General features: G+C 45.6%; 3 protein-coding genes across 22 annotated transcripts; 1 reads left to right on the top strand and 2 right to left on the bottom strand.

Moving 5' to 3' along the window:
• Nucleotides 1–53539: 53539 nt before the first annotated feature.
• Nucleotides 53540–234329, top strand: ZNF618 (zinc finger protein 618). 19 transcript variants are annotated; one of them, XM_037851077.1, is made up of 16 exons: nucleotides 53540–53660; nucleotides 149046–149089; nucleotides 168856–169115; nucleotides 181190–181267; nucleotides 181777–181815; nucleotides 184216–184326; nucleotides 187254–187343; nucleotides 188292–188327; nucleotides 188423–188500; nucleotides 193604–193663; nucleotides 194157–194246; nucleotides 207943–208182; nucleotides 211703–211786; nucleotides 215043–215120; nucleotides 231145–231246; nucleotides 231953–234329. In XM_037851077.1, exons 1-16 carry the CDS (start codon nucleotides 53628–53630, stop codon nucleotides 233470–233472), a joined length of 2943 nt encoding a protein of 980 aa, XP_037707005.1. In that variant the 5' UTR covers nucleotides 53540–53627; the 3' UTR covers nucleotides 233473–234329. The 19 variants fall into 19 exon arrangements, with proteins under 19 accessions (XP_037707005.1, XP_037707004.1, XP_037707003.1 ...); XM_037851076.1 differs by having other exon boundaries at nucleotides 188268–188327; nucleotides 211706–211786; XM_037851075.1 differs by having other exon boundaries at nucleotides 188268–188327.
• Nucleotides 234330–242749: 8420 nt separating this feature from the next.
• Nucleotides 242750–257869, bottom strand: LOC119505526 (alpha-1-microglobulin/bikunin precursor). 2 transcript variants are annotated; one of them, XM_037798353.1, is made up of 10 exons: nucleotides 257648–257764; nucleotides 256248–256390; nucleotides 254692–254768; nucleotides 253721–253834; nucleotides 253149–253250; nucleotides 252433–252479; nucleotides 245292–245373; nucleotides 244044–244211; nucleotides 243558–243731; nucleotides 242750–242866 (listed from the first exon to the last, which is right to left on the bottom strand). In XM_037798353.1, the coding sequence occupies exons 1-10, from the start codon at nucleotides 257762–257764 to the stop codon at nucleotides 242835–242837; spliced, it is 1056 nt and encodes a 351-aa protein (XP_037654281.1). In that variant the 3' UTR covers nucleotides 242750–242834. The 2 variants fall into 2 exon arrangements, with proteins under 2 accessions (XP_037654281.1, XP_037654280.1); XM_037798352.1 differs by lacking the exon at nucleotides 242750–242866 and adding an exon at nucleotides 242901–243101 and having other exon boundaries at nucleotides 257648–257869.
• A 10886-nt stretch (nucleotides 257870–268755) lies between these two features.
• On the bottom strand, nucleotides 268756–275700 carry KIF12 (kinesin family member 12). The gene is given in 20 exon segments (XM_037798097.1): nucleotides 268756–269029; nucleotides 269536–269572; nucleotides 269574–269646; nucleotides 269740–269840; nucleotides 270283–270387; nucleotides 270462–270552; nucleotides 270903–270989; nucleotides 271201–271291; nucleotides 271376–271478; nucleotides 272037–272141; nucleotides 272223–272341; nucleotides 273027–273177; nucleotides 273349–273440; nucleotides 274050–274185; nucleotides 274317–274451; nucleotides 274839–274914; nucleotides 275022–275149; nucleotides 275267–275345; nucleotides 275435–275500; nucleotides 275597–275700. Coding segments are annotated over 20 exon segments (1941 nt in total). The 5' UTR covers nucleotides 275623–275700; the 3' UTR covers nucleotides 268756–268889.
• Between the last annotated feature and the right edge of the window lie 12658 nt (nucleotides 275701–288358).

Here is a 288358-nt window from a genome sequence, read left to right as displayed (position 1 = left end):
TTAGGTGATGAATGTACAACTATGTAATGGTACTGTAAACAATCGAAAGTACAATTTGTTTTGTATGACTGCGTGGTATGTGAATATATCTCAATAAAATGATGATTAAAAAAAAAAAAAAGTTTCATGGCTGCAAATCATGGATTCCTGGTAATTATTTTTAATCAATAACTTTCCTAAATAAGTATGATGACAAACTAGGATGCACATTAAAAATGAGATCCAATTCACAACCAAAATATAAATAACTAAATACAAAGCCACAAATATAACATACAAAAAAATTTCAGAATTTTCATGGAAAGTACAATAGAAAACTTGAATATATGGAAAAAATATATCATGTTTCTGAATGGAGAGTCTTTTGTGAGTTAATGATTTATGATAATCTCAAAACAATACAAAAGGGTTTCTTATAGAATTTGACAAAACACATCAACAATAATTTCAAAAAGAACAGGTAAAATAGCAAATAATATTCTGGAAAAATGAAAATTATATTAGATAGCATTTAATAAATCATCAAAGAACAGAACTGAAATGGTGTGTGGTGCCAGAGACAATTTAGAACCATAACTCAATAAAACTGAAAGTCCAAAAACAGGCTTGATGACATAAAAGAAATTAACATATAAAACGGGTGTCACAAAATGAGGGAAAGGAAGAACCATGTAGTAAAGAGTTGGATAAGCTAGATGGTGGATAACAGAGAAATTAATTCCAGATTTAGAAGAGACCAATTAAAAAAAATCAAATTGTGGAAAATAAAATCATGCATTTATCCCATCTAAGAAATAATAATACATCAAAGATGGCAGAGATAGAAGAAATCATAAAGAGGAAGGATTCACAGATTCAGATATTTATAAATATTAAATGTATGCACACACATACACACATGGAAACTAAAAAAAAAAAATACACTACAGAAAACATTTGCATCAAATGGGTTCTTAACTATGTTTTTGTGATTTGGAGCTTTCTGAGAATCTAAAGAACATTAGGAACCCTTTTGCATGTACATACAGACATAAACTTACATATGTATATACACGACACACAGGAACGTGGACACAAACATTCACACACAACACGCATTCACACTAACACACGCAGACAGGCACACAAATAAATGTTGCGTATACTTTCAAGGGACTGGTGGGCTCCCCAAGCATCTCCTGGGACCCAAGTTTAAGAATAGCTTATCTAGAAAGAATAGAGGGCATTAAAATACTTAAGAAGACCCCAAGATCAAACAGATAAATGATCAAAGGGCATGACCAAACAATTCTCTAAAAAGGAAACAGAATGGCAAGCACAATGGCAAGTGATCCACGGGCATAAAATATGTTCCAGTTTTTGTCTACCAAGTTATCAAAGTGGTCTACTAAGTTATCAAAGTGGATTTTAAAAAGCAGACTAATGCTGATAGAGTTTCAGGAAAATTGCCACATTGCTGGTCCCTTTGGAAAAGTAATCTATTACATTCTATGCTAAGCATGGAGAGCTCATGCTATATGGAATCTGAGAGAGAGAGGGATCTTAGAGAGCCGTGTGGTACTGTGACTTAAACCCAGGACAAATGACTACATCTAATTGTGCACATGAGCTCTTTGAGACAAGTAGGACTTGAGAACTTCTGTGAACTTCCCTCTCCTCCTTCCCTCTTCTTCCTTCTTTCCTTTCCTTCTCTTTCCTTTTTTCCTCCCTTTTTTTTTGAAGGGGGCTGGTTCTTACACTTCATCATAATGAATTGAGTCTACTACCTACCATCAAACTCATAAAGGATTCAAAATATCAGTGCCAGTGCTGAAATACAGGGTATTTTAAAGTCATTTGATATAAATGAGCTCAGACTGAAGGAGAAAACAGCCTGCACACCATACATTGAAACCCTGCTCTACAATGCAAGCTCCACATCTGTCTTCTCCCACCACCAAATCTTTAGCCTCCAGAACAGTGTTTGGCACACAGTAACTGCTCAATAGATCTCAGATGGATGGATGGATGGATGGATGGGGCAAAAAAGGGCCCACCTGAGAAGCAAAGAGGTGTAATCTTGAAAAGATTCAAGTTCTGAGCAGGTCATATTTGCTAAGATCCACACCATGGTCAGGAGAAGTGAATCAAAAGATTTTTAAGAACTACTACAGGCCCACACTCAGAGCACCTGGCCACAGCATTCACCCTCATCTTTTGCTGGGGTGCACTAAGAGATGATGCACTAAGCCAAAATAGATGCCAGACTGGTTAGAGAAGGGGCATCGTGTTTCTAACTCAAATAACAGAAGCAAAATATGCTTGATTGAGCCCCAAATGTCCCTATCTATGGGGCTCTTTATTAGAGACTTATTTCAATTCCCACTGGCATCTGGAGCTTAAACCAAATCAGGGTGCTTAAAATCAGGGACTGGCAGTGAGGGTGGGCCAAGGAACAGTTAGAAGTGAGCTAATTTTAAGCCCAAGAATTACTTAGGGAACTGTATCCACCCATGCCCCCACCGGAGGGCTGACAGGATATTTTCCACAAAGAAGTGAGTTTCCCTGCCAACTTTCTGCCTTACTAGTATTTTATAACCTATTCCACATGGCAAATTAAATGATCTAACTAGTCAACCAAAACTTCAGAAAAGTAAAATTTCTCTTTTTCTCTGTGTCTGAAATTAAATGATCCAAACCTGCTCCTTCTCTGACAGACTTCTCTACCTCTGAAGAGTAAGCAAAGCAAGAATAATCACCAGAAAAATTGATACTTTCACCAGTACAAAAAAGGGACGAATCAGATACATGATCAGAACAAATGTTCCCCTGCAAAACAGACTTACTCTAAGAAACAGAAGGAAAAACTTTTAATATTGGATTTATATTTTCCATGGTATTAGAGAATATATTGCATTTATGAAAAAGTAATCATCTGAGATAAGACAACCATCTTTACTTTAAGATGAAAACCATGATTACAAAATTTTAAAATGCAGTAGGGGCAGTGAAGAACATATTAAACATTGAAGAAAACCAAATTAATAATTTAAATTGCCTGTTCAAGAAAAGAAAATCTCCCAGAATTCAGAGAGAAGCATAGTGAGATGAAAGAAGATGAGCAAAAACATCAGAGTAAATCTAACAGTTTGTTGGAAAAGCACCCCAAGAGCAGATGAAATTAAAACAGATTAAAAGAATCTCTTATCTAGATACATCCTTATGAAAGTTTAAAATGTCAAACATAGAGAAAAAAGGTTTGAATTTTAAAAATAGGACCAGCCAAAATAAAAATAAAAGAGTATATGCAACTTCTGAAAGAACTGAAAGAAGGAAATGGAAAACTTGAACAAAATAACCAAAGACTAGGGAAAAAAATAAGAAATAACATAAAATAAAATGACACAATTAAGAAAAAAGACATAAGTGATCACAATAACTATAAACAGATCAAACTTCTCTATCAAAAGACAAAGACTATCATATTGAGTCAAAAACAAACTCCATTTAAGCCAAAATGTTAAAGTTTAAAATAAAGAAACGGCAAACAGATAAGAGGTAACCGTTAGTATACAAAAAGAGTATAGGAGCAAAATTAATATAAAAAGTTGAATTCAAACCGAAAGTTTAAATGGGGTAAGAAGGGCTAAGGTATTTTGATAAAAGTAAAATTCCCGTTTGTGATGAACCATGAACTTTAGGCACCAAGTAACACTTATAACTCAACAACAAAAAGACAAACAACCTGATATAAAAATGTGCAAAGAACTTGAATAGACATTTCTCCAAAGAAGATACAGAAATTGTGAATAAGCACGTGAAAAGATGGTCAACATCAATAATCATCAGGGAAAGGCAAATCAAAACCACAAGATAGCATTTTACAACCACTAAGATGATTATTAAAAAAAAAAAGTAAAGTAAGTGTTGGTGAGCATGTGGAAAATTGAAGACCTTGTGCATTGTTGCTGGGAATGTGAAATAGTGTAGCTACTGTGGAAAATAGTTTGGTAGTTCCTCAAAAAGTTAAACATACAATTACTATATGACCCAGCAATTCTCTCATTAGGTATATACCCAAAATAATTGAAAACAAGGACTCAAAAAATCATGTACACACATTTTCATAGCAGCACTATTTACATTAGCCAAAAGATGGAAATGCCTGAAATGTCCATTAACAGATTAATGGATAAATTAATTGTGGCACATACATCCAATGGAATTCAGCCTGTTAGAGAAGATTGGAATTACCAGTGGCTGGGGTTGGGAGGAATGGGGAGTGACTTTCTAATGGGTATGAGATTTCCTTTGGGGATGTTGAAAGTGTTTTGGAACTAGTTAGAGGTGGTGGTTGTCCAACATTGTCAGTACACTAAATGCCAATTAAGTGTTCACTTTTAAATGATTAATTTTATGCTATATCAATTTCACCTCAGTTTTTAAAAAGAGACTAAAACATCATTGGGTGTGGTGATCTCTTGGAAATAGGCATTCAATAAATATCACATCCTTGCTCCTTGTTCTTTTAGAACTGTTATAGCAGTAAAATTAATGCTTGATGCTTTGTTACATTTTCTAATGGCAAATGGATGTATTTTTGTTTGTATTTTAATTAAGTCATTCAAATAAAGTTTACACCTGACACCAAAAAAAGAAGGAAAGAAAGAAAAGAAAGAAAGGAAAACAAACAGCAAGAGAAAACAAAAGCAAAAAAAAAAAAAAAAACGTGAAATACTTTTTCAGACACTCAAAGTGAATCAGAGGTAGGCCTTAATACATAGGACTGGAATCTTAAAAAGCAAAGGAAATTAGGACACATACAGTAGAAGTCAGAATTCAGCGGAAATCAGAGGAGCAGACACCCAGAGACTGTGTGAGGGAAGCAGAGGGCTATGGAACCTCAGGGAGTGTGGCAAGCTGGCACCAGAATGCTACAGACTCTGGGAGAAAACATGGTCTGTTGAGAACTTGATTTTGGACTTCCAACCTCCAAAACCATGAGACAATAAATTCCTGTTGCTAAAGCCAATCCATTGGGCAGTATTTGTTTTAGCCAACCTGGCAAACTAAGACAGTAACCATGTGGGTAATTAAAAAAAGGTTGTTTTATTATTATTTAAATCCCTTTAAAAAATCATTGACTTTTTAAAGTAAAAATAACAATAGCGGGGATATAACGTATGTAGAAATAAAATGCATGATAAAAATAGCACAAAGTTTGGGGATGGAAAAATGGAAGTGTTATATTATCACTTTAGTAGATGTTGATAAATTAAAGATGTATGCTATAAACCCTAAGGCAATCACTTATACAGCAGAGATATAGCTAATAAGCCCACAGAGGAGATAAAACGGAGCAAAATATACTCGATTAATCCAAAATAACATCAAAATAGAAGGGAACAAAGAACAGGTGGGAAAAACAGAAAGCAAATAACTGGTGAAAATGTAAAATGTATAGGCATTGTGGATAAAAGTTTGGCAGTTTCTTACAAAGTTAAATGTAATTACCATACAACCCAGCAATTCCTGATTTTTTCCCAAGAGAAATGAAAATATTTTCTACACAGAGACTTGTACAAAATATTTATATCAGCTTTATTCATAATATCCAACAACTGGGAGAGGGACTAAATGCTCATCAGCTGGGGAATGGATAAACAAATTGTGGTATATCCATACAATGGCACATAACTCAACAACAGAAAGGAACAAACTGCTGATACTAGTCCAACATGGATAAATCTCAAAATGTTATGCCAAGCAAAACCAGCCAGACACAAAAGAGTACATGCTGTGTATTTCCTTTTATATGCATTTCTAAAGAGGCAAATGTAATTTATAGTAAAACAGATGTCTTGGGGCCTGGCCCGGGTATTGGGGGCCGAGCTAGTTGGGAGGGGTGCAAGGAATTTTTGGCATGATGGAAATGTTCTCTATTTTGATTGTGGCATAGATCAAATTAACAAAAATGTACACTTAAAATAAGAACATTTTAATGTATGTAATTTATACATAAATTAGTATTTGTTTAAATCATTAATATTGTTTTAAAGTAAACAATTGTCAGTATTTGGTAGATTGAATAAGTAAATAGAGGAATGATAGATAAATGATTAGATAAATATATAGATGAATAGATAGATAACAGGATATTTACAAACATATTCTCAAATGTTCATGGAATATTTTTTAATTGTTTATCTCATAGATTACAAAGAAACAATGAATATTAAAAAAGGGAGGGTTTCATTGACACAATTTCAGACCACGATGCAATAAAATAAGAAATGGATTGCAAAATAAAAAAAGCAAACATCACTTGGAAAATTAAAAATGCCCTCATACATAAAGCTTAAGCCAAAAACAAAATTACACTACAACCACAGGTGAAAAAATTATGATAACACTATGTATCAAAACTTATGAAGACTCCAAAGAAATGCTCAGAAAATAATTCAGAGTTTTAAATGTTGTTTATTATAAAAACAAAGAAGAATGAAAATAACTAAACTAAATACTCATTTCAAGAAGCAAAAAAGGAAAACAAAATAGATTTAAGTAAGGTGAAAATAATTAATAAGGTTAAAATTAATGACTAGGAAAACAGGAGAATTAATAAATTCCAGATCTGGTTCTTTAAAATATTAATCAGAAAATTTTCTAATAAAGAAAAGAGAAAGAGGTAGAGATAAAGATAAATTTGCACTATTGGAGTGATGTCAGTGAAAATGGTGGAGCAGGGACCTCTGAAAATTCCTCCATAACAGCAATGGAAACTGGAGAAAATTGTCAGAATCAAAGTTTTCAGAACTCTGGAAACTGCTTGCAGCAATCTGGGGAGTGTTTATTAAAGAAAGTGACTGATCTTGGTAAGAACAGTAAGCTTTGTGACGTTCTGACATGATTTAGTCTCATCTTCTGATCTTGCTGGTAGCCTTGAAAAGTGACAGCCTACCTTAGTGGAGAAAACTGACAGCCAGAGAGTGGTTAGAGGAGAAAGAGTGGGGTTGGTGCCCTTTCTCATAGAAAGTCATTATTTGACTTGCCTGGTGGTTCCCTGGAAGACCCCACTTACAAGGCTATCTACATTTGACCTCATTCAGAGCTTTTCCCAGTGCAAAAAACCTTTAATCCCCAGGGGTATTTGTTTAACTTTCTGGCTTCCTGAGGCAATAGATAACAGATTGGCAAACAATAAATTACACAAAGAGCTTAATAGGAAAGATTGGAAAATGAGATGTCCATAGGGGCTTTGGAAAGCTCTAACATAATCTTTGGAATCTAGAAGCCCATGCACATAAAAGAGGCCATGCACATGTTCAGGCCCTAAGCACACATTTCTGTCTGAACTTGAGCTCTGCACAAGCAGGAAGTGAAAGCGAAGGCAGAGCTGTCAATTGCCTGACTTAGTGTTGAGGTATGCCCCAACACGCCTGCAAAGCTCCTTGGCAAATACTGGGAAATGTATTGGTTCCAGGTGTTTAAGGAAATCTCTGTCCAATCTTAACCTCACCACTAAGCTATGCAATCAGAGATGTCAGTGGCTAATCATGATGAAGAATAAAGACTTTCATGAATTAGTTCAGAAAAGTCATGAAACAAACAACTACTTTTATAACAAACCAACAACAGCATACCCTGCAGAGGGGGAGAAGTCAGATGTCCAGACCAGATGGCTTCACTGATAAAGTCTACCAAACATTTGAAGAATTAACACCGACCTTCTCAAATGTTTCCAAAAAGTAGAAGAAAGAAGACTTTTCATGCTCATTCTATTAGGCCTGCATTACCCTCCTATCAAATCCAGATGAAGACACAGGAAAACAAAACCACCGCCCAGTACAGATGCAAAAGTTCTCAATAAAATGCTATCAAACTGAATCCAGCAATGTATAAAAAGAATTATAATCATGACCAAGTGTGATTTCCCCCCAGCAATGCAAGGGTGGTTCCATATTAATAAATTAAAGGAGAAACTCACAATCATCTCAATAGACACAGAAATCCAATACTCTTTGGATTGACAAATCCAATACTCTTTCATGACTGAAACACTCAAGAAACTGGAATAGAAGAGCACTTCCTCAACCTGATTAAGGTCCTCTATCAAAATCCTACAGCTAACGGGATACTTAATGGTGAGAGATTGAAATCTTTCCCCCAGAGACCAGGAGCAAGGGAAAGACATTTGTTCTCAATACTTCTATTCAACATTTACTGGAGACTCTAGCCAGGGCAATTAGGCAAGAAAAATAATAGGTGTCTATACTGGAAATGAAGAAGTTAAACTATGTCTATTTGGAGATGACTTGATCTTGTGTACAGAAAATGCTAAGGAATCTACAAAAAAAATACAAGCTAATTAATGAGTTCAGCAAGGTTGCAGGATACAAGATCAGTATACAAAATTCATTTGCACTTTTATTCCCTAGCAATGAACAATCCAAAAAATGAAAATAAGAAAACAACTCTACATACCATAGCTATAAAAAGAATAATATACTTATGAATAATTTTTTCAAAAGAAGTGTGACTTAAACATTGAAAATTACAAAACATTATAGAAAGAAAGTAAAGAAAATCTAAGTAAATGGAAAGACAACCTATTTTTCTGGATTAGAAGCCTTAAAATTATTGAAATGGCAACACTCATCAAGTTGATCGACAGATTCAACACAATACCTATCAAACTCGCAGTTGCATTTTATGCAAAAATTGACAAACTGATCTGAAAATTCACATAGAGGTCCAAGGGACCTGGGATGGCCAGAACAGTTTGGAAAAAGAAAAACAGAGGTGGGAGACTCACACTTCCCAATTTCAAAACTTATTACAAAGCTACAGAATTCAATGCATTGTGGTACAGCCAAAAGATAGACATATAGATCAATGGAATAGAATTGAGAGTCCAGAAATGAGCCCATATATTTATCATCAATTGATTTTAGACAAGGGTGCCAAGACTATTCAATGGGAAAAGAATTATGTGTTCAACAAATGGTACTTTCTATCCACATGGAAAAGAATGAAGTTATCACCCTTACTTCGCATCTTATAAAAAACTAAACTCAAAATGGATCAAAGACCTAAATGTAAGGTTAAAACTATAAAACTCCTAGTAAAAAACATTGAGGGTTGTATTTGCAGTCCCTCTCCCCCAAGGACCTGGGGGAAAATGTGGAAATGTTGGACTTCCCCACCTGGGTTATTACTGATATTCTCACAAACGTTGAGGATTGCCAGTTTAGTAGGCTGAGCACTTGATGTTGGGGCTTGCCCTTATTAAGCTTATTGCTGCAAAGGAGAGGCTTAGCCTACTTATGATTGTATCTAAAGTCTCCCCCAGAGAACCTCTTTGTTGCTTAGATGTGGCTCTCTCTCTCTAAGCCACTCAGCAGGTGAGCTCGTTGCACACTCCCCTATGTGGGACATGACTCCCAGGAGTGTAAATCTCCCTGGCAACATGGGACATGACTCCTGGGGATGAGCCTGGACCCAGCATCATGGGATTGAGAATATCTTCTTGATCAAAAGAGGGAAGCAAAATGGAACAAAATAAAGTCTCAGTGGCTGAGAGGTTTCAAATGGTTTCTAGAGGGCACTCTGGAGGGCATTCTTATATGCTATATGGATAACCCTTTTTAGTTTTTAGTGTGGTGGAATAGCTAGAAGGAAATACCTGAAACTGTTGAACTGCAACCCAGTAGCCTTCATTCTTGAAGATGATTGCATAACTATGCTGCTTACATGGTGTAACTGTGTGATTGTGAAAACCTTGTGGCTCACATTCCCTTTGTCCAGTGTATGGACAGATGAGTAGCAAAATGGGGACAAAAACTAAATGAAAAATAGGGTGGGATGGGAAGGATGGAATGTTTTGGGTGTTCTTTTTTACTTTTATTTTTATTTATTTATTTATTTATTTATTTATTTATTTGGAGTAAGGAAAATGTTTAAAAATTGTGGTGATGAATGGACAACTATATGATGAAAATGTGAACAGTTAATTGTACACTGTGGATGATTGTATGGTATGTGACTGTATCTCAATAAAACTGAATTTTAAAACTACAACAACAAAAACATTGGGGTAAATCTTCTAGATTTTTGATTAGTTAATGGCTTTTTAGATATCACAACTAAAGCTCAAGCAACCATGGGAAAAAATAGATAAATTGGATTTCATAAAAATTTAAAACTTTTGTGCAAAAGGACTCAAGAGCTTGAAGAGTCAATCCATAAAATGAGAGAAAATATTTGCAAATCATATATTTGATAAGAGAATTGTATCTAGAGTATATAAGGAACTCTTACAACTCAACCATGAAATGACAAATAACTCACTTAAAAATAAACCAATGGACAAAGGAGGTTTATGATTCTGTTTATATAAATTGTCCAAAAAATAGATTCCAGATTGCTAGGTGCTAGGGGAAGAGGGGGTGGGGGTGACTGCTAATGGGTACGGGGATTCTTCTTGAGATGACGATGAAAAACCACTGAATTGTATGCTTTAAAAGAGTGAATTTTATGGTATGTGAATTATATCTTGACAAAAATTACGCAATTAAAAACGATAAATTATTTTTAACCAAAGATCTAGTGGAAAATAAGTTATTTAAATGAACAGATTACACAGAAATTATGAAAATACTATGCTTTAAAAATCAGAAATTCTAATGAATTGGATTATTTCATAAGAATATGTATTCTCAAAATGAACTCAAAACGAAATAGAAAACCTGCATAGACAAAAAAAACAAAGATGAATTTGGGATGATCGTAAAGAGATATATCAAAGAAGGCATCAAGTCCAGATTGTTGCATGGGTGGATCAAGTCTGATAACATTTATATACACACACTGTGATGGTTAGGTTCATGTGTCAACTTGGCCAGGTAGTGGAACCTAGGTGTCTGGTCAAGCAAGCACTGGCCTAATCATTACCGCAAGGACATTTGTGGCTGGTTAATAAACCAGAAGGCTGGTTTATTAAATCATCAGTCAGTTGGCTGCAGCTGTGACTGATTACATTCAACAAAGGGCGTGTCTTCCACAAGATAATTCAATCAGCTGGATTTAACCCAATTCAGTTGAAGACTTTTAAGTGAGATAGAAAGAGGACCTTCATTTCTTCTTCGGCTAACCAGCAAAGCATTTCCTGAGGAGTTCATCGATGTTGCCAGTTTGTTCCTGAGGGGTTCATCAAACATCTTCATTGGAGTTGCCAGTCTGCTTCCTGCCCTACAGAATTTGGACTCGTGCATACCCACAGTTGCGTGAGACACTTTTATAAATCTTATATTTATAGATATCTCTTGTTGATTCTGTTTCCCTAGAGAACCCTAATACACACACAGAAAAAAACAACTGATAACCAATTATTCTTTGAATTATTGATATAAAATATATTAAAAAAAAGGATGATCTAATTCAGCTGTACATTTAAAAATAATAATACACCATAATTAAACTGTGAACAATTGTTGTACACTTTGGATGATTGCATAGTATGTGAATATATCTCAATAAAATTGAATTTTAAAAAAATAATGATATACCATTGGGCTCCTTGTGGGAATAGACAATTCAATATTAAAAATTCATTAATAGAATGAATCATATTAATGTGTTAAAGATGGAAAACCATATGAAACTCTTTATGTACTAAAGAAATTTCCACAATTTGACCAAAAAAAAAATCCACATCAAATAAAATGCCAGCATTATATTTAATGGCAAAGCACTAGAAACATAAATAAAATCAGGAGAAGCCTGCAAGGCCCTCAACCATCGATGTTACCTAACTTCATCATTAGATGATCAACTGTAATATTTAATATTCAGAATATTTAACAAGGAGTACAGTAATATAAACTAATACATATATAAAAATATTAGAATTTAGTTCCTTTTATTCTCTAAGGAAACTAAATTCTATATATCATAAAATTGATGGCATTTAATAGAAGCTGTAGTGAAAATTGGTCATCAGATCCTTCTAATAATTTCCAAACCATTTGTTGATTGCTAGAAATTGTTGGTGTGTATTTTTTATTTAGTTGGTTGGTTATTTTTTGACACAGCCATTAATTAATTAATTAAATATTCTCTTCTCTGAGCTATAATCGGACACAGGGAACTGCACCAAATTCTTCCAACAATTTACAAACAGTTGGTAATCAGTGAGTGATTTGGTAAACAGAAATCACTTAATATCAACCATATTGTTCACAGAACTGAATCATCCCCCAGCTTCTGCCAAACTGTCAGCAATTAATCTAAAATTTTTCTAGTCTTTAACATACTTCAGTATATTTGCATTTAATATCTGTGTTATCAAATGTCACAAAATTATTTACTATAATATTGTATTTAGTTATAAGAATCATTTAACAATCTTTGTTTATTTTCAGTGTAGGAGACTTCATAGACATTGGCCAAATTTCAGAGTTTAATAAATTAAAATCACTCAAAATATTATCTTCTTTTCTATTTTTAAGCAGCAAATAATTTTTCTATAATTCATTAGACAACCTGCCATATTTTCTCTTTGAATTAATACTTTTTATTTCAAATGTGTATTTCTTTATTTCTAATAATATGTTCAGTTTACTTTAGTTGTGTATGTTCAAACTTTAAAATTTTTTTGTTGCATTAATATGTCCACTGTAAGTAGTAAGCCTTTTTAATTAAGCTAATTATTGATATTTTAATATTTAAATTAATATAATAAATAAAAATCTCTTTTTAAAGGATTATTTTCCAAATGTTTGCTCCTATTACACAATTTTTGTTAAATTGATAAACACAATATGATTTCCAAACTGCTTTTGCATTTTTGCATTTTAGACTGCCCATCATGGCCCATGTATTCTAGCTTTCATTGTCTCATTAAATTCCCAGATCTTCAGATATATTATTAAATTCCCCCTTATGTTCATATGACATATGGTACTAAATAAAATGTTCATTGAGAAAGGATTTTAAACTTTTTACTTGCTTTATATATTTAATTGCATCATTCAGAAATAATTGAATTCAGTGATTTAGACAGTGCCAAATTAAAACATCCAAAAATTTTCCCAAACTTTTGGCTAAAATTGCAGGCTCACTCCCTAGCCTGTACAAAATCCAATAAGATTTTCATGGACGTATTTCTCATTGAAACCATTTTTATGTGTCAACAATAGATTTTAATAAGTTATTTCAGATGTTGTTTCTTTCTGCTTCATGAGATAAACAAAAACCGTTATATTATCTTCAAAGTCTTGAATTTCACATTTTAAGTAAATTATTAAAACAATTTTATATGAAACAGTTGAGGCTTCATCAATAATGACTGAAATTTTACAGCATTGATTTATACATTTTCCAAAAGGTTATCTCATATCGGTAGATAAATATTTTGCAACAAGGAAGCCCATAAATTTAGATTTCAAAGATAGCCCATATTGATATGGTTCTTTTTTTAAAGTTCTATTAAATATTTTATGTCTGACCATGCTCAATTATTTTTAACTATATAGATGGTATTTTCTAGATATTTTTCATTTGCTGTATTGATATTCTGATAATTTTTTACAGAAGTTTTTTATTATTTCCAATGCTTTTTATATAAAATATTTATAGTGTTCTTTTATTTTCCTCATTGATGAGAGACATTTGTCTTTATTTAAACCATGAGTTTTAACAGGACATAATTGCTACCATTCTGATGAAATGTGAAAATGTAGCAGGTTCCACTTTTAATTATACCAATTTTGAGCACTCTTTGTATCATCTAAGCAACATTTACACACTAGCAATATAAAGTCACACACATTATCGTTATTGAAATAAGTTGTTTCTCATTTCACTTACACAAATTATTTGTTTTATTTTACACTGTTTCTTACACAGTGTCACAAAATGGCCCAATTCTGGTTTCTGTACATTCTCAGAAGCTGTTCTCGGCTGTCTTCATTATTAATATCACTTCTTTGTTCTTCCGCAGTCAGAAGATTCATGTTTATAATATTTAAAAAGAACATTAAGAAACTTATCCAAATGCTGCTGTCTCTTTGTTCTGTATTTTCATTTTTAATATTTTATTATAAAGCCTTGAATTTATAAATATCAAAACACTGCACAATTACTATTTACACAAAGAATTATAACACGCCATCCATAAAACCAAAGGAAAAACTAAACTATTTGGAGCATGATAATAAACTTTGGGTTCTCCTAAAGTGATAGTTCTCAAACTTTTTGTTCTCAGGATGCTTTTGGAGTATTAAAAATTACTTAGGACCCGACTGAACTCTTGTTTTTGTAGGTTATAGCTGTCAATACTTACCATGCTAGAAACTAAACCTGAGTGCTTAAAATTTTTTTGCATTCACTCAGCTAAAATAACAATAGTATACCTAATGAATGTTAACATAAATAACATTTTTATGAAAATAATTATATTTTCCAAAAAAAGAAAAATAGTGAGATGAGTGCCAATGTTTCACATTTTTACAAATTTCTTTAATGGCTGGCTTAATAGAAGTCAGCTGGATTCTCACATCTGTTTCTGCATTCAATTTGTTGTGCTAGCACACGTCATGTAGCCTCTGGAAAGCTCCAGTTACACTTAGGAGAGAATGAAAGTAAAAAAGGCAAATGGCATCTTTGTATTATTGCGAACACGCTTTTGTTCTTGCAGACCCCTGAAAGGGTCTCAGGGACCTCGAGGGGTAACGAGCCACATTTTGAGAACCATCGTGCTAAAGCCCAGGGCACTTGTAAACATGTGCCACAAAGCCATGCTGCCATCTGTGAAACTGGCCAACCTGACAGATAACGTAGCAAGAATTACTCGAATGTCACTCTGATGGGAGACCCATTTACCAGCAATTGTTGTCACATCCTGTGATCATTAGCTTGAACTAACGAATTTATGTTAGAATTTATATAATTTACCAATTTTGCCACTTCTCGCTGTTTCTGGTACATTTTAACCAACCGGTACAGAAGTATTTCAAAATTTAAAGACTGCTAAGTACCACAGAATATCAGCCCTATTGGAGAGTCATAAATAATTGAAAAGGAGAGTTACAATTGTCATTCTTGGTAGGTGATGTATTACATATAAAAGCCCAGATCAAACAAAAGATTATTCAAACTAATTAGGGCATTTAGTACGAGGATATATTGAAAAAAAAAATTCTATACCTTTCCTATAGAGCAATGACTACCCAAAGAAAAAAATGCAGAATATATATGAAGAACAGAACACAAAAGAAGATATATCATTATCCTAAATGTGAAGGTTCAATATTGCTATTCTCCCCCAAATTAATCTATATATTTAACAATATCTCTATCAAAATAATGTCTATTTTTAAATTTGATAAAATTATTTTAAAGGTCTTTATACAGGTATTAAATCTGATAAAAATAAATACGTAAGAACAGGAAAACAAACAAACAAACAAAAAAAAACTGGAAAAGAAGGATAAGCCTGCTTTTTAAAATGTTAGCCTATATTAAAAATTTGCAGTTTGAAAATAATGTAGTTCTTGGACCAGAATAAATAGGTAGACTAATGAAACAGAACAGAAAGCCCAAAAATGACCTACACTGTGTACCAATTTAATATGTTTTAAGGGCAGCATCTCCAACCCAAAGGAAAAGATAGATTATTCAATAAACGGTGGTACAACCAACTACTCATTCTGAAAAACCAAAAAAGCTCTAATGCCTAACTCATGCCAGACACCAAAGTAAACCCCAGTAACATTAAAGATTTAAATGTCGATGAGACAGTAATTAGACAAAATCTAGGGGAATATTTATATAACCTTGAACTTGAAAAGGATCTTCTAAGCATGGAAAAAAAGAGATCAATTTGGCCACATTATAAAATAATTGCATTAAAATAATGAATAAATAACAAAATAATTATAAATTTTGAGCATTCCAATAGAAAAATGGATAGCAGCTTGTTTATGAATAAAGACAGGTAGCCAGTAAGCCTAAGAAAAAGTGCCCAACTCAATTGTAGTCAAAGAATTAAATGAAAAAGTATCGGTTTTCACTCATCATGTTGGTCAAGAGTAAAAAGAATCATATCAACTGTTGGCTTATGTATGAAAAAAGGAGAGTGTGAATTGGAACCACCATTTGGGGTGGGAGAGTGTCAATTTCAAATTACTTATTTAAGTTCTTAAATTGTTCATAATCTTTGATACAGCAATCCCATTTCTAGGGAAATATTCGGAAAGAATCCTAACAAGGTATGTACAAGACAGTCTTTACCATATTGCCTCCATCAATCAAAAAAATCAGAAATATTGTAAACAGTTGATAGTAAGGGTTTGGTGCATTCATTTACACCATATATTATGCCATATATATCACATAATAAGGGTATGGTGCATATAATATGAAATAATATGAAGTATTACACCATCATTAAAAATGGTATAGATATGTATTTACTGACATGGAGGCAGGTTCATGATAGAACTTGATTAAGTAAAAGCACCATCCCAGGCAGCATATTGAATCTGATTCCATTGTTTTTAAAAGCTTTCATTCACATATCTGTATGTATTTAAAGCGTAGAGAGTATTATGTCAGGTTTTACACTAAAATAGTAACACTCATTAGTTTTAGTGTTGGCTCAAAGATTATTTTAAGTTTTTGTTCTTTTGGCTGTTTGGTTTTTTTTCCCCGACACCAGACATGGATGACTTTTGCAACTACATATATGTGTGTGTGTATACACACACACACACACACACACACACACACATGTATATATAGATTTTAATCTTCCTTAGTTCTGTCGACTCTCCCCTGGAAGGATGGAGGGTGGGATGGGGCTTGGTTTTGGAAGGACTGGCTCAGGCTCTCGGAGACTGATGTTGTCAGCCCATATAAATGGTATAAAGTACAATGAGAGAAGACTGCCAAGCTGCCTGGGTGTCCAGGGAGCTGGAGCCTGCATGCATCCTCTTCTGGCTAGAGGTAAAGCTTCCTCAGAAGCCCAGGACTCCCAGACAGTAAGGGAGTGATCTGTGTGTTGAGTTGCCCCATCTGATTGACCTGTAGCTTCTGCCCCCCACCTCCCACCAGGGGGACCTGGAGAGTGTGAGCCCCATGTGCCCACTTACCCCTCTAATTCCAGCATTCTCTGTTTCTGTGATGACCAACCACCTTCTTCCTTTAGATCCAACAGTGCCATTGAGAAGGGGCCATACTACCATGCTTAACACAGCAATCACATCTTCCATCCTTTCCAATTGTTTTGTGTGGAACACAACCAAATGATCAATCACCTACTTTATGATCTATCTATGGGCCCTGTGTCTTCCATCAGACTCTGGGTTTCACCAGCCCAGAGACCCTATTTTGGCAGTTTATCTAAGACCCCAGCCCTTGGCCAGCGGAAATTTAGGATGAAAGGCCATTCTGCCTGCTGCTCCCCCAATAATATCCAGTCATTCAACAAGAACTAAAGGTGGAACAGCTCTGTGCCCGATACTTACCCACTTTTCTGCCTAAACAGCACCATCAGCAGCTGGGGAAGACCTTTGCAGTGAACAGTGAGAAAACCAGAGTGACTGTGGTTTGGCACTGGCTGAGAGAGAGCTGGCTGCCTACCTCCCACTCCTTCCACCGGGCTACCTTGCCAAGAGGGACGAGCCAAGGATTTGGGCAAAGTGCTTCAAGAGCACAGGATTTTGGGGTCAGATGACAACTGAGCCACTTTCTAACATGCATAGACTCTGGCTCAATGTGTGGAGCTTTTGTTGTTATTTTCCTTGTCATTATATTAGACGAGTCAGCTTTGGTGATGTGAAGTCCTTACCCAAGACTTCTGAGGACCAGAGAAGATAAGACTTGCCCAAGATCACCCGATGAATCAGTTGTCAAGGGGCCATCGAGACCCAGCTCTTCATATGTTCTCTTTGAGAAAGAGTTGAACCTTTGTTTTTGTTTTAAATTTAAGTTCCAGGAAGAGGTGGAGGACTTCCCCACCCCTTTATTCTCTTGTCTTAACTTGGGTTTCCCTGGCATGGCTGTCTTTGCACCATAAGTGAGTAGTGATGCAGGGCTGGTGTTTTCTGACACGTGTTTTGCATTTGCTAATTCCGGCTCAGCCGCTGCACGCTGGCACACGCTCACCCTGCATAGGTTCACTACGAAGAGCTGGCACAGTCAAACTTCCCTTTTCTTTGGGAAAAAGATGCATCTTAGCTGGAAGCCCGCCATCACTCTCGTGTGGCTTATGAACCCAGAGCACAGAACACTTGTGCATTAGAATGCCAGCACCTGCTCCCAACAAAACCGCATGGCCAGCTGGTAAGGATTATTATGTTTCCCATTCTCTGAGGTTGCCAATCCAGTATTTCCCAGCCCCCTGGAATGGTAGTTCAGTAAGAAACTCCAGGATACAGTGTTGCATGTTTACAAAAGTGTGGGAGGTGACGCAAACCATTATTTTCCTCATGGAGATGCTCTTTGCAATTTGGCTCAGAATTATTGAACTGTGCTCAGGAAGGGACCTGTCAACTACATTTAACTCACGTCTTCCAAATTTACTTGAGCACGGAATACTACTTTTTTAAAGTGCAAAATAACTATTAACAGGGCTGTTTCCCTCACTTCTGTCTGGTCTCTGATCAAATGTCAATTCCTTGGAAGGAAATTACCTCGTTCCCCAGCTTAAACAGCACCCCATATCTCTCTGCCGTTCCACTCTGCTTTATGTTTCTCCATAGCACTCGTCACATGTCTCAGTATTTGTTTTATACTTATTTATACATATCTGTCTTCCTCTCTAGAATGTGACCTCCATGGTGCAAAATTTTATCTTTTTCATGACTTTGTTGCCAGTGTCTGATACATTGTAGGCACTAAATAGATTCTGTTAAACACATAAACATTCCTGCAAAAGAATTCAGCACTCAACTTCTCAGTAACAAAGTTTCCATGGATGTTTCTTATTTTTAGCAGTTCTTTTGGATTCCTTGGGATTTTGAACATAAAGGATCATGTCGTTTGTGAAAAAAGATAGTTTTACTTCTTCTTTTACAATCTGGATGCCATTATTGTTGTTGTTATTATTATCATTGTCCTTTTGCACAGGCTGAAACTTCCTGTACAATGTTGAATAGAAGAGATGAAAGCAGATATCCTTGCCTTATTCCTAATCTTAAGGAATAAGATTAAGTATGATGTTAGCTATGCGTTTTCTGTAGATTCCCCTCTATTCCTAGTTTGTTGAGAGTTTTTATCATGAACAGGTATTGGGTTTTGTCATATGCTTTTTCTGTGTCTATTTAGATGAGTATGTGTTTTTATTCCCCTTTACTCCATTAATATGGTGGGTTACATTGAATGATTTTCTTATGTTGAACCACCCTTGCATTCTGAAACCCTGGATCAGTGTGTTTAATATGCTGTCTCATGCAGTTTGCTAGTATTTTGTTGATTATTTTTTAATCTGTATTTACAAGAGTTACTGATCTGTAGTTCTCTTTTCTTGTGATGTCTTCATCTGGCTTTGGGATCAGAGTAGTATTGGCCTCATAGCATGAGTTAGGAAATGTTGCCCCCCTCCTCTATATTTTGGAAGAGGTTGAGAAGGATTGGTATATTTATTATTTAAATATATGATTTAATTCCTTAGCATAGCCATCTAAGTCTGAGCTTTTCTTTGTGGGAAGGATTTCAATTGATAACTTGATTCGTTACTTATTGTAGGCCTATTTTGATCTTCTATTTCTTCTTGAGTCAGTTTTGTTAATTTGAGCCTTTCTAGGAATTCGTCCATTTCATCTAAGTTGTTGACATAAATGTTCGTAATATTTCTTTATAATACTTTTCATTTTTGTAAAGTCTCTAATCATGATTTTGTTAATTTGTATCTTCATTCTTGATTTTGTTAATTTGTATATTTTCTCATTTTCTCTTGGTCATTCTAGATAAAGGTTGTCAATTTTGGTGATTGTTTCAAACAGCCAATTTTGGTTTTATTTTCTCTACTTTTTATTTGTTTTCCATTTCATTGATTTATGTTCTAATGTTTAATATTTCCTTTTATCTGCTCATTTGGGTTTAGTTGGCCTTTCTTTTCTAGTTTCTAAAGGTGAAATTTAGATTATTGATATAATCACAATACAAGGTCTCATGAAGTCACTCCTTATCTCCTTCAAAATTCATTTCTGATATAGGCATTTAAAGCTATAAATTTCCCTTTAACCATGCCTTTAGCTGTATCCCATAATTTTTATATATTACACTTTCATTTTCAATCATTTGAAAATATTCTCTAACTTCTCTTGTGAGTCCTTCTTTGACCAAATTGTTATTTAAAAGTGTATTGTTTACTTTCCAAATATTTGTTGATTTCCCAAATTTCCTTCTGTTATTGATTTCTAATCTAACTTCTAATTTAACTGCATTGTGACTGGAGAACATATAATGTATTATTTCAATCATTTAAAATTTATTGAGATTTATTTTATGGCCCAGCATTCGATCTATCTTGGAAAATGCTCTATGTGTGATTGAAGAGAATGTGAATTCGGCTGTGTTAGGTGGAATGTTCTAGAGATGTTACTTGCCTCGAGTTGGTTGATAGTGCTGTGTAAGTCTTATTGTTATAGTCACCCACAAAGGTGGAATGACAGAGGTGGATTTTGGACACCCCCCACACACACACACACACATCAAATATCATTCTGATGTTGGGCAGTAAAGGTTAGCTTGGCCAATTCCAAAGAAAAGCCCTTCTCAGGACTGGTACTTGGAAGTCTCCTAGGAGATAACCTTGAGCCCTTGGAATATTATGCATGATAGAAGTGTCTTTGTAAGCCTGAAGGCTTGGGCTATGCTGTACCAGGTTGACCAGATCAGTTTATCCTAACAATTTATAGTGAACACCTGTTTTTGCTCCAGGTGGGGGCTGAAATCTGAATCGCTGAGGTGAGTCATGTAGATGGTACAGGATTACATGATGGAACCTTAATGAAAACCCTGGACACCAGGGCTGTGGTGAGTTTCCCTGGTTGGCAACACTTAGCAAGTATTGCCACACACCATTGCTGAGAGCATTAAGTCTGTGTCATGTGACTCCACTGGGAAGGAACACCTGAAAGCTTGCATCTGGTTTCTCCTGGACTTCACCCCCTGCATATTTTCCCTTTTATGATTTTAATGGGTATCCTTTCACTGTAATAAATCATAACCATTAGTATAGAGGCTTTTCTGGGTTCTGTGAGTATTTCTAGTGAATCATGGAGCTAAGGGCAGTCTCGGGGAACCACAAAACAGATGTTGAGACTGAAGACGCCACACATGCATCATAAGTCTCACATAATGAAGTTTCTGGGAAGAGAAGGGCAGGCACCCAAGCTGGTCTGAAAATGGCTTGAAAAAGTAGGGATAAGAGACTGGTTTGGAATTTTATGGTACTTAGGAGGTAGAGATGAGGTAGGTTTCTAATGTGCATGAGCCAGCGCTTGCATGGTTTGAACTTCCAGACACTGCTGAAGGAGGGATCACCAAGGCTTCTTATCGGCTTGACCAAGTGTGGGACAGAAGGATAAGGAAGAATGGTAGAGCTTGAAAGCTTTCAGCAGCCAAGCATCAAAAATGGAATCAGACTCTTTATCACAATTCATTCCTGATGTTTGACTAGTGACAGAAATGCGCCATGTTCATTTCATTGAATTTGAACTTAAGTAAGCCAGTATGGTGCTTTATGAGGTCTGCAGCAAGAGGCTGGTAAGGGAGGTGAAAGTTCTGTCGATTATCTCGTAGAAGTGTCCAGTGCTATGCATCCTTAGAAGTGAAATGTGTGCCTTGGTCACTATTAATAATATCTTAAGGGGACAAGGAGTGCTTTCAGGAGGCCTTGTATTGTGGTTTTAGTATGTACACAGACATGTGTGCCCTTGATTTATATTTTGGGTATCTAGGAAGCAAGAAATTCCCAGAGTTCTTTACCCCAAAGGGGGAAATCCTGGATAAGGAACGGTTGCTGTCATGGGTCTATCCAGAGGGCCAGACAATTGGCAATGGCCCAAGAGTATGTAAAATATGCAGTTGGGGCTGATTACTTTCTAGGGCATCCAGTGCTAAGATGACTTCCTAATTGCCAGTTGTGAAGACCCTTGTGTCCTTGATCAGAGATGACCTGGTTAAGGGATGGAAAGCAGCAGCTCTTCAGCAAGCTCCATCATGTGTGGGGATAACCTCTGTAAAGTACACAAACTCCCTTTGCTATTCATCCCAATGGGGCCCCTGGGTAAGCCAAGGGGCCTGCACCATGGCATCTGCGAGGGACTGAGGACAGGGCATGCCATCCCTCCTCAGGGGATACACCAGAGGGCACATAATTGGCTCTGACTTATAGGTCCATTCCAGTTTTAATAAAGAGGCTTCTGTGACTGTACTGAGCTTGTGGGGTCATTGTGCCAGTTTGGATATGTAATGTCCCCCCAAATCTTTTAACCCAATCTTGGGTAGAACATTTTGACTGAGTATTTCCATGGAGATGTGACTTACCCAAGTGTGGGTAATACCTCTGATTAGATTATTTCCATGCAGATGTCAGTTTGGATCTTAATTAAATCACTGGAGTCCCTTTAGAGCACCCAGACAGAAGGAGCTCAGTGCTGCAGCTGAGAGATACGTTTTGGAGATGGCCGTTGAAAGCAGACTTTTGCTGATGCTTAGGAAATGCTAGCCCAGGGTTTGCTCCAGAGAAACTAAGAGAGGACAAAACATCCCAAGAGCAACATTTTGGAGAATGTCATTTTGAAACACAAGCTGGGAGCAAAGAAAGAAGATGCCAGCCACATGCTTTCCCATCTGACAGAAGTGTTCCAGATGCCTCTGCCATTCTTCAGTGAAGGAACCCTATTGCTGATGCCTTAGTTTCGACACTCTGTGGCCTTAAGACTGTAACTGTGTAACCAAATAAACCCCCTTTATAAAAGCTGAGCCATTTCTGGTATTTTGCATAATGGCAGCATTAGCAAACTGGAACAAAATTTGATACCCGAGAAGTGGTGTGCTGCTGAGTTTGCAAATACCAAACATATTGGAATGGCTTTTAAATGAATAAAGGGGAAGATTCTGGAAGAATTGTGAGGAGCTTGATAGAAAAGGCCTAGATTGCTTTGAAGAGACTGTGGTAGAAATATGAACTCTAAAGATACCTCTGACGAGGCCTTAAACAGAAATGTTGAATGTTTCATTGCAAACTGGAAGAAAGGCGATCCTTGTTTTAAAGTGGCAGGAATTTGGCAAAATTGTGTCCTGGTGTCAGATGGAAGGCAGAATTTGAAGGCAACAACCTGGGATACTTAGCTGAAGAGATCTCAAAACTACATGTGGAAGATGTCTGGTTTCTCTTTGCAGCTTATAGTAAAATGCGAGAGGAGAGGGATATGCTGACAACTGAACTCTTGGGTTCAAAGAAACCAGAAATTGATGGTCTGGAAAACTCTGGGCTTCCAGAAAGTGATACCCCAAAGGCTACAACCCCACATGAGGATTTAATGGAAACTGGAACCAGCCAGCCATTTCAGTACAAGCCAGGATTGGAGATGGAGTTATCCAGAAAGGCTTTGTGCAAAGTCCTGTTGTCTGGATATCTGCTCATAGCAATTGTTGTAGTCACCTTACAGAAGTGAGCTGGAACCCCCTTACACCTCAAATTTTGTTCAGATATTGAGTTTGATGATGCCACAAATGCACCAAGGGCGTAGAAAAAGGTTTATTACTCACACAGCAAGACTTTCTGGGGAAAGCAGTGAAAGCTTCCAAGCTGATCTGAAAAATGACTTCAGAGACAGGGAAAGGAGATGGCTTGGGGTTTTATTGCAATTAGGGTCTAGGGCTGGGGTGAAGGTTCCCAAGAATGCAAGGCAGCTTGTGTGGTATTGAATTCAACTACTATCATTGGATTATCTGTTTTCCCCTTCAATTCTGTCAATTTTTGTTTCATGCATTTTGAGGCTGTATTATACATTGCATATGTAACTGTTATATTTTCATGTTTGACCATAATATTATTATGAAATGTCCCTTATTCTCTACAAATATTTTTTGTCTTAAAGTGTAGTTTTTTCTGATTTAATGTAGCTACTCCAGCTCTCTTACAGTTACTGTTTGCATGGTATATTTTTTTTCATCCTTTATCTTTTAACCTATTTGTGTCTCTGAATCTAATGTCTTGCAGAGAACATGGAGTTGGGTCTTGTTTTTTTTTTATCAGACTGTGAATCTCTTCCTTTTGATCAAGGTGTTTAGACCATTCATATTTAATGTAAGTATTGATAGGGTAGATTCACATTTGCCATTTTGTGATTTGTTTTTGATATATCCCCTATCATTTTTATTCTTCTGCTCCTCCTTTATTGTCTTTCTTTATATTTAACAAACTTTTTTTTTATACCATTTCAACTCCTATATCTTTTTTAGTTATTTCCTTATTGGATTGTTCTAGGATTACGATATTAATCTTAACACAGTGTACTTCAAATTAGTACTAACAATTCTGGTAACATGTAGAAACTTTGCTCCAATATAATTTTATTCCCTCCTTCTCACCTATGTGCTATTATTGTCAGCTATATACAGTACACTATATATGATACACACAACAATTCAGTTATTATTGTTTTATATAATCTCATGTCTTTTTTAAAGGTTAAGAGAATGAGACAGGAAAATGTATTTGTAGATTCTCTTACATTATGCCACATATTTACAATTCTCGGTGGTTTTCATTTCTTAATGTAGATTTGAATTACCACCTGTTATCAATTCCTTTTGGCATGTGGACATTTGATAGTATTTCTTGCATGTCAGGTCTGCTAGTTATGAATTCTCTAAGTCATTTCTTATCTGGGAATATTTTTTATTTGCTTTGTTTTGAAGAATAGTTTTGCTTAATACAGAATTCTTTGTTGACAGAAAAAAAAAAGTTTTTCTTTTCTTTTTTTCCTTTCTTTTTTTGGGTATTTTTAATGTTATTCCATTTCCTTCTGATCTCCATTATTTTAGATGAAAAGTCAGTCGTTAAAGATACTGATGCTTTCCTGTATGTGATGAATCACTTCTCTTTCGCTGCTTTCAAATTGTTCTCTTTTTCTTTGTCTTTTAACAGTTTGGCTATAGTGTGTAAAGGTGTGGATCTTTTTGTATTTACCCTACTTGAGGATTCTTGAGCCTTTCGGATGTCTAAATTAATGTTTTTCCCAATTTGGGGGAAGTTTTGTGCTATTATTCCTCCAAATATTTTTTTCCTGCCTCTTTCACTCTCTCCTCTCATTTTCAGACTCCAATTGCACATGTGTTTTTGGTATGCTTGATGTTGTTCCACAGGTCTCTGAGACTCTGTTTTTCTTCAACTTTTGTTCTCTCTGTTCTTAAAATTCGATCATTTCTATTGCCCTGCCTTCAAGTTCACTGGTTCTTTCTTCTGCCATCTTGAATGATCTGTTGAGTCCCTCTAGGTGAATTTCTCATTTCAGTTAAAGTATTTTTCAACTCCAGAATTTCCGTTTGGTTCTTTTCAATGATTGCTGTATCTTTATTGATAATCTCTATTTCTTGACTCATTATTTCCATATTTTCCCTTATTTCTTAAATATGATTTTCTTTAGTTCATTAACATATTTAACCGGCTGCTTTGAAATATTTGTCTGCTAAATCAAATACATGGAGGCACTGTGAGACAATTTCTACTGTATATTCTTTTTCCTAAATATGGGTCACACTCCTGTTTTTGTGCATTTCTCATAATTTTTTTGTTGAAAACTGGACATTTTAGGTAATATGTTGTAGCAACTCTGGATTCTCTGGATTCTGAAATTGTTAGTTGTGGCTTCAAAATTTTGTTTGTTTGTTTGTAACCTGCTTGAGGTAAATATGAGAAACCTGTCTCTCCCGTGGTGTGTGGATGCTGATATCTGCTCAATTTTATTTTATATTTGTTTTTCTTTTTAAGCCTGGCTTCCTAGAAGCCATGCCTGTTTTTGTGTAGCTTAGTAGTTAGCCAATTGTTGGACAGAAGTTCTCTTGTTACAAATAAAATGATGCATTCAATGTTCAGGCCATTTTTAAGTCTATCTCAGCTTTTTACTTTCTACTGGGCTCTTTTGGGTCTCCTATACACATGTGTGTAGCCTCAGGGTCAGCCAGAATTGTGTGTATAACTTGCGCCCTTTCTGGTCTTTGCTGTTCGTATATGCAGCCTCAGCCAAGAATATGCCTTCCCTAACCATGACAACAACCTCAGATGTCTTACTGTCAGCAAGATGGTCACTTTCACCAGTGGCACTGGATGTGGGAAACCTACCACTCCAAATTGAATGAATCCCCTTTGATTACAGTAGAACTGCAAACAGGAGTAGTGCAGCTGCCTGTCCTCATGGGCCCTGTCTTGCCAGAATCTCTGCACACCTAAACTGAGAAGAGAGTAGGGACTGAGAGCAGGACTAACCAAGATACCACATTCCCATTGTTCTTACTCAAAGTTCAATAGTTTCTCAAACACAAACACTTCTCAGATTGTTTCATGCCTTTAGTGACTTTCCAGAGCACAGAAATTGTTATTTTTTGTCACTTTTGTCCAGTTTTATAGTTGCTTTTGTTGGGAGAATATTTGTTAATTTCTTACTTGGCCATAGCCAGAAGTTAGCAATTCAAGGCTATTATTTTAAACCCAGGTTAACTGATCCTGGGCATGTGTTCTGTCTGCCATACCATATGACCTCCATTATGTTGGGTTAGCACCTGACAATTTACAAAGTTTATTCATTTTATTATTTTATTCAGTGCCCAGGACAATCCTGCAAAATGTTTGTTTTTATTATTCAAGTTTTAGAACGGAGGCAATTGAGTTAAAAGAGACACTGGATATGTTACTAATGAGAAAACTTGAGTTCAGAGAGAAGGAGGTTGGCCAAGAATATACAGTGAGTCAATGACAGTCCAGAATTGGAACCCATATCTCCCATTTCCCAGCTGAGGGGCCATGTGCACCACCCAGCTGCCTGCTTTCGGGGGAGGATTGGGGGGTTGAGAGTACTCTCCAAAATCCTCCACCCTTGACATCTGGCCTTCCTGGTGTGAAGAAAAAGCACAAGCCAAAGACCATTAGGCAATTGGAGCCCCCTGCCCCTAGAGAGCTCTGCTCCTTCTATAACATTAATGCAGGTAGCCTAGAAAAGTGATTCAAGTGTTAACGCATTTTGGATGATGGCAATTGTATGCATTCTTTCAGTCTAATTTTAGCAGGATTAATCTTTCTTTAATAGGTGACTACTAATAATTTGTATTATTATCTTTAATAATATGACTTTAAAATGTCCATTTCTGTTGCTTTTCTCAAGGATTTTCCCTCAACTCCTGGGCTTATTTGGAGTTTGTGGCAGCCTATTAAAGCGGCTGAGAGCAGATATTTAACAAGGCAAGTTTTTGAGAAATAAAGATCAGTTTTCAATGAACGGAGATGCCAAAAAATTACAGGATTAAAATAAGTGGACATAACTTGGTCAGTCTCTGAAACTTTGGGTATCTGTGTGACATCTGAAACTCAAGAGCTAGAGCGCGGCAGATATGAATGTCAGTATTACCTCATATGGCAACTGTTAAAAAAGCTGAAAAAAGAGTCCATACTTCAATTAGAGATATGGGAAGCAGATCTGGTTAGGACTAAGGCAAATCAGGCTGAAGTGTAAAGGACGATATCGACTGTGTTTTAAAACTTCAACTTCTGTGTGAGACCAAGGGAAGAGAAGATTGTTTGGTGCAGGATGTATATCTTCTACAGCACACTAAATAATTTAACTTGTTCAGCCAGTTTATTCAAAGACTATAATTACATGGAGTTTTGAATAGGAAGTCAGATCTGGTAAGTTTGTGCAGGTTAGTGTGAAATAGAGACACATCCCAAAGCAATTTGGGCAGAGAATAAAAATATATTTGCAGGGCCCCCTAAGGAGCTGGGGGGAAAATGCAGAAATGTTGGACATCCCCACCTGGGTTATTACTGATAGTCTCACAAACATTGAGGACTGACAATTTGGTGTGCTGAAGCCCTCAGTCTTGGGGCTTTTCCTTATGAAGCTTGTTGCTTAAAGGGAGAGGTAGGCTTAGCTTATAATTGTGCCTCAGAGTCTCCCCCAGAGAACCTCTTTGTTGCTTAGCTGTGGCCTCTCTCTCTAGCTAAGCCAACTTGGCCGGTGAAATTCCTTGCCCTCCCCACTGCATGGGACATGACTCCCAGGGGTGTAAATCTCCCTGGCAATGCAGGATGTGACTACAGGGGATGAGCCTGGACCCAGCATTGTGGGATAGAGAAAATCTTCTTGACCAAAATGGGGAAGTGAAATGAAACAAAATAAAGTTTCAGTGGCTGAGAGTTTTCAAGTGGAGTTGAGCGGTCACTCTGTAGGGCATTCTCGTGCACTATATAGTTATCCCTTTTTAGGTTTTAGCATATTGGAATAGCTAGAGGTAAATACCTGAAACTATCAAACTGCAACCCAGTAGCCATGATTCTTGAAGATGATGGTATAACAATGTAGCTTACATGGGGTGACAGTGTCATTGTGGAAACCTTGTGGCTCACACCCCCTTTATCCAGTGTGTGGATGGCTGAGTAGAAAATGGGGACAAAAACTAAATGAAAAATAGGGTGGGATGGAGGGGATGATTTGGGTTTTCTTTTTTACTTTTCTTTTTTACTTATTTTTATTCTTTCTGGTGTAAGGAAAATGTTCAAAAATTGATTGGGGTGATGATGGTACTGCGAATGATTGTATGGTATGTGAATATATCTCAATAAAACTGAATTAAAAAAAATAAGTAGACATCTGTGTATCGTGGTTGCAAAATAAAAAATAAAATTCTTCTAAACTACTCTGAAATTTCTCCCACCTCATTACCATAGGCTATCTGATATTTCTGGGGGGACTTCATACTTACCTGGTGACTTACTGTGGCTGGTAAGCTTCATCTTTTTGTTCAAATACAAATGCCAAGTTCAAAATGGAAAGTGTGGTAGACATTTTCTGGTTGCCCCTTCAGATCCACTCTATCCTTCTCCATCTTGCTTTGTGCCCCAAGAGGCTGACCTCTAAGTACAACATCAACTGGCTCTCTTGCCCTCTGGATTCTGGTTGATTTGACTAATGGGGAGCCCCAGCAGGAAAACAAATAGTGGGAGGAGAGAGAGGTCGGGGTACTTACACCTGCAGCTTTCTCCTTACTAGCTGTGGTTCAACAGTGACCACATTCCTCTACGTAAGTCACAGACCCTGTTGATGGCCCTCTCCTATAGCCACAGTTCTCACCCCTTCAGGCCAAAGGGTGAGAAGGGCCTCACACTGTTTCTCTATTCTCTGCTGCTTCACCAGCCTTGGTTGCCTTCCCTTAACCCTGCTCTCACTTCTGGAAATAGTTATTTAGTTAACTATCGTCTCTGTCTTCTCTTTTGAGTGCTGGAAACTGCTGGGATCCTGACTGATATAGAAATCCAGCGTGGAGTAGGGAAAAGGGACTATTAAGGAGTCTTGAGACTTTGGATTTGATCCTAGATCAGGTACTAATTTGCCATGTGACTTGGGTAAATCCTTTCTACTCCCTGGATTTTGAAAACCTCATCTGTAAAAAGAGTAGTGGAAAAAATGAGAAGTCTTCGCTCATTTTTTTGCTCATTTACCTCCCAAAAACTTTTGAAAAACTACATAATCACACATTTAAAGTTTTTTTGGTCATAATTTGAAGTATTTGTAAAGGATATAATGTTTTACATATTAAAAACATTAACATTTAAAAATAAAACTGTGACATCACTCTTTAAATATATCCAATGGAATTTAAATATCATAGTGGTTTTATACTCACAGTTATCCATGTAAAAAATAGATGAACAAACTTCTTTAACAGTTAGAAATTTTATAATGTTCCTCTTTCTCCTTTAAGTCATTTTTTCCATTCCACTTCCCCCACAGAATTTTATAGGAATTTAATATATTTTCTGCTTTAAAGTTTCACGTGGAGCACCTTAGCATAGTCTCTAAATAAAAAATATGTCTACAAATGGAAACTTACATTAAAAATATTTCCTATGATTATAAGGATCTGAAGTTTAAACAGTTCTCTGAATTGAGTCATCAATATAATTAATTTTAGGATACGACTGATCAAAATTTTGATAATTATTAAACATAAAAAGTAAAATTAATGGAAAGTCATCTCTTAAGATGGATGGAGTGGGGTTGTGATGTCTCTGTTCTCTCCAAAATGTGGAATCATCCCTCTGTGCCCCTTCTCCCTGCCCCCAGTCCAGGTTTTTACCACCCCAGGTGGTGCCCCACAGTGCCCTCTCGGTGGGCAAGGGATGTGCCTTTATTTTATAAAATGGGAGAAGGGCAGTTGAGAAAGGGAAGGTGTGAAGGAGAAACAGGTTCATGCCTTCACGTTGGAGTTCTCAAGAAGATCAGTTTCAGGAAATACTACATGTGAAAGTTGGCAATCTAGAAATGGATCCTCTTAAAACTCTCTGTGCTGGTGACTCCTTGGAAAGTCCTTGCATTGCCAGGGCATGTGCACCCCAGTTTGAAGACCAGTGGGCTGGGCAGTGTCTGAAGGGCATCTAAAAAAGGAGGTTTCACAGGGTCATGTCTAAGAGGGCCGGCTGGGGATTCAGATTGGCCTCAAAGCCAAGGAGCTGGGTGACTTGGGCAACTTCCCAAACTGAAGCTCAGTGCCTTGGTTTCCTCGTCCATAAAATGGGGATGTGTGCAGCTCAAGCTCACGGGGATCCTTTCGGATTAACTGAGATAATGTGTGTAAAGCACTTGGAACTGAGACCAGCACCCAACAAGTACTCAAGAAGGATTCTTCTGATTGTAAAATTTCCTCTTAGTTATGCCAGACTCTGGGAAGGGGCTGGTGACCTACTGGTGTGATCTGTTTTCCTCCAACAGCCTCCTACTTTAAGCAATGAGCTGCTATTATAAATTTCCTGATGGCCCTATAAAGGAACAGTGAAAAGCAGAGTGCTCTGGTCAACTTAGCTCTAGTTTTTAGGTCAAGTTCTTCTGTCTACTGAGGCTGTTTCAATTTTTCCAAAAAAGCTTGGGTCAACACGAGGTCTGGACCTATGCCACTTCAGAGAGACTGATATTTCCAGTGCAGAAGGTATGGGCCATGGATTTGTAGGTTTGGGGACCAGTTTGGCTGTCTTAATAGAGATCCTCAGCTTCTCAGAGAAAGAACTACGGTCAGCCTGGATGCAGATTATGTGAGCCCAGAAAATGACAGTTCCTGCTTTCCAGGAATGGGAATAAAGTATATTCTCTTACAGTTTTCTGGAAAAACTAGGGGTGCCTAGAGGCCAATTTTGAATTAGGCAATCCAATATTTGAGTTTTCTTCCAGAGAAACAAAATGAAACACCGAAATGCTAAGAAATTGCTGAGTCCATTTCGCTGTTCTCTGCTCTGATGTGGCTTTGGGGCTCAAGTTATTGCTCAGACTCTAGGCTCATGCAGTGCCACCAATTTGCCACCTCCCTGGCATGTCAGCAGACTAAGCTCTGAATTCTTGTTTTCTACCAATATAGAGGAATGCTGGCTGGGTTTCCTTTTATAAGGAAGCCATTTGTGCATATGGTCCCTTGCTTGGTTTCCTTCCTTTCCATCTCTCCGAGCACAACTCCAGCTTATGGAATTTTTGGTGACATAATCTAAATGAATTTTTATTTTGCAATTTAACTTTGTTCTGAAATTCCTTTAGGAGAAGGAAAATTGATGCATGGTGGATTGCATTAATGGCCCTAATTCTTTATCCTTCCCTGTATTCATGTCCTGTGCCAGGTAGCTGCTAGTTTCCTCCCATTCTGACGCCAAGCCAAGCCACGTAACTTGCTTGGCCAATGGGATGTTAGCAAGTGTGATTTGAGCAGAGGCTTGGAAAGTGCTTGCACAGTTGGGCTTGTCTGTTTGTGCTCCTCTGTCGTTTCCATGAGAATGTACCCAGGCTAGCCTGCTGGAGGGTGAGAAACACATGGTTCGGAACCAACTCACCCTAGTTGTATCAGCCGTGGCCATTCTAGATCAGCCAAGAGCCACCAACCTCTAGACCCATGAACAAGCTAAGCCAAGGCCAGAAGAACTTTCCAACTGACCTGCAGACTTATAAACTAAATTCATGCTGATTACTTGAAGCCACCGAGTTTTGGGGGTCTTTGTTACATGGCAAGAGATAATGGGTAGAGAAATGTAATAGCAGACCTGTTCGCCAGGAGTGGTATCCAAGGGAACACTGAGCCCACATGCAACACTTCCTAAGATCTCTGGAAATAATAATAATTGAGGGAGGAAGGGAACCTTATAAGGGTGGCTCAAATGCTGCCACTACATAAGTGGGAGATCTGCATCAGTGAGATTCAGCATAGCAAAGTAAATACAAGTACAGGCTCTGGACTTAGGCTTCTGGGCTCAAAACTGATCTATGAGTTCTTTGAACTTGGCCAAGTACCTTACTTCTTTGTACCTCAGTTTCCTCGTTTGTAAACCAGGGATGATGATTAATAGTACCTACCTCATAAAGTTGTTATAAGGATTACAAGGATTTATGCTATAAGGATTTAAACCACTTAGAATAGCTCATTGCAAGCGCCAGGAAAGTAATTGCTAAATAAATACAGTGTGACCTCATTTATACCCACAGGCTAGTAAGACCGGGGGGAATTCTGGATGACATTTGGATTTTGGTAGGAAAGAAGCATTTGCATCATGGAAGGGCTGTTTCTGATTTCACATAGTCAAACATTGAGTTCCAAAGCACCAAATGCATATGTAATGGCTCTCAAATATCGGGGGAAAATGTTTTTCTTTTGAAAATTTGCTCTATGCTGACTTTCCTGGGCTCTGTTAACTCACTTTAATAGTCTGTGAGGCAGTGCTCCAGAGGAGACTTCAGGAAGGGCAGCAGGAGGGATTGCTCTGTTGTTTAAGCAGGGAAAGGCACGCTGCATTTCAGAAAGATTTCCATTCCAAACTATTGAAATAAAAGTTTGGGGGCATAAAGAGGTAATCCTCAACTACTCGAAAAACTCAGCAGAGAATGTTTCTTTCTCTGAAGATCTTAAAAGTCATGACTTTATTGCTTTATTTTTAAAAGAAATAGATGCAGGTCCAAATCTGATTGTCCTGTAATGGTAGAAAAGACGCAAGGAGGGAGTGTGTGTGTGTGTGTGTGTGTGTGTGTGTGTGCGCGCGCGTGTGCGTGCGTGAAGGACTATTCTCCTAAGGAAGAATCTCCCTTAAGCCCAGGGAGAAAAATGAGATTAGATGGTGTAGACCAGAACTTAACCTCATCCTCTTGCTGAATTCTCTGCCTACCCTTTCTCCCCCTCTTTCCCTCCTTTTCTTCTTCACTCCTTCTCTTTCCCTCCCCTCCTTCTCCACAATAGACTTTGGTCCTTAACCAGAGCCTTTCAGGAAAACATGGAAGTTAGAGAGATTTGAATTATGTAACTGAAAGAACAAAGTCACCCCCATCCACCCAAATAATAGGAAGCAGAGCAGCCTTTGACTAGAATTTAATCAGGTCCTTATAAGCCATAACATCAAAGCTTTAATAGGAGCTCGGTGTTGCTAAGACACTTACTGTTGGTGGGCAACCTGGGGCAAGACCATGCCTTTGGCAAAGGGATTGACAAAAGGTCAGTGGAAACTTCCTGCAAAGGGTGCTCTTAAGGAGAGAGAAGGGTCTGAAGACACAGCGGTGATGTTAGGGACTGAGGGGAGTGAATTTCTCTCTTGGACCACGGGAAAGGCCATATTTAATGTACAGTTTAAAAATGAAAACTCCTGTTCCAGTTGTTATGGTCGTGTTATAAGACACTTCAAAATGTAGTTGCTTTAAAGAACAAGCATTTTATTATGCTCGAGGATTCCATGGTTAGGAATTTGGACTGGGCACGGTGGGGATAGATTGCCTCTGCTCTTCTATGTCTGGGACCTCAGCTGGGGAGACTGAAAGGCTGGGAGGTAACTCAAAAGCTGGGAGCTGGAATCATCCAGAAGCTCTTCACTCGCACCTCTGGCGCCTGAGCTGTGAGGTCTCAAAGTCTATGATGGCAAATTAGTTCTCAATTGCCTCGTAGCAAATTATCACAAATTTAACAGCGTAAAGCAAACAACATTTATTATCTCACAATTTCTGTGAGAAATTATCTCACAATTTCTGCGTTTGGGTCTCTCATAGGACTGCAATCAAGGCTCAGTTGAGGAGAGATCTGCTTCCAAGCTCACTTGCGTGGTTGTTGACAGGATTCAACAGAAGTTACGATCTTATGTAACATAACCATGGAAGTGACATTCCATCACCTTCGCCGTGTTCTCTTGATTAGAAACAAGTTATGAGGCTCTTGCCCTCACCCAAGGGGAGAGGATCATGCAAGGGTGTGAATCCCAGGTGAGATTACTTGGGGGCCATCTTAGAGTGTCCCCCTCAGACTGCCTACGAGAGTGACTACATGTGACCCCTCAGCATGGCTTAGCTTCCTTACGATGTGGTGAGCTCAGGGAAATTGGACTTCTTACGTGATGGCTTAGGGCCCAAAGCATGAGTATTCTAGTGAATAAAATGGAAGCTACATCACTTTACTGACTCAGCCTGGGAAGCCACCCAGCATTACTTCTACACGGTCTTTAGTTGAGCTGCCACAAGCCCAGCCAAATGCAAGGTGAAGGGAATTAGGCTCCACCTCCTAAGGGGGAGAAGGAAGCTCACGGTGAAGAAGGGTGAGTGGGATGGAAAATATTGCTGCAGCCGCCTTTGGAATCTGCCATACCCCGTGTGCTTTTAGACCCTCCAATTATCCCACCCCTTTGGTGAAGCCTGAAAGTATTGTTCAGTGTTACAAGGGGGAGGCAGTTGTGGAGAATAAAGGGATGGCACAATAAAAGGCAGTGTGGCCTGCTAAGGGTGACCCTATAATTTACTATCCTTACAATGACATTATGATAGTGAAAGGCAGTAATTACCCTGGGACAACAGGCATAAACCAGGCTTGTGCAGGGCGAGCTAGGAAGCCTGGTCATCCCAGATCTGCCCAGCATCCTTCCTGCTCTTAGGGCCTGGGTGGAAGGAGCCTTGTCCTATCGGGTGGACTCTGCCGAGGAGCTCCAGGTGGTGACCGGCAGTGGTGAGGTCACCACGGAGGGTGACCCAGGAAGAATGCAAGACACATCGCTTTTTCAGTTACAGGGGACAGAATCCTTACTCAAACTGGCTTAACAACAACAAAAAAGAATATTTATTGGCTCACATAGAAGTTCAAGGGAAGATACAACTTCAGGCCTCGGCTGGATCCAGGGATTCTAAACATGTCATCAGAATTTGGTTTCTTCCTATGTCTGGACTCTGCTTTCCTCTGTGTTAGCTGTACCCAAGCAAGCTTTTTCTATACGGTAGCCCCTGATTTTCTAGACTTAGACTACATCCTCTCAGTAATCACAATGGAAATGAAAATTTCCATTCAAACTCTTGAAACTGAATCTCTTTGGCTTGGCCTGTCATGTCATGTGACCATTCTTGAACCAATTCGGGACAGAGTAGGATGGAACACATTGTGTGCTTAGCTCTGTGTGGTGTGCTGATATCTGGCACTCAGGGGTAAGTAGAGCAACTCCACCCAGAATACATAGACTGAGGGTGGGGGCGTGCATGTTCAAGAAAAATTGAGATGTCACCAAAGTGAAGGGGAATGGAGAATGAATGCCCTCTCCAGCCCTCTTTCCCAATAAACTAGAAGAAGGTAGCCACCGAGAGGGAAGAGAGAAACCTACCTTTAGATTATAACTGTCAGATGCTAGACCTGACCAGTTCTGTCATTTACTTCTCATGAAAACTCCATGAAATCAGAAAAATGAATCATTGCATCATCCTTTGACAGATGCAGAAATTGTAGCAGATTAAAAAGGAGAGAAGTCACATCAGTCATCTATTGCCATGATAATGCTGTGTAACAAACTACTCCCGTACTCAGTGACTTCATAAGCATGTGTTTAGTTCATACGTTTGTGGGTTGGAGATTTAGGTTGGATGATTACTCTAGTCTCTTCCGGGCTCACTCACACTCTTGGTTGGCTAGCGGTCAACTAGGGGCTCACACATCAGCAGGAGAACTGAGCTCTGTCTCACGTTTCTGTTTCATCTTTCCAGCAGGCCAGCTTGGGCATATTCTCATAGAGAAGGCAGAAGTGCAGAGTGAGAACAAAACCAGTTGTACAAGCACTTTTTTAAAAAATTTAATTTTATTATGTGAGATTGTTCACATACCATGCAATTAGCCAAAGATCCAAAGTGTACAATCAATTGCCCAAGTACCATCATACAGCTGGGCATTCATAACCACAATTAATTTTTTTCAATTTTTAGAACATTTTCATTACTCCAGAAAAGAAATAAAAACAAAAAAAAGAAAACTCAAATCCTCTCATACCCTTAATCACTCCACCCCCCTCCATTATTGACTCATAGTATTGGTATAGTACATTTGTTACTGTTGATGAAAGAATGTTAAAATACTGTTAACTGTAGTACATAGTTTGCAATAGGTATATTTTTTCCCTATATATCCCTCTATTATTAACTTCTAGTTGTAGTGTCATACATTTGTTTTAGTTCATGAAAGAGATTTCTAATATTTGTACAGTTAATCACAAACATTATCCACCACAAGATTCACTGTTTTATACATTCCTGTCTTTTAATCTCCAACTTTCCTTCTGGTGACATCTGTGACTCTAAGCTTCCCCTTTCTACCACATTCACACACCATTCAGCACTGTTAGTTATTCTCACAGTAAAGTGCTACCATCACTTCTGTTCATTTCCAAATACTTAAGTTCCACCTAGTTGAACATTCTGCTCATAATAAGCAACCACTCCCCATTTTTTAGCCTCATTCTATATTCTGGTCACTTATATTTCATGTCTATGATTTTACATATTATAATTAGTTTATTAGTTCATATCAATATTTGTCCTTATGTGTCTGACTTATTTCACTCAATATAGTGCCCTCAAGGTTTCCTCATCAACCTGTTTTTTTTTAAGATGGTTTTGTTCACTCACCACACATTCCATCCTAAGTAAACAATCGGTGATTCCCTGTATAGTCACGTATTTATGTATTCACCACCATCACCATTATCTATATAAGAACATCTCCATTTCTTGCACAAAGAAGGAGGAAGAGTCAAAGAAAGTAGAGAGACAAAAGAAAAAGAAAAGGAAAGAAGAAACCTGACAACTAAAAAGCAACAAAAGGAAAGATAGAATTAAACTAAAGTAGAATAAAAGAGACAACATCACCAATGCCAAGAGTCCCATACCCTTCCCTTATGCCCCTCTCTCGTAGGTATTTAACTTTGGTATATTGCCTTTGTTAAATTAAAGGAAGCATGATATAATGTTTCTGTTAACTATAGTCTCTAGTTTGCATTGATTGTATTTTTTCCCCCAATACCACTCTATTTTTAACACCTTGCAAGGATGACATTCATTTGTTCTCCCTCATGTAAAAACATACTTGTACATTTTATCACAATTGTTGAGCACTCTAGGCTTCATTGAGTTATACAGTCCCAGTCTTTATCTTTCCTCTTTCCTTCTGGTGTTCCTCCCACATGCTTGTAACTTTCCTGTTTCAACCATACTCACAGTCATCTTTGTTCAGTGTACTTACATTGCTGTGCTACCATCACCCAAAATTGTATTCCAAGCCTCTCACTCCTGTCTGTTCCTATCTGTCTGTAGTGCTCCCTTTAGTATTTCCTGTAGAGCAGGTATCTTGTTCACAAACTCTGTCATTGTCTGTCAGAGAATATTTTAAGCTCTCCCTCATATTTGAAGGACAGTTTTGCCAGATACAGGATTCTTGGTTGGCAGTTTTTCTCTTTCAGTATCTTAAATATATTACACCAATTCCTTCTTTCCTCCATGGTTTCTACTGAGCAATATGCACATAGTCTTATCAAGCTTCCTTTGGAAGTGGTGGATTGCTTTTCTCTTGCTGCTTTCAGGATTCTCTGTTTGTCTTTGATGTTTGATAATCTGATTGTTAAGTGTTTTGGCATAGATCTGTTCAGATCTATTCTGCTTGGGGTATGCTGTGCTTCTTGGATCTGTAATTTTATGTCTTTCATAAGAGATGGGAAATTTTCATTGATTATTTCCTCTATTATTGCTTCTGCCCCCTTTCCCTTCTTTTCTCCTTCTGGGACACCCATGACATGTACATTCATGTGCTTCATGTTGTCATTCAATCCCTGAGACATTGCTCGTATTTTTCCATTCTTTTCCCTATCTGTTCTTTAGGGTGTAGGATTTGAGGTGTCTTGTTCTCCAGTTCCTGAATGTTTTCTTCTGCCTCTTGAGATATGCTTTGTATGTCTCCATTGTGTTTTTCATCTCTTGTGATGTACCTTTCATTTCCATAGATTCTGCCAGTTGTTTTTTTCAAACTTTCAATCTGTTCCTTATGTTGGCCCGGTGTTTTCTTTATACCCTTCATCTCTTTTGCCGTATCTTCCCTGAATTCATTGATTTTGGTTTTTTATTTGATTTAGCATATTTCATTGAAAATCTTTAATAGATTGTTTCATTAAAGTGAAAAAAATCTCAACTGTATCTTGATAGAGGTGCAAGTTTGTTCCTTTGATTGGGCCATATCTTCATTTTTGCTAGTGTAGATTGTAGTTTTATGTTGTCTAGGCATCTGGTTTTCTTGGTTATCCCAATCAGATATTCCCAGACAAGAACAGGTTCATATCTCAGAATGGGGTTATATTCAGTTTCAAGTCTCCCTGCGGGTGTGTCTTAGAGATTGACAAACTTTCCCATGAGGTCTCTAGCTGCTGTGCTTTTCCTAACCTGCCCAGTAGGTGACACCTGTCAGCCTGTCTCTCCTGACTGGTGTAAGGGGGTATGGCCCCTTTAGTTTCTATTTTGCCTGTTTTCCCCCGGTCTCTGGGGTCTGGTTCTGATGGGAAGGCTGATAGTAGAGCTGGGCCCCACCTACTTCCTCTTGGGGAAGATACAGCCCTTAGGGAGTTATCACCTGCATTTGAATAGCTCATTTGTCTCTCTGACTCTGTTATCTCCACCCCTATCTGGGTCAGAGTGATGTGAACTGAAACTGGCTGAGGCTCTCTCCACTGGGCCACTCAGGTCAGGTTGAGAGAGAGAAAAAGGGACAGAAATCCCCTTTCAGAGCCAGTCCATGGTCCCCCAGTTTCATCCATTGGCCAGAGGTAACACCTGGTCTTCTGGGCTCCCCCTCCTGGGACAGAGGAGTCTTCTGGCTCTTTAAGGTCTGTCATCACTAAAAGCCTCTGTCTGCTTGTTAGGGGTTTGTAGCTTGTATTCAGCAGTCCACATTTGTTAATTAAAACCCCAGTTGGAGCTGGACTGAGCTATATTAGCTTACTCAGAGGGGGCTGCTTTCTACCACAGTGAGGTTTTGTGGCTCAGCCTGCCATGGGGGGAGGGGTTTCTTGGTGTGGTGCTGCAGTTTTTACTTACAGATTTTATGCTGCAATTTCAGGCATTCCTCCCAATCCAGGTTGATGCACGATGTGTGGACAGTCATGGTTGTCTTGCAGCAGTTATTCCAGATTATTTACTAGTTGTTCCTGATTGTTTATTAGTTGTTCCAGGGGGACTAACTAAATCCCACTCCTTTCTATGCATCCATCTTGCCCCTCTCCTCTACAAGCACTTTTAAAGCTTCTGCTTGTGTCAGATTTGCTAACATCCTATTGGTCAAAGGAAGTCAAACATGGTCAAACTTAGAATCAAGGGATGGGGAAAGACCCTACCTTTCCAGTGAGTAGAATAACAAGTTGCATGGCAAAGAGGGGTGAATTCAGAGAGAAAGGAAAAACTGGGGCCTTGGATGTTATCAGTCTCCCACAGAATAAAAAGGAAAGTGTAACATCCTGTGGTCCATTGAAATTGCCAGAGATGGATGTATGGATTTTGTTCTCAATAGACTTGGGATAAAAGTTGGAAAGGATTACTCATCACTTAGCCTTCATTATAGCGTCTTTTAAAAACATTCCTTCTCTTGAGTCTGCTATTCAAGGTTTTGATTGAGCCAACAATCAATCAGCTAATATTTTTTGCTGCCTAACATATGGAATGGGCTGTGCTGGCCATATAGAAACCATTAGCTTATTCCCTCTCCTCAAGGATCTCATAGTCAATTTGGGGAAATGGAAAGTTAAAATAATAAAGGCAGCAGAGCCCAGAGAGTTTAAAGCAGCCAGTAATATAAGGAAAGATGGGGGCCATCCCAGGTGGTGGTCTAGAGACTGCTACAGAACTTTAAAGTTGGAGACTCATTAAAAATATAGAGATCTAGAGACTTCTGGGGAAGATGGTGAAGTAGGGAGCTCTAGGACTCAGTGCTTCCACAAAAACAATTGTCTGAAACAACTATTTTGAAACCCCAGAGGCCAGAGGAACACTAAACAGCATCCAGGAAGAGTGGGAGGAAGAGGGATCAATTACAGTAACAAACTGTAAATTGCTTTCTCCCCATGGTGGCTACCAGCACCCATTCCCCACCATCATGGTTAGCTCACTGGTGACAGAAAGGGTTGTAAAAATCATCTTCCCCAAGAACAGGGGTGGGCACAGCTAATCACTGATCACAGCTTTAGTTTAGTGAATTTGGATCACTGGGTCTCAGCTCTGAGGGAAGCTATTGCTTCAACTCTCCCCAGACAAAGGCAGTGACATGTCTCAACCCCATCCTGATGAAGGAGGTGGCAGCCATTGTTTCAACCTTCCCAGACAGGGGCAGATGTGGTGGAGATTTAAAGACACAGCACTTCCTCAGGGCTGTGGGGGACAGTTAGTTGAAGGGCTGCATTTTCTGGGCTGGCCAGGAAAGCTCAGCTTTTGGGGACCCATAGGAGAAGCTCTTGGCACCCTTCTTGATACCATCCCAAGAACACTTTGGGGCCAGTCTGCACCCCCTTTGTGGGTCCCTGATCCTGTGTTGGCTGGGAAAAATGGACTTGGGAAAGTCCTCTCTAGGGTGGCCCTTCTCCCAGAATTTGCTGTCCAAGCAAAAGCAGCTAGAGACAATGAAAGGAGTATAAAAACCTATAGAGGTGAAGAGTTTGGGACAGAGGTCTGCTGGCTTCAAATACCTGGGAGAGGGAGGTCCATCCCCTGGGAAGCAGAGGGGACAACCAAACTCCTGTGAACAGAGGAACACGAAAATAACTAATGAGCAAAATCTCAGCACAAGACAGAGGCCCAGAAAGACAGGGGAAACCCTGCACACTGCATTCACTTTGGGCAGACCTTCCTGACAGGAGGGATGAAGATCAAGAAAATCTCGGTCTTATCACCAGCTGGTTACAAAACCAGGAAACACACATCCCAGGGAGTAAATACCAGAGTCAACATTTTAAAGTATTAAAACATACAGCACACAACAAAATAGTACAAGACAAAGAAACAGGAAATGATGGCCAACCAAAGGTAGGGGATAAAGATAAAGAAGACACCAATGAAGATGAGGATATGGGCATACCAAAGACTTTAAAAAAAAGATCTTAAAAATTCTCAGGGAGATGAAGAAAAGTACATAGAAAGAACTAAAGGATATCAGAAAACAATGAATGAGCAATATGAAAAATTTAGTAAAGAGATAGAAATTTGGAAAAGGAAATAAACGGAACTGCTGGAGTTGAAGACTGTGATAACAGAAACGAAAAATGCCCAGGAGGGTTTCAAGAGCAGTTTGGAGCTGGCAGAAGAAAGAATCAGTGAACTTGAAGACAAGACACTTAAAATGAGTCAGGCTGAGGAGCAGAAAGAAAAAAGAAAAATTAAAAGCAAAAATAGCCCAAGACACCATGAATGATTGTATGATATGTGAGTATAAATCCATAAAAGTGAATTTTTAAAAAAATGAAATAAAAAAATAGCCCAAGACAGCTATGGGACACTATTAAGCACACCAGCATATGCAGAATGGGAATCTTAGAAGAAGAAAGAGAGAAAAGAGCAGAAGGAATAGTCAAAGAAATAATGGCAGTGAACTTCCTAAATTTAGCAAAAGATGTGAATATTCACATTCAAGAAGCTCAGAGAACACCAAACAGGATAAACAGGAAGAAAAATACACCCTATCATGTACTGATTACACTACCAAATGCAAAGGACAAGCCGAGAGTTCTGACAGCTGCAAGAGAAAAGCAATATGTTACATACAAGGGAGTCCCAATTAAATTGAGTGCCTATTTCTCATCAGAAACCATGGAGGCAAGAAAGCAGTGGGTTGAAATAAAGTGCTGAAGGAAAACAACTGCCAGATATGAATTTTATATCTGGAGAGACTCTCTTTCAAAAATGAGGGAGAGATTAAAACATTCCCAGATAAACAAAAGCTGAGGGAGTTTGTCAATACTAGACCTACCTGACAAGAAATGCTAAAGGAAGTTCTCCAGACTAAAAGGAAAGAGCACTAGACAGTGTTTCAAAACAGCATAAAGAAATTAAAGACCTGTGGTAAAGGTAACTATTTGGGTAATTATAAATGCCAGTATTATTGTACTGTATTATTTGGCATGTAACTCCACTTCTTACTTCCTACAGGTGCTAAAATGCAAGTGCATTAGAAATAATAATAAATCTAGGTTTTTGGACATACAATGTACAAAGATATAAGTGGAAACAAGTACAAAATAATGGTAGGGGGACAGAGAGGTATAGGAAAAGTATATGTGCATGCTATAGAAGTCAAGTTGGTATAAAACCAAATATGATTGTTATATATTTGGGGTGTTAAATTTTAACCCTATGGTAACCACAAGGGGAACAGATGAAAAATATATCAAGATAGAAATGAGAAGGTACAAATATGGCACAACACAAAAAAGTTAATAAATATAAAAGTAGGCTTTAATGGAAGTGAGGAACAAAAAGGGTACAAGACTTACAAAGGCTAAACAGCAAAATGACAGAAGAAAGTCCAGTACTATCAGTAGTGACTTTAAATGTAAACAGATTAAACTCTCCAGTCAAAAGACAGACATTGGCAGAATGGATAAAAAAGCATGACCCAACTATACGCTGTCTGTAAGAGATTCACCATAAAGTCAAAGACACAAGTAGGTTGAGGGTGAAAGGATGGGAAAAAGCATACCATGCAAGAATAAATTAGAAGAGAGCTGGGGTGGCTATACTAATAGCAGATGAAACAGACTGAGTCAAAAACATTTACAAGGGACAAAGATAGTCATTATACACTGATAAAGTGGATAATTCAACAGGAACATCTGATGTATCAATTATAAATATATATGCTTCTAACAGCAGATCCCAAAAATATATGAAGCAAATACTAATAAATTTGAAGGGAGAAATTGAAGGTTCTACATTAAGAATAGGAGACTTTAACATATTACTCTCAATAATGGATAGAACATCTAGTCAGAAGATCAATAAGGAAGTACAGGACTTGAATGATACACTAAACCAACTAGACCTAACAGACATGTGTACAACAGCCACCCAATGAAAACAGAATACACATTCTTCTTGAGTGCACATGGATCATTCTCCAGGGTAGACCATATGTTGGGTCACAAAACAAGTCTCAATAAATTAAAACATATTGAAATCATACAATGCATATTCTCCAACCACAGTGGAATGAAGCTAGAAATCAATAACAGAGTGAGAAATGGAAAATTCACAAATGTGGAAATTAAACAACATACTCTTCAACAACCAATGGGTTAGGGAGGAAATCAGAAGCAAAAAAACAGGCAATATCTTGTGGTGAATGAAAATGAAAATACAACATACCAAAATGTATGGGATGCAGTGAAGGTAGTCCTGAGAAGGAAATTTATAGTTCTGAATGCTCACATTAAAAAAGAAGAATAACTTCAAATCAGAGACCTAACTTCAAAACTGGAAGAACTAGAAAAAGAGGAGAAAACTAAATCCAAAGTGAGCAGAAGGAAGGCAATATAAAAGATCAGAGCAGAGATTAAAAAAAAATAGAAAACAAAAAACAATTGAGAGACTCAACAAAACCAAAAGTTGGGTCTTTGAAAAGATCAGTAAAATTGACAAACCTTTAGCTAGACAGACAAAGAGAAAAAGAGGATACAAATAATGAAAATCAGAAATGAAAAGGGAGACACTACTGACCCCACTGAAATAAAAAGGACTATAAGAAGATATACAATGAACAATTGCATGCCAATAAATTAGATAACTTAGATGAAATGGACAAATTCTTAGAAACACACAACCTACCTACATTGACTAAAAAAGAAATATATCTCAACAAACTAATTACTAATAAAGAGATTGACTCAATAATTAAAAACCTCTTGTGCCAGTTTGCAGTCCTCACATTTATGGCCAAATGATTTTTGACAAGGTGGCGAAGACCACTCAATTGGGAAAGAATAGTCTAGTTAACAAATGGTTCTGGGAGAACTTGATATTCATATGCTAAGGAATGAAAAATTTCCTTTGTCTTACACCATATAAAAAAATCAACCCAAAATGGATCAAAGACTCTAATATAAGCACTATAGCTATCAAAATCCCAGAAGAAAATGTAGGGAAGCATCTTTGGGACCTTGTGTTAGGCAGTGGTTTCTTAGATTTTACATCCAAAGCATAAGCAACATCAAAATCAAAAACTTATGTTCTTCAAAAGAATTTATTATGAAAACAAAAAACAACCTCAATGGGAGAAAATATTTGGAAACCACATATTTGATAAAGGATTAATATCCAGATTGTGCCAGTTTGAATATATTATATTCCCCAAAAAGCCATTATCTTTGATGAAATCTTGTGTGGGCAGACGTATTGGTGTTGATTAGATTGTAATTCTTTGAGTGTTTCCATGGAGATACTACCCACCCAACTGTAGGTGATAACTCTGATTGGATAATTTCCAGGGAGGTGTGGCCCCACCCATTCAGCATGGGCCTTGATTGGTTTCCTGGGGCACTATATCAGCTCAGAGAGAAGGAGTGAACTTTCTACAGCCAAGATGGACACTTTGAAGAATGCACAGGAGCTGAGAGAGGAGCTGCAGCTTACAGAGACATTTTGGAGATGGCTTTGAAAGCAGACTTTTTCTCCAGAGAAGCTAAGGGAGGACAAATGCCCCAAGAGCAACTAAGAGTGACATTTTTGAGGAGCTGCAGCCTAGAGAGGAATGTCCTGGGAGAAAGCCATTTTGAAACCAGAACTCTGGAGCAGATGCCAGCCATGTGCCTTCCCAGCTAACAGAGGTTTTCCAGATGCCATTGGCCATCCTCCAGTGAAGGTACCCTTTATTGATGCCTTACCTTGGACACTTTATGGCCTTAAGACTATAACTTTGTAACCAAATAAACCCCCTTTATAAAAGCCAATCCATTTCTGGTATTTTGCAAAAGGGAAGCATTAGCAAACTGGAACACAGAGTATCCAATTTAACAACAACAAAAAGATAAACAACCTGATTAAAAAATGGGCAAAAGACTTGAATGGACATCTCTCCAAAGAAGATATACAAATGACCAGAGAGCACATGAAAAGAGTCTCAATATCATTAGCCATCAGGGAAATGTAAATCAAAGCCACAATGAGATACCATTTCACACCCATTGGAATGGCTGCTGTTAAAAAAATGAAAAATAACAAGTGTTGGAGACAATGTGGACAAATAAAAACTTTCATTCATTGCTGGCAGCAATGTAAAATGGTGCAGCCACTGTGGGAGACAGTCTGATGGTTTCTGAGAAAGCTAAGTATAAAATTGCCATATGACCCAGCAATCCCACTACTCAGTATATACCCCAAAGAATTGAAAGCAGGAACTCAAACAGGTATTTGCACACTGATGTTTGTAGCAGCGTTATTCACAGTTGCCAAAAGATAGAAGCAATCCAAATGTCCGTGAACTGATGAATGGATAAACAGAAGATTGTACATATATACAATGGAATATTATTCAGCTGTAAAAAGGAATGAAGTCCTGACACATGTGATAACATGGATGAACCTTGATGAGTCAAATAAGCTAGACACCAAAGGAGAAATACTGTATGATCTCACTGATTTGAAGTAATTAGGATAAGCAAATTCATAGAGTCAGAATCTAGAATATAGGTTACCAGGGGACAGGGTGGGGATAGGGAATGGGAAGTTAAGGCTTAAAATGTACCAGGTTCCTGTTTGGAATGATGCAAATATTTTGGTAATGGATGGTGGTGATGGTAGCACAACACTGTGAAGGCAATTAACAGGACTGAAATATATCTCTGAATATGATTAAGAGTGGAAATGTTAGATTATATATATGGTAACAGAATGAAAAATTAAAAATCTATGGAACCACAGTACACAAACAGCAAGCCCTCGGGGAAAAAACCAACCAACCAACCAACCAGAAATCTGAGGCCCCCCGCCGCCTACTGATTCAGAATCTAGAGGGTAGGGAATGGTTGAACAGAGCCTGGGAAATCTGTATTTTTTCACAAGCTTTCCAGATGATTCTGGTGACCAGCCAGTGTTGAGAATCCCTTTAAACTACTTTAGAAAAAAAAACCAAACAAATTTTAGAAGAAAGAAAAAGCCTGTTTGAAGAATTATGTCTTATTGTTAATACTGAAAATTGCAAAAATTGAAAAAATTTTTACTTGGTAGAAATAAGCAGCAGAAAATACAACCAACAAACGTTAACACTTCACACAGTAAAAATTGTCATTGGTTAAAAATTGATGGGAGACCTTAAATCTGCGTCCCAAAATTTAGGTCACAAAATTTGCCTGGGAAAATTGGACCCAGTAGGAATAATGGCCACAAAAGCAAACTCATGTTGTTGGAAAAAAAAATCAGCAAATTTTTATATGGACAAACTGTTGATTAATGAATTAATTTTGTTGTCAAACATACAATGAAAAGAATTCATTCTGATGAGAATAATTTCAGTGTAGACTTCTAGCTTTTTCAAACATTTCAGATATTTTACTTTTCTTAATGTCTTATTTTGAAATAATTTCAAGCTTATAGAAGAGTTGCAAGAATAGTACAATGAACTTTCCTATATCCTTTACCAAGACTCAGTAACTGTTAATATTCAGTCACATTTGCATTATTATGTATGATATATATTATTTACATAATATTCATATACAATGCATATATATTATATATAATCTTTTTTATCCTGAACCATTTGAGAGTCAGTTGCAGACATCATGCTTTTGTTACCAAAACTGAGAGCAAGAACATTTTCTTACATAACCACAGAACAATTATCAACTCAGAAATTTAACATGACTATAACACTATTATGTAACATACTACCATATTCAAATTTCACTACTTGTCCCCAAAATGTCCTTTGTAATAATTTTTTTCACCCTGATCCAGGGTCCAATTCAAGATCATGCTTTGCATTTAGTTGTCAAATTTCTGTTTTAATTTGAAACAGTTCCTCAGTCTGTCTTTGTCTTTCACAACGTTGACATTTTTTGAAGAACACAGGCCAATTGTTTTGTCGAATGTCCCTTGATCTGGGTTGGTCTGATGTTTCCTCATGATTAGATTTGGGTCATGCATTTTTGGCAGGAATGCTGTGTAAGTGCTGTGGGTTCTCTTTCGTGTGTCATGCCAGGAGTTCACGATCTCGGTGTGTCTATTTACTGATTGGAAGATACGTTCCATTTTACCTTTCTGTGCCTCACCCTCTTCATCTGTTAATGGCACTAACCATTATCACACTAACATCATCACACTAACCTACTGTGTATTGGCATTCATTATTTTTTCTAATCCTTCTATAAAACATGCACAGCAATGTTAAATCTCCCCATTTTACAGTTGAGAAAACCGAGGCTCAGAGACAGGTTCCATGACTACTCAGGCCCACGCGGCTGGCAAGGGGCTGAGCTGGGACTTGAGCCCAGGTGGGTCTGAGACCAGACCTGAGTGCTGCCAGAGGCCACACTGTCAGCTAACCCCACTCACAAATCTTCCTTCCCCTTTTAGAAAGGACTGATAAGGGCCTCTTTTGGGGTCTTGGGGTGGGGGGACATTAGGAGACTACAAGAAAGACCAGCTCCCATCATTTTCATTCCTCCCTCTCCCCTCCTATGGGCTGGGTCCTCCTCCATTCTGAGACCCTGCAGATCTGAAATCCTGCTGTAGAGGGGTTGGGACAGCTGCCTCAAAGCTGCCTCAAAGCTGACTTCTTGGCTGGTGACCCTGCTCCAGGGATATGACCCCTATGGACCAGAATTTTCTTATATACGTTAAATCAGAAAAGAGCTGGGAGTAGTAATAATAACTACCATTTCTGTTCAAGCCCTTAAATAACCCTGTGTGGTGGGCACTTTTATTTTGTCCATTTTACATTTTACATTTGGTGGCTAAGGTTACAATCTGGTGAGTGCAGAGCAGGGGTTCTGACCCGGGCCTAACTGCAGGGGCTGGATGAGGTCTTAATCAGGATGCTAGACTTTCTTTAGGCTTCTGGAGATGGCAGAGTACATGAGGTAGGTTTATGAAACGCATGGTATGCTGCAGGTGCATAAAAAGGCATCTGCTGTTGCATCTGGGGACATGCTACTCAGATTTGGCCTCGCTTCTGACTCCTGGCCTGGGCCATCAGCTTGATCTCTCCCCTTTGGCTCCCTGGTCTGCTGGCCTGGGCCTCTATTCTCACTGGCTTTTCTTCCGGGACCGTCTCGCTGGAGGAACTGCCTGGCCCTTAGGTAGCTGCTTTGCTGGAGACTTCACCACAACTTGCAAGGGCCTCTCTTGAGGAAATAAGTTGCTGCAGGTTGATCGGGGCCTCTTCCCAACTTTTTTCTCTTTGTGGGGAGAGAGTGGGGAGGGAGAGGAATGAAAGGAAGGAAAAGAAGAAAATTCCAGGGCAAAAGCAAGATGATTTAAAGAATCTGTGGATGTTGCTTCCAATCTCCAGAAAGTTCCACAGGGTCAGCTGCAGTCCTGTGGGAAGAACACTGTGAGGATCAGACTGCCACTTGCTGGTTTGGCCAAGGGATTTAAGCCTCAACCTTCCCACCCTTAAAATGGGGGTGAATGTATGTTCTCTCCCCACTCAGAGAAGCAGTCGGTCAAATGAGAAAATGCCGCCAACTTCTTTGATAAATTGCTAAGGGATTTTACAAAACTGGGGTGTGTGGTTCTCTCCCACTGTATAGAAACTGAGGGAGCCTCAGTCTCCCTGGCTGGGCTGTTACAAAAGAGCACTCCCTTCATTTTTTAGGATTAAAAAAGAAACTCAGTGCAAGGAATAAAACTCGGTTTTGTGAAGTCCCTCCCTTCATTCTGTTCCACACCATTAGAACCCACTGTTTCCCTTTAAACCCATGTTCTCCATCAGGGTCTCCCCTCAGGATTTTAGCCAAGCCACAGGTTCTGTTTGAGACCCTTCTGGGGCAAGTCTTGTCTCCTTGCTCCTCTCACTGGCCTGTGCCACTAACTTAACATTCGTCCCACCCCCTGCCCAGACAAAACCTCACATCCTCAACCCCTGATAACCCCAAAGATCTCTAGACCCCAGCAGGAGGAAATGCACCTTCTGAGCGTGTCTCCGAGCCAGGCGCTGGGCTAGGCATGTTCATATCTGTGATCTCAGTGAATCCGCACAGTTCTCTATGAGGTACAATGTCCGAGGGGTCTGCCTAGCCCACTGCCCTTCCCTGGAAGCTGGCCCTCAACCTCTGTGCATTGTGGGACCTGACTTCTCTGGGCATCAATGGTTGGCTCCTGGTGGCACCAGGGATGAGCGTGACCACATTCTCTCTTCTGAGAATTTGGATGGAAACTCAGAGACACCAGTCAGCACACGACGTTGGCACTGAGAGGACTGTGGGGTGGCCATTTGACTGTCCACCTGAAGAGAGGAAGAGAAGGGGAGAGAGAGAGAGAGAGAGAAAGAATGAATTAGGGCTGACATCAAGAGACCTGTGGCCCAGAAGGACGGAGAGAGAAATCCCTGTTCCTGATGATTTTCTAGTTCCTGGGTCAAAATCCTTATGAGGCTTCTTTTTGTCTCCTACACTTGGGTACCAGGATCCAGCCCCCAGTTTAATAAAATAACACCCCCCCCCCACTTTTTTAAGTTTAGCACGATTTTTGTTTCTATTGGTTACAACCAAAAGAGTGCCAATAAGACTGCGGGGTCTTAGGATCCCCATTTTACAGCAGCAGAAACTAAGGCTCCAGGATTAAGCTGCAAGCCCCAGGTCACACAGCACGTCAGGGGCAGAGGCAGGAGCACATGCCTCTGTGATTACCATAGCTGAAGGGTATGCTAAGGGGACGAACACTGAGCTTGATGTCTTTCTGACAAGATCCAGGCTATAATAAATGCACACATTTCCCAAATTACAGTGGAAACCACGCAAATACCCAGAGCTATAGGAAGACAGCCCTGCTGGGACAGGGTCAAGAGGGGACAGGTCCTCCAGGGCTGGGACCCCTGTTGATATTTGCCCTCTGGGGCTATCTCTGGGGACAGAAGGCCCAGTTTCTGTAGCCTATGGGTGGTAGAGAGACAGAAAGCCCCTGCAGTGATTCCAGAAACTGAAGGCTGAGAAGGACGGAGGAGGATTTTACAGGCCAGAGGTTCCTGGAAATAGGTAGCAGAGCTTTCCAGGTTGGGGTCACTGGCCCTGTTGAGAAACTGGAGAAAGCCAGAGATTTTCTCCCCCAAGATGCCCTTATAGATGTAAATGTGCATTTGATGCTAAGGGGTAGTTCATGGATCCCCAAACTATCCAAGGGCCCCCTTTAAGAATCCCTGGTCTGGTCCTACCCTGCCATCTGATTAGGATCCAGAGGGGAAGGATGTTTCCATCCATTCTTCAAGCAGGATGGTGTCTCCAACCTGGAATCTTCGCTGCCCCCAGGCTGGCTTGGGCCCTTCCTCTTACTCCTGCACCTGTGCACTTCCCTTTAGGCACTGGATTGTAATGGTTTACAAACTGTGGTCCCCAGACTGGTAGTATCAGCACTATCTGGGAACTTGTCGGCAATGCAAATTCTTGGGCCCAACTCCAGACCAACTGAAGTAGAAACTCTGGGGTAGGGCCCAGAAACCTGAATTTGAACAGGCCCTCCCAGTAAGGCTTGAACAAATTTGAGAACCACTACAGCAAGCAGTCCTCTTCTTTATGAGGTATCTGCCTTACTAGATGCAATGTGCCTGGAAACATACTAAGCACTCAATGAATATCTGTTGCATCACGTTTTCCTGACTCCCAAGGCAAGATTGTTTTTTCCTTGGTACCCTACAGCTCTGACCTGTGGCAACTGAGACCCATGTTCTTTTGGGTCCAGTTTCTTTCTACTGCAGGACCTCAGATCGAGCTTGGTTGTTCTAGGCAGAGGAGGGGACCTGGCTTTGAGGTGGGTGCTCCAAAACTATCACACAGGAAGCAGAGCCAGGGAGACATTGAACCTGGGGCATCTCTCCAGGCAACAAGGCTCCAGGCCCCTGGCAGGTGAGGGACAGGTGGGCAGGGGTCTGCCTGGCCAGTGCATATGTCCAGGGCTCACGGGAGAGCAACTCTGCCAAACTTCGAGGACTGCCTGCTCCCCTCTGAGCCTGCCCCACATCAGCCTTGGCAGAGGCTGCTGAATCTCTGCCAGAGATGTACTTGCCAGGCTGGTGGGGAGAGAAATAGTCACTTTTTATTTTTAAGAACCTCCAACTTTTTGAGAGGTGGGGTGATGTGGAGGGAGTGGATAGAAGATTCCTAACACGTGTGTGTGGGGTGTGTGTGTGTGTGTGTGTTTGTGTGTGTGTGTGTGTGTGTGTGTGTGTTGGGTGGGTTGTGCCTCTAAATTCCTTGCCTTCCATACAGGGCCGGATTCCCACCCATTCATTCTTGGAGCGGGGGTGTCTTCTATACAACCCTTTAGTTTCCTGACATTAAAAAATAATAATAAGGATAACTTTTGGGGAGGTATGGGGATAGATGGGTGGACGGGAGTTGGAGGAGATTTCTATAACCCTTCCTGCCTCATGTTGATTGAGTTCTTTAAACTTAGATTTTGTAAAGTAATTTTAATATTTTAAGATGCTGCAGAGAAAAGATTCTTGTTTACTCTTGATCTCCTGTGCTTTTTTTTTTTTTAAAAAAAAAAAAAACTTGTGTTTTTTTTCTTGGGGAGGGTAAAGAAAGATTTCTGTTCTCTCATCTCATACATGGGCAGTTCTTCACAATTTTATTTTAAAAATCAATCAGTTGAGGGAGGTGTAGGAATGGGTATTGTCTCTATACAGGGTAGGTCCTTCACACTTTTAATTAAAAAAAAAAAAAACCTGATTTGGGGGGAGGTTGCAGAGAAGGACAGAAAAAAAATCCTCTTCAAATTTTCCCAACTCACAAGGAGGCACTTCCTCAAAATTTATTTTTAAAATACATCTTACTTTCTTAGGGTGTGGGATAGAAATATTCCTGTTCACCTCAAATTTACATAGGGTTAGTTCCTTGATGTTTTCTTTTCTAAATGAACCTGATTGGGGGGATATGGGAGGGGGCTACCACTCTTAATCTCTAATCCATTTTTTCTTGACATACAGCCCATTCGTCAAACTTTTATTTTTAAAATAAATCGGAATTTTAAAAAAATTGGCAGGGATAGATAGAATATTCTCTTCATACCGTATTTCACATAAAAGCAGTTCCTCAAATATTTATTTTAAAAATCAGTCTGAAGGGGGGGGCTAGGGTCTCTTTAATCTTCTTGTCTTACCAGTTTTTCACATTTTTATTTTCAAATTATATTGGATTTTTTTGAAGGGGTGGCAGGGACAATAGGAACATTCTCATTAACCTTCCTGTTTTTCCATAAGGCCGGTTCCTCAAACTTTTATTTAAAAATCAGTCTGCTTTTTTGGGGGTGGGGGGAAGAGTTCCCATTAACCCTTTGTGTCCCACCAAGAGCCGGCTCTCCAAACTTTTTTCTGAACGTGAAAATGACATTTCCAAGGGGCTGGAGTACGGAGGGGGGAGTGGGGGGCAGAAGGGACCCGGGGGGGCGAGCGTGGGGGGCGCGCTGGGGGCAGGGCGCGGCGCGGGAAAGTTTGGGAGGCGGGTGCGCCGCGGCCCGGGGGGGTCCGGGGGGCCCGGGGGGCCGGCGGACAGGCGGGAGCGGCGCGCCCCGGGGCCAGCCGGCTTTGTGTGCTGCGCGGAGGCCGGCGGCGAGGAGGCCGAGGCCGAGGCCGGGAGCTCGCGGGCCGCGCGGCGAGGCCGGCCCGGGGGCGGGCAGGGCGGCGGGGGGCAGCAGCCACCCCGCTAGGGGCAGCTCGGCGGCGGCGGCGGCAGCCGGGCCGGGCCGGGGGGTGGGGGGCGAGGGCCGGGCGCCCCCCCCCGCGCGCCCCCGCCCCCCCACCCCGGCCTGAGCGGGGCGGGCGGAGGAGGGAGCGGCGGCGGCGGCGGCGGCGGTGGCAGCGGCGGCATTGTGCGCGCACCAGCAGCCCGGCCCGGGAGGAGCAGGACGCGCCGGGGCCGCCTCCTCCCGCACGGACCCATGAACCAGCCGGGCGGCGCGGCGGCTCCGCAGGTACGACGAGGGGCCGGGGGCATGCACCGTGCGGGGGGCCCCGGGGGGCCGGGGCCCGGGGCGCTGCGCCACTTCATTGCAAGATTTGCAAAATGCAAACTGCCTGGGCACGTTTGCGGGCTTTTTGTGGGTACAAACGGGAGGGTTGAGGTCTGGGGAGCGCCCCCCAGGGCGCTGCGGGATGTGAGGACAGTGGGGGTGGCGAGGGGTCTTTTCGGGCCCCCACCCAGTGCCCCCTCTAGCCCTGGGCTCGGACCGGAGCCCAGAAAACAAAGCGGCGAGAGAGCAGAGCAGCCATTTCAGTTTGGACAATTCACGTTTTGCAAAAATGCAACCCCTTCCAGCTCTCCCCCTCCCCCCCAAATTTGCAATTTTCTCTGACCGTTTCTGAGCTTGGGGTTCTCAGTGATCCCCGGGAGGTCGTTTCTTCCAGGACCCCTATCTTTGCAACAATCTTTTTTTTTTTTAGGCCATATTTCCCTTTCTCAATTTTTTTTTTCTAATTTTTCTTCAAACGATAGTTTTTTTCCCATTAAAACGACGCCACCTAGAGGATACTATTTTGTAAATAAAAAAAATTAAAATTGAAAAAAATAATTTTTATTTCTTATTTTTGAAAAGTTTGCACTATAGGGGAGTGGAGGAGACAGGGATTAATTTTTTTTTTTCTTTCTTGGGGCAAAAATTTCCACTTTGCGCTTTCCAGGAGCGTGGAGACAATTTTTATTTTTGAAGCCAAATCCAGATAATATGTAAATGGAATTAAGCTGGAATTTGAATGAATTCAGTTTTTGGAGGAGAGAAAGCCAAAAGCTTCCTAAAGCAAAGTCAGTTTGTCTGCCCAACTCATTTTAGTTTGAGAAAAAAACTAATTGGAATGAGAAAAGGAGGGAAATTGGTGAGTTTAGGGAAAACTGGGAAAATTGGCTTTATGAAGCAATTAGAAATTGTACTTCATTGTAATTTGGAACTTGTTTAGCTCAGCGGGCAAAAAAAGACTAATTTCATCATTTGGCAATATTTAAAGTTTTTCTGTTTCCAAGAAGGAAGGATTTAAAGAGAAAATACACCCTAAAATGTTGGCTTTGGACACACCCAGAAATTGTAGTTTTAAAAAAATTTTGCGTTTGCATTTTACTGCATTTAAATCTCAAGATTCTAAAGAAAAACAGAAACTGGAAAAGTTGGCGTGAAATCCTGTCTTTTTTTCCTGCATTTGTTGGGTTTTGTGGGTTTTTTTTTGTTTTGATGGAATAATTAAGATTGTTTTCTGATTTTGTTTCCTGAAAGGTCTAGGCATTAGGCATTTCTTTTTTGTTGTTGTTTTAGCCAGAAAATTCAGGATCCTTTTTTGAACAATATTCAGTGGAAAAAATGTAAATTCATTATGTTATATGAATTGAGTAGCCTACAGATTTGTAGGAGAGACCGCCATTAAAATAAGATATGCATAATTAACATTATTATGAAAAAACTAACAGTGGATTCACAGAAGCTCATTTTTTATGACATGCAACTGAATCAGTTGATGAAGACAAGGGTTGAGGAAACCTTGGTAGGAAGAAAATTTTCCCTTTTCTATGCTTGCTCACTCTTCCAATTTGAAAATTTTATTATTTTTAAAAAATCCTATGGATTCAGGCCTCTTTGATTGTGATGTGGGGTTGAAAATATATTAACATTGGTTATTTTTCAAAAATTTGATTACTTTCAAAGGGGAGAAATCCATTAGTCTTGATGATTTTGTGGTCTGTGACAAAAAAAACCCCACAAATTTTACTGACTTAAGAAAGAAAAAGAGAGAAGATCAGAGGGGAGGTGAAAATTGTCATTCTTATTTGTCTTCCCTGGTAGAAGATTTAGTTTGCTGAAGAAATGGGGTAAAATGTTAACTCAGCTGAATTCTAGCAGGGAAATTTAATTTTTTTAAAGGAAAAAAATAATCAAAACACAAACAAAAGGCAAATCCAAAGGTACTTGTCTCTGGAACATGAAAGCATATCTACAAACAGTATTCCATTTGGAGCGTTTTGGCTTTAAAATGAAGCAAATGAAGGTGAAACAAATTTTTTTTTTTTTTAAGAAGATGAACATTGAATGGAGTGAAATTTGAAAGATACAAATAAGGTACCCACTTAAAGTTGAAGGGTTATTTGTGATAAATCAGTATTTGGTCTGATTGAACTTGGTGGGGATTTTGAGCCAAGAAAAAAAAAAGTTCTAATTTTTCTGTCCAAAAGAAGGGGGGATACAATTAATGTTTGCTGGGCGGGATTCTGGGTGGGGTGATGGTGGGGGGCACAGGTATGAAGGCGGTACCTCTTTCACCAGCCAGTCTTAGAAGATCTGGTGGCCCCACTTCATGGATTCCCACCTTGTTTTGTAGAAATTTGGATTTCGAAGAGGATGAGGTTCTACATTTCCCATCATCACCATTGCATTTGGGAGATTTTATTTTTTTAGTAACAAAATCCTTCAGGGCCTGACTGGCCATATTCTGACATATTTGGAGTGAGCTTTTTTTTTTTTTCCTTTTAAGTAGCATAATTAAAAAAAAATTTTTTTCTGTTGAGTTATTTAGGCCAAGGCCTAGGACGGTCAAAGAATTTATAATTTCCAAGGGGTTCTGAGGCCTCATGGGACAGAAGGTCTGAGTTGAGGAGACTGATGACGGAGGGCTGTGTCCTGGGCTGGGAAGGGTTGGGCAGAAGTCAGGGTTGTAGATAACAGGTTATTTTTGGTGCAAGGAATACAAATATTGCATCCAGTCCCTTTGTGTGTCCTGAATCTCCTGACCCAAAACTCAGATTCCTTCATTCTGCTCAAATTTTGTTGTGTTGACTCTGGTTTAAAGAGATCCCCTGGCCAGAAATGGAAAATTGTTTCTGTTGTGTAGACTTTTTTTTTTTTTTTTTTTAAATTGGTTATTCTGATCATGTTTGTTGTAAAGGAAATAGAAGTGCATGATGGTCTTGCTGGGGGCGGGGTCAGTTTTCTTTTGTTTCTATTGGCGTCCCTCTGGATTGAGATCTGACCTGGGCCTTGCCTCTCTCACCCCCTATTTTAGATGGAAGAGTGACCAAAAATGGATATATGAGCTAATTTTTACTCCTTGGAGTCTGCTCAACACACTCTCTTATAATATCGGGTAAAAATTCTGGCAAATTGGACTTGAGGGGTGGTAATTTGATGATGGGCTGAGTTATTTTGGTGAAAGATCATTTACACCCTGTTTCACAGTGGAGACTCTTATTACTTAATGTTTTGCTTTTCTGTGTGAGTTTTTTTTTTTTTTTTTCTAATAAGGTTTGAAATTTCAAGGGCCTGCTTTATAGCTTGACTTCGGACCAAAGCTAGGAAAAAGGGTTTGCTTATACTTTTGGCCCCACACAGAGGTGAACTTGAACAAGGGCTCTTACTTTTGCAGAACGAAAACAACAAAGATGGCTGGTAGTGTAAGGCCGACCTCTCCCTGGTCCTAGAAAATAAATAGCCACTGGTTTCATTTGAGCAACAGAGTTTTAAAACTCCTCCAGCATCAGACACAATTTTTTCCCACCTTTAGCTTGCTTCTTGGGGTGTTGCTTCCTCTGAAATCAGAATCCTCACATCTTCTCCTTGGTGGGGTGTTCAGAACTTCCTTGCTATATTTCACTGGATGTATAGCTTGATTTTTCATGGTCATGATGAAGTTTTGGATTTTTTCCATGTTCTGGTAATTTTTCATGTCGGTTTTGTCTGCTCCCTTGGTGATACAAAGTGAGGTGGCTTCTGGGCTCGTGGGAGTTCTAGCTCTCCCAGGGTCTTGCTGTGTGACCTTGGGCAGATCACTTTTTCCTTCTGAGCCTCAGTTTTTGCATTTGTTAAATGAGAACTTTGGATCAGATCAAGGATGACAACAGAAAGGTTTCATCTCTGTTTCTAACTTCCCGTGATTGGTTGTAAGCCGCTTTGATCACTGTGTTGAGAAGGATTCTGAGGCCACATCCAGACTCCCATATTCTAGAGAGAGGAGGGCAGCGATTTTATAGTGGGGTGTCGGTCTCTCATTTACCGTACCTGAACTAAACTGCAGATCACAACTCATTAGTGCTTGTCCAATCAATTCAGTGGATCACAGTCAGCATTAAAAAAAAAAAAAAGAAAAAAAAAAGAAAAAAAAAGAATAGGTTAGAACAGAAGGGAACAAAAAATACCAGCATCACAGCATGGGGTAAAGGTAAATATTATCTCATGAAGCTTTTGCTTTGTTTATATTTATGTGTGCATGTGCATGGTATAAAATGCATTTCCTACTGGGGTCAGAGTCAAAAGAGTTTGAAAAAAACTAAACCAGGTGATCCACCATGATGTACTGTAAAGTACATTGCACTTGATTGTGTACATATTTTTTGCTCTTTGATTATCCCAGTTGATGTTTTTGCAGACCTTGTGGGGTAGGTGTCCCGTGCCACATGTTTTTGTCCCCTGATTGAGCTCGTTTCAAGGGCCACCTGCAAAGTAGTGTCAGCTGCTAGGAAGGTCAGGTGCACACCCCAGCTTGTGGGCCTTGGTTGAGAATTTTTGTCAGGGCCTCTTGCTGGAAAGATTTAAAGTAGTGTGGGATCCTTGGGTTGATGGGAGGGATAGCAGTCATAGTTCCTTTTATTCTCCGTTTTCCTTCAGACTGCCAGAGAATTTTTTCTTGAGTAAGGGAGTCTATGTTTGTGCTGTTTACATTTAACCATACTCCATGTGAGTGCCTGTATTTGTGTGTGCATGCACTTCCCAAGAACTCTAGACGCACTATCTCGGTCTCTTCATTTTTAGATGTGCCAAATTGGTGCTGTCTGATAGAAATATAACATGTCCGCAAATGCGAGCCACATGTATAATTTTTAAATTTTTTAGTAGCACATTCAAAAAATGAAAAAAAAAACAAGAGGTGAAATTAATTTTAGTAATATGGTTTATTTAACGTGGTATATCTACAAAAACTCTCATTTCAACATATAATCATATGAAAAATTATCCATGTGATATTTTATGTTCTTTTTTTTTGGATTTAAGTCTTTGAAATCCAATGTGCATGTCACTCTACGGCACGTCTCAGTTTGGACCGGCCACATTTCGAGGGCTCAGTAGCCACCTGGTGGCTCCCAGATTGGACAGCACAGGGCCAGACCCGTCCATCTGGTCCTCTTTACTGGTCTCCGGAGGTTAGGGACATCTCTCGGTTTGTTGGTGGAGCGTCCTTCCTGAGCACCCTCTGCTGCTGTGTTCCGAGGCATTTCAGCATATAGTGGTGATGAGTTCCATCGGTTTAGTCTCTCCTGGCTAATAAAGTCCATGCCTCCCTTTTATTTGTCCAATCTTCCAGGGTCAGGCCAATAATCTGTAGTTAAAAATGGGAAATGGAGGCCAGAAACTCTGGGGTGATATGTCCCACCATGTGTGTGGCTCCAGTTGAGAAATGCAAGTGAGGGAAGCGGTCACTGTGGCTGGGTTTTAGATGAAGTGTTGCTTGAATGAAGACAGAAGGCAGCTAGGACCTCCTCCTCCCCCCGAGGGGACGGAGGAGATTGGGGGCAAAGACTGTCTGTCAGTGAAATTCATTTCTGAACTGAACTTGGAACCACCAGGAGATTTCCCCAGGAGAGGCTTAGATCAGGTGTGTACAAGTTTTCTGACATCCACCCTGTTTGCAAAGGGGAAAGCTGGGTTTGGGGTCAGTTAGCCCAGAGTTGGCAACCTGACCTCATCTCATGGCTGGCTTTGTGTTTCTTTGGGAAAGTCACTTCTTGTTTTGGAGCCACAGTTTCTGCTTCTGGAAAAATGGAGCTAATGATCCTGACCCTGAAGGGTTGTTTTGTGGTTAAATGAAGCAGCTTGTGTGGAAACACCGGCCAGTCTGTGGTCCTTAGAAGGTGGTCAATACGTTAGTTGATTCTTGACCCAGTGGCTCTCCATTTTGGTGAGACTGAGTCCTACTGGCAGGAATTTTGCTAGTTCTGGAAACTTGGTGGTTTATCTTTAGTGGGCAGAGTTAGGCAACAACAGTAAATGTACACTTTTTTGGTTGTTGCTTTGAAACAGTTTGGGATGAGATTCTGCTTAGGACCTTTCTTGTCAACATGTTCTCAGGTGCTTTCATTCCAGGGATGCTCTAGCTCCTCGGAATATTTCTGGATTGGTTTTGGAGCCTGTGGCACAGTCTTAAAGGGATAAATCTTAATCCCTTTGAGCATCTACTCATGCCTGCCTTATTCATTTCTGCTCTTTGAGAACCTAGAGCCCCCCCCTTAAGATCTGCTGCACTCTCCTCTCTGGAACCCTCGGGAACCTCCTCAGGTAGAGTTAATCTCCCCCCTGCCCCATGGGACTTCTTAAACCTATGAACCCACATGAGAGTTGGTTGTGCCATTTCTGTTTCTCCAGCTAACTTGTGAGTTACTTGAGGGTAGCAATCATAGGTTATTCATTTTAGGGTTTGGCACAGAGGAGCAGCTCAATAAATATTTGATGACTTAATTTGATTTTGGAAATAGCTCACATCATTTGAATTTGAGTCGAGCAAAGAGTGGATGACCAATTTGGGTTTGGCCATTTGGTCGAAACCTGTTTTGTTAGGGAACCATAAGCATATTTTCTTAGAGCTGACCTCAAAGCCCATGGCTCCCCTAAAATAATAAGTCCAGGGGGACTCCTCAGAAGGGGATTATGCTCCTTTGACTCTGCACACATCTTGGGAATTTTTGAAAAATTTCCTTGGATCACTTTTACTCCCATCCCCCTTGCTCCTGTTGTATTTTAAAATGGGGTGGGGGGTCATCTCAGGTCATCAGCCAGATGGCTGATTTGCAGATATGGTGAAGGGCACAGCGTTTCTAGGGAGGTGGAAGTAGGGGAGGTTGAGGTTGGAAGGGGCCAGCTATTGCCCCGTGTTTCTGCTAAGAGCCGGTCTTCTCAGTCAGGTTCCAAAGAACTGGACATTAGGGGACTGTTTTGCAGGACACCTGGATATATGACCCTTTAAACTTGAAGCAGCTAAATAAATGTGGGATTAATGCCCAACCAGACTCCATTGTTGGGTAGATTCTGGTAGGCAGATGCAAAAGATTCAAGGAAAACTTATGGGAGAAAACTGAGACCATTCTGCTTATTTGCTTTTTTTTTTTTAAGCTTTATAAAATAATCGTCATTTTAGTATTTTGTGGCCCTGCTCAGCAACTGAACGATGCAGAATCCCAGCTTGATATAGACCATATTTCCACAGAGTTCACAGTCCCACATTTTCTAGTTTCGGAAGTTAGGATGTGCCTTGTGTCCTTTTAATGCAGTATTTCTCCGTCTTATTTATTTCTTCTCAAAAGGTTATAAAATCGATAGTGCATCTGGCAGTCTAAGGCATCTTGGACTGGGGAAGTAGGGTTTCTTGCTTCTGGTGGGGTGGACTGTAAAAGCTTCCAATCTTCGGGCGGGTTTCACCACTTTGCCGTGATCCCTTCTTCTGTAAAGGGTGTGAGTAGCCAGTGGAAGGGAGGTGAAGTCCTATAAACCTGTGGTCCTTTCCCTCCAGCCGCATGGTTGAGCTGCCCCCCCCAATGGTGGAAAACCAGTGTTACCTTTCCAAGGGTAGAACAGACTGGTCACTGATGGAAGAATAAGGCTTGGCTCCCTTCTCTGCTCCACTGCTTAATCATTTTGTGTCCTTAACCAGAGTATTTCATTTCCCTGGACTGATGATTGTGATGATGATGATGATGATACTTGCTGCACAGGGCTCTTGTAAAAGTTGTGGGTTATGTCAGAAAAAGTTTTGTAAAGGGCAGAATGCTTTTCACTCACAGCGTTCTATTTGTCCATCATCTAGTTCAGGGATGGTAAATAAGTAGCATACATGATGCCACTTCCCATTTTCAAGCCTGTGGCAGGCATCACTAATCCATCACGACAGCCTTTTCCTTTGAGTCTGGTCATCGCCTTAGAATCCTTCTCAGAGTGATGCTTCCAAACAGTTGGAGTTCACAGGAGACCTGGTTAAACAGACACACACACACACACACACACACACACACACACACACACACAGAGGCTGGGAAGGGGAGGTGCACAGGAGACCTGGTTAAACAGACACACACACACACACACACACACACACACACACACACACACACACAGAGGCTGGGAAGGGGAGGTGCACAGGAGACCTGGTTAAACAGACACACACACACACACACACACACACACACACACACACAGGGAAGGGGAGGTGCAATATCTTGCCTGAGGGGAGGTGTACAGGAGACCTGGTTAAAAACACACACACACACACACACACACACACACACACACACACACACACACACACACACACACACACACACACACACACACACACACACACACTGGGAAGGGGAGGTGCAATATCTTGCCTGAGACCTCAGTGACCAGCCAGAGGTGGGACTTTCAGCCTTGGTTTGCTTAACTCCTTGACCACTGCTTTTCCGACCATGTGCACATACATTGTGTCAGAAGGAATTAAAATTAACTTGGTGTTGAGAAATGGCGAGAGGATCGGACCCCTCCTTTCCCTGTGATAATTAGATACCCTTGGAGTTGTTGTCAAAGCAGGGCTGGATGACCTGCTTCTCTGACTTCTCCTGGAGTGATCAGGGTTCCAAGGAGACATGCCGGTGTCTGGGGTGGCTGGGTCCGGCGAGGTCCCTCACCCTGAGCAGATGACCTTGCAAAGGGGCATGGCAGGCCCTGGGCACCTGGAGGATGACGAGCTCGAGATATGTTTGCTCCAACCCACTCTTCAGATCACAGCTGGGTTGCTGCGTCTCTCTGAATCTCAGTTTCCACATCTGGGAAGTGGGACAGTAATAATCCCCTGAGGGAGCACTGTGAGAATGAAATGAGAGAACTTATTTGAAAATGCTTTTTGAATTGGGAATCCCTACATATGTGTTAGTTTTTATAACTAGAATTACCCACTGACTATTAAATGTGCTACCTTAGGTAAATTGGGTAAACCAAAGCTCACGGACTGGTGCTCACAAGGCGAATTTGTCCCTTATGTTATATTTTGCTTACCTAGGACTGAAAAGGTTTGGGATTTTTAGATCTTCGATAGGGTATTTGCTCTCCATCCTCCCCCCCCCACCCCTCCGTTTCAGCCATGTATACCACCTGCCTGGCCCTAGAAGGTGCTGGGCTCTGTGACCCCTGACCCACCCTCCGTTTATCTGTCTGTTCAGAAGAACATCCATTGGTCTAACCCTCACAGCCTTCCTGCAAGCATCTGATGAGTTAATGGCCAGGAACGCCCATCATAAATGGCAAAGAACTGGAGAAAGATGTTGGCGACAATTCCTTTCTTTTCTTAAAAAGGAAAGGAGGGAGGGCGAGGTGAGGATGGTATTGAGTCGACAGAAAAATGATATAAATATTTTGGCTGACAAAGCAGAACGAGGCTTCGTATATAAGCTAAAGAGAATAAATGGAGTCAGGTGATGCTCGGCTCCCGAGACTGCTGTTAGAAAACATGGGAAAGAAAACTGCTTTCTGTGCAACGAGCCCTGTGTCAGGGACTGGATCTGTGATTCCCAGGGGCCAGCCCTGCTCTGGGGTGGGGGCCCCGGTAGGATTGAACTCTGTCTCTGCCATGGATGGAGAACACTCCTACGAAGTGGAGGAGGCCCGGGGGTCCCTCGGCAAGCCCCCAGCTTCCATTTGCTGGTAACATTCAAAGACACAAGCTATTTTGGCTTGTTCGCTGGTTGCTCGAGGAGCTAACTATCAGCCTTTGAATCTCTGCTGTACAAAGTCCCACCTGCCCCATCAGTTTTGTGGATGCTTGGAGGTGGGGGTTGGTGGGATGGTGAGGGTGGGAATTTTTGTTGGGTGTAATTTTTGCAGAGAATTTGTGTTTTTGTTTTATTTTCAGCTCAGAATTTTGCCATCCAGAGCAAGTGGATATAGTTGGGACACTTCCCAAAGAGGAGATGAAGACAGTTTGGGATGCTGGGGAATTTTTATACTTTTTAATGCCATCAACTGGGAAAAAGAACTATAAAAATTGAAGTGTGTTTATGTGGGTGTTTTTATAATGTATACTGGAAAAGTAGAAAGTGAAACTGATCTGAAATAAAACTGAAACTGGCCAGGTCAGCTTGAAATGAGGCCTCAGGGAAGACAGAGTTCCCTGGGGTGCTACTAGCTTTAGGTGGAATTTGTTTTGAGGCTGGTCCTCTTTTTGAATCACAGGAATCTAGAGCTAAAGAGGTTCATAGAGCTTATCTAGGCCTGTGCTGCTTAATATGTTTTGGGAGCCACTAGCCCTCTGTGGCTACTTAGTACTTGAAGTGTGGCTAGTCTGAATTGAAATGTGCTGTAGTGTAGAATACGCACCCGGTTTTGAAGACGTAGTAGGAAAAAAAAAGACTGTAAAAGATTATCAGTAATAAATTTTTTATGTTGCTTGCAGGTTGAGTGGATAATATTTTATATATTGGGTTAAATGATAATTATTAAAATTATTTCATCTTTCTTTTAACTTTTTTTTAATTTTAACAATATGGCTACTAGAAAATTTGAAATTACCTGTGTGGCTCGCATTATATTTCTTTTGGGCAGCACTGATCTGAGCCAACCTGCTCACTTCCTAGATGTTGAAGCAGAACCCCAGAGAGGGAAATGGTTTGCTCAGAGTCACACAGCAGCTTCATCAGGTACCTGGACGGACTTCAAGCCTCAGAGCTTGGCATGGGATTAAGGATGACTGTGGTGCAGACAGTATAACTAAGTGGTTAAATGGGGGGGGGGGGGGGTTAGGAGAGAGGTATTAGTAATTCAGGGAGAAAAAATTCAACTGTGTCCCACTTTGCTTATCCATTCCCCTAAACATTAATTAAACACTTTGGAAGAAAGTAAATCTGACAGGGGCGGCAAAAAGAAATCTGAAAGCGTGTCCCTGACAATTTCTTTCGCTTGCCCCAAATTCCAAAGCCTTTTTAGTCTGTGGGTTTGCCCCAGTGTCATTTTGAATCAGGGTGCAGTTAGGGGTGGTTTAGACCTGGAGACCCGGGTTACACTGGGGACTGTGGATTTTGGGTCTTGGGTGTGGAAGCCACTCTTTTAAGGCGTGTTTGCTCTCTGTTAGGATTTGGGAAGCAAGGCTTCTAGAAGACCCAGAGGGTGCACTGCCATCCTGGGTAGAGCTGGCAGAGCTCCAGGGTCATCTAGCTCCCCTGATCTCCAACCTAGGACAGAGACCTGGAGAGGGGGCCCCGGGAGAGAGCAGCAAAGCTAAGACTTGAATGCAGGTCTCTAGCTTTCCAGCCTGTTATTGTTGTTCTTAACTTTTTTGAAAGGGGTTGGAGCCATGTGTTGGAAATTCATCCTTACAGACTTACTTCTTAATCAGGAGGCCTTTCTGTTAAAAGGCCAAAGTTTAACCTTCATATTCATCTCATTTTATTTTTGCAAAATGGAATTTTTCTGCCGTGAAGTATTTTCATTGCATGCCACATGCCAGTCACTGGACTAAGCATTTAACAGCTATTATCTCATTTAATGCTCACAATCACTCTGCAAAGTAGGGATTTTTGTCTTTTTTTTCCTTTCTTTTTTCATATGAGGGAATTGAAATTGAGAAGTGGAAGGGATTACCCCAAATCAGATAGCTGGTAAGTTGCTGTTGGATTCACTTTTAGATGAACTTCTGAGTCCAGGCTCACAATAGCCCTTTGAGGTGTATGGATCTTATTACTCCCATTTTACCGTTGAGGAAGGTAGAGCTAGTGACCACCTGGGACTTGAACCCAGGCCTTTTAGCTGCTGCTGCCTGTGCCCTCACCTTCCCTGTGTGGGTGTACTGAATGCAAGTTACTCGCCCCACTCCGTGGACTGGGCTCTGGGCTCCCAAGCTTCCCATTCCCCAGCTCCCGGCGCGCCTCAGCGGCCCAGCGAGTTGTGTGTTTCATGTGCACAAAGCCTTTAATACTGCGTTTGAAAACAGTTGCAGAAGGTTTGCTGTAATTAATTACATTTGACATACTTGGAATCAGGGCCTCCTGGATTCAGGATGCAAATTTATGCCCAGACAGATGCAAGGGACACTTGGAGCCAAGAGCTCTGGCACATCGCAGCCAGGGCCTGCGGCGTTGCTTGTTGCCCTGGTGGGACAGTGACTGGCAGTGAGTGGTGGAGTCCTGACTCCAACACGGGAATTCCTGGAGGGAATTCCTGGAGGCTGCAGGCTGCTGGAGGAGAAATAGCCCTGAGTTTCAGGGCAGGAACCATGGCCTCTAGTCTGAGCCTGCTCCTAACTCATCCGTGGTCTTGGGACATTTCTATCCCTCTTTGGGCCTCAGTTTCCCCTACTGTGCTGTGAGGACATGAGCCAGGTGGTCTCAGAAAGCATGGTTTGTTCACTGGCAGGAGGGCCATTAATCAGAGTCACTGCATAGAAGTCCGGCTTTCAGAAGTACAAACAGTTCAGCTGAGAGAGATTGGGATAGGTGATCCAGAGGCCCTTGGTCTACACAAGAGAGGTATACAAAATGAGGCTTGATATCAGGACAGGAAGGAGTCCACATACCAAAGTCATCTGTTCAGCTTCAATCCGTCTTCCCACTGACATATACCTATGTCACCATCACTTCTACCGACCCATCTCACCTGTATTAGCTAGCTGTTGCTGTGTAACAAAGCACCCCCAAACTTAGTGGTTTAAAACAACAATAATCATTTAATGTCTCATGGTTTCTTTGAGTCAGGGATTTGGGAGTGGCTCGGTTGGTTGGTTTTGGCTCAGTCTCTGTGGTGGTCAGATGATAAGGGGCTGGGGTCATTGGAAAAGGCTTCTTCACTCATGTTTGGGGTGTGGGCTTAGAAGAACAGCTGAGACTTCTTGGGCGTCTCTCTTTCTCTGTCTGTCTCTGTGTGGTCTCTCCAGCATGGAGGCTTCATGGTAGCTGGACATCCTACATGGTACCTTGGGGCTGCAAAGGCACATGTCCCGGGAGAGAGAGCCGAGCAGATGCCACGTCACCTTTTATGACTGAAGTCATGCAGCTCAGAAGTCATGTAGCATAACTCCCACCTCATTCTGCTGGCTGAGGCAGTTTACAAAGGTCTGCTCCAGGAGGGACATAGCCTCCACCTCTTGATGAAGGAGTGTCAGTGTTACATTGTAAGAGTATATAGGATGCCATATATGTTGATGTGGCTATCTTTGGAAAATATAATCGGCCATACTTGTCTGTCTATCTGTCAATCCATTGGTCCACCCTTTCACCTATCTACCCACTTATCTACCCACCCGCCGGTCTATCCATTCCATCTTTCCATATGACCATCTCATCATCCAATTGTCCCATCCATCTGTCCTATTCAATCACCCTACATGTTTTGAATGCCTTCTATGTGCCAGGTACTGCTAGGTCCTTTTAATAATTAGTTCAAGGGGGAGAATGGGGCTAGTATTTATTGAAAACCTATTCACTGTTACTCTCTATCCTCAAAATAGCTCTGTGCTGTAGAATTATTATCATTGCTGTTTTACAGATGAGGAAACCAAGACATATAAAAGCTAATAAATTTGTCCAACGTCACTCAGCTAATTAGTGTCAGAGCCAGGATTCGAATTCAAACCTTTGTGAACACACTATCCTAGAGAGGACAGGCTCCATTCTGCTTTCTGAGTGTGAAATGGCTCTGCAAGAGTTGGTTCTCTATTTCTATTTTTTTCCCAAATGATAATATTTTTTCTCTGATTATAAAAATAACACGTTTATTACCAAAAATTCAAGCAATACTGAAAAATATGAAGATTATTCTTGAAAAAAATGACTATATCCCACGACCTAAAGATAATCACCGTTCATCTTTTGATGAACCTTATTCAAGGCAAATATTTATGATGACAGTTTTACACAAATGGGATTATATTCTACATGCTATTCTATAGCCTGCTTTTTTTTTTAAATACATGGACATCTTTCTACATTATTAAATATAGATCTATATTATTTTGATGACTACACTGTATTTCCACTGTATATATGCTCCAAAATCCAGTGTCCTATTGAATTTTGGTTATTTCTGTTTTTTCACTATTATAATTAACCCTGTAAGGAATATCTTTTTTTTATGCATTTTTTAATTGGGAACTTTCACATATATACATAACAGTGATAACTTTCAAAGTATGATTTAACAAGTAGTTAGCAAATTTCAAAGAATGCTATGGGTTACAGTTCCACAGTTTCAATTATTTCCATTATTATAAAATATAGCATATATACAAAAAGGCATTAGCTTTCAAAGTACAGTTCAACAAGCAGATATATAGGTAATTTCAAAAAAATGTTATGGGTTACAGTAAGGAATATCTTTTTACACATGTTGTCTCTCACTTGTATTGTAATTTCCTTTACCCTCCTTCCTGGAAGGCTGATTGTTGGAACATGGCGTGTTCACCTTCTACATGTGGACAAAAATTGGTATATGCCCCCCAAAAAGGTGATTTCAGTTTGCATTTCACTATGAGGTTGTGAGTGCCCATTTTACACAACGTGACCATCACCTTGTATTGCCAACATTTTAAATCTGTGATTGCCTCATGAGCAAAATAATGAAGTCGAACATCTGTGTATTTTTTTTTTATTATTAAATTCAGTTTTAATGAAATACATTCACACACCATACAATCATCCATGGTATACTGTCCACTGTCCACAGTATGATAACATAGTATCTGTATTTTTATTGGCCACTTGAATTTCTCCTTTTGTGCAAATTGTCTGTTCACCTACTTTGCCCATTTTTCTCGTGGGATGTTTTATCTTTTCCATTGTGTTTTCTAAAAAGGCTCTTTGGCTTTTGGAGCTATTGGCTCTTTGTCATTTATACTCCAAGTATTTTTTTCCCTAGACTTTTATTTATTTTTAACCTTGTTCATGTTATTTAGTGGTAGTGGTTGTTAAATACAATGTTTACTTTTAAAAATGTTTACATTTTTGTGTTTTGGATTCTGGCTATATTTAATTTATTATCTTTATCTTTGGAGCCATAGTTAAAAAGCCTTAAGAATTTATAAAAATATTCATCCTTATTTTATTATTTTATATAGGGAGGTCAGGCTCTAGTTTTTTCCTAAATAGTGAGCTGCTTGCTACAACACCAATAATTAAATAATCCATCTTTTCTGCCCTGATTTTAAATGCTGTCTTTATCTTATATTAATTTCCATATACTTAGGGTTTCTTTCTGTTCTTTTCTGTTCTCTTGCTGTACAGTTGCCACACCACTTTAATTTGGTCAGTTAAAATATATTTTAACTCTAGAATCTTGCCTTAAGAATTGACTTAAGAGATAGCATATAAATCACCAGCTGTGTGTCTCACCAGGTTGGACAGCTTCCCTGTGAGCATCTTTCACTGGGCAAACTCCTGGAGTCTCTAGGTAGTTAACTGATGGGTCTTTCATTCACCCCGACTGGGAAGTGACAGACAGATCCTGGAGCCTGGGTTTGCTGACCCCAAAGCCCATGTCGTTCCATTAACAACCTGCCGTATCTTGTGGTGTGGACATCTTTCCTCAAGGACCGTACCTCTGTCCTGTCGCGTTGTGCTGGCACCGAATGGTGCTGGCAAGTGCCTGTTGAATTAGAGGGCAGCCCACAGTCATGGCTTCCCTGAAACATTACCCTAGCCCTAGACAGATGCTAACTTTTGTTTTAATGAGTTAATTTTTAAATCAAGTATTCTAATGATGTTACAGAAAAATCTGAAAATAAATAAAAAGATGGTCCTAAATAAACTCTGGTCCTAATTACTATTAATATTTTGGTATATTTCCTTTTAGTTATTTTATAAGCACATTTTTATTATCTTAATCAGAATGTATTAGTGCTTTGCTGCCACCTGCCTACCCTGCCATCTTTTCTGTTTAGCTATTTTGACTTTATCATAGTCGTTTTTCAAGGCTGCATAATATTCACAGAAGTGAGTGAATGTAGTTTATTTGAGCCCTATGCTATTGTTGGACATTAAGGTTGGTTCTTATTTTTCGCTTTTATAAAATGACATTGTAATGAGCATCTTAATACATAAAATATTTTGATCTTTTCAAATCCTGTCCTTTGGATATATGCCAAAGAAGGGATTACTGGGGTCAAGGGTAGATATTTTTAACACATTTCCATATATCTGCCCATTTTCAGGCCATACCATGCCCTACATAGGCATTTATTGACCCTAGGCTTTGGGAACCTCTGTTGATTTGGAAAAGAAATAGAATAAATTATTTTAAACATGTTTCATTGACTTATCATTTCTATTATTATTATAAAAGGGCTCAAGTTCAACAAAGAAAACTTACAATGTATACACAAAAAAAGAAAAAGCCACATATAATAAAGAAAGTCAATGAAACATGTTTAAAAAAATTTACTGTATTTCTTTTAGATACAGGAGGGATTCCAAAGCCTAGTACCAATAAGATCTCTGTGCAAAATGACCAAAAAAAGGTGCCACACACTGTGCCTTTCTGGGCCTGAGAAAAGCAATCATTGAGTTACAGTTCAGAGAAGATGTTCTGCAAATTGGCTAAGCTGCGCCTCTGTAAGCCAGCCTGCCTCGGTTCTACTCCCACATCTGTCCATGTCAGGCCATGTTACTTGGGGCAGATTACTTAACCTCTCTGCCTTGCTTCCTGCATCTGTAAAATGGGTGGTGTGAGAATTAGACCAGTGCTTGGTAGCTAATTCCATCTGACATTTTTTTTCTCCCATGGTGGTCGGAAACTTTGTGTAGGCCCAATGCTGTGAGCCTGTTTGGGGTGTGGGATGTGGAAGGTGGAGGAACCTTAGGATTGGATGCCAGAGGCTAGTGTTAAGGGCCTACTCTGCCCTAGTGAGGCTTCAGGTGAGTTTGGGGTGTCATTTTCTCTCCTGGAAACATTGCTGTCTACAGTATGAGATAATGAGATTTTTTCCTGCCCTGCCTTGCAAAATTGTCATGAGGAGAAAAACATTCAACTGTAAAATGAAGGGATTGGACTTTGGGAGATGAGGGGTTTCATCAGAATTCCACTTCTGATTGGTTATTAGCAGTTGCGTGGAGGGGCCATAGTGGGAAAGGAATGCTGAGATTGATTGGTGATGCCTGCCATTGGGAAGGGCCATAGTGGGAAAGGGATGCCGAGATTGATTGGTGATGCCTGCCATTGGGAAGGGCCATGGTGGGAAAGGGATGCTGAGATTGATTGGTGATGCCTGCCATTGGGAAGGGCCATGGTGGGAAAAGGATGCCGAGATTGATTGGTGATACCTGCCATTGGGAAGGGCCATGGTGGAAAGGGATGCTGAGATTGATTGGTGATGGCCTGCCATTGGGAAGGGCCATGGTGGGAAAAGGATGCCGAGATTGATTGGTGATGCCTGCCATTGGGAGGGCCATGGTGGAAAGGGATGCTGAGATTGATTGGTGATGCTGCCATTGGGAAGGGCCATAGTGGGAAAGGGATGCCGAGATTGATTGGTGATGCCTGCCATTGGGAAGGGCCATGGTGGAAAGGGATGCTGAGATTGATTGGTGATGCCTGCCATTGGGTGTGCTTCTGGGCCCCACCTCCTTCTGGACTGGGTTGTTCCAAGGGTTATAGGGTTGAGGAGTTGGCTGTGTAATAGCGTGACCAAGATGGTGGATTTGAGGCCATATCTTTAAAGTGTATATATTAAAATGTCTTAAGGCTATAGTAACTATAAGAGGGTGGGGGTGGCATAGGCATGGATCGGCAGATAAATGGAATAGATACTTTTATTTACAGACCAGAAACAGACCCAGATGTGGGTCTGGAACCACCCTGTTTGGTTAATACTGCTTTTAAAATATTTTAACATTTGATAAACATCTCTCCCAATTATTCTGTTTTCAGAATTCTCGTTAGTCTCACTCACAATATTCCACCAGTTTATCTTTAAAATTATTTTTCCCGAGGTAAAAATTGCCTTGTGATTGTAATTGTATTAAATTTATAGACTGAATTGGGTAGGAAGGACATTCTCACAATATTAAGTTTTTCTGCCTGGTAGCATGGTCTGTCTTTTTACTCATTCAGTCGTCTTTATATGACCCATAATAAGTTGTGTATTTTTTCCAGATAACTTTTGGATATTTATTTTTTAAGTGTGCTCCTAAGTATTTGATATTGTTGACTGCAGTTGTGAATGAAATCATTTTCCTCTTTGGGTAGTTTGCCTAATTAATGCAGATATATAGAAAAGCTGTTTGTTTTTATGTGGTTGTTTTTTTAGTGACTAACATACTATCTTCTTAGTTCCCGTAGTTTCTTGTGGTTTCCAGGTAGATAGTAATATCATATGCAAATATTATTAATTTCCCTTCTTTATCAATATTGTAACTTTTTTTGTATTATGCATTGACTAGACTTTCTAGAACAATTTGAGTAATAGTAGGAATAACAAGTAATCTTGTATATTCTTATTTGAGAGGTAAGGATTCGAGTGTTTTGCAATCAATTATGAAGTTTATTTTTGTTTCAAAACAGTATTCTTTATCACTAAGAAAGATTCTTTTGAATTGCTAAGAGGTTTTTGTTTTTTAATTTGCTCGAGTGGAGGTGAGTGGTATGTTTTAGGGGTGATTTTCACTTCTGTATCAAATAGTTTTTTGTAATGGAGTGTGAATCATTCCCCACCCCCACTATAAAGTGATTTATTAATAAGAGGGGAAAAAGGATGATGAATTTTTAACAAATACCTTTTCATTAATACTCAGATGGCCGTAGGGTTTTCTTCCTTTGATTTGCTGATGTGATGAGTGATATTAATAGATTTCCTAATATTAAACCATCCTGGAATGAACCCATTTTGGTCATGGTGCTTCATTCTTTTAATATGTCCTAGGTCCATTTGGTAGCGTTTTGTGTCTCTATTCATAAATGTGGTTGTTCTGCAGTTTTATATTTAGTGTGCTGTTTTTGTCATTTTTTATGGGGTTATTATGCTAGTACAGTGAGTTATAAATTGGAAAGTTTTCCATCATTTTCAGTGATCTGGAACAAGGAGGGAAAATATGTATCAGATTGTGTGTCTGTTGGTAGTGGATGCTGACATTGCTGTGGTGAGAAAGGATTCCGAGGCCTTGTCATGTTGATGGTGTTTTGTAAGTGCGTAGAAAATGAGAATTAAGGCATGCATGCTAGCTGTTTATTTGTAGTCCCTGCCTGGAATGATAGATATTGCATCACAATTATCTGTCTTTTGAAAGTTTAAGAGACTGCCTTAAAAACACCTATCTTATGTTTTTGAAAATAATTATTTTTCACCATAATCCATCCTTCAGTAATTTTTTGGCTTTTTTCCTTCTTGAGATTAGTTTTAGTTATTTATATTTTCTTAGAAATTTATTTATTTCCTTAAGAATTTGAGCTGCATTTGCACAGAACAGAACATAATGTTCTCTCTTTAAAAAATGTCCTTTGTATCTTTGGTTTTATGTCCTAATCTGATTTTTTGGAGTTGTGTTTTTTCTTCCTTATTTCTTGGTCAGATAGCTAGTATTTGGTCCCATGTTGTTGTTTTTGCATCTTGTCTCTTAAAATTATTTATCAATTCTAACTACTTAAAACATTCTAATTTATTATTTGTGTATATGGAATAAATTCACTCTCTTGCTTTTTAAAGATTCGTTGTTTTTTTAATTCTTGAATTGAATGTTTAGCACTTTATTTTTATTTATGTCTTCTATTTAGTAATAACATGCTTAATCAATGAATTTTCCTCTGATTACATTTTTGGTCACATCCCATAAGCCTTACTGTGAATTATTATTTTTTCTCTAAATATTCTATAATTATAGTTTTGGTTCTCTCTTTGGCCAAAAGATTATTTAAAAGTATAATATAAATTTCTGTGGGATTCCTTTTTTAAAATGTATTATTATTAATTTCTAGTTTATTCTATTGTGAGAGAATGTTGCCAGTAATACTTTTGCTTTATGTAATTTATAGAGATTTTTGGATTCCTTCTTAAATACTAATTTGTGTAAAGACTCCATTTGTTTGCAGAAGAAGTAATTTCTGTTTTTAGGATTTATTTTTTGCCATATTCATGTATATCTGAATTTTATACCTCATCTGCTATTAATTATGTTTCTCACATCTTCCATAGGGTCCTGATCATACTACTACTTTTTTAATTTATAATTTCATGAAATGAGAGTTTGTTAATCTCTTCCAACACTAAAATATTTCTTTTGATTTTTACCTTTTGCCTTATTATTTTTACTTTATGCATTTTATTGCTAGGTTATTTAATAGAAATAGAGAAACAGAAATGTCCGCTACATTTTATTATGGATTGCACCCTTAATCTCTTAAAATAGGCCCTCTGACTTGTTTAATGTTTCCTACTTTTGGTTCCAGTTTTCTTGATTTTTAGCTCATTTCCTGCTTCACCTTTAATTCTGGTGATTTTTATAAGGCACCTCCTGCTCTTTATTGCTGGGATTTATCTGATATAGTTTTACCTATTTATTTTACTTTTAACCTTGTTAAGCCTTTTAAAAAAATAGCTGTATTTCTTTTGGATAGCAAGTAGTTGGTTTTTATATTTTGAGCCTAAGAGTCTGTATCTATTAATTTTGAACTTACTCCTATTTATATTTAGTGTAATGACTAATATATTTTATTTCTTTCATCTAATGAGTTTTCTTTTTTCTAAGTCGTATATAATTAAGATATTTTTTCTTTCTCATGTGAATGGCAACTTGGATATGTAGACAGATTTTAGGTTCCATTTTTTATCATTCAGTGCTCTTTAACTGTTCTAGGTCTTATGTTGTTAATATTGTAAAGATAAATCAAAGGCCATGTATCATGATATTTTACTTTTGTAGTTGCTTTCTCCCCTGTTTGCCCCTTTCTGAAAGCCTGAATCATTCTTTTCTCATCCTTGAAATCCAAGGGTTGTAACAGTTATATCTATGTTTTGGTCTCTACTAATTAATTTGTGAGGTATGTGGCTTCATTCTACAGATTTAGCTCTTAATAGGAAACATTTTGTTCCATATGTTCTGTTGGTCTTACTTTTCTTTGGAATGGCAGTTATCCATATGTGTACACATAACACAAATACTCATATATATCCATTTATCCCTATTGTTTATTTTCCATAATTCTCACCTCTTGATTATTTTAGATTCTTTTTTTTTTCCCTTGGAAGTACTTCTCAAGGTTGTCCTTTGCATCTCTTACTCAGTTTTCTGCACAGAAAGTTCTGCTGTTTACTGCTTCTGATGCTGGTTTAAATTCTGCCATGGCACTATTTGATTCTTGAAACTCTCCATTCTGTGAGCTGCCTTTTCATTTCATTCTGTTCTTGTTTCCTTTAGATTTGTTGAGAGTGCAAAGGAGATTATATCTAAAATTCATTTGTTTTCTATAGTAAAACTATGTTGTATATGTTCTTTCTCTGCACCTTGAGTGGAATGCTTACCTCTGTTTTTGCTACCTTTTTTTTTTTTTTTTTCCCGTTTGCTGTCCTACTCCTTGCTTCATTTATTCCTGCTAAATAAGGCTGATGTGTTCTGGTCTGGTATATGCCCTAAAATGGTGACAGTAGCTCCTTCCTCAGATCTTGAGTTGAAAGGGGGAGGGCCGGATGCGACCAGCTGATATGACAGATCAGCGACCCGGGAGCCCCAGGCCTCTGGGACGCCTCTGGGACTGGAGGTTATCTCAGCATTTGCTTTGGTGACCTCCCCCATGAAGCCCGTAGTAGGCTGGGCCCAGATCCTCTCCTGGTGGGAGAGGGGCGGGTTGGAAAGCCTTAACTGGATTTCTCTGGAGAGTCCCCAGAGAGGGTCCCTGTAGGTCCTCCCTCCCTTATGTTGGTTCTCTTTCAACTAACTCTGTGTGAGACTCAAGGACGGCTGTGAGATGGTCCATTGGAATGCCCTCGATCTGTTCCCACTTCCCCAGCATCTATCAGAAGTTCCTCAGCAAGCGGCTTGAGGGTGGATCCTCTTCTTACGTCCAGAAGCTATTTTTTAAAAAAATTTCATTTTGGAAAATTTCAAATGTAAACAAAGTAACAGAATGACCCCCCTGTCCTGTTGTCCAGCTTTAGTGGTCTTTGTCTCTTTCGTATCATCTCTACCTCCAACCTCACCCCCACCCCCCATATTGATGATGATGATGATGATGATGATAACTGCTTCAGGAAAACCTTGCATAAGTAAAATGGACAAATCTTACCCAAAGATTCTCATAAATGGATAAACCTGTAAAACTCACACCACCTATTGCAATATAGAACATTTCCATCTCCCCAGAAAGTCCCCTTTGCCCATTCGTTGTCATTTCCTGCCTTCTCCCCCAGAGGCAACCACTGTTCTGATTATTTTGATGTTAGATAAGTTTATTTGGTCTAGAACTTTATAGAAAAGTTCCTGTGGTCAGTTTTTGGGGATGGAGAGGAGAGTGAGGTCTTTCCTTGGTCACCTGTCTCCAGCACCTCTGCACTGTCACCCTTCTGCAGATCTGATGTTCAACATCAGCTTAGGTTACCATTGCCTTTTGTTTTTGCTTTTATTCTGTTCTGCTGGTGTTATAAATTAGGAACCCAATGAAAAAGCTCTACCGCTTAAACATGCCCATTGTACTTAGCCTTTTTTGGTTGCTATTATAAAAGTGGTTACTCATATATAAAAGAATTTGGGATATGGAAAATTAAAGGAAAATAAATCCATCATTCTATCACTTCATATTCACAGTTAGCCTTTTTCTATGTTAACTTTGTCTTTTCTATGTGTAGTTCTTTTCCTTTTTGTAATGTAACTGTCATCATAGTGGACATACAATTTTATATCCTGCCTTCTTCACTTAACACTGAAACATAAACATTTTCCCAGCCTGCCCCGTGAGCATCAAAATGGCCATTTATTGTTGGCTGTGTAGTCGCGGCAGTAGGGGCTGATGTTCGAGCACTTATATACTGTGCCCGGCACTGTTCTAAGTGCTGTTAGCTCACCGAATTCTCATAACACATCTGCAAGGTATGTACTGTTGCTCCCATTTTACAGGTGGGGAAACCGAGACCAAGCAAGATAAATCACACATCTGGCAGGTGCGGAAGCCAGAAACCAACCCCAAGCATTTTGGCTCCTTGCCTCAGAACTCATGCACGGCATCATTCCTTTGAGTGGGTGGGGCAGGGATTCGTTCTTTCATTTTACAGATGAGAAAACTGAGGCACAGAAAGGAAAAGTGACTTATCTGAGGTGAGGCAGCAAGAAAGTGGCGGAGCTGGGGCTGGAACCCAGGGCTTCTGCCTCCTGGCACTGCCCTCTCCCCCTGCTTCTGGAGGTCCTTTGAGAGGCCCAGCCTTGTGTCCAGGTTAGGGTCTCCCCGTTTCTTCCAGCTCCTGGTTTTCCTTTTCATTCCCATTCTCTGTCATCCTCCTGGTGTCCCCAAGTCCCTTCTCGTCTCCAGGCCTCAATTTTTTCATGGTTAAAGTGGGCGGCTCCTCTGCTCCACTCTTATCTGGGCTGAGGTCACTTCAGTTCTTCTCTTCCCAGCCTTGGCCAGCCCGGCGCTCTCCCAGAGGCTCGCAGGGAACTGCTCTTGCGGCTGAGCTAGCATCTGCTTCCCCATCTGGTCCCAACTTTTTTCTTAATTACCCACTGAATTGGCTCTAACAAAACGCTGACAACTTGAATGAGACATTAGCTGATACATCAGCCCCCCGTGCCAGGGCCTCATGGGCTTTTCCGGGACGTGACAAACCGGGGCCCGGCAAAACCCCTTGTTCCCTGGCTGGAGTTCCCATTGCAGCTGAGTGGCAGGCGCCAGCCAAGACGCAGGGTTATCATGGGGCCTTGCGGCTCATAAACCCCCCTCTCCTGGCTGAATCCAGAGGTTTCCTCAGTGTCTTTGTGGCTGAGTCAAAAACTTGGAAGCAAGTTTTGTCCTCTGTCCTGCCCAGTCTTCTGGCCCTCGTCCTCCATGTCTTTTGTTCCAAGTGGCTGCTCTCGAGGCTCTTTTTGTTTTGTTCCTTCCTTCTCCACGTTTCTGACTGGTCTGGAAGCCGAGGGACTGAGTGTGCTACAGTGAAAGAACACTGGGCTGGGCGTCTGGCCTCTCGGTGCCTCGTGCCTGCCTCCCGGGGCCTGTTTTCACCTCCCCTTAAAAAATGAGACAGGTGAGGCTCTTTCTAACTTTCTGTGATTTTGAGAAGAAAGGGCAGAGCTTCCATTTTCTCATTGCTTGTAGGGTAAGTAGAGTCAGAAGCTCCTGAGGTGGGGTGAAAGGCATGGGCTCTGGAGCCAGCCAGCTGGCTTCAAATACTGCCTGGGCTACTCCCTGCCTGTGTGATCTTGGGCAAGTTACTGAACCTTTCTGTGTTCGGTTTCCTCTTTGTAAATTGGGGGGTCATAGAAACCCATAAGGAGTATGACGATTAAAGGAGCACCTGGTACATAATAAGCACTCACATGTTACCTATTTCTTTTGTAAGTTCATGTGCAGAGGGTTAAGTTAATTCTGCTCCGTTCAGGAGGCATCATCATCTGTGCCTCGTGGAGGGCTCTCTCTTGCTTTATTTAGTCGTTCCTTTTTATCCCCACTGTCCGCTTCTACTCTGCTCTTCTTTCTCCTCCAAACCGTTCATTCTGATGTATTTAATGCACATCTTTCTGTTTATGTGTTTTTTTGCAAAATGTGTACTGTTTTGTGTGCATGTTTTAAAATTTTTAGTAAAGGATATAATGTTTAGATCTCATTCTGTTTCTCACCTTTGTCCCTCAGCTCTAAGTTTTTAAGATCCATCACATTACTTCCAGCTACTGGGTGCAGCCACCATGTTGTACCCATGCACCCTTTCAGCAATGGACAACCAGTGGCCTTCAATTTCCCCTACCCCAAATAAAGCTACAGTGGACATCCTTGTACGTGCTCCCTTATGGACCTCTGTGAGGCCTTTTTCATATGTACCCAGAGGTGAAATTTAGAATAAAATGAAATGGAAACTATTTGAAGAAAGCAAAAGGAATGGATAGTTTTCTGTCCCTGAATTGAATACATCATACATAGCACTTTACTAACAAAGAAGTTGACTATATTTTGGACTTTCCTTGAATAGAGGCCAAGGCTACCCCCACCCCCCTTTTATTAACTTCAAATGACATGAATGCATGTTCTTTGAAAATGAACATTTTCAAAGTATGACACAGAAATTAAGTATAGAATAAAAATGGGAAGGACCCTTTCACACTTCTGCCCATCCTCCTCAGCTCCCGTTTCTGTGTGGTGACAATGAGAATATCTTGTCTTGTACATTAACAGGCACATGTGTGAACCATTACTGATGTTTGACAGCTTAGCTTTTCTGACTTAATAGGGTGTTGCCTATTAATGGTCATTTCATGTTAGCCCCAATACATGTCTCAGTTTTCAACAGTGCATTCATAGTTTATGACCGGTCCCCTCCTGATGGGTATTTTGGATATTTTGGTTGTTCCCTGTTTTCTGGCCATTGTAATGAAAGAATCAGCACTTCTTGTGGTGTTGATCGGCTGGTGGTGACTTCCTTTAGCTTCTTGTGTCTTTATTTTGCCTTTGGTTTTGAAAAGATAGTTTCACCAGGTATAGAATTCTAGGTTGACAATTTAAAGATGTTGTTCCACGGTCTTCTAGTTTAATAGTTTCTGACAAGAAGTTGGCTGTCATTCTTATTTTGTTCCTTTGTTTAGAATGTGTCTTTTTTTCTCCAACTACTTTTAAGATTTTCTTTTTATGTTTAGTTTTAAGCAATTTGATTATGATATGCCTGGGTGTAGTTTTCTTTCTGTTTCTTCTGCTTGGGATTCACTGAGCTTCTGGCTTCTGTGTGTTTATAGTTTTTACCAAATTTGGAAAACTTTCAGCCATTAGTTCTTCACGTATCTTTTGTGTTCCCCCCTCCTCCTTCAAAGACTCCAGCTGCATGTATGTTATGTCTCTTGAAGGTGTCTGACAGCTTGTTGATGCCTGTTTGTTAATTTATTTATTTCATCTTTTTCTCTCTTGTTTTTCATTTTGGCTAGTTTCCATTGCTATATCTTCAAGTTCACCAATCTTTTCTTACACAGTATCTAATCTGCTTTTAATCCCATCCAAAGTATTTTTCCTTGCTAAAAGTTTGATTTGGGTCTTTTTTATGTCTCCTGTCTCTCTCAGTAACATGCTTATGCTTTCCTCTGTCTTGAATATATGGAGTGCATTTATGATAGCCATTTTAATGTCCTTAAATTATATCATCTGTGCTATTTCTGGGTCTGTTTCTATTAATTGTTTTTTCTGCTAATTTGTGACCGACAGATATTTTGAGTTTTATTGGGTGTTGGATATTGGATGTTTTTATATTCCTTTAAATATTTTTGTGCTTTATTCTGTTGTGCACTTGTATTAGCTTCCTATGGCTGCTCTAACATATTGCCACAATTTCTGTGGCTTAAAACAGTGCAAATTTATTACCTTATAATTCTGGCGATCCAAAGTCCAAAATGGGCCTCACTGGGCTAAAGTTAAGGTGTTGGCAGGGCTGCCTTCCTTCTGGAGGCTCCAGGGGAGCATCTGCTCCCTTTTCCTGCTTCTAGAGGCTGCCCACGTTCCTTGGCTTTTGGCCTCTTCCTCCATCTTCAAAGCCAGCAAGGCCAGGCAGAGCCCTCTCTTGCTGCCATCTCTCTGGTTCTCTCTTCTGTCCTCTCTCCCCCTTATGAGGACCCTTGTGATCACCTTGGGCCCACCAGGCTAATCCAGGCTAATCTCCCCATCCTAAGGCCATTTGATTAACCCCCTTAATGCCATCTGTTACCCTCATTCTCCTCTGCCATGTAACCTGGTGTGGTCACAGACTCTGAGACCTAGGACATGGACATCTTCAGAGAGGCCACTGCTCTATCGACCACAGCAGTTAAGTTACTTGGAAACAGCTTGATCGTTCCAAGCCTTGTTGGGTAGGAACAGAGCAGCCTTTAGATTCGAGTATGGCGAACTAGGGCCCGTGGGGCAAATCTGGCCTGCCACCAGTTTTTGTAAATAATGCTTTATTGGAACACTGCTCTGCTCATTTGTTTAGGTATCATCTGTGATTGCCTTCATGCCACAGTGACCCACCAAGCCTAAGATATTTACTTCCTGGCTGTTTACAGAAAAAGCGTTTGGACCCCTGGTCTGGGGCTAATTTTTCCACACTATTGAGGCAGTACCTTTCTGAGTACTCAACCTGATGCCCTGTATATTATGAAATTTCTCCACTCTGGCTGTTGGGAGTGTGAACTCTTCTCAGCCCTGGGTGAGCTCTGGGAATTGCTTTGTTTGGTTCTCTCTGATGGTCTTTCCCCAGTCCAAGGCCATCTTCTTATTCTGTCTGTGTGCTGGTCAGCACTCAACTGAGGAATCAGAGATTATTTTCTGTGCAGGTCTCTTGCCTCTGATTCTCTTCCCTGCAAATTGTAACTTCCTTGGTCTCCCCAAATTCTTAATTCTGTCTCCTCAACTCAAGGAGACCCCTCGTCCCTGCTTGGCTCCCCCTCCCTGCACCGCAGCCTGGAAACTCTCCAGGCTCTAAGCTGGAACAATCGCTGGACTTGCCGTTCGCTTTTCTATGCTGTGGGATCACTGTTTGTGCTGCCCATTGCCCAGTGTCTCTCAACCACTGGTTCACATGTTTTGTCCGGTTTCTTAGTTGTTTAAGGTAGGTGGTAAATCTTGTTCCCCTCACTTTATCATGGCCGGAAGCTACCAGTGCTTCTTATTCAATATCATTTTGCATTTATGAGGGTAATTGTGGAGGACAGCATACCAGGAGAGGCATTGTGGGGCTGGAGATGCTGCATGTTAACGATATTACCAAACTGGCCCGTTGAGGTTGAGGCACTTTGTGCTTTTGAGGGTCTTATTCTAATAGCACTGATTATGGGGAGTGGTTGTAGATGTGAGACTGCTTTGGGCTTTATGAAATGCTGAGGGCATGCCAGGGGTTTTGGTTCTTACGAAATGCTCCTCCTGGCTATTTTCTCCTTTAACCTGGGTCTCTTTTGGCCATTTTGCTTTCCCAAGCCGTATTTGCCAAACTGTCATTGTAGGACTCTTACTATTTCCTTAACAATTGGAGGTGATAGTGGACAGTGTGATCTTTCTTTAGGTTAAATTTTCTTTCCTGATTCCATTGAGCACCCACAAATGGCACATAATGTGCCGAGTGTTCACGTAGTCATTGTGATAAAATTTAATTCTCCACCACAACCTTGGGAGTTTGGTAGGAAATGGAAACAGAGAGGTGGCGTGACTTGCCCAAGATCTCACAGCGAAGTCCCAGCAAAACAAGGATCCTTTCTGCCTTTAAACCAAGTCTGCCAGCTCATCCGACATACCATCCATTTTAGTCGGGACCTTTAGGTTGCAATTTGACAGAAACTCATCTCAAACTTGCTGAAACCAAACGGGACATTTATGGGTTGATTTACTGAAAAGTCTGGGGTTAGCTAGTTTCAGGCAGGTCTTGACCCAGATACTCCAATGGTGTCATTATAAATGGGTTGCTCTCCATCTCTCAGCTCTTGTTTCCTTGTGTTGACATATTCTTGAGGTAGGCCCGTCCCCCGTGGTGGCCAGACATGGCTACAGCAGTACCACTGTGGAGAAGCCCCAGTGGGAAGAGAGCTCCTCCTTTCCATGGGGTTCAACAGATGTCCCAGGGAGGGCTCTCAGAGGCCCAGCTTGGGTCACAGCTTGGCTCATCCCTGAGCCATTTGCAATGCCAGGAAGATGTTTTGTCCTGATGGAACAGACCTGGGGCATTTGATTCTCCGTCTGGAGTTGGGTGGTGGGGACAGCCCCCTTGGAACCACTTAGATTGTGGGTTCTTGAAAGAAAGAGCTGAGTTCTGGAAGAAGAGGTGCTGGGTACGCAGAAACACAATGTCCACAGCACACCCTCTGGCCACTGAAGGCGAACTGGGCCCCTCTGCCTTCTCATGCTCTGTAGTCGTGGAGCTCATCCATCTATTTGGCTCATGCCCTGCTGAGCCGCTTCTCTCCCTGCCCTTGGGTTTGACAGTGGCATTCCACTCCCTATATTTTGGACATCCGCTGTTCTCTCCTGACACCTTGAGCAGGGTATTTGCCCAGCTCAGGCTTCCCTGGCTATTGCCCCTGCTCACCCGGGCAGATTCTGACCAGAACTGTACCATATCTACAGTGAACAATTGGGGGACATGTCAGGCCTCAACTTTTCAGTGCTGGAGCCCAAGTTCTTCAGCTCCAGGCTGGGGGTGAGCCACAGGTGAGGTGGTTAAAGCTGGGAGAGCAGAGTACTTGCGTGTGCATGTGTATGTGTGTGTATGTGTGTGTCGAGGGGGGTGTTGTATGCTGAGAGAGGAGCCCTTCACGCTGTGCCCTTTCTGCTTCTGAGGCTGTAGGAAGCCCTGCAAGGCTGAGCCCTTACCCAGTAATGGGCAACAGGAAACAAGGGCCCAGCAGGCTAGGGACACCCTTAAGCCCCCTCTTTCACCATCAGAAGATAAGCGAGTGGACCAGGAAACTTGCACTAGAATCACCGAGGGCAGCTGGCTCCAATGGAGCTCCCCCCATCCTCAGACCTGGCATTTGTGGCTCTCTGGTGAGTGAGGTCGAGAAGGTGGGATTTGCGCACATACCTGTAGTGGGTTGAATGTGGTCCTCCAGAAGATGCGTTCAGGTCATCATCTCCAGAACCTGTGGATATGACCTTGCTGGAAAAAGGTCTTTTTTTCAGATGTAATTAAATTAAGGTTCTCGAGAGGAGATTATCCTGGATTATCTGGGTGGGCCCTAAGTCCAATGACAAGTGTCCTCAGAAGAGACGAAGAGGAGAAGATGCAGAAAGAGAAGAGGAGAAGGCAATGGACCATGAAGGCTGAGATTGGCGGCCACAAAGTCAAGGAACACCTGGAGCTACTAGAAACTCGAAAGCAAGGAAAGATTCTCCTGTACAGCTGCTGGAGGGAGCGCGGTCCTGCTCACACCTTGATTTCAGACTTTGGCCTCCAGAACTGAGAGAGTAAATATCTGCTGTTTATGCCACCAAGTCTGTGGTCAACTGTTGCAGCAGCCCCAGGAGACTCACACCCACCTCACGCGGTGCTTTCTCTCAGCGGAGGTGGGGAGCCTCAGGTGACTGCCCTCAAATTAACTGGGTCTTTGCCTCAGCTTGATTTTTCTTTGGGTTCTCAAGCTTTTCTCCTCATGGGACTGTTTAACTAGTTTATCCAGTTTTGAGGATTTCTCTCCTTCAGATTTGAACCTCTCGCTTCAGAATCATGGAGTGATGGCTGTCTGGCTTGGGAGCAAATGTGAAGGGTGGGGTCCCTTTCGGAAGGGGTCAGCATTATTATTTTCCATCTAGAACTTTCTGTCTCAAGGTATACATCGGAACTCGTGGGAAAAGAAAGGATAACCCACAGTGTGCCTACGTTTCTTACTAAGAAACACTGACACCTGAAGTATGTCGGAATCGGTCATGAGAACCACAAGGTGAAACCGTATCAAAGGAATTCTGCCTTGAGCCTTTGGGTTGGAAAAGCTCAGTGTCAAACATAACACCCCATTTCGTTTGTCCATAAGGAAGACCCTGAAGCTTTGTAGGGAAAAACAATATTTTACCCCTAAAGTTTCAGAAATCTTTTTAGCCAAACAGTCCTTTCATAAATGAAATCTTACACGGGAGCTCAGAGTATTAAACAGATAAAAGGATTTTGTTTTGTTTTGTTTGTTTTATTTGGGGAGGGAGGCTGGTGCTGCGTTATGACTTCCATGGGCCCTAGTACTTCTGCTTAAGTCAGCTCCTTCCTCCATGAAAAAATATTAAAAGTTATATTTTATGACTGCATATTTTATGGATATGAATATATTATTATATATTAAAACATTTTCTTTGACCTAAAAGTTCAGTTTCTTTATTCTCATTTTAAAAGAAATTAAAACATTTTCATGGGCCCCTATAAGTGTTGTGGGCCCTGGGCACTGTACCCACCGTGCCTGATGAATAAGTCGGTCCGGAGGGAGAGAGGTCCCCATGCGCTTGGCCACCCCCTGGGGTGCTGAGGCAGCCCGGAGAAGTGGAACCCAGTTAGAGAACCACGGCACAAACCCGTCTCTTGTACCCATTCAGATGTTGCTTATACTTCACTGGGGGTTGGCTGAAGATCACAGACTCATAAGATACACAGTAAGGATGGAGTGTCAGCATCGTCCAGCCCCCTTTCCCGTCCCGAGTCCCCAGCCTAGTACATGCTTGACTCTCTTAAGCATTGCTCCCGCCAGGTGGTCACCTGTTCAGCCTCTGCTGGAACCCCCTCTAGGGATGGGGCAGGAGCCGGGAGGTGCTCTTTGCTCTGTTTTATTTATCCTTTCTGGACCAGTTCTCTGGGACTTCGTGGTGCCCCGCAAGCCCCTGGGTTGATTTCCCCCATGGTGCCCAAGGCACTGCTGAGCTAGGGTAGGAGTCAGGGGCCTGGGGCTTTGGCATGGCTCTGTCCCTCTGCTGCAGTGTGACCTGAGCAAGGTCACTCTCCTCTCTGGGTGTGAGGTGCCTCAACTGGGGAGAGAGTGGCTGGAGGTGTGGTACTCACACACGTCCACAGCCGGCCATAACCCAACTCCAGCTGGCAGGTGCTGGGCAGGTGGTGCCTGTGGCCCAGGTTACTCCGTGACCTGGGGGTGTGTTGGCTCTGGCGTGGGGGTCGGTGGCCAGAGGACCTGTGTGTCCCTGTCCTCCTGAGTCCGGGTGCAGCAGTGTTACTGGCAGCCTTGGCAGCAGGATGGAAAGACTGCAGCGACTGAGGAAGGGGAAAGCTGGGGGGGCTCAGGGTAGTCACCCCACTCCCTGTGCCCCTGGGCTGCTGGTTGGCTTTTTTTGACATTCGTTTGGGAAAACGTGGCCATCTCCCAGACCCCAGTGGACAAGCTGTTGAGGGCCTTCCATGGTGCCTTGTGGTTGTCCATTCGGGGTGTAGGGTGAGGAGGGGAGTGAGTCTGGTGACACTCCCTGGGCCTGGTGGCCCAAGGTCAAAGGAATCGCTGCTTTGAGGCCTGGGCTTGCTGAGGGCTGGGTGGTAGCTCAGCACCCAACCCTCTCCCCCTCCCAGCCAGCCTCTCCCAGCCCCTGGTGCTCAGGTGAGCTTCACCCCAGCTCAAACCCCACCCCACCTGGCACACATGTCTCACTGCCTCTGGCCTGGCCTTTCTTAATGGCCTCGCCATTCCCCAGGCCACCCCTTGTTCCTAAATGCACCCTCCCATCTTCCCCCTCCGCACTCTTGCTCAGGCTGCCCCTCCTGCTGGGGCAGTGGGTGCGATGCAAGGTGGCTTCCCAGACCCTGGAGAGAGAGTGGGGTGTGGTGGGAGTCACCTGTCCTGGCCTCTCCCAGGGTGTTGGGGGAGCCTCCTGCCCTGGCCTGGTGTTGGCTCATCTGCTTCCTGCTTGAGTCCACTTCCTGTGAGCCTGACTGTGCTGCAGCTTGAGCAACAGCTCCGGGAGCTCAGAGGCTGGTGGAAACAGGGACTTCTTATGAAATGAAAGTGTCTCTGCCAGCGTGGTGTTTCCATGGGACGGCATGAGTGTGTGAGGGTGCCACGAAGGATGCCTTCTCAGGCGTGGTGAGGAGGTTTCCTTGCTTTTAGGTCTGGCTCTTCCGCTTGTTTTTCTCTCTGCTCATCTGATCACCTGCCAGGGGTAAAAGTTTGATAGAGTGGTTCATGGACTCCCTCCCTTCCATTGCACCCGCTGTGTACACGGCCAGCCCTTGGCTGGGCGAATGGGGTCGAGTCCTCCAGCCACCAGAGTGCTGGGGCCTCAAAGCCTCAGTGAGTCCAGGTGAGCACGGAACACTATCCTTGCTAAGCTGTGTCTTCTCACACAGTCTTTTTGTTTGCTTTTTTAAACAAAATAAAACAGAAGTTTGCTTTTCTTCACTATAAAAAATGACAAATCGTCTTTGTAGAAAAAGTTGTGAAACACAGAAAGTATGAGGAAGAAAGTAAGTCACCCATAGATCCCTACCCAGATATTTTGACATTTTGTTGCTTTCCTTTATAATTTTTTTTTTTTGATCAAGAGGTGTGATCGATACAGTATCTCTGCTGCCTAAAAAGCAAAGCAAGACATTCTAGGATTAGCATACCAGTGTTATCGGAAACCGTGCCATTTTTGGCTGAATGGTATTCCATAAAGAAGTGGCTGTACCCTACTTCACTCGGCAATGCCCTATTTTGGGGATATTTTGCTATTTCTAGTTTTTCCCTATTATAAATAATGCTGTGAAGAATATCTTGGGAGTGAATTGGTTTTCATGTTCTGGATTGTTTCCCAGACTTTTTAGTCTAGAAGGGGGAATCTTAGTGCTGTCACCCAGACCACTTCTTCCTGAACTTCAGCCTGTATCAGACTTACCTGGAGGGTTTGTTAAAACACGCACTGCTGAGCCCCATCCTGGAGATTCTGGTTCAGTAGGACTGGGAGGGGCCTGGTATTCTGCATTTTTAACCAGCTCCCTGGTGCCGATGCTGCAGGCTCCTGCATCACGCTGAGTGGCAGGAACTAGCCTCCTGTTATGGTGAGGGACGTTGGTGCCGAGAGGTGGGTGGGCCTGCCTGGGTTGGACTGGCTCACGCTGGGGTACTTGTTGCCCCCGTCACCTGGGGAACCTCCAGGAGAAGGTGGCTTTGGTGCCACCCAAGGTGATCCTCCTTGTCTGAATTTTAAGATGAGACTTCAGCAGCTCAGGCCTGGCACATGCCAAGGTGCAGACGTGCTTAGGCTGGGGTACTGGAAAGAAACTGGCAGAGGCTGGGGTTAATTGTCTTAAACGAGAGTGAGTGACAGCCTTTTTAGAATGCAAGGGGTTAAACAGGCAGCAGCCTCCCCGGAGCCAAAGGGGGAACTCAGGAGAAAGTCTTGACTGCCTAATTAATTCAATTAAACTACTTTATAAGCTCCACCGGTGTCAGTAAATTGTTGAAGTCTATTAAAAAATCAGTGGAACGTGATGAGGATTTGGGGACGCTGTATCACCTTGCTAGAGTTCTCCTCCTCCTCCCCTGTAATGAGATGCACAAAACGGAGGATAGACTGGGCTTCAGGGGCCCTGTCTGGTGTGGCCACAGACCTGCTGTGTTTACTTCGGCAGATCTTGTCCACCTCTGAGCCTCGGTGCACCATGTGTATGTTTAAGGTTGGACTGGCTCTTGAAGGCCACTTTAGCACCAGAGTTATTAGGATTTGGAGTGAGCTGCCCTGTTCTTGGGAGCCTTGGGCCTTCAAGAAAACCCTCCAAAGCTAAAGGCAGCTGTTTCTAATGGTGCTGCTTGTGGTAGTTTGAAGGCGTTTTGTGCCCCAGAAAATCATGTTGTTTTAATCCATTCCTGTGGGTGTAGACCTAGGTGGGACCTTTTGATTAGGTTATTGCATTTGAGATGTGACCCACCCCATTCAAGGTGGGTCTTAAATCGCTTACTGGAGTACTTTATAAGATGATAAAAGATAGAAAGGTGGAGTGAAAAGAGAGAAACATCCAGAGAAGTTTAGAGAAAAAGCCACAGAGAAGCCAGAAGCTGGAGCATCGAAACCTGGGAGAGAAGGACCAGCAGACGTCACCATGTGCGTTCCGAGTCCAGGAGCCCAAGCTCTCTGGTAGCCTGTCTTCAGAGTCCAGGTGTCCTCCTGTTGATGCCTTAATTTGGACATTTTCATCGCCTCAAAACTGTAAACTTATAAGCTAATAAATCCCCATTGTAAAAGCCAGTCCATTTCTGCTATATTGCCTTTTGTCAGCTTTAGCAAACGCAAACACTGCTGGGAAGGTTTGTGACGACAGGTGACCTCCATGCAGAGGACAGAGTGAAGCTCACCAGTAATCACTGCAGTAGTAAAAGCTGCTCTTTACCTAATACCTGTGCTGAAATTAAGGCGGCCGCGTGCAGATTCTCTTTCAATGCTTTCCCCACCCGCCAAGCTGGGAGTTGGTATCTCCCATCCTTACAGGTAAGGATACTGAGGCTCACAGGTTGATGCAACTTACCCACTCTTACCTGGGAGAGGTGAGATTCCAATTCAAGTCTGTCCCACCCCAAAGTCCATGTGGTTGACTGCTTTCTTCTTGAAGATGTATTTACAATAAACTGCATCTCCCTGCCGAATCTACAACCTGCAACATTGCAACCATGGGAAAGAAAACACGAGGAAAGTTCTCCTTTTTCTCTAGCTGCTTTCCAGACAGGAGGAACCTGGAGGAAGAGGTGATGTCCGCATCCCTGGAGGTATGTGAGCAATAGCTGGCTGACCATTAGGCAGCCTCTCAGAGCCAGGGTCTTATGTCTCTGGGCTGTGCTGTTGCTTTGTATTTTTTCAGCAGTTTGTGCTCAGAGCTGGCTGGGAATTGAGCAGGTATGATTTCCTGGTGCTTGGACATGGGTCAGCATCTTCTATCAGCTCTTGTTCAGCCAAACCAGCAGGCCAGGGAGCCTTGGTCTTGAGGGAGGGTGAAGTGCTGCCCAAAGACTGTCACCCTGGGGTTGAGTGCAGATTCACGCATGGTAATCAGCCATGGCTCTTAGGCACTCCCTTTGTCTCCTAATCATTGAACTTTAGGCTAATTTTTCTTATCTCTGAAAGGGGCCAAGGCAGTAGTATACCCCATGGGTGGTCTTTGAGGAGCTGGGAAGAGGAGGAAGAGGAGGAGTTTTAGAGCCAGATAAGCCTGTGAATGGCACATACTCTTATAGATTCACAGTGGCCATTAGGCCTTTAAAGGCTCTGAGAAGTCCTGCAGTAAAAAGATTAATTTTGTTTCCTCATCCTCCCCCAACCAGGCCATCCTTTACCCTCCCCAAGCATACCTTTTGTTTAACATCTTGAAGCTGAAGTTTGAGACATAAGAACCTAAATATTGGCCTAGAGAGAGCTACTTTTTAAGGGTGGTTGTTTCTGGATTGTTGCTGTGATGAGAACACTCTTGGATAAACTGGTCCTGAGCAGGGGGGTGTCTTAAGTCCCCTGCAGTGGGTTTTCTTGAACCATATTCCTGTTTGTTCCCAGAGGCCTGTCAGATTCCAGGAGCTGTTCTTGTTTGCCTCAAGTAGCCAGGCCCTTAAGATCTGGAGTATACTCTATTTGGGGTTCCCCTCGTGTTCGTTTATCTTGTCGAGTTTGCTGTTGCGGGGCAGCTCCCCTCCCCACTTCCCTCTATGAGACAGAGGAACCTCGGTGGGGCTTGTACACAGTTACCTACACGTGCTCTGCAAAATCCCAATAATTCAGAGCTGCCCGTTTAAGAATTGGTGAACTGCAGTTGACCTTTAAAAGGAAGGTTTGCTAAAGGAAAATGCTAGTGTAAACAAGATCTTCAGGGGAAGAACTTTAAGGTGTGTAAGGAATCAGTCTATTTTTAAGCCTTTTGAAAGCTCCTGTTGGAATATAAACAATATGCTAATTATAAAAATACCTTTTCTGTTCAAAACTGGTGTAAACACGATGGGGGCTGGAGTGGGAGCAGGGGAGGGAGGGGTTTAAACAGGTTAAACCAGAAGTTAAACACTGCTGGGCTACAATAATTGACTTAGTTGCCCAAGATTCCCCACTTGTTTTGAAAACCTGGACGTTCTGGCAGTGGTGGACACGTGCTACCACCGGCCACCTTCGGCAGGAGGGTTCCTCCTTGCTTTCCCAACCCTGGTCCCCAGCCAGCTTTACACGTTGCAGTTATCTGCATAGCCCCTGAATCCTGAAATTTGCACCCTTGCCTTTCTAGGAACCATTTTCCCCCAGTGTTTTAAGAGCACAGTTAGCATATAATTGCTCATTTCCTCTCCATGAACAATAGAGGAAAACCTCTACCTTACTTAGCAAAACTTTCAGATAAACATTTTCAAGAGCAAACACACTGGGCGCCAGGCTCTGTGCAGGGTGCCAGGATTGAGTGTTGAGACTCACGGCTCCGTGGAGCTTGCTGCCTGCTGCAGTAGGGCCACTGAGTGCGTTTGAGGGTGCATTTCAGCCACCCAGCCAGGTGTCATGGAGGGCTTCTGCCCTGCCTGCTTTATGCTGGACCTGGTCAGAGGATCCTGGAACAGTGGAGGGAGTCTGCCCTGGATAGTTGTTGTTGTCAGAGAGACTAGACCAGGGGCAAGGTGAGCTCCCGAGAAGTCAGGCTGTTGGCTTGAGCTGTGGGGATGCCGGGAGATGGGGGAGGCAGGGAGGGGTTGGCCAGGACTCGAGGGGTCAGGGACATCTGCCCGGAGAAGGTGGCCCTCACCTGTGACCTTGTGGCACGGTTAATATTGAGTCAGGCAGAGGGGAAAGGAGAGGCCATCCCAGGCTCTTTAATGAAGAGGCAGAAAGATGATAATTAGCAGAGGCTTTGTATGCAAATGCTATTTCCAAGTGCTTAAAAATATCTTCTGAGGGAGGCTGAAAATAGCAGGTGGTCTACTTGAGCAGGGAGTATGTGTATTTGGGGAGTGCTGGGACATAAGAGCACGTGTGTATGTGCATGTGTTTGTGTGTGTTGGAGAGGAGATTGGTGGCTGGCTGGCTGGCTGGCTGGCTGGCTGGCTGGCTGGAGGACCCTGAAAACCGGGCGGTGAATTTTGCAAACCTAGGAAACAAATATGACTAAGCATTAAGCCCCTTGAGGGCATGGTCTCTTGTCTGTTTTATTCATCATTCTGTCCTCAGCTTCTGGAGGGACCTGACATAGTAGATGTTTATTAAATATTTGTTGAGTCAATGAATGGAGGTAGTTAATAGTATTTATTGCATTTATCTTTATGGCAACCCTATGAGGAGATATTATTATCTCTTTTTACGGATCAAGATGGGCCATTCTTAGATGTGTGTGTGTGTGTAAGGAACTGTGAGTATTGGAGGGAAGCACAGGTGCCAGAAAGCTTTCTTGGCAACAGCTCTGTGAAATATTGATCAACTGGATTCCATTGTATGACCCAGGGACAATTTTACTAGCAGAAAGTATGACTATGTTATATGGCTGCAATAAAAAAAAAAAATCACGGCCATAAGCCAGGCTTGGAAAATGAAACAAGCTCACAGTGTAGTCAGGCCCAGTCAATTTTGTGTTTTTCTGCTGTTTGTTTCTTGGTGGTACCATTGATGAGCTCTGTTGCAGATAGGCATTAACGGGTCCCAGCAGAAAATTTATAGAAGAAAAGCTTAAAGCTGAATTCAATTTTACACCTATCAATTAGGAAAAGTCTGCTGCTGTTTAGTTGTAGATGTGAAATGCCCCCGTCTAGCCTGAAAAGCCTGAAAACTGTCCCATGGGTGAAATGGGGAGCACTGCAGGTTTTGAAGCAGGGACGTGATTTGATGAATGACATCATGGTATCTCCCAGGCTTGCATTTAACTGTGGACAGTGTGAATCGTGCGGGTGGTAGAAGCCCTGGGTGAGGATGATTAGGAGATTGGACAGTTGCTCTTCTCTGGGTCTCTCGCAGAGTAAGAGCATCTTGGCGGGCTGACTGCAATCCTAGTGTTGCAAGATGTGTTTCTTTCCTACAATATGGTACTTTGATGAAAGGCAACATGCTCATCTGGAGCTCAACCAGAGAAGCAGAGCTCTGTTCCAAATCTGGAGGAAAACTGGGGAGGCAGTCTCCAGCATAGGGCTTCCTAAGGGCAAGGGTAGTTTAAGTTGTGAGGTTTTCACTTTATATACTGACTTTAGGACTTAATGCCATCTCAGCTACAACTCTCCCTTGCCTTTGAGAGACTGTTATGGCAGCTTGTTCAAAAGCAGCTGGGGCATGGAGCAGAGTGGAATGAGGTGTCCACCTCCCGTGGAGACAGGGCTGGAGTTGAGAGGTTGTCGCCAGCTTACTCTGGCCTCCTTGTTTTTCTGCCCCACACCAGGCATTCTGAAGCCTCAGGGCCTTTGCACTGGCTGCTCTGCCTGGTAGGCTTTCCCCCATTTCTTGGCTCATTCCCTGGCCTCTAAGTCTGTACTCAATACCTTCTTCTCAGCATGCCTTCTCTGATGTGCTATTTAAAAATCACACCCCGCAGCCACCTCTTTTGCTTTATTTTTCTCCATGGTACTTACTATCATCTAACATACTACATATTTTACTTTTTTCTGGTTAGGTATACTTTCTCCCTAGCCCTACCTTCACACTACTCATTCCCAAGAAAATAACCTTTGTGAGGACAAGGATTTTTTTTTAATGCAATTTTATTGAGATATAATCAGAGAACATACAGTCATTCAAAGTGTACAATCAGTTGTTCTTGGTATCGTCGTATAGTTGTGCAGTCAAACTTTGAACATATTCATTACTCCAAAAAATAAAATAAAGATTAATATAAAGAACATCTAAAGCATCCCATTCCCTTCCTCCCCCCATTGCTCACTTACTTTTTAAAATACAGTTTAATTGAGATATATTCACACAGCCTAGTCATCTACAGTGTACAATCATTTATTCATAGCACTACCATACATTTGTGCATTCATTACCAGAATCAATTTTTGAACCTTTTCCTTACTCCAAAATAAAAATAAAAGCAAAAAAGAACACCTGAATCTTTCCATCCCCTCCATTTCACCCTATTATTTATCTAATTTTTGTCCCTGTTTTTCCGTTCATCTGTCCATACGCTGGATAATGGAAATGCGAGCCACAAGGTTCTCACAATCACACACTCACACTGTGCAAGCTATATAGTTATACAATTGTTTTCAAGAATTAAGATCACTGGGTTTCAGTTCAACAGCTTCAGGTAGTTCCCTCTAGCCATTCCAACACATTAAAGACTAAAAGATGATATCTATATATTACATAAGATTACCCTTCAGAATGACCTCTCGACTCCATTTGAAATCTCTAAGCCACTGGAAACTTACTTTGTTATATCTCCTCCCCTTTTTGGTCAAGAAGATCCTCTCAATCCCACAGTGCTGGGTCCAGGCTCATTTCCCACATTCCAGGGGAATTTACACCCTTGGATGTCATAGGACAGGGATTTTAAAACATTTTTTTTGAACTTTTCATTTTGAAAGTGTCCATATACCCATCACCCAGCTTCCTCAAATGTTAACATCTTACATAACCATAGAATAATCTTCCTTAACTGTAGTAGATTCATCACGTTATACCAGGAAATTAATATAAATACAGGAAATTAATTCATATCAATACAATTAATATTAATAACAGTATTCTTATTTAATCTACAGCTTTGTTCAAATTTCACCAGTTGTCCCACTCATATCCTTTTTGGGCTCGTGATCCAATCCAGGACCCACATGACATTTAGTTGTCACATCTTAGTGTCCTCCTGTCTGGGACCCCTCCTTGGCCTTTCTTTGCATTCCATACCTTTGACACCTTGAAAGAGTCCTGAGCAGGGATTTTGTAACATTGGATTTTGTCGGGTGACTGATTCAGGTTACGCATTTCTGGCAGGAACACCCCAGAAGTGAGGTCCTCCCCTTTTCTGTCCTTTACATCAGGGCTTCACGACGTCGGCATGACTGATTACTGATGATACTAGCTTTGAACGTGGTCAAGGTGGTATCTGCCAGGTTTCTCTGTAAAGTTACTGTTTAACTTTAGAATTAATAAGTCTTTTGTGGGTAGGTATTTTGAGACTGCAGATACCTCAATTCTTCTCATCCTTTTCATCCACTAATTTTTGCATCTATTGATGTTTCTTGCCTGTAAGAATGATTAACGTAGTGTTTGCTAAAGAGTGACTTTCAATTTCTGTCATTTTTTTCTATATTTGTTAATTGGAATTCTGTAGCAAGTGCTGTCTTTTCTACCCATTTATTTACTTATTCGTTAATTTATTTACGTCAGTTTGGACTCCTGGCTGTTTGTTTTATTTCATGTGTTATATTCTGTTACTACTGTTATTTATTTTGTTGGTCAGATCATTCCAGATTGGACCAGTGGCAGCGGCTGCACACTGGCTCTTCTTCCCTTTGACACATCCCCATCATTCTTGGAGCGTTCCTTACTTTCTGGCTCTCAAGATGCTCCAGGCTTGTCTGTGTTTTCTCTGCCCCAGCCCTTGAGTTAGCTCATACATCAAGAAGGGGGGGCAAAGGTTCTATTTGTATTGTTCATTGTTGTATTCCTAGCATCCACAGTGGCTGGCACATAGTAGGATCACAATAAATATTTTCTGAATGAATGACTACATCCTAGAATGGATGATTCAGCAGACCAGCTTACAGAGGCCATTCATGGTACCCTTACTAGCTTCTTCCTGCATTAGTGACCTTGAACTTGGAAAGGGGCTTTTCCCTATTTCCCCTCCCTGGGCACCTTTGGGGATTGACAGCCCTAATAAGTCCCATTTTGTGTCTGTCAGCCTTTTCTCAGTGCTGCCCTGTCTGCAAAGGAGCCCAGGTCATCCCCAGTCTCGTAGCTGACAGAGCCAAGAGCATGGCGGGCAGTCAGGGAGGAGGCTGGCAGGAGTGAGGCAGGGCTGGGGGAGCTGGCCTGCTCATGGCTCACATCTTGGGTGAACACCAGCTGCGGTGGGCAAGGTGCTCTGGGGCCAAGGGCAAGGTCCTGGGGGCCCCATTGTAGCTGGGGCTTGCCAAGAGCCACTTTTAGTCTCCTGAGAGGCGCAGGCCTCTCTTGAATATTTTATGAGTTTTTCCTTATGAAAGATTAAAACTCAGTCACATTGGCTGTGAAAAAGCTTGTGATAATCAGATTTTTATTTATGAGTTGAGTCGTGTGTGTGTGCGTGCGCACGGGTGCATGCCCCGATGAGGAGAGCTGGCAGGCTTTCTTGCCATCCACGCTGGCAGTCTTGTGTGCCAGGAGCTAACTTGGCCAGCTGTGGCCTTTTCATAGTCAGGAGAGGCCTGTTTCCTGCATGGGCCCGTTGCTGTGTCCTCTGAGAATGGAATTGAGCCCTTTACCAGGTGAGCTGGGGACGATACCGAAACCGCCTGGACCCAACAGTTCAGGCTCTCGGAGCACACTGACATCTGTGTTCTGGCAGGTTCTGCACAGTGGGCCTGGGCAGTGGGTCAGATAGGATGATTTTGTCCATTTTACAGATGGAGGAACTGAGGCCCAAGAAAAGGGAAGCAAGTGGTTCTCCACAGTGCCAAGGGGTCTGGAAATCATGAGAAATGTGAAAATGTCAGGGCACCCGGGTGGAGCCTCGGGGGCACCTGAATACCAGCTGCCAATCCCCGAGGGCTTTCCTGGGGTGGGGGCAGCAGGAAGGGGTCTGTGTCGTTGAGGGAGGCAAGTGGGAGGAGCAGGAGGAAGAATTGTGGCTGCTCAGGCAGGGCAGCAGGGGAGCTGGTCACCTGGGGTGGAGGGGCAGTCGGTTGTGAACTTCTTTCTGGAGCACTTACTATGTGACACTTAACTGGGGTGGGGGCATGGAGAGCTGATGGATCAGAAGACCACCCATCAAGGACAATGGTGGGACTGGGGGAGGGGGATGCCCATGTGTCCCACTTGTCTGCGAGGGAGGGCATTGCCTGGTGTTTAACAGTCTGCTCATGCCAGGGCTGGGGCCTAAGCCTTTACATCACTGCAGCCTCCCCTTTTGACCGCATAGCCCTTGTCAGAGAGCACACTGAGAGCCTGCAGCTTCTGAGCTGTGCAGGGGCCTGGTGCTTGCTGGGAGTCGGGGAGCAAGTGGACATGGAATCCTCTGTAGCTGCTGGGTCCAGAATCGGGAATTGCTGTTGGAACAGCTCCTGGGTACCCCTGAGTTCTCCCTTAGGCCTTTGCACTCCTGTGTTCCTGATAGGCCTCACTCAACTAGTTGCCTTGGCACCTCCATGGCCTCTTGAGAGTTTTGCCTCAAGAGAAGCTGTTAGCATGGAGTTCCTTGGGCTAGGAGGCCCCTTAGCTGTGATTTGGAAAGGATCCTAGAAGGGTACAGCTCACTGCTGTACAGAGGAGGAGATGCTACTGGGAAGAGGTAGATCTTGATTTTCAATTGTTTTCAGAGCCTCAGTTTACTCCCCTGGAAAGTGGGATAAATGAACTTACTTCCTACGTGGTCATGAAGATTCCTTGAAATCACATATGTGAAGGGTTACAGCAGGGCACCTGGCATGCAGGAGGGGCCACATCAGTGGCAGTTCCGAGTATAGTAATAGGATTTAGCATGGGAGGTTTCTACTGTTGGCTACATACCTGCAATCCACCTGTTGTAGCTGCATGGGGGAGTGGCTGAGGGAGCAGACCCTCTGTGTAGCCCATAGCACAAGCTGAAGTTGGTTGTGTGGTTGTTCAGTTGTGTGATGTCCATTTCCCTCGCCAGCGTGCAGATTCTGGCCTGGCCTGCCTCAGCATCTCACAGAACCTGGCACAAATAACTTTAAAAAGTTACTTGTACACGTGGATTCATTTATCTTGAAGCTTTGGCATCAGTTGGACCATGGTTGGAACCCAAAGTCCTGTTTCTTCCATGTGAGAGCTGTGTGACCTTAGGCAAATTACTTCACCTCTCTGGTCTGTTTCCTCATCTGTAAAATCGGGCCAGTGTTACCCCCAATGCCACTCTGAGCTGCAGAGAGAGTGCATGCAAAGCACTCAGACGGAGCCTGGCACAGGGCGGGTGCTCGATAGAGGGGGCTGCTGTTATTGTATCGTCTGGCTTCTTTGGGTGGAAGGGTTTTCAGGAGGCCAGAGATCCAGAGTGTAGCTCCCAGCCTCCCACCTCTCAGGCCAAGGGGATTCCTTCCCTGTCCAGTCAGTTGAGGGCTCCTTCCTGGTTAGGGCCCAGTGGAGAATCTAGTCAGGTTTTCCAGGCTCTCATCGGAAGGGGAAATTCAGAGGCTGAAGGGGTGGGGAGTCACCCAGCTGGGTGGGAGCTGATCAGCGTGGAGTGTGCTGGGGTCTCCCTCCAGGAGAGGAGAAGGGACAGTGCCTGATCTGGAAGCAGGAGGGGTTTCTTCCGCTCTCCTCAAGTGAAACAGGACTTTCTGAACTTCACCTCATCCTGAAAAGTTTCCCATAAATCAAATCCTTTATATTATTATTATTTTTGACTACTCCTTGCATGAAAGATTTTTATGTCAAAGCTTCTAACAAAGCAAAAGAATGCCTTCTACGAAGTGAATCACCACTCCTGATGTTTCCTTTGTATAAATATGGCCTGTCTTATGTTGCGCCTTCTTGCCTTTTTTTTTTTTTGCTGCTTTTATTATTTTTATCATACGAAATAATACACGGTCTCAGTTGAACACTTAGGAGGTCCAGATGTACAAAAAGGGAAAAAAATAAAAATTGCCCATAATCTACCCACCCTTAGATAATGAGTATTGATATGTTGATCTATGTATTCATTCAATGGGTGACATGTGCTTAATTTAAAAGCTTGATCATTGAGGAAGTGTTTACTGAGCGCCTACTATGTGCGAGGTGCTGGGAACAAATCAGGGACTGCAAAAATAGACACAGTTCCTCCGGGAAAGTATTTTATGTGGACAAAAGGAAGAGAAGAAACAGGAGCAGAAACGGGACAGAGGAAAGGCTTAAGATTGATAGTGAACGTTCCCATCGGCTCTGAGAATTTTGAGCCCCCTTGGGAGTGGATGGGCATGACGTGGGGGCTGGCCAGGCAGAAGGAGGGTAAGTCGCCACTGCTGGGAGGGATGGCAATTACGGTCCCAAGGAGGTGGCTGTGGTTGGTGTCTGTCTGCTGGGGGACAAGGTGGCCCTGGGAAGCCTCAGGCAAGAATCTTAAGTGAGAAACCCAGGGAATTGGGAAGGGAAAAAGAAGGGGCAGGAATATAGAGCAGAGGGGAGCAAGCCAGTTTTAGAGATGTGGTTCTTTTGTGGTTTCTTCTTTTTAAAATTGCGATACCATCTACCAACAGTGAAATGCATAGTGATCTCAAGTGAACAATTTGATGAGTTCTGACAAATGTGTGCCCCTATGTCTTCAGCACGATGCCTTTTAATTTTTCACAATATAGAACATTTCTCTCACCCCTGAAAGCTCTTTTGTGGCCTCTTCTATGTAGACCCCCCAAGAGGCAATCATTGATCTGATATCTGTCACCATAGATTAATGCTGCCTTTCTTGAACTTCAGATGAATAAAATCTTAGAGGAGTGCCCTTCTGTGCCGCCTTTCTTCACTCAGCCCGATGATTCTGAGGTTCATGCATGTCATCATGTGTTATCAATGGCTCATTCCTTTTTAGTGCTGAGTAGTATTCCATTCTTGGATACTAGTATGCTTTTGTTTCTATCCATCCTACTTTCTCTTTGTTCCTCTTTTCCTGTCATCCTTTGGATTAACAGATTTTTTTTTAAAGTTCTGTTTTATTGAGATATATTCACATACCATACAGTCATCCATGGTGTACAGTCAACTGTTCATAGTACCATCATATAGCTGTGCATTCATCACCTCAATCTGTTTTTGGACATTTTTCTTACACCAAAAAGAATCAGAATAAAAAATAAAAATAAAAAAGAATACCCAAATTACTCCTCCATCCTACCCTATTTTTCATTTAGGTTTTGTCACCATTTTTGTACTCATCCATCTGTACACTGGATAAAGGGAGTGCGATCCACGAGGTTTTCAAATCTCACTGTCACCCCTTGTAAGCTACACTGTTATGCAATCTTCTTCAAGAGTCAAGGCTACTGGGTTGGAGTTTGGTAGTTTCAGGTATTTACTTCGAGCTATTCCAGTATATTAAAACCTAAAAAGTGTTATCTATATAGTGCATAAGAATGTCCATCAGAGTGACCTCTCGACTCCATTTGAAATCTCCCAGCCACTGAAGCTTTATTTCATTTCATTTTGCATCCCCCTTTTGGTCAAGCAGATGTTCTCAATTCCACGATGCCAGGTCCAGATTCATCCCCAGGAGTCATATCCTGTGTTGCCAGGAAGATTTACACCCCAGGGAGTCAGGTCCCACATGGGAGGGCAGCAAGATCACCTGCCAAGGTGGCTTAGTTAGAGAGAGGGCCACATCCAAGCAACGAAGAGGTACTCAGGGGGAGACTCTTAGGCACAATTATAAGCAGGTTTAGCCTCTCCTTGCAGCAATAAGCTAATAGGGGCAATCCCCAAGACAGAGGGCTCAGCACATGAAGCCTTCAGTCCCCAATGTTTGTGAGAACATCAGCAACAATCCAGGTGAGGAAGTCCAACACCTCTGCATTCTCTCCCAGCTCTTCAGGGGGGCCCCAAATATATATTTTTATTCTCCACCCAAATTACTTTAGGATGTGTTGCTATTTCATTCTAATCTGTACAGACCTACCATAGCTCACTTCCTATTCAAAGTTCCATGTAATTGTAGTGATTGAACAAACTGACTGTAGAAGTTATATTGTTTAGAAAATGTAGATCCTATACCAAATAAACATCTTCCCTTGGTCTCACATGGAAGTTGAAGTTTGAACACAGTTTTAGCTTTTACCCTTTGGCCTGATTTGCTCCAGTCTTAACCAGATCTGCTTTATTCATATCTCTAATTGAAGTCTGGGCTCTATTTCAGGTTTTTTTTTTTTTTTTTAAACATTATGCATTAATACTATGCGTTAATACTGATATTCATACCTGCCGAGCTCTAGCTCTTGAGTTTCAGTTGTAACACAGATACCCAAATTTCCTAAGATTGATCAAGTTATACACAAAGGGATCAGCATTTCAGAATCTGGAGATAGCCATTACAATTCAGGAATAGATGTGACTGCTGTAAGAGCTTATAATCTAGGGACCGTTTCCAATAAGCGTTCCCCTGACAAACTGTTCTTTAAGGTTGAATTCTGAGTTTACACATTGTAGTTAGTCCATACTGGTGAGGCTTTATTGAGTTTGTCTTTGTTTCTGGCATAGTTCACTCAAAATGCTGTCTACAGGTTCCATTCACCCGTTGAGTATCTCACAGCTTCACTCCCCGTAGTTGCTCAATATTCCATTGTATGCACACACCACAGTTCACCACTCTGTTCCTCAGTCAGTGTACCCTTAGGCCACCTCCACCCATTACAAATCATGATTCCTGCCTCCATAAAACCAGTGTGCAAGTGTCCATTCATGTCTCTGCTCTCGAATCTTCCAAGTACATACCCCATAATGAGGTTGCAGGACCTTATGGCCCCACGTACTTAGCTTCTTGTGGAGCCACCACAGTGGCCTCCAGAAAGGTTACACCATTCTGCCTCCTCATCAACAGTAAATAGTTACATCCCTCTCCCCATGTTTTCTCCAGCACTTTTACCTCTATTTATATTTTTTCCTACAATCTTATAGAGGTATATAGTCACATAACATACAGCCATCCACAATGTACAATCAGTTGTTCAAGGCATCATCACATAGTTGTACATTTATCACTACAGTCAGCACTTGAACATATTATGAAAAAAAATTTTTTTTTTGGTGAATAATAAAAGTAATAAAAAGAAAAATAAAAATGTCATACAATATGATAGTAAGGACAAAAAACAATACCACTACCTAGAATCCCATATTCCTCCCTTATATTCCCCTCTCATACACATCTAGCTTTAGTATATTGCCTTGGTTACATTTAATGGAAGCATATTACAATGTTACTGTTGACCATAGACTCCAGTTTTGCTTTGATTATATTTTTTCCCAAATACCATCCCTTTGTCAACAATCTGCATGGTTGGCATTCATTTGTTCTCCCACATGTGAGAACATTTTTATGTTTGTACATTTAGCAGCAGTCATTGGCCACTCCAGTTTTTGCCAAGCTATACAGTCTCAGTCTTCATCATCCATCTTTACCTATGGAGTCGTACATTCCCCTAAACAGATTGTTTTTAAATATTCTATTGCATCTTCTCTATTGGCTTTTACTAGTTTGTTCTTTTTCATTGCCAAGGAGTATTCCATTATATAAATATGCCACAATTCATTTATGCCTTCTGTTGATGGGCATTTGGGTTGTTTCCAGCTAGGGCTACTAAGAATGAAGTTGCTGTGAACATTTGTGAACATGTCTCTTTGCAGACATATCTTTTCATTTATCTTGGGTAAATTCCTGGGAACTGAATTGCTAGGTCCTGGGATAGGCGTGTGGTATGATTTATAAGAAACAGCCAAACTGTTTGCTGAAGTGGTGGTATCATTTTGCCCCCCAATCAGCAATGTGTGGAAGTTCTCATTGTCCTACATCCTCACCAACACTCGAGGTCGTCTTTTTAAGTTTTGCCATGTTGATGGGTATAACCTGGTGTTTGTGTTTTGTGCGTGTGTAGTTCTTCTTCTTCTTCTTCTTTTTTTTTATTAATGGATAGACTTTATTTTTTAGGATGGTTTTAGATCTACAGAAAAATTGAGCTGATAGTTGAGAGAGTTCCTGTATACTTCCCTTCTTCACATGCGTTTTCCCCCATTGACAGCTTGCATTTGTGTGGTTCGTTTATTGCAATTAATGAGCCAGTGTTAACATGTTGTTGTTAACTAAAGTCCATAGTTTGCATGAGGTTCACTCTTTATATTGTATATTGCTGTGGGTTTTGGCAAATGCATAATGTCATGTATCCACCATTACAGTATCATGCAGGATAATTTCACAGCCTTAAAAATCCCTTCTACTTCACCTATTCGTGCCTCCCCAATCCCCCTAAATCCTTGGCAACCACTGATCTTTTTCACTGTCTCTATATTTTTGCCTTTTCCAGAATTGTCATATGGTTGGAATAATACAGTGTATAGTCTTTTTAGACTGGTTTCTTTTATTTGTAATATGCATTTAAGATTGTTCCATGTCTTTTTGAGGCTCGATAGCTCATATCTTTTTATTGCTAATAATGTACCATTATATGGATGTCCCACAGTTTGTTTATCCATTCACTTATTGAAAGACATCTTGGTTGCTTCCAGTTTTTGGCAATTATAAGTAAAGTGCTGTGAACATTCATGTGCAGGATTTTGTGTGGACATATGTTTTCAGCTCAATTGGGTAAATACTTAGGAGTGGGATTTCTAGATCATATGGTAATACTATGTTTAGCCTTAAGAAACTGCCAAACTGTTTTCCAAAGTATCTGTATCATTTTACATTGGCATCAGCAGGGAGTGAGAGTTCCTGTTGCTCTTATCCTCGTCAGCATTTGGTGTTGTCAATTTTTTAAATGTTAGCCATTCTAATAGGTGTGTGGAGTGGTATCCCATTGTTGTTTTAATTTGCAATTTCCAAATGACATGCTGTTGAGTATCCTTTCATATGCTTATTTCATATGTTCTCTGTATCTTCTGTGGTGATGTGTCTGTTCAGATCTTTTGCCCATTTTTAATTGGTTTGTTTTCTTATTGTCGAGTTTTAACAGTTGGATATACTTTGGATACAAGTCCTTTGTCAAGTATGTGTTTTGCAAATATTTTTTCCCATTCTCTGACTTGTCCTTTCATTTTCTTAAGAATGTCTTTTGCCAAACCAGAAGTTTTTAAATTTTAATGAAGTTTGACTGTCAATTTTTTCTTTCATGGATTGTGTTTTGGGTGTCATATCTAAAAATTCATGTTATCTTCTAGGAGTTCTATAGTTTTTATATTAGTTTATTTATAGTTTTATCATATTTTACCTTTAGGCCTGTGATCTATATTGAGTTAATTTTTGTGAAAGGTATAAGATTTGTGTTTAGATTCATTCTTTTGCATGTGGATGTCCAGTGGTTCCAGCATCATTTGTTGAAAAGACTTTGTCAGAGGTCAGTTGATTCTATTTGTGTGTGTGTGTAGTTCTGGACTCTACTCTGTACATTGATCTCTTTGTCTCTTCTTTTGCCAGTACCATGCTGTCTTGATTACAGTGGTTTAACAGTAGCCCTTGTAGTTGGGTAGTGTCAGTCTTCCAGCTTTGTTCAGTATTGGGCTGGTTCTTCTGTGTCTTTTGCCTTTCAGTATAAACTTCAGAATCACTTTGTTGATATCCACAAAATAACTTGCTTGGATTTTGATTGGGATTGCATTGATTCTATTGATCAAGTTGGGAAGAATTGACATCTAACAATATTGAGTTGTCTTATCCATGAACATTGGATAGCTCTCCATTTATTTAGATCTCTAATCAAAGTTTTGTAGTTGTCCTCATGTAGGTCCTGTACATATTTTGTTAGATTTGTACCTAAGTATTTTTTTTGGGGGGGGAGGGGGTGCTAATGGAAATGGTTATGTTTTTAACTTCAAACTGTAATTGTTTGTTGCTGGTATATTGGAAACAATTGACTTTTGTGTATTAACGTGGAATCCTGCAACCTTGCCGTAATCACTTATTAGTTCCAAGAGTTTTTTTTTTTTTTTGTAATTGATTCTTTGGTATTTCCTTTGTAGACAGTCATACTTGTCTGTGAACAAAGACAGTTTTATTTCTTTCTTCCCAATTCGAATACCTTTTATTTCTTTTTCTCTTCTTTTTGCATTAGTTAGAACTTTCAGAATGATGTGGAATAGGAGTGGTGAGAGGGAACTTCCTTGCTTTGTTCTTGATCCTAGGGAGAAGCATCCAATTTCTCACCATTAAGTATGATGCTAGCTGTAGGGTTTTTGTAGATCTTCTTTATCGAGTTGAGGAAGCTTCCCTCTATTCCTAGTTTGCTGAGAGTTTTATCATGAATCAGTGTTGCATTTTGTTCAGTGCTTGCTTTCTTAGCATCTGTTGATATGATCATATGGTTTTTCTTCTTTATCCTTTACGTTAATTGATTTTCAAATTCTGAACCAATCTTGTATATTTGGGATAAATTTCTCTTCGTTGTGGTGCATAATCCTTTTCATACCTTGCTGGGTACAATTTACTAATATTTTGTTGAGGAATTCTACAAGTATGTTCATGAGAAATATTGGTCTGTAGTTTTCCTTTCTTAGAATGTCTTTATCCAGTTTTGGTATTAGGGTGATGCTAGCTTCATGGAATGAATTAGGACGTGTTCCCTCTGCTTCTATTTTTTGAAAGAGATTGTAGAGAATGGGTATCCTTTCTTCCTTAAATTTTGGTAGAATACACCAGTGAAACCATCTGGGCCTGGTGCTTTCAGTTTTGGATGATTATTAATTATTGATTCGATTTTGTTAATAGATATAGGCCTTTTTAGATTATCTACTTCTTGTGTGACTCTTGGTAGATTGTGTCTTTCAAGGAATTGGTCTATTTAAGTTATCAAATGAGTGGCTGTAGAGTTGTTCATAATATTCTTTAATTATCCATGTAGGGTCCATGGGATCAGCAGTGATGGCCCTCTTTCATTTTTGATATTACTAATTGTGTCTTTTCTCTTTTTTTCTTAGCCTGGAGATTCATCAATTTTATTGTTCTTTTCAAAGAACTGACTTTTGGTTTAGTCTATTTTCTCTATTGATTTCTTGCTTTGAATTTCATCAATGTCTTCTCGAATTTTTATTATTTCTTTACTTCTGTTATAGATTTATACTGCTCTTCTTTCTGTAGTTTCCGAAGATGTGTAAGCTTTGATTATTGATTTTAGGTCTTTCTTCTTTTCTAATATATACATTCGGTGCTAAAAATTTCCCTCTAAACGTTGCTTTTGCCTTGTCCCACAAATTTTGATAAGTTGTACTACCATTTTCATTTAATTCAAACTTGTTTTTTTTTCAAACTTCTTTCGAAACTTCTTTGACCCATGTGTTATTCAGAAGAGTGTTTTTTAATCTCTAAATATTTTGGGATTTTCCACCTGTTTCCTGTTACTGATTTCTAGTTCAATTTTATTGGGATCTGGGAGCATACTTTGTAAGATTTCTGTTCTTTTAAATTTGTTAATGTGTGTTTTATGGCCCAGGATGTGGTCCCTCTTAGGGAATGATTAATGAGAGCTTGAGAAGAATGTGTAGGTGTTGTTGGATGAAGTATTCCATAAATGTCAATTAGATCCAGTTGATTGAAGGTGCTGTTTGGGCCAACTGTATCCTTACTGATTTTCTGCCTGCTGGATCTATCAATTACTAATGGGGGTGTTAAAGTCTCCAGCTATACTAGTGGATTTGTCTCTTTGTCCTTGCATTTCTGTCAGTTTTTGTGTCATGTATTTTGATGCTTTCTTATTAGATGCATACTTGTTAATCACTGTTTTTTCTTCTTGGAGAATTGACTCCTTTATCATTATGTGATGCCCCCCTTTATCTCTGATAATTTTCCTGGTTCTCATGTCTGCTTTGTCTGAAATTAATATAGCGACTCCAGCTTTCTTTTGTTCAGTGTTAGCATGGTATATCTTTCTCCTTTACTTTTTATCCTTCTGTGTCTATATTTAAAGTGGGTTTCTTTAAAGCCATAGATAGTTGGGTCTTGTTTTTTATTTTAATTGACTGTGGCAGTCTTTTAATTGCCATATTTAGACCATTTACATTGAAAGTGATGTTGATTTACTTGTATTAATATCTGCCTTGTGTGTGACTGTTTTCTACTTGTTGTACTTGTTCTTTGTTTCTGTTTTTTTAATCTTCCCCCCTTTATTTCTTATCTGGTTTTAATTGATCATTTTATACGATTACATTTTCTTTCCTCTCTTAGCATATTAATTATACTATTAAAAACTCAGTGTTTACCCTATGAATTTGCAGTATACATTTACAGGTGATCTAAGTCCACTTTCAAATAACACTGTACTTCTCACTGGTGGGGCAGGTACTTTATAACAGAGAATACCCTCCCTTACAACATCACTGTCAGTCATTTCACTTATACCTAAGATATAGTACATCATTGCTATTATTACTTTGAACTGTTACCAAATTAATTAAGAATAAGAAAAATACAAGATTCTATTTTTATTTATTCCTTGTCTAGTACTGTTCCTTTCTTTAGTATAGATCTGAGTTTCTGACGTATATCATATTCCTTCTTTACGAAGACCTTCTTTTAACATTTCTTGCAAGGCAGGTCTACAGGTAACAAATTTCCTCAGTTTTTGTTTGTGTGTCTTTATTTCTCCTTCACTTTCTTCTCCCATTTCCAAAACCCGTCAAGTTCCTAGGCTGAATAAAAGGGCATCTTGAGATGAATGTCATCTGTTCTAGTTTGCTAATGCTGCCAGAATGCAAAACACCGGAGATGGATTGGCTTTTATAAAAGGGGGTTTATTTGGTTACACAGTTACAGTCTTAAGGCCATAAAGTGGCCATCCACAAAGGGTACCTTCACTGGAGGATGGCCAATGGTGTCCGGAAAACCTCTGTTAGCTGGGAAGGCACGTGGCTGGCATCTGCTCCAGAGTTCTGGTTTCAGAATGGCTTTCTCCCAGGACGTTCCTCTCTAGGCTGCAGTTCCTCAGAAAAGTCACTCTTAGTTGCGCTTTGGTTATTTGTCCTCTCTCAGCTTCTCCGGAGCAAGAGTCTGCTTTCAACGGCTGTCTTCAAACTGTCTCTCATCTGCAGCTCCTGTGCTTTCTTCAAAGTGTCCTTCTTGGCTGTAGCAAGCTTACTCCTTCTGTCTGATCTTAAATAGTGCTCCAGTAATTTAATTCAAACCCACCCTGAATGGGCAGGCCAACACCTCCATGGAAATTATCCAATCAGAGTCATCACCCACAGTTGGGTGGGGTGCATCTCCATGGAAACACTCAAAGAATTACAATCTAATTAACACTAATAGGTCTTCCCACACAGGATTACATCAGAGATAATGGTGTTTGGGGGACATAATACATTCAAGCTGGCACATCATCCAGTCACCTTAGAGGGTGGTTATGGCTTGTTTGCTTTTTAAAAGGCAATTTTATTGAGGTATATTCACGTACCATATAAACCATCTGAAGTATACAATCAGTGACTCCCAGTACATCACATAGTTGTACATACATTCCCCTCCCTTTTTTTTTCTCCTTCATTTCTGAAGGATAATTTCACTGGATAAAGAATTCTATGTTAGTTGTTTTTCTTTCTTTCAACATTTTAAATGTTTTACTTCACTCTTCTCTTGCTTTAATAGTTTTTGATGAGAAGTCTGATGTCATTCTTATCTTTCTTTCTTTATAGGTAAGGTGTTCCCCTCCAGCTCTCCGCTGGCTTCTTGCAAGATTTCTTGTTGTCTTTCAAGATTTTCTGTCTTTGGCTTTCTGCATTTTAAGTTTTTTTTTGGTATTCTGTTTGGTCTTCTCTGTACTTTCTGGATTTGTGGTTTGCTGTCATTTTGGAAAATTCTCAGCCATTATTATGTCAAATATTTTTTTATATTTCTTCTCTTTTTTTTTTTCTCCCTCTGATATTCTCATTATGTGCATATTTTACCTTTTGTCTCACTGTCTTGGCTATTCTGTTCTCTTTTTTTCAGTTCTTTTTCTCTTTGCTTTTCAGTGTGAGAAGTTTCTTTTGATATTTCTTCAAGCTCACTGATCTTTTCCTGTTCTGTGCTAATGATGAGCTCACCAAAGGCATTCTTCACCTCTGTTGCTGTGTTTTTTTAATTTCTGGTGCTTTCTTTTGAGTCCTCCTTAGGGTTTCCATCTCTCTGCATCCATTACCCATCTGTTTTTGCATGTTCTATTAGTGCCCTTAACATATCAATCATCACAAGTTTTAAGTCCCTATCTGATAATTCTAAAATCTGTGTCTCATCTGAGTCTGCCTCTGATGCTTGCTTTGTCTCTTCAGATTGGTTTTCCTCACCTTTTATTATACTTGAATGTTTTCGTTGAGAGCCAGACATTATGTACCTGCTAATGGGAGCTGAGGTAATCAGGCTCTTAATGTTAGGTTTTATGCTAATCTGGCTATGAGCTGGGCTGTATTTAAAGTTTCCTGTCGTAGTTGTGAGAGGCTTCAGTTTCCTTTAATTTCCTTGTTTGTGTTTTTTATCCTCCCTTCTTGCTTTTGGTTTCCCTAAGAACTCCTTCTTAAATAGAGTCTGTGCCTGGCTACTCTTCTCTCTGAATTCAGTATTATTACACTGGAGTCTTGTTGACGTGATGGTATAGTGTTTGGGAGGGAAGTACTCTGTAGTCCTACGGCTGCCGCTCGGTGTTTTCATGGGCCTGAATCCATGGGCTGTGACCTTCAGAAGCATTTCTTAGCATTTCCCCCTTCCTCCCTTATAAGAGACCCAGAGGCTAGAGAAGCTGGCATCTCCTAAGTGCCTTCCCCCCAGTTCAGATACCAGACTCTGATGGAGTAGTTCCCCTTGAAGTCAGGCCTTTCTTCTCCAGAACCGAATGCTCTGCAGTCTGTCAAAATGGTTTCTTCTCCTGTGTATTAGTTCCAGCCAATTTCTCTCTTTTCTCCAGACATCTCCGTGAGAGCCTATTGGGGCTCCTGGAGGTAAAAAACTGTGAACATGTGGGGGTTCTCCTAAGACTGGGCCCCACCAGGAGTTTTTAACTCCCAAGCTGGTCCATACTCAGTCTCTAGCATTTAGTTAGTTATTGTTTTAGGTGTTCTGCTGCATCCCTTGGCTTCTGCTTCAGCTCATGGTAAACTAACCTTTGATCCTCTGCATTCTCTATTTGTCTCCAGTTTTGGGGATATCGATTTGCCCTGTGACCTTAATTCTATGGTCGATCTAAGAAAAATTGTTGCTTTTCAGTTTGTCTAGCTTGTTGTGAGGATGGGGTGACAACTTCCAAGCTCTTGACGTACGGGAGCTGAAACTGGAAATCCTCACCCTGGTGGGTTTTGATGGACTTGAACTTCGTGATCATGCCGGAGGGTTTGCTGGTATTAAATTGGTTGAGGGACAGGGACACGGCCAGGGGCTGCGTCTGCAAAAAATAGCCAGCTGCCCATCTTGCCTCTTGGCCTTGCCTGGACAGACAGATCTCAGGCTGTGGTTTGTTCAGGTGCTTCCGCCTCCTACCTGGGGCAGATGGTGGGTGGACAAAGCCAAGCTGGGAGTCCTGGGTTCAGTCTCTAGCTCTGCTTTCTGGGCCCCTGTTTTCCCAGCTTGGCGGGGGGAGGGTTTGGGGTGGGGCTGAGGGGAGCCCCCTGCTCTCCCACTGCCCTGTGCTGTTAACAGAATAATACAGCCTTTAGTTGATGCTTCACCAGAGATAAGTGAATGAGTTTTGTAATGAGTATGTGTTTTATGGAAGTATTTCCAGATGCCAGCCTTTTTCTTTGTTGTTGCTGTTCAATAATAAAATGGCCTCCTAATGGAAGCAGTGGAAATGGCAGGCACATGGACTTGCATGAATAACTAGAACCTCAGAGCGTGTTTATCTTGGACTTTTCTTCTCATGATCAGTGTGTTTTTTAAAATCATTTCCTCCGATAACAGGCCTGGCTTAGGGGGCTTTCACACAATCTGAGAGGAGTCGAGTTCTCCCCAGGGGTGATAAATGCAGTGGCCTTCCTTCACGCCTTCTTGTTTGCAGAGGGAACCCCGAATTAAACACTCTCTGCATGTTCCGAAGCCAAACCTTAGGGAAATTGCCTTCTTTCTGGAAGACCCAAATTTTGGGGGTGGCTGAAATATGTCTAAGTTATCTTTTGCTCATTTTCTTAGCTGCGAGGCCACTTTGGTCCTTCAGGGGCAGGATTGCCATGCTTTGTTTGCTCATAAAACAATCGTGTTAGGTTTATGCATTTAAAATAATCCCAATTTTACCACTTGAATTGCTTTTGTACTTTTTAAAACTTGGGCATGCATTGAACCTATGGTGGTGAACTTTGTAGGTTCAGGGGTCTCCTTTTTTTTTTTAAACTCTGTTCAAAAGAAGCAGGCCAGTCCTTTTGAGGATAAGAACTTAATGCCATTTTAGTAACAACAAACTCAGAGGTGTAATTTCCACCCTTTGAGGCTGTTTCCTGGGATATGGCGTGGTGCCTTGCAGAGAGGAAGTGCTCATTCACATTTGTTGAGTGAATTAGTGAGTGATGGTCATGATGGGCCCAGCTTTCTGCCCATCTGAGTTCGACCAGAAGATGCCCACAAGCAAAGAAGGCTCTGGTTTCCTGCCTGCCTGGCTCAGGTGTGTGATCTCTCTCTGTGGGCAGCGCTGGTGCCCGCTGGTCCTCTGGTGTTGTGGTTTGAACTGCTGCCTTCCTGGGCTCAGGACTGGTGGTGGTCCCACAGGATCAAGGTTTATCACATGAACTTTATTTTTCTTGCCTGGATTTTAGCTTGTTTGAGGCAGGGCAGGGCAATAAAGTCCAGATAAGCATGTGCAACTATTTTACATTAAAATGTGGGTTTCATTATTCCCCCCAAATCAGAATCCTAGGGGAAATTTGGAATTTTTCTTTTCTTAGGGTGGACTTCAAGGAAAATGATTGGGTCTAGAAGGAATAGGGAAGGTTGTAGAGAGGAGATGCAGCCATTTTTAGGGATGGTGTGGTGAGCAGGGGCAGGGAGATGCTGAGAGGCAGAGAGTGAGCAGAAGTGGGGGGTGAGCTGTGGGCAGTGCGGGGAAGCCCTCTTCAGGCATGAATTCAACATATAATCCCAAAGCACTTGCTCTACACTTGGCACAGATGGGCAAGGGTGGCTCCTCTGGGGCACAGACTAGCTGGGGAGATGGGCAGTTTGGGGGTATGAGGTAGGTGCCTCCTCCAAGCCTTGGGTGACTGTGCAGTCTTCCTGGACGAAGGGGCGTCTGAATGGAGACATGAAGATTGAATAGACGTCTTCAGGTGTGCCTTTGAGGCCAAAGGGACAGCATGTGCCAAACCTCCGAGGCAAGAGAGTGACCGCACCTTCAGAGATCTGAAGCTTGAAGGAAATGAGGAAACAAACCTTGCGACTGTGATGGGGGAAGCATTCTATGTGAGGGAACAGTGCATGTAAAGGCTCTGAGGTTGGAATGAGCTTTGTGTGTTGGAGGAACAGTAAAAAGGCCACTCTGGGTGGATGGAGAAAGGGGGCGGGGGGCAAAGTGAGAACAGGTAGACAGGGGCTTCCGGATCATGGAGGGTCTTGCAGGCCATGGTTGGGGGTTTCGGGTAATTTGGGTTTTATAAGATTTTGAGCAGGGGTGTTGATACTATCTGATTTACCTTTATATAAAGAAGTGGGGAGAGAAAGATTGATTTATATAACAAAATTCACCATTTTAACTATTTTAAAGTATACAGTTCCGTGGCTTTTATTACGTTCACAGGTTGTGCTACCATCACCACTATCTAGTTCCAAAACATTTCATCATCCCCGAAAGAAACTAGTACCCGTTAAACAATCGTTCTCCATTCTCCTTGCCCCCAGCCCCTAGCAACCACTAATTTACTTTCTGTCTCTCTGGTTTTACCTATTCTGGACATTTCATCTAAATGGAATCTCACACTGTATGGCCTTTTGTGTGTGGCATCTTTTGCTTAGCAAAATATATTCAGGGGTCATCTGTGTTGTAGCATGTATCAGTACTTCATTCCTTTTTATGACTGAATAAGATTCCATTGTCTGGATATATCACTTTTTGTTCATTCATCCATTGATGGACATTTGGGTGTTTCTACTTTTTGGCTCTTATGAATAATTCTATGAGCATTTGTGCAAAAGTTTTTATTTGAACACCTGATTTCAGTTCTCTTCTCTTGGATATATACCGAGGAGAAGGATTGTTGGATCAGATGGTAATTCTATGTTTCACCTATTGAGGAACTGCCAAACTGTTTTCCATGGTGACCTCAATATTTTACATTCCCACCAGTGATGTATGAGGGTTCCAATTTTCCGCATCCTCATCCATACTTGTTATTTTCCATTTATTTTTATTATAGACGTTTTAGTGGTTGTGAAATGGTATTTCATTGTGGTTTTGTTTTACATTTCCCTAATGGCTAATGATGTTGAGCGTCTTTTTATGTACTTATTGGCCGCTTGTATATCTTCTTTGGAGAAATGTCTACTCAAGTCCTTTGCCCCTTTTTTAATTGGAGTGTTTGTTCTTTTATTGTTGATTGTTAAGAGTTCTTTATATATTCTGGATACTACACCCTTATCAGATATATGATTTGCAAAATCTTCTCCCATTCTATGGGTTATCTTTTCACTTTCTTGGTAGTGCCCTTTCTGATATATGGTTTAAAAGAATCAACCTGGCTGCCGTAAGGGAAAGGATGGAAATGAGAAGAATACTTGGGATATTTAGCAGTAGCCCAGCTCAGAGGTGATGCTGGCTTGGAGGAGAGAGATGAGTGGAGAGGTGATGGGGGAGATGGTGAGGAGGGATTGACATCTGAGCTAATGGGACCTGCTGGCAGGTTGGATGTGGAGTATGAGGGAAAGAGAGGAATCAAGGTTGACTCCAGCTTAGATGTTTAGCTTGATCTCCAAGTAATTGGTAAGGCCTTTACTAGATGGGATGAGACTCGGGCAGGAGCAGGGACTGGGGGTGTGGGGTAGGAAATGGGAAATTTTAATTTAACATGCTAAGTTTAAGATACCTCTGAGATATCTAAGTGCTGATGTTAAGTAAGGAGTTGGACTAAGAGTCTGGAGCTCAGGGGACCAGTGGTTGGGTCTGAATATTAAATCATCAGCATATAGATGGCATTTAATGCCGTGGGACTTCATGAGCTCACCTAGTGTAGGTAGAGAGGAATCCTAGGTCTGAGCGTCTGACTCAGGAAAGGGAGGAGGAACCTGCCAAAGAGACTTAAAAAGTGGCCAGTGAGGTGGGAGGAAAACCAGGAGGTTGAGGGGTCCTCAAAGCCTAGAAAACAAGTGTCTCAAGAAGGATGGGAGATCAGGTACCTAAGATGACAGCTGATGAACGTCCACTGGGTTTGGCAAGAAGGAAGTCACGGGGGACCTGGGGAGTGATTTCAGTGGAGTGCTGGGGGGAAAGCCTAATTAGAGTAGGGTGGCCTCAAAAGAAAGGGAGTTGAGGAGGGGACACCAGTGAGGCCAGGTACCTCAGAGGAGCTTTGCTGTAAGGGGGAGCTCAGTTAGGTGGTGAGGGACGGGGCTGTGGTTCTGATAGAAATAACAACCTGTCTCTAGGCTGTGGGAAGGAGCTAGTGGAGAGAGGGCAGCTGACGTTGTAGGAGAGAGGAGGGGAAAGTGCTGGAGCAGGGACCTTGGGTTGGCAAGAGGGGATGGGAGCCAGTGCTCAAGTGAGGGGGTGGATTGGCTGGGAGCAGTCCAGTTTGTCCAATGTAGCAAGCGGGGAGAGGGACTCTAGTACAGAAGGAGGCAGTCTGTTAGATTTGGTGGTGGAAAGATGAAGAATTTTCTCAGTCCTTTTATTTTCTCAGGGATGGTAACCCTGCATGGAGAGCAGGTTGTTTGAGGTTTGAGGAGAAAGGGGAATGTTTCAAATGCTCACCTAGGAGAGCAGGAGAGTGAACAGAGGAGGAAAATTGTTGGGCTGTTCTAAGAGCCCACCTGAGGTTTGTGGTGGTTAATTTAAAGTGAGACAACCTATGTGGTTGTGTGCTTTCCTCCAGCCACATCCATCTGCTTGGTTGGCAGCATGGGGTGGGCAAGGAGTTGATTTGGGGTTTTGCTGGGGAGTACAAAGATAAAGGAGAGGGCTAGAGAGTTGAAAGATTATGCAAAGGCAGGATTATTGTGATGGACCCTGGTCTTAGCTGGGAAGGATAGCAGTGGGGGGGGGGGGAGACAGAGAATGGGGGTGCATGGGGCAGTGGATTAGAGGTTGCAGTGGATTGGATTCGTGGAAGGGGCAGGAGTCAGAGGTCAGGGACTCTTGAATCTTGCAGTGTGGTGTGGTCATTGGCAAGGACAAGGTTTAGGGGGTGACTGTGGGAGTGCATGGTTGAGCTGGTGGGAGTGGAGGGGAGAAGAAGACCACTGGAAGCGAGGAGATAAAAGAACTGATTGGCCAAAGAGTCACAAGAGGTGTTCATATTGCTAAGATTGAAGACAGAAATGAAGGTGGAGGGAAAGACAGCACAAGCTGGGGCTGAATCTTTCGTACCCTGTAGACACCACCACTAGCATGGCTGGTAGGAGGTCTTGGCCGGGCTATGTGCTGGGCTGCGTGCTTGGGTCTGGGCTCCAGCGTTGCTGCCATTTTGGAAGGAGAGTCGAGGAGATATGATCTGGAGGAGGCAAAGAGGGGCACGGAGGATCCTCATAGACTGGGTCGGCCTCCTCTTCCCCTCTTCCCCCTCAGGCCCTGCCACTTGGTGGGGTGTCACATCGCACGGGTGACTCTTCTTCGTCTGATAAATGGGGATAAGAATTGCACCCAGTCCTTGATGGTGAAGACAAAGTGCTCGGCTTAAGCTCAGTGGTTGGCTCATGGTAAGAGCCCAAAGACTGGTGGTTATTTTCACCATCCTTAAACTACATTTGATTCCAGGGAGGGATTTACAAATGTTTTCCCCAAAATAGGATCGTTGGATTCAACTTCCATGTGAGACCAAGGGAAGAGATGTTTATTTGGTGTAGGATCTATATTTTCTAAACAATGTAATTCTACAGTCAGTTTGTTGAAACACCACAGTTACATGGAACTTTGAATAGGAAGTGAGCTATGGTAGGTCTGTATAGGTTAGAGTGAAATAGCAACACATCCCAAAGTAATTTGGGCAGAGAATAAAAATACATAAGCAGGCCCCCCTGAGGAGCTGGAGGAGGATGCGGAGGTGTTGGACTTCCTCACCTGGATTGTTGCTGATGTTCTCACCAACACTGGGGACTGACAGCTTGGCTTGCTGAGCCCTCCGTCTTGGGGCTTGCCCCTATGAAGCTTGTTGCTGCAAAGGAGAGGCTAAACCTGCTTATGATTGTGCCTAAGAGTCTTCCCCTGAGTGCCTCTTTGTTGCTCAGATGTGGCCTCTCCCTCTCTAACTAAGCCACCTTGGCGGGTGATCTCACTGCCTTACCCCCTATGTGGGACCTGACTCCCAGGGGTGTAAATCTCCCTGGCAACATAGCGTATGACTTCTGGGGATGAACCTGGACCCGGCATTGTGGGATTGAGAGCATCTGCTTGACCAAAAGGGGGATGCAAAATGAAACGGAGTAAAGCTTCAGTGGCTGAGAGATTTCAAATGGAGTCAAGAGGTCACGCTGGTGGACATTCTTACGCACTATATAGATAACACTCTTTAGGTTTTAATATATTGGAATAGCTAGAAGTAAATACTTGAAACTACCAAACTCCAACCAAGTAGTCTTGACTCTTGAAGACGATTGTATAGAAGTGTAGCTTACAAGGGGTGACAGTGTGATTGTGAAAACCTCGTGGATCGTACTCCCTTTATCCGTGTTTGGATGAATGAGTAGAAAAATGGAGACAAAAACTAAATGAAAAATAGGGTGGGATGGGGGGATGATTTGGGTGTTTTTTATTTTTATTTTTTTTTCTTATTCTGATTCTTTCTGGTGTAAGGAAAATGTTCAAAAATAGATTGGGTGATGAATACACGACTATATGATGGTACTGTGAACAGTAGATTGTACACCATGAATGATTGTGTGGTATGTGAATATATCTCAGTAAAACTGAATTTAAAAAAATAGGATCATTGGAAAGAGATCTTAGGCTCCCAAGGACATTTTGAAAGGGATTTGTCCTTTTGGTTAGATGCACCCTGGCCTGTTTGTTAAGGACTGGTCCTTATGCACACAGTGAAGAAACGGATAATGATACAAGCCGGTTCAAATGAATTCCTGAGCTGTGTGCGGCCTGGGACAGATGTGAAGAGTCTGGGAAGACCTGAGATTTGAGGATGCACTTGACAGTGAACTGAGCATGGAGAAGCGGGGAGCTGTGAGGGTATCCCATTTGTGCAGCCCTTTGTGCTCATCTGAAGGAACCGTGGCAGAACGAAGAGGAGACTGGGGCTAAAAGAGGTTGAGTTACACCCGAGATCCCGTACAATCTAGGGCCTGATTTTATGAAGGGCCAGTGGCTGGTCAGAGTTGGAGGGCATGAGGGTGGTCTGGCTGGAGGCCCCTGTCGCTGCTGTGGGGCTGTGGGTCCTCACTGGCAGGAAGTTTCTTTGTGGCCCTGGATGGTGGATGGGTAGAGCAGCTCGCCGGGCTACTCTGGGTGTCTTGGCTGACCATAACCTCTTCAGCTAGTGCCCTGCAGAAACAGTTGGACCTTTCCTCTCAGATTATATGCATGGCCAGCTTTGGTGGGTTCACTGAGGGGAGCAGCTCGCCATGGTGAAGTGTGTCACTTCAGGAGCTACAGTGGGAGCTGTCAGCTCAGGTGGCGTTCGGGGAGAGGGCACCCCCACGCCCTCTGGGCAGCTTCCCACAAAGTCACATTGTGATGAGGGCTGTTCCCGGGGACAAAAGCACCACCGGCTCTCTACCTGGCCCTGGAAACACCCAGCACTGAGCCCAGAGTGTGTCTTTGCCAGTGCACCCCACCGAAGGAGCACCGTCCCAAGGCTGGGGTTGGAATTTGAGTGTTCTGCACCCTTGGCTGGTTCACACTTCTCTTTGGGCCTCTCTGTTGCTTCTGTCAAACGAGGGGATGCAGGGACCTCAGTGAAGCCCTCTGCCTCATTCAGTCTTAATTGGTTTCGTCATTAATTGTGGTGACTGCATATTTAAGTCTCTGGACCGCAAGCTCTCTGAGGACGGGTGGGGTCTTTCTTACTCACCACTGGGTCCCCAGGACCCCCCACTTTATAGCTGCTCAGCCAGTGTTTGTTGCCTGAACCCCATTCTTGGCATCTTACCTGCAGCTCCTGAGCACCCATGATTCTGAGGCTCTGGCTGCTGCGGCAGAAACAGAAGGGGGCCTGTTTCCCTGTCACCTTTGGTTTGATATGTGCTTATGCCAGGGGAGGGGGTGGCTGCCTTCAGCTGGAGACCACAGGCTGGGAACCTGTATCTTTCTCCAGGGGAAGTCACCTTCACAGAACCTGGTGCATTGAGAACTCAATAAAGGAGGTGATGTGGCTTGGTGGTCAGAGACCAGGCCGCAGAGGCAGATGGACCTGGGCTCAAATCCCAGCTCTGCCCGACAAATTATGTTACCTTGGGCAGCTCACTTCCAGGGTCTGAGCCTCGGTTACCTCAGCCTGAAATAGGCACAAAAAAAACTACCTCATGGTAGTGGCGTGAGGATTAAATAAAATAGGTGAAGTGCCTACTACTGTGCCAATAAAAAAAAAAAAGTAATCTTTTTTTCAAATGAGTAGTATTTGTTGAAAGTGTGAACGGGACTCTTCTAGAATCTTCTGGAATTTTCTAGAGTCTGGATGCCCTGGATTATTTTCCTCAGTTTGCTCTGAGGGGATTGCAGAGGAAGAGGGCCTTGCCTCTGCCATGAGCAATATAGGAGAAATGGGAACTGGTACAGAATTTGGAGTCTGGGAAGTGCCTTGGGCTCGTGCCCAGAGGGTCTCCCTGAACCTCATTGTGTACTGGGGATGAGAATTGTACCTACTTCACTGGGTTGTTGGCAAGAATTAGTTGAGATAATGTGTGCAAAGGGCTTAGAAAAGAACCTGGTATATTTTACCAATATTACTGTTAAAATGTTATTTTTGTTTTTGGTATTATTATATGTTGTTTTATAAAATTATATTTGTTTGGCATATATATATATATATATATATATATATATTTTTTTTTTTTTTTTAACCATTGTACTTTGTTTTCTGAGGATGCTGACAAATACCTCTTCATTCCAATATTATTTAAATTTCCTACATTTATATAGTATTTTTTAGTGTTTTTTCTCTTTAGACATTTCATCCATCTGGAATTTATTTTTGTGTATTTTTTTCTAGTTGTCTCACTATTATCTACTTATTTAGATATTTTTTTGCCATATCTGATTTTATTTCATAAGACTTCATAGAGAGCTGAACCCTCCTTCCCCATTCTCATCCCCCTTCCTCTGCAGAGGTAATGACAAACTAGAAGTTGGTGTTTATGATTCCCATACATGTTTTATGGTATTGCTATATAAGGGTGTAACCGTAACTATCCCAAGGGATCTTGCAGTTTACATTTTCCTTTATAAAAAACTTTTTATTTTGACGTAATTTCAGGCTTACAGAAAAGTTGTAGGAATAGTACAAAGAATTCCCATATACACTTCACTTGTATTCCCCAAATGTTACCATTTCCCACATTTGCTTTATCGTCTTACCCTCCCCCTCCCTCCTCCTCCTGTTCCCTCTTCTTTCCCCATCCCTCCCTCTTCCCTCCTCCCTCCTCCCTCCTTCCTTCCTCCCTCCTTCCTCCCTCCCGGCCACTCTCTGTAATCTTTTTCTAAACAATCTGAGACAAAATTGTAGCACTGGTGCCCCTTTACCCCTAAATAGTTTGAGGTGTACTTCCTAAAGACATCACTTATGTAACCCCAGTACCATGATCAAAGTCAGCAGATGAACAGTGAGAGAATACTATTAGCTGATCTGCAGCCTTTATTCATGTTTTACCGTCTGTTCCAGTAGCTTCCTTTAGAGGAAAAGAAAGCCCTGAATCACAGATTGCATTCAGTTGTTCTGTCCCTTTGGTCTCCTCAAATCTGGAAGAGTTCCTCAATCTTTCCTTGACACTATGACTTTAGTACATTTTTTAGGCGTGTGGGCCAGTTAGTTTGTGGAATGGGTCTGTTTGGTTTTGTCAGCTGTTTCCTCCTAATTGGATGCACCTTAAGCGGCAGGAATACCCAGAAGTGAGGTGACTTTCTCAGGGCTTGTATTAGAAGGCACTGTTATTTATGGAATAGTCTGTCCTTTTTTCATTGATTCAGAATGACACATTCACAATTTTCTAAATCCTCTTTAAATATACAGTCTGACTCTGGACTTTTAATTCTTTTGTACTGGTCATTTAACCTAATTCCTTTGCTATTTCCTGCTGTTTTAATTATTATACCTTTTTAGTGTGTCACATGTTATTCTTTTCAAACACTGTATAGAGTCTACTAGAGATGTATACATTTACTCTTCCACGTGAACTTTGTATCAGCTTGGCTTAGTTTAGAGAGTAGTGACACATTTATGATATGAAGACTTCTCACTCAGGAACATGTCTATCCATCATGTGGTCTTCTTTGATGTTTCTTAGGTAAGTTTTGTAATCTTATGGGTCTTGTACATTTCTTGATAGATTTGCTTCTTGGTGTTTATAACTCGTGTTATCCACGGGAATGGGATTTTTCCCATAATATTTTCTCACTGATTATTGTGGGTATGTAGAAAGCCATTGACTTATGAATATTGTGACTATTTATCCTGTATCTGGTTATTTTGCTGAATTCTCTTGTTCTAATAATTTTCCAGTTTATTCTGTTGGCTTTATGAAGACAATTGTTATTTGAAAATAATGGCAGGTTTGTCTTTTCCTTTCTAATATTTTTATTTCTTGTTTCTTTTTTCTAGTCTTTGGCACTGACAAGGATCTCCGGAATAATTTTGAATGATACGGTCATGTTATTGGGCTTTCTTATGTTATTCCTGACTTTAATTGGCTAGCTCTGGTGTTAAATATTTAAGGGAGGTTTTTGATAGATACCCTTTATGGAGGTTTCTTTTTATTTCCAGTGAATTGTATGGGTTTTTCTTACATCAAACTATCCCAGAAGACCCAGGATGAGGTTTTTTGTAATTTAGTGCCATGTTTGATTTGCTAGAAATTTGTGTCTGTATTTAGGTAAGATTCATCTATAATTTTCTCTGTCTTTTTAATTATACTCCCCTACTTATGTTGGCCTTATACCAATAATTGGGATGCTTGTCTCCTCCTCCATGAACAAGTAAAAATATATAAATATAATTTGTTTACTAGGCATTTGGTAGAATTTGGGCATTCCAGATAATTCGCATCCTCTGCTTATCGGTCTGTTCATGTTTTCTATTTCTTTTAGAGTCAATTTTGGATAATTTTTACTATTTAGAAAATGGCATGTTTCATATGCATTTAAAAATATATGAACATAAAGCCTGCCTGCCTTCTTGCCTCCCTCCCTTTCTCCCTCCTTTCCTTCCTTACTTCCTATCCTCTGATTCTGAGGTTACAGCTCATTCTCATTCCTTAATATTTTTAATTTACTTTTTATTGTCTTGGCCAGATGCTTAGGGGTGGGGGCAGGCTTAGTTATTTTATTGGTAATTTCAGAGAATCTGCCCTTGCTTTTATTTACCAAGTCTTTTATCTTTTATTTCTTCAGCTTCTGCTTCTTTTTATTCATTTTTACTTTCTTTTGGTTTCTTATGATTTTTTTTTTCTTTTCTTGTCATCCCATGAGTTTTGCTACACAGTGCTCTCATTGTTCATTTTTAAATAGTCTGCAGTTTGTTTTAATCTCTTTAAAAAAATACTCCTCTAAATAACCTTTGGGTTAGGTTTCCAAGTGGTTAAACTTTTTTGCAGCTCTCTTTTGTTTAATTTTTAGTTTTATTGCTTTGTGGTCAGAAAATATGGCCTGTATAATTTCTAATTTTTTAAAAAAATATTGAGGTTTTCTTTGTGGCCTATCAGATGATCAGTTCATAATTGTTCCATGGATTCTTTGAAAAGCTGTGTGTTGTTTTATTAGTGCATATAAAAATACATTGAACTGGTTAATTGTGTTTTTCACGACTTTTATTGCCTTATTATTATTTTTTAATCTTCAGGCTTTGTCCATTTCTGGGAAGTATGCTACAGTCTCTTGTTAAAGCAGATTGTTTTTTGCTGTTTTTCCTTGAATTTTCAACAGTTTTTGCTCTCTCCGTTTTTTTGGATATATGCATGTTCGTTTCTGCATATCCTTTGGGGTGGCTGAATTTGGACCAATTTAAAAAAATTTTTGTCCTTTGTAATCTTCCCTTCTCTTGCCTTCATTTTGCCTCTGAATCTGTTATCGTTTCAGCTTTTCGTTGACCGATGTGTAGTGTAATTTCAATTCCTTATGTTTTTAAAAACATTTTATTTTAAAATAATTTCAAACTCATAAGAAGTTGCAAATATAATATAGAGAGTTCCCATGTACCTTCACCCAGCTTTCCGCAATGATTGTATGTTATGCGACCATAGTCCCTTGTATTTAAGCCTTTCTGAGTCTTCTTGTTTTACCTCCTGGCCTACCCTGCATTTTCCAATTTGTGATATCCTGTTTTTAATAGGATATGTACCATCCATACTTATTGTAAGGCTTGTTTAAGTTTCAACTTATTTTCTTCCACCTTTTTCTTTTCTTGCCACCTTATTTTATTTTTGGTTTTCCGTGATGTTCTTTTCCTGTTTATTGTTGGATTGCCAGTGTTTTCTTACTCCCCTCTTTTCTTTAGTCTGCTCTTTTTCCTTTCTCCTTCCTCCATCTCTTCCTCCCCCCACCCTTGTTGATTTGGAAATCACAGTCCTATTTCTCATTTGTTAGGTATGCTTTAATTTTTAACAAACATATTTAAACATGGGCAAGAATAAATTAGTATCTACAATTCCTGCCAAGAAATATTTGACCTTTAAATGTGCTTTTTCTTTCCACTTCCTTCCTCTATAATCTGTGCATGGTTAATATGATACAGAATTTTATTTCTGGCTCATTTTTAACATTTATGCCTTATGTTTTTGGAAATCATTTCTTAAAAGCTACTTTGAACTTCCCAGCTATATGTTCAGTCACTGTTTAGATTTAACTGTGTTTTACTAGGTTCTTTCTCTCCCTTTTTAAAAATGTTAAATTTCCTCTTCTTGGATTTGTTTTCCTTAATGGCTTTCAGAAAAGGATTCTGGGTAGCACCAGAATCTTTGTATATCTGAAGAGGTCATTATTTTTCCTGGGACTTGAATGATGGGTTGGTTTGTGGCTGAGCCTTAGGTTCAAAGTCCTTTTCCTCAGAACCCATAGCCACCACACTCTTGTCTTGGGGCCCTTGATTTTGCAGATGAGAACTCTTACGCTAGACGGATCCTTATTTCTCTACAGGCTTTTTTCTCTATGGAAGTATTCAGGATTTTCTCTTTGTTCTGGGAGTTGGGGAATTTTATCAGTGTATGTCTTGGTGTCTTGTTTCATCCCTGCTCCTCGGCATTTGGATCTGTTTCTCTGAAAACTCCAGCTTTTCTTCCTGTGCCCTGTATTCTTTAATCCAAAGAGACGAGCAGATATTGGCTCAGTATTGGGTCTCCAGGAGCGTGAGACACTGCGGGCCAGATTGCTTGGGCTGAATGTGCAGCCTGACAGCTGGTCAGACCTCCTTCCCAAGCCTTGCTTTCCTCTTCTGGGAAAGGCCATCGAGAGCAGCTCCTATACATAGGGTGGTTGATAGATGAAATGGGCACAGCTGGCAAAATGTTTCATCAGTGCCTAGCACATGGTAAATCATCAATAATAGAAGCTTTCTTTCTGTAATTCCTGGGAGGTGACAGTGAAGGAGGAAGGAGAGGATTTTTGAGTTGGACCTTGAAGGATGGCCAAGATGGTGGCCTTTGCTGTGCCTCAGTTGCGCTGATAAAAACGATGGAGCTTGATAAGTATATAGGTGATAGTTTTATTCTTCTTTTAAATTTCACACAGAGGAGTGGCTAAATGAAAGTAGTAACTCACTCTTGAATCTCAAGTCTTGTTTCTTCTCTTCTCTTCCTCTTCCTTATCTTTTCTTCTTTTCTCTCTTTCTTCTTTTTCTCTCTCTCCTTTTTCCATTGTATTTGGTCTCTCCAGTTGATACGACTTTCTCAAGGGCAAGAATCAGAGGTTGAAAGGACGTTAACCTCCCCTAGAGAATGGGCTGCAGACTTGCCTACCTGAGCCTGTTTTGATGGGAACAAATGAAAAGTGGGCCATCCTTGTGTGGGAACTGTACCTGGCACATGTCCTCTGATATTCTCTGTATCTTTCATCCTCGCTGCATCTCCAGGTCCTGTGGGTCCAGGTCCTGCTCAGGAAATGCTTCTGAAGCAAAGGATGAACCAATACTCCATTTTCCCTGCATGGAGAAGTGATCGCTTCTCATTTCTCTGGGCAGGCCTCCCTTGCATTTGCTGTTTTATAAAGGATTTTATGTATGGTTGAATGACAGTCAGTTCTTTCAGGAAAACGAGAAGAACTGGTTTAGGACCATTGTGAAATTTCATTTTAATAGCAACAACAAGACAGGGCTCTGGCAACTTCAAAAAGGGCAATCAAGAAATTCTTGTTTGCTCAACAGAGCTATTTAGATGGTTACATGGATTCAAAGTCACCCTAAACTCCATGTAATTTTCAACATCCAATGATTTCGTTTAGCCTGTAAGGTAATTGGCGAAAGTATAATTTATTTAGAAGGTGTCCTGGGTTGGTTTTGGCAAGCTGACGACCAACCCAGGTGCATCTGGAAACATCACCTGGGGAAGAAACTCAGCTGAGGAGGGCGTGGGTAGTAGGGTGTGATCTCCAACATGCATTCTCTTTTCTTGGTGTGGTGCACGCTGCAAATGTTTCTGAGCATCTATTCTCCGTCTGCTGCTTTTGAAGCAGGAGAAAAGCAGGATGTGACCCTTGCCTTCGGATTGCTGAGAGTTCAGTGGAAGAACCAGGCTAATGAATCATTGCAGTAGAGTGTGGTAAGTGCTGGGTGGCAGTGAACCCTCCAGCAGCCCAGGAGGCCTGGAGGGGCTCAGGGAGAGCTCTGGCTGGGCAGATGGTATTGGATTGGGAGGAGCTAGCCCGCAGACCCAAGAGGACAGGGCGTTCTGGGCAGAGGCTCCCACATATACAGAGGTTCTGAAGCTTGCCGACCACAAGTCCTTGGGTACAGAAGTGGGGGGCCATCTGGGTGGAGTGCAGACCCAAATGCAGTAGGGGCTGGGATTGTGGCAAACTGGAGCCCCCCCCCCCCCACCATCCTATCTCAAGGGGATAGTCCTTGCTCAGCTACAGCTGATGTTGCTATGTGGGCACATGGGTCCAATGTGGCCAGATTTAAGCAAAAAAAAAATGTTTCTAAGAGATGCTCTCAATCTGAAATTTTGTCTAAAATTTCCTAAATTTCAAATCATGGCAGTGAATTGAAAACAAAAGTATAAACGGTGTGAGACCGCCAAGAAACCTACTCCAGGCCACCGGTTTGTGAAACCTGCTTAGGGGATGGAGAGAAGCAAGGATGAAGAGGGACTTGGGTCCCCCTGACCCCCATTGGGCCCTGTCCTCCTTTTCACCACCATCTCTGAAGAGGACTTGGCATATGTTTTGAAATGCAGTCCAGGTGACTCCAGAGAACCTTGATCTTCTGTACCTACTTGACTATGACCTGGGGAGTGGAAATTAAGAGTTTTTGTTCTTTTTCCCTTTAACTCCCTTTTTTTTCCCTTACTAAATCTGGATGGGCATGGGATGGTGAGGGTGATTTTGGCTGGATTGCCCCGCCCTACACAGACCTGATCCCATGTGGAACTTCCACCCTTCTCGCCCTCCTCTTTCGGTTTGTTGGAGAACAGGGAGCGGGGCAGATAAATTAACTCTTGGGCCTAAGCTGGCCCTAAATGTGAACCTTCCCGTCCCAGTAGCCTATGGCATGCTCCTCTTTCCTGTGAAGTAAATGAATATTTTATTTAATAGTCTTTATTCTTAAATACCTAACACAGTGTTGTCCAGTAGAAATATAATTCAAGCCACTGATGTAACTTGCAATTTTCTAGTAGGCACATTTAAAAAAGTAAAAAGAAATGGGTAACACTAATTTTAATAATCTACTTAATATAACCCAGCTTGTAAAAAATGTGACTTCAACATGTAATCGATATAAAAGTGATTGTTGGGATGTTATACGTTTTAAATTTTGTACTGAGTCTTCAAAAATCTGATGTGTCTCTTCCACTTAGAGCACATCTCAGTTCAGAGTAGCCACATTTCAAGTGCGTGGTGGCTGCATGTAGCTAGTGGCCCCTGATTAGACAGTGAGGATGCAGCAGATGCATATAAAAGGGTGCTGTTCTATGGGTACGAAGCAGTGGGCAGGCCAGCCGTAAACCAGTTACTTAAAAGGACTGTTTGGTGATGATTCTCCTCTGTTTGAGCCTCCATTAGCTCTCCATTCTCCTTGGGATGGAATCCTACCCTAGGACTGCCTGCGCTGGCCCCTCTCCAGCCCCTTCCCCATTCTGCCCAGCTGGGCTGGCCTTCTCTTTCTCTCGCACACATGCCAAGCACCTTTGAGCCTCTGAGCCTTAACTCATTCTGTTCCCATTGCCTGGATTGTACCCCCTCCCCTTTTCTCATGTTGCCTGGCTTGTGCCCTCATTTTCCATGTTGAATACCACTTTTTTCAGGGAGGACTTTTCTGACCCCACCCCCACCAAGTCCAAACTAGATTATGTGTCCCTCTCTGATGCTGTCGTGGGAGGGAGGCAGGTCCTGTATCCTTCTCAGCACCTACCACAACTTTAATTATCTATTTACTGGCGAGATGATGGTTAACGTGTCTCTGTGCCATTAGATTGTGTGCCCCAAGAATGCGAAGACTGAGTGCTTTGTTCTCCGCTTTATCCATATCCGCTCATATGGTGGCTGCAGAAAATAGATGATCAATAAATATGAGATGAATAATGTGGGGCTGAGATTCAGTCTTGTAGAGTAATTGGGGGCCACAGGATCCCCGGAGGACCCCAACCCCAGACAGTACAGCCAGAGGGTCCGCCTCCAAGGTCAGCGTTGGGTCCCCTGCCCCTTGTCATTGGCAGAATCAGCTTCTCCTATTCCTCTCTTGCCTGGCTTTTGGTTGCCTGTAAATTATATTTTTGGTGGCTGTTAATAAAAATATAGGGCTGGGGGAGAAAAAAAGACTTCTCCTAATAGAATTTTATTAAATGGCACTAGTTTAAAAATGTCTCGTAAAAAGTTAATTAATTTGGGATTTGGGGATGAAAGGCGTGATATAAATGTCAGTTATTATTATTACAATTTCAGCCTCACGCTTACGCTCTTGATCCAGCCCCTGATCTGGAGTTTCTTCTACTCCCGGGGGTTGGCGGCTCCTCTGAAACGCCGGAGGCAAATTTGAGCTTTGGTGGGGGTCCGTCTGGGGGGTGAGAGGACCCTGCCAAGTTCGGCCGTCCTGCCTTTTCATCTAGGGTAATGCAAGGCTTGCAGAGCTGGTGCCACTGATGGCAGGCAAGGAGCTGTTCCGAGCAGGATGGTCTTGGCTCTCCGGGAGCTCCCGGCCGCAGCAGCCAACAATATCAAGATCATGCCCGAACCCGGCCCCGGGATCCTGGGATGTTAAAGCTGCCGAGGTTCCAAGAGATTGTAGCCCACTCTCATTTTACAGAGGGGGGATCCCAAGGTCACACAGCAAATTAATTAAATTTATGGAGAAAGAGGCAGTGAAAGCAATTAGTGGGGGGAAGCCTTCAAAAGAAAGGTTCAGGCAATTTATTGGTGACAAGTCCAGAAAATGTTTTCCAGGGAAACTGGGAGTTCTGGGACTTGATGTGAGTTCACGGGGACAGGCAGCCCTTCTCTCCTGCGAGACATCACACTTTCCTTCCCCTGATCGCAGACACCGTACTAGAGGGAGGGCCTCCAGATCCGACCCCAGGTGTAATTACTCAGGCGAGGTGGCGGGCAGCACACTGGGGGGTTAATCATTGCAGCCCCTTGCGTTTATGCACAGAAGACTGGCCAAGGAGTGAGTGTCTGTGCACTTCTAGTTCCTCGTCTCTGAAACGGGTGCGTAAAATGCACCTGTCAAAGATGTGCTGTGTGGGGACCAGCTAGAAAGTGGGTATTCGTGTGCTGTGTAAAAGGCAGTGTGCGAGCCTGGATCTCACTTTCTGGGGTTTATCTGAACCCAGAGCTGAAAGGGAGAGCAGCGGTCAGCTGTCCAGGGGGAACCTTCCTGGAAGCTGTTCCCTCTGCAGAATCCCTCACTCGATGCTGGCTTGTATCCCGCAACGGGGCTCGCACTTCTTCCTCACAGCTGGGCTGGGCCTGTGGGGAAGGCCCGCTTCCGTGGAGCTGATGTCTGCCTCCTCACACCTGTCTTCGGTTCTTTACTCCTTGTTCTGCTTTGGGGATTACACAGAAGCCCTCTCCCCTCTCCGCCTTCAGGAGGAGGTGTTATCCCATGCTGCCATTCACTGAAATCATATACACAGAGGGCCTGGTTCTAGAAGGGCCTCAGCGAACGGGAAAGGTTTGGAGAATGAAGGAAGCAGGCATATGCCCATTTTGCTCTCTTGGGAAAGATTCTGTCCTGGAGCCTTTTAGTGAATGTTTATGCATCGATTGGTTTGGGTTGACCAGGAGTGTAAAGGCCATGGATTTTGGAGTCAGAGCTGGATTTGAATCTGCCTCCTCCACTTCAGCAAAATACTTAATCTCAGTAATCCTCAATTTCCCGTCTGTATAATCGAGATATGATGTAATACCTACCCCACAGCTTATTGTAAGGATTAAATGGGGTGATGAGTCTGAAGTACTTGTATACTGCCAGACACACAGTGAGCACTCGGAGCAAATAGTTGCAGCCCATTCATGACGCAGGTGTCATTTCCACTTGACACCGTCTCAGCCTTCCTAGATAGCAAGTTCCTTGAGATGCCCATTTTTGTTGTCACTTAATTTCCAAAGTCCAGCATATGGCCTGGCACATAATCAGTGCCTTTTAATGATAGTGGAACTGAATCAAATTGGGAGTTCAGGCCTGTGGTTTATGAAGCTCAGCATCAGGCCCCTTGGGAGAAACTGCTTGGACCAGGTCCTCTCCATCTTCCTGGCTGTTCTCTAAAGCTGGTTCGTCCCTGCTGTGGAAGTTTCTGAGCAGGTACCAGGTCTCCCCGCCTTAGAATGTGGAAGCAGCCAATGATTGCCTCAACATAGAAAAGCAAGTGCTGGAGCTCTGTTTTTATGCTTTGTTATAAAGAAAATTTTTACTCTGTTTCCCTGCATGCTCTCCACACTCCTCCCCAAGGAAGGCACAGCTGCCCCAGGCTGTTCATGTCCTTCAAATCGAGGGTCTGAAAGAACGCACGGGAGAAGGGTGAGTCTGGGATGGACCTTGGCTGCCATCTTGTTGTTCTTGACAAAGAGCGTCAAAATGACAGCTTGTTTTTTCCTCGGCTGATGGCAGAGCCAGGCCATCGAGATGCTGTTGATCTCTCCAGGAACAGAGCGGCCTCCCCAACCCCACATCCTTGGATTTCAATGAGTCTTTCTGCTCTGGGTCATACGTGCAGTACAACATCATGAACGGAGCAGCGGAATTTCCACTCCCTTTGTACTGAGCCTCAAGAACACTCCATTGCCATTGTCAACCCCAAATGGGGAACATGCAGAAAATGCAGCAGAATGGATTTCTTCCAGGCAGCCCTGAGAATCAGAATGTGACATTTAGTTCTGCTTATAGGCACAAGCTAGTCAGAAGTTGGCGGTGGGCGAGGAGAGCAGAGATGGCCTTTCCCAACTCTGTGGCACCCACGTGGGGTCTTCCCCTGGAAACCCAAATGTTGCATCTTTCTGTGGAATGTATCAGGGCCTTAAAGAGAGCCACAAGGCCCTGGGCCTCACAGCTTTGCACTTGGATCAGAGGAGACGTGTGGCTGAGGGAATTGGAAGGGTCCAGAAGGTTCGAGAAAGAGTCTGGAGGTCCTCTCCTCTGACCCAGAAGTTGAGATGGTTCTTTTCTTGACTACTTACTACTCATCTGGTAGTTGCCAGTTATTAAGTGCCTCCTCTATGCAATTCATTCATTCTCTTATTTTTGAGTGCCCACCACGGGTCAGGATTTGTGCTAGGAGCCAGCTGGGCTGGGGGAAGCAGATTGGAGTACCTAGCATCGTGGTGATTACAGGTGCGATGACTTCAGAAAGCAGTGCTGGTAGAGAGAGGGAGAAGGCTGTGTCTCCTAGGATGCGGTGTGCACATGGGGTCACATCTGTCCGATGGAGTTATTACCTCTGCACTCGTCACCAGGTTGGTGGGGAAGCTTTTGCTTTCCTCCGTTTTGGAACTGGGAAGGAAGCTAAGAAATTGTCTCTTCTCCGCCTTCCCAAGATGGGAAACTGAAGGATGGTGGGAAAATCAAACTCTACGTGTTTTCTCAACCTAAAAGTGGCAGAGATAAGGTTTAAATATAGGCTTCCAGATCTTCAATCCAGATGTTGCTCCTGAGTTAAATGGAGTGCTGGAGGAGAGGGCCCTGGAGCAGACAAGGCCACTGTATTAGCCCTAATTGGACATGAGATCACCTTGCCTTTGACTTCTCCATTGTAGCTTTACTTCTCCCAGTGGAGGTGGCTTCTGGTTATTACAAATTGCTGCTTGTATCTGGAAAAAATAATTAGAAGAGGAACATCTCCATTGCTATCCAGATGTAGGGGCTGGGTCTTCAAGGTGGAAGTCCTTTAACTCCAAGGGTCAGAGGCTCAAGGCAGAGTGTGTCCTGTGATATAAAGAGAACTTTTCTCTCCTCCACCCCCTTGCTCTCTGTGGTCTGGAGACAGAGTTGTTTGTACAGTCCTGCAAAGGCATTTGGTTTTTCCCCATGGCTGTTTCTTCTGCACCCCCATCACATGGTCTTTTAACTTGAATGCCTCTCTTGTCAAGGTGCTCACTACCTCTCAATTATACTCTTTCCATAGGGGAGAGTGTTCCTCCTCATTCTGAGCTCAGAGCTGCCTTCCTCTGATTTCTGTCTCTTGGGCCCCAGAGCTGTGTGTTCGTTTCTACCCAGGACGACCGTCCCAAAGTGAAGGGCAGGTCTCTGGCCCCATGTACCCCATCTGTGAGCGGCCACCATACTCTTTCCGCCTGGGAAAATACCACTCGCCGGTGCATAAGTGTGTCACTGCCAATAATAGTGCGGAGGCTCCAAATCCAAGGGCCTTTCTAGGATCGTTTCCTGATTAATTAGGTCAGCGTCTCCAAAATCAATTTCCAGAGAAGTCATGCCACCTGGTAGTGCTGTTCCCCGCCAGCCGGGCAAGGGAGTCGGTGCAGGCGGGAGGCAATTCCCTGGCCTCTGGTGCGGTTCAGGCCTCATCTCTACCTGGGAAGAAAGTCATGTTACACCTCTCTTCTGTGATTATCCTGACTTTTTATTTTATCTGCCCCCCCCATCTTCCATTAAACCCCCGTAGATCCTGCTTCAAACAGGCAATTAGACTAACAACGTAATTATATCCCTCAATGCTAATTCTAACTGGTTTAGGGGAAAAACAAAGAGAAAAGAGGCTTCAAAATCTCTGGAAGCGAAACGCAGCTGTTATAATTTCCAGGTATTTCTTGTCCCATGTTTCTTTAAGTGCCCGGTTGCTGGCGGACAGGGAGGGATGGCAGGTAGAGGAGGGAGAGGCAGGATGTCGCGGAGGTTTCCTGCTGAAGTGATGTCTCAGTTGAAACTTGAAAGATAGGGAGGAGAGTGAGCCAGGTAAGGATGAGTGGGGAACAGGTCCCAAGAGCTGTGGTGCAGCCGAAGCATCTGGTGTGAGGATAGCCGTGGCGGGAGCCAAGGCTGGAGCAGTAAGCAGGGGCCACGTCACGGAGGAGAAGGAGTAGTGTTTTTACTTTGGCTGGGAAGGGTAGTCAATGATGTGCTAAACAGAGGAATGACGAGGAAGGTCAAGCTTGAAACTTAGAAAGATCTACCAGGCTACAGGTGCAGGTTGTTCGATTGGAGTGGGCTTGAACGGAGGCAGGAAGATGTCTTTAATAGTATTTTGAAGGAGGCTTAAGGTGATTTTTCATGAGTGCTGACTTCCTGGAGGAACCTTCTGTGTTGGTGATGGATTAGCTGTGCAAACTCAGGGAAGTCATTTAACCTCTCTGAGCCTCCCTTGATTTACTTTCTAGATTGTTGGAAGGATCAGAAATAAAGTCTCTGAAGGTTCTTGCGCAGTGCTTGACATGAGTAGGCACCAAAGCAGTGTTTCTGACTAGGAAGTGTGTGTCACTATGACCTGGGGAGTTTTTTTCCCCCCAAATACACATACCCATCTCCCATCATCTCTAGCATTTCCAGAGGTAAGGGACCCAGGTCATTGCCCCTTCTTAGGACCACAGTAGTACATGGTGGCTTTCCAAATATCATGACTTTTCTCAGTTTTAGAGCCTGTATCCCAAACCTTGGCCTCCTGACCCCAGGAGAGCATACGTGGTTGGGCGCCATGTTTCTTTTTCTTGAATGGCATTTCCCAGTTTGACAGTTGAGTGTCCCAACGACATTTCCCTTGGGCCACTTCGAAGCCCGTTTGGAGGTTTTGCCATCTTTCAGACATTGATGAGCTTAGGATCACATTTCATTTCAGCAAACGTTTTCCAGCTTTTGTGGCCCGCGATTTGGATCATACGGTGCCAGGTATCCCAGCCCTGGGTTTGCCATCAGTTCTACGGACAGGGCGTTTTCATTAAAATTTCCATTAACTGTTTTTCTCTCTTTTTTTTTAAGCCAGTGAGCAATTTATAGATTCATTAACTTTTTACTACTTTTGTGAAACCAGGAAGAAGGGAATAAAGGAAATGAAATATTTGGTCTGCAACATTTCACTGAAAGATGGTAGCCCTCCAATATGGAGGAGAAAAAGCTGGATAATCAGGGCTGAACTGAAGAAAGTTGTGTCCGGAAGTTCTGGGATCTTCCAGAAGGATTCAGAACTGGAATATCCAGGCAGGGAACAACCTCTCCCTACTCCCCACCCCACCCCCTTTGATAGCTGATTCATCCTTTTGCTTGTGGCCACTGGTTTTATTTTCTCCAGGTGGCTGTCCGTCTGTCCACTCTCTGGTGACACACTTCCTGAGGGAAGCTCGCCACCTCTGGGATAGCCCATGACATTGTGGATAAACTCTTCACTCTCTGAATGTATTTCCGTGTATTGAGTTGAAATCTGACTCTATAATGTCTCTCCTTTCCTTTCCTTTTGGGGGAGGAGGTGTGGTGTGGTGGTTGAGGGCATGGGCTTCAGAGCCAGACAGACTTGGGTTCAAATTCTGCCCTGCTGCTGTGTGACCTGAGGTGAGTAGCTTCACCTTTCTGAACCTCAGTTTCTTTATCTGTAAAATCATCATAGTAATAAGAGCTCTGAGAAAGTATTCAGGAACCCCTGAAAAGTGGCAGTAATCTTCTGTATCTCACAGTTAAGTGGTGAGGATAAATTGAGATGGTTTACTAAAGATGCCTGACCCACGTGCACATTCCAGACTGGACCATGTGGTTGCACTGCTTGGGATTCTCACTTGGGTTCACTTCTCTCAGACAGCAGGACACTGGGGAAAGACCCACAAGCGGGAAGGACACTTGACTCGGCCAAGTCACTTCACCTCTCAGGACCTCAGTTTCCCCAGTTGTAAAACAGATGATTAATTTCTAGTTAATAAGGATATTGGATGAAACTGAACATATTTAATGAGCATTTTAGAGGAGCTGGCACCTGGTAGCATCTCAGTACATACTAGCAAGTCATATGGTTATTGTGGTTGCAACTACATACACTATAAAAACCTCACTTCCAGGGTCTACTCAATTAAAAAAGAAAGAGGATTAGAGGTTGCCTTTTCCAAGAGCCCCTTTGAAACAGAACATCTTAGTGCTTAAAGGCTAGTGTAAAGGTCATGTTGTCCAGTTCCCCAGTGGACTCTGAATTGCTTGGTTGAGCTCCCCAGTGGATGGGTGTGGACCTGGGTGCAGTTCCCTGTAGAGCCATGGGTCTTCAATCTGGAGGAGTATGGGATCTCAGGAAACCACCTAATCCCAATACCTCCCTTTATAGATGTGCACCATGAGGATTTGAAAGTATAACGAGTTCCTCAAAAGTAGTAAAGATAGAAAACTAAGCAGGAAGAAAGAAGGAAAAAAATCATTTTTTTTGAGCCATCCAGGCCAAGCACTTTTGGGGATACTGTATGTGGGCATGTAGTGTTTGTTTATATAAACATTATATATAAAGTTATAGATATAATTTTGATTCTGTTCTTGTCATCTCACTTTAGTATGCAAGTGTTTTTCATGCTGCCAGGAGCATCTATTCTAATGGCTTTGTAAGTAGATATTTGTTTACATTGTTGTGCATGTAGGTTATTCCCAAATTTTTATAATAAATAATGCAGTGGACATCTTTGTGTGTGAAACCTTTTTCTTTTGTACAATTTTGTAGAATTTGTTCCTCAAAGTGGAACTGCAGGATCAAAGGACATGAGAATTGGTAAGGCTCTTGTGATGGTGCCAAGCTGGAATTAGAGAAAGGTGGCAGTAGATGTGACAGCTGCTTTGGGGATGCTTGTGGATGAATCCTGCTTGGGAGAATTGACATGGTCTAGCCACAACATTGCCTTCTCATTCTATGTCTTAGCTAATTTTTGTAGCCACTGAATTGTTTTATTTGTCCAAAGACTTTGGGACATGCCATAAACTGGTGACTGGAATATTAATTTTTGCATGCCAGAAAGAAAGCGTGTATTTAATACCCATGTTTACAGTGCCCCTCCACCCCACTGGGCATGCAAAGGAGTAGTGATGGCAACACCTGTTAAGGGAACTTGCAAATTGCATTCAAGCACATATAACCTTGGACACCATTACTTCTTCTGTGGCTTTATTTTCCTACCTTATCACAGGCCTTCTGGTTCAAAGGCTCTGTTTTAATGAGAAATTACTGTATATTGTACAGTAATTTGGTTTCCTGGCACAGGGCACAGGGTGGGGGTAGGGGTGGGCAGTGCTTTCTGAGATTTCTGAGAACCCTACAATTTCTTCAAGTATCTCCTTTTAACTGTTAAGTCATATGGCTCTCTATAATTTTCCAGTTGGAATTAAAATTAGGCATTTTCCATGTGCCAGTGCTTTGGCTGTGAAATTGGCTAACTATTGATGTGGTGGCGGGTTGGCTTTTTTTTTTAAATGACTTTAATAGCAAGTGGAGAAACAATAACGACAATAATGATGAAGAAAATGGCAGCCATTACTTACCTAGCGCTTACTCTTTGCCAGGTACTCTTCTAAGTGCCTCATCTTTATTAACTGATTTAATCATTTGGTGATTTCATTAAGTCACCTAATTTAGGAAAGAGAAGCAAGGCTTGGGATCTTGGAAAAGGAGACGGCAAAGGGAAGGAGCTCACTATTTGTCTTGGAAGAAGACCTGGGTTTGAATTTCAGCCCTGCCGATAACGATGTGACTTTGGGCAAAGTCATTTAACCTCCACTTCCCCTTCTCTGAGATGGAAATCATGACTCTGCCTTGTGAAGGATTAAATGAGGCAATGGAGGTAAAAATCCCATCAATCACTAAACACACATGGGGCATTGACAGAATGTGTTATTCTGGCCTCACCCCAGATTTGGGCTTCCGGGATCCTGAGTCGTCTTCCCCTTTTAAGGATGCTGTGTAGATGCCTTCTGTGTGCTGGGCTGTCTGGTGGGCACTGAGGAAGGACTCCAGTGGCTTGGCCCTTGCCTGAGGAAGATGTATTGTCCAACTGGGCAGGCAGGTCATAAAAAGATGGCTGAGTGTACCAGATGGTTGATCAGTATCATTTGAATGGCCCAGGCAATATGTGCTTTAAGAAAACAGAGCTCGTCCCTGTAGCCTGGGGGAGGTGCGAATGGAGCCTTAAAGGAAGGGGAAGGACCCTGTCTTTCCTCACAGAATGTAGTCTGGAGTTAAGCCTTCAGCAAAAACCAGGACAGAGAGCTTCACAGGGTTGTGTCTGTGCCCTCTTGCCTTTTATCTGGTTCAAAAAGCAACAACAAAAAACTTCCAGTGTGAGTCTGGATCCCAAATGTGCTGGAAAGTAGAAAGTTCTAGGGCCCTGGGAGACTTTCTCCCTCTCATTCAGCTCAGTTTGCTTCAGACTTTGGTACCTCAGAGCCTCTGCCCTGATCCCCTTAAGCGAAGCATTCTTGGTCTGCGCAGCAGTGCTTCTGGAGTGTCCACTAGATGCTTGAATCTTCTGGGTGATGGGTTGGGAGCCACTAGCCTTCCATGCTATGGATTCTCTGTCAATAGTAGGTTCTCAGCTAAGGCTGGAAGTGGGAATATTCTAGAGGGCCATCCAAGCATCTCACCTGATGGGAGATTGGGGCAGTCTGACTAGGCTTCTGTTTCTCAGATTTTCAGGTTCCTTTCAGTTCTGAGCTATGATTCCACTGGGTGGTGCACGGAATGATGGCATTCAAGGGCAGACCACCCTGGACTGTGAGGAAGTTACAGCCTAGGTGGGGAAGCTGGACTCAGGTGGACCCCTGAGAGCTGTGCAGGATACTGTCATCGTATAGCTTCTGCCCTCCAGAAATTTCCCACCAAGCTGCACTGCTGGTTTGACCTCACATGCATCCCTTCCTTTCTCCTGCTGTGCTCTGTATTGCCAGGAACTGCATTTCCCAGGCTACCTTGCTCTCTGGGCTTCAGTGGCTTAGTAGCCAGTAGAACGTGCAGACAGGAGATCGGAAGGTGGGCGGAAGGGAGAAGCCCAGGATGTTTCTCCCCACTCTTTCGCTGCCTCTTGTGTTATTTTCTGTGTAGTTCCCACCCCTCCCTCTGGGTAGCTCCTACCATTATTCTAGCTCCCCTTGGAGAACTCCAGCTTCTGGCAACACCATCTATTTCCTTTCCCTCTCCAAGCCTAGAGGTGGGAGCTGCAGCTCTCTGGTTCCTCTCTGTTTGGTTCCTCTGTGTTTTCTGTTTGGCTCCTCACCTCTTTTATCACTTGTATAACCAAATCCCTATAGTAAACCTCCTCCATTTAAAAGACCTAGAGTGACTTCTGCCTTTCTGGTCCAGACCCTGAAGGACGTACCATCCAAATCATGCCTCTTAGCGTTTGAGTGGCTTTCCAACCTGAATGTTCCTGTGAAAGCTGTAGTAAGGTCACGGCTGTGTTAATGATTTTTGGGTACCTGAATTACCAGATCTTTTTTTTTTTTCCCCTGCAAAGAAAATAGAATTGTAGAATAATTTCAAAACAGCCTGGCTGCCTAGATTTCTCAGCAGGCACCCATTGGGGTGTGTAAAATTACAATCTTTCTTTTCTTCGTGGGCCTTTTTTTTTTTTTTTTTTTTAAATGGATGGCTTCTTCCTCTCCAACTGTGAGAGGAACTATTTTGATTTTCAAAAATTCATGCAGTTATTCTTTCCACCCCCACCCCCACCTCCATTTGCCTGGGATGTTGATCTTGTGATATATTTTTAGAGATTGTGGTTGGCTGACCAGAAGTTATTTTGCAACAGGAGTTTGTAAGATTTCTACTTTGAGCATGTGTTCTGGCCTTTTCTTTCTTTAAAAAAAGCAAAAAACAAAAAGAAAAAAACAAAGTCTTTCCTAGAACATCTATTTTGCTTTTCTGTAATTATTTCTCCTTCAAAACCAAAGTGAGCCCTGCCTTTTACACAGTTTTTTGTCTGTCTATATTTTGTTTTCTCTCTGGTGTTTTCTCTTTTTCAGTGTCTCTTTTTTACTTCAGATTTTAAAAGACTGTGGCGCCTCCTTCACTTAGGAATGTTGTAAATGAGAATGTGGTGAATGAGAAAAAGGATGCTTTGGGGGTCAGGAGACTCAGTTTCTCCATTTGTAAAAGGAGGGCATTGGACTAGATTAGAGGTGCGAGCGTGCTGTGGTCCCCAGCTGTGCCATGCTCACTGCAGACATCATCAACAGTCGCTGCCCTTTCCCCACTGAGCTCTGATGTGGCCCCAGAATTCTTCTCAACACACTGCTTCAGGCAGCTACTGCTTGTTGATTAGGATTGCCTCTCCTGGCCGTCCTGGACTAGCTGATTCCCTAGACCCCACTGGCTGGCAGTTCTGTAGTGTTGGCAGTACAGTTCCTCTCCATTTTATGCCAGTCGACTTTATTAAGCCCCACCTGCATGCAGCAGAGCCGTGGGGGCCGTTGAGCCACAGAAGAGTCTTAAAAAGCCATCCACCCTCATGGAGCATGCAATTGGGTGGGAAGCAAGGCTGCAAGGTGAGGTGGTGTTCCCAGGTGTACTCGAGTCCTTGGTGCTCCAGGAGATTGTCCCTGAGGCCCTGAGTGGTCAGGGAAGCCTTCCTAGAGCAGGGCTGGGGTCCAGCCGGTCAGGGCAGCTGGATCAGTGAGTTTCAGAAGTAGGAGGGACCTCAGAGTTCACCTGGTCAGAAGCTTCCATTTTATAGCTAGGGAAACAGGCTCAGAGGAAAGGGGACTAGTCCGAATTTTAATAAATGATAATGATTTTAGAACTAAAGTTTGCTAAATGACAAATCATTATAATACATGGTAATTACTCATATCACTAAAACTTATGTAGTGTTTTCTGTGTGCCAGGGATTATTCTGAGAGCTTTACATAAATGAACTTATTTAGTTCTATACAACCCTGCGGGGTGGGTGCTGTTATTCCCATTTTACAGATGAGGAGACTGAGGCCCAGAGGGGTTGACCTAGTGTCACCCAGCTTGTAAGTAGTAGAACCAGGTGAACCCAGGCTGGACAGTTTCCAGATTCTACCCTGGAAACTACTATGCTAAATAAATCCTCTGGGGTGATTAGAATATGGGGTTTGATTATGTATTAATTGACTCACCATCATCAGTGTAATCATAACGATTGTGCCCAGGTCTGTGAATGTTACAGACTTCATACCTTTCATCCCTCGAGTCGCTGTGGGATGTTGGGGTTTTTCTCTCTATTACATCAGAGGAAACGGAGGTGCAGAGAAGTGGTGGGATATGGGCAGTCATAGAGCTGCTAGATGGCCTGGGCAGGATTTGAACCCAGGTCTACCTGACTCTAGCTGTCAGAATCAGAGGGCCTCTTTGAGGCTGTCAGTCCAGCAGCCTCATGGGACAGATTGGCAGTCTGAGGCCAGAGGTTGCCCCTCCCAGCATGTCAGAGAGAAGCTTGGGGTCTCCTGGAAGGAGGGGCGCTTACTGTTCCCTGATGAGGCTACTGGCATGCCAGTGTCACCCCAACCCTGTCAGAGGAGGCTCCCACCCTTTCCTTTCATCCCCTTGAAGAGATTGGAAGAGCAGCCCCTTCCCCTCACTGCTTCACTTAAAAATACTTAAGGGATGATTAAAACAAAAACAGACCCTGTTCCCCAGTTCTGGGGCTCACTTGATTTGGAACTTGCAGCCCCATATATATTTGTGTGTGTGTTTTTTCCCTGTGAAACAAAAAATCCCCCCTTCCCCCTTCCTGCTGATCCGAAGTGCATATTTATCACGTATTTAATGAGTAATCTGAGTTTTGGCTTGGTGCGGCTGTACCAGGACATGGTTTATGGCTGATCTGGTTTTAACTCGCTCTAGGCAGTTTTCCCTGGAGTTTTCCGTAAAATCATAAACCTGGAGAGAGAATTTTTGTGGAATCCAGTCACATGACTTACTCTTTTGTAAATTGAGAGATTAACTGGGCGACTGTAAAGAACTGAGACGCATTTCTTTTTTAAAAGGAAAACAAACAGCGTCATTTGTGTGCCCAGAGGAGCATGTCCACTTTGGAAGCCAGGGGAAGTCACTTGCCAAGGTCACCCCACTGGGGCTTGGGGGCAGGATGGCAGAGGGTTTGAAAGCATGGTCTTTGCAATTGGAGACTCTGGGTTGGAATCCTGGGGTTCCTTCAGTCCCCTGAGCCCCTGTGTCAGGGCAGGGGAGGAGTGAAATGAGAGCGTGCACACAGTGCCCTGAGCCCAGGGCTGGCACACAGGAGGCGCTTAATAGATGCTGGCTGCTCCCTTGTTATTAGTGCTGAATTAATACTAGCAGACTAAGCACGTGACTAAGTTCATTCAACCCTCAAAACAGCCTAGGGGGCGGGCACTAGGATCACCCCTATTTTAGGGGGTGGGGGGACCAAGGCACTAAGAGGTCCCCCTTGCAGGTGGCAGAGCTCTTGCCAGGCTGAATCCTGGTTACTGACCCTCCCTCCTTGGTGGCTGACCTCCTGCCTCTCTCTGTAGCCCTGGCACCTGAGCGATTTCTAACGGCTGGCAGGCAGGAGGCCCGGCCAACCCGGAGGGCGTCAGCTGACCCTCTCTGGATACCTGCGTCCACACCCTCTGCGGTCTCACTGACTCTGTTATCGCCCTTTTGAAGACAGAATTCTAGCCACATTACTCCCTTGCCTAAAGCCCTTCTGGTGGGAGAATGGTCTGGGAGAGCTCCCCGCACTGTCTCTGCAACCCTTCTGTAAATCTAACATTTTTTCAATATAATATGTTAAAAAACAAATAGTGAAACCTTGTGTGCTGGGCCTGACCCCAGGAAAAAGGTCATGTTTCTCGAGGCACCATTTAGAACCCTTTGCGATCCATCGCAGCTGGGGACATAGGATGGACACGCATGAAACTACAACGATGTATTACGGGACCATTGGGGCTCCCTGGCAGCCTGTGGGTTCCAATGGCAGTGGCAGTCAGGCTTTGGGATGGGAACAAGGCCAGCGGCCTGGGTGGCCAGTGTGGCCAGGCAGCTCGGGGGAGGGTCCTGCCCCTCCCTCTCTGAGACCAGGGTTCTCCCCTGCTCCTTTAAGGGGGATTGGTCTCTTACTTCCATCCTTCCAGCTGTCCAGGTCAGTGCTGGGCCCCAAGGAGTGAGTGGAGGAGACCAGGCCCTCTGTACATCAGGAACGTAGCGTCTAGGAAGGACAGGGGCTTCTCAACAGCTGCAGCACTTTAAAAAAAAAAAAACCAGAAACTTGCCATTTATTGAGCAACTACTATGTGCCTGGCTTAGCCCTGGGTGCTTTCTGTGCATGACCTCAGTTGATCCTTGCCATTCCTAGTAGCTCTCAGTCCTGGAGCCTTCTCGCTTCCACTGCTTTCCCCAAACCAACATCATCTCTTCCCTGGAAGATGATGGTGGCCTCTATAGCCAGAGGTTGCTTTCAGAGGTGCACATGCCTTCCAAGGTCACCCCATAAGGCTTGGGGTGAAGCGCAGATTTATTAGCCTGATTTACAGGAGCTCACTAATTAGCGGCTGTTTACAGTGACAATGATGACAGTGACGATGATGATGGTGGCAGTAACAGGGTCCTGCTCTGGTCTGTGTGACTGCCAACCAGAGAGAGAAGAACCCACCTGCACCTGTGAACTGCAGGGAAGCCTGATTTATTTCTTGGCAGTTGACCTCCGAGACCAAGAACTGGGTGGAGGAGAGCATCTAAATAGAGAGGAATGAAGACACTGGTCATTTCCCATGAGTATCTCTTTTAGTTGGAGACACGGCCAGTCGATGATGGTATGTCTGGGGTCTCTCTCAGAGAGGCTCCCTGGACCAGGTTGGGGGGCAGTCTTCACGTCTCTGTGCCATGGAGCATCATGGTCATCCAACAATGGAAGAAAAGAAAACGAAAATCAAATGGATGTTCCATCCTCCTCGGAGCTGGAGGCTGCTGGGTACAGGACGGAGGTCTGGGCTCTGGTCTGAGGGTCTAGTCAGGAGCTCTCTCTTTGAGCTGATGACATCAGGTGGCCGGTCCCTTCCTCCAGAGGTGAAGACCCTCAGAGACAGCTGCAGCCCTCCATGGTTCAGTGAGCTGCTGCAGTTTTCCTTCCTGGGTTTCCTTGCTGGGCAAGAGGGAGCCTTCCTCTGTGCTCCCCTACATGTTGTGTGGGGTGTGGGGTTCCCTGGCACCCAGCCTGTGCCAAGCTTCATTTGGGTCCATACTGGACATCTTCCCTGGTGAGCATGAGCTCCTTGCTCCCAGTCCAGGCCTCTCTGCAGGCTGGTTGGATTCTGTTTTTGAATATGTCCTGGAACCCCATCTTCAGAGCACACACCTAAGTTGGTGCTTACACACTGGTTAGCTCTAAGTAATTGAGTCCACACTGCCTGCCTCTTCCACTGCTCTGGTTACCATTGTGTCCCTGTAACTAGCTGGTACCCAACACCTAGTAGGCAATTAGCACATAGCATTCAGGCAAACAGATGAGGAACCAGGTTTAATTCCATCTTGGTGTCACCCCCCCACCCCCTCCCCATGGTCTTGCTCAGAATCACGCATGTAGTGTGAACTCTGTAAATATTTCTTGAAAAAGGGCACATGCTCATATGAGTTCCAATTCCTTTAACCAGGGTCTTCTCTGGCAACTTCCACCCACTCCTCAAGCTTGGAACCCAGGGAGTCAGTGACTTTCAGTAACCAAGTTCAGAAAAAAAAAAACCACGTATGATTAAAAAACAAGTGCCAAATGCAAGAAACATCATGGAGTATCATCTAAAAGGCAATGTCTAATTAGAGAATTTATAATATATTCAAGATTCTTGGGAACGGAATCTTCATCACTTGTAAAGCTATTGTTTGGCATTGGCACAATCACTTTTAATAGGTGTTTTCCAGGAATACCTGGTGTATGAAAGCGGGGACTGCCATCACCCAAGTTGAGGCCCGATGGATAGACAGGAAAACAGTTCATCTAAATTGTTTGGGGCCTGGCCAGGCTGTGCGTGTAGAGTAAATGCCCGTGGGGTTGGGATGAGAAAGCGTGGGTGAGCCCTGACCACCCCACTGAACAGCTGTGTGACCTCAAGCAAATTGCTCGGGTCCTCTCGGTGCTTGGTTAATTCTTCTTTGTCAAGGGGGATAGTTGAACTGCTGTGTCTCCTTTGCAGGGTTTGTTGAGAGAATCCCATGTGGTATAAGGAACTATAAAGTGCTAGGCCAGTGGTTAATATTATGTATGATTTTTCTTGGTGTTGAGGCCAAAAATTTTTAAAATCTTCCAAGATTCCTTTCTTTGTCTCATACCCTGCATCCAATTCGTGAACACAACCCATTGGCTTTACCTCTGAATACATTCAGAACCCAAACCCTGCTCATCCCCTTCACCAGTCTGGTCCAAGCCCCCATCGTCTTTTGCCTGGAATACTGCAGTAGCCTTTCCCATCATCGCCCCACTGTTATTCTCAACACATCAGCCAGGGTGACTCTTTTAAAATGGGAGTTAAATTGTCACTTTGTCCAAAACCTTTGAGTGGTCTACAAGGCCTTGCATGAGCCAAACTTCTGTTACCTCTCCTCTTCTCTCCTCCTCACTCTGCCCCAGCCCACTGGCTTCCTTGTTGTTCATTGAACACGTCAGGCATTCCCCCATCCTAGGGTCCTTGCGCTGGCCCTTCGCTCTGCCTTGAGCGCTCTTCCCCAACTCCCTCACCTCTTTCCAGTGTCTGCCAAATGATATCTACCCTACCGCCCTATTTGAAATTGCAACCCACGGCTCCTTCCTTGCTCCGGGCATTCCTGACTCTCTGGTTCTTCTCCATTTTTTATTCCATGGCACTGATTACTTTCGTGCATGCTGTATAGTCTACTTATTACTCTTATTAGTCTCATCTCCCCCCGCCCCCCCCCCCCATTGAATAAAGCCTCCACGGGGGCAGGGTCACATCTCAACTGCCTGGAACAATGTCTGATGCATAAAAGGAGCTCAGCAAATATTTGTTGGATGAACGAATGGTTTTTCTCCTTATTTGACTCTTGTGTGTCATTGGGAAAGACAGAATGTTGCAAGTTAAATTTGGGGGATCTACTGGCTGTTGGAAAGGAAGGAGATATGTAAATTAGACTCAAGCTGTTTCAGACCCACGTGTCCTCCTTTCCATAGAAAATATTAGGGAATGTCTAGGTAGGTCCTGGGGCCCTTGCAGGTGATTCTCGCAGCTGCAGTGCCTCTTGCAGGCCCCTAGGTTGAGAGTACCTGGTTGTACCCTACATGGAGGGGGCTGCTGCTGGGTATCTTCCTGCACATCAGTTGTGTGAGCTGGTAAATCAGAATTTTATTATTCAAATTAATAGGTACATATATATGCAGTACACACATGCAAGCACACAGATATTATGGAATAATAAATATTAGGTGCTTGTGAATATAACATTCACATGAATTGGTAAGAAAGAATGCAAGACCTCAGAGACATTTATGCCCTTTTTCTCCCAGATTCACGTTCACTTTTTCCTTCCATGAGGGTGGAGAGAAGTGTGAGAAGCAGAGAATATTGGAGATTTTGGAATTGTCTGCCAGTGGCGTTGATGTTGTCCACCCAGAATGTAGTATGTTAAGTGCTTTTTAAAATACATATAGTGGTTTTTCAAAAAATCTCTGTTGAATGAATGAAGGAGTGATTGGGTATTTAAGGTCAATTGTTATCTTTTTTATCCAAGTGTAATTGCCAGTGCAGTTTGTCATTCATCTAAGTAACTTGATTACTGGTATTTCCTCAGAAATAATAAGGAATTAATTCAACCATATTTGGTGAATATTTGCCTCGTGCCAGGCACCAAGGTGGGTGCTGAAGATGTGGCCATCTGTGGGAAGTGGTCTTTGCCCAGGAGGAACACATGGCCTCAGGGGAGACAGGCTCCCCAGGACCTGTGTCCCGGTCCCACACAGTTGGTGAAAGGTGCTGGAGGTGTCTGTGTTTGCGTTGTTGGGAGAATGGTGAACAGGGATAAATTAAATCTGATGGGGGTGGAGGGAAGTCATTGACGTCTCCCGAGAGGAAGTCAGTTTTGAGTTGCGCCTTCTGTGATGAGGTGGGGGTGGGGGAGGGAAAAGGCGAGATGCTAATTACACCACCACAGAAACATTCGCACCAGGTCGGTCTTGGGCTGGTCTGACTGAGGCGCCATCTTGGAGATGCCCCCTCCAAGATGGCGGCCCCCTACATTCTCACAGAGCTCAGGGGACCTTGAGGCCCCCATATTTTGCTGTGGCACTTCAGCCTCCCTCGACCTCTGGCTTGGCTCTCTTATCGCAGAAAGACATTTCATTCTTCGAGATCAGGCAGCCAGGACCCAAGGAGCTGTTTTTCCTCCATTGTGCAAGCATGACAAATCATTAATTTTTGATTGATTTGCTTAGAATTATGGGCGCCCCAGCATTCTTTCTGCCGCTGAACAGCTGTATAACAAATGAATATATCAGTGTGCACAAAAGATTGGAGATCTAAGAGAAGCAATTACATTGGCCACCCTCCCCAACCCTCACCCCTTCCCGGGCAATGAAGGGAGGAAATTTTTACCAGAAATTCCTCAAGTGGCTTTAAAAAAAAAAGCCTTTTTATAATTGAATTCAGTCTTTATCTCTTCATCGTTTGCAGCAGATTTCTAAACACACACCAGTTCCCCACGCACTTGGGTTCCATCTATCCAGGAGGAATCTTTAATAATGAAATTTCAACTGGTAAATTAAAACCAAAATGAAAAAAAAGGAAAAAAAAAAGCAAATTCTACCCCTCCTTTTTTCTTTTTTTTGGTCGCTGCTATTCCTTTAAGATTTTGGAACCGTACCAGTGCACTAAATGTGACCTCCATAACTTTTAAATTAAGAATTTATGCTGGCTTGAAATTTATGAAATATTTCAGCATGAAAGAAAGCCTTTTTCCCTCAGGAAAATTGAGCAATAAATCACAGCACTGTGGATTTACTGCCCTAGAGCCAGCGAGAGATAGGATTTTTTTTTTTTTTTTTGCTTCATTCTGAAAAAAAAAAATGTAATCATATAAGACAGCTTAGCTGCTATCCTCCCACTCTCTAGAATTTTTAATTTCAGCTGTTTCTGCTTGGATTTATTTCCAATATTCCTGCTCGGCTTTTCAATTTCCTCAGTTATTAAATTTTAATTCAGTGCATTAGCATTTAAATTAAAAAAGGGTTTATTTTATCGAAATCGTTGGCCAGCCCCCATCCCGTAGCACACGAATTGCCTGTTTCTGCCATTTGCACAAAATGTGAAATGCAGCTAATGTCTTACAACTTACATTTGCACAAATTTAGAAATAAAATTTCTGGGTTTGGAATAATATTTTCTTTCCAAGAAAACCCTTAATAATAGAATGGAAAAGAACAACTTAACATTCATTTGGGAGGGAAGAGGAGGGTTGAATGAAACCAAAAATCGTCTTGCCCAGGTCCTGTGAAGAAGCTGGTATATAAGGGATGGATGGATAGGACTGGGAAGGGGCAAGTACCCTCATGAGGGACTGGGGGGTCTTTAACCCCAACCAAGCAAGGGTGGGGAGGAGCTCTCATGGGCTCACTGTTCTCCATCATCTCTCCTGTGCCATAGGGGGCTTCGGTGAAGGTTGGCTCAGCTCAACATAGATTGGCAGAGGAGGAAGGGAAGGGAGAGATTATCTGATTCAGCCAACTCTACTCCTCTCCTTCCAATTTTTACCTATGGGGAGCCTCAGGTCCAGGGAAAGGAAAGAGCTTTTCTAAGGGTCAAAGTGAGACACAGAGTCAGAAAAGCCACCTTTTTTAGAAGAACATAGTCCAGTGGCAAAAGATGATCCTACAGCAAGAGTGGCAGTAGTGGGCGTTTCCATTACTTAAATTACTGCATAGGCTTGGCGTGGGCTAAGTGCTTCACCTACATTATTGTTTTCAGCATCATTCCGACTGGCCCCGTTGGAGAATGCCTCAGTCTGGTGGTTTGATGGACACTCATGAGTGGCCGATTTGCAGCACCAGATTCTGGTCAGGCCCTGAGACGTACTGGGAAGACCCATGGTCCAAGGCCACCTCTGTCACTCACTCATTTGCTGTGTCACCTTGTATAAGTCTCTGTTTTTCTGTGCCTCTTTTTCCCAGACCTGATAAATAATGACTTAGGGCTGTTAATGGTTTTTATAATTATTACTGCCAAGCCCATGCTAAGTACTTTTACATTGTCTTATTTAAGTTGTCTTAATTTTAAAGATACCCATTCTGCAGATGAGGAAACTGAGGTCCTGAGAAGGCATGTGACTTGCTTGAGATAACACAGCTAGACAATGGCAGAAGTAAGACTCAAACTTGGACAGCCTGACTCTACACCCTGTGCTCATAAACTGCAGTTCACATTGAGAAACAGGTCGCATTCCACTGGGTAAAGATGAATGTGTGGATTCATTTTGACCTGGGACAGTGGCAGTGTCAGAGGTTCAACTTAATTCAAACACAGAGGATTGCTGTAATGTATGTGTGAGGACACAGACAGAACTGGCCTGGTGTCACGTGGGCTCTGCGGATGGAGATCCAGCATTGTGGGCTTTGGATGGGCTTGGGAGGGGCAAGAGGCTGTCCCCTGTTGTTACGGTGTGGCTGGACTTGGCTGCACTCCCTGGAGTCTGCCAGGCCCGCATGCCGTGATTGACTGACTTGAGCTGTGACATTAACACCTGCCTTTGTGGACATCTCTCACATCAATGTGCCTACCCAGGCTTTCCCGTATCTGCCAATAGACAGACCTTTCACACCCAGCCGTGGTAGCACCCCTCCCTCCAGCATCTCCATTTCCCCAGCGTCACCACCTTAGTCTCTGCAAAAGGATTTGTTTGAAAAACTATGTGAATATTTTGAGCATTTTGTCTTTGCTTCATAAAAATGGGTGGAAGACAAATGTGAATATTGATACTAGTGATAAAATGTTCAAGTATCATAAACTTAATAAAAGGGAAACAGATGTAGATTATTAGGTGTGCCAAAAACAGATTCTTTACCCCCATGGCCCGCTGCATGTTTACTGGACTGGAGCAGCTCAGCTCTGTAACATTGTGAAGGGAAAGGACAACAAAGTCAACATTAAAAATGTATATGGAAAATGCTAGAAATACATTCCCAGAATTAAGTCGGAAAGATGAGAGATCATATGGGATTTTCCAATATTTTTAAGCTCACTGGGGAGAATCCCCTCCCCCTGCCGATTATGATATGAACATTAAAACTTTACATGCAAGTTTTGAGGAATGCAAGATGTCAGAGGGAGGCTGTAATTGATCTTGCTCTTTTTCTCCCAATGAAATGATATGCAAACCATTTACCACTTTCTTGTTTGTTCCACTGAAATAATACACCAGCATCCCATTAATTTCTCCCTCCCAGATTCACATTTCTACCTCCCCACTTGTCCTTAACCTTTCTGTCTCCCTCGTGCGGGAAACAGCATCTGCGTAGTTTTGCCGTTTCCTGATTGGCTCCCCTGAATGTTGGCGGGAGATGAAGTATTCCAGGACTGAGGAAGGCAGGTTTTGGAGTGACCCCAGACCTGGGCTTGCAGCTGTGGGACTTCTGATAAAAGACTAAAACTCTCTGACTCTCTGTGTCCTCATCTGTAAAATGGGGATATTGGGAGGTGGGGAGAACCTACCGTGAGGAGTAAATGAGACCAGACATTTAATGTCCATACCCTGGTGCCTGACATGAGGTTACCTAGAGGAGCAAGTACAGATGCTTGCAGGGGCCAGGCATGCGGGCTGGGGGTGAGGCAAGAGGGAGGAGTGGGGACTCTGGAGAAGTCAATGGCGTGTCAGCCCTCACTGACTGTCACATGTAGGACTGGGTGTTGCTCGGTTATCCAGTTTGTTAAGAGAAGCTGGAAATCTGGTGTTATTTTGATGAAATCCCTTTATTTTTATTTAACTAATATCTCTTTATTTTAGTTCATTTGAATCAAAGTCCACCATCTGGTTTTGCCATTTTGCAACCTCTAATGAGCACTCATTAAAAGGTAGTGGCTGCTGCTTTTATTTTGGACCTCAATCCCTTATCCACCATCCTGCAATTCAAAAAGCTTGAAAGCCAAAAGAGTTTTTATAACTGATGGGGCAGCAGAACTTGACCTGAGGGGAGGCTGGTTGTAGTGTTTATTTATCTCATGTAAGGTTGATTCTTCATATCTTTCACTACAGAAATATTAATGTGCTTGATTACTGGGGACTCCCCAGACCCCTGCCAGGGCTGTTTCGAAATATTGAACATATGCACTACATTACCTTTTTAAAATCAGAAAACTTCTGAATTTGGAAACACATGTGACCCCAGGGTTTTGGACCTGCAATATTCTAACAGTGATTACTATTATTATAAATGGCTTGACACAGCTAGGAAATGCATCTTCAACCAGTGGTGGTGAACATCCTAGGGACTCTTCCCATGTCTGAAGCCTGCTTCGGCCTGTGCAGCAAGGGCGTCGCCCACAGGCCCCCCAGCCCTGTCCCCAGCCCTGGCCTAAGAGTCGGCTCTCACCTGTTTGTCATTAGTCCTCACAAGACTTCATGCAGCTCCCTCTTTGCTGAGGGCCTCAGTCTCTCCATCTGAACCAGAATTTTATGATTTCTGAAAATTTCATTTGGTCAGCATTATCTCCCTTTCCCCCCAACCCCACCCCAAATAAAAGAGATTAAGATCTGACACTCTCTTGCCTTCCCCTGCTCATAGGGTTGGGGGACAGAATATTTTAGCGTAATAGGATTTCCCCCCACCTCCTGTTGGTAGGAATAAATCTGCAGCTACTGTTTTATTGGAAATCCCAGCTGAAAATAAAAATGGTGCAATTCAATCTCAGATTTAGCTGGTTATTTACTTTTCACTGAGTCCCCAGGGCTCTGCAAGTGCTGGTTTTGTGTTGGCAGTGGGTGCTCAGGCAGGATTTAAAGGGCCAACCCATAAGAGGGTATCCTGATTCCCTCTTAGCACTGAGGACAGATTTTCCCAGCCTGGAGGAGTGGGGGTGGGCAAGGGATGTGGCCAGCTCACCCCACTGTGTGAAGGCCAGTGTTCAGGGGACGCATGATGTAAGAGTTGCAGGGGATAGAATTTGCGTCTTCTCGCTTCGCTGATGTATATTCTGGGGATTCCTTTGCAGGCTGACGGAGCCAGTGCAGCTGGAAGGAAAAGTACAGCGGGCAGGTAAGTGCCCCCTGCCTTGCCCTACCCTGCACCCCCTCTCTCTTTCTGGTCGTCATGCCTCTCAGCCACCACTTTCTGGTCCTCACCATCCATCTGAAAGGATGGGTGGTCCAGGCCAGCTCCCTTTGCTGAAATCCCTGTGTCCCCAGAGGACATGAGTCTTGGGCAATGTTTTCCAGCCCTCTGGGACTGGAGGCTGAGGATGACTCATTCCTGAACTGGCCATTGGTCTCTCAATCAGGGGGTGACTTAGGGGTGAAGCACCATGGGCTTTGGGCTAAAAGACCTGATGTGAATTCCAGCTCTGCTGCTGCATTGTAAACCCCAGGGGGCACCAGTATCATGGTGTTCCGGAATTCAGTGTGAATGATCCCTCCTGAACTTGTGGGCGCCTTGCCGGGTGAGTGCAAGTTTTTCAACTTCTCTCTGCCTCCATTCTTCTCTAAATTTGGTTTAACCTCGGTTCCTAGCTTGAAAAAGGGCCATTGTGAGGATTAAATGAGATGACCCTTCTAAAATGCTTAGTACAGGGATTTTTTTATTAGTCAGGGCTGTTTGGGGTAAATGTGACAGAAATTCACCCTAGATTAGTTAGAACAGAAATAGGAATTTTGGCGATCATGCACCTGTGAAGTCCAAAGTTGCACTGGATTCAGGGGCTCAACTGCTGGCGCTAGGAATTTCTCTCTTTCCTTTCCTCCCCCACCCCCCCCCCTTTCCCTCTTCTGCCCCTCCTCTGACCAGCTCTGCCTCTCTGTGTGTTGGCTTCACTTTTCAACAGGCAGAGATGGTCTTGGCAGTTTCCAAGTACGAGTCCTTACTGCTAGTGATCTCAGCCAATGAGAAAGCCTCTTCCATCATAGTGTAAACAGAAGTCCCAGGGATGACTCTCAATGGCCCACCAAGGGTCTTGTTGCTCATCTCTTGAACCAATCATGGCTGCCGGGGGGGGGGTGGAGTACTCTGATTGGCTAGATGGGGTACTGTCCTCACCCTTGTTGCTGGCAGGAGTTGGGGAGGGGTGGTTCTCAAAGGAAAGCTTGGATGTCGTTAGGAAGAAGGGAGAAAGCGATAGCAGACAGGCCCAAGGAGGGGATGCCCCTCAACAGCTGGCTCGGAAAAGCAGTAGCACTGATGCTGCCGCGGCTGTATTGTAGGGTGAAGCCGAGCTGGAGTGGCCACGTGACCTTTATTTGGGGAGTTGGGGCAGGAAGAAGGCAAGGGGCAGGTAGAAGAGATGGCTCCCTGGGGCCTGTACATAAAGTCTGGAATAAAACTCTAGGGTCGTGTACTAGAGCTGGGGGTCAGGTCGTGAATGCCAAGCAGACAATTTTGCCTTTTAGCCCTTGGCACACTAGTTCTGTGAAATGTTAATAGACTTTTGTGTGTGGGGGAAAAATGGGTTCTATAACCCAATGAGCTTAGAGGACAATGGGTTAAACAAAGTCAAACAGTCGTCTTTTCTGTGGGACTTCTCAGAACCTTTAATGTGTTATTGTGCAGGCTTGAGAATATCCAAGAAGATGAAAATGCCATGTTTCTCAAACCTGCTTAACCATGATGCCCTTTAATTGAAGTTCATCTCAAGGAACGAGTGCTCCTTGAAACATAACTTTGGGAAACCACGGTGAGCTGTTGAAGTTCTTTGAGCCAAGCAGTAAAGCACAGATGCCTTTGTGCTTCAGGAAGCTCACCCTGGCTGCTTTTTGCAGGGTGGATTGGAGGGGGCAGAATGGAGGCAACAAGAGCAGGCTGGAGGTCACTGTGACCCACGCAGCCCAGCCTGGCCTGGCCCCCGTCCTCCTCTCTGACTTCACCCCATACCAGTCTCCCCTTCTCTCCCTCTGTTTTAGCCACCTTGACCTTCTCTCTATTTATCTATCACTCTAAACTGGGGATCGGAGGGCCAGATAGTATGTATTTTTTTGCTCTGCTGCAATATCTCAACTCGGCCACTGTAACACAAAAGCAGCCATGCATAGGCAACATAAATACATATATGGTTGTAGTTTGGCAACCACTGGCCTAAACCAAGTGTTGCCTGGGGGCCTTTGCAACTGCTGTTCCCTTTGCCTGGAATGCTCTTTCCTCTGATCTGTCCACGATTGGGAGCATTTCATCATTCAGGTCATAGGTCGGTCACAACCTCAGAGTAGCTTTCCCTGACCCCCTCCCCACACCCCACCCCCCATTCAAGGTAGCTGCCCTGGTACCCTCCACCCCAGCCTGTGGCCTGCAGCCTTCAGAGCCTGTTTAGACTCTGGCTATTCTATCTAAAAATTTACTTTCTTTTCTTTCTCTCCCCTGGAGTGTCAACTCCATAAGGCGGGGACTATGTCTCTCTTGTTTGCTGCTGTGTCCCTAGCACCCAGGAAGGGACCCAGCCCCTAGCAGGTACTCCGTAAATGTTTATGGGGTGGATACGACAACGGAGATGGGAGAAGAAGCGGGCACGATCAAGGTGCAGAGGGTGTGGGCTGGCATGGAGGGACTGCAGCCTGAGGCAGTGGAGAGGAAACATCTGGGCTTAGTCCTATAAACACAGGTGATGATCCATGTATCCAAAAGCCACCGAGCACCTTTTGACTCTCTCCTGGGCCCCTGGTAGCAGGATTTTGAGTAAGGACAGTATACGAAGCTGGGTAAGGAGTCCCCAGGACCACCCCCAGTTTGATGATTTGCTGGGAGGAGTCAGCATATAGTGGTACTCACCGTTAAGCTTTATTACAGTGAAGGGAAATGAAGCAAAATCAGCAAAGGGGAAAGGCACACAGGGTGCAGTCCAGGAGAAACCAGGCACAAACTTCCAGTGGAGTCACACAGGATGTGCCGGATTCTCCAGCAGCAAGTTGCAAACACGTGTAAAATGTTGTCTACCAGGGAAGCTTATTAGATGCTCATTGATGCCCAAGGTTTTATTGGGGGCTGGTCACATGGGCACCCCATGCCTAGCACATTCCCAAATTTCAGACTTTTAAAAGGAAAGCAGGTGTTCAGCACGAACCACATTGTCTGTACAAGCAGTTTGGACATGGTGAGCCCTATGTATCATTTAGGGGGGTGGGAACCCTCCCAGGTGGGAACTTTCCCAAATCCAGGTTCCCTAGTGCCAGTCAGGGCCCTCATCTTGTAAGCAGCCTTTCCAAGGATAAGCTGTCAGGCCTGCATTGTTGACTGTTCTCTGCACAGATGTTGTAGCCTGTGGGGTGGCGGGAGTCCTGTGACTGGCTGTGCTGGGAAGTGGTTCCTGGATCAGAGTGTCTGGATTAGAAGGGGTCTCAGAGTTTGTCTGGTCCCACCCTCTCATTGTACTGATGTGGAGACTGAGACCTCTGGGGAAAGAGCCCTGTTCAAGGTCACGCAATGAGTGAGTGCCTGTGTCAGGTCTCGAACCTGCTGAAGCCAGGTGCTTTCTCTGCTCATTGATGCTGAACTCAAGGAATGGTCTACCCAGCCTCCCTGGCTTTCCTCCCACATTTATCGAGGCCCTACTCAGTATGGGGTAGTTGAGCCCAGTGCTGTGGGCTGTAGACTCAGATGGATTGGTTGTTGATTTATTCGGTCAGCAGACATTAGAGTATCTGCTATGTGGCAGGCACTGTTGAAAGTGCTGGGTCTCCAGCAGTGAGCAAAGACACATAGCTCCATCCCATCCTCATCAGTCTCACAGGGATCTGGACCTTTTCCTTGTTTCCTCTGCATGGATCTCCCCCCACCACCTGCATCTCTACCTGATGAGTGTCTGGCCAGGGGACAGCAGGTGGGTTCCCTGCAGTGGGAGTTGCTGCCTAGACCTCTGAATTCATTATCAATCAAGGCTATGCCTGGAGGGAGAAGAGTGCTGGGATCGATTAGAGATGCCTGTCCTGGTCCAGGGAGGGGAGGGTTGGCGTGTGTGCCATCTCTTTGCCTTCCCCGACCAGCCTTGGCTTGAATTTACTCGTGATGAAGCCCCTAGACAAGGAAGGGCCAGCTCAAACCTTAGGTCTGTGTGTCAGCACTTTGGTGCCAGGCTCTGAGCTTCAGTGATTTACATGTAATCATCTACTATTAATTTAGTTACCCTTTAGAACAACCCTAGGAGGGAGATAGTTTTAGTATTCCCATTTTACGGGTGAGGAAGCTGAGGCACAGCTTCTATGGCTGCAATTGGAAGTAAGCAGCAGAGCCAGGATGTCTGCCAGATCGGACATCTCTGGTGTGTGTGCCCAGTGTCTGTGCTTTCCTGCTCCTCTGTGTGCCCTGTTCAATTAAGGATGTTACGGGTCCCTGTGATGGGCCACGGGCAGGCATCAGCAGTGGAATGGGGGTGGTGGGATGGGGATGTCAAGAAGATGGGGACCCTAGAGGAGCTCACAAGTGAGTTTAGGTTGAATTGGTGGTTAAAACTAATCAGCTGAGAAGTCAATTCTGTATTCAATGCCAGGAAAATCTGAGCATCTGCCCGCTGAGGCCACTAGTGAACCTGACCCTGACCCTTGGGTTAGATTGGCCAAGTGAGGTTAGAGTCTTATAGACTTTGCAGAGGGTTAGAGCTCATTTAGTCCCTCCTTCAGATGGGGAAATAAAGGTCCTGGGGTTTCCCAAAGTCAGAATTAGGTGACCCCTAAGGCCCCCCACTCCCAGGCCCACCACAGCATGCTCTGTTATTACCTTAAGGCCCACTTTCCGCCCAGTGCCTTCCTTTTGGCCCGGAACACATGGTTTTGTTTCTCCAGAGGGCCTCTGGCTAAACCCCAAAACCAAAAGCATGAGCTGCTAAGGACTTAGGGTTAAATTGAAGGCGGGACGAAGAGAGGTGGTGCCTCTGATCCTGAGAAAGTACTGAATGTGGTTTGGTTTACTTCCCTGTAACCCAACCTGGGTCGCTTATATAAGACCAGTGACCCCAGCACTTGAGGTTAATGTTGACCTGGTGTGCAGTTCACAGATCACGTAGCACAGACGCAGCCAAGTCTCAACATCTTCTAAGAAGAATGGGGGTTCTGGGACCTTGCCTGTAGGCCATTCTTAAGGAAACACAGTTTTTATAGTCAAGCAAATGCAGCTATGGGAACTAGCCTAGCATCCTACTAGGTCTGCTGGAATGAAGAATTAGGACTTTTTTTGAAGGTTTTCAGAGCTGGAAGGGCTCTATAGATATAAGTTAGTTCAATTCTTCCATTTTGGAGATAAGGAAAACAGGAGAGAAGAGGTTAAGGGGGATATTTGTTCATGTTGTGTACTGATTTCCTAACAAATGCCAAACGTACAAGATCTTGTAGACAGGGAGGTTGGGAAGGAGAAGTTCTTAAGACCAAGCTTCACTCCTTCATTCCACAAGTACGTCTTGAGTGCCTACTATGTCCAGCCACCATCCTGGATGCTGGAGATACAGTGGTAAACAAGCCCAGCAGCATCTCTTCCCTCTTTGGAATTGACGTTCTAGAGGGAGTAGAAAGACATAATAAGGAAAATACATGAAATGTCAGATACTAAAGTGTGCTTTGGGGTTAAAGCAGAGAGAGGTGTTGCCTCTTCAATTTGAGCAGTCAAGATGAGCATGACCAAGGAGGTAACATTTGAACAAAGACCTGAAGGAGGTGAGGGACTGAGCCAGGCCATCATCTGGATGGAGTGTATTCCAGAAAGCGAGATCAGCAGGTGCAGAGGCCCTGAAATGGAGCATGTACATTGCATTGGAGCAACATCACAGAGGCCCGTGTAACTGTGGAGGGCCTTGGAGGCTGTCATGAGGCTTTGGCCATAACTCTGCATGAGATGGGGCACCCTTGGAGATTCTGAGCAGAGGCGTGACATGATAGGACTTAGGTTTTAAAAGGATCTTGCGAGGAGAGATATGTTACAAGTTCAGGACAGACAGGACTGTAGAAAGTAGACTTGAAAGTGAGTTTCTGCAAGGACATTTTTTTTAGGCCTGGGGAGTTCAGTTCGACAAAGCAGTGTGTGAATCCTACATCCAAAAAGAGCCCGGCATCCTGCTTGGGCCTGGGAAAGCCCCAGTGGGCAGCAGCCGTATCCCACCCTCCATGCCCACCTGCATCCCCATGCCCTGTCTGCCAGGCGTCTTCCTCCCCTTCTCTCGAGCCCTGTTCAGGGTCAGGCAGCTCAGCACTGGGAGGAAGGACTCAGGCTGCCTGGGTTGGACCCTGGAACTGTCCAGTGCCTGGTTGTGGGACCCTGGGCTGGTCACTTAACCTCCCAGCGCTCCAGCTTCCTCATTTGTAAAATGGGGATAATATTAGTGCCTCCTTTTCAGTGTTGTCAGTGAGGATTAAATGTAATGATCTTCATATACCCTTAGTGCAGTGCCTGGCCCATAGTAGGTGTTCAATAAACACTGAATTTATCCCTACCATCACCACCACGCTAATTTCCGTTCCTAGAAGGAGATGACAGTAGGGTGACAATTGATTTGTCATAGAGCTTGGATGTGGGAGAGGGGTCTGGAGGTAGGGATGAAGGTGTGGAAGGAGCTAATATTTGCTGAGAGCCCACCATTGACTAGTCACTGCGTCTTGCAGTTCACACCTAGCTCCTTAGATCTTCCCAGCAGCCTTCTGAGGTAGCCACTGGTATCCTTCTTTTTCAGAGGGATAAACTTGTCCAAGATCACCCAGATGGCTCTGGACCTGGCTGAATCTTGTCCTTTAAGTCAAGGTGTTTCATCAGTGGACTGTGTGTATTCTCAGATAACCATATATGGGCAGCCACATAATTATTTTTTAAGTAATAGCTTCTTGCTATTTAACATTTTGGTTTCAGCAGTAGAATTAAAGTAGCCTCAAACAAATTAACTTTGTTCACACGGAAATTCACAGTACTAGGCAGAATGCTAGTTGATGACCAATATGGTATTAGCAGAATGAATTACTCAAGAACTCTGAGTGTGTTTTGGTCAGGATGCATCTCTCGCTTGATTCTGGGTTTATGTTCCTGTTACTGGAGTTGAACACTGAACATTATTTCCTAAAATGTATGTTCTCACCCTGCAGGCTGCCTCTAGGGGTTCATGTATTCATTCTAAAGAGGCCATTTGCGTTTTGGTGGACACAGTTCACACTCCACTTAATCAGTTACTCTTAACCCTATACTTTGCAAATAGGGCAGATTTTTGACGATTCACACACCTCCTTAGATTGTCACCTCTGGAGATAGCTACAGAAATGAAAGCCACAATTCACCCACATCAGAACCCAGGAATCATTTTGTCAAGTGGCTGCCATTCTTGAGCTTGAGATTGTCCAGCACAAGGAAATGAGTGGGGTCACAAGGGGACCTCTGCTCAGCCCACCGACCCCCAGCACGAGTCTCCCACCTGCACTCTTTGAGCCCTTTGAGAACATTCTTACTTCGAACCTGTAGTTATCACTTCAGGACATTCAGAAGTCTTGCCTTGTCCTGAAGAAGCCCAGTTTTGAGAATAGTAGCACTGGAGTGACCTGACCTGGTCACGTCTTGAGGCTTTTCATGACAAAGACCCTACGAGAAAGTGGCTGAGGAAATTTCTGCCTCTCACCATCTGTGCGGCTCTGCTAGCAGAAGAGACAGTCCCCGCTCACGGCTTCGACTTCCTCCAGATTCCATGCCAAGCTGGATGGTAGAACGTCAGCACATCTGAACCTGTCTCCACCACTCCCACCTCCCCACCCTGCCCTGAACTTGGCTGTAGTGTGTGTCCCCCAGGTGGCCTCCTCGTCACTGCTGCATGGAGGGTGGCCTTCTGTTTTCAGAGGGGCTAAAAATTCCTCTTCTTCTTTCACTTATAGGGACCCCATCAGCAGCCTGTGAGCTCATCTTTTTCATAGTTTGACCAACCTTTTCACATTTTTGTCTGTCAAGTGCTTTGTAGGGATGGGAGAAAAGAACTAGACTTTGCTGAGTCCCTACTCTGTGTGTGGTGCCTTGTTAGGTGTCTTACATTGCATCTGTCTCCTTTATTCTTCTAAACACCCTTCAGGGGTTGGTATCAACATTCGCAATTTACACACGAGGAATGCTGGGTGTGGGCAGATGAGATAAACTGACTGCTGGCAGTGGTCCATGTGTCTAGCTGGCTTTCTCCAAACACCTGGGAGGATCATACTGCATGGTTAGGGGCCTTGTTTATGTGTCCAGGGATGACATGGACCTAGGCAGTAAGGAGCCAGGGCCGGGTGTCCAGCCAGGAATTGTGGATAGAGCCATGTATTACAAAACTCATTCTGTCATCTGCTGGTCTTAAGGACCTGTGGACCCAGAGTGGCAGGAGGAAGCCAGTTGTGATGCCAGGGTTGGGAAGCAGCCTGATGGAAGAATGCCAGAGCTCTACAAGAAGTGGGGCAGCGTGGGGCATCTGTGCTCGGCGGGAAGTTGGAGGGGGAGCCTCCTGTGGGAAAGCTTCTTTCCCCTTTCATTCCAAGAGAAAGTGGCCTGTGGGCAGAGCCCAGGCCTGGGCTTTGGAAAGGGACAGAAAGGGTTAGTTGCCTCCATTGGCCGCTTTGGCAGGAAACAGTGTTGGTGGAGAAAGGAGTGTGTTTGTCCAGCATGAGGATTTGAGGACGATGTCACTCTTCACCTATTGGGACCATGGGTGTCTCTGCAGGACGGCAAACTTGGGTCCTTCTGTAACCCCCCGTTCCCCTCCGCCCATCGAGGGGATTCTGTCTGGCAGGGTCTGCAGTGTTCCCAGCATCTGTATGAGGGGTAGGCACAGCAAGATGGGGTGCCAGAGGGCTGACAAATCAGAATTGTGCCACTGCCAGACCCATTGGATAACAAAGGAAGCTTGTCAGATTAAAGTGCTGTCAACCATAATTTTTTAAATTCAATTTTATTGAGATATATTCACATACCATACAATCATCCAAAGTGTACAGTCAGTTGTTCACAGTACCATCATATAGTTGTGCATTCGTCACCTCAATCTATTTTTTTTTAAATATTTTCCTTGTACCAGAAAAAGTGAAAATAAGAATTAAAAAATAAAAATAAAAAAGAACACCCAAATCATCCCCCCCCACCCTATTTTTCATTTAGTTTTTTGTTCCCAATTTTCTACTCATCCATCCCATACACTGGATAAAGGGAGTGTGATCCACAAGGCTTTCACAATCACACTGTCACCCCCTTGTAAGCTACATTGTTATACAGTCGTCTTCAGGAGTCAAGGCTACAGGGTTGCTGTTTGATAGTTTCAGGTATTTCCTTCTAGCTATTCCAATGCATTAAAACCTAAATAGTGTTAGCTATATAGTATGTAAGAATGCCCATCAGAGTTACCTCTTTACTCCACTTGGAATCTCTCAGCCACTTAAACTTTATTTCGTTTAATTTCACATCCCCCTTTTTGGTCAAAAAAGATGTTCTCAATCCCAGGATGTTGGGTCCAGATTCATCCCCAGGAGTCATATCCTGCATTGCCAGGAAGATTTACACCTGGGAGTCAGGTCCCATGTAGTGGGGAGGGCAGTGAGTTCACCTGCCGAGGTGGCTTAGCTAGAGAGAGGGGCCACATCTGAGCAACAAAGAGGTACTCGGGGAGACTCTTAGGCACAATTACAAGCATGTTTTAGCCTCTCCTTTGCAGTAACGAGCTTCATAAGGGCAAGTCCCATAATAGAGGGCTCGACACATCAAACCCCCAGTCCTCAATATTTATGAGAACATCAGCAACAATCCAGGTGAGGAAGCCCAACACCCCTGCATTTTCCCTCAGCTCCTCAGGGGGGCCCTCTCTATATATTTTTATTCTCTGTCTACATTACTTTGGGATGTGTCGCTGTTTCACACTAACCTACTAGGTCTCATTTCCAATTAAAAGTTCCATGTAGTTATGGTATTTGAACAAACTACGAGTTAAATTGTTTAGAAAATATAGAGCTTGCACCAACTAAACATCTCTTCCCTTGGTTTCACATGGAAGTTGAAGTTTTAAAATGCAGTCAGTAATGTCCTTTACCCTTTGGCCAGATTTGCCCTTGACCTAACCACATCTGCTTCATTCATATCTCTAGTTAAAGTCTGGACTCTTTTAGCTTTTTTAACAGTTGCTGTATGCGCTAATACTGACATTCATATCTGCCGAGTTCTAGCTCTGAGTTTCAGGTGTCACACAGGTGCTCAGAGTTCCAGGGATCGATCAGGTTATACATAAAGGGATCAGCATCTTGGAATCTGGAGATAACCGTTACAATTCAGGAACAGATGTGACTGCTATAAGAGCTTACAATCTAGAGACCGTTTCAATAAGCGTTCCCCTGATAAGCTGTGCTCTAAGGTTCAATTCTGAGTTTACACATTGTAGTTAGTCCGTATTGGTGAGGCATTATAGTGTTTGCCTTTGTTTCTGGTGTAGTTCACTCAAAATGCTGTCTACAGGATCCATTCACCCATTGAGTGTCTCACAGCTTCACTCCTTCTTGTGGTTGCTCGGTATTCCATTGTATGCACACACAACAGTTCACCATACTGTTCCTCAGTTGATGTACCCTTAGGCCACCTCCACCCATTGCAAATCATGCATACTGCCTCCATGAACACCAGTGTGCAAATGTCCATTCATGTCTGCTCTCAGATCCTCGAAGTAAATGCCCCCTAATGAGGTTGCAGGACCTTGACCACAATTTTTTTTTTTTTAATGGCCTGAGCCAACCTTCCATGTGCCAAGACACCTGCAAAAGAAGTTCCCGACTTACTAGAAAGCTCCACCCTCCCAAAGTCTGGAGTTCTTGAGTTGAAGTTGCCCAAGACTCTTGCTTTTCCCTATTTTAAGTCTAAATTAGCCAGGGAATTAACTCTTAATATGTAAATCTTATTACTGTCTTTCTGAACTGCAGTATTACCCAGAGTTGTGGCTGACTGACATACATTGAAGAAAATTAAGTGCATGAGAATGATCTCAAACTAATGATGCATTGTAGGTTATTTTGAGTTTCTAAACTGTTAAGAGTTGTTTAATAGGTTAATAGTTTTAATCTAGTAATCTAATCTTCTCGACTTATTTATTAAAATACATCAGTGATACTTGACAGAAATGGAAGTGCAGATAATTTTGAGGGTTACTAAGGAGTGGGTGATGGCGTGAGGGTTGGAAACACGGGCAGCATAGTAAATGCAGGTGCAGGTTGCTGTTTCCCTGCGGGGTCTCTTTCCCGCCCTTCTTAGGGAAGTGGTGAGGCTGTGGCCTGCCTTTCCATTATGACTTCTGCTCTTTTCACGAAAAAACAGGAGACTCTTCCATCCAAAGGACATTTCTGAGGACAGCAGCCATTTTCAGACATACTGAGGACAATGAGAGGTCAGCAGTGAGCACAGAGTCCAAGCACTTTGGTCTGTGGAGGAGCTGGAGCCGTTTTGTTCCATTTCTTTGTTAATATTTTCAGCCCCTGGCAAGTACCTGGCACTGCTATAGACACGGAGCACACAGTGGGGGGCGAGCCAGCCCACTCCTTGTCTTTCGGAGCTTCTGGTCATTTTGTCACTTAATTTGTTCATTCATTCAACAAGCGTTTTTATTATTTTCTCTTCTTTCAGTAAAAGAAGACAAAAGACATCCACATGGTTAAAAGGCCAGGCTTTGGAGTTCGGCAGACAGGTGTCGGATTCCAGTTTTGTTACTAAAAAGTTCCGTGACTGTGAAAAAAATCACTCTTTCTTCCCCTAAAGCAAAACGTAATAGCCTACTGTACAGGCGTTGTGAGGACCGCTGAGACAGGGTCAGTGTGTACGGTGGAGGTTCCCTGGTGCCTTGTGGGTTCTTGATACGTCGTCGCTGCCCATGTCACCACCGTCCTGTTGTTGCTATTGCTAAGGTCACCACTGGTGTCAGCTCCCCACCCTGCACACCAGCAGGTCCATGTCCATTCGTTTTCTGTTTGCGTTATTCAGCAGACATCCACTGACTTTGGCCAGGGGTCAGGCACAGGAATGCAAAAAGCGGAGGGGCGGAGCCCTTGCCCCTGAGATCTCCCAGAACCACATAGAATTCGAGGGTGGATTTGGAGCAGGTTCCTGTCAGAAGTGGACAGGAGCGTTCCTGGAGCCAGTGGACACGACAGGTGCCTTGGCCGTTAGAGAGGCAGCCACCCTCAGACCCCAGTACAACCCCCCACCAGCCCCCGCTGCCGAGGGTGTGCATCTGTGCTGATTGACGTTTAGGACGGTGATCCTGCGTCCTCCATAGAAGGGCCCCGTCTGACCAGGCGGCTGTGTTTTGGCATTTCGGAAAATTTTCACCAGAAAGGGTAAAAAATAAGACTTTGACACTCAAAGAATAAACGTCACTTACTCAGAAAATTGGCTTCCGTGAAAACATCTCAAATCCATGTTATATCGAGGGCCATGGGAATGAGATGTTCAGATACTCAGTTCTGAATAATAAGTGAAGCAGTTAAACCATCGATGGTTCTTTGTGGTGATGGAGCCATTTTCCGGGAATATTTACTTGTTGATCTTTGATAGCACGAAAGGGTTTTCCGGGTCAGAGGCTACAGGAGCATTGAAGATTGTTCCGGCATTGACCTTTCCAGGGCCCGTCGGTTGGGTCATTGAGCTGACAGCTTCTCACGCACCATCCGCCACGTGCGGTCCCTGCTCTGGGTGCTGACGTATGACAGTGAACCTGTGAGACAGTCCACATCCTCTGGTAGCTTGCATTATAGTTGGGGAGACAGACAGGAAAGATGATAAAAGACGTAACGGTGTGTCAGGGGTAAGTACCGAGAAGAAAGCCTCAAGCAGGGAAGGGGGAGATGGACTTCAAGAGCCTGGGTAGGGGTGAGGTGGGAGAAATTTTAGATTGGGAAGCCAGGGAAGTCCCTACAGGGACTGGGACTTTTGAGTAAAGACCCGAAGAAGTGAGCAGCTAGCCATCGGGGTGTCCGGGGGACGGAGAGGGTGTTCCAGGGAGAGGAGAGAGCAAGTGCAAAAGCCCAAGGCAGGAGCATGCCTGCGTGTTCAGGGAGCAGCATGAAGACCGAAGTGTCCAGAGGAGAGAACAAGATGGGGAGTGTTAGGAGATGAGGTCAGAGGGCACATAGGGCAGGTTGCAGAGAGCCCTGAGGGTCGCGTGGAGGGAAGGGGCGTAGCAGCAGTGTGGCTTTGGACCTTGAGTTGGAGATGCCTAATAGGCATCCAAGTCGAGGGCTCTGCAGTTCAGAGGGGAGGTCCAGGCTGGAGAGAGAACTTGGGAATCATCATCAGGTGGTTAATATTTAAAACCGTGAGTCTGGATGAGATCACTTAGGAGTGAGTATAGATAAAAATAGAAGATGTTCTAGAACCGATCCTTGGGGCCTGCTAACATGCATATAAGGGTTGGGGAGATGAAGAGGAATCAGCAAAAGGGACAGAGGAGTGGCCAGAAGGTTGGAGTCCTGGAACACAGCAAGGAAAGAGTTGGAAGACCACGGAGAGGAACTCTATCAAAGGCTTCTGAGAAGTTCAATGAGGACGGAGATTTGCCATTGGATTTAACAACATGGAAGTCACGGGAGGCCTGGGAAAGAGCAGCTCTAGTGGAGCGGTGGAGGAAATGGTCCGATCAAAGTGGGCGGCTCAGGAAGTTTTTGCCAAGGAGAGGGCCTGCCGGCAGCAGCGACTGGCTGAGAGTCCTTTGCGCTCAGATAATTGGGTGGTAGGGAGATAGGCAGAGATGGAAAGTTTGGTCAGTGTTCAGCCTTTGCAGCAGGGTCAGCACACATGGCCCCTGAGATCAGGCCTTCGTGTCGTATATGCATTAATTCATTTAATGTCCCGTGTGTTTGCAGAGAGCTTGAGACCAGTTAACCCTCATCCCTAAGGAGCGGAGTCTGTTTCAATGAAGTTTTATTCCAGAGAGAGTTAACCAAGTCACCGTCTACACACTGGGGTTGCAGGTTTATCTCCCAACTCTTAGCATTGTTTCGGGGAATAAGGTACCAGGTTAACCATAGCCTGGGAGGAGGCAGCGGGGTCCTCAAGGCCAAATATCAGGACTTTGGTGGATGTGACACACATGCCCTGCTGGCTAAAGATCTGGCCTCTGCAAGGGCCAGAGAGGTCTCAGACTCCAGCTTCCTTGTTTTGTAGTTAGGAAACTGAGTCTCAAAGCGGGCAGCCCGGGGAATCAGTGGCAGAGACAGGACTGAAATCCAGGGTACCAAGGACTTCTCATAACTACTGCAAATTGGTGGAACTTCCGGTGTCTGCGTTAGAAAATTGCGCCCAGAAAGGAAGTTGTCTGAATCCTGGGCACCTGGCATGGCTCGGGTCTCTTCTTCCTGCAGGCCCAGAAATGGCATTTGTCTTTGGGCCTCAAACCCACTGATAAGTTATTTGCTTGCATTATCTTGGGCTTTAGAGATTAGCAGGAAGAGCACTGGGATAGGTTTCAGAAGAATTGTTTGGAGACCAAGCTCATCTCTGAAAGTTGTAAGGCCTGGGGCACACCATCCGTCCACCCATGTTTATTGAGTCCCTGCTATGCGCCAGGCATTGTGCTGGGACTGGGGCTATGGAAGTGAACAAAATAGACAGGCCCTGTTCTGTGCTTCAGTTTGCCTGTCAGTCCACAGGGTCTTCATGAAGCCAGATGTGTTGGGGTTGGCGTCAGCACGTGATGAGCTGCCAGGTAAGACAGAGAACGATACTTATTTCTGAAACCTCCCAGGTGGATTCTGCAAGCACATTGGCCTGACCTGATAATGGGGCAAGTGAAAGAAGGCCTAGGGTGTGGTTTGCAAACTTTGGAGCCACTTCTTCAAATTTTGTCTTGGTGCATTGGTTTCCTATGGCTGCTATAAGAAATTACCTTGTAACGGGCAGCTTAAAACAAAGGCAACTCACTCTCTCAGAGATCCTGAGGCCAGAAGTCCCAAATCAAGGTGTCAGCCCGGCAGGCTCCAGGGGAGAATCTCTTCTTTCTCTCTTCCACCTTCTGAAGGGTCCAGGCGTATCTTGACTCGTGGCCGCATCCATTCTCCGCCTCCCTGGTCACATGCTTCTTCCTCTTTGTGTCTTCTCTTCTGCTTGTCTCAACTCTCCCTCTTCCTCTCTCTTATTTAGGGCCCACCCAGATACTCTTGGGTGATTGCTTCTTCTCCAGATCCATCTGCAAAGATCCTTTTTCCCAAATAAGTCAATATACACAGATTCCGGGGATGTCTCTTTTGGGTACCACCATTCACCCTACGCTAGAGAGGAAGAACCAACCCCAGATGTCTCCATCAGTCAAGAAACAAAGCTGCATGTATTGAAGGTGGAGGAAGTAAATGGGGCTTGGAGCCCTACCCACCACCACCCTCCCTGTTCAGGCCTCACGGGTGCTCCTGGGCCTCTGCTTTGGAAGCCCTCAGCCTTCCGGGAACACCCTTGGAGAACCTTTGCCTTAGGGAAAGGCCAGGGCTCTTAGGGAATTCCTTGGCAGCAACCCACTTGGTCCGGCTTCTCTCGTAGCAGTGGTGCCAGCAATAATCAGTGACCACAGACAGCCTGTACTTAACTGAAAAATAATCTCTTTAGTGCCCAACTTTGGATTTGATGTTGAAGTGTGACTCGGGTTAAATATAAAATTCATAGCATATCTTGAGCAACTATTTTGTAGTTATCTATATATAAATCTATTTTACAGTGACACAAATAGAATAGATTATGGAGTGTCAGCATGTAGATAGATTCCAAGTGCTTTTTCACTAATATACCTAATGATTCGTGCTGAGAATATCCAAGGGCTCCACTGTACATTTTAAATGGATCTAATTAAAATAATGAGCTCTATTTTAAAAAATGATATATGAAAAAAAATTTTTAAAGAAGTTAGAAGGAGCTGCACCACTAATTCAAAGTGATATAAGTACTTCTGCAATTCTGTTGTTATTAGGACACCTAATTAAATGCAAAGCTTCCGAGAAGAGCAACATTTGGGCTTGTAAATCTAGGGCCCAGAAGCCCGGGGTGGTGAGGGGAAGTGGGGGAGTGGCCCGAATCCTCGGTACAGCAAGGACTTGGGGGTGTCATATTTAAGGGAGTGCATGGTTGTGTGCTCCATGCTCACGTGGCTCCCGCCTTCTGTGGGAGTTGGGCTGGTCCCATAACTGCAGCTGTGTTTGCCAGGATGGCCTCTGATTTTAGTGGGGGAAGCAGAGTGGTAGAAGAACTAAGGAGAGTCTGCCTTCCCGTGGGAGGAAATCATATTTCCCTGCTCCCTCTTCCCCAGATATTATGGGGCACATCCAGAGGACAGCGTGGCAGGCAGTTCAATGGAAAGGCCAAAGGATGGGTGTCAGGAGACATGGGTTCGAGTCCCAGCTGTGCTACATTCTTTGTGCCTGTAGAGGGGCTTCCCCATGGTGCCTTCCTGCCCAGGCCTGCTGCAGGTGGATGGCTTTCATCCTCCACCTCCTTGAGGATCCACTCTGCCATCCCAGCCTGCCCAGAGAGTCACAGGAAGCGTCAGCCCCAGCGCCTGCTCTCGGGGAGCCCACCAGGAGGCTGGTGTTCTTTTGGTCATTCAGCAGATATTCATTGAGCACCTACTGTGTGTCTTCAGGCTGCTGGGAAGAAAGCCATGCTCAAGTGCTCATGCCCACTCTAAGGGTGAGTCAGTAATCAGATAGATATTTGCAGGCAGCAGTTGAGGCTACACAGGAAATAAAATAAGGTGATGTGCTAGAAGCTAGACTAGGAGGTCAGAAAGGTGATGTATGAGCTGAGATGGGTTAATTAGAATGTGGTAGGAAAACGGCTGTAGGAGTCCTCGGAGAGGGAGGTTGACTCTGCCTTGAGCAACCAGGGAGGGCTTCCCTTAAGTGGTGGGTGAGAGGCTCACGCCGTCATGGAGGATGAACACATCTGTCATCCTCCATGGTAAATGCACCTGCTCCCTGGGCCCCTTACAGACGTCTTCCCCTATCCCACGGCTGGCAAAGAGCATGCCTCCCTTGAGCAGAGGAGGAAAGTGAGGCTCAGAGAGGGCAGTTTCTTGCTCAAGGTTGCAGAGCTAGTGGGCGGGTAGTCAGGAGTTCCACGTGACCTTAGGAATCCAACAGCTCCTCCCTCATCGCCAAGACTCCGTGTTGTCACTGAGGACCTTGAGAGCAGGAAGGAATGCTGAGCTGAGTTCCTTCAGACAGGATGGCCAAGAGCTCACAAGGCCCCAGGCTGCCTTCCTGGGCAGGAAGAAAGCTGGGGCAAGGGCATTCTGGGCAGGGGTCCACTCCCTTCTGGCTGCTGGGACTCTGTTACCAGGAAGTATATCTTCCCTGTGCTTGGAGGGGTTAATTCTTTGTGCAGCCAGGCTCAGACCCAGCCAGGGCCAAGCCAGGGAGAGTCGTCAGCTCCCCTGCCTGCCTGCCAGCAGTCCCCACGGAGACTGGTGGCTGTGTCCTTGCTGGGCCGCCATTGAGGGTTGGATAGGGGCAGGACTGGCTGACCAGCAGCTCATCGTCTCGGCTAGGTGATGGAAATTTCAGCACCCAGGGTGTCTGTAAACGTGCTTCATCACCCCTTCCCACCATTATGATCAGCTCCACCGCCCGAGCCAAGGCCCTGGATTTACCTTTCTGTGGTTGATCCCCACAGAGGCCTTTGGGTAGCTGTGGGTATCCCCCTCTCACAGGTGGGGGACAGGCTCTGAGCAATTCAGTGGCTCGCTCGGGGTCTCCAGCTGGGAAGTGACAGAGCTGGGGTTCAGACCCCTGTCAATCTGACTCATAGCCCTTGTTCTGAAGTCCGTGTCTTGTAAGAACCTCCCTCGTGTCCCCTGCACACTCTCCCTCCTGAGAAAGATAGTAGGTACCTGCAGCACGTCTCCACTGGTAGCCAGCGTTCTGACCCATTACCTCACTGTCTGCACCACTGCGCTCTGGGTTTATCCCCACTGCGTGGATGTGAGGACTGAGGCTTGGAGGATTGAAGTCAGGGATCCACAGCTTGGGAATGGCAGATCCCACATTTGCCTGGGGTGATCCAGCTTCAGAACCTGTTTCCTTTCCACCTCCCCACATCACCTCTCATTCCTACAAGGCGGTATGTTAGAACGGTGCCCGGCACATAGAAAGCTCTGGGTGTTTGTTAAATACAAGAAAAAGAATTCTGAGGCAATTGAATCATCCTGCTGTGGAGAAGAGGAAAAGCACAGCCAGCATCTGGGGGCCCTAGTGGGGCAGACCCGCTGGGAGGAGGCCTTACTGGGCCCAGTGGGGGCTGAAAAGGCCCTAATAGTTTGTTGTTGTTAATAATAGTAACAGTGACCGTGTCTTGAGAGCCGTTTTAGGCCAGGCACTATGCTAAGGGCCCTCCATGTGTTAGTTGATTGAAATCCTCATGACAACCCTGTTACTCAGTGGACACTGAGGCTCAGGGGTATGTGGCCGGCTGAAGTCACCCAGTGGCTGACTTTGTGTCCGTCTGGCCTGCCTTTTCTCTCCTATTCTATCTGTCTGAGTCTCAGCCTCCCTGGTGGCCTTGCTCTGCTCCCCCACCCTCCTACCCTGCCCCTGTCCCTCTCTGCTCCATTTCCCACCCTTCCTCCACTTGGGGAGACAGCTGAGAGCTGGGAGGCACAGCAGATGTCATAAAGCTCACATTCCATTACAGGTGGGCCTGCTGAGGCCCAGAGAGGTGAAGGGTCTGGCCCAAGGTCACGCAGCAAGCCCACAGCAGATCCAGGATCAGAACCCGGGTCCCTGTCTGCCGGTCCAGGAGCCTCTGCTGTGCTTGAGTCTGGGCCTTGCAGTTCACGGTCTGACTGCTGATCTAGGCAGTGGAGAGGGCAGGACACAGCCAGGGCAGCATCCCCAGGCCAGAAACATTACCCGAATTCCCCCATGTGCATGCCCCGTCGTAACACGTCATCCCTGCTGACAGGAGAGTGGTTCAGGAGTGGGCAGCAGGAGACCTGGCTTTCATGCTTTGGCCCTGCCACTGATTTTGTGTGACTTTAGGGGGGGTCACAACTCCTCTCTAGGCCTCCGTTTCCCCTTTGAAGGCGGTTCAGTAATAAATCCCCTGCCCACTTCAGTATTAAGCTTGTTACCTTGAGGATATTTTCTGATGTTTGAAGAGCCGCCTAGACTCCGAAGTGTTGGGAGTGAAGGTGGGGTTTGTTGGCTCTGTGAAATCCCGTTGAAATGAGCCTCCCCACCTGTAAAGTGGGAGCAGGGAGGGCTTGGGTGAGCTCTCAAACTGAACCAAGGGAAGAGATAAGTGTTAGCCACGTGCATGCATTGGATCACTTGAACCCTTGTTGCTGCTTAAAGTGTGGTTTGAGGACCAGCAGCATCTGCCCCACCTGGCAGTTTGTTGGAAATGCAGAACCTCAGGCCCCTTCCTAGATCTTCTGAACCCAAGTCTGCATTTTAAGAGGATCCCCTGCTGGTTTACATGCACATTGAAAGTTGAGAAGAGCTGATTTAAACCATCCCAAGTGGCCCTTTCTAGTTGTGATGAATACAAATAAGTGGTAGGGGAGGCAGTTGGACATATTCAGCATCCCCATCTGCAAAGTGGGTGGAGTTGGAGGCATACTGGCCCAGTGGTTTCCAAATTGTGTTCCTTGGAGCCCCAGGGTTCCCTGGAGGAGCTCCAGCAGCTGCCAGGGTTCCCTTGTAGGAGGCTAAGTGGGCTGGGGCCCCCCTGCCCTGAGCACATGGCCTGGCATGTCTCTGTGATGCTGGGCTCCAAGGTGAGGTTCACTTGAGAGGGGGATCTGTGGCTAAATGTTTTGTAACCCCTGGGTGGATGGGCTGCAAGGTGGGTCTGGGGTGCCAGTGTGGGGTCCACATTGAGCGGCCTCTCTTCGTCTCCAGGGAGCGCTTGAAGCGCAGCCAAAAGAGCACCAAGGTGGAGGGCCCGGAGCCCGTGCCGGCTGAGGCCTCGCTGAGTGCCGAGCAGGGAACGATGACGGAAGTGAAGGTGAAGACAGAGCTGCCCGATGACTACATCCAGGAGGTGATCTGGCAGGGCGAGGCCAAGGAGGACAAGGAGGTGGTCAGCAAGGACGGCACTGGGGACGTGCCTGCCGAGATCTGCGTGGTGATTGGCGGCGTCCGCAACCAGCAGACCCTGGGTGAGTGCCCGTCCACAAGGGTCAGTGCCGGGGTCAGAGCCCTGGGGAGAAGGGATCTAGGATGTCTACCCTCTCCCTGGCTGAGAGAATCTTCAGTGGCTCCCTTCTGCCCTTGGTAGAAGCTAAGCCCCTTAAACTTGCCTTTGCCCACAGTTCTAGTCTGGAGAGCTTGTTCTCTTTCCCTGTGGTGTGGCAAACCCCACCCATCCATGGAGACATTGTTCAAGTCCAATGTCTTGAACCTTGTGCAGCCTTGACCTTGGGGCTGCTGTGCAGCATGTGGGGCCAGCACAGCACTTCCCACGTGGTACCTGAAACTCCTGTCTGCTTTTCTTCCTCCTTGGCTTGATCGTGCGTTGTGGGGGGGGCAGCTCCTGGCATGGCTCCTGTGCAGAGCAGATGCCCCTCGGAATTGGGACACTGAGAGACCGGTGCCTTCCCCTTCTGGTTTGGAGGGGCTCAGAAGAGTGCTGGGGGAACTGGCTTCTCAGCAGTTATTTCTCCCCTTCACCTCTCTCCAGCATGAGCCAGGACTACCCCTAGGAACATCCTGTGCTCCGACCAGGTTCCCAGCCTCAAAGGCCCTTAGGACTAGGCAAATGAGTTTGTTTCACATAACTAGAAATGAATGAATCAGAACAGGGGGTTGGGGCTGTGTCTGGCTGCAGAGCCCACGCCCCACGTGCAAGGGTCGGCTGCCCCTCAGCTCCTGCTGGTGATCCCTGACTGGGGATATGGGCTCAGCGTTGCCAGAAATAAAAATTTTGGCATGAATTCTCTTGCCTTTCAATGTTGGCAACTGGTTTGGCATTTTAAAACTGCCAGTCAAGACATGCCTGCAGGTCAGATTCCAGTCCATGGCCACAAATTTGCAACCCTGGTCTGAAATAAAATCCTCATTCCTCCGCTGGGCACTGCGGCCTTGCCACTCCTGACCACAGGCTCCTGCTTTCAAACTCGCCCTCTTTCCGATTCCACGTGCTTAGTCAGCCCTCAAACCACTCCAGGCCCTGAAGTGCTGCCACCTCCACCTCCTCTCTGCCTCCCTGTCCCCTTCTGGCTTTCTCTCACCTCCCCGACTGCCCAGCGCCTCTGTCTTCCTGGCCCACGTCCTCTGTGTGGCACGCAGGGTGCAGGGGAAGGTCCTCTGTGTGTGTGTCCCTAAGTTTAGACCCAAGTCCTGCTGCCTTTTCTACCCGTCTCGTGCCCCCCTCCCAGCTGCCCCTCCACTGGCTGGATGGTTGCCACATTGCCCCCCTCCCAAGCCCTGCCCTCACCCACCCGAACAAAACACTTACCATGCCCCCCCTCCCCATGCCTCTACAAACCTCGGGGCTCCCCATTGTTGTGAGGGCCAAGGCCAGACTCCTTTCCACAGCACCAAGATCCTCTGTAACCTCCGTCCCCCTGGACTTCTAGCCCTATTTCTTGCTTCTGGTCTTTCTGACCCTTCATTCTGGTGCAGTCTGCTCTTCTGCAACACACCCGTTATTTCCTGCCCTTTTGCTCATGCCGTTTCCTCTCTGGAATACCCTTGTCCATCTCTGCAGACCTAAATTTAGCCCATCCTCCAAGGCCGGCTCCAGTGCGACTTCCTCTCAGAGGCCTTCTTTGATCTTTTCTGGTCAAAAGTATGTTTCTACCTTGCCCCTCTCCTGGGGCCCTTCCTGCTGTCTGCTTTATATTAGATGGGCCCTGCTGGGGCCTTTCTCTTCCCTGAGAGTGGGAGCTCCTGGGACCCGTCTGACTCGTCTCTCTCTCTCCTCCCAACTCCCACCTCAGTGCACCCAGCAAGGTCCTGGCATCCAGGACGTCATGGAGGTGTTGGTGCCACAGCTGTCAGGATGGGGCTGGGTGTTGCTGCAGCAACAAGATATCCTACATTCCCAGGAGCTTAAATGACAAAGGCTTATTTCCAATTCACACAACATGTCTGTCCTGGGCCAGCTGGGAGGTCCACTCTGCCGTCCATCAAGCTAAACGCAGCCCTTGTGTGGCACGTCAATGCCACACGATGGAAGGAAAGGGAGCCCTGGAGGGTTTCTCATTGGTGGTAAACAGCTGGAGCCCGGAAGTGATAGGTGTTCATTCTGCTCACGGTCATTGGCCGTTCATCGTCTCTTGGCCCCGTCCAGCTTCACAGAGGCCAGAAAATGTGCCATCTGCCCATGTGGCATAAAGGGGTGGACCGAAATAGTTCAAAAATAAAACTAAGGACTACCCCACTGCTGAATGAGGGTATGAGTCTGTGCAGGGCCCTGCGTCTGCCCTCTCCGTTCATATTTGTTCCCTGCAGCCAAAGACCTTGTTAACCACCAGTGGGTTTGTTAGTTATTGGAGAACATCTTCTCTTGCTCTCCTTGGTGTGTGTGTGTGTTTCAAGAGTCATTGGATCCAGCAACTCTTTAGGCCTGTTACCAAGAGATGCTCAGTGAAGGTAGCTGCATCTGAATCTGGGGATAGAGCCAGCTTGTCTGGATTAGGTGGGGAAGCCCTTGATTAGCCAATCCTGAGAAATGTTGGGGGTCCTCCCTGGGCCAGCCGCCTGCATGGTGAGAGTCCCCAGGGCCCTCGAGCCTCAGGCCTGCCACCGATGTCGGCTTCTGGCTCAGCGGCTGCTCAGCAGCAGGGTCCTTGGCCTCGCCGTACCTTAGTGTCCTCATCTGTTAAGTGAACTGTGGTCCCTGCCCCGGCCACCTCCTGGGTGGGGAATCACAAGGTGCAGTGGGAGGAAAGAGTGCAGTGTGAGGAGGAGGAGCTCTGGGCCCTCGGACGTGGAGTGAATCCAGGCTCTACAACATGACTTCATGGCCATGGTCCCTGGGGCTCCGCCTCAGTTCGCACGATTGCAAATTTGTGGGTTTACGTGAGGATTCAACAAGACACATATACAAAATGTTCAACCTTCAGCTTAGTAATGATTCGTTGTTAGTAGCAGTAGTACTTATAGTACTGGTATGAAACACTGCTCCCAGGGAAAGGAGTGGGGAGAGTTCCCTCTTTCCCCAAGTCTGGGATAAAAGCCAGCGCGACAGAGAAAGGATGGGATGGGGAAGCTGCTGGGCACTGGATGAGGCATCGGGTTCTCATCTGAAAACTGGGCTGGGAAACCTGTCCCTTCCCTGGAGCGCTTTCTAGGCGTGTCTCCCTAGGATTCAGGGACTTTGAGGAGATTGTGAAAAGTCTGAATGACCAGCTCCAGGCAGACCCTTGGAAAAAAGGTGTAAAAGCCCTAGTGACAAGTGGAGCCGCCATCTTGGATCCCCAGCAAAGTGGGGCCAGAGTGTTCCCTGCTGACCGCGGGCTCCTCATGCGTCCCGAGGGCAGGTCTTCTGCCCCAGGAGGGGGGTTTCTGCCAAGGGCCAGGTTCAGGGCTGGGCTCAGCACCGGGAAGGAAAGGCATAAGAAGATAGCAGTGTTAGAACTGAACCTTTTGAATCGTCTCACCTCACATTGGCAGGTAGGTGTTATCTCGTGGGCCAAGTCTCAGCCGTTGCTGCGGACGGTTAGTATTGCTGAGAACTTGGATTTTTGATGTCTGCTCTGGGTGCAGAGGCAAGCAATGGGGCCACACAGGCTGTAGATTGACACCCCTGAGCCCCTCATCGTACAGAGGGGAAAGCAAAGACCTCGGGAAAGGTAGAGGGTTCCCAGGGTCTTACAGCGATTGGTGATGTTTTCTTCCACTTTGCAGAGGGTTTGCTCCGCCTCACGTCACCTCCCTCCGACACGCTCTAAAGGTAAAGCCGGGAGGGAGCGCACTCCCAGGGGTCCAGCTGGGGGCGGGGGTGTTGGTTGGAGCCCTCCCTGGAAACGAGCTCAGGCCATGTTGTCCACCGTAGGCCCTGGTAGCCAGGCCTTGGGGAGTAATGTGATCTCAGGCACTTGGCCGGGCGTTGCTGGGTTCTTCGGAGCCAAGGACTCCTAAGTGCTTCGCTCACCCAGCCGCGCACAGGGCTCAGAGCCCAGCTCTGTTGCTGAATAGAATAGTGTCCCTGTTTGGTCACCCAGTGTGATGCCACGGGGGAGCCTCCCATCTGATCCGTCCCCCAACCCCCTTGCCAAGTCCTCACTGGCCCTTTAATGGCCATCAGACAAACAGTGTTTTCAGTGACACAAACATTATCTAAGGCACTTCCCCTGGAGGAGCGCAGGTCACGGACACGCGGATGGCATTTGGCAGCTTCTCGGGCTGGGGGAGGCAGGAGGGGCATCTGTGCCCAGGAGGCTGGGTGCCAGGCTCGCGCTGATTGCTGCTACTCCTCTGCTGCCCAGAGAGTCCTCATGCCAAGAAGAGATCCTCTTGCTCTTAGAAAGAACATTTCTGACATTGGAGCCAGTGTGGGGTCTGGGAGCAAGACCTTGAACTGCCTTTTTGAACAAAAAGAGCAAGCAGAGATAATACTGAGCCTGACAGTTTTGTTGGATGAAACCAGAAGAGAGAGGAAGCGAGTTAGCGGTTGCCCATGCTTGCCTGACGAGCTGCCTGCAGAACTCTGCCCAGCAGTGCCACGGAAGAGTGGCAAAACCAAATTCCCTGAGGAACGTGAAACATCAGGCACTACCGTTGCTTCTGTCCAATTCTGTGTTCAGGGCAGGCTTCATGAATTGATTACTGTCTCAGCAACGCAGCCTCAGAATCCTTCTCAACACCAGGCACCAAGATGTCCCTGCGTGCCGCTCAATTAGAATTGGTTCTGAAGTGGAAGGCTGCTTGCCCTCCTCGTGCTACATGGTAAAGACAAGGCAAGCTGAGTTTACAACAGTCAGGGCCTCCAGCCCACAGAGCATTTTCTGATTCTGAGAGGTGAGGATAACCTGATCCCATCATGGTGGTCAGGATGTGACACAGAGCTACGAGGGTGCTCTCCTCTTTGCTGCGGGGTTCAGTGAGACCGCCTGCCCCTAATCCCGAGGAGGTAACAGAGGAGGGAGACTGGGAGAGCCACAGCTGTCCAGACACCTGAGTGGTGTCCTGGGCTTTTCTCCCTGAGATGGCACTGGAACCTCGGCTGAGCTCCTCTTCAGATTAGGGACGTGGACCAGCTGAGTTATTTCTGGCGCTGACTCTGCCAAAGCGGAGGAGCTGGTGGCTGTTTGTCCTGGGGAGGCAAGGCTGGGAATGGGGGTGGGAGGGCGTCTAAGTGTTCACAACTTAAAGCTTTTGCTGGGGGGGGTGGCATGCAGAGACAGAGCAGGTGTGCCTACCAATGTGGGAAGTCACCAGGAAGTAATTTCAATTCAGTAAAAGAAAGGACTTTGGAATTGTGGAAACTGGTAACCAAATGTAGGCCTATGAAGGAGTGAGTTCCCTGTCCTGGAGATGGATGAGCAAAGAAGGTCCCTGGACAGGGTGCTGGAGGGAGAGTCAAGGATCAGATGGGAGACTGGATTCTCCAAGGCTGTTTCTACACAGTGAGCTTTGAGCACCAAGGGGATGGAGGCGTCTTCACACAGGAGCAAAGGGGTGGCAGGGGCAGCAGCTCAGCTGTGACCCTGGAAAGAGCAACAGAAGAGTATGGCAGAGCCATTCAGACACAGCCATGTGGGTTTGGGCTGGTGACAAGCCCGGGCAGCGAAGGTGCCAGATCCTGCTTCGTGGTGCCAGCTGCTGGTTCGTTTCCTGTTTCAATGGGTGGTTGGCAGGGCTTTGCGCCCGAGCCTGCCAGAACCAACACTCAGCTTTTTGCTGCAGCCCCTGGAGAGGAGGGGTCTCTGGCCCCCCTCCCAGGCACATCCTGTCCCTGCTGCTGGTTCTTCATCTGGTGGTGCGAGGTGGCAAGGGGGACCCGGCTCTGGGGCTTTGGACAAACCCTGCAGTCTCTCTGAAGCAGTGACTTGAATGTTCAGTGGGTGTAATAAAACCTGCCTATCTTGCCAATAGCATTGTTGAGGGGCAGAGGGAAGCGATAGGTGTGAAAGTATTTTTGAAGGGGGACAAAGAATTCAAAACCTATTCCAGGGGTGTTAGCTGAAGCCTCAGGATGTTGACCCATTTGGTGTTACCTCTGGAGCAGGAGAGTTACAAGAGGCCAATGGCTATAAAATTTTTGTTCAATAACTCCCCAAAGAAATTTAAAAAGCTGAGTATGCCCTTTCACATTTTGGAGTTGACATCTAATGTTTTTATCCAAAAAAGTAATGGCAAAGGATGTAATTTCTATAGTTTTTTTTTTAAGTGACATTTGAAAATAAAACTGTGAATCATTCTTTTAGATGTATCCGAGGGAAGCCAAACACCATTGCATAGGAGCAAGCTCATCTTTAATAGGAAGAAATTTTATATCTTTCCTTTTTATCCTTGAAGTCCTAATTCCAGCCGTCTGCCACAGCATTTTATCCTAATGTAATATATTTTTTATGCTTGAGGTCTTTTATTGATCACTGTTTCACACTCATCTGCCCCAACAAGATGTACATAAATTGAAATTGAAATTAAAAAAAATTTTCACTGGGATCACAGAGCTCCACATTTTAAAAACGTTTTTCCAGATTGAGTTATTATTAGTATACAATTAATCAAAACACATTTTGATAAGTATTAAATATTAAAGTAAAAAATTGTTGAAAATGCACCTCTTGATGATTTGGATGGAGCTATATTTTTTTTTCCTCAATTGGCTCCTGTATCTGCTAATCCATATTTCTTATGGCTAGAATGTGTCAAGATGCAGTGCTAATTTAATTTCTGTTTTTCGCTTTTCATAGGTGTAAGTGCTTAGAAACTTTCATCATATAAATAAGGAGCCAGGGATTTTGTTTTAGCAGTGTCACTCAATTCTTTGAACTCCTTCCAAGTTGTATGCCAAAAATCACAAAGGGGTCTATCATCAGACATTATTTTAATGGTCTCCTCGCTGACAACTTCATTAGATCCTTCTTCAGTTTCGTTGAAAGCAGAGAATTGGAAACCATCCTATTTGCAAAAGGCGTTGGTCCTGCTCATTCAATTCACTCCCTCTCTAATTCCAACACCGATATTTCTGATCATCTCTGTTTAGTGCCCAGAGGGTTTTATCCCCCAGGGAAGGCACCCTGGTGAGACTAGGGGGCTGGTTTGTAATGGGAGAGAGAAGGCTGGAGAGGAGAGGGGAGGGGGACAGGGAACCCAGTGTGAGGGGAGCCTCCCTGCCTGCCACTTAGTCGTCCGGTGTATTGACTTGAGGAAAGAAGATGTTTGGAAGCTCGTGTCACCTCTCCCTTGGACAGTCTCTGTAGCTCTTGGTTCTGAGTCCAAGCCCCAAAGAGCCTCAGGGAGCCCACTTGTCTGCAGCTCGGTTCCCCAAGTCACCCCATCCTCCGGCAAGCCCTGCGCCAAGCCCCTGTTGAATCTTAGACAGAAGAGGACCTCAAGGAGGGGCTTCTGAGCATTTGGTCTGAACAGCAGCTGCGGGGAAGCTCTGGGCTAAGCCCGGGACAGTAAGGAACCGTTTCCGTGTCCCCGGCCTTGTGTTTCTTCTCGCATTCACAGGCTTTGGATTTATGTCATGTTGCATTTTGTGTGTTGCAAAAGGTGTCTGAGCTTATCTGGAGCTAGCTGGGTGCAAATGGTAGAATTGAGGGTTGCTCCCTTGTCCTGAGGAGACTGCCTCCTCCCTCTAGGTCTTCTCCCCTTCTCCCTTCCATGGCCTCGGCAGCCAGTCCTACCTGTGCTCACCTGGTTGGTCCGACCCTCTTGGGAGGGAGCTAAGCCAGGCCCTCTGCCAGGTGATTAGGGAAAATGCCTGGCAGTTGCTGCTAATTAGAGTGATTCTCCTCCACTGGTATGTTGGGCCAGGGTCTGTGGGTTCTCCTTGCAGCTGTAATGATGGCAAGAATGGGGTAGAGGAAAAGCTTCAGCTCCTGTGTGCCCGTGTGCCAGGGCTCTTGATAGGGAGTGCCGGGGAGTCCTGTGGCAGCACCCAGACCTGGTAGGGGGCTCTGCTGCCTGAGAGTTAGGGGCAGCCCACTGCTGCGGGGGTCACACAGTTTGCTCGGCCGTCAGGAGGTGGCCTGGCATGGTGGGAAGGCAGCTCTGAGCCCATTTCGTCTCCAGCCACTAGCTAAGTAACCCCAGGCGTGGTCACCTGGCTTTCAGGACTTTTCAGCTCATTGTTGACTGGGTGTTGAGCTGCCCCGATCTCACTAGGACTTCTGAAAAGATGGAGGACAAAAATGAGACCTGGGTGAACTAGGTAAATAGTAGATGTGAAGATTCTCTTTCTGGTGCTTTCTGCAAGGCTGCTTGGGTGGCACTTGTGCACGGGCTCTGGCGTGGGACAGAGCAGGGCAGCCTCTGGCATGGCACGTCATCTCACCCATCCTCGCCCCCCTCAGCTGAAAAATGAGGGCACGAATAACCTTTGTTTCCTGGAGTGTGAGGATTAGCTGAGACAATGGATGAGGACTCTGACAGTTCCCCCCATTTGGTGTGGGAAATGGGGCAAGGTGTGGCACCCACCTGCCCCTAGCCTCGGCCTCCTCACCTGTGCAGTGGCGTCAGAGGCCATTACCATGCAGAGATGTTGTAGAGACGTAAATGAGACAGTGAGAGATAGCCCTGGCCCACAGCAGACGGGTGGTAATGGGCACTGCTGTGATTCCGGGGTGCAGCTGAGTGCCAGGCAGGGAGTCAGGGATGGGGGTGCCCGGCCCAGAGTCCTTGGAAGTCCTCCAGTGCCCCTCTGCTGCAACCTGGGCCACAGGATTATGGGCTGGGGACACGAGGCCACAGCATGCATGGGCACGTCTCTTTGCTGGAAGGTTTTGGGGGAGAAATTTTATGCTGTAATATATTATGGATAGTTTTATGTTAAAACTATAAATCAAAGTAAATGCAAAGCTTGTCTGAGTCTTAGAGACAACACAAAACTCGGGGGGAATTTCGGCCAGTAGTTGCCACTTTTTGCCATACCCCACCTCCCCGGGGAACGTGTGGATGCCCCCGGCCAGCGCAAGCAAGTCAGTAAAAAGCCAAATGCTGTGATTTTCTTCTCAGTGTTCAGATGGGATGAAAACCCAGCCTGGAACTCCAGGTCCCCTGCCCCAAGTCCCGGGCTCTGAGCCACTCCCTGGCTGACTTGTACCCTTCGCCAACCTCCCAGGCACCCCCCAATTTTAAGGGCTCTCTCTGATTTCTTACGTGATTCAGATGGAAAAAACGCCCGAGTGCAGCCCCCACGGTGGACCTGTGCGGAGCCGGTATTCAGGGACCTGGACTTTTGACCAAGCGTTGAGATATGCATCTGGTACGTGATGGCCGAGGGGCCAGCAGGAGGGTGGGGCAAGGCTGGACTTGGCCTGTCAGCTCCAGACCCCCGAGCAGGCAGCGCCTGCCAGCATCTGCAGCACCCTGGAGCTGCCATGCCTCGGTGAATCTGAGCCCGCCCCGGGCTCCTGGGGGCTGCAGGAGAGGCGATAGAGTTTGGAAATCTGCAAGTCCAGAATGTATGGGCCATTTTGGCAGCACTTCCTGTGGGCTGCAGCTCTGTGAAACAATCCTAGGGGACAGACAGGTTCCACGGCCAAGTATTTTTGGGATACCTGGGACTAAGCAAATTCAGCTGCCTAGATCCTTGACCTTAGGACTTCTCAGAGCCTCTGGCAGCTCAGGGGTGTCACCCTCCCCAGGACAGGGGCCGTGTGGCGAAGTGATCCTCCCACTTGCTTGACCATGGGCTGCTTTTTCTCAGGATGCATTCGGGAAGTTGGGTTTCCAAGAACAAGCTTAGAAGAATGTCAATAGTAATGGCAGCTGTTGTTCATTGCTCTGTTCAGGCTCTGTGCTAAGTGCACACAGGATTACTTCTTTTAAGACTCCCGAGTACCTGAGGCAGGTATGGTCACTACGTCCGTTTTACAGAGGAAACCTGAGACTTCTGTGGTTCCCTGCCTCGTCCCGATTCCCGTGGCTGGCATTGGGGGGACCCGGCATGGGAGCCCAGGTTTGCCAGCACCATCCAGGATGGCTTCCCCTGAGTCATCTCCCCTCACCCCACCTCCCGCCCACCTGTGCGTCTTGCCCCTTCCACGGACAGAACCTGAGGCCCAGGGTCTTGTGGTGAGTGAAGGCAGGCGTGGCCTTGGAATCGGGGGTCTATCCTGCTAGCGTGCTGCACTCAGTCCTGGTGCTCGGTGTGCCAGGTGAGGCACCCCACTCCGTGCTGTGTCTGGGGCTTGGGACAGGAGGGCCTGAGTCTGAAGAACCACCACATAACCGCCATGCCCCCCGCAACTCCCGCACAGCGGGGAGAACTGTGAGGGAGGCCACACATGCCCTCCTCTCTCTCCAGAGGTCAGGGGAGAAGCCCCAGGCCAGGAGGCACTTGGTAGTAGTTTGCATGACTGGGGCAGAGTTGGGGGGACCCATGATGGCTTGTGAGCTCTGTCCACCAGCAAGCAGTCGTCATGCAGTTTGAAAAGAGACCTTGGGTCGCTTAGTCCAGTTGGAGAAACTGAGGTCTCGGGGAGAGAATGGCAGTGCTAGGGCTGTGAGCACCTTGTTTAGAAGTGGGTCAGTTCTGGTAGAGTCTCCACTCCCCCTGGCTGGGGAGAGGCCCCACCTTCCGTGGACTCAGGCCACCCCCACCTGCCCCTTCGTTTCTTCCCTGCTCGCGCCACTCTCACCTCTGGGACTTGGCCGCCTTCCCCCTGCCCTTGGGCCTGCTCACAGCGAGGGGCTCTGCCGGGGACCCAGTCTGAGCCCACTGGTTCCTGCACATCCCTGCTATGGCACCATCACCCTGCGTTGTTCCGTTGCCTGGTGCGGCACCTACTTCCTGTGAGATGGAGAGCACGGCGTGCTGCCCGTTGTGGGGGCCTTGGGGCCTGGCACACTGAAGGAGCTCCGTAAATTCTTGGCTGGTGGAAGGAAACTTGGCAGAAGCTGTTGAAGAGAGGGTGGAGGCAGAGGTGGGGAGTCGGGGTCATTACCTCTCAGTGAGAGCTGAGTGGAAGAGCAGACACATGAATTTATTGAGCCCCTGCTCTGGGCCAATCTCAGGGCTAAATACAGAGACATGTACAGCCTGACTTTTACCCTTCATGGGTTTATATTTTTCCTTGGGTGACAAGGTTAAGGCATACACAGACCACTAAACCAGCGATTCCTGTACCTGGCTGCTGGGTATCAGCATCCCTGGGTGTGGTGCGGGGGCAGGTCTTAAGACAAAAGGCAGATTCCCAGGCCCCCACCCCCAGCCGTCCTGGGCCACTGGGCCTGGAGTGGGGCAGGGCTTCTGCATTGGTGCATGCCCCCTGGCCATTCTGTTAGGAAGGGCAGGCCTGGGCGCAGGTGGCCTCTGCTTGTCTTCCTGCCATGGGCCTTCCCCCTGGGGCCTGCATGGGTGGGCTTTTCCTCTCGCATCTGAGACACCCCCTGGGAAACAGAACTCAGCAGTCCTCCCACTCCTGGGAGAAGGGCCCAGCAGAGGCCTAGGGTCAGCCTTTCTCTCCCCGTTTGTGCGTATCTGAGGGAACAAGACAGCTCCTCGGCAGATATTGGGGTTCCTCCGGGGGCCCTGTGTGTGACCCCTGCTCTGTACCAAGGGCCGCCCCACGAGGCACTTTTAGACCCATTTCACAGATGAGCAGACTGGGGCTTAGCATGTCTAGGGAGTGGCAGAACAGGGATGGGGACCCAGGTGCGTGTGCCTCGAAGTTTGTCCTCCTAATCTCTGTTGCATCTAGGCAAGGAAAAGGGGTAGCAAGAGATTATCCTGATCGTTTAAATAATGATTTCCTCAGGTGGATGCAGCTTATTCCTTCCAGAGCACTTCTGTCTTCATCTCCTTTTTCTCTCAAAGTGCAAGCATGAGAGTTAGCCAAAGAAGTTACGTTCTCTACCTTATAGACTTGGAAACTGAGGCTCAGAGATGGGGCAGACCTGGAAGTAGAAACCAGGCCTCCTAACGCCTGGCTCAGTGTTGTCTGCACTGGCCCTCGCTGCTCCTTGGCCGCTGGAACAGGACACGCCACTGGACAGTCCCTGCCTCCGCAGCACACAGTGGTCATTGAGGCGTCCTCCGTGGTTCTGGGGCCTTCCAGTGCAGACGCCGGGGCCTGGCTGACCAGCCCTTTCCTTTCCTGTTTTCCAGGGTCCTATGAGTGTGGAATCTGTGGCAAGAAGTACAAGTACTACAACTGTTTCCAGACCCACGTACGGGCACACCGCGGTGAGTGCGGCTCCCTTGGTGGGGCCGAGGGGCTTGCGCCTCCCCATTTTCTGCCCTTGTCCCTCCCTGACCCCTCTCGGTGACCCGGAGGCCCTCGGAGCACCAGTCTTGTCTAGTCCACTCCCTCTTCCTGCTGTGGGCGGGGCGTGCGGGGCGGCAGGCAGGGGTGGGAGGAGGAGCCAGGGCCGAGCAGCCTGCCCCTGGGTTTCCTCCTCTGCCTCTCAAGTCGGCCCCGGGAGTGGGCTCCTGGAGCAGTTGTCCACTCTGAGGATGAGGAAACAGAGGCCGAAAGAGGGAATGGGAGGGATGGCACCTCTGGCAGGGAGGGAGGTGCTGGGTCGGGGCCCACCTGCCACCCGGGGCCCATGGAAGGCTCTGAGGCTCTGTTCCCTGCAAAGCCATGGGCAGAACGCGTGCCTGGGTGGTCGGGGCGCACCTCGGCCTGCCTGCCCTGGCCATCGGTGTCATTTGGCACAGCCCTGCTATCCCACTCTCTCTCTCTCTTACAGACACTGAAGCCACCGCAGGGGAGGGAGCCTCCCAGGGCAGTGAGTATTCTCCCCTTCGTGTCACTGGTGGGGTGAGAGGTCAGATGGTGGGAAGAGGGGACACACTCATTCCCTCCCCCAGGCCTGCCTGAGTGGCCCCTGGGGCAGACAGATGGTTATGGTCCAGGCTTTGGGGACAGAGGACCCAGACAGCCTTTCCCAAAGTGTGTTCTGTGGAGCACTTTGTTCTGGAGACATGAATAGTGTACTGTCATAAAGGGTTCTCTGACCAAATAACTTTGGGAAACCTTGAATTACATGAAGATGAACCGGTTTCTTTGCTGCAGGCCTTGTCAGGGCCCTTAATTGGCAAATATGCCTGTGCACCTCGGAGAGGGGCACAGCATATGAAAAATCTCCTCTTTTCTGTAGATTTGGGCTCTGGGTCTCAGGCTCCATTGCTGACCTTTGGGAAATGCTGTTTCAGAGACTGAGGTCATGAGTACCCACAGCTGCAGGCACTGATTGCATCCTGGTGATTTTCCCCGGGGATGTGGCATCCCAGTCCCTTGGGCAGTGCAGGGCCTGGCATCTGGAGACAGTGCTCCTGCCTTGCTGCCCATAGGCCCTGCTTGCCCTCCCTCCAAATCTAAACCCATGGGCCTGATAGGCCACCAGCCAGAGAGGTGTAGGCTGGAAGAGAATCTCTCCCCACCCAATAAAACTGAGCTTCACAGCCCAGCAACTCCACTCCTAGGTGTGTACCCAACAAAAGCATGGGCACGTGTCCCCAAAAGACGTGAACTCAAATGCCCCTAGGAGTACTATCCATAATAATCATAGCTGGAAACTTCCCAGCAGTTGAATAGGTAAAGGAATTATGGCATATTCACCCAAAGGATTACGGTAGGGCAGTGAGAATGAATGATTCAGCTCCGCACTGCAGTGTGGGTGCCTTTCGTTGACAATGTTGAGTGAAAGAAACTGGACACAGAAAAGTGCATCCTGTAATATTCTGCGTAGAGAAAGTGCAGAAGTAGGTGACGCTGATGCTGGCAGAAATCAGGATCGAGGTTACCCTTGGGAAGGGGCGCAGGGGGGCTGTGTCCTGTTTCTTCATTTGGGTGCTGATTGTGCAGGTGTTCTTGGTTTGCAAAAATCAAACGAGCTGCACACCTCTGATCTGTACACTTTCCTACATCAGGGGGTCAGCAAACTTTTTCAGTTGAGGGCTGGATGGTAAATACTTGCAGGAGGCCAGATACAACTACTCTACTTGGCCCTTGTGGCTCAAGAGCAGCCAGAAGCAAGATGGAAAGGAGTCTGTTGTCAAAACAGACGGTGGGCTGGATTTGGCCCGCAGGCCATAGTTTGCCAACCCCTGTTCTGCGTGTGTGTTCCACCTCCACAGGAAATTTTGAGAAAGACTAAACAAACATTCCCCAAAGAGAGTCCCAAACAAAACAGGAGGAGCTACCTGAGCTGAACAGGCTGAATTGGATTGGTCTTAATATCATTTCTTCTAAGGCACTTTCCCCCTCACCCAATCTCTGTTGGGATTCTAACACCGTGCGGAAGATAGGCAGGGCTGAGGTGGTTTCTATTTTCTGGGGGAGAATCTGAGGCTCAGGGAGGCTAGGGGCTTGTCCCTCTCCTCCCCCAGAACCCCCGGCCCCTCTCCCAGCCTGACCCTCAACTCCCATCTTCCTCGATAGCTCCCTTCATTTCCGGCTCCCATGGTTCGCTTGTGGTCAGCCACACATTTAAAGGGCTTCTCTATTTGTCCTTTCTTCCTTGGCTATCCTGGGTCTCCAGCCTCTCCGGCAGCCCCTCAATTGTCCATTGCACGGCAGGCTCGCTGGCTCTTGGGGCTCTGGAGTCAGGGTATTTTTAGTCCTTTCTTTCATTTTCCCTCCCTCCTTGTGGAGTCTTCTCCCCCTCGGCCATTGTGCCTTACTTTATTCTCAGTTCTTTATCCCCGTGCTGACCCAGGCTCAAAACACCTGGTGCCGCCCACACCAGCTTCATTAGAGGAGCTGCCCGTGGAATCTTGGAGCCACGAGGGGCCCAGTGAACATACTGAGTCCAGTCTACCCATTTCGCAGATAAGGACACTTTAAGTCCCGGAGAGAAGATTCATACAGCTATTGGTGTTGGAGGTGGGCCTAGAAACCAGGTCTCACACCTTCTAGTCCAGGGATCTTTCATTTATTTATTAGGAAAATAGTCTAGTTATACAGAGAGGCATAAAGTCATACCCACTTACCCACCTCTCAATTAAGGAAATGAATTGTTAACCCCCTGTCCTATTCTCCTGCCACTGTCCCATTGATTCCCTTTGCAAAACAGTAATACCAGGTAACATTTATCAAGTGTTTATTGTCTGTTAGGCATTGTGCTTATTTATTCTTTATTACAACTCTGGGAGATGTAGGAGCTATTGTTATTCCCATTTTACAGATGAGAAAACCGAGGCGCAGAGCTCAGGGAGTGTGTCTGGGGCCACACTTGTACGTGGTGGAGTCGGATTTGAGCTTGGGCAGCCTGACTCCAGGGCCTGCTCCAAAACAGGTTTGCAGTGGTATTCCTTGAGGCTTCGGGGTTCTGAAACATGGTTTCACTGGCAGAAAATCGCTTTACCCTCCCTCTTTGGGGCTAACTCTCTTATACAAATCGACTCCTGCCTATAGGAAAGAATGAGGTCCATCACAACGCTGAAGAGATGTCGTGGTATAGGGCTCACTGAGTGGGTGGGGCCCTTCTTAGCAGCAGGAAGCTGGGGTTTCATGTTTTATTGGAAGTGGCAGGCTTGGCACAGCAGAGAGAGGGGCATGCCAGGCAAATGGAGCAGGCAGCTGCACGGGGCGACCGGCACTGGGTCTCATGTCTTCTTCTAAAGCATTCTCCCACCTGAGATGGATTTTGGGGTCAGTGCTCCTTTTGGAACCAGACCCCAGGAGGCCATGGCTTCTCCATCTCTGTTCCCCCCCTGTCCAGCCCTGAGCAGCCACTGCAGGGGTGTGTGCTGGACAAAAGGGGGTGCCAGGCAGCCCTGGGGAGGAGCTGGGGTATGGTCCAGGTGGGACGCAGTGGAGGACGATGCTGTCTAAGCTAGATTGCTGTCCGTGGGGAGGGATTAGAGCCTGAGCCAGGCTGGGAATCCTGGAACCACCAGCCTGGGAGAAGCCCCAGGAATCAGTTCATCTATTCTCCCTCCCCCCAAATTAGGGAAAGAAATGGAGAAACTGAATCCCAAGGTGGGGTTGGCACTTGCTGGTGACCCCCCCCCCCACCTCTTTGCAGATGATTCTGGAACAGGCACGGGGCCTAGGCCGCAGTGGCCCCTCCCTGGAGGGTGGCCCCTGCCTGGTCCCTGCCCAGCACCCCTTGTCCTCAGAATGTCTGTGTGTGCACAGGGTACAGGCTCCTTGCTCATGGGCCAGTTCGTCTCTTCAGCCCTTTCAGACACTAAAGACGTTTCAGAGACTGCCACGGGAGGTTGTGGGCACTGACATCTTCCATGCCCCTGAGTTCACTAAGAGGGGGCCAGAGGTTTTCCCACGGAGCTGCTTGGTGCTGTGGCCCTTGGATGGGGGTGGTCCTTGGTGTTGAGGAGTAGAGTGGGGGAGGCCAGGGGGAAGGTCTCCAGCCCAAGACTGGAGGGCGGCTCGTGGGTCAGGAAGGACCACGTGCTCTGACTCGGCCTTGGCCCAAAGTTAAGTGAACCCTGGCTCTTCCCTGCCTCCTCTTCAGCCCTGGGCATGCCACCAACCCTCCCTGAACCCAGGCTTCCTCTGGGAGGTGGGACCAGTGGGCCCTCACTGCATCAGTTGAGAGAAAGGAAACATGAGGTACATGCTAGCACAAATGCTGGAGAGGGTTGTCATTGTGGAGGAGGAAACATCCTGCGTTATTGCAGCCTTAGACTTTGGGGTCATGCGTACTCAGGCCCTGTATTAGTTATCTATTGTTACGTAACAAATTACCCCAAAATTCAGTGCCTTGAAGAAGCAGATGTTTATTATCTCACAGTTTCTGTGCTCAGGAATCTGGGTGTAGCCCATTGGGTCCTCTGATTCCTGGGTCCCTCAGGAGGCTGAAGTCAAGAAATCAGCTGGGGCTGTGTCCTTCCAGGCTTGACTCGGGAAGGAGCTGCCTCCAATCTCCCTCCGTGGATTTTGGCAGGACTCAGTTCTTCCCAGGCTGTTGAACCAAGGGCTGTTTGCCAGGGGCTGCCGTCGGTTCCCTGTCATGTGGATCTCTCCATGGGGCAGCTCACAACGCGGCAGCCAGCCAGAGTGAGCACGCAGGCGAGCAAGAGGGAGATGAGGTAGCAGGTCCCAAGTTACCATCTTTAGTAACCTGAGCTCAGAAGTGACATCCCATCATGTCTTAGTTTCCCGGCTGCTGAGACAAACACCACACAGTGGGTTGGCTTAAACAGTGGGAATTAACTGGCTTATGGTTTTGAGACTTGGAGAAGTCCAAAATCGAAGCATCAGCCAGGTGATCCTTTCTCCCTGAAGGCTGTGGCGTTGGCTGCCGGTGATTCTTGGGTCCTTGGCTTTCTGGCAGGTGGTAGCAATGCAGAGTGGCCTCCTCTTCTTTCCTTTCTGGGTTCACTGACTTCCAGCTGCTTCTCCACGTGGCTTTCTCTTCACAAAGCCTCCAGTCATAGGAACAAGGCCCAACCTCATCCAGGTGTGCCACACCTTCACTAAAACATCTCCAAGAGGTCCTGTTTGCAATGGGTTCTCCCCACAGAAATGCACTAAGATCAAGAACATGTTTTTTTTGTTTTTTTTTGTTTTTTTTTTGTCTTATGGGGTGCGTAATGAACCCACCACACACCTTCTGCACCGTGTTCTGGGCCCTGGTTGCCCGTCAGGAGGTCCAGCACAGATGCAGGCGAGGGGGTGAGAGAAAGGCATGCACACCAGGAGGCGGCTTCACTGGGAGCGTCTCCACAGCTCTCTACCACACGCCCTCCCAGCTGCGGGGCTTGGGGCAGGTCCCGCTGAGCCTCAGTTTCCTCGTGTGTAAAATGGGCCGCTGATTCCTCCCTTTGTGCAGGCAGTGCCTGGCCTCACGCCCAGGAAGTGGTAGCCGCAGCGATCAGGATTCTTCTCTAACTTCCGGCGGAGGGCGGGGGGCCCAGTTTTGAACCAGGCCCTGAGCCACTCGGCTCACAGAGGGTGATGTAGGGGATAGTTTGGGTGTCACGTCCAGTCCCCTCAATATGGGATGTACCCTGGAGTAGGGTGTGGGGCCAGCACTGAGGCTGGACCCTGAGGTCTCCTGGCTAGAGAAGCTGGGCATTCTCGGGAGTGGGCAGTGCCCCGGGGCAGGCCGGCTCAGGGTTGGTTCTCCGTGGGGTCATCCAGAGGGGCCAGTCCGGGCTAGTCCTATCTGGGGTTCCTGAGGCAGATGAGCTAGAAACCTCCTACCCCAAGTGGCTAAAGCCCTGGTAACCACACGTGTCTCTCCATCCCTTGCAGACAACTTCAGGTACACGTGTGACATCTGTGGGAAGAAGTACAAATATTACAGCTGCTTCCAAGAACACCGAGACCTGCATGCGGTGGATGGTGAGTGGGGCCCCACTTCAGTCCCCAGCCCTCCCCTCCCTGCTCCTGCCCCAGTGAGACATTTCCTCATCAGTACACTGATTCCTGGAGTGCTGGTTTCTCAGAATCAGAATCGCAGATCATAGACTCCAAGAACACAGAGGAAGAATTGGAAGGACACCTGTGGGCAGGTGGAGGGAGACTTGGGGGCTCCCCATTGTACTCTGTGTATACTTCTATTTAGGTCAACTCAAGTGAAATTGCTATTTTTGACTGTCAAAACCAATAAAATATCGGCAATTTCATATTGAGTCATTTGGCGATTTCATGTTGAGTATTCATATGCTCTGGTGAAATTAAACCAACTTTTAAAAATGAGTGACGGCATTTTAGAATCTCAAGATTCTAGAGTTAGAAATTAGAACAATATGTTTAGGTAATGCATTTTCAGAATCTTAAGGATCCTAGAAATTGGGTCTTGGTGCTGGAAGGGATCTCAGGGGTCCCCTCTCTAGCCCTGTCTTCCCCCCACTCCCCCGCCCCAGCCTCTCCAAACCAGTACAACTAGGCCCCACCACCTGTCACCACTGGCTCATCCTTCCTCTCTTCCTCTTCGTCTTTCCTCCGCGTTGCTTCCTCTTTTCTCCTGCCCAGACCTTGCAATCGGGTACTGGTGGTCCAGAATCAAGCCTGGGTAGGGAGGGTCTCCCTTCTCAGGGCTGGGTCCCCCTCCATGGGGAGGACCGAGCCTGTGAAGAGGATGAGGAGTCGAGATTGGAACATGCCCTCCAGTGGCCCCCAGGTTGTCTGGGGCTTCTGCACTGGCTGGGTCAGTCCCCCTGGGCCCTAAAGATGAGCTGGCCAGCATGGAGGCTGGGGGCAGCGGGGAGAGGCAGCAGTGTGCAGGGACTAACAGGGCTCCTGTGTGTTTCTTTCCCTCTGCGGCTGCCGCCTCCCATCTGGGCACAGTGTTTAGTGTGGAAGGGGCCCCCGAGAACCGGGCAGGTAAGTCATCGGCGGGTGCCCCCCTTCCCCTGTCCCGGGCTGGGCTCCCGAGACCTGGGGTGCCGGGACGCTAAGGGCCCTGTGTTCCTCTACAGACCCCTTTGACCAAGGTGTCGTGGCCACTGACGAGGTGAAGGAGGAACCTCCGGAGCCATTCCAGAAAATTGGGCCAAGTATGCGGGCCTCCTCCTGGGGCTGGGGGGGGGTGGTGGGTGGGGAGAGGCGGGGGCTGGTGGAGAGAGGCAGGGCTAAGTCCCCCTGCTGGAAGGGGGAGGATTCACTCATCCTGCAGCGGTAGCACCAGCCACTGGGTGGCTGCTTGTAGCTCCCTTCACCCACCTGTCAGTTGGACCGGTCAGTCTCAGCATTTTAGCTTTTGAGGACACTACAAGGTCAAGGTCAGGGTGGTGAGGGCACATGGCCCTGAGGCTGAGCCCTAGCTTCTGCTGCTTTCTTCCTTGGTGCCCTCGCAGCCCATTAGCTGTGCTGAGCCTCAGGCTCCTCACCTGTGGAATGAGGGGGACGTTTCCCTGCAGGTTTGTTGGGGGGATTAAATGAGGTTGTGGATGTAAATCACTTATTAGCACAGTGCCTGGTACATAGTAGGTGCTCAGAAAATAACTGTTGTTATTGTCATCTGAGGGGTTTATCAGTGCATGGAGCTGTCCAGTGTTCCCCATCCTCTGCACCGTGTCCTTGTCCCAGTAGACCTTCTGAGGGCCGGAGCCACACACATGACTGCCTTGTTTTCAGCAAACTTACATTGCATGTCATGGGGGGAGAGCAATGAGCAAATCAGATATGGCCTTCCCCTCAGGTGTTTCCCATGGGAGGGGGACAGTAGGCAAGTAAGCAGACGAGAACTGTCTATTATACGGATAGAATGGCGGGTGTATTCAGAAAGCGTCTCGCACAGGACCTGGCTCATACTCGGAGCATAGTCAAGGAGAGATTCTACTGAGAGATAGTCAGGATCTGGAGAGCCAGCCCAAATGTTAATCCCAGCTCTACACTTCAGAGCTGTGCGATATCCTGCAAGTTTTCTAATCTCTCTAATCCGCAGGTTTCGTATCTCCAAAACGGGGTGATGACAATAAGACACACCTCTCAAGATTGTCATGGGGATTAGATGAGATTATAGTTGTAAAGGAATTAGTATGATCCTTGACACAAACACGGAAAGCATTAATTTTTCCAGAAAGATGTAGAGTAAGATGAAACTTGTTCTGTATGTCTCTTAAGTCTAACAGGCAACCAGTGCCTGGGCCTGGGCAGAATTAATCACACATTATGAGGGGTGAAAACTGAACGGGGTTTGGTTCCTGGCCTGCTCCCAGCTTGCCCTTTTGGAGCTGAGATGGGTGGAGCACTAGGGACCACCCCCTACCACCATTCAGGAGCTGCCTTGTGAGATGACAATGCTGCTTCTTAGGCTTCTGCCACCTGTCAGCAGGCCAAGGTTGCAGAACCCTGAAAGCAACTACTGTAGAATGGGGGGTGGGGGGAACCACAGAGGGATGGTGCATTCTGTAGGGACTAGTCCCCACAAGGTCAGGGAGAAGAGGAAGGACCCTGGTGGCATTGCATGGGAAATGCACCTTCCACATCTGACGTCAGCTGAGCTCCCCAGAGAACTGGGTCCTGGGGTGGGAGGAAGCCTGAGCCACGACAGAGCAGGGCTTCCCTACGTGCAGTCCTGCTGGAAGGAGGCAGTGGGACTAAGGAGCTGTGAGTGTCACCCCTTCAGCTGCACATCTGAGAATTCTGCTACCATGATGGTGGGCAGAGGACAAAACCGAGGACAATTCATTCACGTTGTCTATTGAAACAGAGTAAATCTGGATTCATTTATTGGTGACTTGTTTTTCATGCCTCGATAAGAATGAATAATTTCAGACAAGAAACAAAAACAAAACATGGGAACTATGAAAATGCCACATCCCAAGAAAATGTGAGTTTAGAAGACCCGGAGAGAAAGCGTAACTCTGTAAATGATCTACTGTAAAATCTGGAAGAAAATTCCATTTGACAACCTTGGTTGAATATAAGAAAATACGACCCCTGTTTAAAGGGAGCCTGAGCTTGTGTGTTGAGAAAGCAACAGATGAAGAAGGAGTGCAGGGGTGAAACTATAAGGACAGAATTAAAACCTACATTGCAGATTGTAAAGAGCAGAACTGATTTGAAGTTGAATTGGTGATTTAAAGGACAAACTTGGACAAATGAAGATGAGAGGGAAAATGATAAATATGGGGAACAAGTAATCTATTCCGGATGATGGGTGTGGTAGTATCAGTAGAACAGAAGCAATACTCCAAAAATATAATAGAAGAAAATTTTGCTCAGCTAAAGGAAGACCACTGTATGCAGATTCAGTGGGCTCACCATTTGTCAGGTAGTAAATATAAAGAGAACCATACCTAAAAAGGTCTTAGTGACTTTTTTTTTTAATTAGATAAAGGAAGAAAACCATGTGGGCATCTAGGCATAAAAAAAAAAAGTTACCTATAAATGAATTCAAGGTGGATTTGTCTCAGACTTCTCTGTAACACTAAATGCCAGAAGACAATGAAATTAGTTTTGAAGGGAAAAAAGTTATAATCTAGGAACTTTATAACTGATACACATTGTGATTTATGTGTATAGAACAAAGTGAGGGCTCTAAAACATACTATTTCTCCTATATACCCATCTTCAAAAGATTATTTGAAGGTATATACCACTGAGCTGAGTGGTAGGGCAGATTTAAGGGCTCAGTTGTGAGGAACTTGTGGTATAAAAAGAGATTATGGTGAATGCTAAAACCAGATAAACTAGAAGTAAGTGTCATGTTCCAAATCCAACTATAAAATTGAATGCATGAGACGAAGATTATTGTAAAAGCTTAAAAATAAATTTTCAGAAAACAGGAGGAAAGGAATGAAGTTCAGTCGGTTAAACCAGTTCTCCTTCAAGTGTGTTCTCTGAGCCGGTAGGCTCAGCATCTCCTGGAAGCTTGCTAGAAATGTCAGTTGTGAGACCACACCCAGACCTCGGGAATCAGAATCTTTGAGGATGGAACCCAGCAATCCGTGTTGTAGCAGCCTTTCTAAATAATTCTAAATAATTCTGAGGCACACTGGGTTAAACTACCTTTTTCAATGATGATAGCCTTAAAAATCTCGTTTCTCTCTTGATTGTAGCAATTAGAGAAATATATATTGTCCCAAACAGTAGAGAATATTAGAGAACAACGGAAAATTATGGAATATTGGGGAATAACAGAAAAGCAAAGACATTATCCAGAAAGGATGGAGCATGAAAAAAAATCATAACATAAAATCAAACATGAAACAAATGAAACCAAATCAGTTACTCCAGTACAACTGAACGGCATAATCTTTTCTGTTAGAAGACAGAGATTCTCAGGTCAATTTAAAAGAATCCAATTATGAATGATTTATTAGACACATACCTAGTGAGTCCTTATCTTTTACTCTGACCTTGCGCTTTTCTTTGTTAGGGAACTATTTCCTTCTTCCTTAACGAGATTGCTTTTCTTCATCATTTTCACAGCAATATGTACATCTCCTTTAGAGTACTTGTTGTGGTTGTAGTTTTGCATTTATTTGTGCAGTTACTAGATTTTTCCAACTGCAGAGTCCACGAAGGCAGTCACGATGGCTGTTTTTGCTCAACATTCTGTGCCGGCACTTCGCCCGTACCTGCTTAAGGAATGAAAGTGGATTTAGGCACGTGCAAGCAAACAGAAAGCAGGGTCCGGCAGACAAAGTAATCATCAAAAAATTAATTATAGTTGTGCCAGACAAACTAGAAAAGAGTGTAACTGTTACAGCAGTGGTTCTTTCCTGTGCCACAGAATTCTTCCTGGGGGGCTTGTTAAAACATATATTGCTGGGCCCCCGCCCCTAAAATTTCTGTGTCGGTAGGTCTGGGCTAAGTACTGGAAATTTGCATTTCCAGTAGGTTCCGGGTGATGTTGATGCTGCTGTTCCAAGGGGGATACTTTGAGAACCACCATTAGAGAACAGTATTGTTAATAAATGGTACAGTTCACAATGAAGATTTTGACCCCAAGAACCTTTACGCATCGCATGAAATTGTAACTAAATATACAGAATAAATTTTGAAATACGTTGAAATGAAAGAATTTATCATAAGCTTTAGTCTTTTACAGAGCAAGTAGATAAACAAGGTTACATAGGATCTGAATAATGTAATTAACATACAGCTGACCCAACAACTCTGCAGCTGTACTAGAAACAGCAAATGAAATATCTTTTTGCAGTGTTTATGAGGTTATAAAAGTCATTTAACTACCCCCAATTTTTAAACTCCTGAATGATGGAGGGGAAGACCATAACAGAGTAAGAAGCCAAGTAAGAAAAATAAATACTTGAATCGTATATAACAAAGGGTTGATTTCCTCCAGCTACCCACAGTTCTTAGATATTTAAAGAGGTGAATGTACCTACAGAAACATGGGCTGTAAATCCAAATTGGAAAGTCACAAAAGAAAAACTATAGTCAATTAAATATGAAAAATACTCAATTTCATTAGAAATCAAAGAAATGGACAACAAAAACAGTAGTGAGATATGGTTTCCCTTCCCTTAAGATAAGCAGAATTTAAGATGTTACTGCTTAATGCTGTTTGCAGTGTGTGGAAACGACCATGTTCACACCTTTGTGTTTGAGATTATAATTAGTCCAACCTTTTGATAGGCTATGGATGCTGTGGCCATCAAAGCCTTTAAAATGCATAAACTCTTCCCACTTCTTGGAATTTATCCTGAGGAAATACTGGAGCACGTGTGCAAAGATTTCTCCAAGGATGTGACACTTGGCATTTTTTTCTTTTTTAATAAAGGAAACAAATTTGAAACCGTTGAAATGCCCCTTGGTGTAGGGGACTGGATCAGCGAATTCCAGGGTCCAGTGGGAACCGTGTAGCCAATAAATGCCAGTAAAGATCAATACGTATTGATTGGGCAAGATGTCCACAAAGTATTTTCGATTGAAAATACAGGTTACAAAGAGGATGTCGGCCAGGCCTGGCTGAGCCCAGGCCCACTGGAGCCGGACAATCGCTGTCAGCAGAGAAGCTGGCCCCCGAGGAGTGGGAGGGAGGAGTGGGGACGGGGGCCTGTGGCATAATACAACACCCCCCCGGGGGGTAGCTGCAACTCTTTGTTTTGCGATTACAGATGATTGAAATTTCTCTTCTTTTTTTGTTTTATATTTGTATTTATCAATATTTTATAATTTTCCCCCAGTGAACAATATTACATCAGAAATTTTTAAGAAGAAAGAAGTTAGGCAGTGCCAAAAGAGAGGTAAAGATAAAGTCTGGTGGGACCTGAGAGGAAGAAGTGACCCCTTCTACCTGGGGGGAGGGGGCTGGTGGCAGGGAGGCTCCTGGAGACCAGGGGACCCACGTTTGGCTTTGCAGAGGGCAGGGTTTGCAAAGGGGTGATAGGGAGGCTGGCATTGGAGAGCATCTCAGATGACCCCACATTTCCTGAGCACTGCGGCTGGGGTGGGGGGAAGCGATAGAGGGGAACAGTGTGTGCCAGGTACTGTTCTAAGCACTTGACATACATGTTTAATCCTCACAGCAATCCTATAAGGTGTTCCTATTACCCTCCCCATTTTACAGATAGGAAAACTGAGGCACAGAGCGATTGAGAAACTTGCCCGAGGTTGCACAGCTCCTGATTCTAGTTGGTGGTCCCAGAATGGGGAGGGAGGTGTTGGGGGGCAGGGGAGCATGCTCCTTCTCTGGCTGGGGGCAGGGCCCCATTCCCACACCTTCCTCTCCTTGCCCAGAAACTGGCAATTATACCTGTGAATTCTGCGGGAAGCAGTACAAGTACTACACGCCCTACCAGGAGCACGTGGCCTTACATGCCCCCATCAGTGAGTACCTTCTCCCCTTGGGGGAGGGCTGGGCGGCCGGAGGCAGGAGCTCTGGAGCTTTGCCAAGGGAGGGTGAAGCCAAGGTGAGCTCAGTTCTTGGTCGGTCTCTAGTGCGCTGGGTCTGACCTGGGCTCGCATTGCTGCAGTGGCTGGAAGAGCTGGGCAAGCCCCACCATTCAGTGAGGAGTGGAGGCTTTGGACTTAGAGGCCTGGGGCCCACGTGGATTTTGGGTCAGGAGAGTGGGCGTAACTTATCCCAGCCCCTCAGTGTTTTCTCCGCCCACATCCAGGACTGTGTGACACAGCTTCAGTCTGAACTGACGCAGGGACTGGCCATCCCCCCCGTAATCCCACCTCTCCGGGGGCTAGGGGCACAGAGAGGAAGACTGGACAGCTCCCCGACTCGCCCTTGTTGGTGTAAAGGGTAGAGATGGAAGGGGCACTCGGCTGGGAGCTGGAAGCCCAGGTCCTAGTTCTGGCTGGGTCACAGGCCCCATCCCACATCTGGACCACAGTCTCGCTTCTCCCCTGGCAGGGAAGGGAAAGGGCTCTAAGGACCCTTTCCATAGGGGCATCCTGTTCTCCTGAGGCCTGAGGGCTCTCCGCTGGTTTCCCGACTCCCCTGCATGTCAGAGGGGCACGCCATCCTCAGATCCCCACACACGTGAGCTGGGAGCCCCTCAGTTTCCACGTCTCTGAGTACAGATGGGGAAACCAAGATTTCAACAGGGATGAGTCTTAGCCATTCGCAGGGCGGTCCGGTGGGATGTGTGGATGTGAGGCTGGGGGAATCCCTGCCTTTGTTTCTCTCAGCAGTTGTGGGGATCCCATTCTCTTTTCTGTGGATGAGAAGATGTGGGTCCAGAGACAGTGGAGGGATGGTGCAAGGTCCCCAGGCCTTTCCATAGTCTGCAAAGGCCACGGCCCTCCTGGAGCCCTGACAGCAGCAGCCCATATAGGCAGTGCCCCCGAGGCGGGGATGGAGAGGGGTCCAGAGTTTGGAGGCTGGGGGCAGCTTCCCCCTGAATTCACCTCTGGTGGGCAGAGTGGTGGAGGCTGATGCACGCATATCCTGAGGCTGGCATTGGGCTAGGATTCTGGTCCAGGCTTGGCCCCCAACTGCTGTGTGACCTTATGCCTGCTGCTGCCCTTCTCTGAGCTCAGGTTTCTCATCTCCAAGAGCACCCGAGGCCTTTCCAGCCCAGGGATCTGGATTCTAGGTGACTCTCAGGCCAGCATCTGCTTGGTCCAGCTAGAGTAAACCTTCCTCTGGGGTGGCCCACCCTTCCCTCCGGGAACTTGTGCTGCTACCCAGGCCGTTCGGTGCCACTACAGAGCCATTCCTTGCAGAGAGAGAGAGCAGACACAGAAGTCTCGTTGGGTGTGCGCTGGCCCCTCTGTCCACCAGCTCTCTAGCCACAGCCCTTTATGTGCTGATGTTAAGGCTGCCCTCCGTGCCTGGCCCTCTGGGCATCCAGCTTTCCATGGGCAGAAACAGGGACTGCTGAGGGGTGGGCAGCTGCCCACCTGTTCTCTGCAGAGAAGGAGCAACTGCTCCACTTCCTGGTGCCTGGAAGGGGATGCTGCCCGGAATGTACTCCGAGTCAATTACAAGGCCTACCTGTGAGCTTGGTTTCAGCCTTTGGAAAATATCCTGATGACCAGTGCCGCTTCTCTCTTCCCCCAAATGGCTCTTCCAGGGGCAAGTTGAATAAGGTCACGGAATTAATAAGAGGAGGAGCCTAGCTTGGCACACTGCCAGGTGGGCACCAGGCCCATGCTCCTAACTGGGAAGCTGTCAGATGGTGCAGTGGGAAGGGGTGCGTGGCTTGCCACTTGCTTCTTCCCTAACAACCAGGTGCTTCTTTCCCGAAAGGCTTCCCCTTCTTCTCTGATCCTTATTTTCTTTTTCTCTCTCTTATGGGCTTCTTTCTTTGTATGCCCCTGTTTGTTGAATACATCTCTTTTCTCTGTCTACCACTCACCGAACTCTGGGGAATCTCAGATCATCTGTGTATAAAACACAGCATGAGAGATTTAAGCTAAATCCACCAGAGATTAGTTTTCCAAGGCTGACCAAGAATTATTCCCTCTCGTGGTCTCTGAAACCAGAGATGTGTATGTGGGTGGGTTCTGCCTGGAGGCAGGGGCTGGAGGTGACAGCTTCATCAGGTGCTAGCCAGGGCTGGGGCTTAAGAGACCCTGAGTCTGAGGAGCGGTGAATGTATCCGGAAGGAAGCTGGCTGAGGGAGGAGGAAGTTTTTACGAATGGAGGCACACAGTATGCACTCTTCTGTGTCTGACTTCTTTTGCTCAGCAAATGTTTTTAAGAGTCATACCTTCTGTTCTCTTTTTACTGCTGAGTAGTATTCCACTGTATGAAACTGCCACAGTGTGTTTAGCCATTTAGCTGATATGTCCATTTGGGTTTTGGTTTAGGCTATTATAAATAAAGCAGGTATGAAAAGGCTGGTACACAGCTTATTGTGGACATATATGTCATATCTCTCAGGAAGAGACTTGCTGGGTCCTGGGGAAGAGTATATTTAACTTTCTAAGAAAATGACTAGCAGTTTTCCAAAATGGATAGCATTTCACACTCCCACCAGCCATGCATGGAAGTTTCACTTGCTCCGCATGTTTGCCAACATTTGGTGGGGTTAGGCTAATTTTAATTCTAGCTATTTTAGTGGGATCTCACTGTGGTCTTAATTTGTGTTTTCCTTATGACCGGTGATGTTGAGCATCTTTTCGTTTGCTTATTGACTATGTCTATATTTTACTTTGCAAATGGTCTGGTGCCCAGTTTTTTGGTTAGGTTGTCTTTTTATTAGTAAGTTATAGGAGTTCTTTTTGTGTTCCAGATCTAATTGCTTTGTTTGTCAGATATATATGGCATGGATATTTTCTCCCTGTCTTTGGCATGCCTGTTGATTTTCAGACGTCTTTCGATGAGCAGAATTTGGTCATTTTGATGCGGTCCAGCTTACCATTTTTTCTCTTTTATGGTAGGTGCTTCCCGGATCCCATCTGGGAAATCCTTGCCTACCTCAAAATGGTAGAAATGTTTCCCTTTATTGTTTTTCAGAAGCTCTATAATTTTATAATTTTAGTTTTTGCATGTAGGTCCATTTGGAATTAACTTTTGTGGATGGTGTGAGGGATGAGTTGAGGTTCATTTTCTCCCATAAATGGTTCCAATACCATTTATTAAAAGACGTATCCTGTCCTTGCTGCTTTGATTGGATCCTTCATTGACAATCGGTTGAATGTCTGAGTAAGTGTGAGTTTATTTCTGTTCCCTTGATCTACTTGTCTGTTTTTAAGCCAATTCTAAGTGGTCTTGATTTACTGAAGCTTTATAGTAAGCCTTAAATCAGGCACCGTAAGATTTCCAACTTTATTCTTCTTTTTAAGGGTTATTTGAATATTCTAGTTACTTTACTTTTCCATATAAATGTTAGACACTTCTAGCCAATTTCTACCAAAAATTCATCTTTGATTTTGAGGGGGATTACATTGAATCTATAGACCAGTTTTGAGAGAATGAGCATCTTAACAATATAGTCTTCCAATCCATAAGCATGGTGTATCTCCTCGGGGAATATTACGTCTTTTAAAATTTCTTTTGTGCTTTTGTGCTTTTCAGAGTAGACGTCCTGTACCTATTTCATTACGTTATCTCTAAGTATTTTGTGTTTTTTGATGCTATTGCGATTTTTTACATTATTTTTCAATTGTTCACTGCTATGACATAAACAATTGATTTTTGTATCTTGAAGTTGTATCCTGCAGCTTTGCTAAATTCACTTATTAGTTCTAATAGGTTTTTTTTTTGGAGTTTTCTTTGGATTTTCCGTGTGCATGATGATGTCATCTGCTAATAAAGACAGTTTTGCTTCTTCCTTCCCAATCTGTATTCTTTTTATTATTATTTTCTTCCTCACTGTACTGATTAGGAGCTTCCTGTACAATGGTGAATAAAATAGATCAGTGTCTATCCCTGCTTTATTCCCAATTTTAGGGTTCACATGTATTCATCAGGTGTCATCATTTTTATCAAGTACTGTATGAGCCAAAGTAGGATTTTGTAGATGCCCTTTATCAGGTTGAGGAAGTTGCCTTCTAGTCCTGTGTACTCAAAGTTCTTATAAATTGGTGTCACGTGTTTTTTCTACCTCTGTTGAGATGATGCTGTGATTGTCTTTTGTTCTGTTAATATGGTGAGTAACATGGATTTTTTTTTTGACATAAGTCACCGTGGCTATACTTTATTAAAATACATTGAGAATAACAGAAGGTTAAACCTTGAAACGAACTGCAGAAGGTTACAGTTTGGGGCTCTTTCTTCTTTGCCAGAAGGGATGACTTCCTTCTTTGAAGTTTCTTTTTTCTTGGATAGGCATCTAAATTATTTTAAGACCCAGGGTAATTTGTAGACTTAATCGGCTTTCAAGAACATGTTTTCTGCTCACTTCTATATAAAATTCTCCGGGATTTTACCTGGCTTTTAATATCTTCCAAAATTGACTCCTCAAAGGGAGGGAACTCCCTAGGATTAGCAGAGTGCCCTGAATGTTAATGATGGTTTTACTAAAGAAAATAAATATTTCTAGTGAAAAATTTTTCAAAATACCTTTTTGAGGTATATTGTCATGCAATAATTGCCCATATTTAATGTGTACAGTTTGACAAGTTTTGATATGCATCCATGAAACCGTTGTTGCAATCAAGATGTGAATATATCAGTCAGCCCCAAAGCTTCCTCGTCCCCTTTTTATAATCCCCTGTTCTCCACCTCCCCATTTCCAGGTGGGCTCTGATCTGCTTCCTGTTACTATGGAGTCCTTTGCATTTTCTAGAATTTTACATGCATGGAATATTTGAATTTTTGAATGGTAAACTATCTCAGTGTTCCAGGGATAAATCCCACTTTGTTATGATGCATTATCCACTTTTTTTTGTATTATTGGACTCACTTGGCTAAAAGGAATTTTTCAAGCGTTTTTGCATCTATGTTCATGGGGGCTATTGGTGTATCCTTTTTTTGTATTGTTTATGTCAAATTTGGACGTCTCAATAATGCTGGCCTCACAGAATGACTTGGGAAGTATTCCCTCTTCAATTTTCTGAGGAGTTTCTTTAGAATTGATACTATTTTCCATAAATATTCTGTAGAATTCAAAAGTGAAGACATCAGGCCTGGAATTTTCTTTGTGGGAAGAGTTAAGTATTGGGGGATTATTTGGATATCTTTTTGTTATTGATTTCTAGTTTAATTCCATTGTGATCACAGAACATAACCTATGTGATTTCCAGGCTTTGACATTTGTTGAGATATGTTTTAAGACCCCACATATGGTCAGTCTTGCTGAATATTCCATGCCCACTTGAGAAAAGGTGTTTTCTACTGTTGCTGAGTATGGTGTCAGATTAAGTTGGTTGAAAATGTTCAAATCTTTTATATCTTTTCTGACTTTTTAACTACTTGTTCTATCAAGTCATAAGAGAAAACTGTTAAAATCCCCAACTATAATTGTGGCCCTCTAATTCTGTCAGTTTTTTATTCATGTATTTTGGAGCTGTTTTATTAGGTGCACATACTTAGGATTGTTTTGTCTTGATGGATTGACTCTTTGAAATTTTGCAATGCCTTTTTTATGAAATCTCTGATAATACCCCGTATCCTGAAACCTTAATATAGCCACTCTTTTCTTACATGTCTTTTCATCTGTTTATTTTAATCTTTTTCTGTTTATGTATTTGAAGTATGCACATTTTGTTGGTTCTTGCTCTTTTATTCAGTCTGACAATCTCTGCCTTTTAATCGAAGTGTCTAATCTGTTTACATTTAATGTGATTTATTGATGTGGTTGGAATTAAGTTTCTCATGTGGGCTGTCTCTTTTTCTATTTGTCCATCTGTTCTATTGTTCCTTCTTTTTTCTTATTTTCTCACCTTCCTTTGTATTAATCAAGTTTGTTTTTTAACCTCTTCTGTTAGCTTTCTGGCTGTACCACTGTTTCATTTTTTAGTGGTTACTCTATGGTTTATAATATACCTCTTTAATGTATCACAGTCTACCATGAGTTTATATCATAACATGTCACATAAAATATGAGAGTCTTATTACAACTACTTAATTCCATTTAGTACCTCTCCTTTGTGCTATCCCTATCATACAGGCACACTAACATGTTATAAATCCTACAACTGTTCTTTTTGCTTTGAACAGTCAATTATCTATCAAAGAAATTTAAAAATGAGAATGTCTTTTTTATGTACCATATACTTAACATTTCCAGTGTTTTTCTTTCCTTTGTGGAAATTTAATTCCATTTTCCTTTACTTTCATTAACTTCCTTGAATATTTCTATTTCTTATTTATAGGTTGGTTGGTGATAGGTTCTCTCAACTGAAGGTATTTTTATTTTATCTTCTCTTTTGAATAATATTTTTTCTGGATATAGAATTCTAGGTTAAGACATTTTTCTTTCAGCACTTTAAAAATGTCATTCCTTTATCTTCGCGAAGATGAGAAGTCAGTGATCATGCCGATTGTTGTTCTTTTATATTTAACATGTCCTTTTATCTCTGGATGCTTTTAAGATACTTCTCTGTATTATTGATTTTTGGCAATTTGATGATGATGTGTCGTACTTTTGTGTTTATCCTGTTTGGGGTTCATCAAGCTTCTTGGGCCAGTGGGTTTATATTTTTCATCAGATTTTGAAAAGTTTCAGCCGGTATTTCTTCAAATAACTTTTCCCCCAGTCTCTGATGTTTCTTATGAGAGCTGTCAGCCATCTGTCTTAAACTCTTTCTTCCTTTTCTGTCAGAGACCAGGAAGGAATTCCGGAGTGATAACGTCCCATGTAACGTCAGCTTATTGTTGCGTGACGTGAGTAAGGAGCCCAGGAGATGCTTCCTGACCTGGCCCAGCTCTGCAGTCCTGCAGTGATGCCTGGTCCTCTCTGAGCCTCGGTGTCCCCATCCACCCCAGCCACCCTTGGGGCTAACAGGAGGATAACATGCAAGGCAACTTGATGGCACAGCGATGTCCCCATTGGGCACCACATGTGTGATGTGCTCCTCTCTAGTGGCTCTGAGTTTTACCTTTCTGGCCATTCATCCATTGAGTCACTGGTTTGTTGATTCCATAATACCTGTTGAGCATTTACTGTGTCAGAGAATGGGCCAGAAACTGGGTGCATCAGTGGATGAAACTGGAGAGAGGGATCAGCAGATCAGGTGTCGTCGTCACTGGTGGTCAGTATTGGCAGGGGGAGGAGAGGCCGGGTGGGGAGGTGGTATTGGGGGCGGGCTCTCTGGGAAGTGATGTTTAAGCTGTGTGCAGGACCAGCAGGGCAGAGCCAGGCAAAAGATTCGAGGGAAGAACATCCCAGAGAGAGGGAATAGCATGGGCAAAGGCCATGAAGCTCGAAAGAAAAATGGTGTTACAGGATGAGAGAAGTGGATGGGGACTCAGAGGTGAGCAGGTCCCAGACCAGGGTGGTTAAAATGAACCTGGTGATCCCCCAAGATGTATTATATCATGTGCTTCCTGGGTGTTCTGAGCTTCCTGCCAGAGAAGGAGGGGACTCCCCCGCAGGGACTGCTGGGAATCTTATAGTAGGACTCAGAGACGATGAAAAGGTCCAAGCACGGGAGGCTTCTAGAAACCAGTCTGCATGTGCAGAGACTGAGGACTAAATGAGAAAGAACTTGCTCAATGTATTACCCAGCAATTCCCTGATCCTTGTGCGAAGGTCCCAGGATGTGTGGTTTAGTGCCAAGGTGGCCACATGGCCTTGTGCAGAGGCCCCCGTGAGCAGCCGGCAGCTTTGAGCTCCTCCCCCATCCTGGCACTAACTTTCTGTGAGTCCATAAATAAGTTTATGAACCTGCCTGGGCCTTGGTTTCCTTACCTCTAAAAAACAGCTGCTTACATTTGAATAGCAGTTTGCCATTCAAGGCGTTTCTGTGATTTTATCTCACAGAGTCCCTGTGAGGTTGGTCATGCAGAGGTGGCTGTCCCCGTTTTTATCAGTGAAGGTGGGGTGGAAGGAGCTAAGGCCAAAACAATGGGATTCAGAGGTGGGTTTGCCTGGTTCCTACATCAGTGCTAGGACCATTGCAGCAAACAGCCCACCCTTGGCCCTAAACTATGGGGACATCAAAGACAGGGTCTCTGGACAGCTACCACGATGTTTGATGCTTATTCTGTGGATTAAAAAAAAAATGGAAACTTTTAGGCGGGCATCCTTCTGGTTGGACTCGGGCCTCTGAGGTCTCTGGCTCCGATGCTGGACGGGAGGCAGGAAGAGTGGGAGGGAATATGCAGAAGTACCCCTCACCACCCACACCTCCCTGGCTCCTGAGTCAGAAGTGGATATTCAGAGCAGGGAGCCCAGGCAGCAAGGGACACCTGGTTTCTCTGCACACTGAGGCCCTGGGGACTTCCTCCTGCAGTTGGGGTAGGGAACCCGAGGGCTTCCTTAAGGGGTCTGAGGCTGAAGAACTCCCTAGCTCCCAGCATCCTGCCACCACTAGGAAGTGTGCACCTCGAGGTGGTGGTCAAAGGACCACCCTTCCACTCACTCCCTGGGTGGCCTTGGGAAGGGCCCTGCCTCCCGCTTCTCGGGGCCGGGGCTGCCCCATCTGGGCCAGGAGTGGGCAGAGGCAGAGGATCAGGGACGATGCTTTCATCCTTTGGCTTTGAAAGAGGTGGGTGGATTCTCTGATGCCAGGGGGCAGAGTTCTGGGAACAAGGACACAACGAGGCCCCACTCCTACCTCCCAGGGGCAGGGGCAGCAGCAGGTGCCCACAGGATGTTACAGAAAATGCCTGTGGGTTTTATGAGCCCCTGGGCAGCACCGGAGGAGCCCCTTCCCCTTGCTGCCTTGTCCCCTCTCACCTTCGTATTGTGGAGTGAGAAGACCAGTGCCCCCTCCCCTTTTGTTGTTTTTTCTTTTTTATTGAGATTGTTCACATACCTTACAATTATCCAAAAATCCAAAGTGTGCAATCAGTTGCCCCCGGTACCATCATACAGCTGTGCATCCATCACCACAATTAATTTTTTTTTCAATTTTTAGAACATTTTCATTACTCCAGAAAAGAAATAAAGACAAAAAAAGGAAACTCAAATCCTCCCATACCCTAACTACCTCCCCCCTCCATTATTGATTCATAGTTTTGGTATAGTACATTTGTTACTGTTGATGAAAGAATGTTAAAATTCTATTAACTGTAGTATAAAGTTTGCAATAGGTATATATTTTTTTCCTATATGCCCCTCTATTATAAACTTCTAGTTATAGTGTCATACATTTGCTCTAGTTCATGAGAGGGATTTCTAATATTTGTACAGTTAATCACGGACATTGCCCACTACAGGATTCACTGTTTTATACATTACCATCTTTTAACCTCCAGCTTTCCTTCTGGTGACAAACGTGACCTGAGCTTACCTTTCCACCACATTCACACACAATTCAGCACTGTTAATCATTCTCACAATGTGCTACCATCACCTCATTCCACTTCCAAACGTTTAAGTTCACCCTAGTTGAACATTCTTCCCATAATAAGCCACTGCTCCCCATTCTTTAGCCTCATTCTGTATCCTGGTAACTTATATTTCATGTCTGTGAGTTTACGTATTATAACTAGTTCATATCAGTAAGACCCTGCAATATTTGTCCTTATGTGTCTTATTTCACTCAATATAGTGCCCTCAAGGTTTCTTCATCAACCCATTTTTTTTAAGACAGTTTTGTTCACACACCATACATTCTATCCTAAGTAAACAATCGATGGTTGCCTGTATAGTCACGTATTTATGTATTTACCACCATCACCACTATCTATATAAGGGCATCTCCATTTCTTCCACAAAGAAGGAGGAAAAGTCAAAGAAGGTAGAGAGACAAAAGAAAAAAAAAGAGAGGGAAAAAAAACAACAACATGACAGCTAGGAAGCGACAAAAGGAAAGATAGCATTAAACCAAAGTAGAATAGTCAGACAACATCACCAATGCCAAGAGTCCCATACCCCTCTCCTACACCCCTCCCCCCATATGCATTTAGCTTTGGTATATTGCCTTTGTTACATTAAAGGAAGCATAATACAGTGTTTCTGTTAATTATAGTCTCTAGTTTGCATTGATTGTATTTTTCCACCAATCCCACCCTATTTTTAATACCTTGCAATGTTGACATTCATTTGTTCTACCTCATGTAAAAACATATTTGTACCTTTTATCACAATCGTTGAGCACCGTAGGTTTCCCTGAGTTATACAATCCCAGTCTTTATTTTTCCTCTTTCCTTCTGGTGTTCCACATGCTCCTAACCTTCCTCTTTCAACCATAATCACAGTCATCTTTGTTCAGTGTACTTACATTGCTGTGCTACTATCTCACAAAATTGTGTTCCAAGCCTCTCACTCCTGTCTTTTCTTTTCTGTCTATAGTGCTCCCTTTAGTGTTTCCTGTAGAGCAGGTATCTTGTTCACAAACTCTGTCATTGTCTGTTTCTCAAAGAATATTTTAAGCTCTCCCTCGTATTTGAAGAACAGTTTTGCCAGATATAGAATTTTGGTTGGTGGTTTTTCTCTTTCGGCATCTTAAATATATCACCCCACTTCCTTCTTGCCTCCGTGGTTTCTATTGAGAAATTTGTGTACAGTCTTATCAAGCTTCCTTTGTAGATGATGGATCGCTTTTCTCGTGCCGCTTTCAGGATCCTCTCTTTATCTTTGACATTTGATAATCTGATTATTAAGTGTCTTGGCGTAGGCCTATTCGGATCTATTCTGTTTGGGGTATGCTGCACTTCTTGAATCTGTAATTTTATGTCTTTCATAAGAGATGGGAAATTTTCATTGATTATTTCCTCTATTATTGCTTCTGCCCCTTTTCCCTTCTCTTCTCCTTCTAGGACACCCATGACACATACATTCCCACGTTTCGTGTTGTCATTCAATTCCCAGAAACATTGCTCATATTTTTCCATTCTTTTCTCTATCTGTTCTTTTTTGTGTAGGCTTTCAGTTTCCTTGTTCTCCAGTTCATGAGTGTTTTCTTCTGCCTCTTGAGATCTGCTGTTGTATGTCTCCATTGTGTCTTTCATCTCTTGTGTTGTGCCTTTCATTTCCGTAGATTCTGCCAGTTATTTTTTCAGTTTTAATTTCTACCTTATGTATGCCTAGTGCTTTCATTTTACGCTTCATCTCTTTTGCCATATCTTTCCTAAACTTTTTGAATTGATTTAGCATTCGTTGTTTCAATTCCTGTATCTCAGTTGAAGTGTAAGTTTTTTCCTTTGACTGGGCCATAACTTTGTTTTTCTTAGTGTAGGTTGTAGTTTTCTGTTGTCTAGGCATCTGCTTTCCTTGGTTACCCCAATCAAGTTTTCCCAGAGCACAATGGGCTAGGGTCTCAGAAGGAGGCAATAGGATCAGGTTTCCCTGAGGGTGTGTCTTAGAAGATTGATACACCCTTTGAGGCCTCTAGCCACTGTGCTTTTCTGCCCAGCAGGTGATGCCTGTCAGCCTATAGCTCCCAACTGGTGTAAGGAGGTGTGGCCTGTGGCTGTTTTCCCCCAGGCTCTGGGGTCTGGTTCTGAATGGAAGGCAGGTAGTAGAGCTTGGCACCACCTCTTTCCTCTTAGGGTAGATACACCCCCCGGGGGAGATATCATTTGTATTCGGATATTCTCTCTCACTCTGCTATCTCCACCCTTGTCTGGGTCTGAGCGCTGGGAACTGAAAATGGCTGAGGCTTTCTCCGCTTAGCCGAAAAAGTGACAGAAAGCCCCCTTTCAGGGCCAGTCCTTGGCCACCCTCAGTTTCACCCATCGGCCAGAGGTAGCACCGGGGTCCTCTGGACACCCCACCCTCCTAGAGAGGTCCTCCGGCTCTCCAAGGTCAGTCATCACCAAAAGCCTCTGTCTGCTTGTTGGGGATTTGTAGCTTGTGTTGAACAGTCAACATTTGTTAATTAAACCCTCAGTTGGAGCTGGGTTGAGGTATATTCACTTGCTCGGTGAGTGCTGCTCTCTAGCACAGTGAGGCTTTGCAGTCCAGGCTGCCATGCGGGCGGGGGCACCCGGCTCAGGTCCGCAGTTTTTACATACAAATTTTATGCTGCGATCTTGGGCATTCTTCCTAATCCAGGTTGGTGTATGATGTGTGGACAGTCAACGTTTGTCCCCTAGCAATTTATTCCAGATTACTTACTAGTTGTTCCTGGTTGTTTATTAGTTGTTCCAGGGGGACTAACTAGCTTCCGCTCCTCTCTATGCTGCCATCTTCTTCCGACCCTCCCCTTTTGTTTTTAACATGGGAGGTGGCAGGTTCAGGGTTCACCCCCACTAGTAGTGGCACAGGGCAGTGACTGCTTCTCCCAGGACCACCAGATGTGGCAACCACTTGAGCCTCAGCCCCTGTGCTCAGTGACTCCAGCTTTTCCAGAGGATTCAGGCAAGCATCAGAGTTTTGGAGGAGGCATCTGGGCAGTGGGGACACAAGCTGCCTCCAAACATCAGCAGGGATCTGCTGCATCCATTTCAGTGAAAGCAAATTAGGTTATGCACCGTTACCCCTGAACTGCAGTTCCCAGTCATTGCCCTAGAAGAGCCAGAGAGCCCTTTCCCCAAAAACTTTGGGGACAACATCCTGGTCCCACCCGTCACCTGCAGCATGTCCCTGTGTATCTGCTTTCTATTGTCATACTTATGAGCAAGGCTTCCTTTGAAGGAAAAGGGACTTAGGAGCCGACATGCTGGAAAATGCGCTCGGATTAGGGTTGTGCCGGTTTGAGTGTATTGTGTCCCCCAAATGCCATTATCTTTGTAGTCTTGTGTGGGGCAGAAGTTTTGGTGTTGGTTAGATTTGCTTGGAGTGTGCCCCACCCAGCTGTGGGAGATAATTTTGATGAGATGTTCCCATGGAGGCGTGGCCCTGCCCATTTGGGGTGGGCCTTGATCAGTGGAGCTATATAAATGAGCTAACTTGGGGGGAGAAAAAAGAGTGCAGCTGGGAGTGATGTTTAGAAGAGGAGCAAGCTTGCTAGAGAGGAACGTCCTGGGAGAAAGCCGTTTTGAGGCCGGAGCTTTGGAGCAGATGCCAGCTGCCTTCCTAGCTAACAGAGGTTTTCCGGAGGCCATTGGCCATCCTCTGGTGAGGGTACCCGATTGCTGATGTGTTACCTTGGACGCTTTGTGGCCTTAAGACTGTAATTGTGTAGTGAAATAAACCCCCGTTTTATAAAAGCCTATCCATCTCTGGTGTTTTGCATTCTGCAGCATTAGCAAACTAGGACAAGGGTTAAATAATTCACATGCCCTAAGCACATGTCAGAGGCTGAGTTCATAGGTGCTCAGAGCCCGGGGTTGTGAATATTATGCACTGGCGTCATGGGTGACCTGCACAGGGAAATGGCCTGCAGGTAAGGCTGAGAGTGAGCTGGTGGTTCAGCTTCCCTAGAGGAGAAGCAGGTGAAGGTTCTGGATCCTGGACTCCCTGGGCTCAGGGTGGGAGGGAGCAAGGGCCCGTGCTCTCTGTGCACTGAGAAGAGGTTTGGCGGAGCCAGTCCCAGCCCTGGCACGTGTGGGGACCTGTGGCCCGAGAAGACCGCTCACCCCACCGACTTGCAGGGCCTGCGGGGACTCAGAGCGTGCTCCCCTCAGGTGCCGCCCCCGGGTGGGAGCCGCCGGACGATCCGGACACGGGCTCTGAGTGCTCACATCCAGAGGTCTCCCCGTCTCCACGCTTCGTGGCAGCGAAGACCCAGGCGAACCAGTCGGGGAAAAAAGCTCCGGCCTCCGTGGTCCGATGCGCCACACTCTTACACCGCACCCCTCCAGCCACCCAAACCCAGACGTTCCGCACTCCAAACTCGGGATCTCCAGCGAGCAAGGCGACTGCAGGTACTCATGGCCTATGTCACCCCCACACTTCCCCCTTTCCTCGCCCTCCTCCCCGCCGGCACATCCAAGCCCTGGGCCATTGTTCCCTTGCAGGAGCAGGAGAGGAGGTTCCGTGGTGCTCTGCGATGAATCTGGGCCCCACCTCTGCCTCTGGCTGGCTCTGCGAATGTGGCAAGCCACTGCCCTCCCCGCCTGCGTTTTCTCACCCCAACTCAAGAGGGTTGTACCAGGTGGTTTTCAAACTATTTTTTTCAAAGCTGTAGAATGCTTTTTATTACCAAAGAGAGCTTTTTATTACTAAAGAGAGCCTGTTTTCTTTGGCCCTTACAGAGTCATTTAAGATTTTTAATTGTCAATGTTGAAACATTTGGGGATTTTATGTAAATTTTTTATTTCTAGCTAACCCTGAAAAGTCAGATCTGGCAGTAATGGACCCACCTTCCTGCAGGGCAACAATTGACTTAACAGGGCATTTGCTTTCCAGTTTTCCACAGTCTCTACCACTCCTTACTGCCTCCCCAACTCAGAGGCCACATAGCAGTTGTCATTTCTCATTGTGATCACCCTGTTGTCTGTCTTACATCCAGCCCAGTTCATACATCTTTGTTACCTACCTGACCCCTGTTGGCATGAGTTTGGGTCCCTGCCTCTCAGAAAACCCAGTCTGAATACTCATTTCATTGAGGAGTGGCTCTCCATGAAGGAGGGTGGTTGGCCTAGAACTCTTCCTTGGCCTCCCTCTTCTTAGACTACCCATGAGCAAGCCACAGGCCCAGCTGGAAACCAACGGACGCCTCCTCTGGTATTTTCCGAGGCCATGCAGAAAGAGGCTCTGGCTCCGAAACAGTGAACAGGCAGTGAGAGGTTCCAGCAGCCATTTCTCCCAGAAAAATTAAGATCCACTCTGTGCTGAGTACCAGCTGTCAGAGGCCCATTTCACACCTGGATGGCACGAGCCTTGGGCCACCACCTGGTGGGGTATGTGGGCTGGAGGTTGAGGATGGCGGCGCCTCTGGGACCAGGGGCCATTCAAGTGCCCTCAAGAGGCCTAAAGCCAACTCCTACATACATGAGCAATTAAGTTGAAAACACAGTAAAATGAATCATTAGGTTAGGGACAGATGACGTGGCAGAATCGTTCATTGTGCTTGCCTTTATTCTTTGATTCAGGAGGCTAATTTGAGGGGAGAGGATGGTTTCTTAAACTTTTTAAACATGTTTGTTATACTTAGATCTCCTAAAAGGAGAGTAGTTAATCAAGTGGGTTTGCAAATACAGTGTTGAGAAAAGCCAGTAGTCATGTTTTTGCAACAGTAGTCACACGTTAGTGGAAATCAGTGGAAATGGATATTGGCTAAACTGAAAGAAAGCAGTCAGGGCTCTCAAATCTTGGTTTTACTCTTGACCCTTGTGGCCGGGAGTTTTTACACCTACAGTTTCTTCAGAGGGGAAACTGCCTGCAGAGCTGTGGGGTATGTGGTAGTTCTCAAACCAGGGTGCCTCCAGGAAGGAGCCAATATACTACCACGATGTGACTTGAAGAACTGTAGTGAGGTCCGGTCTGGATTTACCAGCTGGGTACCATGTAGCGAGCAGGAGCCGGTGTGGGGCTTAGAGCTGGAAGTTGCCACTGCCTTCATCATCCCAGAGTATGCAGCTTTCCACGGGTGTACACCTGCGTGCCCACGCATGGGGCTTCACATATGGTACCACATGCTGGATTTCTGCCGGAGAGACGTATGGCCGGGTTAGTGGTTCAAAGATTGTGTTGTCAGCTGAGCAACAGGAGATAAATTAAAAGAGTTCGTAACCTTGTTTGTGCTACTTACAATATGTTGGTCAGCCTGACGGAAAGTTCTCCATGGAGGAGTCCACTCGTCCCCCTGCACGTACAAGGATTAAGATGGGAAGAGAGTCACTTCCTTAGCCCAGGCCTTCTCAGAGAGCAAGCATCTGCCCCAAGAACTAAGTCTGCAGTCTCAGAGGGGTTAGTTGTGTGTCTTAGGCCAGGTACTTGACAACCTCTTTTCTTTGTTTTCTCACCTGTAAAATGGGGCTGACAATGCTGACCTCAAAGAGCCGTCGGTAGGATTAAGGGAGACCATGGATGTAAAGAATCTGGACTGATGCCTGGCACGTAGGAGGTGCTCAGCCAGTGGAAGTTCCCTCCCTTTTCCCTGTGGGGCCTCCTTTGCAATTTGCAGGTGGTATCTTGAGGGGAACAGGTGTATGGCTCTCACCTGGGCATTTCACAGGCACATTTTGAAGGAAGGGTCCTCCTTGTGTTATCAACGAATCTCTGCAGAAAGGAGGCTCCAGCAGGAGGCAGCGCTGAGGAATCGAGAAGGGCCTATTGGAGCCGCTTCTGGCTGCTTTTCCCGTCCCCGATGACCCAGGGAACCCCAGTCTCCCCTTCCCCCCCGAGTCGGAGCCCTTGCCCTTCTGGAGGTGGATTGGGGGACAGTGGCATTTCCCAAAGCGAGTTCCCTGGATTACCATTTCCCTGGGGTAGTAAGGAATCTGATGTTAAAAGAAACTGGGTCTGTAACCACGTATGTTTGGGGCAGGCTGGGTGAAATGAAGCTAAATGGGTCTCTTCCCAGTCAGTCTTCTCAGGACCTTTAATATTCTCTTGCGAGCCTTTAAGAAGGGCGCTGGGTTGGCTCTTTGTCCCAAGTTGCCTTGTTTCCTGAAGCCTTTTGCTCCTGGAGCATCTGGCATCTCCTGTGTCAAGAGCACCCTGGAAAAGCCAGTTTATCTTCCAACTCAGATATTCTGTCCTCTTCTTTCAGTGCTTTCTGCAGACAGGCATGGGGGCTAAATTTGTGTTTTTGCACCCGGTTGTTCCCCATCTCTGCATTACGGGGTTTCTGGAAAGTGCCTGGGAGAGGGTCAGGAAGGTGTCAGCCTGTAAGCAGAGACACCCTAGAAATCACTCAGGGGAGCTAGTCCCTTCTGGGGGAGCTCTGATCAGATCTCATCCTGGTCTTTGGCCTCCCAGGGCTCTGGGGTGCTCAGGCTCTCCCCGATAGACCTTTTCTCCCAGGGGCCACCCATCCTTCCTCCTGCTCTGCCAGAGTTGCCTCCAGAAAGCTGTCATCCTCCTGCTCCTTTGTAGAGACTGCGGCAGCAGAATCTGGCAGAGTGAGCAGTTGGTGACAGGCCCAAGCTACTTGGTGTTACAAACAAGGATCCCCAGGACCCAAAGAAGGGAGGCCCAGGCCTGCCCACCATCCAGACCTCTGGGCCGGATTTCTTCTGTGTGCTTTGGGCAGGTTACTGCCCTCCCCCTACCTCTCTGGGCTTCCATGGCCTCTGGGCACTGTGGAGGAGGCCTGGTGAGGTATCAGGTCAACGATGAGCCTCAGCAGCTGGGGAGCCTGGTTTGGGGCCCCTCCCTATGCTGGTTCCCCCAGCACAAAGCCCCCACCCCCAGGGGCCTGGGCCATGCTGAGGTGCCCAAGGCCTCCCATTAGACCTATGCTGACCAATCTCTCTCTCTCTCCTGTCTCCCACCCAGCAGAAAGCGCTTTCAGTCGGAGAGTAGAAGGCAAAGCACAAAACCACTTTGAAGAGACGAATAGCAGTTCCCAAAACTCCAGCGGTGAGTGTGGCCTTTGGCAGTCATCGACGCTATGGCCGTGCCCTCCGGCCCTGCCCAGCGGTGGCAGCAGGCGCTCTGTGAGCAGGGGTCTTCGGGTTGTGACCTGAGTCTCACTGGGAGGAGGCTGGGGAATTAGGAGGCCAGGGCCGAGCAGAGGCCAGAGGGGCCTTTTCTTCCAGGGACATCCCTGTGGACCTCGGGGGTGTCGTGGGGACTCTGGCTCCCCCTTGTTCTTCCCCATGGAGAGAAGACTGCACCTACCCCAGCATCACCTCCATCGGGTCCCAGGCGGGTGGGCCTCAGAAAGCCATTGCTGAGTTTTAAGGGGTAAGCATCACCAGCCAGATTCTTCCTAGGAGAGGAAATGGAGCAGTAGAGGGAGCTGGGGACCAAGAGCCAGAGGCCCCAGGTTCTGGCTCCACTTTGCCCTTGGAACTGTCCCAAGGTCCCGGGTAGGAGCACCCCAGCCCTACTGGGGTTCGTGGAAGGGTCCCGGTGGTGTTCTGGCGCCCCCTGATGGCCGCCTCTGGCAGAGCCCTGCGGCACCCCGAGCGGAACAGCAAAGGACCAGTCTCCGCTGCAAGACGCGGGGTTGGGGAGGGGCCTGGCAGGGCCTTGGGTGGGTGCAGACAGCCTCTGCCGAGAAAGCCACATGAAGCCGTTCTGCACGGGGAGACCAGCACAGGCTGGGAAATCATTCTGGCACTACAGTTGCCTGAAGGGGAAGCACCCCCCTCCCTTGTGTTGCAGAATCCAGGTTTGCTTTAGCAAATATTAGTGTGGGCCTATGCTGGGCACTGCTTGGGTGTAGAGAGGTGATGGACGTGACCTGACCATTAGGGACTCTGTGCAGCAGGCGGGGACACAGACTTTAAGGTGGAGGCCTCTGTGCAGCAGGCGGGGACACAGACTTTAAGGTGGAGGCCTCTGTGCAGCAGGCGGGGACACAGACTTTAAGGTGGAGGCCTCTGTGCAGTTATCTGAACCCCAGCTTCGTTCTCTAGCCGTGCTTCAAACCCCAGCTCCTCCACGGACGAGCTGGCTGACTTGGGCAAGTCTCTCAATGTCTCCTCCACCACACAGTGGGACTAAACTAGACTCACACCCCAGGGTGGGTGTGAGCACTAGCGAGCGCCAGGCATACATTTCACACTCAGATGTTAGGGGTTGGGGGTGGATTTTATTTGTAAGTAAACAAGGGGTTTGGGGTGTACCCTGCAGAAGAGAGTGAGGCAGGCTGTGGGAACCTCAAGAATGGTGCCACCCCTAAAACATAGAGAATACATCGATTTTTCTGGGCCATTTCACTGTTTTGAAAAATTGAATCCACACAACCTCCCCAAGAGGTGCAAAAGGTGGGCGTCTTTTCTTTCTGCCTCCAGCGAGGCAGCCGAACCTGAAAGAGATGGAGTGACTTGCCCAAGGTCACACAGGAGTACGGGGCAGGGCCGTGGCTGGAATTGAGGCCTCCTCTCAGCCAGCTGTGCTTGCACCCCCTGCACCCTTTCTTCTACAAGAGCTGAAATTCTGAATTGGGGATGTGGTCAAAGGGCCACTGCGGCCACTGCTGCCACTGCCAGCAACCAGCATTTGTTGAGCGCTTACAATGTGCCTGGCAGGTGTTCAGAGCTTTATGTGTTTTAACTGTTTTCATCCTTACCACAACCCATGAGGGTCAGTGTGATTGTTACCCCAACTTTTTAGATGAGGAAACTGAGTCTTAGAGAGGTAAATCGTTGCCCCAGGTCACCAGGTGGTACATGGTGGGGCCAGAACTTACAGTCTCGCCTGCCTGACCCCACACTGCTGCCTCCCCCAGATGAAGCCTGTCCGCTGGCATCTGTGACAACCTGTGGCAGGGTGGGGGCAGTTCTCGCAAGCCAGAAGCATTCCGGAGCACAGCCCCTCGCAGGGGCTGCACCTGTCCCGGTTCCAGAACCTAGGTGTGCCTTCTAGCTCCCCGTCCTGAAGTGGCAGCCACCCCTGGGCATTTTCTTTCATGAGAGCTGATGTGAGGCTCACTGTCCCAGAAGTCAGGGGTCCTAGAGGGATGGCCCCGTCCAGTCTTGCCTGCCCTGTGGCCCCAGCAATCACTGGAAACCTGGAGTCCCTGAAGGAGAGGTCTGCTCCATGCCCAGCCCCACCCCAGAGTGTGAGCCTGGCTCTCAGATGCCCCCCGACCCCTTCTCCAAGGACCCTAGCTGGCTCCCTGCTTATTAAGAACAGAATTGATGATGCTTGCCACGAAGCACCAGGTCTGGAAGAGAGTTAGCTAAACTGTGTCTCTTTTGCAGAAACTGCAAGTCCCCTGATTTCCAATCCTTTCCCTCTCCTGCAGAGTAAGTGATGGTCCCGTCGGGTTTCAGGGCTGAAGAGGGTGAGGCAGGACAGGGCGTGAACTCAGCTGGCCACACCCTCCCAGGACCTCCCCAGAGCATCTTACCATTGCCATGTGAGACAGGCCTGGGCCACCCTCCTGGGCAGACCCAGAGGCCGGCAGAGGCAGACGGGCCCAGCCCCAGGTGGGTGGAGGACTGTGGACAGGGGTTGGGCAGCTTCCAGGTCCTGTCTCAACCATTCTCTTCCCTTACTTTTCCTCACTCTTCTTTTCACCCCTTCGTTCTTCTACTTCCTTCTCCTCCCCTATCCAGCCACTGACTTGAGTGCTGGGAACCCAGAGGTGAAAGATCAAGCCCCGTCCGCATAACTGTTCTTGCCTGCGTGCACTGGTTCTTCCTCTCTCTCTCCCTCCCTCTTCTCTCCCCTTTGCCCTTCTTGCCACCTTTTCCAGAACTTTCTCCACCTCTTACCCTCCTCTCTTGCCTTTTTCTCCCTCTTTACTGCCCTCCATGTCCATTATCTTGTTCTTTGTCCATTCGTTCATTCATTCTAAACAGTGCAGTGACCCCTGTGTGTTTCTGCAGGCAGAGGGGCGGCTGTGCAACGAGTCATGGCCCTGCCCTGGGCGAGCTCCTGGTCTAGTGATGTTGTCCTGTACCCACCCCCACCTCCCCACCTCATCCCAGGTGCCCAGAACAGTGCCCGGCACACAGTAAGCACTCAATAAATACCTGCCTGATAGGATTACATCGTCTCTTGGTCTGCATGTCCTCTCTCCATGGCTCTTTCCTGCCCCCAGCAGCTCCCTCGCTGATTTAATGAGTACGGGGACCCAGGTGGGTTTGGAGTCCCAGGGCCCAGCAGAAAGGCACCAGGTTTGCTGTTCCTAATGCAGCTGCCACGTTTCTCCCCCCAGAACCCTACACCTGTGGCGCCTGTGGGATCCAGTTCCAGTTCTACAACAACCTCCTGGAGCACATGCAGTCCCATGCAGGTAGGGGGCCCAGTGGGCCCTGGGAGGCCACTTCCCTCCCCGCTCCCCTTCATCAGCCCCTGCACATGGAAGAGGCAGTCACCTGAGCCTGCGGCCTGGGAATGTGTTCTCAGGACACGGGCCTCTGCCCTCGGAGAGTCCCTCCCCATCAGTCACTTATAGCACAGAATGGTCAATGTGGGGGAAGGCGGCGGCACAGCTTTCTAGGGGCCCAGTGGGGCAGGGGGAGGAGATGAAGAAGGCTACCTGCAAGTTGTGGCTCCTGGGCTGAGACTGAAAGCCAAGTAGGAGCTGAGCAGGCAGAGAGGCCTCGAGGTGGAAACTGAGTGTGGTTTGAGATCAAGGTGAGCAGAGGCAGGAGGTGGGACTGATGGGACACACAAGCCAGAGTACTCCAGCTTACCATTCAGAGCCTGGTTGCATTCGATCAAAACACAAACCCACCTCCAGAATGCCTAGGAAAATGATATAAATCACACCTCATGGCAGATTGCCCCCAGAAAAACATCCTAAATATCCTCCTAAGAAATCTCTCTTCCGTAGATACCACTCATCCCGGCAGCTTCTTTCCCCTAAATCTTCTCTGTCTCTCCCGAAACTCCAGCCCCTCTTAGGAAAAGATTACAGTGCACGAGTTGTAGCTGATGGAGACGCTGCAGCGGGTGGGAAGGCTGCTTCCCCCACTCAGGGTTCTAACTGCCTATAATTAAGTACCTTGCTTTGAGTGAGGTACACGCCAGGAGAGGCATTGTCAAGAGCTCCTGAAAGGTGTTCTTCCTGGTTTTCAAGAAAACCAAGGACAGTGTCCACCAGCAGTGGCTGAGCCCTGAAGCCTTAACCTCTTTGCTTGTCCCAAGAACTTCCCTCCCTCTAACAGTCACGACCACTGACATGGGGGAAGTCTGTGCCCAGTGCTGAGCTGCAGGACTGAAGGGGCAAAGCTCCCTGCCCCCGAGGAGCTGACAGGTTGTGGCAAAGCCAGAGCAGCATGTAGATCTGAGCATGCAGGAGGTAGGTGTCCAGAGATGGGCATCTCAGAAGGTAGGGTAGCCCCAAGATCACCCAGATGGCCTCAGGGGATCAAAGGCGACCCAGAGATGATGCTATCCATGCCAAAGCCTGAAGGCATGTCAGAGGTAGCCAGGGGAAAAGGTGGTCAATGGGCTCTCCAGCGAGAATCCACCTGTGCAGGCACGGAGGGTGGAGAGAGGAAGGCATGTTCCTGGAAGGGTGGTTCCACATAGCTGGGGGCGGGAGTTGGAGAGTGAGCTTAGGCGAGTCCTTGAACATCAATGTCAGGAGCTTAGACCTGAGCCAGGTACACAGGTGCTGCAGATCTTTATGAATGGGGGATCTCCCCAGTAACCTGTTCCTCACCACCAACATGGAGCAGCACCCCTTCTTTGCTGTGAGATCGCTCACACTTGCTAACTGGTACCTGCAAGGGCAGGGCAGTGTCTTCAGAGAAGCTGACTCTGAACCGCAAGGGAAGGAGCCTCAAGCCCTGCAGTCAGCTAGGCCAGGGGTGTGCAGGAGACTGGGGCCGAGACAAGGAATTGTAGAAGTTTAAGGCTGGAAGAGCTGTAAGATTCTCTTGCGCCATCTTTTTTGTAGTATCCTCGCCTGGTGTTCCTCTGTCCTGCTGCTGCTTACACTTCCAGTGCTGGGGAGCTCAGTACCTCCTGAGGCAGCCCGTCTCTGGGCAGTTGGTTAGAAAGGTCCTCCTTCTGTATGCCCTGGAGCCCATCTTCCAGTAACTTCTGCTCAGCAGACCCCTCCTGCACTTTGAGCAGCAGCAGGCACGTCCGTGGCCTCTTCCCCAGAAGAGCCCATCAGGAATGGGACAAGAGTTGTGGCTCAGAGACTTCTGCCAGTCCTTTTAAGACAGGGATTTTAAATTGTTCCCCCACAACCTCTCTAAAAGATCACGGCCCCTCTCCTCTGCTGTGGAGGGAAGTAGTCCTGGAGAAGACCGCAGAGGGCAGACTCGGGCCAGCAGCGCTGGGGTCCACATCCCAGCCGGCTGTGCGCTTCTGTTCCCGTTACTTAACCTCTCTGAGCATCTTTACAAAATGGGAGCAATACCCTCTCTGCATTGGTTAGGGTATGCTAGCAGCAAGACGACATAATCCCTGTAATCTCAGTGGATTAAGCCAGTAGACGTTTATTTCTGCCACCTAAATCCCAGGTGGCCATGGGCACTCTGCTCCGTGCAATCATCCAGGGACCTGTGCTCCTTCCAGCCTGTGGCTCCCCCACCTCTTTGGGCCCCAGAGCCATGTCTGGATCCTCTCGTTTGGCTGACAGTGGGGGAGAGAGCCTTGAAGGTCATGTGCAGGGACTCTTTTTTTTTTGCAGGAGTGATTAAGAAATGTTTGGTTGTTGTGATGCGGCAGGGATGTTCATTTCACAGCTCAGTGGCAGATATTCCTCCCCCTTCCCTTTTACATCAGTGTGTACAGGGGCTCCTGATGTTGCAAAGAGACTTGCAGAGTCTCTCTGGGAACAGAACCAGGGGCTTCCTTGAGACCAAGACAGACCCACAGCAGTCTCTCCCTTGGCCAGACAGACACGATCACCTCAGCCCGTCGGGCCCCGCTGCCCTCAGCCCTGGCCACTGGCTCTCAGTTGTGTCGTACTTTCCCCCTATCTCTTTGGGTACCTGCCCCTCCACCTCACAGACGCACTCCTGCAGGCAGTCCTTCCCAGGGCAGAGCGGGCTGGGTGAGAGCTGCTTTTCTCCTGCTCCACTTTCTTGAGCGTTTCCTCATTCTTCCCCACGATTTTCTTGATGTGCTCCACCATCTCCTTATTGGTCTTGGTCTCCACACCCAGCAGGGCCTGCTCCTCAGAATCTAAATAGAATCGCAGGAAAGGTGATGGTTCATGCTCTTGAACACATGATCTGCACCCAGGGGTTTTATACTGGATCTGAGGTAGGTTGAAAAACACAGATTTCCTGGTGCCCTCGCCCGGCTCCCGTTCTGTGTTGTAATTCACCGTTGTGACCTCCACCAAGGCCTTGAACACCGTGTCACCCTGGCTCAGGTACTGCAGGGTGCAGTGGATGGGGAAGCGGCCTTTCACAGGCATGGCGGCGGCAGTGGCGGTGGGGCCTGGTTGCGCAGACCGCAGGCAAAAGGTCGAAGAGCCAGGGAGTAGCAGCCACCACCGCCCAGGCAGACCCCACACCGCTTCTTCATGTAGGGCTCTCATGGGCAGGTCTAGACGTTAACACCCGCTTCCGGACCCCTTGGCTCCCATTGGATTGGTGAGATTTTGGCATATGGCTCCACCTAGATGCACATGGAGCTGGGGAAAGTAGTCCTCTGAGCATCCACTTCCTGGCACCCTCTCCGCAGTGTGGCCATCTCGCAGTCTGCTGTAGCCCACCCCTTGGGCTGCCCGTATCCTTGCACACACTCTTCCCAGATACAGACACACTCGGTTGTCTCTCTGGTGAGGTCCCCCACCCCTCAAGCCCCATGCAGTTACCATACTCAACTCAAAGTTGAGGATCTCTATGATGCTAGCTCTCTCTCCCAGGTCTTGATGGGTTCCAGCAGGGTAGATGTGCTTCTTTGTGGTCCAACATGTGAACTATAAAAATAAACTGTCTGCATGGCCTGTACCCCCTCTTCCATAAGCAGTGGTAGACAAGGACAGAAGGACCACAGTTAGAACTCCCAGACCACAGAGGGCTGAAAGAGGCACCCAGCAGTCACTGGCCTATCACTATTCTGAAATCCTGCTGGCCGGGCACCTTGGGATTAGGCCCTCATTCTCTTCTCTAGGAGCACGTTGTCTGTTACTCTTTCCTTGTGACAGGCATCCAGCAGTAGCCAGCACACACTGTAGCACTCTTTCTACCCATTTCCTAAATGCATTGTTTGCAAACTTGAGCATATATCAGACCCTGGGAGGCTTGTTAAAATAGAGATTTCTAGACCCCATGCAGGATTCCTGATTCTGTAGGTCTGGGGCGGGGCCTAGAATTTGCATTTCTAACAAGTCTTCTGGCAGTGCTGCTGCCGCTAGTCCGGGGACAAAACTTTAAGAATCCCTGCTCTGGAGCTACAGGTTCGCTAGTCTGCATCTGGACAACGTTTTTCATATGTTTTGCCTCTGTATTAACATGGCTCTCCACCTTTCCAGGTTCCAGTGTCAGTTCCCTCACTGCCTCCCACCCAGTCTTCAAACCAGTGCCTCCAAATTTATGTTTTTGTCACAATAGCTCTTGCTTCACGACTAATGTCTGTTTTAGTTAGGGAGGAACAGATCAACCCCAAATTCTCAGTGGGTTAACATGATCACTTACTTAAGTTACCACCTAATGCAAGTGACTTGGGTGGCTGGCCTTCCACGTGGCAACTCAGGGACTCCTTCTGTCTCGTGGCTCCACGAGTTCTCTCTGCCTGGTGATTGAGGAGAGGGGCTCTGGGGAGGCACACCTATTTCTTAACACTTCAGACCACAAGGGGCATGTGGCATCCGCTCAAATTCCAGTGGCAGGAGTGAGTCACGTGGCCAGCCTGGATCAGTGGACAGAGGCCTACCGCTGGAGAATGTGGGCCTTGGCCAGGCAGCCACTGCCCAGGGACAGCCCGACACTCTGCAAGGGGAACACCGAATCTGCGGGTGGCAGCTAACTGTTCTCCTACACCCTCCCCCTGGATATCTCTGGAAGCATCCAAAATAACGGGTGAAGGGTACCTGACACATAACGATCGTTCAGTAATTATTAGCTGGTGTTACTACTGTTATGGTTGTTGGTGGTGGTGATGGTGGTGGTGGTATTATTATTTTATTCCTCTTGGGTTTGCAGGTCCTTCATACTGTCCTCCAGGTCTGGCTGGACTAGCACAGAATATTGCAGGGCTTGAATCTTTTTTTTTTTTTTTTTAAGGTATTCCAACTACATGCTTTATTTAGAGTTCCAAATGAGAGAATAAATATTAAAGAATGATATATATGCAAGTCATCATCAATACAGAGCAGAAGGAAAATGCCCCACTGATACATTGAGGGTTCTCCCTGATGGACTAGAATTGAAAGCCTAGTGATGTTAAGGTGAATTTATTTAAAACATCAAGTAGATTATATTCCCATCTTACAGCAACATTAAATTTCATTTTCCAGAAGCTAGACTTAAATTCTGATTAATAAAGAGAAATTGTGTGATAAAATACAATTAATAGCAACATGAGAAAATACAACCAAAGTGTGGTGGAGCTAGGGATAGAATCTCTCTTAATCTAGAGACTGCTCTGCTACTTGACCTGCATTTGCTCATTCATTTGTTCATTCATTCATTTATTCATTTGTTCATTCATTTGCCTACATTAGGCACTAATTCACATGATCTTTTTGTGGGGGGGGGGGTGTCCTATTAATGGCTTCTAATGAACTCATGAAAATCAGGACAGAGCTCTAGGTTGGTAGCCAAGACCCTAGAGTTCTAGTCCTGCTCTGACTGGTGTGCCTTGATGCGGTGTCACCCTAGGCTGGAAACTTGCTTTCCCTCTCTCACCTCCAGCTGCCCTTTTCACACCAAGCTTCCATCTTCAGCAGCCTCCTCTTGCAGCCTGTCTTTGCCATCAACCATCCTGCCAGGGAAGGCCTTGAATGCCAGCTCAAGGAGTTCAGGCTTGACCCCGTGGGGAACCAGGAGCAAGTTTTGGGGGCTAACAAGAGCAGTTGGAAGGCTTCTGGGGGCCCACTTCCTGAGCACACAGCCCAGCTCCTCCCCACTCCTGCAAACCCCAGACCTCCTCTTGCCCCTCTGCCAGCTGGAAGCTGGACGCTAATTAGGGAAGAGTCCGGGTGCCAGGGCTTCCCCAACCCTTGGGCAGTTGGGAGGAGGACATTAAAATGCTAATCAAGGCTAAGCCAGGAGGTGGCCCCCCCTCTCCCAGGGATCTTGTCTTGTTTCCCATGAGGAGCTTGGGACTGCTTTGTTCTGGCCCAGCACTGGCAGAGAATGCCTCTCTGGCAGTCCAGTGCAAAGCAGTAGAAATCCCAGCCAGGCTGAATCGGGATTAAAGGATTGGCACCATAGAAAGAAATTAAGCATCATGATCTGTGCAGTTCACAGCCCCACTGATAAGGGGGATCAGCCTCGAGTAACACCAATCTCATTAAGGGGCTGCTAAATGGCACAGGGTGATTCCTGCTAATAAACAGCCTTTCTGTTCGGTAGGAAAACCCATCCTTCCCCTGGTGACAGCCCAGGGATGTGTTTGACAGTAGAAATTCTAAACACAGCCAACATTTAGTGAATACTGACTGCATGTTAGGTTGCGGTACTTAGAGCTTAAATGGGTTATTTCATCACACTTCCTGGACCAGCCTATTAGCTAGCCAGTGTTATTATTCCCGTTACACAGAGGAAGAAACTGAGGCTCAGCAAACATAATGACTGACTCAAAGTAGCAGAGTTAGTAAAATGTATAATAACATCATTTGAGCTCTTATTTTGTATCAGACCTTATTTTTAAAGTTTTATATGTAGTGACTCGTTTAATTCTCAGGGCAGCCCTGTGAGACAAGGAATGGTTCAGGATCTTGCCCAAGGCCATACAGTCACAGTGACGGAGCCTTTGCAATGAACTCCAGAGCCCATGCTCTCAACAGCCATCCACATGGTGCAGCCATGGGTAGACCAGATGACTGGTTAGCAGAGGCAGAAGCACTCCTAATGGTCACTTCTCCTAGCTACCTTATCGTCAGGAGGGCCGCAGCCAAGCGGGACACAGGGACTCCCCCAGGCAGCAGACAAGCTGAAGGTGCCAGTCCTGGTTTCTAATCCCTGTGAGCCACTTCACCTCTCTAGGCTTTGGTCTTCTCCCTGGGTAAGGGTTCCTGCGATGGCCCACGTGAAGTGTTCTAAGACCTGACCACAGCAAGTGCCTCCTTTTCCATGCCCTGCTAGAAATAGCTGTTTCCTTCTCCCTGAAGTGGTCCTCTCTGGAAGAAAACCTTTATTGCAGCTTTCCATCCAGCCCTTCACAGACATGGGTATGCCTGTGGTACGTAGGGATAGCCACATTCAGTAAACCTTATTTTCAGCTCAAGCTGCACTTATAAATCAACCCTTTTCCCAGAGCATTTACCAAGCACCTCACCCTTCTCAGGAGTGGTTTCTGGAATATAGAAAGGAAAAAATTGTTTTAACCAACACCAGACGTGGTCATCTAACACTAGGCTGAGTAATCTCCATGCCCAGACCTATGGAAGGGCAGAAAATAGGAGAATCCTCCAGCTTGCCCAGCCCCAGCATTTTGGAGGGAGGCCCAGAGAGTTGAAGTGACCAACTCAAAGTCAGACTCCACAGCCATAGCAGAGCCGGATTCAAATCCAGGGCTTGCAACTCCTGCTGCTGCAGTGGAGGACATCAGTAAGAAGGGCTCTTTGTTCTCACTTTAAACTTGGGATTGTACGGTGTTCTAGTTTGCTAATGCTGCAGAATGCAAAACACCAGAGATGGATTGGCTTTTATAAAAAAGGGTTTTTTTTGGCTACACAGTTACAGTCTTAAGGCCATAAAGTGTCCAAGGTAACCCATCAGTAATTGGGTACCTTCACTGGGGGATGGCAAATGACATCCAGAAAAACCTCTGTTAGCTGGGAAGGCACGTGGCTGGTGTCTGCTCCAAAGTTCTGGTTTCAAAATGGCTTTCTCCCAGGACCTTCCTCTCTAGCAAGCTTGCTCCTCTTCAAAACATCACTCTCAGCTGCACTGACTTCCTTCTCTTTGAGCCAGCTCATTTATATGGCTCCACTGATCAAGGCCCACCCTGAATGGGTGGGGCCACGCCTCCATGGAAATATCCCATCAGTTATAGTCTACAGTTGGGTGGGGCTCATCTCCATGCAAACAACCTAATCCAAACATTCCAACTTAATCCCCACTATTATGTCTGCCCCACAAGATTGCATCAAAGAATATGGCTTTTTCTGGGGGACATAATACATTCAAACCGGCATATACAGTGTGTTCACTAAGGAAAATGGGGAAATGCAGAGAAGTTGGAAAATGAAGGATCAGTCCTAATGTTTTTACTCAAAGATAATCACTGTTAGTCATCCATTTTCATGGGTTCCTTTCCAGTCTATTTTAAAATCAGATTTACTGAATATAGTTTACATAAGTAAAATTCACCATTTTTGTGAGTATAGTTTGATGGGTTTTGACAAATATATGCAGTCATTTTGCCACCATCACAATCAAAATGTGTAACATTACCATCAACCCCAAAAATTCTCATGCCCCTTTGCATGCAGTCCCTTCTGCCAACCCCAGCCCTTGGTAGCCACTGTCTCCTTTCTTTTACTGTCATTTTTCCCTTTACTGGAATTCTGCATAAATGGAACTGTGCAGTAGGTAGTCTTCTGTGTCGACTTCTTGCACTTAGCATACTTTTGAGATTCATCCATGTTGTGAGGTGTTATCAGTAGTTCCTTTTTATTGCTTAGTATTCCACTGTACTGAGAAACCATACTTTGTTTCTCCATTCACCAACTGAGGAATTTAGGTTGTCTCCACTTTTAGGCTATGAATAAAGCTGCTGTGCACATTCAAGTACAAGTCTTTGTGTGGGCATATGTTTTCAGTTCTCTCGGACATATACCCAGAAATGGAATTGCTGTGTCATGTGTGATAACTCTGAGTTTAACCACTTGAAGAATTGTCAGTTTGTTTTCCGATGTGGCTGTGCCATTTTACCTTTCCAGCAGCAGTTTAGGAGGGTTCCAATTTCTCCATAGTGTTGTAAACACTTATTATTATTTGACTTTTTAATTATAGCTTATTGGCCATTTGTTTATCTTATTTGGAGAAATGTCTACTCAGATTCTTTGCCCAGTTTTTAGTTGGATTGTCTTATTATTATTAAGTAGTAAGAGTTCTTTATATATTCTATATGTCCCTTATCAGATATATGATTTGCAAATATTTTCTCCCATTCTGTGGATTGTCTTTTCCCCTTTCTTGAAGCGCAAATATCTTTAATTTTGATGAAGTCCCATTTGTCTTTTTCTTTGGTCATTTGTGCTTTCGGTATCATATCTCACAAACCCATTACCTAGCCCAAGGTCACAAATACTTTTGTTTTTTTTCCTAAAAGTTTTATAGCTTTAGCTCTTACATTTAGGTCTTTGTTCCATTTTGAATTTGTTTTTGTATACGGTGTAAGGTAGTAGTCCAACTTCATTGTTTCACATGTAGATACCCAGTTGTCCCGGCACTATATATTGAAAACACTATTCTTTCTCCCCATTGAATTGTCCTGGCAGCCTCATCAACAATCAGTTGACCATAAATGTGTGGGTTTTTTTTTTTTTTCTGGATTCTCACTTCTACATCACTGATCTATATAGTTCTCTCTCCTTATTCCAATACCACACTATCTTGATTACTGTAGCTTTGTAGTAGTTTTGAAATTAGAAAGTGAAAGTGTGAGTCTTCCTACTCTTTTTTTTTCTCCCCTTGTGGCTATTCTGAGTCCTTTACATTTCCGTATGAATTTTAGGATCAGCTTTTAAGTTCTACAGAAAAAACAGCAGGGATTTTGATAGGGATAGTGGTTGAATTTGTAGATCAGTATTGGGAATATTGCCATCATAACAATATTAGTCCTCTCTATTCATGAATATGGAATATCTTTCCATTTAGGTTGTCTTTGAGTTCTTTCCATGATGTTTTGTAGTTTTCAGTGTATACGTCTGTCACTTCTTTTGTTAGTTCATTCCTAAGTATTTTATTCTTTAGGATGCTTTATAAATGGAATCGTTTTCTTAATTTCATTTTTGAAATGTTCATTGCAGTGTAAAGAGTTACAATTGATTTTTTGTATGTTGATATTGTATCCTGAAACCTTGGTGACAGAACGTTACTTAGTAGTTCTAATACTAAGAACTACCTAGTGTGTAAGTAGTGTGTGTGTGTGTGTATTTCTTAGGATTTGTTATATACAAGATAATACCTGCAAATGAAGATAGTTTTACATCTTCCATTCCAAATCGGATGCCTTTTATTTCCTTCCTCCCTCCCTCCCTTCCTCCTGTCTTAATTTCCCTGGCTAGAACCGCCAATAAAATGTTGACCTGAAGGGTGAAAGTGGGTATCTGTCTTGTTCCTGATCTCGGGAAAGCGCCAGTCATTCACCATTAAGGATGATGTTAACTGAGTTTTCAGAGGTGTCCTTTGTCAGGTTGAGGAAGTTCCCTCTGTTCCTAGTTTGCTGAGTGGTTTTTTTTGTTTTGTTTTGTTTTGTTTTTGCGCGCTGTCCCTCAAGGGAAGTTCTGGGCCTCCGGGCCGTGTAGGGGTGCTCCCAGCCTGCTGTAAGGATGGTTGTATGGAGCGTGTTAATTTCCCCCTTTTCGCACAGCTCCACCTACCTAGCTCCGGGACAGTTAGCTGTGGGTACACGAAAGGCTATTGTCCACACCCGATATTGTGGCATGTGCACGTGATGCTGAAAACACTTCCCGTCACACTGGGTTTTTTGGCGCGGCTCTGGGCTGTGGCGCCGGCGCTGGGCAGGCGTGTTCCCAGTCCACTGGGAAGGTGGCTGCAAGGGGCGTGGTTATTTTCCCCTTTTGGCTCCCCTCTGCCTGCCTCGCTCCCAGACAGTTAGCAGCGGGTGCACAAAAGGCTATCGTCTACACCAGATATTGAGGTGTACCCACAGCCTGTTCCTGCAGGGCTTCATTGTGCAGTTCTTACTGCCGTATCCGCAGCTGCTTTTGGGTTTTGTTTTTTTTTTTTTTTAATTAACTAGTCCAATTCCAAGCACCAACCCACGGTTTCCCCACACCACAGCGTGGCTGCCAGATATTCAGCAGGCTTACTCACTCGTTTCAGGATACAGACTCCCGGTTTCACCAAGTGCACAGTCTCTGTGGATTTAGCAGACCTTGTCCAGCTGGTGCATCGCTGGAACTGGTATTCTGGGTCACTTTCTGGATTTTATCTGGTATGTTTCATGGAGGTGTTTTTTTGCCCTGTCTCTCCTAACTGCCATCTTCTGGAAGTCCTGTTTTGTTTGGTTTGGTTTGGTTTGGTTTTTTTTTAATCATGAAAGGATGTTGGATTTTGTCAAATGCTTTCTCTGCATCTATTGAGATGATCATGTGGTTTTTGTCCTTTATTCTATTAATATGTGCTACGCTGATTATCTTATCAGTGAACCAACCTTGTGTTCCTAGGATAAATACAACTTGGTCATGGCATATAATCCTTTATATATGTGACTGGATTCAGTTTACTAGTATTTTATTGAAGATGTTTGCATCTATCCTCGTAAGGAATATTGGGCTGAAGCTTTCTTTTCTTGTGATATCTTTGTCTGGTTTGGGTATCAGGATAATAATGGTTTCATAGAATGAATAGAAAAATGTTCCCTCCTCATATTTTTTTTTTGGAAAAGTTTGTGAAGGATTGGTGTCATTTCTTTTAATTGTAGAATTCAACAGTGAAGCCATCTGGACAAATGTTACACATTTGACTGCTTTTTTTAATGAGCAGTTTTTAAATTACTAATTCAATCTCTTTACTTTAGGTCTGTTCAAAATTTCTATTTCTTCTTGAGTCATTTTCAGTAGTTTATTTCTAGGAATTTGTCCATTTCATGTAGGTTATCGAATTTGTTAGCATACTGCTGTTCATAGTATTCCCTTATAATCCTTTTTATTTTTGTAAGGTTGGTAAACTGTAAGTCCTTTATAGATGCCCTTTATCAAGTTGAGAAAGTTCCCTTCTTTTCCTAGTTTGCTGAGAGTTTGTATCATGGGTGGCTGTTGATTTTGTCACATTCTTTATGTGTTTATATCTGTTGAGATGATTTCTTCTTTATCCTCTTAGTATAAGGATCAGTTTTCAATTCTTAACCCAATCTGGCATTTCTGAGATACTCTATTCATGATGTGTTATTCTTTTATATATTTGTTATATTCAGTTTGCTAATATTTTGTTAAGGAATTTTTTGTTTTTGTGAGGTATTGAATCTTGGTCTGTGGTTTATTTTCTTGTTACTTTTTTCTCTAGTTTAAGGATCAGGATAATGCCACCCTCATAAAATGACTTGGGAAGTGCACTTTCTTCTGTTTTCTGGAAGAATTTATCTAAAATTTGTAACATTTCTTCCTTAAATATTTGCTCAAATTCACCAGTGAACCCATCTGAGCCTGGAGTTTCCTTTGTGGGAATATGTTTAACCATGAGCTCAATTTTTTAAATATATATAGGGCTAGCTATACGGGTTATCCGTTTCTTCTGAAGTGAAAGGTAGTACTTTGTGTGTTTCACCTAAATTGTCAAATTTATTATCACAAGGTTGTTTATAACATTGAATCTTTATGCCTCTAATTCCTAGTATCTGTAGCAATGTCCCCTCTAATTCCTGACACTGATAATTTATGTCCTCTTTTTCTCTTGATCTTTCTGGGTAGATGTTTGTCAGTTTTATTGATCTTTATCCAAAATCAGCTTTTGGTTTCATTGATTTTTGCTATTGTGTTTGTTCCTTTTCTGGTGCATTCATTTCTGCTTTTTCATTTTATTTCTTCTGCTTACTTTAGTCTTAATTTATTTTCCTTTTGGTTTCTTAAGGTAGATGCTTATACCACTGATTTTTAAACCTTTCTTCTTTTCTAATATAAACATTTTGTGCTATAAATAAGCCCTGCTCTAGATGGATCCCACAAATTAGTTATGTTTTTATTTTCATTTAGTTCAAAACATTTTCTAATTTCCCTTATGATTTCTTCTTTGACCCATGGGTTATTTATATTTAACCTTAAAACAGTTTAAATTAAATTCTCTTATGGTCAGAGAACACTTTTGTTCATTTCAGATTTATTAAGACTTGTTTTATGACCCAGAATATGACCCAGAACATTCTTGCTGTGCATGTTCATGAGCACTTGCAAAGAATGTGGGTTCTCTGTTGTTGATGGAATACTTTGTAATCATAGGTTAGGCCAACTTGGTTGATCGTGTTTTTCAAGTCTTCTATAATCTTAGAGATTTTTTTTTTTACGTCAACTTTAGAAAATTTTAGCCATTATTTCTTCAAGTATTTTTCTTCCTATTTCTGGTACTCCAATTGTTTCAGTTTACTAAAGCTGCCAGAATGCAATATACCAGAAATGGATTGGCTTTTACAATGGGGATCTGCTAGCTTACAAATTTATAGTTCTAAGTCCATGAAAACATCCAAACTAAGGTATCAACAGGATGATGCCTTCGCTGAGGAAAGGCCTCTGGCATCCGGGACACCTCTGTCACATGGGAAGGCACATGGCCAGCATCTGCTGGTCCTTCGCTCCCAGGATTTGTTGCTTTCTGCTTCTGGCTTCAGTGGCCTCCTCTTTCAGCTTCTGTGGGTGTGTCCTCATCTCTCAGCTCCTCTGGGAGCCTCTCTGAGCCCTTTTGGTTTCATCTCTTACAAAAGATTAAGACCCACCCTGAATGGGCTGGCTCAAATCTCAGTCAAAATAACTTAATCAAAAAGGTCCTACCTACAATAGGTCTTCATCCACAGGAATGGATTAAAAACATGGCTTTTCTGGGGTACATAACAGCTTCAAACCACCATATAAATTATATGTATATTAAATTCTTTGATATTGTTCATGCTCTTTTCATTTATTTTTAGTCTTTTACCCTCTCTTCTGATGGTTCTCTTGCTGTATCTCCAAGTTCACTGATCTTTTCTTCTGTGGCATCTAATCTAATTTTGTCTCACACGGTATTTTTTACATACGTTTTATTTTTATCTCTAGAAGTTCAAATTGGGTTGTTTGGGGTTTTTTCTTTGTCCTTTTTTTTAGCATCTCCCATTTCTCTCTTCTTCATGTTCATATTTTCCTTTACATCTCTAAGCATATTTAGAATATTCATTTTTATAAGGTCCATCATCATTGTCATTTTTGGATCTGTTTCCATTGATTGTTTTTTTTTCCTAGTTATAGGTTATATTTTCCTTCTACTTTGAATGCCTGGACATTGTGAATATTACATTGTTGGATCCTGGATTTTGTTACATTTCTTCAAAGAGTGTTGAACGTTGTTCTGTCACGCACTTTAGTTACTTGGGATCACTTTGAGACTTGCTTTTAAGTTCTGTTAGGCCAAGTCTAGTGCAGCCTTTAATCTATGGCTAATTTAGCCCCTTAGTAAGGAGACTCTATCCAGGTGAGGTCTCGCTACTCTGGCCAGTGAGAGCACAAATTATTCCCACCCCTGTGTGAGCCGTAGGAAGTATTCAGGTCATGACTTTCTAGTAATTCTTTCCTGTCCTTATGGAGTTTGACCTCATGCATGTGTAGATTAGTATTTAACAAAAATTCAAGAGATGTCTTCAATACTTTGCTCTGTGATTTCTAGCTTCCTTGAGCTTCCATGAACTTTGATCTGCTTCCTTAAATCACCAAGACCACTGTGCTCTCTTCCAGTTCCCCATCCCCAATGCTGCAGCTTGGAAACTGCCTCCGGGGACTGTCACAGAGCTTATCTCATTTGTCTCTCTTTTTCTGGGATCACAGCCTGAGTTGCCTGACTGAAAACAGTTGCATCATGTATTCCTAGTTTGCATCAGGAGGGCAATTCCTGTGGCAGGTAATCCTTAATGGGTGACAATCCATCCACCTTACCCCTTACCCCCAGCCCTCCATTTATTTTTGATACAGAGATTTGGGTTGTTGGTTTGTTGCTTGACTTGCAAATCTAAAATAGATACATATAAATAACACATACAAAGTTGTGATTAGATCTTGTTTTTTATTCTCTTAAGCATTGTTCCATAGTATTATAGTCTGCATAACCACTTTTTCTAGTGGCTGCAGAATATTCCTGTGGAAGATGTCCCAGAGTTTATTAACTCGTCTCACAGGGTTGAACATGTAGAAGAGGTTGGAGTCGTCTCTTCTTGAGGTGAGAAAAATGTGGCTTTGCCTCTAAGGCCTGAAGGCCTTTAATTAAGAAGAATGCGCAATGTCTGGCAACCCTGTGAGCAAGTGTCACTGACCCATTTCTATCCTTGGGGTGTGAAGCCCCCCACCAAACTTCTAAAAAGCACAAACAATATTAGGCACTTGGTTCATGGCAGAACAGAAATGTGGGTAACAGCCCAGCCCATAAGCCCAGGACTTTGGAGTGTGGTCATGGACCTGTGGTTTACTCTATGATAGGGGACAGTGTGGCTGTTTCATAAGGACAAGGACATGGCTCAGACCAGTCCTATTCAGAGCTGATTCCATAGAAACACCGAGGAGCAGCCCTGAAGAGGGGAGAATAGGCACATGCCAATTACAAGCAGCTGGACATGATCATATATGTGCAAGGTCACAAAATTTAGGGCAACATTTATTTGGAGGAGGTGTCTAGAACCAGGAGGCCTTGAATTTCATGTCCCAGCCCTGCCAGTTTTCTGGGTAATCTTAGGGAAATGCTTTGCTATGTCTGGACTTCAGTTTCACATCTTACAAAGAGGGAGTTGAGAATTTAGTACTTCGTGTCATATGGGACATATGGGTCCTGTTTTGTTCATTTAATTAAATTTCTAGTAAATACACTAAAAAGACAGAAGATTACACTTCATAGAAGTGAAAGGAGCATTTAACTGCTTGGGGTGCAGCTGTCACCCTCCACCACCCGATTTCAGAACTGGAACTTTGTGGTTGCATGTATGTGTGGGATCTCCTGGCCAGGCCCAGGATACAGAGATTCCTATTGACTGAGAGCCCACTCCCTACCAGGCACTGTACTCAGCTCTTTATTGCACTCACTCTCAGTCCTTCTAGCTCCTGGGTAGTGTCCGTACGGCTGCCTGCATTTTTTCCAAATGATGAAAATGAGGCTTTGCAAGCTTAAGAAAGTTGTCTAAGGAGGAGCTGGGAAATGAACCAGGCCTGGCTCCCGGAAGCCATGGTTCACTTTTACCTCCACGCTCTGTTACTGCTCTTGGTAATAAGCTGGCCTCTTGCCCTGCGAGGCATCATATGGTCCCCTTTGTACCCACAGCGGACAATGAGAACAACATTGCCTCCAACCAGTCCCGATCACCACCCGCAGTTGTGGAGGAGAAGTGGAAACCTCAGGCCCAGAGGAACAGTGCCAACAACAGTAGGTCTTCACCCAGGGAGAGCCCCAGGGCCTGTGGCCTGCTGCCCCTCGGACTATCCTGCCCACACCTGGCGGTTCCCCTCTGCCCACCACCCCCACCGCCTGTGTCTGCCACCAGGGTGCGGGGCGGTGCATAGCAGTTTTAAAAGCACTTCTACCCCTGAGACCTCATTGGGAGGGATGCCCATACCTCATGGGACAGACAGGAGGAGGAGACCAGGGAGACGAAGTGATTGGTCTGGGGGCAGAGGGCACAAATTAGTGACAAAATCATAACTAGACTCTGCCTCTCCACAATTTCTTTTGATGGTTCTTCCCTGACACTGTGGCCATGTGTTTTTTGACCAGAGATGTTCTTAGAAACAATTCCTGTATTAAGAAAGTGGGTAGACTAGTTGTCTAAGTAAAGGACATCCAGCACATATGCGGCCCACGTATCACTATGTTCTATGCCCGTGCCTGTGAGAGGCATTACTAATCGATCTTAGAACTGCTTTCATGAGAGGCATTACTAATGAATCCTAGAACAGTTTTCATGGGAGGCATTACTAATCAATTTTAGAACTGCATTCCATTGAGGTCTTCACACAGTAAAGATCACCAGCACCACCAATTTGTGTGCGAGATGAAATCTAGTCCTCATCCCAAATAACCAGACCCAGAATCAAGTGCCAGAATTAATCTCTCTCTTTGTGTCTCCCGCCAGCCACAACCAGTGGTTTAATACCCAACCACAGCATGATCCCCGAGAAGGAGCGGCAGAACATTGCAGAGCGGCTGCTGCGGGTCATGTGTGCCGACCTGGGCGCGCTGAGCGTGGTGAGTGGGAAGGAGTTCCTGAAGCTGGCCCAGACCCTGGTGGACAGCGGCGCCCGCTACGGAGGCTTCTCAGTCACCGAGATCCTGGGCAACTTCAACACGCTGGCGCTGAAGCACCTGCCACGTATGTACAACCAGGTGAAGGTGAAGGTGACGTGCGCCCTGGGCAGCAACGCCTGCCTGGGCATCGGCGTCACCTGCCACTCGCAGAGCGTCGGCCCCGACTCCTGCTACATCCTCACGGCCTACCAGGCCGAGGGCAACCACATCAAGAGCTACGTGCTGGGCGTGAAGGGCGCGGACATCCGTGACAGTGGCGACCTGGTGCACCACTGGGTGCAGAACGTGCTGTCAGAGTTTGTGATGTCAGAGATCAGGACGGTGTATGTGACGGACTGCCGGGTGAGCACATCCGCCTTCTCCAAGGCTGGCATGTGCCTGCGTTGCTCAGCCTGTGCCTTGAACTCAGTGGTGCAGACGGTGCTGAGTAAGCGGACGCTGCAGGCCCGGAGTATGCACGAGGTCATCGAGCTGCTCAACGTGTGTGAGGACCTGGCGGGCTCCACGGGCCTTGCCAAGGAGACCTTCGGGTCGCTGGAGGAGACGTCGCCACCACCCTGTTGGAACTCAGTCACGGACTCGCTGCTGCTGGTGCACGAGCGCTACGAGCAGATCTGCGAGTTCTACAGCCGGGCGAAGAAGATGAACCTCATCCAGAGCCTCAACAAGCACCTGCTCAGCAATCTGGCAGCCATCCTGATGCCGGTGAAGCAGGCGGTCATCGAGCTGAGCAACGAGAGCCAGCCCACCCTGCAGCTGGTGCTGCCCACCTACGTCAGGCTGGAGAAGCTCTTCACGGCCAAGGCCAATGACGCGGGCACCGTCAGCAAGCTCTGCCACCTCTTCCTGGAGGCGCTCAAGGAGAACTTCAAGGTGCACCCGGCACACAAGGTGGCCATGATCCTGGACCCGCAGCAGAAGCTGCGGCCCGTCCCACCCTACCAGCACGAGGAGATCATCGGCAAGGTCTGCGAGCTCATCAACGAGGTGAAGGAGTCCTGGACCGAGGAGGTGGACTTCGAGCCCGCCGCCAAGAAGCCCCGCTCCGCGCCCGGCGAGAACCCGGCAGCTCAGGAGGACGACCGGCTCGGGAAGAACGAAGTCTACGATTACCTACAGGAGCCTCTCTTCCAGGCCACGCCGGATCTCTTCCAGTACTGGTCTTGCGTCACCCAAAAGCACACAAAACTTGCCAAGCTTGCCTTCTGGCTCCTCGCGGTTCCGGCGGTGGGGGCCAGAAGTGGGTGTGTAAATATGTGCGAGCAAGCCCTTCTCATCAAAAGGAGGCGACTGCTGAGTCCAGAAGATATGAACAAACTCATGTTTCTGAAATCCAACATGCTTTAAGACTTGACTTTGGGAAACAAAACAAAACAGAAGAGAAAAAGGAAAGGAAAAACAGAAGAGAACATTAGAAGAAGGAAGAAAATGAAAATACACAACACTGTCACAAACAAAGAAAAGGAATTTAAGTTCTAAACACTGTGGACCTCATTATAAATGCCCCCTGGAAACTTAAGTGCTTTTTTTCAGTGTGCGTGTGCATGGGTGTATGTGCCTGCACACGCATGCACGTGGATGGACACACGTGCCATGGACGTGGGCAGTTGTGGGGCTCTGTGCTCATCTCCGTGGCCGCAGAAGCCTCGTGCACGCGCACACACACATACAACCCTGGTGCGTGTGCCGTGCCTGCTCGTGGGCACATGTGCATTAAACTGGGTGTGTCAGGAAAGCTGAGTGTTTGGGAAAGGGGAAGACGCTTCACCTCCTTTTCTCGGTGAGGGGGCTTTAAGACTCTGTTTTCAGGTGTGCAGATTGGTAGAAGGCTGGTGTAAAATGTTCAGGCAGCTGAGATCTGAAGTGACTTGACATTGTCTGCCCTTTGCCCCACGGTCCCCCTCTGCCCTCCATTCCCCTGCCCTGGGGTCTCCCCACCCCGCTGCTCCCTGCCCCACCCCAGCTGCTCAGCCATGGCGTCTCCAGACTGCATCCGATGGACAGTTTCTGCACTGGACTTTCTTTCTTGTTCACCTTCAGGGCATTGAGCTGCTGCCTCTGTGACACGGCTTGGGTGTTACTGGGTTAGCCGCCTTAGAAACACACCTCTCTCTCTCCCCAAATCAGGAAAGGAGACTTTAATAGAAAGCTGACTTCTTGCTTTTTAATATAAGATAGAAAAAAGAGACCTTTTTTCCAGAGAAGTATAGATTCTGTCTCCACTCCTTAAATGATTTTTTTCTATTATTTTAGCAATTTTGACTTTTTTTTTTTTTGGTTTGGTTTTTAAATTTCATTTAGACTCTCCTAGGAGGCACTGAATGTCTGTAATTTATGTTTTGGAGGTTTTTTTTTCCTTTTTGGTTGCCTTTTTGCTCCTCCAGTCACACTGTAAACTAGCTCATCTCAGTGGGGTATTCCGTATGCTAAGGTTTTTATTAAGCCTTCCCTGTACAGTCCAGGATGTTCTTGTACTCGATCAGCCAAGACCCAGACATTGGCTGTGCTGTTTTGGGGACCAGGGATGGGGGATGAGTCCCAGATTTCACAGATGAGGGATTTGGTGGAAGCCATAGGGAGAAGCACGTGGCGAAGGAATTCTCTCGAATGTGAGTGGAAGACTCACCCTCCTGGTTTGCTGTGTTCAGTCCCACAAATATCTGACTTCTGTACCCAAGAGTGCATTACCCTACTCGCCACACATCACTGACCCTGCTCAGCGGGGACCCCTGAGTTGACCCATCGTCACATCCGCCACACCTCACACCTCAGCTCACAGCCTTCCTGCCCAGGGCCCCAGGGGTTCAGGTGGTACCATCGCCCACGGCCCTCAGGGGTCCCCACGTGAGCCACAGACCTCCTTTCCAGGACAGTAGTTGAGACGGTGCCTTAGGGGCCAAATGGTGGATGTCCTGGGGGTGGAGTAGCATTAGGCCACATTCAGCTCCATGCTGTGAAAGTTGTCTTTGGGTGTTTCTCTCCTGCTGCCCCATCCATGAGCAACTAAGGTTCTGTGCCCCCTGCCCAGATGCTAAGAGAGGGGGCACCCCGTCTCCTGGCAAGGGGTGGTTCCATCAGGGTCAGCATTCCACCTCCTCACCCCCCAGTGAAGAAAGGTCCCAGCGTCCCCCCAGACACTGATCAGAGCTGTGGGGTAGAGATGGTGACGCCAAGGGCTTTGGCCTGAGGATGCTCACCGTCGTGGGAGGCAATTTGCGAAGGCACATTCTGCCATCCTGGAGGTTGGCTAACTCGGCTCCATCCCTTCCCAGTAATAAAACATTACTCAACTGCAAGATACCTCGACTACAAAAAGCACTGTACAACAGCCCTCTCCCCCAGGTCCATGGCAGGAGGGAGAGCAAGCTGATTGGAAATTCAAGAAGGCTTAGGGTCCTGGGCATGCAGCACTGTCCTTGGGAGCCAAGCCTGCACACTGCCTCGTGAGAACCAACCCAGCCCTCCCCTCCCGAGTCTTGGACATATTGAAAGAGAAATGGTCCAAGTGGGCCATTTCCACATTCACTCCAGCAGGCTGTGGTCTCAGGAACTACTGTTATGTTTCCCCTCCTGGAGAAGTCCTAGGTACTTCAACCTTTCCAACTGGGGTCACGCATTGGAAGAGCCACCATCCGCCCTGTAGCAGTCTGGACAATAACCTAATACCACTTCCTGGAGAATTTGCGAGCATCAGCAGACTTCGCTCAGATCCTTGGGGCCATTCTGGAAAGTGGCTGCAAAGTGCAAAGGATGCTGATGGTTGATTGGCAGGTGCCTACAGCCAAAGGTTCCTCCAGCCTTGCTTTGCTGCCAGGGGGAGGGGTCCACGACCTGGCACCTTTAAGCACCCACACGAGGAGGATCGGAGCTGCCTGCTTTGTCTGATCGTTGGGAACAGAGCTGTGCTGGTATCACCCCATCATTGGGCTGATTAGATAGAAAAGAGTTGGACATTCTACTTTCTTGCAAAGCCAGCAGAGAATAAGCCCAGTTGTGATTTAGAGCACTCAACATTCTCTGCCTTCCAGAAAGAAAACCGATCAGAGTAAGTCCTGTGAAATTCTAGGTACCTTCTCATATGCTGTCACCTCATATCCCCCTCTTCCTCCTCACCTCAGTCCACTACTTAGTTGGCCTCTGCAGACTTGCTGCGAATTCCAGTAGATACTCAGCCATCCCCTGGGGCTGCCTCGGTCAGATGGGTAACGAGGTGGCAGGTGGTCATTTCTCTCTTCCGACCTCTGGTTCCCCAGAAGCTGGCATTGCCCAGAGGAAAAGTCTTACCAAGGTGACCCTCAGCTTGCGTTCTCAGAGACGCCATTTCCATTAGTGCAAATTCCACTACAACGCATAGCTTGGTAAAACCAAAAAGCCTCCCAGTTCCAGCCACTGGCCCCCTTATTTCCAGCAATATCTACCTTATCCAAATTCCAGCTCAGCCAAAGGATTGTAACAGGCTCTTCCAGTTCATCTCCAGACACCCGGCTCAGTCTTGACTTCTGGAAGGATTTTGTTGTCCACCTCCCAGTTCTGTGACCACTGTAGGACTTTTCCACCACAGCCCCTTGGGGCCTGGGGCCCCAGGAGGTGGGGCTGTTTCTGTCATTCTTGGTTGCCCACTGACTTGGATACAACTCTCTTCAAGCCCCACAGTTCCCAGGATGGGGATGGCTTCATTTTGCCATTCATGGACCCCAGAGGGGAGGTGAGAAAAGCACACCTCCCCACTGCAGGTGTTTTTTTTGCCCCACCCCCACCCCCCCATCTAGGGTCAGTTACTCCAGACCAAGAACTGTGCAACGTGATGATGGGTGATACGTCAGGTTTGCAGAAGCCCGTGGAGTCTCTCAGCTCAGCGAAGAACAGCGGTGCTGTCTGTGCCACAAATGGATGCACTTGTCCCAACACGGTTCTACCTTGCCCCGTGCCCAAGTCAACCAGCAGGTCGCTGGGTGGCATTCAGAAATTAGGAAACAACATGGAGGAGCCACTGGAGCACAGCGGAGTTTCCACATCTCCACCAGGTGCACTGCTCAAAAACCACCAGCTGCGGTAGCAAGCAAGGAAGCTTTACCACCATCCTGCTTGATAATTCCAGGGTTGGCGCTTTGGGATGGACTCTTGGCTGAGAAAAGGATACCAGGGTGTCGTGGTGAGCAGAGAAGGGCAGTCCGATGACACAGAGGAGAAGTGAAGGGCCCCCTGGATTCTAGGAAGGCAGGTTTTTTTGACATCAGATTTCTAGCTGGGCAAGACTTCAGTTTGAGCCTTTACCTCTTGCACTTTGAAGAAGCACCAGAGAAAAACTCGACAGGGCATGTTTTCCACTGTGAAGCTGAACCTCCTCAGCCTTTAGGAGGCTCTGATTCTTGAGCAAGGCCACTTGCTTGCCCCTGGATTTGGTCTAGACCCCTTGGGAAGTGGGCACGCATCTGGAGAGATGTCAGGGACACAGCACACACTCTCGGGGTGGGGGTGGGGGGTGCACGGGTTCACAGAGGCTTGGAACGAAGCGGGGACATGGATGGGGAAGCAAGGCCCCCTGAGACTGCCTGAAAGGGGCCAGTGCCCAAATACTGTCAGCGTTAACAGATGCGCGCGAAGAGCCCGGAAGAGGTGTCCCAGGGCACAGCAGACAGCCTCCTGCCTTGTCGAGCTGTGGCATGTCCCTAGCTTTGCCCCTGCTTTGGGGACAGTGGCAATGCCCCCATCTCTGGGATGTATCTGAAGCAGGGCTCCCAGAAAGGCTGGTGGTTTGGACAGAACCAAGAAGTGACGGCTCCACCTGTCCCCTGGAAACGATAGGAGGGGAGCTCCTGGCCCAGCCCTGTCTGGGCCCCTGTATCCACCTGAGCCAGTGGGAGAGCTGGGAAGGGGCCTGCACCTCACCTCATCACTGTGGCTCATGTTTGCTAGGCCAGTTATGGTGAACCAATGAAACTTATGTTTCCCAGCTGGTTTCCCCTTTTCAGGGTTTTCGGATTTCATTGTGTTTGTGGTTCCCCCCTCATTTTGGCTGAAGAATTGTGGGCAGTAGAACCCTGGCTCCCCAGGAAAGGACCCTGTGATTTCTACAAGAGGAGGCACCTGCTCCCGCTTTAAAGGAGGGTCAAGTCGGCTAGGTAGCTGGTGGACATAGTCATGCCACCCCCAGCACTGCCGGTGTCACTTTAAAGGGTCACCTCGTGCACAGAGGAGGACTTGCTGGGTTTGCAGGTGGGTGCTTGCATCACGGCCCACCCAGGACCCGCCCACCCAAGCAGGTGAGGCCCCAGGGACAGGTGTCCCACTGGGCACCTGGACTCTTCGAACCAAAGTTCCTTAAAGGGGCACAGCCCAGCCTTGCCCGCAACCTCAGGGGCCTGGGATTCCTGGGGCACCTCCTGAAATCCAGGTTGTTGGAGACAAGACCAGTCAGGAGGGGGGTCTCCTCCCCCAGCCCAGGTGCCAGCTGGTCTCCACCAAGGATCCTTCCACCCAGGCAGCCAGGGTGGGTGGGTCCTTGTGCAATCAGCTCATGGACTGACAGGGGGCCGGGGCTCATCAGCCAGGGCAGAGAGAGAGAAAGCTGGGGGGCTGGGCTGGGCTGGGGGCCTTCAGCCCCAGCAGGCAGCACGTCCAGGGGGATTCAACCCCAAGCATCAGGAAATCATTTTGTACTACCACCTGAAGCAAAGATATTTTTTAAAAAGCGTAACTTATTTTTAGTTGTTTTCTGATCCTTTTTCTTTTCCCTGTCACTTCACACCAGTGATTCGTTCACATCAGGTAAATCATAAGAAAGCCTTGGTGCCCCCCTCTCTCTCCTGCCCCCTACTCAGTAACTGCGTGCGTGCACCCCTGCATCCTTTCTCAGTAGCTAAGATGTTCTAGGCAATACCATGGACACATCTGTGTCTCTGAGTGCAAGAAACTCAAGTCATCTTAAAAAAAATACAAAAAAAAAAAATTTACAAAAAAACAAACACACAAAAAATATCTTTTTTAGGCCAGAGTTTTTCTACAGGTATTAATGAATATTTTTCTTAATCCTTATAAGTTTTATGTGTTTAATATTTCTTAATACCGGTAGCATTAATTTATACTTTTGTAGCAACACAATATTTTTATAAACAGCCAGTGTTTGGCTAAAGTCTTCACGAGGGGTTTATGCAGGGGCGTTCTGGGGTCCCTGTGTACCATGTACTGTATTTAAAAAAAAAGTTACCTAGTGTCACACTTGCTGTATTACTTAACAAAGGACGTGCGCAGTCTCCTGTATCGTTGGTGTGCATCCAACAGCTCTCCAAGGAGTCAGATTGCATGGGGGTTGAGTTGACAGTTCTTGTTGTGATACATAAACCCCCGAGACCAAACTTGAGGGTTTATTTAGGGTTTTCTGTTTGTCCTTTGGGCTTTTGTTTCACTTTGTTTGGATACCGTTTCTCCATTTACAGCCAGATCAGTTTCGTGATGTTTAAAACTTTCACTGATGTCAAATGGAGGAAAGGGACAGAAAAAAAAAAAAGAGATTTTTTACAGAGTAATAAAAATTGAAACTGAGCTGTTTAAATGTTGCTGTTTCTACCTGTCTGTTCTTGTCTGAAAGTGGGACATTCCCAGGGAGAAGAGGAAGGTTCTGCTTGGTTCCTTAAATCACCAAAAGCCCCAGCCCAGAACTCAGTAACACCTTACCCCAACCCCAACCCCGATTCTTGAAACATTATTTCCCAGTTGGTCGATGCCAAGGCAAAAAGACATCGTTTTAACAGTTAGAGAGCATCAGTTGCTTAAATGATTCCATGTCAGTGTTGTATTTATGGTTTTACAATAAAATGACCTTTAGGAAGATGGTGGTGTGTGATGGTATTTCTTGGGGTTGGGGTTGGGCCTTGCCAGGTGGTTGGGAGCACCGTATTGCAGGGGCACTGATGAGTGGAGGGTACCAGAGTGGGCACCTGTGGGTGGCGGGCCTGGGTGCACCGCAGGGGGCACTGGTTGTGTGAGGTCGTGATTGGCACTTCCTTGGCTATGAGCTCCTGGGCAGCAGGGAGAGGCTTGCTCAACACTCAACTCTGGCACCAGGCCCAGCCCAGCCAATGTTTGGTAAATGAGGGAGGGACATGGGGCCAAGGGAAGACGTGGCCCCTCGCCGGTCTCATGTACGAGCTTTGTCCCTCGGAAGGATAGATGTATTTAGCCCAACGTCTAATGCACGCATCCAAGTTCGCCTTGCCCAGCTGTCATTCGTGGCCCCGTCGAGTCCCTTTCCCCAGCTTAGCCTTACACGTGCTGTGTTGTGTTGTCTGTTTTCTGGGGAAGAGTGGTCATGGCTTCTGCCAAAATCCTGATGGCATCTGTGACGCTAAAAACGTTCATCATGGGTGCGCTTGACAGTGAGCTCTGCGGGACCAGCCCAGAGTGGGCTTACAGCCCAGTGCCTCTCCCAGAGCCTGACAATCATATTTTACTTAACTACAAACAAACTGAAGGCTGGAGAGCGGACTGCCCAAAGACAAGGCGTCCCCGAAGTAGAGGGGAAGGTGACAACTCCTAAACTACAGCCTTCTGCTGCCAGGACAACCCTGTCTTAGTGTAAAATCTCCATCTTGTCTTCAAGGTAAGTGGGCAACAGACATCCCAAACCTTGGTTTTATCCCCCAGGTACTGGGTGTTCCTTAAGAGCATGCGGTACTGGGATCATCTGAAAAAATTCCATCAAAGTGTACATAAAACAGCGCATAAAGGCTGTTAAAACTGGGTTAGCGTCCCCAAAGCTGTGAGCCCTGCCCTCCAAACCATCCTTCTGTGGCTGTTTTATGCTGTTAAATAGAAAGCGTGGGCGTTTCCGGGAGCAGTGAAGTTTGGGGGCAGAACTCCCACGCGGTGCATCCCGGAGCCAAAGGGACCTTCCGCGTCGCCATCAAATAAGGCGAGAGCTGGGCCAGGCAAAAGGACAGCCTCTGGCCTTTAAGATTTAAACGAAACAAAATGTTTATTATGCAGGCAAATCTATTTTTTTTAAAACTGAAAATAATGTGGATGGCCAGTATCTAAGAGAAAATTTGAGGTGAGGATATTTAAGAACCAAGCGAATCTTTGAGAAAGGGCAGCCTTGAGCGAGTGTCACGGAGATGAATGCCCCCAGGACTGGGCAGGTCACCTCCATGGGTCGCGGGGGCCCCTGAGGGGGCCCTCTCGACTCCTCTCTGGCTGGTGTTGGCCCTGGGCTATCAGAACTTTTTTTCCAAGAGAATTGAGAAACCCAGGTTTTTATGCAGAAACCCGCTTTTTCAGTGGTGGATTCAGAACTGTGAAAATCACCTGGTGAGCTAAACATTCCATCCATCGGGCCATGCACCTATGGCTTGCACCCTCTGGTTTAAGCACTTGTCCTTGAGGTCACTTCAAAACATCTGTCTTTCCGGGGGCACCCTGACACTGCCATAGGGAGCTGGCCCTGCTGTGTGAGGGCACACGTGGCGGGGATCCGGGAAGGGACGTGGGACACGGTGACGTTTGCTGGTTCCAGGCTGGGGGCCCTGTCAGTCACTTCCCCTGCTCTTGTCCCCGCCCACTTCTGGGAGAGTCCTGGCCGTGACCCCCGGTGCTGGCCCCTCTGGATGGCCCTCTGTGTTGGAACCTGGGAGCCCCGAGCTCTGGGCTTTGGGAGAGTCAAAGTCCATGTGGACTGACTAGAGCTGCAGAGCTCTCCCTACACCCCAGTCCTTGCCCTGCCTTCTTCCTTCCTTACAGGACTCGTGAGCAGATGAGCTGACGGCCTGGGAGGGGAACCCCTGGCCGGATGAGCCGCGGCCCTCACAGCCCGGCCACCCCGTGGTGACGGGAGGGGAACCAGCCCTGCCTGGGTGTCTGCTATGGGTCAGCTGTTCCACTGCAGCACACACAGCTGAGGTTTTCACTTCCTCTGCGGCTGCAGCAGCCACCAGGGCTCTGGGCAGTTGAAGCGAGCAAGAAATAGTTATAAACCAACCAAGCGTGTGAAAATCTAGTGTGTCACACTGGAGACTCCTGAAGTTGGGTTCTTGGGCTAGGTTGGTGGGGAGAAGCCAAGCTACCAGCTAAGGCTTCTTGCTCTGGTCCAGGACCCAGCTGCTTGTCCTGGAGCCAATGGGAGTGTCAGTGCCCGTGCTCCTGCCAGGGGAAAGGTCTAGAACCACAGTCCCTGGAGATGGGGGCTCAAGTGCTTCGTGTAGAAACAGCCTGTGGTTTTTCTGCTCCTGGGGTCCGGTAGGTGGGGATGTGGCTGTAGCCAAAGTGAAACGGAGGGGGTTCAGTGCGACTGAGGACGGGATTATTTTGGGCACTTGGGGGCCATCTGCCCTGAACCACGGCACAGTAGGGCACAATTATTTCTTCTGACCCAGAGTTGCTAATGAAGTATGCAGAGTTTTTCCCTGCTTTCTTTTCTCGCTTTTTTAAGACAAAATCCCATTTTGCACTATTGTGGAGTGAATAGAAGTATGATTTTTGTTTCATAATTTGCATAGCCAATTTCACCTACTGAAGATAGTTCTATTACATTTCCAACATGAACATTTGTCAGCTCTGGAAAAAACTGGGGGTTTCTCATGGCCCTCCCCGACTTTGTCCTCCCCACCAATGAATAGTCAGGACATGGAAGTTCAGGGGGTTGTAATTTGGTTTTCTTTTATTTGAGCCTTGGGGTGGACACTGCTCCCTGTGTCCCCCTGGCCTGCGAATCAGCATCAGTTGGAGAAGCGCAGCAGCTCCTCATCCCCTGTGGACACAGAGACGTTCAGGGAGGGGGTGTGGGGCTCACCCTGAGGTTCCATGGCTTGGGGATTTGGAGACAGGGATGCCTCAGGGAGGAGGTCGGGCAGTGGGGCCCAGCAGAGATCTGGGCCCGGGACCAGAAACTTCTGCTTGCTGCATGGTTTGCGGTCTCCAAAGTGCATTCCACAGAACCCTGACTGTTTGCAGCCTCTGATTTATTTGGGGTGCCATTTTTTGCACTGGGGAAATCAAGGCATAGAAATCTTAAATGGCTACTTTCTCTCAAATGCTATTACCACTCTCATTATATCACTAAGGTCATTTAATAACAGCTGCCATTAGCTGAGCACTATGTGCTAGGCACTGTGAAGTCTCAGAGGCAGGTTCTCAGTCCCATTTTCCAAGGGGAAACCAAGGCTCTGGTTGGTACTTGCCCAGCGTAGCTGCACCAGAATTAGAGCCCGGCCCTGCCAGAGTCACCCCACCCTGCATACCCCCTGCCTGTACCCGCCCAGTGCCTACCCAGGTGCCCAATCAGAGCTGGGGTGAGGCCCCAGGCCTGGCCCCACTTCACACATGGGAAACTGAGGCCTGGCTGGTCACCAGGCACAGAGCCCAGAACTCAGCTATCCCCACTCCACCTCCTACCAGGGCTCTCCCAGCTGGACCCTGACAGCCTCCCGAGGGCCTCCTACCGTCTCCGGGAATGCCGCAGTACTCCTTGCACTCCTTCTCTGAGTAGAACTTGTTGCCGTTGCCATGGCAGCCCCCATAGATGAACTGGATGCACTTTCCCTGGACAGCATCAAATGCCCAGAGCTGGAAGTTGCCTCGGCAGGGTCCCTGGACTATGGGGAGGCTGCAGGCCGCTGCCGAGAGGAAGGGAGACACCAAGCATTGGTAATCTTTGAGACCACTGACTGGACACCTGGGAAATGGCCTGAGCCGGGGGATCTGGTCACCCAGAACTCCTTGTCTGTCCCCCTTTTACAGACTGGGAAACTGAGGCCCATAGGAAGAAGTGACTTGCCAAAATCATTCATAAGCAGATGCAGAATTCCTAGGATTTCAGGAAATTGGTCCCAGATTCCAACAGTAGAATGCCCTCTCAGAAGGCCAATCTGTTAGACTGGTGAGTGGGTTGTTGGGAAGGAAAGGACTGCGAGGGTGCTCACACTCACCCACAGTTCGGCAGGTCTGCAGACACTCCTTCTCTGAGAAGAAATTGTTGCCATTGCCCAGGCAGCCGCCATACTGGAAGGTCTCACAAGCCATGGATGAGCCATTGTAGAAATACCTGTTGATCATCCCCAGGCAGGGACCTTCCGCGTGCCCCAGCTGGCAGGAATCTGGGGAGGGCAGAACACCGGCACATACCGAGTGCTTATCGTGTACCTGCCACCAGGCTGGGCACTTAACGTGCATCATCTCGTTTAGTTTTCACCACTCTGCTAAGAGGAAGGACTATCAACTCATTTTATAGATGAGGAAAGTGATCCTCAGCGAGGTGAAGTGACTTGCCCAGGGTCACTGAGAGTCAAGATTCAAAACCATGTCTGTCAGAGTCCAAATCCCATGCCTGTTCCGTTCCACAACATGGGTGAGTTACCAGCAACCCACAGGCCCACTGCCTCTTCTGGGTTGGTCTTGTCTGCACGAAGAATCCCTAATAATAGTGGCTGATGTATTCCCAGCCCATATACCAACCAGCGTGACCTCTTCTCTGTGACCTGGCCTCTGTGCATTAGGTCTCGCTGTTCCGTAGAATGCCTTCCCCGTAAAACCCTCGCTGCACTTCTAGACACAGCAGGGATTCCTCCTCATCCATCGACGACTCTTTGATCCCTTCACTGCTCCGCCTCCAAACACCCTTTATCTGTCCTTCCCTTTTGGGTCCATCACTTTCTTTTTGACTGCCTCCCCTACTAGACCAGAAATTCCAAAGGGGCATGGAGTTTGTCTCTATGACCCCAGTGCCTGGCACAGGGCCTGGGACAGAGCAGGATTCAGTGTTTGCCAAGCATGTTGGGGAGTGAGCTGATCACGGAAACTTTTTGCTACACAAAGCATCCTTACCTCCTTCCCGAGTCACTCCTGCAAGAGCCCTGATGGTCAGCCCTCCATTGGATATACAAGGAAACCAAGGCTAACAGGTCACACTGTGATCCAGGCAGGGCCAGGACTCGCTTTTCACCGTGGAGATGAGAATTCCTAAGCTCAGGGAAGATGCCTTAACTCCTCTTTCTCCCTTACAGCCCTGGGACAGTGCAGACTAGAGGGTCCTTGACTGGATTTGCCTTTTCCAGGCCCAGGCCTTGGCAGAGAGATGAGAAAGAGATGTTGTGGTGGTGAGGACAGCCAGAGTGAGCCATCATGGGCCCCTCCTGCTGGAGAATGGCAGAACCGTGTGAAAAGGATGTGGTCATTACCTTCTTTCTTGGTGAAATCAGCTCCTAGTTGTCCAGCCCCTGATCCCTCGTCTTCCTGGGGTAGCACAGCCCGCCGAGCTCTCTGGGCAAAGAAAGAGAAGAAGCTGTTGCAGGGAACTTGCTAGCTCTGCTCACCCAGACCCCTGGAATTCCAAGCCTTGGGAAGCAAGGTGTGGACAGAAGCATGGATGATAGACTGATTACTGGACTGTTTTCCTAACAGCATCATCCCAAATCCTGGAATGAGCATCACAGGATAGATTTCTTGTCTGAAATGATAACCAGAACCAGAAGATATAACAATAGGCCCACTCCAGCTTCCAATTGAAATGCCCAAAGGAATATAATAATGGAGAAGAATCCAACACAGGGTCGGAAATCAGGGAAGGGCAGCATTCCCATTCTAGAAAATGAAAGGCATGGTGCAGCTGGTTTGCAGGAAGAGCTGGCCAGACCATCCTGAGGTGCTTGCAAAGGAAATCCATCTAGACAGGAAGGAGAAGGGTCCCCCGAGGAGTGCCCCTAACATGTCTAGCTGTAGTAGTGGGGACTACAGAGTAGTCAAGAAGCACTCTGGAAAACTAAAGGAAGCAGAAAAGCTATTTGTTTAATTTCAGAAAATCATGCAATTAAGGAGCCTAATAACATCAAATTTATAGTTAATTTTTAAAATTCTTATTTTCCAAAATTCTAGATTTTATCTGGAAATTGAGGTTTTTTTTCTTGTCTTTGCACAAAAAATTTGTGACTTTTCATTTATATTTTTGTTTTTTGGCCTAAATGTGAAACAACCTCATGTCAATTGTGATTGTATTCAGTTAGATGATTGTATTTTGTTGTTACCTCTTCTTGCGTTCATGAAAACTGTTTTTGCTAAGTTTTCAAATTTGCAAAATTAGCTTTTGAATGCTAGGAATGCTTTATTGAGATTTACTCTTGATTTGTTATTAAACTATTTTGGATGCAAAAGCAGAAGGAGTGTGGGTATAAAGTCCACTGAGGCAGCCCCCACCCAGCCTCATCTCTGGGAATGGAGTGTTGGGTACAGCAGTGAAATTGCCAGACTCCTAATGAGGGCATTTAAGGACCAAACTACCTGCCACCTGCAGGCAAGATCTGGAAACTGAAAAGGTAGAACTATAGTAATCTTTTCCCTTTTCCTTTAAAGTTGCAACTGAAAGCTGTAATCAGGGATTCCCACACACTGCCAGAACCCATCACAAGCTGGTGGCATAAAGGCCTTCCTTGGGGAGAGGGGAGGAGCAGAGAAAAATCATGGGACAAATTAAATAATGCACTTGATAAGACAAATCAGATTGAGCTGAAGAAATATCCCCACTAACCAGAGTGACACTAAGAAACAAGAGGAAACTTAAGCCATCAATGGAATTCAAGACAATATTGCATCAATCATACAGGAGCCAACAGATGTGGAAATGGAAAATATGAGAAAAGTAGAAAATCTTTTCAGGGGGAAATAATGTTGAAATTAAGCACATAGTGGAGAAAGTAAACTGTAGCTTAGATACTGCAGGATACAAATTTAAACATAAAATTTCCAGAAGGAGAAGCAATCAATATAGAAATAATAGAAGAAAACTTTTTGAGATGAAGACTTGCTTCATCCAATTATAAGGGCTCATAGGACAAATTTAATAAAGAGCCCCCACCTAGACATTTCCTGGGGACAAAGGATTAAGAAGCTGGTGGCTCTCAGATTAAATGACAACATTTAATGACAGAAGTCCCAGAGCAATAGCTGAGGGTTGTAGGAGAGAAAAGATTGTAACTCAGGGATTCTTCATTCATTCAAGCCATTGATCATATGATAGAACCACAGAAAGACATTCTCAAATATGCGAATATCCAGAAGTTTGCCCCCCTCCCACGTATCTTTCCTGAAAAAATTACTTGTAGAAATATTTCCACAAATTGAGAAGGGAATCTAAATACAAGAAAATGGAAGGTGTGATAGCAAAGAAAGGATGGTAAGCCATAAAGCCAATAAATATAGGGTGAAATAATAAATAATTGCTAAAATTATTGTGCGACAATGTAAATATTAAAAATAATTCTCAAAGGACAAGTGGAAATATTTAGGAATAAATATAACAAAAAAAGTGCAAAATGTGTACTCTGAAAACTGCTGAACATTGTTGACGGAAATTAAAGATCTCAACACATGGAAAAATATTTTGCATTCATGAATCAGAAGACTTAATATTATTAAAATGGCAATATTCATCTACAGAGTCAACACAATCAGAATCCCAGCCAGCTTCTTTGTAGACATTAACAAACTGATCCTAAAATTCATACAGAATTGCAAGGGACTCAGCATAGCAAGGACACTTCCTGACTTCGAAACTTTCTACAATGCAAGAGTAATCAAAATAGGTGTAACTGGGATATGGATAAAAACATGGACTAGAATTGAGAGTCCAGAAATAAATCCTTATGTTTACGGTCAAACTGATTTTCAACAAGGATGCCAGGACAAAAAGAGTAGTCTTTTCATCAAAAGTTTCCAGGACAAGGGGATAGCCATATTCAAAAGAATGAAGTTGGACTCTTACCTCACACCATATACAAAAATTAAATCGAAATGTATCAGAGACCTAAATGTCAGAACAAAAAACTATAAAACTCTTAGAAGAAAACATCGGGGTAAATCTTCATGACCTTGGATTTAGTAAAGGATTCTCAGATAAGACACCAAAAATCTAAGCAACATAAGAAAATATAGGTAAACTGGACTTCATCAAAATTAAAACCATTTGCACGTCAAAGGAGAACATCAAGAAAGTGGAAAGACAACCCACAGAATGGGAGAAAATATTTGCAAATCTGATGAGAGACTTGTGTCTAGAATATAAAAAGAGCTATTACAATTAATGATAAAAAGACAAATAAGTCAATTTAAAAATGGGCAAATGATTTGCATAGACATTTCTCCAAAAAAAGATATACAAATGGCCAAAAAGCACATGAAAAGATGCTAGAATCATTAGTTACGAGGTGAATGCAAATCAAAACCGTAATGAGATACCACTGTACACCCACTAGGATGGATGTAATCAAAAGGTTAGCTAATAACAGGTGTTGGAAAGGATGTGGAGAAATTGGAACCCTCAAATATTGCTGATAGGATTGAAAATGGTGCAGCTACTTTGGAAAACAATCTGGCAGTTCCTCACCTGGTTAAACATCGTTACCATATGACCCAGCTCCACTCCTAGGTGTATATCCAATACAAATAAACACATATATTCACACAAAAACTTGCACATGAATGATTATAGCAGCATTATTCATAATAGCAAAAGGTAGAAACAATCCAAGTGTCCATCAACGGATGAATGGATAAACAAGATGTGGTATATCCATACAATGGACTATTACAGGCCATAAAAAGGATTGAAGTATTGATACATGCTACAACATCAGTGAACCTCGAAAACATTTTAGTAAGCGAAAGAATCCAATAATAAAAGACCACATATTATATGGTTCCATTTATTTAGACGTTCAGAGTTGGCAAATCTATAGAGACAGAAAGTAGATTAACGGCTGCTTACAGATGAGGGAGAAGAAGGGAAATGAGGTAATATCAAAAGGTTTTAGAGCTTCTTGCTGAGATGATGAAAATGTTCTAAAATTAACTGTGGTAATGATTGCACATATATGTAAATGTACTAAAATCTATTGCATGCTTTAAACAAGTGAATTGTATGGTGTGTAAATTTCATCTCAATAAAGTTGTTATTTTAAGAAAAGAAGAGGTGGAAAATGTAAACATCAATCTCAGATCATATCCACAAAAACAGAGTGTGGGAAACTTGGGAGGAAGAAATGGAAGTGTATTATATTTCTTTCTTTTGCAAGAAGTTGTTTCATTCTTGATATTAAGAAAGAAACACAGCTTCAGTTGGCTTATGGATTAAGACGATAGAAACTTCCCTCATAACTGGTAATCAAAGAAAGAAACAAACTATTCTGAAGCTGAACAAAATGGTTCAGCAAGGTTTAGCTCTTAATTGTGTTCTCCACCTCCTCTGCCCCCAGTACTGGAAAATCATAAAGTGTATAATTCACTCTGAAACTCCCAGATCTAGAGAGAGAAAAATTGAGGGGCATCCCATCTTTATCCTTTTCTGACAGAGGAGAGGTGAAAATGGCTTCTGGGGAGAAAAGAGGGAAAACAGATTCGAGGCTTAAAACTCTCTCTAATGGGAGTGAAGATTCTGGGATGTACAATCTAATGCTCCAGGTTGTGCAGCCTTGGAACAGATGTACATCACCTCCAGCCCAGGTGGAATGAACTCTATATGAGATATTCATCAGTATTTCAGAAGAGAAAGCAGAGCAAGGGTATTCCAACCAAGATGGCTCACCTTAGGAAAGCTCTCCTGCCCTTTGCCCTCCCACAATTCTCTTGGACTTCAGAAAAGTGGATGGAACACAAAATATCCAGACCTTATACTAAAGTTGGGTGGGAGGTGACTGGGCTCAAATTTAGGGTGAAGAAGCCAAGGAGTAAATGACACCCCTACCCACTGTATCAGAACAAACAGAAAGGTCTGGATAACGCTGACCAAGCAGGAGCAAGAGTTTAAAAAAATGGTACAGCAGCTACCCAAACCTACCTCTGAAATCAGTAAATAAAAGTCTGAAGAAGACAAAGAGTCCAACTGTGGTGGCCACTGCCATGAGCTGCCTACATTTCCCTTCAGAGCTGGACGTACTTCCCCAGCTGCTGAGAGTGCTGCTGACAGACGATCCCCAGCTCTCAACACCTTTCAAAGACTGTCTCAGCTGAAGAGGGCTCACCCAAGGCCCTGCTCCCTTCCCAGGGAAGCCCACATTTAATGACTGATCAACATCGGTGTGTGGGTGGGTATTAAGGCCCTGCCCCTTTGCCCCACCTTGGGACAACTCTGAGGGGTCATCCCAGCCTCAGAGCTCCCTGTAGGGTTGGCTGAGGCATGGCTGTGACTATTTCTCAGCTCAGCATCTCCCTCTGCCCAGTCCTGTCTTCTTCCTCTCCCTTCCACAGGTGTTGATCGCAGGGAACCCAACCTGTGACACCAATTGAGAAGAAAACATAACTCAAGCAAAGGAAGGCAATTCCTCTGCAGTTTCAAGCTATATAATTACTTAATAAGAACATGTATTCATTAAAACAAGTCTTAAAAATGAAGGGAGAAAACAACTGAATGAGATGAAAAGAAAGAATCCAGACCTAAGTAAACAATTGAGAAGCAAAACAACATAAATTCAGAGCTAGTAAATACATTAGAAATAGGAACACAACAGGTGCCGCTATAAATGGAATGAATATCATAGTAGAAAGGCTGGTGATAATCCCAGTGGTCCAGATGGGGCAACAGTTTGCCCAAGTGGGAAGATGGAAAAGACAAAGAGATGAAAGCAATTTGAGAGAAACTAATGGATGTGGAAGATGATGGTTCTCCTGGATGCAAGATAGACCTTTCTGAGGTAGCAAAGCCCAACAAAAGGAATGGAAAACAAATTTGATAATATCATGCAAGAGATTTTCCCTGAAGTACAGAAGAAATTTAATCTGTAGATGGAAATACTGTGTTCCAGGAAAATTTGATGTAGAATTCTCAACACCAACACACATCCTTGTTAAGATGTTGGCTTCAAGGATAACGTTTTTCCAGGTAACTGGGCAGAAAAAAAACATATTGCCAAAAAGGAAAAGAAATGTCAGGTTGGCCTCAGGCTTTCCCACACCAGTACTTGGTGCTTGAGAACTATGGAGCAACATATGCAAAGTTCCGAGGGAAAGAAAATGTGGCCTGAGAATATTACACACAAACAAAATGCTATTCAAGTATGAAGGAAATGGAAGACTGTCAAACATGAAAGAATTCAGGAATAAACACCAACAAGCCCTACTGAGAAACACCACCTGGCAAAGAAATGGGGCTAATTAAGAGATTGATATAAATAAATAACTCAGGAATGGAGAGGCTGGGGTTACAGACACATAAGGCAAATATAGACTCCAGTAAATATAGAACTACTACTTCTAAACAACTGTGGGCATTACAGTGACAGAGTGGAATGGGAAACTTCATTTTTTTTTAAAATTTCTGTTAAATTTAAAATAAATTTTTTTAAAAATTAAAAAATATCTATATCATCCCATTTAACAGCAGTATGTCTGTATCTATCCATTCATTTACCCACCCTTCCTTCTCTCTTCCTGTCTGCATGTGTGTATGTCAACATTCCTAGAATAAGATGAATGTTGATAATTTGGGGGTGGTGAGATTTTTTTTTCTTTAAAAAATTGTTTTAGTTCTTTACACTGAGCATATAGTTGTTTTACAAAATCAATATTTTCTTAAACAATATAGAAACAAATATATAATGTTAAGAGTGTTAATTCTATGTGGGAATAAGGACTGCTGTTGTCTTATTTTTGTGCTTTCCTGTATTTTTTTTCAATTTTCAAGAAATGTTTTTAAAGAAATGTGGGATATGTTATTTTATATACATGTTTATATAAGTATATATTTATACATGTCTATATATGTACATATGTGTGTAGGTGTATATAGAGTTATCTACCAATAGAATAAAATAGGATCTATAACTTCCAAATAACCAGGAAAATAATGAAGGAAGCTTATCAATATGGCAAAAAGTAAGAAAATAAAAGGGAAGGGTAATGGAAGACCCCCCAAAAACAGAAGGTGGCCTAGGAGTGGAATTGGTTTGAGAAGCTGCTTGCTTTCAAGTTTGCTGTTTTTTAGGAAATCTATTGACTTTATTTTCATTTATTTTTACATGTTATGCATTATACTAAGAGTTTTCTAACATCTCATTGAATTCTAGCTCAACCCTGGAGGGTAAGTATAATGGACCCATTTCACAGGTGAGGAAAGTGGGGGTCCAGAATGGAGCAGCAGTTTGCCCAAGTGAGAGAGCCAAAATTGAGCCCAGGTGGGTCTGGCTTGGGAGCCCATGCCCATCCCTGCCTTCTCCTCACCCTTCCCTCTGGCCCTGCTCACAATACAGAGCAGGAGCCAAGCACGGGCAACTAAAATCACATGTGCAGAGCACCTAGTGGGGGATGTGTACGGGGGTGGGAGGAAGAGGTACTCACCGTGGGTTGGGTGGGCTCTGGCTTCTGTTCTCCGGGGACACACTCACCTAGCTCACAGGACAGGAAAGAGGGGTGAATAAGGCGACTAGGCTTGGGGGACTCCTGTACTCAGAGAAGACTTTGTTTCTTCTCTGGTGCTAGCGACAATGAACCAGATGGGTGCCAGGCCTAGAAATGTCTTGTGCATTAGCCCACTTCATGAATGGTTCCATCCACACGTCTTGCTCAAGGTCATTCATTGGAAAAGTGACAGATTGGTGGCTGCACTATCATCACCATCTGCGTGATCTCTACTCCCCCATCATTCCATCCACATCATCACAGATCGGCAGAGGAGCTAACATTCACTGAGCACTTACTAAGCACTGCTTCATCTTACTGACTCCTCACAGCAACCTATGAGGTAGGCATTAGTAGTCCCATTTTACAGATGAGGAAAATGAGGCTCTCAGAAGTTGACTAGCTAGAAGGCACCCAGCTAATCCCACGTCTGTGCCTCCCTAGGACAGGTGGTAGTAGAACAAACACTGAAGTGGTTCTGGTCCCAGCTCTGCCAGTGGCCCCAGCTCCTGTCTCTGTTAAGAGGGCAACGGTAACTGCGGTCCCTGCTTAGCTCAGGGGTTATGGTGAAGATCCAAGGGCTGGGGAGATGTTCTCTGGGGGCCAGAGAAGGTGAGGAGGGGGTGAGAAAGGTGAGGTGGGGGAGTGCCGTTTACCTCTGTTGGCCATGATGAAGATGGAGTCCTTGGGGATGCCCACGCCCAGTGCAAAGCCCCTGAACTCCTCCAGGAGGCTCTCCCGCAGCTCCGGCTGCCGCCCTGCAGGTGGGAAGCAGAGGAGATGCCTGGTACCGCAGGGGCTGGGCTGGCAGGGCCGGAGGAGGAGGTTTTGCCCGGTGGTTTTCATTTAGGGGAAGTTTGGAAACCATCCACCCAGGTCAATCTCTTTGATATACTTATGGAAAGATAGACTCCAAGAGAGGAAGAGGTTCCCTCTCCAGGCTCTCTCCACTGCTTCTTTTAAGGGCCTGGAGGTTCTGGAATTCTCTGGGTGTGGAATTTTAGAATCAAAAGAAAAGGACTGTTTATCAAATAGGAGGCTGAGCGCTACCTCCTCCAGGGAGAGTAAATGCTTCTACCTTTCACCTAATTGCATTTGCCAGAAGAAGAAAGCAAAGTTCTCTGCTCTCTGCCCCACCCCACCCCACCCCCGCCCCATCACTGTCCAGAAATCAAAGGTCTGCTCCCACCCCCAACCCCTACGCGCTCATCTAGTTATAAGCCTTTACCATAGAGCTCGGCGGTAGTGGAGGGTCCATGATGGCTGAATTTCTTGATCAGAAAAATGGCGTATTCATCATAGTTGGTATGCACCACATAGGACTCCATGGTTGCATTCCATTCTGCATGGGAGATGCAGGCAAGCCAAAAGCATCCTTTTGGTCAGAAGGCTCTTCCAGCCTGAGATCCTTCACCTATTTCACCCCACACCTGTCTATTCATCTGTCTATCCATATATTCACTTATTAATTCATCCATGTTCAGTCTCTCCATTCATCTGTATCCTCTATATATTCATCATTCATTCTTTCCCCATCCCTCCATCTACCTTGCATCTTCATACATCAGTCCATAAATTCATCCATCTTCCTTCCTTCCTTCCTTCCTCCCTCCCTTTTTTTCTTCATCCCTCCCTCCCTCCCTCCATTAATTTATCTATTAGATGATTGACTGATTGACTCATTTATCTGCCATCCATTCATGTATCCACTTATCAGTAATTTGTTCATTCTCTTGCTCCTTTATTCATCTATCCATCCATCTAAGCAAACATTCATATATTTAACCCTAACACAATTATTCAGGGCATAGAGTGTATTCAGTAAGCATCTATTGAATGAATTAATACATTCAAGCCCTGCTCCCTCTCAGTGCCATGCACACTGTGCATGGTAGATGCTTAGTAAATTTTTATCAGCTGGTTGCACATGCTGAAGGAGATGTGAAGACTGATGAAACCTTGGTGTTATGCTCGGCATGCAGCTCTGCTTATGGAACCAACATCCCATCCTGGACTTGAGAGAGAGGGAGAAGGGAAAACTAGAATAGGAATTTGGATAAAGGCTGGATGACATCTCAGAGAAATGGGAGGGCAGGTTGTAAGAGCAGAGAGCTGTGAGGCAGAAGAAAGGAGAGCTGAGGACAGCAAGGCATTTTTGAGCAAAGGAGAACCATGGATACCTCCTCGAATCCCACTTACTGGATCTGTGATAGCGGAACTTCCCATCAATGCTTGTTTTCTCATAAGCCCCGGATTTCTCTACACAGACCCCTTTCCTGGAAATGAACAGACCAAAAGGAAGGTAATTCCAGTAGAGACCCTGGTCCTAACATCCCACCACCATTGTGTCCCTTAACATTCCCAAGTGTCTTCTTTAATCCTCCCACCAGCCTTGGTAGATGGACATGAAGCATCACCCCATTTGACAGTTGAGGGAACACAGGAATAGAGGATAAAGGAACTAATCCATGCCAGCCTCTTGGCAAAGCCAGAGCTCAACACCAGCTTCCTTCACCATATCTGCACAGTATACTGATGCACCCAAGTCAGAGATGAGTTAATGCATTAATTCAGGAGTTATTCTCTGTCTCTCTCGCCCCAGTTTCCTTGTCTGTAAAATGCAGATAACGATGGTTTCTACTTCTCTTGGTTGCTGTGAGAACTGAGTGAGATAATATAAGTAAGGAGCATAGAGGAAGCATGAGATTAATACCAGCTATTATTGTGACACTGATTATCATCCAGTTAACACGTAGTGGTCTGTGTGCCAGGCCCTGTGCTGCGTGCTGGCAAACAGAGGTCAGCAAGACAGGCCCCTGCCCTCCCAGGCTGGAGGTGAAGGCAGTGTGATGGGTGCTGTGTGGGGAGAGGTGGGGCAGGATTACGAGGTGCTCTGTGAGCACAACGGTGGGCCTGTAACCTGAACCTGGGGGTGGTCAGGGAGGGCTTCTTGGAGGAAGTGACAAGGCACCCAGGAAAGTGTGGAGAGAGGCATTCCTGATAGAAGGAACTTCAGGTACAACGACCTGGCATGCAAGAGGGTGGAGGGTTCCAGGAAGTTTGAAAGAATGTTCCTTTGGGTTGGTCCTAGGTCACATGGGAGAGAGTGGGGCAGGGGAGTGGGGAGAGCTGGGACAGGCCTGGAAGGACACGTCAAAGGGCTGAACTTTATTTCCAAGGGTGACAGAGAGCCATGGAAGGGTCTTAAGCAGATCTAAATTTTCAAAAGGCCATTCTAGTTGCTGGGTGAACGATGGATGGGGTGGAAGGTTCCAGATTAGAGGTGGGGAGAAGAATAAAGGGGTTGTTGTCAACAAGCAGGCAAGAGAGGACGGTGGGTTGGCCCAGGGTTGTAGAAGTGTAGAGGGAAGAAGTGGGCAGACTGGAGAGACTTCGGAGGAGGATGGACACAGCTTGATGATGGTTGAATGGCTGTGGCAGCAGGGAAGACAGGTCTAGGATCTTTCCACCCCACCCTATGCCCCAGGTTTGCAGCGTGGGTCCCTGGCGGGTGGCAGTGCCCTCACTGAGCCACGGCAGGCCCACAGAGGAGAGCAGGTTGGAAAGCAGGCACCGTGATGAGGCGCTGCCGTGGAGGTGTGGATGGACGGCTATAGAGGGGTGTCCCGGGTGGAGATTTGTGGAGGGACCTGGCACACAGAGGTGGAAGTAGGGCCCTGTAACTTCCCTGATGCCAGGGCCGAAAGGTGGGTCCCTGCTCCCTCTGGGTCTCCCCTCCTAGCGCCACCGCTCACCGCCAGTGAGTGCTGGTCGAGCTGATCTCTGCCTGCGTCGCGCCCTCTTCCAGGACCAGTGTGCTCACGGCCAGCCTGTCCTTGATCTTCTTCAGCCATGGGCAGGTGGAGCCGATGGCCACCTTGAACCATTTCCCGTACATCTAGGATGCAGCCACAAGCTCTGGTTCACCTCAGGCCTCAAAGAGGACGTGGGCTGAAATCCGCTCCCCTCCTTCCCCACACCCACCGATGGCTTTAAGTCACAGTGTCTTGGGTGAGCTGGAGGCCACACACCTCTGAGGGAGGACAGAGCCTCATGGTGGGATTTCATGCTTCATGGCAAGCTGAGGAAGGAGACATGGCAGTGGGGTCCACCCCACCAGGCCTTACTCTGCTAGATGTATGGGATCCAAATTCTCACACCCTGAAGTCATCGACCACTGCTCCGCGAGAGCAGGAGTCCTAACTTTAATTCTTCCAGTGACGGGGTGCTCACCACCTCGCAAAGCAGCCCAGCGCTCCGTGTTAGAAGGTATCCCTTTCCTTGAGCTGAATCTGACTGGGCCGTGCAGGACAAGCCTGCTGCCCCCTCCTCTCTCCTGAACTTCAGAGAGGTGAAAGAGCTCCCACGCTCCTGCCGCAGCCCCTTCGCCCTCTTTGTTTCTCTGCCCACCACTCTTCCTTGTCCCTAAAAACAAGCCAAGTCCACCCGACACCAGAGCTGGAAGGGTGCAGGAGCCCCTCTGCTTTGACCCTGATACAGAGGCGGAGTCTGAGCCCCGGAGTGGTCAAGGCCCTGCTCAAGGTCACCCGGTGAACCCCAGGACTCAGCCCGCGCCCCAGACACAGTGGCCCTTGGCTCTCCCCGTCCTCACGCCTCTCCATGCCTCAGCCCCCTGATCTCTGGCAGGATTCTTCCTGCTTTTCTTCTTCCCATAATCCCAAATGCTCGGCCCCAAAGCCCGTGGGCATTGCCTGCCCTGTGCCACCCCAGATCTGTCTGCAAGCCAGGCCTGGGGACTGGGGACCCAAGACGGGCTAAGAGCGAGATGGTGGGTGGTGAGGTGTGTAGGGAATGGAGGGCTAGGGGTTGGGCAGGGAGATTCGTGCAACAGGTGCCTGCCTGGGGGCTGCAGGGACAGCAGCAGCCAGGCCACAGCCTCCTCTGGGGTGGCTTCTAATCAAAGCACAGATTCCCTCTGGAGCCCTGAGAGGACATTTGACTCAGACTGTCAGACGAGAGTCTCACAGAAGGACAAAAGCATCGAGTTGTCACTTCAAAGAATCCCGGCACAGGAAGGGCCCTTAGGGATGGACCCCCTGGGTTGCAGACAGGGAGACTGGGACCTCGCAAGGGGCAGGACAGACAACCCTCCCCCTGCTGCCCCCTCCACCCCTGTGAGGCCCGTGTCAGTTACCCGGGAGATGTCGAAGTTCTCCTGAACTTGGATGTCGTCGGGGGGCATGGGCACGGGGCTGGCGCTCACTGCCAGGCCCGTGGCCAGCAGCAGCAGCAGGACTCCACGGCTCCGCATGGCTCAGTATTCCTCTCACCTCGGGTCTCGCTCACAGGCTCCGTCTGAGGACAGAGGTGCCACCACCTCCCAGCCTGGGGCAGCTGTGAACTAAGGGGAAGGAGCCCGTGGCTTGTAGGTGACCTTGGTGTTTGCCCTGCTCAGCCAGGACCAATCAGGGCCCCAAGGTCCAATCAATCCCCTGGGGGCACCTGGCTGGGGTCAGTGGCACCGAGGGGCAAGGGTGGCTGTTTGGGAAGAGGCATCAGCCAAACACAAACAAGGCTCTGGCACCACCCAGGCTGGGTCCAGCTCCCAAAAAGCCTTCCCCAGAGACTCCCCACCTGTCACAGGGGAACAGGCAAGGATGGGGGAGACGCAGCACCTGATCTTGCTACTGGGTTGTTCCACCTGGACCTCACACCCCTCCAAGCCAGCAGGACAGGGCTAGTTGTGCCCATTTCTCTCATAAGAAAACTGAGGCCCAGGAAGAGGCAATGACTTACCAGGGACTCACAGAAGTCCATGGCAGAGCCAAGACTAGAACCCAAGCTTCCTGTCCCCAGAGCCCCTTCTCTGACCCCAGGTTTCCTAGAGCCCTTTCAGACAATAGTAGAAATGAGAAAGCTGATGCTTCCATTCCTTGAACACCTGCTGTCAACTGGCTCTGGGCCAGGCACTCTACACACACCACTGAATAGAATTCTGTCTTCACCACACCCCAGTGTTGCCAGTGCAATTTCCCCCCTTTACAGAGAGGGGATTTGGATCCTCATGAGGTGAAGTGACTTGCCCTGAGTACCCCAGCTGGGAATCATGGCTGCTGGCAGAGGCAGATTTCAATGCGGCCGAGAACTTGGGCTCAGGAGCCAGACTGCCCACTGTGCCACTCACCAGCTGTGTGCCTCGGTTTCCTCCTCTGTAAAATGAGAAAAATAATTGTTCCTAGTTCATAGCACCCTTGGGAGGATTAAAAGAATTCAGACTTGTAAAGCACTAAGACAGTATCTGGCACGTAATCAAAGCTTGTATGTGTTCATTAACTTAAAAAACTAAATTGAGATTTTTTTAAATCCCAGGTCTGTCTGTCTCCAAAGCTCAGACTCTCACAGATGACACCACAGTAGTGCCCCATGAAGTTCTCTTCTCCTGTCGTCAGAGCTGCCATCCTTACTCCCTCCCTGCTTTTGGTATGGAACATTCCATACATGCAGCAGCCTCCCTGCTGGAGCTGGGAATGACCCCTTCATTCCCAGTGTTTCCAGGAACAAGACTTCTGCTCAGGTGAGAATCCAGGGGTTTACCCCACATAGGTGTGTGAATGAATAGCATTTTGGGTCCTTGTATAGACTCAGTCAATACATTACTCTTTTTATTGGTATCAGGGATAAGTGTGTCTTTATTCAAGTGTGTTTCCTGTGCTCTGTCACTAACAGCTTGGCCACCAATTACATGTCCTCCTTGCTTTGGCTGCCAGGAAGCTCAAAGCCATGTTAAAAATGTAATCACAGCAACTGTCCTGGCTTAGGTTTCTGGGACAATTATCTTCCCTCTTGACCCCAGTTTCTCAGTCTCCTATGATTTGGTTAATGGAGGTAGAAGGGAGGCAGTCTGAATTAGGAAGGAGCACACAGCACTGGGAGCCAGAAGCCCTGACTTCTCCTTGTTGTGCCTCTTACCAGCTAAGTGACCTAGGGGATAACTTTCCCTCTCTGAAGCCCACTTTCCTAATCTGTAAACTGAAGACAACAGTCCCCGTTGGTCTGCCAAGAAGTCGAGATAATGCATGTGAAAATGCTCCAAAAACAGTCAATTGCCTTAGCTGTGTGATGGGCTCAGGGTGTCTGTTTTTGGAGAAACTGAGCCTGGTGTAAGAGTGAACAAACAACCCTGAATTGTGACTAGGAAGGGTCCTTGGGTCTAGGTTGCTCGCAGTCTCAGCCGCTTCTGGTCCTCACAGCGGGTTTGCTTTATGAGGGTTGTTACCCCATTGCCCAGAGGGGAAGACTGAGGAACACAGGGGCTAAGTGGCTCCTGTCCTGGCCTCTTTTGGACGGGGCTGTTTGTTCAGTGGCACAGCCCCCTCCTGGGGTGAGGAGAAGCCAGAGAAGGGCCCAGCATGTTGATCTCTTCCCTGCCTCCAGGGATGTTTGTGCTCCCGAGATTATTAACCAGAGCAAACAGAGAAAGCAAACTCTACTGAGGGACATCTGGACTTTGAGCTGCTATTTAAAAAATTAACCCCAGGCCAAGAGGACGCCGGGGGCAGTGTCTGGGGGCTGCAAGCCCTTCTTTCCCCACTGGCTGCCCGGTGGGAGGAGCAGGAGCGAGCCTCCGGGGCCCTGGGTCTCCAGCGTCCAGCCCTCCGAGGAGGCCCAGGAATCTAGGAGTCCACAGGAATTGGGCAAGTTCTGGAACCATTTAAAGGGTAGGGGAGGGCCCAGAGCCTCGGAGGTGCCCCACAGGGTAGGGACGAGGGGCCTCGTTTTCAGATGGAGACACTGCAGCTCAGAGAGCGAATGGGACTTGCTCCAAGTTACCCAGAGAGGCTCTCCCCCCACCCCGTTTCTTCATTCGTCCACTTATCCATTCAATAAGCATGGATGCCGTTCCTGGTGCTGGCGAACAGGGCAGACCTCCCAGAACTCGCTCATGGTCTAGAGGAAGATGACAGCTGAGAAGAAGGCAAGGCAGGGTGGTGGTTGCAGTGAAAGGGTAGCTGAGGCCAGGGGAGGGGAGTCTAACCTGCTGAGTCAGGGTCAGCCCAACTAAAGTGCCTGGGGTGGAAGGAGGAGGGGAGGGTGTCCAGCAGAGGGAACAGCCACTGCGGAGGCTCAGGGCGGATCGAGGCTGGGGAGGTGGCCAGCTGTGTCAGACCAGCACACACAACTCATCACGCAGGAGGCGTGCAAGTGGGTTCTCAGAATGGAGTGGCTGGCCAGATACGTAGTCAGGGGAGCTCGCCCAGGAGGCAGTGGAACTAGGGGTCTCAGGAAAGCAACTTCCCGGAGGTTTTCCAGGAAGAAGGAAGGGGTTCCTGGAATTTGGTGACTGGTCTGGCAAGGACATCAGGGACATTAGGTGGGGCTCAACAAGAGGGTCTGATCAAGGTTTGGGTCTTCCTCTGCCTGTGAGGGCGGGAACGGCAGCGTGACCATCCTTCCTCATGAGGAGCTATCCAGCTCTGGGCCTCGCCCGAAAGGTCTGACTCTGCCCAGATCCTGTCCACTCAGGGGCACCCCATGGCAAAGCTGGGGTGGGCAGCACCCAGGTCTCCGTGACTAGCAGCTAACGCGCTGCCAGGCTATTGCTAGGCTTTGCTACTCATTCCTCGCCCCTGCCCCAAAGAGCTAAGCCATCCAGAGACTTGAGTCCCAGGCCTGCTGACTTCCTGGGTGCCTGCGGAGCAGTCCTTTCCACCCCTGGCCTCAGTTCCTCATCTAGACCTCCAAACGAGAGGACTGATAACTGGCTGGACAGGGACGAAATACGAGTCAAACGAGGGACGTTTGTGACAGTGCCTCCCAACTGTGCACACTTAGGGACCGTTGTCATCGCGGGCACTTGGCACCGCGGGTGGCAGCCCCTAAGGGCTCCTCCATATGTCATACAGGAATTTCTGTATTTAACGGAGCCCGAGCAGGAGTGGGGCCCTGTGCCCACCAGGGGGCAGCAGAGAACTTCCAGAAAGGCCGCTGGGGATGCAGATTTCACCGTAGGCATCTGGGCAGGAGGCTTAGACAGTGAAGTCGCACAGCCAGAACCAGGGCTGGAAACAGCCTTCTGAAAAATCCCCGGGGGAGTGTAAAACATGCAGCTTTTATCCTGCCCCTTCCCACCTCAGCTAGAAATGTTGATGCTTAAGTGGGCTCTTTCAAAAAATAGTTCCTGGTGTGGGGTGTCTGTAGAGGCGAGGGTGGGAGCCTTCTCCCAGCCAGCCAGCATTGGGTACTGCCGCTGTGGACCACAAAGGCCGCTGTAACCCAGATACTTGCTGTATTGCGTTCCTACTGTGTGCCAGGCCCTGTGCTGAGCCTGTCTTACTACCATGTTAGCCTAATTTTGCAGGCAGGGAAACTGAAGCAGAGAGATCAGGTAGGTGATCAGGATCGGAGGTCGCCCAGCCAGTGGGGAGCGATGCAAACCTAAAGATGTCTTCCTGGCCCCCGAGTCACTCTACTGAGCTCTCAGACCCAGTGCCCTGTAAAGAGAGGGCCTTGGGCCATGTCCTTTCAGACACTTGGAGCAAGGGCCGGGCCATCTCCCCTCACTGGATTCTTTGTGGCTGGACTGAGGCTCACATGAGCCGGGGTCTCCCCTCCCCAGCTGAGACAAGCTCGGGGTCTCCCCCACCAAGTCCCAACTCTTAGCGTTCAGGCTCCCCCTCAGGGCCCAGCCCTGTGCAACACACATAATTGGTGCCCTGGAAACATGCTAATTGACCTGCAACTGTGAGAGGGAATTTAGGCTAGATCCCAGGAAGGACCACCCAACAGCTGGGGAAGACTGGGAGCTCAAAATCACCATTGCCCAAGAATTGAGTAATGATCAATGAGTGAGCAAATGAATGAATAACTGGGACACTCAATGGCACAAGTTAAAAAGCAAAGACCCTGCACTCTACGGTGGCTTTACCTTGAGTCACTAATTTTGGAGCCATGTTATTTTGGAGCCTATTTCATGAGGCTTTGTTGGACACGGCGTGATGGTTAAGAGGCAGACAGACCTGGGTTCAAGTCAAGAGGGCGACCCCTTCCTGCCTGTTTGATCTCAGCCTAGCAACTTCTTTCTGAGTCTCGGTCTCTTCTTCTGTTAAATAGGGTTCATAGGAATTCTTGGGGGTGTTATGAGAACTAAATGATGAGAAACATGTGATGTTCTTGGCCCTTGGAGAGAGTTTAGCAAATGATAAATGATAAACGTTAGTGCTGATGTTGCCAAATCAGGTTCCTGATCGTAGAAGTGGGTGGCTTCGCCTGCTGAAGCAGCTCAGAACGTAAGACGCTCTGGAACTCAGTGTCCTCAGGAAACGGCCACCCCAGAGACAGAGCCTGTCACCCAGGGTCTGATTCCCTTTGCAACCCTGTGGAAAGGGCTCCTAAAGGAGCAAACTTCCAAAGGCCTTCTCTGAATTCAGGAAGGGGACACAGGAATTTTCCTGCTCATTGCAAGCTGGTCTTATCTGTCCATTAAAGCAGGAACTTCCAAGGGCCTGCCCTGACTTCTGCCTGGCCAAGGGAATGTTACCCAATGTCTTTGGAAAGAATGAAATAGCTGTTTCTGAAACCACAAGGCAAGCTGGACTCTTTGGAAAGTCCCACTGGCCTTGCTTCAATGAAGACACATGCATTTCTCTCAATCAGACAGTCCTGGAAGGGCTGTGGGAGCTTTTCCTTGGCTCTGCCCCTGGAATGAGAGTCCTGAATGGCCATTTCCCTCCATGGAAGAGCCTTGTGTTAGAAGGATCAACTCGTAAGAAGGAGCCAGCAGAACTGGATGTCAACAAGTTCATGGCTCTGTAACGAGAGTCCTGACACTGACACAATTCCTCTCCTGCAAGTGTGGAAATGGTAGGATGTTTGTGCTGGGAACATCCATTAGTAATAATCGTCGTAAAAACTGGCATTTAGCATTGACCGCATAGCCAGGCTGAGTTGTAAACCATTCATATGATTAACTCATTTCATATTTCATCTCATGTCATCACTTATGAGCTCTTCTTATTCCTCTTAAGGTAAACCAATCATATTCCACTTTAGAGATGTGGAAACTGAGGTTCAGTGATCTTAACTGACTTACTGAGAGTCCCAAAGCTGGTAAGTGGCACAGCTTTTCATGGGGTGTTGGGCAGACTGAGGCTGAAGGGGTGGGCTTGCCCAAAGCAGAGCTTGGACCTGGAGACCACCCAGGTCTCCTGCCTCCCCACCCAGTGCCCACCCACCACACAAAGCCCAGGCTTCAGGCTCCCCTTCTCATTCTCTTGGTTCTGGCTCAGGCTACAAAGAGTCCTGCTTCATGGGGTAGTATGTAAAGAATTCCTTTGTTCCTGGGAGTAGTGAAGTTTCCCTGGGGGTCAGAGAAAGAGGGGAAGGAACAGCTTGGTAAGCCCCTTCCTCTGTCTCATCAGAGGTCTCTGTGCAGTCTGACCATGCTGGATTGGGCTGGACTTCGGTGGGGAATGACTTCTCTGAGGAGGCAGCCCCCCTTTGCTTGGCAGTTCTTGCATTAAATAGAAAACACTTCTCTCTCTGCCCCTGCTCTGATGTCCTGCTGGGTGACACTTGGCACGTGGTTGAGAGAACATACTCAGGAGACAAACCACCCGGATACAAATCCCACTTCTGCCACCTACTGGCTCGGTGACCTTAGGCAAGTTCCTGAACCTCTTCTTGCCTCCATTTCCTCACTGCAAAATGGGTATGCAAATGCTACCTAGTTTATAGAGTTGTTGTGAAAATGAATGTGTGAATACACGGCAAGTGCTGGGAACAGCGCCTGGCACCAAATAAATTTGCCCAGTGTTTTTATTCCATTGCACAGTAATTATCACTTTGCGTGTCCTCTTCCCCTACTTGTCTGGGAGCTCCCTGAGAACAGGCAGTGGCTCAGGGTTGGGCCAGTACCTTTTTGGCCCAGTAGAGCGGGGCCTGACCGAGTAGGGACTTAGTAAATGGGTGATCAATGATTAAGAGACTGTATGGCCAGAGCCACGAACTGAATGAAGATCCTCAAGGAAGACACCTCTGCCTTTCCTAGGTCTCCCTTGCTGGCTGGGAGTGTAGCTGTCAGTTACGGCCGAGGAACTTGTCTCGCTCACACAGTAGGTCTGTGGCAGAGCCAGGCTTAGAACCCAGGTCTCCTGGCCACAGTCGCGATCTCCAACCACAGCACCAACCTGCCCTCAGTTGTTTCCAGACTTGCCTCTTGTTTCATGGCCAGACCACCTCTGCTGCCCACTTCCACCTGCCATGCTTGTTTGCCTAAAACAAAGGAAGATGAGTCTTTGGAAGCTCAAAAAGACAGAAGGGAAAAAAGTCATCTAAGATGTCAAACATCCCTCCAGGGGGCTGAAGCCAAACTGTTGTGTATGAAATTGGGTAGGTATGAATTTGGGGCAAATGGAAGAAGGACCCTGAGCGAAAGAGAGCAGGGCACTTCTGAGATGCTGAGAGAGGGCTGGTGTGGCTGAGGCAGAAAAAGGTGGGCATGTGGCGTGCTGGACAAAAGGGTCTTCACAAACTCTCCAACTGGAGTCTGCCTGGGGTCGGTCCCCCAGATGAGACCTCGCAGGCCTTTAAACACAAGTTTCCTCAGGACTGCTCTCCCTGGAGCTTCTGCTGTCCCCCAATGTCGTGAGCCTTGCTCCCCCAATCAGCATGGTCCAAGGATCTGGAGAATTCAACCAGAGTTCCAGACATCTAGGTCTCTTTCTTTCCCAGAGAGCACTGCCAGCATTCTAGAAACTCATGGATGGTCTTCTGAGTTCTATGCTTCCTTCCAGAGGCTAGATTTCTAGGAAACCTCCCTCACCCCCAAGGGAAAAAAAAAAACAAATATTCCAGAGATTCCCTCCCAGCTTCTATACAATGTTTTAAATTTTCAAAGAGAACTTCCAAGGATGTGTAATTTTGGGAAAGCCCCATGGTGCTCCAGGATTCCCAAGGCTGCCCCCAATTCTAAAGTTCTGAGATACCAGAGACCCTCTTCCTCTTTGAAATGTGACAGCCTAGAAAACTTCTACCATGTTTACGGGGTCCATGAGTAGCACCCAAGTTTCAATGTTCTGGGGAAGGCTATAGCTTTCAAGTCTCCAGAACTATCCTCTTCGAGGTTTCAGTAATGATTTGGATTCTGAGAGTCCTGGCACATTACCCAGAATCCTATGGAATGCTTCGAGACAAGGGGCAGCTCTCGAGCAACAATGCTGACCGAGTGGTGGACTCACTCGTGGCTTAGGAGATGGGGCAGTGGAGGCCAATCCCCTTGACACCAGGAGCTACCTGTGGAAAAGGAAGTATATTTTTGCTGAGCTGGCGCCTGAGCTGGACTAGCAAACTGGAAAATCAAGGCTGGCTCCAGCGGAGAAGGAATTGTCCAAACACGATGAAGCAGCAATGGCCATGGTCCCCCTGGGTGGTCCCCGTTCATCCTCCTACGCAGCTAAGGAAAGCTCCCACACTTAGTGCCAGGGGCCCCCCCTGCCTGGGGCTGAAGACCTCCCAGCAAGCAGGGCCAAGAGGCAGGGAGAGAGATAAGGACTGGAGTTCTGGGGGTGGGAAGGATAATCTTGCCGAGCCACCGGATATGGCATCAAAATTACCAAGATTAGAAAAAAGTTGACTTTATGACATCAATTGCACTGACACCCCCCCCCCCAATTTAGAACTGCACCCCTACCCTGGCAGATCGACCTCCCAGCTAAATTTCCCTCCACAGTACCACCTGACATCTCACGTAAGTTGTCCCTTTTATTATTTATTGTCTGTGTTCCATGAGGGTAAGGATTTTTAAGCTTTGTTAATGCTTTGTTCAATGCTTTGTTCACCTAGCTCACGTGTCAATGTTGCTGCAAATGTGGAACTACATGTGGGTGGGGACTAGTCTTCTCTCCCCTGGGTGGTTGCTGTCACTGTCTCCTCGTTGGACCCCATCAGTGTCCCTCTCCGGTTTGTCTGAGGGCTCCATCTAAAATGGCCTCACCTGCCTACTGCTTTGACTGTGTCAAAGTGAGCTCCAGGGTCCTCATCTTTCACATTAAAATCTTTCCTATCAAAAAAAAAAAAGGTCCCCAATAAATATCTGCTGAATGATGGATTTTTTTTTGCACCCAGGATGCTGATTCTGTCAAATGGTCATGTTGACTAAAAGCTGCTTTAGAAGCCTCGTGCTACACCCTTTCCATATATCTGTGGACTGAATTCCCATGACAGTCTGAGAAAAAGCTGCTATTCTTGTGCTCATTCTGCAGATGAAGGGACTCAGGCTCAGAGCAGTTATGTCACTGGCCCAGGATCACTCAGGGATAAGTGGTGAAGCTAGGTTTGGCTTGTGTGACTCAGTCTGTGGGCTCAGCCACAGCACACTGTGCCTCGACCAGCCGCCTATGGTGTCTGGCTATTGGCCCCCATCCCTAGGCCCTGCTTCGCAGTCACTCATCCCTTCCAGGCAGTTGCCCCATATTGAACACCCCAGTGCCTCCTCTCGGGGCGTGCCTCTTGCTACCTGGCCACTGGGGGCTCCAACCTGGAGCTGACCTGCCTGCCCCAGCTTAGGGCACTGACCCTGCGTAGACTCAGGAGTCAGGGGCCCCATCATAGGGGAGGCCCAGAGAAACCAGCAGCCTGCCTCAAGTCACACAGCACACTCAGTTCAGCCTTGGAGGTCCTTACTCCCCTGGGGAGAAGGGGTGCAATTCAGGGACATTCCCAGGGCTCCTTTCCAGAATGTGGGGTAGAAGAGAACTAGGTCTTTTCTTGCTTGGGTTTGCATTGAGGGGAGATGTGGGTGGGCAGGTCCTGATTTCCTTGGGCCAGGCCTGTAGATGATGACTGTGACTTCCCTCCAGCACCCCCAGGCTCCTGGCTGCTCCCATCTTGTCCTTTGACCTTGTCCTGCTCCTCCTCCAGTGCTCCCCAAGCCTGTGGCTACGGCTGGCCCTGCCCGAGGCCTGCCCAAGCCCGGGGACCAAGCCCGGGGACCAAGCCTCAGGGGATACCCAACCCGAGGCCCGGCTCAGGTACCGCTGGCTAAGGGGGTTCATTGCCATTCTGTGGGAGTGGTTTTCCTGGGCCCCCCTACTCCCAGCCACCCTCTCTGGTGGTCAGTCCATCTCCCACAAGTGGCCAGTGTGATCTAAATACAAATATAACTCGATGACTCCCTCAAATGTTTCTGTGGCTCCCCTCTGCCTTCAGATGAGCCCAAACTCCAGGCCTTTGCCCCCGCAGCCTGACATACACCCCCCTCCCCACCTCCAGGGGCAAACCACTGTTCGCCCTTCAGGCCTTAATCACGGCTTCCTTTGGGTTCCCTCCACGTTTCTGATTGGGTGACCCTTCCCTGTGCCTCGACAGTCTCCCTTCAAAGCACAGGGGGTGGGGCTGTACCTGTCGGTCTGTCTGTTCCCCCACTAGTCCACAAGCTCGGGCAAAGCCACCCTGTCGCTTGTTTGCCACCTAACAGCTTGGCTGGCAGTTGTTGCTAGTGGTGTTTAATGAATGAATGAACGAGTGAAGGAATGAACCATGTGGGCCTCAGTTTCCTTAACTGTAAAAAGGAGGAGTGAGGTTGACCTCGTGGCCCTTTCTGTAATGAGTCCCTCCCACCCCCAGCCCCAATTGCTCAGGCTGTGTTTCGACTTCTCCATAACTGTCGACTCAGTGCATCCCTCTGGGTACTTGGGCCAGGAATCAGGGTATTTCCCAATCCTTGATGCTCACTAGAACTCAGTGGGACAGGGAGCTGCTAGAAAGTGGTCTAGGGGGGTACAGGGCTTGCCAGGGTCACAGAGCAGGTCTGTGGCACTGGAACCCAGGCATTCTGAGTCCCACCAGGACACACACAGCGGCAGAGAGAATGAGCCCCTCGATCCACCACCTGCCCCAGCTCAAGGCCAAATCAGAATCCCTCGTGTCTCCTTTGTGGAGATGCTCACCACTGGGGCCCTCCATGCCTGCCTGGCAGCATAGTAGCTGCTCAATTAAAAGTTGTATGATACATGAAAGGAGACGGGAACCTGGGATATTCCAAATCAGAAGGGGACATGCACCTCTGCTAAGAGCCCTTCTCACTCCTCAGGCTGCCCCCAAGATCCCCCCTCTCTCAGAGTCCCCCTTGGGGAAGGAACTGACTACCGTGGAGAAAAGCACCAACCAGGCTCAGAGCTGTCTCTCTTTATTCATATATTTCATCACCCACTCCCTGTTTTCTCCTGAATCCAAGCTAATTTCCTGTGGTCTTGACAGCACCTTCCTTTGCCCTCCCCCCACCCCTGGAGAGCCCCACCAGCCCTCACTGTGGCCTTTGGGACCTGTCTCCTGCCTAGCCCAGCTGCTATCCCCATTGATCGGATGGGGAGACAGAAGCCCCAGTGGGCACAGAGCCCTGACCAGGGTCCACGGCGGTCTCCTGGATGTCCGCTTTGCCCTCAGCAGGGAGGAAGGACTTGGCCGGGGCTCCGTGTGCCCTTGCTGGGGGGTGGCTGGTTCCGGCCGCATCGCAGGGAGCTGCCAATCTGGTTTCGGAGGGCCTCCAGTCTCCGGGCCAGGCTGGGCACTCTGGTGCCCCCTAAGGAGCATGGTGAGACCAGAGACCTGCACTGCCTCGGGCCCCTCCCCATCCAGGCCCATCTGGGTCCCAGCATCCTCCGAAGCCTCAGGTGGGACCTACACACACACACACACACACACACACACACACACACACACACACACACCATGCACACACGCACGCACACGCACACACACACACACACACACACACACACACACACACACACACACACCATGCACGCACGCGCGCACACACACACACACACACACACACACACACACACACACACACACACACACACACACACACACACACACACACACACACACACACACACACACCATGGGCCCCAGCACACAACTGAGCATACAAGTGGCCCCAGAAAGAGACCTGAGTTTGGAAACTAGAAAGGATCTTAGAAATCACCTCTGAACACCCTCCCCATTTTGGAGCTGGGTAGACTGAGGCCTGGAGAGGGTGGGTCAGAGAACAAAGGGGCCCCTCCCCCTCTCCCTTCTCACCTCTCAGCATCGGTGACGTGTGCAGGGGCAGGGGGGGGCGCAGAGGGGACCACCTCCTCCTCGGTCAGCATCTCCGCCAGGACCCGGGTCTGGGCCCCGTTGCTGGGACTCCTAGGTCAGGGTGAGTGGGGGACGGGGGTGTGAGCCTCCAAGATCCCCAGGCCTGCTCCACCCCAACCCCCAGTGCCCGAGTGCTGGGCCCACCTCTCTCTTGGGCACTTGGAGGAGGCAGGGCTGCTTGGAGGCGCCCAGGGTGGGGGCCGGGCAGACAGGGGCATGCTGGGTGGGGTCTCAGGGCCAAACACCTGCAGGAGAGACCAGAGCCCACAGTGGGTGACTGCAGCCCTGCTTCTCTGTGCCCCACTTCCCTGGTGCTGGCCACAGCACCCCTCCCTCCCTACGCCTGCCCCACGGGTGCCAAGAGTGTCAGGGGGTAAGGGGATGGGGTCTTGGTCAATTTGGGGGGGCATCAGGTAGACTGTAATGTCGTTTTCTGATGGGCAGGGCCCACATCTGGTTTATCTCTGAATCCTCAGCACTCAGAACAGCGGTGGGCACAAAGCAAGATGCTTAGGAAGGAGTCAGTTGATGAGAGAGGTTACGTTCGCAAGGGAATGAATGAAAAAGTGAATGAGCGAATGAGAGGGGACTCTCTGGAGCTTCTGGAGCCTCCTGGCTCGCTGACCCCCGAGATCAAGCTCTCCAGTTCTCCCAGCTTTCCCGCACCCCTTCCTTGCCCTTTCCTACCTGGGGCAGGTGGGACTCCCTCCATGGGCAGGCCCAGTGGGCCAAAGGCACTCGGCACAGGGGACAGATGTGGCAGCAGGGGCAGGAGCAGAGGGGTGGCTGTGCCTGCAAGAGGGTGCGTCAGAGACTCCTGTGATGTCCCTGCTCCCTGCCCCTTCCGGGTGGACAGTGACACTCACATGGCAGTGGGGAGCTGGTGCCATCAAGCACGGACACAGTGGGGCTAGGCCTGGACCCGGCTGGTGAAGGTAGCGGGCAGAGAGAAGGCGTCTGGAAAGAACAGGGGACCTGTGTCTGCAGCCCCCAACCCTCTCCCCACCTGGCTGGCCCCCAAATTCCCCCTTTATTTAACAAACCCTCAGACAGCACCAATGAGGTGTCAGCCACCAGTCTCTATGTTTTTCATATGGAGTCTTCCAATCTAGTCTTTAAAACAACCCTGTGAGGTCGGCACTATTATTACCCCATTTTACAAAAGAGGAAACTGAGGCAGTGAGCGGCTACACATCTAGTAGGTGGCAGAGATGGAATGTGAACCCAGAGGAGAGACTCTGAACCATTTTATTAAGCCACCCCCTTCCCTACCCGTCCCCTGTCCCCAGGCCAGAGGCTGTGCTCACCCCTCCAGCTCATGGACCTGCTTGGCCAGGATGCACTGCTCATTCCGGGCCCGGGCCCTGCTACTCTGCAGCTGGCTCTTTTCCTTCCTGGGGAAGAGCAGGCCCCAAGGAGGGTGAGAGGAGGCCAGGCCAGTGGAGATCCAGTCAGTCCATTCTTGCTACAGCCAAGTTCAGCCCCAGGAGGTAGGTGGGGGACAGATGGGGAGCCGGGGCCAGGCAGGGAAGGCAGCTTGGCAGAAGCAGCCTGGCAGCAAGGGAGGGTGCACAGAGCCCCCCCACGCCGCGGCCTGGTCCCCACCTGAGCCTCTCGTTCTCCAGCATGAACTCTTGCAGCATCCCGTAGAGGTTCCGCTGGGCCCAGGCCACCCGGGCCCCACTGAGCCCCGAGGCTGCAAGGAAGAGGGAGGTGGCTGGATCCACTACGAGCCCCAGACCCTGTCCTAACCTGACCTCTGTCCTCAGGAAGCTCATACCCTTGGGGTCCATTTGGTCCAGCTGGGTCCGCAGGCGACGGTTCTCCTCCTGGAGCTGCAGCACCTCAGTCTCAAAACGCTGGGGCTGCCTCACTATGGGGGTCTGCGGGAGAGAGGCCTAGAGCCACCGGGTATGGATGTACAGGTTGTGCACTGCACAAGGGCTTCTGGAGGTGGCGAGTGAGTGGGGACGGAACCAACCAAATCTTGGCACAAGGCTGCATCCACCTGGAGGGGGCGCCATTTCCGAGAGGCATCAGGGTGCTAGTTGGCCTGGGCTGAAGGCCTGGAGGGCCTCAGCATGCGCTGGCCCTGGCTCAAAGTTCAACCCTGAAGTCAATTCTGTCCAAACCTTGGCTCAGATTCTGATCCCAAACAAGACCCCACATCAGACCCCAAGTCAACTCAGACTTCACCATGACACTAACCAGGATTCTGGCTGGACCTTGAGTCATACCACAGGTTGGTCTCTAACCGTGGGCTTGCCCCGACAACGACAACGGCCCTGACTCCACCCTACTCAGCCAGGCCCCCATCTCCAGGATTCCGACCCTAGTTCCAGGCTTTGGCCATGACGCCAGCTCTGGCTCCAGCTCCAGCTGTGGCCTGATCCCTGTCCATGTCCCCTCCCCATCCCTCCACTGGACCTCCCTCTGTTCACCTTGAGGGCCTGTGGCCGAGTGGTGACCCGCTGGGCTCGGCTCGCATACCGCAGGGTGCTGAGAGTCTCCGGAAGGCACTGGGCAGAGGGCGACACGCAGGCCACCTGGGGAGGCACCCCTGAGTGCTCCGCTCTGGGAGCTGCCCCCTGGGGACCCAGCCCTCCCTGCCGGCCACCCGCAGGTACCATGAGGGTGACGCCACGGCCCCCCAGCGAGTCCGCCAGCAGCTTGGTGAGCTTGCTGTCCCGGAAGGGGATGTGACTTTGCTTCCGCTGTGGATCCAGCAGCAGGGAGATGCACTGACCTGGGCGGGGAGAGCCAGCCCAGAGAGGTTACACCACTTGCCCAAGACCACCCAGCTGGCCTGCTGCTCCACCAGGCCTGTGTGCCTCTAAAACTCCACTTCCTTTTCCCCTGACCTTGTTTCTCACTTAGATTGGTCTCCATCACCAGATGGGGGCTCCTCGAGAGCAGATGTGGCCCTGTCCAGCCCTGACCCTCAGCGCCCAGCAAAGGGCCTGGCACTTGGCAGAGGCTCAGGAAATGGCTAGCAAGTGGACTGAATGAAGAATTTCCTGGGCATCCCCCCATGCGAGCTGCAGAGGAATGCCGAGGCCCCAGCCCTTAAGGATCTCCATGTCCAATGACCTGGGTGGGAAGAGGGAGGCAGGGCAACTCCCTGCCCCACATGGGGCCTCAGTTTTCTCAGGTGCACAGAGGACAGGCTGAATGTCCCCAAGGGCTCTCCGTACAACTGACTGGTTCTAAGTTAGAATGTAACTTTAGAGACCCTTAGGTTTATTGATCCATAAACAAAGCTCTAAGAGGAGAGCCATAGAGGGGCAGCAGCAGATCTGGGGCCAGAACGGGGCCTCTAGCTTCTGGATCACGGCTCTTTTCCCTCTTTGTACACCAACTCTTCTGGTTTCCCCCACTGTGAATGGCTACAGGTCAGGGGCTCAGGAAATCAGGCAGTCCCCAGGTCTCACCCAGGGCCAGCAGGCTGCGGTTGATGCTGTTGGCCTCAAGCATCAGCTGCCCACAGGATCCTGTGGCCGCCACCTTCTCACTGCCTGCCAGGTCCACAAAGCACAGCTTCCCACCAACAGGGAGCTCCCCAGGGGCCACAGGAGGCACCTGCTGGGGGCGGAGAGTCAGAATGTGGTGAGGACTTGGAAGGGGCTGTCCCCATCAACGTCACGAGGGATTCCACCATTACCTCCCCTGCATACCCAAGTGGGTTTCGATGTTCCCAGGCCGACCTTGCTGGGTGGCCCTGGGCCAGCTGCTTCCCCAAGCTGGGGCACTTACAGTTTGGCAGGTGATGTAGAGTGTGAGCAGGGCATGGCTCCGGCTAGAGGCCTGGTTCAGGCTGTGAGCTGAGCTCTTTCGACGGCTAAGACCTGGAGGGAAAGAACATCAGGACCTCGACCTGGTAGAAGGGCAGGCGGTTACCAATGAAGACAAGGGAACAGAGGCATCCTGGCAGAGGAGCCAGTCTGTGCAAAGGCACCAAGGCGGGGAAGTGGGGATGGGTTCAGGGAATGATGGGATCTTGGGTCTAGCTCTAGCACAATAACATGGGTGAGTGAGGAATGAATGAAGGAATAAGGCTGGAGCAGAAGGACTTTGTAGGCCTGGCTCAGAGATATGACCCTTATCCTGAAGGCAATGTGGGCCAGGGAAGGTCTAGAGTAGGGAAGGGCCATGGTTTGCTGCATGGAGAATGGATGGGAAGGGGAGAGCATGGAGGCGGGGAGATCCCTCTGGCTGAGCAACAATGAGCCAACTGAGGCCCAGGGCTGGAGAGGAGGGGTGGGCCCAGAAGGAGTTTGGAAGGCAGAGTCAGCTCCCTGGGCCTTGTCTTTGAATTGGTGGTCTCCTGGCCCCTGGCCCCACAAAGCCACCTCTGAATCCACAGCTCCAGCCAGGGGACCCACGTACATACTTAGTGAAGGCTTGAGAAATGGACCCCCCCTTATACCCCAAAGCTCTCCTGAATTAGTGCACACCCATTTGCAGAAGTTCCATCAGTGCTTCCAAATTCCCAAACTCCACTATCCGCAGCTGCTCCACAAAGAAGCCCTGGGTCTTGTTCCAGCGAACAGGGAGCGGCTGGGGAGACCCCAGGCTCAGCAAGTCCCGAACCTGGGAAGTGGGAGGGTGGAGGGTGAGGGTCCACGTTCCAGCCACCCCCAGACCTGATGACCTCCCCACCCAGGCTCCTTGGAAAGAAATGCTTCCCTTTCCCTGTGGGCTGTCTGTCTCACTGCTTCTACCTGCTCGTTGTAAATCTCCAGGTAGGAGATGCGGAGAGTGACAGGGGCATCCAGGTGCTGCATGCGGTCTAACAGCCAGGAGAAGGTTCTCTGGGTGATGCCAGCCAAGCTGGGGGGTATGGGCACCCCCTCCCCCTGGGGGCCAAAAGAGCTGAGCCTGGGACTGGGTTATCAGCATCCTCACATAATAGCTCCTCCTTGTAGAGTGCCAGGAACCGTGCCACATTCTCGTATAATATCTCACATAATTTTCACAGTCAGTGCTAGTCCATTTTACAGATGAGGAAGCTAAGAGTTAGCAAATAAAGGGGCCAAAATTTGAACGCAAGTCCTGCTGTATTCAAAGCTCCAGCTCCACATTTTGCCAGTCCTTTCACCTCTCGGGACCTCAGTCTCCTTGTCAGTCTCCTTGTCCACAAATAACGGGGCTGGGCTGCATCAGCCCAGGCTCCTGCGGGAAACCCAGAGCTTCCAGCCCACCCACCTCTGATCCACTGGATCCCCACTTGGCGCTCGGCGCACCTGGGGAGGGGGTCCGGTCAGGGTGTACGTCTTCCCGGAGCCGCTCTGGCCAAAGGTGAAGACGGTGCAGGAGAACCTGCGGGCGGCAGGGGCGCGGCTGGAGCCAGGCGGCGGCCCGGGTGGCGGCGGGGACGGGGTACCCGTGCCCAGACGCTGAAGTGCGCCGACGCCCCACTCACTCACCCGCGCAGCGCCAGCTCGCCCAGGCGCCGCACGCCGCACGCCCGGAACACGTCCTCCTGCGTGCGCGCCCCGTCCAGCACCGCGCCGAAGCGGAACGCCACGTCCGGGCCGCCGCCGGGGGGGCTCACCTGGGAGGGAGGGGGCGGACGGGGGCGGGGCACTCTGGGGGGCGGGGCCTGGGGCAAAGTGGCGTGGGGGAAGGGACCGATCATCCTTGGGGTAGTTTGGGGTGTATGGATTCTCACCTGCAGGGTCCGGGGTCCTGAGCAGTGCAGCGCGCTCTGTTCCCCTCGACGCAGCTCGGCCGCGCTCATGGGACGCACTCTGGGGACCGATGGGCGGGCAATGGGTCGTCCTAGCGTCTCCATCGGCCCCTTCCTAGCCCCGGCCTCTGCCAGGCAACCTACACCCACCTGAGCACCACCTGGATGGGCGTTTCCGGTCCCTCTGGCCCCTGCTCCAGGCTCCGCGAGGGGTCCCTGTGGCAGCAACGCGAGTTACCATCCCTGCGTCCTGTAGCTCCCCGCTGGACGCCGCGTTCAGGGCTCCCTGAACCTGCCTGGAGCTCTGCTTACCCGTCGGGGGACCCGCGCTCCTCCATGTCTTGCTCTGCACAGGAGTTAGTTCCGCCCCAGTTTCGCTTCTCTCCGCCTCCCGCGGCCCCATGGCCTCCCTTCCCCATCCCACCCGGACTGGCTGCACACACCTGACACCTCCCACTCCCAACCCCCATCCCAGGCAGCCACCCATCCGGAAAGGCTGCGGCCTGCCCAGGGCTAGCTAGTTAAAGATTTACCTCCCCCCACCTCTGCAGTGGAGCAAGTCTCTCCCAAGCTAGGGGACCCCTAACTAAAGGGCTCTGGAGTCTGAAGATCCCTGGCTTTTGGAGAGACTCTTGGGACCACCCAGACCACCCTCCTGCGTGCACACATGGGGATACCAAGGTAGGTGTTCCGGTTTGCTAATGCTGTGTTATGCAAAATGGACTGGCTTTTATAAGGGGGATTTATTCAGTTACAAATTTACAGTTCTAAGTGTCCAAACTAAGGCATCAATAAGAAGATAGCTTCACTCAAGAACAGCCGATGGCATCTGGAACACCTGTGTCATCTGGGAAGGCATGTGGCTGGAGTCTGCTGGTCCCAGATTGTGTTTCAGCTCCTCTCTCAGCTCCTGTGCATCTTTAGCTTAGCATCTCCAAATGTCCTGTCTGCAATTCCAAGCATCTCTGAGCATCTCTGTCAGTTCCCAAGCATCTCTCCAAAAGTCTCTCTCAGCTGCTTTTGGGGAGTTTTGTCCTCCCTTAGCTTCTCCAGAGCAAACTCTGGGCCAGCATCTCAAAGAGACAACAAGCGTCTGGGTCTCTCTTAGCTCTTTAAATACTCCAGTGAACTAATCAAGCCCTACCCTGAATGGGTGGGGTCACATCTCCAGGGAAACATTCAATCAAGAGGTCACACCCTAATCAAAAAGATTAAAAAACTGCCCTTGCAAGATTGCATTAAAGAATATGGCTTTTTTTTGGGGGGGGGGGGGACATAATATTTCCAGACTGGCACAGTAGGGATGGGAAAGGCTGTCAAAGCCACACAGAGTGCCTGAGCAGAGCAAGTATCAGACTCTTCCTGCTCTCTTGCTCTCTCCACACACACCCAGCTTTGTAATCCTCTTCCCTTTCTCTCCTCGCTGCCCCTCCAAGCAGCTCCAGGTTCTGCTCAGCTCAGGGCCCAGGGAAGGGAGGAGGGACCCAGGTCTCAGCTCTAGGAAAGACCTGGCTGGATAGAGCCCCTGAGCTGAGCTGGTTAAACCTGGAGGATCTGGTTAAACATGGGGCTACTCCAATGCCAAGCCTGATCTGCCATCAGCTTGATTGGGTAACCGTCTCCTGGTCTGGTCGGTGAGAGCAGCAAGGTGACTGTGGGCAGTCACCGATTCCATGCCAGTCTCCGTACTGGGCACTGGGGCAGATGACTCACACACTGATCCTGCGCCTTCCCAGCTCACAGTCTGGCTGGGAGGCAGATGAGCACAGGCTAGTGTGCAGGGGCTTTGGGGAAGCACAGAAGCATGTAGGAGCAGTGCGGACAGGGAGGTGGAGTAGTAGGTGAGGGAGTTCCAGGCAGAGGGAACAGAATCCAGGGAGGAGGGGGTGGGCATGAGTGTGGCGTGGAAGGTTGTTGGAGGCTGGACCCAGCTTTTGGAGGCAGGTCAAGGAGTCTGGACTTTCCTCGGGCAATTGGGCAGCCTTTGAAGGGCTGCAAGCCTAGAAGTGATGTGATCAGATTGGCATTATAGAAGGATGATTCCAGCTGTCTCTGTATGTTCTCTGAATATTTCCATAAACTCCTGTCCCTCCACACACACACATTAGGGCAATACCCTAATAATCACCCCCTCTCAGTGTAACAGTGCACCATCGCAAATGACGGACAACTCTCAGATCCAGCGACTAGGTAATGGTCTTTCCACCTGAGATGCACAAGCAGGAGCTGGTTGACCTGTAGGTTATAGGGGCTTCTAGCTGGAGCCACAGGGAGAGTTACGTAGAGCAAAGAGCCACCTGCTCCGAACTCTGCCACTAACATGACACTGAGCCTCTGGCAAATCACTTCTGATGCCAGTTTGGATGTATTAAGTCCCCCAGAAAAAGCCATGTTCTTTGATGCAATCTTGGGGGGGCAGAGGTATTAGTGTCGATTAGGGTGGATTCCTTTGATTGCATGTTTCCATGGAGATTTGACTCAATCAACTGTAGGCAAGACCTTTGATTGGATAATTTCCTTGGAGGCGTTACCCCACCCATTCAGGGTGGGTCTGAATTAAATCACTGGAGTCATATAAAAGAGCTGACAAACAGAAGGAACTCAGAGCAACTTAGAGAAACATTTTGAAGATGGCCATTGAAAGCTGATGCTGACATTTTGGAGAATCCCATTTTGAAACACAACGTGGGAGCAAGCAGATGCCAGCCACATGACTTCCCAGCTAACAGAGGTTTTCCGGATGCCAAAGGCCTTTCTCCAGTGAAGGTACCCTATTGTTGATGCGTTACCTTGGACACTTTATGGCCTTACGACTGTAATTTTGTAAACAAATAAACCCCCTTTATAAAAGCCAATCCATTTCTGGTGTTTTGCATAATGGCAGCATCAGCAAGCTGGAACACTCCCCCTTTCTTATCCTCAGTTTCTTTCCTGTGAAATGAGATTAATGATCCCTGCCCTATTTCACTTGGTTGTTATGCCAGTTAAATGAGGCAGTATATTTAAAGTGATTTGTAAATTGTGAAGAATTATCTAAAAGCAAAATAAACATCCCTAGATGATATCTAATCCCTTTCAACTCTGAAGTTCTTAGATTATGTACGTGTTTTTTAAACTTTGAGGTGGGTAGGACAAGAATTACTCTCCCTGGTTTTTTTTTCATATGAAAAAACAGCAGGAGGGGAGGTTGTCCAAAGTGAAAGCAGCTGTAAATGGCGGAAGTTAGAGTTCAAGTCCAGAGCGACAAACCTCAGGCCCCAGTGCTGTCTGCTATGGCAAGTTGCCTTTTTCAGTTGTAAACTCAGCAAGCGAACAAGCTGCTCCTTTAAATTCCCTTAAAGGGATTAAGGACTATCTGTCATTCACATCTCAGTGTACATTGGTTTAATCAGATTGCTGTCCTTCCTCATAGTGGCCTGAGATGAGCTATGCTGAAGTTTGGTAAAAGTGCAGAGATGGGTATGTGCACGTTTGGAGTGTGATGAGCTGTTCAGTGGGGACTTGTGCATCAGGCTTCCCTACCTGGATCAGGACATGTACATAAATAAATGTCCACAAGCAGAAAGCAAAGTTCTGGTTCTGTTCCCTAACAGTGAATGTGGATATCTGCCACCCTTAAATTGCACATTCATTCAGCAAATTTTTATAAGCCTCCTTATATATCAGGATCTCTTCTAGGCACTTGAGGCACACTGTTGAACAAAACAGTTTTTGAAAACATTCCCTGCCTTTGTGGAGTTTATCTTCAAGTGAGGTAGGGGAGACAGAAAATAAAAAATAAGCATATAAATAATTGTCATAGCAGGTTAGAAGCAGAGAAATGCTATGAAAAAAAAATCAGTCAGGGTGAGAGGAGTCCAGAGTGTTGGGAGCGGGAAGAAGTTTGTAGTTTAAAATAGCATGGCCATGAGAAGGTGACATTTGAGTGCAGACCTCAAGGAGGAGAGCAGTTTAGCCAAGCAGGGAGAGGGAGAAGAGTATCCCAGGCAGAGGGAAATCCCAATGCAGAGGTCTTGAGCTGGGAGCATGACCCTTGTGCCCTTTTGGATGTATTATGTCCCCCAGAATGCCATGTTCTTTGATGTAATCTTGTGGGGGCAGATGTATAAGTGTTGATTAGGTTGGAAATTTGGATTAAGTTGTTTCCATGGAGATGTGACCCACCCAACTGTAGGTGAAAACTCTGATTGAATTATTTCCATGGAGGTGTGGCCCCACCCATCCAGCATGGTTCTTGATATAATCACTGGAGTCCTTTAAAAATACTGGTACAGACCCAGATGCTAGCTGGCTTAGCTCAGAGATGCTTGGAGTTGTGGACCCCTGACATTGGCTGCAGCTTAGAGAAACATTTTAAAGATGGCCAGTGAGAGCTGACGCTGACATTTTGGAGAATGCCATTTTGAAATGCAACCTGGGAGCAAGCAGATGCCAGCCACATGCTTTCCCAGCTAACAGAGGTGTTCGGATGCCATTGGCCTTCCTTTGGTGAAGGCATACTTGGTTGGACATTTTCATGGCCTTCAGACTGTAGATTTGTTGCCAAATAATCCCCTTTATAAAAGCTGATCCATTTCTAATATTTTGCATAACAGCAGCACTAGCAAACTGGAACAACCAGTGTGTTCAAGGAACAGAAAGAAGACCAGTGAAACTAGAGCAGAGTCAGCTTGGGGAGAGTGGTAGACATGAGATCACAGAGGTACTGGGGACCAGATCATGTAGAACCTTATAAAGACTTTGGCCTTACTCTGGGTAGAAAGGAGAGTCCTTGGAGGGTTCTGAGTAAAGTAACATGATCTGGCCTGTGTTTTGAAAGGATCACTCTGGCTGAGGTGCAGCAAAGAGTCAATAGAGAGCCAAGGGCAGGAGCAGGAAGACCAGTTAGGACACAATTACAATGATCCAGGTGAATGATGATGGTGGCTCAGACCAGGGGTTATGATAATAGAGGTGATGAGAAGTAGTCAGACTTTGAATGTATTTTGACTATAATGGAGGTGATGAGAAGGAGTCAGACTTTGAATATATTTTGACTATAGAGTCAACAACATTTGTTGAAATGCTGGATGTGGTATGTAAAAGAAAGCAGGATGAATATAAAGAAAACCACATCTGGGATCTGGGCACATCATAAATGGTTGAAAACCAAAGACAAAGAGTAAACTTTATAAGCAGTGATGGGAAAGATACACATAACCTTCAAAGTAGCGACAGTGAGACTGATGACTAACTTTTCAGCCAAAACTATGGCCCCTAGAAGACAATAGAATGTCATCTTTAAAGTTCTGAAAGGAAGAAAGTTATCAGCCTAAAATCATATGTCCAGCAAAAGTATCCTTTACAAATGTAGGTGAAATAAAAACGTTTTTGACAAGCAAAAGCTCAAATAATTTACCTCCAGTTGATTAACACTACAATAAATACTAAAGGAAGTATTTTTTAGGTTGAATGAAAAACATGTCTATAGAAACATGGAACTGCAAGAAGGAATAAAGAGCAGCAGAAAGAATGACTATAGGGAGTAAATAGGGATGATATAAAATTTTGATTGAAAGAAAATAATACTGATTTCTTGTTGCAAGTATAATATCTATATAAATAAAAATACATGCTGATAGTTCAAAGGATAGGAGGGATGGATGGAGTTTAGCCCTTGAAATCTTTTTATTTGGAAAGTGGTAAAAAATACTAATTTAAGGCATACTGTAATATGTCAGGGCCATATAGCAAAATCTGTAAGGTAACCACTACAGAAATAAAATAGTAAGACTCAAAATCTGAGGATTTGGGGAAGATGGCAGAGTAGGGAGTTCCAGGATTCAGTCCTTCTACTAGAACAACTATTTTGCGGGCAGGAAATGTCTGAAACAATTATTTTGAAACTCCAGAGGCCAGAATAATACTGTACAGCATCCAGGGAACAGTGGGAAGAAGAGGCTGGTAAATTGTGGTAAATACCAGTAAATTGCTTTCTCCGCACAGTGGTTACTGGTGCCCATCCCCCACTCTTGCAGCAGGCTGCCATGGGGTCCAGCCACTGGCTAGCTCACTCATGCAAGAAATGGACATTAAAAATCCTCTTTTCCAAAATTAGGAGTGGGCACAGCCAATCACTAAAACAGCTTTTGATTAGTGACTTTGGATCACTGAGAGCCTGGTTCTGAGTGTGGCCATTACTTCAAACTGCCCCAGATAAAGACAGTGACAGAGGAGACTTGGAGACATTGCACTTCCTCGGGGATGCAGGAGATGGTTGGTTGGGGGGCTTCATCTGCTGGGCAGGCCAAGAAACTTGGCTTTGGGGAGCCCAGGAAGATGCTCTTGGTGCCCTTCCCAACCTCCTTCCCAGGGTACTTTGGAGATGGTCTGCACCCCCTTCCTGGGTCCCTGGCCCTGTTTTGGCTAGGAAAGACTGACTTGGGAAACTCCTCTCCAGTGTGTTCCTCCTCCCAGAATTTTGCCTCCTTCCAGGCAAAAGTAGCTTGAGATAATGAAAGGAGTGTAGGAAATTACTAAAGGGGCAGGCAGTACAGGGCAAAGACTTGCCTGCTTTAAAGCCAGGGAGAGGAGGTCTGTGTCCTGGGAAATAGAAGGGCATATTCAAAACCCTGTAAATAAGGAAACTCCAAAACAACCAACAAGCACAAGCCCAGGACAAGCACATGCTCAGAAAGACAGGGAGGACACTCAACAATGCATTGCCTTGGGCAGACCTTCAGGCCAGGAGGACTGAAACTCAAGAAAGTCCTGCCTTTTCATCATCTGGTTTCAAAATCAAGAAATAGACATCTCAGGGAATAAATCCCAGAGCTGACATTTTAAAATATTAAAATGTACAGTGTGCATCAAGAATGTAAGACAAAGAAACAGGAAATGAAGGAGGATAAAAATCCAGAAAATACCAATGAAGAAGACTAGAATGTTGAAATTCCAAAGACTTTTAAAAACTGATTTTAAAAATGCTCAAGATGTGCTATACACATATAATGGAATATTATTCAGCTGTAAAAAGGAATAAAGTCCTGATACATGCAACAACATGGATGAATCTTGAAGACATCATGTTAAATGAAATAATCCAGACACAAAAGGACAAATATTGTATGATTTCACTGATTTGATATAAATATAGTAAGCAAACTCATAGAGTCAGAATCTAGAATATAGGTTACCAGGGGTTGGGTTGGAGATAAGGAATGAGAAGTTAAACCTTAAAATTTACCATGTTTCTATCTGGAAAGATGGAACTGTTTTAGTAATGGATGGTGGTTGTTCTAGTTTGCTAATGCTGCAGAATGCAAAACACCAGAGATGGATAGGCTTTTATAAAACGGGGGTTTATTTCGCTACACAGTTATAGTCTTAAGGCCACAAAGCATCCAAGGTAACACCATCAGCAATCGGTACCTTCACCGGAGGATGGCCAATGGCGTCTGGAAAACCTCTGCTAGCTAGGAAGGCAGCTGGTGTCTGCTCCAAAGCTCCGGCCTCAAAAGGGCTTTCTCCCAGGATGTTCCTCTCTAGCAAGCTTGCTCCTCTTCAAAACATCACTCCCAGCTGCACTCACTAAGTTCCCTCTCTCTGAGTCAGCTCATTTATATGGCTCCACTGATCAAGGCCCACCCCGAATGGGTGGGGCCATGCCTCCATGGGAACATCTCATCAAAATCATCACCCACAGCTGGGTGGGGCACATTCCAAGCAAATCCAACCAGCACCAAAACGTCGGCCCCACAAGACTACAAAGACAATGGCATTTGGGGGACACAGTATATTCAAACCGGCACAGTGGTGATGGTAGCACAACATCGTGAATGTAATTAACAGCATTGAAATATATATCTGAATGTGGTTAAAAGGGGAAACATTAGGTTGTATATTTGGTAACAGAATAAAAAAATTAAAAATCCATGATACTACACAAACAGCGAACCCTGAGTTAAACCATGTACTACAGTTAGTAGTACAATTATAAAATGGTGCTTCCATCAATTGTAACAAATGTTCCACACCAATACAAAGTGTAAATAATAGGGTAGCACAAGGGAATCCTGTTTTTTTTTTTTTTTTATGCATGATTGTTCTGTAAACTCACAACTTTTCTAACAGAATTTTTTTAAAAAGAAAAAAACTAAAAATCTAATAAGAGAAAGATGGATAAAAATTGCTTGATTAATTCGGAAGAAGAAAAGAAAGGAGAAATAAAACACAGAGCAAATGCAACAATTAAAAAATTACAAGATACAATTGAATCCAGTTATATCAGTAATTGTATTAAGTATATCTGGGCTAAATGCTGCAATTAAAAGACATAGATTGTCATACTGGATACAAACAAACAAAAAACAAAACAAAACAGCCCGTTTTAAATGTAAGGAAAGAAATAGATTGAAAAGAAAAGAATAGAAAAATGTATACCATACAAGACCTAACCAAAAGAAAGCTGTTGTGGCTATATTAACGTTAGATACAGTGAACTTTAAGGCAAGAGACATTAACAGAGACAAAGGGAGGCATTTGCTTATGATTCAATAGGAAGACATAATAATCTTAAATTGTATTAATCTAATAGCAGAACTGCAAGGAAAAATAGATAAACCTACCACCATAGCTGACAATCTTAACACATCTCTTTCAGTAACTAATAGAATAACAGTTAAAAAATTAGTAAGGGTATGGATGATTTGCACAACATTACTATCCAATCTATTCTAAATGACATATACAGAACACTACAGCCAATAACTACACATAAAACATTTCCCAAATAGATGATGAACTGTAAACTGAGCCTCAAAAATTTCCAGTGGTTGAAAGCATATTGAGTATGTTCTCTCACCACAGAGAAATTAAATTAGAATCAAAAAGGAAAGGTAACTAAAACAACCCCCCCCCACTTCCAGATTATTGAAAATTAAACAAAAATTCTTCTAAATGACCTCTGCATCAAAGAAGAAATCACGAAGGAGTTAGAAAGTATTTTGAAATGGACAATGAAAGTACAACAAGTAGGTAAGCATTACTTAGAGGGAAATTTAAAGCCCTGAATCCTTATATTAGAGGGTAAAAAAGGTGATTGAAAATCAGCTAAGTTTTCATCTCAAGAAGCTATAAAAAGAACGGCTTATTCAACCCTAAGGAGAGTAGAAGGAAGGAAATTACACAGCTATCAGGAGAAATCAGTGAAATACATGGCAGACATACAATAGAAAACATCAACAGAAAATCAAAAGTTGTTTCTTTGAAAAGATTAATAAGTTGTATAAATACTTAGCAGGAGTGATATTAACGAAAATTAAAGGAGAAAACACAAATGACTAATATCAGGTATAAAAAAGGAACCTCACTACAGAGCATGCAGACATTTAAAGGATAAGAATCTATTAAGAACAACTTTATGCCATTAAATTTGACAACTTAGATGAAATGGACAAATCCCTTAAAAAGCATAACTTAGTAAAGCAGATACAAGAAAAAAGTAGAATATTGAAATAATTTTATATCTGTTAAAGAAATCAAATTTGTAAATTAAAACTTCCTCACAAAGGAAACTTCTGGCCTGGATGGCTTCCCTAGGGAATCTTCCAAACATGGAAGGAAGTAACATCAATCTTACACAAACTTTCAGCAAATAGAGACAGAATAGACACTTCCAAATTCATTTTTTTTAAAAAATGATGCCAGCAGAAACTTGATACCAAATCCTCATAATGACATCATATGAAAAGAAAATTACAGGCCAATATGTCTCTTGAGCACAAATGTAAAAGTCCTAAGCAATTATTTGCAAATCAAATCCAGCAATATATAAAATGCATAGTACACATAGATTTATTCCAGGAACTCAAAGTTTAAACGCTTGAAAATCTATATAATTCAATACATTGATAGAATACAGGAGAAAAATCAATCGTCTTAATAGATTTAGAAAAAGCATTTAATAAAATGTAATACTTGTTCATGATAAAAATAAAAGCTCTTGACAAACTAGGAAGAGAATGGAAAGTCCTTAATTCGTTCAAGGTTACTTAAAAAACAAACCTACAGCCAACATTATATTTAATGACAAAATCTCTTCCTCCTCCATCACCACTTTATTAACCATGTATTATAAGGCAAGAAAAAGAAATAATAGATTAATAGATGAAATTATGGGAAAGAAAGAAAAGTTATTAAAACTTTCATTTTCACAGATGCATGTGGGTGTAGAAAATTCAGAAGAATGTCTAAACCAGCTATTAAAATTAATAAGTGAAATTAGCAAGATCTCTGGATACAGTATCAATATATACTATTTATATATTATATGTTAATTACATATAAGAATGCACAGCAGGAAACTAAATTTCAACATTTACAGCAGTGTCAAAACCCATCAATTTATTAGAAATAAATTTAATGAAAGGTATGCAAAAACTGCACATTGAAAATGGCAAAATAATGTTGAAAGATATTAAAGAGGACCTAAATAAATGGAGAGAATTACCATGTTCGTGACTCAGAAGATACAGTATTATGAAGATGTCACTTTGCCACAAACTTATCTATAGCTTCAATGCAATCCCAATCAGTATCCCAGCACGGATTTTTTTTTTTAATGGAAACCAGACAAGCTGATTGTAAAATTTATGAGGAACTACAAACGACCTAAACTAGCCAAGGTAATAATGAAGAACAAAGTTGGAGGGCTTACACCACCAGATATCAAGACTTAATGTAAAGCTACAATAATCAAGATAGTGTGTTATTAGTGCAAGGACAGATCAATGGAACAGAACAGCCTCCAGCCGCAGATCCATATACGTCACCTGATTTATGAAAGGAGCCACTGCGATTCAGTTGAGGGAAAATGCTCTTTTCAATAAATTAGGCTGGAATAATTGATAGCCACATATGCAAAGAAATAATCCTTGATCCCATACTTCACACCATTGACAATATTAATTTGAAATGAATAATAGACACAAAAAGTGAGTGGTAACTATGTTTAGAAGAACATCTGGATAATGTCTTCATGACATTGGAGGTAGATAAGGATTTCTTAAACAAATCACAAAATGCACTAACCATTAAAGAAAAAAAGATTGATGCAGTGGACATAAACATTTTGATTGATGCAGCATCAAAAATTAAAAATTTGTTTTCATCAAAACACCACTAAGGGAGTAAAAAGACAAACCACATACTGGGAGAAGTTATCCAGAATAAGAACAGAGCCTCTATAAGTCAATAAGAAATAGCATAATTTATAAATGGACAAAAGACTTGAACTAGCACTTCACAAAAGATGATACCCAAATGGCTGTTAAGAATATGAAAGTGTGCTCAACATAATTAGTCATCAGGGAAATGAAATTAAGACCACAGTAAGATGCCACTACACCCACACTAGCATGAGCGCAATTTAAAAAAGACAGACAATGGTGTTTATGTGGATGGGAGCAACTGTAGCTCTCATACATCACAGGTGAGAGTGTAAATCAATACAACCATTTTTGGAAAACTATTTGGCAATATCAACACTAAACATGTGCCTACCCTGTGATCCGGCAACTCTACTCCTAGGTTTATGCCTAAGAGAAATGAGTGAACAGATCCACCAAAAGACATATATAAAAACATTCATAGCAGCTTTATTCATATTAGCCATCATCATCTTCCTCTTCTACCCACCACTATTTTTACCTCCACCATTGTCATCACTACCACCACTATCACCATAACCCCATCACCATAATATCCAAATCTCTGCCATTGCCACTAATAACTATGCAACTAGCAGTCCTTGTAATCAGTCACCACAACCACCACCTCCACCGTCACCACCATCACCACCATCACCACCATCTCCACCACCTCCACCATCACTATCACCACCATCTCCACTACCTCCCCCATCACCATTACCTCCACCATCACCACCATCTCCACCACCTCCACCATCTCCACTACCTCCACCATCACCACCATCTCCACCATCACCACCATCACCACCATCACCACCATCTCCACCACCACCATCTCCACCATCACCACCACCACCATCTCCACCATCACCACCATCATCACCATCACCACCACCATCACTATCACCATTGTTGCCATCCTTTGGAGTCTGTCCTAGCTTACCAAATAGCTGCTATCACAAATACCACACAATGGGTTGGTTTAAACAGCAAGAATTTATTGGCTCACAGTTTTGAGGCCAGAAGAAGTCCCAAATCGAGATATCAGCTGGGCTTGCTTTCCCCCAGAATCTGTATGTTGTGGTGCTGGCTGCTGTCAATTCTTGGAGTCCCTTGGCTTGCATCTCTGCCCCCTGTCACATGGTGATATCCTCTCCTTTCTAGCTTCTGTGACTTTCAGGGTCTCTTTATAAGGCCTCCAGTAATCCAGATTAAGAACCCCCCAGTCAGTTGGGCCACACCTTAACTAAAAATAACATCTTCAACAGGTCATATCTACATGGGTTCACACCCACAGACACAAGGATTAAGATTAAGAACATGTGTTTGCTGGGGTACGTATTTCAACCTACTGCAGAGACCACATTTATTCATCTGAGGAAATTAAAAATGCAACACTTGGGCCCCCAGCCAGCGGCAGCCCTCATCACCCGCGGCCCTCCCTGTTCCTGCTGCCAGGACCGAGTTCCTCTGTGTCCTCCCCTCCCTCACCCCCACCCACCCTGTTTTGAGCCTATCCTCTAGTTCCAGACTGCAACTCTTCCTGTGATGAGGAAGCCGCCTCTGGAGTTCCTAGAAACCCACTGTGCGGGTTTGGATGTATTATGTCCCCCAAAACGCCATTATCTTTGATACAGTCTTGTGTGGGCAGGAAACATATTGGTGTTGATTGGTTTGGAGACTTTTGACTGGATGTTTCCGTGGAGATGTGATCACTCAACTGTGGGCAAGATCTTTCATTGGTTAATTTCCATGAAGGTGTGGCCCTGCCCATTCAGTGTGGGCCTTGATTAGTTCACTGGAGCACTATATAAGCTCAGACAGAAGGAGCGAGATTGCTGCAGCCAAGAGGGACGCTTTGAAGAATGCACAGGAGCTGAGAGAG

The sequence above is a fragment of the Choloepus didactylus genome, chromosome 10 (assembly GCF_015220235.1).
Source record: "Choloepus didactylus isolate mChoDid1 chromosome 10, mChoDid1.pri, whole genome shotgun sequence".
NCBI classification, from domain to species: Eukaryota; Metazoa; Chordata; class Mammalia; order Pilosa; family Megalonychidae; genus Choloepus; species Choloepus didactylus.
The sequence above is the reverse complement of the archived record's forward strand: the minus strand, read 5'-3'. Positions and strand labels throughout refer to the sequence as shown.

Bases quoted from the DNA above. Each gene is read 5' to 3' on its own strand.
- ZNF618 (XM_037851075.1), top strand. From the start codon at position 53,628: ATGAACCAGCCGGGCGGCGCGGCGGCTCCGCAG. The intron at 53,661-149,045 runs GTACGACGAGGG...ATTCCTTTGCAG, and splicing joins GCGGCGCGGCGGCTCCGCAG to GCTGACGGAGCCAGTGCAGC. The intron at 208,183-211,702 runs GTACTCATGGCC...TCTCCCACCCAG, and splicing joins AGCGAGCAAGGCGACTGCAG to CAGAAAGCGCTTTCAGTCGG.
- LOC119505526 (XM_037798352.1), bottom strand. From the start codon at position 257,764: ATGCGGAGCCGTGGAGTCCTGCTGCTGCTGCTGGCCACGGGCCTGGCA. The intron at 245,374-252,432 runs GTGAGTACCTCT...TTCTTTGCCCAG, and splicing joins CAGAGCCCACCCAACCCACG to AGAGCTCGGCGGGCTGTGCT. The intron at 243,102-243,557 runs GTAGGAGGCCCT...TGATTTCCCCAG, and splicing joins CTGCGGCATTCCCGGAGACG to TGCAAAAAATGGCACCCCAA.